Here is a 286,328-nt window from a genome sequence, read left to right on the forward strand (position 1 = left end):
GTTTTGATGTGTCATGAACCATCGCATTTCGATTTTTTTTAATCACCAAATCGTCCATAAATATTTTCTAAGGAGAACTTAAAAATCCAAACTTCAAGAAGTATTGAATTAAATATTAAAATAGTCAGTGGTTCGTGAAAAATTTTATTTTACATTTTATCTAAAATTTTACCATTTCAATTGCTTAATATCCGTGTAAATTGAAGAGTAGCTACTTACTTCATGAATTGTATTTAGTCAAATGCGTTATTCGGGTACATAGTCAGTTTTCTCAACAAATTATAGGTATATAAGTTATATTTTCTAAGTTCGTTTCTCGACGAAAGTTAGTGGCCCCAAATTCTTGTAGAATTCACTTTTATTCGAAATTTTCACATGCCGAAAGCTTTTGCATATCTCGTCTCTAAAATGTTATATAAGAAATATTTCGGAAACATAAGGAGTGGTATATCACTATTTAAAGGAAATCATATCGCGCCGCTATCGGTTCTTATTCCTAGATATATGATAAATATTCCCTGATTTGGGCTGCTGAAGATGCATCGGCTTCGACAATTCTTGGGATAACGTAACATATATATCATCGATATACCAACAGTAAGGGAATAAATCACTGTAAACTTAAAAATATTAAAATGCAATTTATTTAGCACCTTATCCTTAAAATTATTTATTATTGCTTTAATTGTATGAAAGGCATAAAATCATTTCTAGTGTTTGTAAATGGCAAAATTTCTCAAATTTTTCTACCACATCTTTCAGATTTTTATGTAAAAACATAGTTTTCATATCCTTTTATACACAGGTTATGTCACAAGTTAATGTTTAAAACACATTAACAATTTCTTGGATTTCTAACTCAACCAAAACATTTACTTCACTATTTTGAATACAGGTTTGCATATAATACACAATAATATCAATTGCAATTAATATTCCATTTTTACAAAACCAAATCAACAAAAGACTCCACTTCATTTTTGCTCAACCCATTATCATAATCAATGTAAAATTCATAGCAAGTGAGATATCTGCTGTAATGGGTGATTGATGCTTGAACCCAATACGTTCCCGCGACGGGAATTGAATATGATCGTATGAAATGTTTATTTAATATAAATTTAGGAACATTACCTATAGATACAAAATCAATTTTTTTGGGTATTTTAAATAATGGAAATTTGTTTTCGGGCTTCATTTCGTAGACTCCCTAAAAGTGAAAAAATATATTTATGTAAAGATATGAGAATTACTGAAGAACTTACCTCAGGAATGGGGCATCTGCATGGAACATTATCCCTAACAAAATGCTCAGGACATGTCTGGTTCACTGGCAAACCAAAACTGCACAAATCTGACAAGAGGCACGAGCCTATATTTTGAACACAAGGTATTTCAATCCAGATGGAGCCTACTTTCATTTTTACAACCAAGGCTGCCTAAAAAAATCATATCAGTCAAATAAAGCTATGTGACTTAAAACCTCATTGTATATTACCTTAACAGGACTGGTTATATTCAGATCAGATGTCAAAGAACCAGATACATATACATAACCATTTTTTATTTCTAAATGAACATTATCAACTGTAATGGGATAATAGAGATTTTGATTACAAGGCTGTAAGCCATATAGTTTGATGTCTTTGGAGATCTAAAACAGGATTCTGATACTGGTTAATACTAATACTATTTTAGGTTCATTAGGCAAATACAATCTGAAATTCAAGAATGTGTCATTAAAATTTGAAAAATTCTAGTAATGTCTTCTGAATTTTTTTTATTAACTTCAGATTATATATGTATTATGGACTGCAGATGTATGGTGTTGAATAACCTGAGGTTATTGAAAGTTACTCTAAAGTGATTTTCTGAAAGTCTTAAATGAGACCCTGCTCTCTCCTAATCTGAGGAGTATGGTACTTATAAGATTTTTCATTCCTATACACCTACCTAACGTAACTCAAAAAAATAAAAACATAATCTTTTGCGAAACATTGCTAAGCTATTTATCTTGCCTGAGCCCAATAATCAGCGTCCAACAAATCAAAATGTCAGTGATGACAAAAGTTATCATCAGAATAAAATAAGATGAAAAAAAAGTAGCTTACCACAGCATTGTAATGAAGAAACAATATTAGGAGCAAAGCTGGAAAGGTACTCATAATGCAATTTTTATCGAAGAATTGAGGTATGACTTCACTATATTTGTATGACTTGATAATACTTAGCTGTACATTAAAGAAGTCTAAGCCCAGCACCTTTTTGATTCTAAAATTAATAATGCATTATGAAGAGTCAATTAAGAACCTTAATTCTATTAAATGGTGATAATTCCTGTATAAAGTCTAAGCTCTCCAAACTCCAAGCTAAATACCTGCATAAATAAGTTGAAACATGTTAAACATCAATGGCACAATAAGCAATCCACGAAATTGAGGAAAGTTTAGAAAATGTAACAACACTGCACAACGAAACTGCTATAAAACCAAAAAAAGGAGAAACATAATATGCTTTGTTTATGTTTGTTATTGTTCAATTAGTTCAGATGTCAAAATAGTTGTCGCTGCGATCGTAATATTGTAGCACCATCTAATTTGTCTTTGATCCAAGTTCAAATTACAATTTGGGGGAAACCCAGATCTTCAATTGAAATCTCAACATTGACAAAAATCAAAGAAGCCAACATGAAAAACCTAACACGTATTAAAGAATCCTGGGTCGCCTTCACACTCGTTGTCGGACGTATTATGAATGTATCCGGCAAAACAATTGGAATAGTTATGAAGTTCTTAGCGCCGAATTAATAATAGAAATAGATAAATAGCAGACATAGGAAATACATTGCACTATTGTGATCGATAGTAACGTTTAGACATCTTTCGGTTAGTTAAGTAGGGGAAAATAATTCTGCAAGGCATATTTTGCTACAACGCCATACGTTTTATAGTTATATTTATTAAAAATATAGTGGAAAAGAGGTGCTAGTTTTTATCAATTTTTTGTTCTACTCTAAACTTAATTCATAAACTTTGCATTTTTCGAAATAACACAACAACTAAAAATTATTTCGCAGTTTTATTTGTGTTATAGAATTACTCCCTTGATTGCGTGACTTTCCTTCCACGTAATTAAATTTATATCTGTTACCGTTTACAAAATCCTTAAATTGGCACTGTTTATATTGTGACACAATGTATATTCATTTATCTCTAATTCAATTTTATTGTTACACATATACAGTATAAATCACAGCAGTAATAACGGTGAAATAGTTACTAAAAATGATGCCACCTACACCCTACTCTAGAACTTGAAAAAAATGAAATGAAAGTCCTATTTTCACTCGGTTGTGCGAGATAAGAGGGCGCTATTGTCGGTGTTTTTGGCTTCAGGACCGATGCCAATTGGTCCAAAGATCGAGATTTGGCCATTCTGTTTACAGGCTCCCGCCATCCGCCATTTTGGTTTAAAACCGTCGGTGTTTTTTGTTGCTTTTTTCGTAGTTTATCAATATAATAATTATTTAAACATAGTTTATTTTTTTAAATAATAAAACTAATAGTGATTTTCAATAGCAAACATGGCAACGACTGATTCTAGTCCCAATGTAGGATCTCATAAAGAGAATATTCAAAATTCATTAGAACATAATATGTACAAGAATTTTTTTGATGCGGTAGATGATGTTTACAGCCTGTTGCAAGTAAGTCTGAGCTTTTCAAGTCATTGGTATACTAATTTCTCTTTTAGTCTAGCGAATAACATATTTTCCTTGGAGATTTTACTAATTATATCTTTCATAAAACTGCCTATTCCTACGTCTTTTGTATTCTCATACTTTCCTTTCCTATTTTCTCAAACCGCCCTTGTAAATAGAATTTAGGCAGTATTAACCCCCCTAAAAGACAAAATAAGTAAAATCAAAACTGAAAACCCTGTTATGTTTGTTTTGTAAAGTCTCCCAAGATTTTTGGCAGATGAATAAAAGCAGCTTTTAAAGAATACATGCATCAAGCTAATTTATCTGATTATTTTGAAGCACAACTGCTGTTCACTAAAATATTTCCTGAACAAGAATTAGTGTGAAACCTACTGCTCATATTTTAATATATTTTCTCATGATTGTTTTGTACTTTATTCCAAAAATCTTCCTCAACATGAAATATATCTACGAAGTACTGCTAAAATTTAATTTTCACTTTAAATTAAGACATTTGATTGGTACTTGTGCATCGCTATTTTTATTTTTTCCAGTCGCAGAATGCTTTACAGATCAAGCAATTAAGTATGCTGGTCTCAAAACTGAAAGAACTGAAAAATATTTCTATCCCACAAGGGCAACTTCCAGAATTTATCAATTGTGCCTTAAATTATATTGAAATAGTTTTGACTTTCATTTCCACTCTGAAGGATTACACCAGACAAAAAGAATTAGTGCTTTATTTTTTATATATGATTCCAGTAAGTGTTATATCTATTAGAGTTTTTATAACTTTGTTTTTAATTTATTGATATACACAGTATTTTTTCAATAAGCCAGAGGAGGTTGAAGAGTTTATGAAAGAGGCCACAGTTAAGATCTTGGAGTTGTTTATGTTCGGAAATTTTTCAATAGTTAGTAACAGGGAGTTGCTAGGTACATTTAACTCAATTGCTATCAAGTCAAGTAAGGAAACTCGCACAGCAGTTGCTGAGAAAACATTGTATTATATGTGAGTGAAGCACTCCAACTTCCACATTCTTTATATTTTGAGGTTTTACATTTATTTAGGTATAAATTGATAGATTCGCTCTCGACCTATGGAGATTATGGATTACAAGCTGATATTATGGAAACCTTGTTTAGAATATACGGTTCTCACATTCGTGGCAAAAAAATTAAGTATGACCTCCTACCTGGATCTGCTGAATTAAGTGAAGAATTAGCTACAAATATCTCAAGCGACAATTTTGATCTCCATGTCAGACACTGGCTAAACAAGTTTAACCAAAATTCGTCATTAATTTTTACATTGCCTTGCCAGCAATTAGTTTTCGGTGATGTTGCTGTCAAAAACATACAAGAGGTAATGCTATTAAGTTGTGGGGTTTTCTTTTGTTTTAATTTTTTTTTTAACTTTTTAGTTTGGACCCATTACATGGCTAGATTTTGATTTGAAAGAACAGATTATTGGTTTCTATATGGAGGGCAGAGATTCTACTTGGAATCGAGTTATTTTCTTTGCTAAAAACGTTAGCAATGTGAATGTGAATAGGCAAGTGTCTTTTTGATAAGTTAGAATGGGAATGTGTCTTTATGTATACTCAATTTAAACATTAAACAGGGAGCAAAATATTCAATTTCCAAGCAGAATAAAATCTATTTAGTTTTTAATTAGTAAATAGTATTCATATGTTCATTAAAGTTCATGTTTAAATTCACAGACAATTCACCACATACAATAAGACGACTACAGTGACCGTGATTCTTTCAAAGCCCTGCATTAGTGAAGCTATGGATTCTCAGGACTACTGTAATTCTTTGAGTAAAGAATTAAAAATTGTTATAAGTAATGAAGAAAGAGATAAAATTACAAAACTTATTTCCCACGTTTTACCAAAAATTTTCGGAGATGTTTTTACGGTAGTTTTATATCAAATTTCTTTTGGAAATTTTTGATACTGTATTTTTATGTCCTTTTCAGCACTCTTCCTCACGGATTTCGCAAAAATTAAGTAAGTATTTCTATATTTTTTCTAGTTTTGTTCTGCGGGATATAAGAATTTACATGTTATTGATTTTTTTTTTTTAAGAACAAGTTTACAAACCATTACGAATGAAGGTCTCCAAAAGCGTGCCCTGCCGTAGATCTATTACGGATGTTGAAAATCTGGTGAGTTTTCTTAGATTTTAGACTTTTATCTACTCTATGTTTGCACAAGTCACTTTATTGGACATTTTGCAGAATGTGTCGGAGAAAAACACTCCGCATCCTATACATACAGTCCAAGAAAATGTATCTTTGCCAGAAATAAAATATTCATGTTTAGCAAGAGAGAGCATTCCGTCAACATCACGGGTAGGTTTTTTATGTAGCTAAATGTTTCAAGGTTTAATTTTGAAACTGTTAATGCGAGTATTCTGAATATTTCAAATTGGCGTGAACTTGTATTTTTATCTACTAGCCCAAATATCGATTTTTAATCATTTTAATTAGAAAGACTAGTACAAAGTAATGTATATTTTTTCCGCCCTTCTGAGTGTCTCTAAGATAATATGACAATACTAATCTTGTACATGAATTGTGCCGATAGATATTGTTACCAGTACAGCGGTTTTTATATCAAATCAAGTTTTTGCAGTTGTAACAGATTTTTAAGATATTCGTGTTGAAACTTGACACTTGTTTGTGTATTTCATAAAAGCAATGCTAATAATTGGGAACTTTAAAAATTGTTTTCCGTCATTTTTATTACATTTATCTCATTATTCGCTTCAAATATTCTATTTTAATTTTTAGTCTCTCTCCAGTTATAACAAAAAGCACGTCCAGCTAGCGAAACGACCTGAACAGAATGGAGAAAGTTGCCATAATTGTTCCTTTGTAAGTTTACAATTTTCCTATAATTCTCATATATTTTGTAATGATTTTAATTAAAAAAAAACAATCTTAAATCGACATTCCAGGTATTAACCGAGTTTTCAAGGACGGATGTAGCGTCAGATCGTGCCAGTTTAATACCTTCGCGCAGTTCTGAAGTATTTTCAAGTAGAGGAAGTAGTCATAATGCCGCATGTGTTTCACAATTTCAAAGTGATGGTAAGTGATGCCACAATCCTCTGATCTAAAGCCCGATTCTACAAACATCTAGTAAACTTGCCAGCAAAATAATGTCTGTGACGAAATCGTTTGTGGACATATTCTTTTATATAGATAGTAAATTTGAGATTTTTCACCAATGCTGTTAATGATATTTCACTTGTCTTGATATTCACATCAACGTTTTCCAGAGCAAATTCAAGAGAACATGGTGGCCTCCGATCTTGTCATTGAAGACGATATTCCATTATCGTCGACCATAGAAATTATTTCGGGTAATAATTATTTACATAAGAAAAGCTCAAACTGACACGACCATGCGATGATTGCAGTTGGCCGATGTCGACCCTGCTCATAACAACTCTTTCTGATTATTTCCCTTTTATTTGGGATAGTGATCTTGTGTATATTTTCTAGGTCATTGTCAACGATCTCATAGTTGTTCGTTGATAACCGAAAATGTTGAATTCAAACATTCAGAAGTATTTTCTTCATCTCCAGTCAAACGATCCACCCATAGCTCTCAATTGCAGTTAATAGAAAATACTTTTTGCTCGACTCTATTTAATAATGGAGATTTTAAAGGAACTAAAACATCTGTTTTTAAAACTTCTGAAGAAGTTATGTCAGATAAATATGAAACTGCAGTGGAGAATTTAATTGAATTAGACTTGGAAGATGCACTACATCATCAGGAAATACCGCGTTTTCACATAGTTGAGGTAAAATCTCAAAAAGAAACAGTTCCCATAAACATAAAAGTTCCTGAAAAGTCGGACGTCTTCCCAACTATAACGGACGTCCCTTTAGTCTCATCAACTAAGAACCACGCAGAAGATACCACAAGTCAAGATTTATTTGCTACCAGTCAAAGTTGCAGTGCCACTCATGAACTTTCTGTAAATAATTCCAATTATATTTGCGACATGCCTACGCATGAAAATAAAAAAGCCGAAACTGAAACTTTCTCAGAAGACAGGAACTTTACTGAACTGAGTATGACAGTTAATATTGGCGCTGCTTCAGATAAGCTGTTTTCAGAATCAGCTGTCTTTGTTACTGAAGAGGGTAAAGTACAAAATGGCGAAATAGTAGAGGTATTCATCGACTTGACCGAGGATGAACCGGCTGTTGAAAAGCACGGTGAAAAACTAAATGTTGAATCACAGATTAAAAATATGAACGTTGATGCTGAGGTGGTTCAAAATACCACTAACGCTGAGGTATTGCCGGTATCGAATATTAGTGGATTGTTGGGCAAGAGTTCCAAGCACGAGTATGCGGATAAAGGTTAGTACGTGAGTTTGGATTTAGATTCAAAATTCTATATGCTTTGCAATTGTCCGTGCTAAGGGGTAAAAATAGAATTAAGACCTTGATCGAATTAAGGTGCTCTGTTTAGTATTGGACCTTAACATTCGACTATGGGTGTAACCCTCTTTTAGCCCCCTACTCACAAATACGTATTACCCCACAATTGCGATAAACACTTCTTTCAGTTCGCAAATGCCTGAGATAAAGCGATTATACCGCACACTCTTAAGAAAATGGGTTTATCTTTTAAAATCATTTGTCTCTCTTTTGGCTTTGCTTTTTTCCGTGCAATTTTAAGTGAAATACAAAATGTCTCTATTTAAAGCATCTGAAGAGGTTGTGTCGGATAAATTTGAAACTGCAGTGGAGAATTTAGTTCAGTTAGAATTGGAAGCTGCACCAGATTATCAGAATATACCCCGTTTTGAAGTAGCTGAGATAAAATCTCAAAACGAAACAGTAATCATAGACAAGAAGATACCAGATGAGTTAGAGATCTACCCAACTATCATGAATGCCGCCTTAGTCGCACCTATAAAACACGCCACGGAAAATGCTACGAGCCAAGATTTATTTGCTACCACTCAAAGATGCTGTAGCGATTATGAAATTACTGCAAATAGCTCAGAAGATATCTTCTGCATACGTACGCAACAAAATAAAAAAACAGAATCTCAAATCTTTCCAGAAAGCAAGGTCTTTACTGAACTAAATATGGCAGTTAACATTGGCGCTGCTTCAGATGAGCCGTTTTCAGAATTAGCAGCCCCTGCTGATAGAAGGGTTAGAATACAAGGCAACGAAGTAGCAGAAGTATTCATCGATTTGACGGAGGATGAGCCGGATGTTAAAAAGCACCTTGATAAACCCGATATTGAGACGCAGCTTGAAAATATGAACCTTGACGTTGATGCAGTTCAAAATTCTACTGATGTTGAGGAAATGCCAATATTGAATACTCAGGAATTGTTAGGTGTGTTGGGCAAAAGTTCCACGCACGAATCTTCTGATAAAGGTTGGTTTAAGTCGTTTTCGCCTTTATCATTTTTTTAAATGTTACTGAGTAGTGATTTATTGCCGAAAAAAAAATCTAAACTCCTAGTGAATTCTTTGTTTACAATATTATAAAATTGTGAATTGAATATTGCGTAGAGTTCCTGCTGATGCATGAATTTTTTTTAGATGTAATGAGTTCGAAAACGAGCGAACTTCCACCGACCTTTATCGTAATTGACGATAAATCGAATGCTCCGGCGAAATGCGTTCAGAGGAAACCTCGTCGATTAATAAAAATGGGCAAGAAACTGTTTCATTTAGATAATCTTATGCCTAAAATTGGGACATCTGGTGAAGGGCCAACAATAGAAGAAGTAAACAGTAAAACTGCAGACGTTTTGATAAAGCAAACTCGGGCAGCTGTTCTTAGTGAGTGCACCTCCGTCCCCTAGTATAATATACTATTGCAATATCTAGCTCTTAAAACCAAAGGAAAATTCATAAAAAATAGTCATCAAGAAGATTGAAATATGGGTCGAAACATTGTTAATAGCTAAAAACTGACTTCATATAATTATATAAAAATTTTATTTTTGTATCTATGTTTATTAATATATTATTCATATATAGATACTTTAGAAGAAGTGCAAGTGATTAACGGGGTTCAGAAAAAGATTGACGAAACCGCTGTTTCCTTAAATAGTAAAGTTATGAGTGAGAACTTGACGGAATCTCCGGCTCAAGCATGTATCACTATTAAGGGTAAGTAGTACGCACTTCTTCATCCCTAGTTATTCATATAGTATTTTTTTTAACATTATATAATTGATGTTTAGACGGTATAGAAGAAAGGTAACTGTAATCGGAGATTTTCATTAACAGTTTGAACTCCGAATAGAGTTTTGTTAATATTACTTGGTATGTAGGTCATTCAGAAGATGTGATTGAGAGCATTGTGAAAAATGTTGATCCAGGTGAATGCAGACCGGACTCTTCAAACCAAACGCATAACACTTTTAAAAGTGGGTCTATAACACGTAAGAACCGTAGTAACTATAATCAAACTTCTTTAGTGATTTGAGTCATGAATGTCGTTGCATTAACATTAATATTAATTGGTATTTAGATCATATAGGAGAAATAATTAACAGCGTTGCCAGAAATGTATCAGAAAGTTCTATTTCTGTAAATAGTAAAATTGATGATTATTTTGTAAGGAAATCTTCGAAACTATCGTTAGCTAACGCAGAAAAAGAGTGGCACTACAATTGCTTTGTAGCACTGACAAATTGTGTTAACTTGTATTTACAAAATTTAGATGAAGTGATTGCCAGATTTGATATAAATAAAAGAACCGGTGAATCCTAAAAATGTTACGAAACTAGAAATATTTTTAGCGAAGAAAGTATATTTGAGGAGCCACCACAAAAACGCGATTTTAACATTCCAGGAGGCAATTTAAATTGAAATTTAAAGATTTAGATATTTACCGAAACTGCAATGTTATGATTTATTTTCAGATGATGCATATCCTAATTGCTACAATTCTCCACAAATTGAAACAAGTTTTACATCGTTGAGACACAATTCCGAAATAACTTTTCATCCAACAGAGAATTCGGAATTCGATTTTGACTTTCTGCAGAAAACGCAAAAATCTCAGAAAGCCAGTCAAGAATCAGTAATGAGCGACTTAATTTTAAAAAAATCTGCGAAGCGTTTAGTCAGTAATGATAGTATGGAAGCACTACCTGTTGAGAATAGTGAAGGTGAGATTTAAGTAGAAAATAGAGATATTAATTTGAAGTAAGAATTATTTCTTTATGTTAAATATTTTACATCTAACCTTAACTCTAGTCTAATCTCTTGTTATTTGGCGGATCCAAAGTATATTAATCATTATTAATCGAGTCAAAACACACCGAAACTACCAAAATATTTGTCATTATACGACTAAAATTACAACGCTATGGTTTATTTTCAGATAAGATACATCCCAATTGCAGCAATCCTTCACAGATTGAACCAATTCTTAGGCAATTAAGTATTATCGTTAGTCGCATGGTAATTCCTCACCCAATCAACAGTTCGCAATCGGATTTTGATTTGGTGCAGAAAACCTACGTGTCTGAGAAGGCTAGCTCAGACTTGGACATGAACAATTTCATTGTAGAAAAGCCTGCGAGCGCTTTAGCCACTGATGATAATATAGAAGCATTAGCTACTGCGCCAGGTAGCAAAGGTAAGATATAAATTTGAGTTTTTTTAATTCTTTTGTCTTTACGGAAGGTCAAAAAGTGGAAGATAGCTCTAAAAAGAATAAAACTTCGAATACTAGTTTCAACTCTCCATCAAGAAACTTAAAAGTGGTAAGATATTTTTGTTACTTAAGTGTGTTTAATGTTGATTGTATGTATTGTCTTGTAACAGTCTTTTAAACTGAGCGCATATTTCAGACAAATTTTACGGAGCCCGTAGATAGTAGCTCAATTGTATCTGTGTTGCCTACCATTGTGACAACGGTGGCTGCTGTTCACTGTACCAATAATGAAGGTATGTGGAATCTATGTTGCAATTACTTAATAAGTTAACTAAGTGAATTATAAGCTGGAGCAACGAAACTCTAAATTTTAATTATTGTGTTCCTAAGTTTGCCCGGATGGTTAATTTTCTTGGAAAATAATATAATGTAAATTTATTTGCACATATTCCTACTTATACTTCACGTAAATTGACCCGAATCAATCTGATGAAAATATTCTTGAATTTTGTCTATTTTATTCATAAATTTAAGGATTACTTGATGTTCTTAAAATCACTGTTAGGTAAGACAAAAATGTTTTTGAGTTCCATAGTTGTAAATTTTATAAATGGTTGTCCAGAAGAAACTACAAATAATAGTTCATCCGTTATTGCTTCACAAACAAGACTTAATACTGAAGAACAAGCCCCAGTTGTTACATCTACATGTATTGGTAAGCTTTTATAAAAAATTGAAAATTAAATAGATATATAAAATTTGTAGATCATGATGTCATTGAAACAATAGGTGAGGTTTCAACAAATCAGCGAAATCCGATCATTATTGAAAAGGTAGTTAATGCTCACCCTATTTCGAATGAAGGTAGTGGAGATATATTCAAATTTATTATAAAATCTACAATTGCAGTTCTTGTAGGTGTGTATGTCCCAAAATCTCCGTCAAATAAGTCCAATTCAATCCATGTTCAGCAAGCTAATTCACCGGTTCTGACGATAAATAAGATCCCGAAAGTAATGTTGAATCGTTTAGACTTAAAAACTAAGAAGATAAGTGAAAATTATGTAGAAACTGACTCCGGGATAGATGAAATATTGCATTTGTGGGATAAAAAACAGGATAATGATAAAAATGAAAAGGAGTCTGATAAAATCGGGGCCAATAGTAGGCGTGTCCTCTACAAGGAGGGTAGCTTTTCATATTTAGATGATATAGAATGTAAGTAAAAAATGTTTACTGCCGAACTTCAACAGAGATGTTTTTAAAGAAGTATTGAAAATTAATAGTAATTCTTATAAAGGTATCTAAATCATTACCTATTTAACCGTATCTATATCTCTTATAATATGTAAGATCCTAATTTATGCATCACCAAATATACGGTGAGCATTTCTGGTGATAGTATACAAAAAAAATGATAGACCATTTTCCACTTTAAAATGACGCCGTTTGATAGTGACAACAAGAACTACACCTGAGATGTCTCAAACGCCAGAACCCATCGAAGTAACTTCAAAGAAAAAGAAAACTAAAAATAAACAACAGAAGGACGAGTTACTATCAACGAAAGAAACATCTCACAAGAATACATCGCTAAGAGCTAAAAAGAAACGACAAAGTAAGAGGATACTTATCGTACTATACTTTTTTCAATACAGATTATAGATAAACAATACTTGAAGCATGTGTAATAATAGTGTATCATCTGAATGGCATTGATTTGATTCTTATAGGAGAGGGGTTAACATAGAATTAATATGTTGTTTTGTAAAATTCTATATTTTACGGCCAAAAAAAATGCGCTGTATAGAATCAATCTTTTAGGTGTTAAACCCGCACCTCTGCTCTACGATCCAGTTGCTTCTAAAAATCTTCGGGAGATATTTGAAAAGACCTGCGAAAACATATTTAATAGAACAACACAAAATTACATTCAAATAGACCCTATGAACAGAGCATTTGAATTGGGCAATTTGGACGTGGCTGTCAGGTATTTTTTTAAATTCAATTAATATATTTTTTTATTATCAATTTTTTTACACAAGTTAATTAAGATTTCCTGAGTAATTTTGAGAGAGTATCAATCAATTTGTTGCACTCGATGATTTATTTTTTTAAGTTGTCTATAACTTTCTTAAGTGAAGCCTCTAAATTCTTAGCTTGTTTGCCTGGAACCTTTTTGATTTCAGTTTAAATAGATCTTTATCTTAATATATTTTTTTATCTAAACTAAAAATGTATCTAATGATAGCCGTAATAACTGTAATACGCATTCTCTTAACAAATAGGGGAGTTAAAGAGTCCGAAAATTCACATCATTCGCTAATCTCGCCTGTAAATATTATGAGCCCCAAGAGTCCTCAGCTTCCTGAACTGGATACCCCTCCCGATTTAACCTGGCCAGAAATTGAAACTGTGCCAAAACCAGCGATAAACGTTCTACAGCATATTGTGGTAAGTTAAAGCGAATTGATTTTATTGTACACCTATTCTTGTATTGTATAATTACTTTTATTACATGTATTTTATATGCATACAGGATATCTCATTTAAAGCTGTGATTAAAGATTACTCATAAACGGTACGTTCTATGAAAAAAAGTTTCAAAAAAAGGTTGTTCGGTAAAAAGGGGGACATGTCATAAAGATAGTGACTTGGCCAAAATGTTATTTCATGAGCAATTTTTTTTCAAACGGCAATCCCGTATTTTTTTGCAGATCCTTGTAGACCTTCAAAAAATAAATATCTTTTATTTCAACAATTTTGTTATTAGACATTTTGCTGCGGAGTTAGCTTTAATTTTTTTTTCAATTTTTAAGATAGTCGAAATGATTGAATTTTCTTTTCCACAAAAGTTTTGCAATACATACTCTGTTTAAGAGTCATAACAATTATTTTATCTAATAAAAAAAAATAATTTCTATGAAAAATAATTTTTAAATTTAACATGTTAATTTAAAATCCTGATTTGAGAAATTTACGGAATCAAATGTTCAAAAGAATGTCCTTCCAGCTCAAAACACGTCTCAACTCTTAATCGAAAAGAATTGTTTACTCTGCGCAACATCTCCTCGTTAACCAATTGACACGCATTTTCAATTTTCCTTTTCATGTCGTCTGCAGTTGTTGATATTCTGCATGAACTTTGTCCTTTAAAAAACCCCAGAGAGAAAAAATTTAGCGAGGTAAGGTCAGGCGACCTAGGAGGCCAGTTCACTGGACCGCCCCGTCTAATCCATCGGTCTGGATATATTTCATCCAGAACTTCACGAGATATTCTAGAAAAGTGGGATGGACAACTATCATGCTGATAGCACCCGTCTGATTGCAATTGACACGTTTTCTCACAATCCCGGAAGCTTATTACTCAAGAAATTGCGGTACATTTCTCCATTCAAGTTTCCTTTAATGAAGAAAGGACCAATTAAGTATTCCCTAATAATACATTCTCTGACTACGATTTTTGATATCCAACTTCTCTAAACCAGTGTGGATTTACAGCACTAAAAAAATTCATATTATGGCGATTCACTGCAGCATGGTTTGTAAATGTAGATCCGTCCAAAAACAAAACGTTGGGGAAGAAATTTGCATCGTGATTTAATTGCTGCCATACTTAATTACAAAAATTGACTCGATTTTCAAAATCAGTTCCATAAAGTTTTTGATGTAAAGAAATGTGGTAAGAATGATATTTATTCACCTTCAAAATTCTTTGGACACTTGTCTTTAACATTCCTGAGTCAACAGCAATTTGACAACAACTTACATGGGGATCGAAGGCAACAGCTGTAAGAAGTGCTATTTGATTGCCTTCATGTGTTGCATTATGGGACGATTGCGTTTTTTGGTTTCCAACGTTTTGGTTTCTTTGAAAATTTTAATTATACTGTTGAAAGTGGTCAAACAGGGAAATCTTTCAGCATAAAGTTCTACTGCCCGACTAACATTTCTTCCAGCTTCTCAAAAGGTAAAGACCATTCATAATTTTTAATCCGAAGTGTAGCGATCCATTTCAATTATTAAATTTTGAAATGAAAAGAATATTTTTTGAATAATTTCACACAAAGCGATTAGATTGATCGTCGAAAAAAGAATGTCGATTTCTCGTAGACCTTGTTATAAGATAAACTCTAACAAGAGGAAATTTAAAAAAAATATTTTTTTTCGTACAAATAATTTTTTTATAAGATGAGTTTTAAACGAAATATGTATTGCAAAACTTTTTTAGAAAAACAATGCATAATTTCGACTATCTCAAAAATTGGACAAAAATCAAGGATAATTCTGCAGCAAAACGTCTAATAAAAAAATTGTTCGAATAAAATGTGCTCTTTTTTTGAAGGTCTACAAGGATCTGTAAAAAAAATACTAGATTGTCGTTTAAAAAACAGGTTGCCCTAGAAATTACCTTAAAATGACGTTTTGGATAAGTCACTATCTTCATGACATATTTTATTCTTTATAGGACAATTTTTATTAAATTTTTTTCATAAAATATACCCTTTGTGAGTAATCTTTAATTACAACTTTAAACGAGACGCCCTATATATTAAAACCCATTGCGAAGTTTGAAAATAATTGCTGTCACGTAAATTCTGGGACACTCTATAGGTTCCAAGTCAAGCTTCCAAGCGACAACTTAATATTGAAGTTCCTCCTCCTTTGGACAATTCGCCACCAAAGAAGATAAGACTGGATGAAAACATTGCGTCTCCATCAATTTCAGTCGTATCCAACCATACATCGGAAATAACTGGTAACTAATTTCTATTTGGTTTCGTTTTTTTTTGTGTCTAGGTACCCCATTTGTTATAATTTTATTCGAAATCATCACTTCCGATCTTAGTAACTCCTGATCAAAAGAAATTTAGATTTCACTTGAAGGTCGTCTCTATTATTTAGAACTTTAATTTTAAACATTAACAAATTCGCATATCTTCATAATCTGTATGTTTTCATGGTTTTGAGTCAGTTAACTGTTTTATTAAAAGTCTCATACCATTAAAACTTCACCTCCACTAAAGTTCTTTACGACTCGATATTTTGGCGCTACCTATATACGAATTTAAAACTGCCACCACTATAGGGGCTCATTGCAAAAGTTCTTACTCAGGCAACTTCATCTTTTTGAGTCGTTCAATTCACCAGTGATAGAAAAAAAACGGGAAGTATAACGTAACTCTCAACTACGGTTATAACTATACCACCTAAGAAAGACTTGTATATTTTTATATTTTAGATAGAGCACTCAGTATCATCACATACGTATGTTCTTTAGCGAATCAAAGAAATGAAACTGCGTCCACAAACCTTGGATTGATAATGGATTTTATCGACAGATTGAAGCAGTAGGTAATATATCAGTAACTGAATCGGTATTGTTTGGGTTGTAACCTTTATTTAATATTTTTTTAATTATTGTAATTTAAAAAGTAGCTTAAGTACGTTTAAGAAAAATCTTGTTTCCAATAATATCAGTAATAATTTTTATTTCCCAAATTTATGCTTTTGTGTTTTATTATAAATAATTCAGTAAATCAATTTTGTTGTATAAAATATATTCAGGACTGAGTCGTAAAGTAAAGCATCACTTTGTCTGATAGAGGATGTAATTCTTAGTTTTACGTCTGTTGAGTGCATACTTAGTGACGTTATCATTATTCGTTTGCATCTGTCCTTTAACTTCGTGCAAATAGGCGCCACAGCATCAATAAATTGACATTAGATGGCTATCTGTTTTTTAGGTTACGGGTGTCTTTCGTGGATACATATAGTTGTATTTGATAAACTTGTACTTTGGGATTTTATTACAAATATTTCTATAAATGGCAGGGGAAAACCGACTTAAAATAGGACCACGCGAGGGCCAGTCTTATCCGCTTCATGTAGTTTATTGCGGCAACTGCACTATGCCTATAGAAGTAATTATCCAACCATCTGTATTTGTCCTTTTGGCACTTTCAATTATATTCCTTGCCAAAATCAAGCACTTTTGACAATATTTTTGTAGTATTGCGAGTATTATCCAGAGTATGAAAAGTGTAAACAGTGGCTGGAAAAGAATTTGCCATCTGAATTTGAAAAAGTCAAAATTGGAGATGGTAGTGACACTCCTACTGGAGAAGAGGAAAAAAAGCGACAGAAACGAGGGGGCAAGGGAAATATCAAAGCTAAGAAGAAGGAAGAGGGCCCTAAGCAGGTTTGTATATTTAGAGCACCACGAGGCAAGAAGAAATCAGTGACAGTAGTAACAGGGCTGTGTACATTTGGTAAGTTGAAAGCTCTCGACATTAACAGCTAAACTTACTTTGAAAGCATTTTTCAGATATAGACTTAAAAGTTGCAGCAAAATTCTTTGGACAAAAATTTGCTTGTGGGTCATCAGTTACAGGCGATGATGAGATTGTAATTCAAGGGGATGTTAAGGATGATTTGTTTGATGTTATCCCTGAAAAGTGGCCTGAGGTAATTATATGTTATATTTCTTATGCTTTTACTATTGTTTCTGTTTCAGATTGAAGAAGATTTAATAGAAGATCTAGGAGATCAAAAGAGATAGGTTAAGAATATATTATTTATTATTGTATACAAAAATATAAATAATGAGCTAATAATAAAATCTTTTTAACTGGAATCATCTTCTTGCCCAGTTTCCTCTTTGTTTTTAAAAACACCTGGAAAATGTTCCTGTAATATTGAAAAAATCTGTTGCATTTCTTCTTCTGTTAATCTTTCATCGGTCTCTTCAACTATCTAAAACCTGTTTTTCAGTAGATCAATAATTATTACAATTTTTCAACTTACAACTTGAAGTTCCAGAAGTGATGTGGGTGGCGTATTTATCATCATGAGCTTTTCAGTTTTGTGTAAATTATATGGTTCTAAAGCCTTGAGACATTTAGCTATGACTTCGGGGGTTTGGTTTTTGCAAGGTGTTTCTTCTAAGTAACGTAAGGTCTAAAATAAAATTCCAATCAAATAATAATATAAAGAAACTAAAACACTGCTGTGTAATTCAACATATATATTTATCACAGAAAAATAGCTTTTTCAATGACCTGAATATATTTTATAATTTCACTGTCCTTATGCTTTGTCTCACACACCTGATCAATTTACTTTAGCATGCTATCAAATGATAAAAGTGAACCATAATAAGCAACCTAATTGTGAGTAGACATAGTATTTTTAATTCTATCCCCGTTCTTTTCATTTGACTATATAAAGTTGCTATGGCCAAGTAATGTTTCTTTGATAAATATATGTATATTGGGGGTGTTTTGAAATACCTCATATGTAATAGTAGCTAACTGACCCCTTTGCTTCTTCTTGCTATCCTTAATTTTCTGAAGATGCCTGAGGACTTCGAAATTGCTCAATGTAGCACTGTTTGAATTAAGACTAAGAGAATGTAATGTGATGTTAATAGAAAAGACCAACTAGTAATTTGCGAATCATATTCATACTTACATTTCCATTTTTTAATGAAGTTTGAATTGGGAAGAAGCAGTGGAAGAATTTCTGTACTCTGACCAAAATTTCAAACGCATTTACCAAGACCAGTTTAACTTCAATTTTAATTTAACTCATATTTCTTCGTTTGGATACTTACATTGGTCTCTCTGTGCGTAGGTTGAATTCGGAAAAGCTAGATGGAGCCTGTTTCAGACAGCTGATTTTGACATTGCTGATCACCTGAATTTGACAGTAATTTTTTTATTTGTATCAGCGAAGTCATTACCATTAATCATTCTAATTAATCGTTTTTGGATGTTCTAGAAAAATTGTGTCGTAGTGAAAAAGGCAATTTGAGTTTATAAAAATGTCCTTAAACACCGCCCATATAAATGGGGGAGTTTTAATCCACTCTGGGGAACAGTAAGTGCAATCAACAAATACCTACTACTCCAGATACACACACATATATATATATATATATTTATATATTTCACAACAAAACCAAAATATTAGTCATTTTTATTTGGTATCAGTGTTTATTAAGTTTTGAAAACGACTTCTAGGATACTCCTTTTCTCCGATAATGTCCACATCGAATGGTCCGGGCAAGAAGCAAATGTCTTTAAAGGCAAAAAATCTGGTCGAATTTTTCTCACTACCCACCGAGTCATCTATAACAGCGGCTCCCAAACAGATGAAATGCAAAGTTTTAGTATGCCCTTTGTCACCCTCAGTGAGGTAAATTTGCATTAACAACAACCAACCTTTTTGTCAACATACAATGTATGTGGTTAGGTTGAAATTGAACAACCAGTCTTTGGAGCAAATTATGTAAAAGGGAAAGTGAGGGCACAACCGAATGGCAACTGGGTAGGAGAGGCAAAGTTTAAGATGACTTTCAAGCATGGTGGGGCTATTGAATTTGGACAGGCTTTATTGAGAGCTGCACATTATGGTAAGTTACATATAAGTACACATTTTTAATTTGTTTTCATTTGATTGATAACATGCATTCAATATTTTAAATATTGGGAATGCCAATTTTGTGTGTTTTCTTATCATTACATAACAATATTGATTAATGGGCATCTATGAATTATAATCTTTAGTCAGAATGAAATGTCATAACTATTATTTAATCTGTGAAAAATCTAATGATGAAATAATATGTTATATAAAGATCGTTGAATACTCTCTATTTTCTGTAAATATGACGTTTTTTATTGAGCTACAGACAGGGGCATTAAGTCATGTGAATAGGTAATGGTCAGTTTGTGCATATTGTATATTGTATTTTTTTAAGAGTATAGTAATTTGTAAAATATAAAAGGATTTTACTGCTTAAAACTCCAAAACTGTAAAGGTAGACCAAAAGAGTCTACAAACTGTTCATATTTGTTTATTTTGCTTTTCTGCTGTAAATACTGATAAAAGGCTGTAGGAAATAAACTGATTTTCTTCTTGCTGTGCGCACAAGATAAGGAAATAAAAGAATACAGGAATCAATGATATTACAATATAATTTTTGAAACCCTAATAATGCAGTGTTTTAACAGAGTTATAAAAAAAGGTTTAATTTTTATTACTGATAAAAGATGATAAGTATTTATTTTGTGATCTTAACATGTTACTAAGAGTAAATAGATAATTTCATTGTTATGCTGGTGAATTGGTGAATTAAATACTAATTTGGCTGAAGAAGTGTATGGTACTTTGCTGTTAAAATGTCGCATTGTCTTAATATGCATTTAAGTATGAAAGCCCTGGTTGAAGAACAAGGTAATAATTCTTTATGTTGATACATATTCGAGAAAATAGAAATATTGCATTTTTAACTTATCCCAATAGTTTTTAAACTAAGCCAAAAGCCCTTTTTACAATTAAAAAAATGAGGACACTTTTTTATGTAGGATGACAATATTCTCTCATCAGAGGACGCATTTATTACAGCAATCATTTTCTGAGAGTAATTACCAGATAATTAGCAATAACACACTTAATATTTGCATTGGCAAATTTGTTAAGTGTGTTATGTTATATTAGCTAAACTAGAAGTGGCACTAGAAGTTGTCAAATACAATTGAAATCTTTTTTTTAGCCTTAGGTGAGGATATCTCGGGAGGTGAGTATTTATTAGTTTTTTATTGATTTATTGATTTAACCTGCACTTAATTCATACATCTAAAATTCATCTTTAAAATTTGAAGTCAACTAATCTTTCGTTCCTAAACGCATATAATTTACTTACCTAAATGCAAAATCAAAATTCTTGAATCAAATGTTTTTCCACTCAAATATAAATACACCTCTGAAAATATGATATGGCTATAAGGGACCATATGACAGGAGAGCGTTCTTATTAGCATATATTAGAAATTGTATTATAAAATATATATTATTGTTTTAGCTACTAGAGGAGCCATGAATAATGCACCACCACCTTACGAACCAGCACAACCTCAATGGTATGCGGCTCCTCCTCCTGCTTATGCCCCACCACCACAAGGTGAGTTGAAATTTCTGTCCTTATTCATAATTATATATACAGCGAGTGAATTAAACTCTTGTTTTTTGGCGAGGAAAATTAGGTACATGAGTATTAGTGAGTAGCCTAAGTTTTTCTAGTGAATAAGCAAGTTTAAGTTTTATTCAATTTTGAATTTATTATGATAAAAAATACTAATTAAATTTCTGTGACATTTGATACTAGAAAATGTAATGAGTTTTGCTATATACTATCAATTATGTCAATGGGTTAATTGCTATTTAACCCACAAATCTATTAATAACGGTGATTAATAATGCAATATTGAACTCTGTTTCTTTTTTGAGGATACTATGGCTGGGTACCTCCTACCCACGTTTTCCCTCAGCATCCACCTACTGACGGAGTATTTATGAGTGACGCACCACCGCCTTACCCTGGAATCTACCCTGGTGGTCAACCAAATGGATACGGCCCATCTGCTCCTGGATACGGAGCTCCTGGACAAGGTGCTCCAGGGTATGGGCCTCCAGGTGGATACGGACCTCCACAAGGCGCCGCTGGTGGTTACCCACCTCCGGGAGCAGCTGGTGGATTTACGAATTCTGCAGGTGATATTATCTGTTTTAAGTATGTTAACACAAAATGAATCTTTGCGATATTAATTTGACACCCTCGATGTTCAATTTATGAGATTACAAGAAACATTAGTAGCTGTGTAACCTGTTTTTACAGAAAGATAGGAGGAAATTCTGATTTAAAATTTTCTCTAGCAGCCTAGCTTTTTCTAGGCTCCTGTTGATATTACCTGAGGTAAAGATTTTCATACTTAGAAACATGTCTGTACTAGGGTAAATTCAAAAATCGACGCAGTACGATTTGAACAATAAAATTTAATTTCAGACGCTAAGGCAGCAGAAGCAGCACAGTCGGCCTATTACGACCCCAATAGACCTCAAATGGCATACGTTCCTCCGCCTGCATATTATGTAAGTTAAATTTCAGTTCCCTTTGATGTACATTATTAATTTTACTCTTTTTTTTTTTAATAGGAAAATCCTCCTACTTATAATCAAGCAATGACTAACAATAAAAAAGATCAGTAATATTTTTTCGCATTTTTGAGCTCTTATTATTTCCCAGACAAAAAATATTGAATAAATTACTATGCATATTAAAATGTTTTGATGAGGTGTCTACTGTTTAGTAGTTAGCTGGTAATGCTGCTGCATGTAGTGTTATTATGTATTATATGTTATTACTGTTTATAGTATATGTATTGGATTTAACTTTTATCTAGTATTATTTTTTGTATGTTAAGAAAACGTTTGAGCATTCCGTGAGGCGAACTGTCGGGCCTTAGTTAAAACCCGTCGCTCTTGGTAAAAAAAATTAGACTTATTGCTCTTTTTGCCTTTGTGTATTAGTTTGTATGTGCATTTACCTAGTTTCTAATAAAGCTTTCAGTTAAAAGTGTGTTATTTTCACTCGTATCCGCTGGTAACACAAAGGTCCTATAAGAAAACTTATGGGCGACTGAAAATCTTTTTTATTAAAACATCACAGTTAAATAAATTTTGTCAATAAATAATAACTTATTGGTTTAATAAATAATACTCTTGTATATACAAAATCTTCAACTAAATAAAATCTAGAACCTTCGCCTCGGCCGCCTAAATGTCCTCCCTTCTTTTCCATCTGCAACACATTCTAAACTGGCTAAATTGAAGTAGATACTCCCCATTATGTTAGCTATAGGAGCATCTTGCTGTTTCTTGAGACAATCGTAAAGATGTTCGTCGCATGCACAGTGCGACTTTGTATACAGGGAGTTGTTAAATAAGTTATACTTGTGGGACCTAGATCTCACTTTCACAGGACACAAATCGTGAGTTCTGCAACAAACATCTACTGAGGATTCCGCCCCTAAGTCGTAGTAGTTTTTTGCTATGTCCCCTGTACCGCACCACTTTGTTCCTGAAACATAAGATTTTTTTCCTTGGATATTTGATATTTTTGAAAAAACAGATAGATAGACAAAAGAATGAAGTTCCCGTGTCTTAATATCGCAAACATTAATGAATCCTTAGATACTGACCTGGAATAATGCCTCTAAACAACGTGAATGGATCATTGGCCAGTATTCCTCGGGCATTTTCGAATGGATTTGTGGTGGAATTGCGGATGCCACGTCTAATGGTTCCAGAAATCTCCTCAAGTTCCTTGCATTGATCCATTAAGGTGAGCATTTCTAGGAAAGTGATTCCTACTGGTCGGGCTGTTTTGGCTAGATCCCCAAGAACGTCGCTGTATTGTTCGGGATTACTGCAAGAGTTACATTATTACTAATTAAGTCAATCAAAGGGAAGTATTCTTACTATATCTAATTAACGCAAAGATAAACGTGACTGATGGGTAAAAATGAAGTATATTGTACTTGCACCCCATTTGTTATTTAATTGTACGACAGGTACAATGCAATAGAATCTCTCAACGCAATATTTAATAATATTCAGAATTAGGCATGGTTAGTAGAGTGGCTTTACTATACTGGGTAATTATTTAAACTGTCCAACCGAAATTTTTTTTTTAAATATAGAAGTATAAAAAACTTCCAAAAACATGTAAATCTTAATTTTGATAAGGGTCACCTCGTGACCCATAAATGAATGTGTTGCTACTCACCCCACGTACCCTAACTTAAAAAACACTAATTGAGAGCATCTCTCCTGACGCATCCCTGTGATACATAAATGCATAACTAAAATCTTCTTCAAAACAATTCTGTACGCATTTTTATTTTTTAAATATGTTTTTCACACCCCTTAAAGCTGCCACATATTACCAAATGATTTAACTTAATTTGATTAAATAATATTAAAAAATTTGGACGTAAGGTTCAAGTAGTGAAGTTTTATTAATTATTTATACAAATGTTCAAATTGGACACCGTTCTGCAGCATACAATAATAGATACTAAGACAGTAGTGTTAAGGCCAGGGACTTCCTGAGTTCCTTCCTAACAGTAGTGACTGCCTCACTAGGCACCCACAGAGGAATTCAAATGCGCTGGCGGGGTTTCGTAATTGAGTCGAAGGACCAGACGGGCTACCATTATAAAATAATGGGGTTCCAAAGGTTCGAGAGGGTATAGAACTCTGTTACACGAATTACACTAAATTTAATCACAGACTAGTTGAATTACAGAGGTGCGTGGTGATTCAATTATTAACACTAATGCCCGTGTATGGAGTTCTATTGTGACGAGAGCGTAAGAAGTTTGTAAACTTCTGTAGTCTAACTTATGATATTTTGAGAGAGGAGAGAAGTTGCTGTTAACGCGACGAGGTGAGAAACGGTTCTATTCTTTGCTCCAAGAGGAGTGGTGGTGCTCCTTCCCGAAAAACGCAGGTTCCCCAGTTTGGCTTCTCACGACTTCGTGGGAAAATCACCACCTTGATGCTTTCACACCATTGCCTTATCACTAACACCCTCTGGTTCAAGTCCACTTGCGAGTTTGTTGCGACATTCCATCCTAATTTACTGCGGCTCTTAATCTATTGGACAATTTGCACTTAATAAATCAGGGTGGAAGTAAACCAGATGAAAGGTGATTAGCGCGGTACCCATGGTTTGGCAACTAATGGTATCACATTTTTTTTTATATGCAGACACTAATACATGTTTGATATCGATAAAATATATATTCAAGTTTATCCGAAAACCAATAGAATCACAACAAGTGTTCTATTAAATTCTTATTGTAACTTGCACGGAAGTAAACAGCGAATTTGGTAAAATTCGGAAAAATGGAGATATCTGGAAATGCGCGACACTTTGTATAATAGTATACAGGGTGAGTCGGGAAGATCGTGCCAAACTTCAGGAGCGTGTTGTACATGAAAAATAAATGTAAAAAAACTCGAATGTTATTATCCGATTTTCGTTTGTTTACAAGTTATAGCGTAAATAAAATTAAAACATAAAATTAAAAAAAATTATAAATTTCATAAGAAATTTCATAAATTAATACGTTGGATTGGTCGTGGTGGCCCTATTAGTCGGCCTCCAAAATCTCCAGACCTCACACCACTAGACTATTGTTTGTGGAGTTGGTTTAAAACTGAAGTGTACAGAGTAAAAGTGGACACTCAAGATGCACTAATTCAACGCATTAGAAATGCTGCAGCTGCTATTGAAGAAAGACATGAAACAATCAGGAGCGCAACGAATGCTCTTCATAGACGAAGCCGAAAATGTTTAGAAGTTAATGGCGATATTTCTGAACATTTACTATGATATCCAAACGTTAATTTATGGAATTTCTTATGAAATTTATAAATTTTTTTAATTTTATTTACGCTATAACTTGTAAACAAACGAAAATCGGATAACAACATTTGAGTTTTTTTACATTTATTTTTCATGTACAACACGCTCCTGAAGTTTGGCACGATCCTCCCGACTCACCCTGTATATGGTCAAATACGTTCACAATCATCTTACCTACCATCCTCTTTCGGATGTGTATCGGTAAACCAAACACCCTGTATATATGAAAGAATGAGCTGAGCCGGTGACCGCGTTCTTATCAATTACCTAGCAGTTCCAGAAATCGAAATAAAGAATTACATTTTTTCCGTCTAATTAAGGCTTCAAAGCAAAATTCAATAAGAGATAAAAAAAAGTTGCATATGAGTCCAGAAATTTCACATAAAAAAACAACAGCCTTCATGAGCGAATAAAAAAGTTCTGGTGTATTTAACATTTGATTTTCTAGGAATTGACCACTATCCCTGATGGTTTTGGAATAATAACCCTCGCCTAATGTGCCCCGAGAAGCAGACAAACTATGCGCCAAATTTCGTTACAGTCCATATAGCCGTTTTCCACTTATTTGTAAAATAAAAAAAAAAGTGAAACTTTGACGGGCTTTATCTCCAGAAGAAGACGATTTCGTATATACATAAGTATATCACCATGAATCGATATATTTTTGACCAAGGAATATGTGGTTAAGCCTTGACCTCCTATTCTGAGACACCCTGTATATATATGACACATTATTATTATTTAATACCCTTTACAAAAAAATGTCAAAATTGTCTGTAGCTACCTACAGAAGATTATGTTGTTGTGGGTTACGCACTATTTTATGCTTTGTATTTTCTTTGGAACAATTTGTATGAATTTCGATATCAAATTTAAATTCCTTCTTTAAATCTTTAACTTTTTGGCTTTTTGCAGTATTTTTGTACTTCTCACCGTTTTCGCAAAATTCGAACACATATTTATCCATGTTAAAAATATAACGGAAACAAGGAAAAAAATCATCGGGCTCAGTTATCAGATATCTGAAGCAAAATCGTCATATTTAATCAAATTTGTTAAAATTAAAATAAAGTAAAACGAAAAGAAAATTATAAACTCTTAAAAATGTCTTAAAATATGTGAAACTGCCACCTGTACATCGAAAATTGTGTGTTTTTGACCATGGGTCTATTAGCATTTTTTAATGATCTTTTGGGGTATTATCGCTATCTGAAACACCTTCATGATAATACGTTGGACCCTGTCTATTAGTTTGGTTTCCCGAGAATTATAAATTCATCGGCATCATTGTATTAGAACTACAATGAAGTCGTTTACGACTGCCAAACAGTATCACAAAAAGGCCTTAAAAAATCAAAGCGGACATAAAAATTCATTTCGTTAAAGAAAGGGCACTGGATTCTGCCCCGAACATGTAATTTGTGGCATATGAAAAGGCATAAAAGGAATTTCGTTAGGTAAAATTTTGAAACCAAATTTGTTTCTAATTTTAATGTATTAAATCTTTAATGTCTGAAACGTCCTCATTAAAAATCGATTTAGTCTCATATTGCTCGAACTACACATACAGTCAGTCACATAAGTCTACGTACACCTAGCAAATTCGTATTATTTCATAGTTAGAATCATGATCCAAAAAATATTTTTAAATATATTGAAATCCTCTCATAAGTGGTTATTATTGGTAATTAAAAATTTGGGTTTCGATTAATAGGTTGAAAGAAAAAAAATTAAAATCAAAATTTCCAATCTCACAAAAGTGAACAAAAAGGTAAAAATACCACAAATATTATAATTTTTTTTGGGCTTCATAGATTTTATTGCAAAAATATGCACAAATAATATTTTAGTCTAGTGTAAAATTTTCAATAAAACACATTAAATCGAATTTTGAATCTCTAGCATCATAATGCGAAGAGAAATTGCAAAAGAAATTAGAGAATTAATAGTTTCATTACGAAACGAAGGAAAATCTTATGGTGACATAGCGAAAACTGTCAAGTCAGCTCGTTCTACAGTGCACACTATCATAAAAAATTTTAATTTATTAAATTCAACTAATAATAAACCCCGATCTGGAAGCCCTAAAAAAATGAGCCTCCGCGCAATTCGTACTATTGTCAGAAAAGTTGCATTAAACCCGAAAATTAGTGCTCCGAAATTGGCTGATGAAGTTCGAAGAGAAACTGGTAAACGTGTCAGTGCCGAAACTATAAGAAGAGTTCTGAGATCAAAGGGATTTCATGGGAGGGTTCCTAGGAAAAATCCCCTAATCTCACAGCAAAATAGAAGAAAATGCCTAGAATTTACAAAAAAGTATTTAGAAAACGGTCTTCAGTTTTGGAGTTCGGTCTTGTTTACTGATGAAAGTAAGTACAATATTTTTGGTTCCGATGGTAAAGGAAAAATATGGCGAAAAGCTAATGAAGAGCCGAAACCTGAAAACTTGGTACCCACAGTCAAGCATGGCGGAGGCAACATAATGGTATGGGGCTCAATGTCTTCGGCTGGTGTGGGAAATTTGGTTTTGATTGAAGGTGTAATGGATCATCGGAAGTATCTCCAAATTTTGCGTGATAATTTATTGCCTTCAGTTGAACGTTTGAGATTAGGAAACCAATGGATATTCCAACAAGACAACGATCCCAAACATACCGCTCTGGTTGTCAAAGAATGGCTCCTTTACAACGTGCCCAAGCAACTTCATTCTCCTCCGCAGTCGCCAGACATGAACCCTATAGAACACCTATGGGCCGAATTAGAGCGAAGAGTGCGAAATTACGAAATTTCAGGGAAAGAATCACTAAAAAGAGCATTAACTTCGGCTTGGGGTGAAATTACCTCAGATGTCACAAGAAATTTGGTTTCATCCATGCCCAGAAGATTGCAAGCAGTTGTAGATGCAGAAGGTGGACCAACAAAATATTAATTTTTTGTTTTCTTTAAATATAATAAAATTTATTTGCTGTATGTTCACTTTTGTAAGATCGGAAATTTTGATTTTAATTTTTTTTCTTTCAACCTATTAATCGAAACCCAAATTTTTAATTACCAATAATAATCACTTATGAGAGGATTTCAATATATTTAAAAATATTTTTTGGATCATGATTCTAACTATGAAATAATACGAATTTGCTAGGTGTACGTAGACTTATGTGACCGACTGTATTTAAGTGCAACACATGAAATGGTCTCGAGGTCCCCTCCCAGCACAAATTTCAGTACCACATCAGGTATACCTTCTTACAATTAAGAGCTTCTACCGCAGAAAATCGGAAAAGGTGCAACACGTTATGCAACACATAAAATAAGCAGTTAAAACTGTTAAATTGAAGAATAATAAATCTGGGAAGACTCCCATCCCATTTTTGATTAATGCATATCATCGCGCATGCATTACGATATGTACCTAACGTAATGGGTTACCCCATGAATAGAAGTTAATGAAGTAATAAGTGCAAGTGACCCTGTGTTTAATTACCCTTTTAGCATAAAAGTAGAGTTGCGACAACTCTAAATGTAGAATGAAATCATTAATAATATGTTTATCTTAACCGTTTAATTTCAGCACCTAAATTAGTTAAAACTCGGCATGAAAAATGCATGTTGCAACATGTAATAGCGTCATAGGGAATTTACAGGCACAGATAGTCAATTAAGACTTTCTAATTTAGTAAGAATAACTCTATGCCGGAAATGCAGAAAACCACGGTGTTCTTAACTAGTACTTATTTGGTTTACTTTAAAGTGGCAAGGTCAAGATTAGAAAGGACTATTGGTATCGCATTGTGCTCGGTTCGTTTCGAGTCGGAATTTGCATTTAATGAATCTCTGAACTCTTTTCGGGACTTTCAAGTTCCACTTTTTTAACTATAACTTTTTGCCCTCTCTAAAAATTAGCGAAAAGCAACAATTTATTTATTTGCAAGCTAATTCCGCAAAATATCAATTTTCGAGTGTCCCCGCAAATGAATCGTCTGAACTCAATTCAGACTTTTGGGGAAATTCCTAATTTCCTTAGCAACATTGGCTGGAAGGCGTATCATAAAATCGAGTAGAGTTCTCGACTTGATTCAAGGCTGGATGGTTTATTGCCCGCACTTAGGGAACCCAGAATCTTCCCAAATACTCGACTCCAATGGGTTATAAGTGAGAGCCAACATCTGGTGGTTGCAACCAATTAAAATAAGTGACCAGGTGTCAGCAACCAAGGGTCTACAAGGGCAAGAAGCATTAAGCCATCAATCTTGGGTAATCTTTGCGTTGCGCCCGACTTTAGGACGGGGAATTTCAGTCCCCGGCTGAGCGTGGAACGGAAAAAATAGACTTTTCGGGAAGAAAAGGGAGAGACCGATCAGTTCCCCAAGACCAACCAAACGTAGCAGTCCGCAAGATAACCCACTCAAAAATCTTTCATACTTTCCAAATTCACCGCAACTTGAGAAAACAAAAATTTGGTGCTGCAGCCCCCAGAAGTGAGGTACTAGCAAAACTGTGATCATACTTGCACCGTTTGCACAACTAAATTAATTTAAGACTTCAGTTGTAAATAAATCGATTAAAGGTTACTTCTCAAGTCTGTCGACTTCAGTTCCTGTCGGTCTGACAGAAACCGAGAGTGGTCCTTCGAATACTTCAAAACCCCAGGAACCAGTCGCGGAGACAGAACCCACTAATTGGCATCAACGTCCCAAAGATTTCCATGATCTATTGAGACATAAATAATAAATTCCGACCCACGAGATGTACTCAATTAGGTTCGTAGGTGCAAGAAGCAATTTTGGGCTAATTGGGAGTTGGGGGTTCATCTTGGATTTTCTGATAAAAATTTAGGCTGGTAGTTACTATCTTTTAAATTATTTACAACATTTATGGTGAAAAGTAGTAACATTATTATAATTTAAGAGTCACTCCCCTCACCTTAATACGGAGTCATATACCTTTCTTAATGACTTCCAAGTCTAAATAAAACTTATTGCTATAAATTGTTTTGCTGACCTCCGTATTCCTTTCACCAGGAAAATTTTCAAAACGATATCCGACTTGTTCTGACGGCTGGGTAATGTGTGATTTACCAAAGTGCCTACCTACTAAAAACCTCGGGATACCCAAGGAACCGACCTTTGACGACCCGGACGATTCTTGAGGGATACCTCTTCAGTGTCGAGAAGGCGTTAATATTCTGCTGTTTATAATCGTTCAAATGCAATCGGCATCGTCATTTTTCAAGGGGCCGGAGTTTATTGCGACCCCTATTAAGTGACGTATTCCCCCCAAACTTTTCCTTAATTGGGTTATTACGATATTGTCGTGGTGCCCCTCTTAAGTAGCGGACGTTCCATTCGTTCCTTTTCATTGACTATTACAGAAATGGCATTGCTGTAATGGGTGAACCTCCTTACAGTGTTCGTTTCCCAGAATATTAAGACTGGATGCCTCCTACCCTTGTTTTTCTCTTAGCACCCGCCCACTGACGGAGTGCTCACGTGTCACCTGCCACCGCTCTAATTTGGAATTTACCCTGAAGATCAGTCCAATGTTCCCGTACACAAAGCTTCTGGAGAGGGCGCTCCATGATATGGAATTCGACGAGTAGGTGGATATGTACGTCTATAGAGTGTCGCTGGTGATTCCCCGTCTTTGGGAGCGTTGCTAGTACAACGTTTCATGTATTTGGATTCATTGGATGTTCAATAGATAATTAAATACAGTTATTTATATTAAAAAATTTCAACATTATGTAAAAGCAATAATTGCAAAATTCGCATCTTATACTGCATCAAGTTGATAGATATTTGTGAAACTTTCCCCTTGGTCGGCTCACAGATTTCTTAATTTGTTGCCATGAACTTATTAATTATTGTACACAATTAAAACGGTTCGTTATCGGATTTCGAAAACGTGTCGTGGGTCTCATTGTCGTCCACCGACCAAAATTACCACCACAGTTTACGCCAAAAGAGCCAGAAAGAGGAACTTTGCCTTATTTACTTCATTATATTTCGCGATATACCAATTAACGGCAAACTAATATGAAAAGAAAACTAACAAGTTTTATAGGTATCATCAGTTTTTTCAAATAAAATGTGATGCGCGTATAACTAGTAAACGGGGCTTCTGCCTTTACAACTCTATTAATTATAGGAAGCAACCCTATTGGCTAGTTTGGTCACTTGAATGAAACATAATTAATATATAGGGTGTTTCATAAACATATCGACAAACGTCCAGGGGACGTAGAGCTCATAGAAACAAATATTCAGATCGAATAACTCAGGGATCGGTATTGGGGCCAATACTGTACTCAATATATAGGAAGTTATGTATCAATATAGGAAGTTATGATAGCAACATTTGCTGATGACACGGCACTCATAGCAGTTGGCATAGATCCCATAAAAGCGACACATAAGCTACAGGAAAACATTAATATTCTGCAATCATGGCTATCATAATGGAAAATCAAAATTAATGAGAACAAATCAAAACACGTCATCTTTATTACGAGAAAAGATACATGTCCGGCAGTAAGAATTAACGAGCAATCAATCTCTCAAATCAACGAAACAAAATATCTTGGAATCCATCTAGATCCACGGTTAACATGGAAGAAGCATATCACTACAAAAAGAAAAGAACTCGACATTACATACAAAAGAATGTACTGGTTAATAGGGCGGCATTCTCAGCTATCAGTAGCTAGTAAAATTTTAGTATGTAAATGCATCTTAAATCCTATTTGGAGCTATGGCATTCAACTATGGGGTACAGCCAGTAACTCAAATATTGAGATCCTCCAACGACTTCCATAAAAAATAATTAGGAACTTAGCATGTGCCCCATGGTATATAACTAACAGCATGCTTCACAACGACTTACATATACCCACCATTAGGGAAGAAATTGAGCGCTACTCAATGAAGTATCAAGCTCGACTAACCAACCATCCAAACAAATTAGCAGTGGAACTACTAAACCCAATCCAAACAAGAAGGCTCAAGAGATTTCACCAGACTGATCTTACGGAACGATTCTCTAATTATCAACTTACTCAATCATCAAACTAAATACACAAAATTTGCTTATTGTTGGGATTTCCCGACAGATTGTAAATAGTCTTTAAACTACACTCACTTTCACATGAAATGCATCACCCAGTAATACTAATAATTAAGTCTTGTAATTTTGGCAAAATAATACTTCATAATGGAGTATCAAATGATCAGACTTTCAGTAAAAATATACAACATTTATTAATTAAAAAATTAATAATGAGTGACATCGCCTCGTACGGCAATGCGAGCGCGTGCTCTTCGCGGCATGCTTTGCAACAAATGATGAATATCCTCCTGGGGTGTTTCATTCCATGCTACCTCAAGATGACGTCGCAGGTCATCCACATTGTTTGGAGGCCTCGGTAAATTTCGAAGACGGCGACTCATCATGTCCCAAAGATATTCGATGGGCGATAGGTCCAGTGATCGTGCAGGCCAAGGCAGTATTTCCAATTGTGCTCCTTCCAGGTATTGTCGAGTAATGTTCGCACTATGTGGTCTTGCATTATCCTGTTGGAAAGTGCCACTTGGTAAAGTTTCCATGAATGGTACCAATACTGGCCTCAGAACTTTGTTAATGTAGCGACGTGCGTTTAAGGTGCTTGGAGTGAACACAAGAGAAGATCTTCGACCAACACATATCGCACCCCAGACCATAACACCAGGTGTTAAAGCTGTGCGGCGCCTTTCACAAAATTGCAAATTTCTTCTTTCACCTCGGTACCGTCTGACTCTTCTACGACCATCATTGATCCATAAACAAAATCGCGACTCGTCACTGAAGACGATGTTGCTCCACTCATGACTCCAACCAACTCGTTCTTGACGCCAGGCCAATCTGGAAGCTTGGCGTTGGGCGGTTAGTGGCAGTCATAGATTTGGAATGAATGCAGGCCAAAAGACGAAATTCTTCTGTAAACTGTTGCCATCGACACCCGACGATTTAGAGCTCCCATCCGATCTACTGCAACAGACATTGTTGTTTGAAATCGATCACCAATGGTCATCCGTCTAAGAAGTCGATCTTCACGTGCATTGCTGCTACGGGGAGGACGTCCAGCTGGACGATGTTGCTGAACCCTTTCTTCAGACCATGAAGACCATATTCTCGCAATCGTGGCGTGGTTCCGATTCATTCTTCGGGCAATCTCATAGAAAGAAAGTCTACCCTCCTTCATGCCGATGATTCGCCCTCTATCGAAATCCGAAAAGTGGAAAAAATTTCGACGCTGTCTTACTGGGGGCATTTTGAGATGTCTCGTTCACAGTTCAACAACAAAATAAACTGATATTTTCATGTAAATATTATTTTATTTATTCACAATTGAATAAAAAATCTAAAAGGTCAATGACAAAAAAACCACCAGCATTCTTCCTTTTTTACTGAAAGTCTGATCATTTGATACTCCATTATGAAGCATTATTTTGCCAAAATTACAAGACTTAATTATTAGTATACTGGGTGGTGCATTTTATGTGAAAGTGAGTGTAAATAAAAAAAAAAAAGATTGAATAAAACTAAATCTGAAATCGCTTCGTTTCCAAGATACAGAGTGTTGCATTTTTATACACAATATATTTTTTCAAAAACTGTTTGAAGTAAGGACATGAAATTACGTACATTCTATGGCGTGATAAATGCGCATGTTCTGGAGTAGACCGCATATTTCTACCTACACCAGTGGCGTCCGTGCGGCCTATTATCATCGATCAAGAACCTCTACTTCCAAGGCCGGCCTTAGCAAGTTTGGCGTCATGGGCGAAATTGTGAATCATCACTTCTTTATTCTCGTGAAAAACTGCAGGCCAGGAAAGTCCGCCGCTGTGGCTGTCGCCCAACTTTGCTCACCATGAGACCGATACTGTTTATATCACATCGACGTATTTTGTTTATCTTTGCAGAATAATATTTTTTTTGGCGCGTTAATGTTTTAATTTCTAATCAATTTCCAATAAGAAAATCGAGGTTCCAATCATAGCAATTATGGTGATAGTTCGTCTCATTAGTATATCGAGTTCCTGCCGGAACCAATTTTGCAACTGAAGCTTTAGAGCAGTGGCGGGTGACTGTGGGATTTCACATCATCGATTTGTTTTTTTTTTATAATTTACTAACTAACTTAATGGCCTATTGGATATCATTGCGAGAAGAGGGATCGGAAAACGATTTTGCGAATGTTTCCGGTCAACTTTCCGCAGGCTAATCGTTGCTTTTACGTAAAAAAACTTGACCGGAAAACGCGCACTTTCTGCCTCGTCATAAGAACGTAGAATTTAAAGAAAAATTTCAAGTGAAATGTCGAATTTTAAAACCATAAAATTGGAAAGATTGTCGAAGTTTGATAAATTTCCTATGCAAATTTCATTTACCTCTTTTAACTATGAAACAGAAGATGTACATACGTACGGGATGACTTGATGAGGGCGTCACAAATCGCTAGAAAGCGTCCTTTAGCGGGCCGATTGCCCGTATATACTTAATAATTTTTTATACAGAGGGTCCCATTTAAAGCTGTCAGTGAAGATTACTCAAAAACAGTAAGTTGCATGAAAAAAAGTTTCAAATGAAAGTGGTCCGGTCAAGAAGGGCATGTCATAAAGATGGTGACTTTTAGCCAAAACGTCATTTTAAGGTCATTTCAAGGGCAACTTTTCTTTTCAAACGACCTCCAAAAAATTTATATCTTTTATTTCAACAATTTTGTTATTAGACATTTTGCTGCGGAGTTATCTTTGATTTTTTTTTCAATTTTTGAGATAGTCGAAATGATTGAATTTTCTTTTCCAGAAAAGTTTTGCAATACATACTCTGTTTAAGAGTCATAACAATTATTTTATCTAATAAAAAAAAATAATTTCTATGAAAAAGAATTTTTAAATTTGACATGTTAATTTAAAATCCTGATTTGAGAAATTTACGGAATCAAATGTTCAAAAGAATGTCCTTCCAGCTCAAAACACGTCTCAACTCTTAATCGAAAAGAATTGTTTACTCTGCGCAACATCTCCTCGTTAACCAATTGACACGCATTTTCAATTTTCCTTTTCATGTCGTCTGCAGTTGTTGATATTCTGCATGAACTTTGTCCTTTAAAAAACCCCAGAGAGAAAAAATCTAGCGAGGTAAGGTCAGGCGACCTAGGAGGCCAGTTCACTGGACCGCCCCGTCTAATCCATCGGTCTGGATATATTTCAGCCAGAACTTCACGAGATATTCTAGAAAAGTGGGATGGACAACTATCATGCTGATAGTACCTGTCTGATTGCAATTGACACGTTTTCTCACAATCCCGGAAGCTTATTACTCAAGAAATTGCGGTACATTTCTCCATTCAAGTTTCCTTTAATGAAGAAAGGACCAATTAAGTATTCCCTAATAATACATTCTCTGACTACGATTTTTGATATCCAACTTCTCTAAACCAGGGTGGATTTACAGCACTAAAAAAATTCATATTATGGCGATTCACTGCAGCATGGTTTGTAAATGTAGATCCGTCCAAAAACAAAACGTTGGTGAAGAAATTTGCATCGTGATTTAATTGCTACCATACTTAATTACAAAAATTGACTCGATTTTCAAAATCAGTTCCATAAAGTTTTTGATGTAAAGAAATGTGGTAAGAATGATATTTATTCACCTTCAAAATTCTTTGGACACTTGTCTTTAACATTCCTGAGTCAACAGCAATTTGACAACAACTTACATGGGGATCGAAGGCAACAGCTGTAAGAAGTGCTATTTGATTGCCTTCATGTGTTGCATTATGGGACGATTGCGTTTTTTGGTTTCCAACGTTTTGGTTTCTTTGAAAATTTTAATTATACTGTTGAAAGTGGTCAAACAGGGAAATCTTTCAGCATAAAGTTCTACTGCCCGACTAACATTTCTTCCAGCTTCTCAAAAGGTAAAGACCATTCATAATTTTTAATCCGAAGTGTAGCGATCCATTTCAATTGTTAAATTTTGAAATGAGAAGAATATTTTTTGAATAATTTCACACAAAACAATTAGATTGATCGTCGAAAAAAGAATGTCGATTTCTCGTAGACCTTGTTATAAGATAAACTCTCACAAGAGGAAATTTAAGAAAATATTTTTTTTCGTACAAATAATTTTTTTATAAGATGAGTTTTAAACGAAATATGCATTGCAAAACTTTTTTAGAAAAAAAATGCATAATTTCGATTATCTCAAAAATTGGACAAAAATCAAGGATAACTCTGCAGCAAAATGTCTAATAAAAAAATTGCTCAAATAAAAGATATTCATATTTTGAAGGTCTACAAGGATCTGTAAAAAAATCTGGATTGTCGTTTAAAAAAAAGGTTGCCCTTGAAATGACCTTAAAATGACGTTTTAGCTAAAAGTCAGTACCTTCACGACATGTCTCCCTCTTTACTTAAAAACTCTTATTTAAACTTTTTTTCAAACAACGTACTGTTTTTTGGTCATCTTCAATCACAGCTTTAAATGGGACACCTCGTATATTATATAATTAATGGCACTTTTACACACATTTTAATTTATAACAAGAGTTAGGGGTTATTATGAGCAACGTTTCCTAAAACGCATCATCTTATAACTTAGTCCTCCCCTGTAGGTATAGCAATAACAATAATGTTTTATTCATCAAGGTTGTGAAGTACGTCATTACAACCCGAATATCAAGTTGAAACCCCGAAACGCTCAGTGGTAATAGATCGAAACTGGATATTCGTGTTATAATAGTACACTTCACGACCTTGATGTATAAAGAGTTTCGTCCTAAAGCAGACGAAGAACGGGTTAATAAAAACGGGTTTATAACACATTATTTATCTGACATCAGACGTGCGGTATTTTGGCTTTTCAAATATAATGCAAACATCAACTAGCACCCAGAAGTCGCTAACATAACTTAGCGCAGCAAACTAGCTTTACTGTACGCTATTTCAGGCTAAAAGGAGCACTTTACTACATGCAAATCATAGTTGGATATCATTACTTGTTACAGGTATTTGAAACTTACAAGTGTGCAGTAAACTTCTTAGCACACATAAAAGAGATTCACATGAGCTCATAGAAAATATATTGTACTTAGTACACGCGAAAGCGTCTTAAAGTACATGGAGAGGAATAAAATGGCCCTATAGTTATTCAAAACGTCTGAGAAGTAAAGAAAATCCGGTAACTAGAAAAAATAGATTTTTTCTTTGAATATAAATCGTATATCAATGGGGGGCAATTTAATGAAACCTGTGGGTAAATTTCTCAAACACTTTCTATCATTGATCGCCGCGATTAAGTAAATAGATGCAGTGTCGAAACACTTCAAGTAGGTTCCGTTAATTTCCATACTAACACTCATACTGGATGAATCAAATTTCCTTGAAATCTTTCATGAAATATTTCCCACCAAAGAAAATCCCCTAAATTCGTTCTAGGTATCATGATTCTTGGGTTTTCTTAAAAGCATGTACTGGAACACTGAATATTAATGAGTTAAAATCATTCGTAATACTTATTGAATAGATATTAGCGCTTTTACTTTATACGGTCACAACACTCATACGCACAGACTACACACAGGGTGGTCCAAACGAAAACTTTGCACTTCGATTTTCAGTATTTAAAATGAAAATGTGTAAAAACGCAGTTACTCGTCCATTTTTTATTCGAGTGGGACAATTTTTGATTGTATTTTCAACCCCTTGACTTCAACCTGCGAAGAGGGGAGTTACACTCAAAATTTTCAATGAGAAGGGTTGTCTAATGGTACCTCAATTTAAAGGTAGTTGTACCCTGATTTTAATGGCCAAGTTTGAAGTCACTGCCATTATCCCCGTTGATATGATAACTTGTTAAGGTCTATAGGGAAAAAAGGTTTTAGTTAATAATTCATTTGACCCAATAAGAGCTGCAAACTTCAAAATGAGGATAGGAGGACCGTTAAAAGTGAGATATCACTGGATCGTTTTGATGAAGGCGAGTTCTACTATTGATCGCACAATTTATGAATGCCACCAAATGACACCAAAAATGGTACGTAACGCGAGAAAACGCTTTGAATAAAATTTACTTTATTGTATGGAGCTAAATGGCCGTCATATTCAGCATTTAATAAATTGATCAGAAAAGTAAGGCCAACACTTTTCTTTCATTTACCCACTTTGTTAAGAAAAAAATCACAAATAATAAAACGTACTCTTATAAATCTGAAGGGCAAAACTTGCCTCTCTCAAAATGATTCGATATCTCATGGTTAAAGGTCTTCCTACCCTCATTTTGAAGTCTGCACCTCTCATTGTCATAAATTAACTATTAACTAGAAGCTCTTTCCCCATAGACTTTGATAAGCTGTTGTATCAACGGGAATAACGCCAGTAGCTTCAAACTTGGACTACAAACTACCTTTAAAATGAGGTATCACTTGACATCCTTTCTCATTAAAAATATTGGGGGTAACTGTCACCCCTGTTCAAGGGTCGAAGTTGAAGGGTTGAAAATATAATAAAAAATTGCCCCTTTCAGATGAAAAATCAATGGGTTCGAATGTCTTAACACATTTTTATATTAAATAATTTAATAGAGGTATAAACTTTTTGTTGGGCCACCCTGTATATAAGCAACAGGTATCTCTCTTAGCGATGGTGAGTGTAACCACATCCATCCCGATTAAAAAAAGACTGTATCTACTTACAAAACTTCAATGATCTCGCAATTAAGAAGTAACTTTCTAGGACCCAGTTCGACTACTGCGATGGTCTGGTCGTGGAAATAGACCATCCGAATGGAATCGCTGACTCTGCGGCCTGTGTAATTCTTCAAATTTTGCCTGGACTCATCTGGAGGGGCGAAAGGCCCCCTGAATCTTAACCCTCCAACGGACGGTTTACAATTGGTTTCCAGAACGCAGAACAATAGCAGTAATGCGAGCATAACTACATATTGATTAGTAATTGACGGTGGGGTTAATTTTGAACGGGGTGTCGAGCTGCGGTACATGGTGGATACCTGAAGTGGAAGATTATTAATTCATTGACTGACCCGTCGCGGGGGAGTTCATGCATTACCTTTTTTCTAATCTTAGTCTGGATGCAGATACGAACACTATCACATGAGTCTACAAAATCATAGTACAACTCTTGGGTGTAGACATGCAAGAGCCGCTAGTCCTCGCGTGTGACACGATCGATTTACGGTACTAATGGTACTGTCTTCGTGGGTCTGTTAGCAAAGTCGGAATGAAACTGCTTTGTCTGCGGTGAGTGATATGCATGTAGTTTTTTTGAAAGTGGTACCTGGTGGTTGGTTACTGCAGTATAGTAAAATTGCGTGCAAGCGTCGGTATAGTCCGGTAAAATCGGAACCTGCCGTGATTACATTTTGTCAAAAACGACTATTAAAACTGGTCAAAGTAAACGCACCTGTGGGCCATCCACATATCAATTAATTCGATCCGTAGTCTTAACAATATTACTTTAGTTAATATATTTTTGTCGATATTATTTCGTGTTACTAGCGCTTCTGGTCTATATTATAAAGACTGAACTTGCGTTTTACCAATTCGTGATTTCTAGGTCAACTAAAAAGAAATGTCGTCTGTATAGTCGCAGGCATACTGTACTGATTTAGCACCGAGAGCACATCTGCCCTTTCCTTGTCTTCCATGAACTCTTAGCAATGTCACGGTGAAATTTAGTTGAATTAAAATAATTTTGAACGGCCGACATCTAGGCCACCGCTGTTTAGTATTATTATTTTTAATTAATTTAAAGAGCGATTTTAAAATTCACTGAACCATTAAATAAACATTTAAAATGATTATCACCATCAAGACTGACATTAATATATCTTTATTAAAATTTGGTAATGTTGTAAATAACAGGTCACAATGTATTACAGCGTTTGCTTTCTAAGTAAACTTCCCATTGCAGATGTTTACGGCAAATGTGGCCATCAAACACATACATATAAACTTTGTGGCCTTGTGAAGCCATTTATGCAAACAGGGAATTGCCCCAGATGAATGCGGGTTCAGGAGTTAGCACTGAATTACCTTTGATTTCTTTAAGGAGAAAAGACACTCATTGGATTTTCCGCATTGAGCCATTAGTACACAAGCTTTTTCCCATGATTAAAAATTCAACAAGTAATATACGACGTACTGTGAGATGGCTATATATTAGGAGTCCCTGAAATTTCTGTACAACGTTTGATCAAAAATTCCGAAACGAAAGATAATGCGTTCATGGAATGCTTTATTTTTTATTGTAAAAATTTTGTAAGAAACAAAAGTTTGAAAATAAAGTCAACTGATGGCAGAGAAAGAACTAAAGTCATTGGTAGGGGGATAACAAAAATACAAACTGTTATTTACAGAATACGGGTAATTTTTAATATTTCCACACATTAAAAAAAAATCGCTGACACCAAAACACGCCGCTACATGTAGTAACTCTTAGTTACAAAATTAGTGAAAATCGACAAAAGCGTTCAGCAATTATTTCCAAAAAAATATATTGCTTCTTCTATTCGTTGGTTTAATCTAGCGTATGTGGGTAAAAAATAGGTACACACATATTCAGCTGCGCATGTCCAAAGTCATAAACACATGCGGATGTAGCCCACAAGGAAAAAAGAACACCGAACTCGAACTTATTTCCGAATTGAGTCAATCCAATTACCGGGAATTGGAAATACTTTGGGATTTTTATAATTAAAAAAAAGCCATTTTAAAGAAGCTACAACCTACTATGCTTTTCATAATTAAAAACTTTTTACGATACTAGTTGGTTTATTTCGTATCTTAAAAGTGATAATTGAAAAAGTCTGCTAAACGTGTCTTATTCCGGGTAAAACTTCTGTTCATACTGTTGTCTTAGAACCGCGATAGAAATACATGCTAATTTCACCGATTTCTTCACTAATAATCGAAAAATTATTTACCTTTTATGTAAAAAAAGCTCAATAATTTAATAAATTAAAATATATTTGAAACTGTGAATATTATATTCCCCTTTAGCCATTTACCCAAAACGGACAGCCGGAGCACAAACCGGAATCCAAAATCGAAGCCTGAATTCTGAACCTGAAACGGCCCTCCAATTCGGAACAAAAACCGAACCCCCAATAGAAACCCGAACACTATAAAGAATAAAGCTTAACCTAATTTAAAATGTAAAACAATATTGTAGCTTTGAAATCACACTTTCAATACAATAGAATTCACTTAATTTTTAGTCTCATATAATCGGATGATGATCGTATCATTAGTTACAAATTTTCCTACTTATATTCCTTTACAAGCATATCACTAATTAATAATTTTTGAATATCATTAACCCCAGCATAAATTTCAGTTATCCTAGCATCCCGATAGTGCCTTTCGGCAGGCATTTCACGCACATAACTAAAAAATCAAACGCATAGCGTTAAGAACACCTCACAAGTTGCACATTTTATTAACATACCCCATTCCCCCTAAAATTTGAATGGCACCATGAGTCACAAACGTGGCCGCTTCACTTGCCGCCAATTTCGCCATTGATGTGTATTTAGAAGATCTTGATTCCTCATCGCTTACAACTGCTGCCCTCCAGACCAAAAGTCTTGCTGCTTCTAATTTCGTGCTCATCTCACCTAATCTTAACTATAGGACAGTGCAAATTATAAAAGAAAATGAAACAATTTGCTCACTTTAACAGCCTGAAGTTGGTTTATTGGGTGCCCAAATGCCCTTCTTTCTGAGGAATATTTGACTGCTAGCTCCAAGGCAGCTTGTCCGATACCGAGAGCTTGAGAAGCAATTCCGACTCGAGCCTTTTCAAGCTGTTTCATTGCAATCATGAATCCTTCGCCTGGTGCTCCTTGATTTTAAATTACACAATTTTCAGGTCTAGGCATATAATTTGAAGGAAACTTTGGGAAATTGTTGTAATATTTTATTACCTATCATATTTTCTTTTGGCACACATACATTTTCTAGGTAGATGTCGCATGTAGAAGAAGCGCGAATGCCCATTTTGTCCTCAGGTTTTCCAGTAGATAATCCTTCAGTTGACATAGGAACAATAAAGGAACATATTCCTAAGAAACTGTAATAATGTTACCCTGGTGCAGTTAAGTTTGGGCTTTATTAATTATTATGTGTTTGAACAGAAATGTGTAAATTATTAATTTACCTCACCTTTGTGCTTAAGAGTTTTATCTATTGTGGCGAAAATAATAGCAGCTTTACCCTCAATGCCGCTTGTAACCCAAGTTTTTCTTCCATTCAATACATAAACATTTCCACTAAGCTTTGCTGTAGTAGATAAAGCACTGACATCACTTCCAGCATCTTATAAAATAAGTTTCATTAATGAAAAAATTTGAATAAACAGGACATTACCCCACCTGCCTCACTTAATGCAAAACAGCCAATATTCCCACATGTGAATGGAGTCAGAAACTCTTTCTTTTGCTTCTCTGTTCCGAAGGTATTTAGTAGATTGACATATAAAGCATTATGAATAGATACTATAGCTCCAGTACCGCCACATGCTTTGGAAATTTCCTCTACTGCCACGGAGAGGCCTAAAGAATTTTCACCGCTTCCACCATATTTTGTATCGCAGGTGATAGCTAACAAACCAAGCTGACCCAGCTTTTCAATCTAAAATGTGTATTGAAATGGTACTAAATTGGTTAGGAAACTAAGTGTCTTATTAAGAGAAAGAAATGGGAAACACTTGGATTGTTAATTACTTTCTTAATCACTTACGCTCTTTTTCAGTTATAAAAGAGTAGTTCTAGTAGTTAAATATGATGGTTATAATTCAAAAAGAGTTCCAACTCATATGAGAAGAACATTTTTTGAAGAATTAACATTAAATATATTCTAAGTAGATAAACAAAGGGGTTTCTGAGACAAATGTGCCGCTTTCTCACATCCGAAAATCGTCGATTTTACGTTATTTTTGTCGTTCCGTTATTTAAGTGGCCGTGTGAATGTAGGGGTTTATCGTAACGTTAATATAGCGGTGCATTGCGAAAACTGTTTTTTGTCGTTACGACCGGCCACTTAAATAACGGAACGACAAAAATAACGTAACATCGACGATTTTCGGATGTGCGAAAACGGCACATGTCTTAGAAACCCCCTTATTTATCTACTATTCTATTCAGTATAATTTAGTTAAAATTAGCCATACTGTATTTCCTAGTTAAGGTTGACTTAAAACAAAAATGCCTAATCAAAGTTCTGAGATTAATGAAGGAAAGATTGAATTTTTTTAAAAACTTTAACACTGCATCTCAAAAATAGTGTTTAAAGACAATATCCATATCAATTTTTTTCATAAAATTTCTCCAAAGACTCACAATTTAAAGGGTACCAAAAGTTTTCTAGGTGATATATGTAACAAGATATACAGGGCATTTATATATATCATATATTTATATATAATATAAATGATCCAGGCTTCTGTCAAGGATTGTTATCCACATGGGTCTATGAAAGTCCAAGCAAATATTGATGTCGATTAGGTATAGCAGAAAGGTTAAATTAATAGATAAAAGGATGAAAATCTAGGCAGTCCCAGTAAGTAACTATCAGATACAGCTCACAATCAAAAACAGAATATGAACAGATACACTATTAATACGAAAAAGTATTTGGTAGATATCTACCTGTTGGGCTGGAAATTTACTTTCTTTGTCCAAATGGGAGGCAATAGGCTTTAGCTCCTTCTCAGCAAAATCTCTGCACGTTTTTTGAAGTAGCAAATGTTGGTCTGACAACCTGTGTAAACTGAAAGTTTTCCTTCCATTCTCCACATAATTTACTAAAATTTGAAATATAATTTTATCACACAATTCTGATCAATTTATCTTATACAATTTTTGACTTACATTTCCCAAATAAAGAGTAAATCGGCCTGAACGACATCTTATTTTGCAACTGATAGAGACTTGATCACAGAGCCACCTTTATTCAATTGAATGGGACACTCAATAAATTTCAGATTAGAAATTATAATGATAAGCACCTGACCTTAAAAATCATGTATTATTAATGGAGACTATGTTTAAACAGTGAGAAAGTTAAATTTATATTGGCTGACTACTTAATACCTGACCAAAGATCTGATAGGATTTCTAATTATATCGTGTAATGTCAGTACTTTGTTCAAATATAGCATTATTATCATGTAAGAGATGTTTTCAGTTGCATAAACTATATATTTAATTGTAAACACGGATTAAAACTACACGTAAATTTTGGTAAATATTTATTTTCAATTTAAATTTGAGCCAAAAAAATCATAAAGAAAATCATGAAGTGTTTAAAAGTCATATTTGACGTTTCATTGGATGGAATTGGTAAAGAGGGGCGTTAACGAAGGAAGTATTGCATCGCTTATTGTCACGTCTCAACAAGCGGTTGAGAATGGTTAAAGATTTGTGACGTCACCCGATTAAATATACTAATATGATATTTTCAAGTAAATTCGCATGTAAAATGTAGAGAAGACCGATACTAATAGAAATTAGTAAAATTAAAACGTTGGAATAGATACACATAAATAATAATAAATAAAAAATTATTAATTGTAATATGGGGTACATCTCATGTCGTCACCACTCATGGTGTAGTGATTAATATTCGCTTGTTTAACGGTTATGTTCGATTTTTTATTTTGACTTTGTCTTCCTTTTCCTAGTTTACTACTCCCGCCTATTTGGTCTAAAGAAGGTTTAAATATATTATTTTATTGTGATTTTATGGTTTGCCTTCTGTAATAACGAAAACCATAATCGTCTTTCGTTGCATGTACTTAGAGGTACAAATTTTCTACCTTTGTCCGAAACTGGAATAACCCTTTTTCTGGAATGTCTGAGTATATAGAACTTGATAGTGAAGAAAGTCAGTGTGAAGATGATGAGCGGAAGAAAGAAGACATCTTTTTAATACTAGTTGCTACAGATATACATTTGGGATATGCAGAGAAGGATCCAGTGAGATGTAAGTTTCTAAATAAAGAATTAAATTGAATTGAGAGGCACAGGCTTATTTATTTATCTGGATGCTTTATTGTCTAAGGTAACCTCGTCTTCAGTGATGTTTTTAGCAAAAAAAAAATTTACTCACTGAAATTAATGATCACATTTGGTTTGTAACCCTTAAAAAGGGCAAGGAAAAAATGGATACATCCAAAATAATTGCCCATCTTCCAGCTATTAAAAGACTGAGATTTGTTAAAGTAGGAAGGATACAAATCTCACTGTTGCACTCTCACAAAATGTCACAAATTTTTTTTAACGGCCACACTAAGGCAGTGTGAATATATCTATCATCTGTGAACTTATAGGTAATGAAAATTTGAAAATACAAATGCACTGACCTGGTGGAGTCAATCTAAATGTTTGCCCAAACAGATAATTAAATAAAGATCTTTCAATTAATGTGTGTTTGACTACACTTTTTGACCATCATTAATTATTTTTTATGTAGTCTTGCATTTTTGCAATTATATATGTAACTGTTGAATGGAGCAACTCATCAAGAATATTTGTTACAGCTAAAGACACGTTTGAAACTTTTGAAGAAATATTGAAAACTGCACAAAGCAATAACGTAGATTTGATCCTGCTAGGAGGAGATCTATTTCATGAAACTCGTCCATCAACTTATTGCCTTTTCAAATGTGTTGAACTTCTTAAAAAGTACTTGTGCCCCATCTCGAATACCAAAATTTTCAATTCAATTTACTTAATTTCTAGATATTGCTTCGGAGATCGCCCGATCCAAATAGAGTATCTATCTGATCCATCACGCAACTTTGTGTTCACAGGAAATGAAAAAGTGAACTATGAAGATCCAAATATTAACATTAGCATTCCAGTATTTTCTATACACGGCAATCATGATGACCCCACTGGCGAACATCAAATATCGGCCATGAATTTGTTAGCAACAGCTGGCTTGGTTAATTATTTTGGTAGACACACCAACTATGACTCAGTGGAGATCGAACCTATTTTACTTAAAAAGGGTCAGACTAAGTTGGCTATATATGGGTTGTCTCACATAAAAGACGAAAGATTGGCTCGGCTATTTTTGGATAAAAAAGTACGTGTAAATACCGAGTTTTGAGTGTATGCAGGGCATTCGAAACTGACTCAAAGTTACGGTTTCTTTCTTTTAATTATTATTTAAGTTAAAAGAAATAAGTTGCTATAGGTTTTGATTGAATATACAACGTATGGACGTTGATTATTGTAGGAGATATAAAATTGGTTAAATGGTGATTTTCTTGGAGTATTTATGATATACTTAGAATACTGATTAATAGCTTACATTTTTTGGAAAAATATGAAATATTAAACTCTGCATTGTTGCAAAGTTTTAGTTCCAATTTTTCCAGAAATGGTAAGATAACATTGTTTCCCTAAATGTTGAAATATTGTTATATAATTGCATGTCATTCATAATTTAAAAAATAGATCTTAATTGTTTAGGTGACGTTGCTGGCTCCTGGTGAAGAAGATTATTTCCATCTTCTAGTTTTGCATCAAAACAGGGCCAATAGAGGAGTCAAAACGTTTATTCCGGACGGCTCGTTACCAGATATTCTTCATCTGGCAATATGGGGCCATGAACATGATTGCCAAATTGAGCCTGAAGAATTAGCTAATTCTGTTTACATTTCCCAACCAGGTATAATCAATTATTTTGTGGCACCCGCTTCATGAATTTAACCCTGGATGAACATCTTAAGGAAGCTCTGTAGCCACTTCCTTGTCAAAAGGGGAAGGCATACCCAAACACATAGGCCTATTAGAAATCTACAAGAAAGAGTTTTATATGACGCCAATCCCCCTGAAAACTGTTAGACCTTTTGTCTTTAGAGAATTGACTTTGAAGGATACCAACAGTTTACGGCATGAAATCGCCGGAGCTGATGATGAAGGACTGAGCAATCAGATAATTGCTGAGAGAATGGTGGAGCAGGAAATTGAGGATATGATTCGAAAGTCTAAAACATTAAGTATGTAGTTTAACCCTTTATTGAGAGTGCAACTATTTTTATATGATTTTTACTTTAGATTTAGAAGGAAATAAGTTACCATTATTAAGACTTATTGTAACGTACGTGGATGAAAGTCAGACATTTAATATGATTCGGTTTGGTCAACGTTACGTTGGCCGTGTCGCGAATCCTAAGGATATGGTTAAATTGAACTCTGGAATTAAGCCCGACAAAATTGATACTAGCGGAATTGGGAGATATATGGCACAGGTGAGCGAGATTTTCGGATGTGTTTTTCGTTTTGTTTTTATATTTAGATCAAAGGTACGACTGTAGGGAAAAGTTCATTACTTGATATTATACTAACGCTATCAGAGCATTATATACAGGATGAGTCAGTTAATATTAGCAGGACTCGGTCATTCAATATATTTCCGTATTTTAAGTTCAGTAAATCATATAAAAATATGTTGGCAAACACTTCATTTTTGAGATACAGGGTGCCAAAATTTTGGATTTTTTAAAAATATTTCCTACACAGCTTCTACAGTGTTTGAGATAATTTATTTAAATTTGTATCATTTATTACCTATGATAGTTCACAAGTTTTGACGTGTCTAAATGATTTAAAAACCTACAACGTGATATTTTTTTCGGCAGTCAGGCCCCTGTTTATCGGCTAGAACTTTTTCATGATACGTCACTGATTGTTTAATTTCAACAATGTGGATTCTACGTTCAGTTTAGAAACTTTTTTGTCTTTTTCAATTTTATTGTATTTGTAATTGGCTTTGAGTAATTTGGAAAAGTCTATGAAAGAACATTTTATTAAAAAAAAATGTTTTCGGCGATAATAGGATAAGTACATCAAAATTCACTAAGTTTTTGAATGAAAGCGTGTAATAATAATTAATCAGGGCATTAATACTTTTCAAGTAATTCGGAATTATTTTATTTTTAACTTAAATATTCAAAATGCAATCCAATTTGTTGAATACACAATCGGCATTGTGTTTCAATTGAACTTTTTGCTGAAACAGAGTGATAAGTCTGATATCTTCGCAGGCCTACCTTATACGTTTTCTAAGATCTTCTATATTTTGAACAGGTTCATATACTTTTTTTTTAAAGAGCTCCGCAGAAAAAATCTAACGGTGTTAGATCTGACGAACATGGGAGTCATGTGATTGGACTTCCACGATTAATCCATCTCACTGGAAAATTGAGGTCCTTACATTTTTTCTAAAATAAGCTTGGCAACCATCTAACTAAAACTAAGCTTGCTGCCTTAAATTTAGAGGAATATCTTAACACATATTAGGATGTTTAGTTTCTATAATCTCTAAGAAATTTTTCGAGTTTGCCCTTTCTAGTAAAAATAGGGTCGAAACAAACAATTTTCAAAAATTTCTACCCTTCTGTTAAAACTAAACTCATTTGGAATGTTTGTCAATGATATGTTCTTCCAAAGACTTGATTAAATTATTCAAACACAGTTACAGATACAATAAAACTGAACTGAAAAACACAAAAAAGTTTCTAAATTGAACATGGAATCCACATTGTTGAGATTAAGCAGTTAGCGGCGTATCATAAAAAAGTTCTGGATGATAAAAAGGGGCCTCACTGCCGAAAAAATATCACCTTGTAGGTTTTTAAATCATCTAGGCACGTCAAAACTTGTGGACCATCATAGGTAACAAATTGTAAAAAATTTGAATAAATGATCTCAAAAACTGTAGAAGCTGTGAAGAAAATACAAAAAAAAATCTAAAACTTTGGCACCTTGTATCTCAAAAACGAAGCGTTTGCTAACATATGTTTATGTGACTTACTGAATTTCAAATAAGTTACTATATTGAATGCCTGAGTACTGCTAGTAAGAAATAACTCATCCTGTATATGACCCGCTATATATACTTTTAGAATTAAAATTTCAGTCATCATTCATTCAATATTGTTTTCCTATATAAATAATGGGCATTACCAGTAATTAAATTCTAATTAAGAGTTGGAAATTTAGCTAATGTTAAATTTAATTAAATATATGCAAAATTCTGAGAATTTTAAAGAATAAGTAAGGTTAATTCATTTTATCAAGTTTGTTTACCGTAACTATGATTTACTAAAATTTTTCATGGAATTAATAATAGAACAAATAGCTTTGTTATTGATTTGCTTAATTTTTTAGGAAAACATTAACCTCCCTAATAGGGTTGAAGACCTAGTGTTGAAATATTTCGAAGATAATCCGGAAGATCAACTACAATGCCTCTCCTTAAAGGCTTTAAATGAATCGATAGTTAAATGCATTGATACCCAAGAAATCGATGCTCCAGTGAACGTCACTAAGTAATCTTATAAGCATAAAAGATATATCTTTTTTATTTTTCACGCACATCAATTTCTAGTTCTTTAATAACAGAACGATTAAAGAAGCTCAAGGAATCTGACGTAAATTTAGGTGATAAAAATATTGAAGATTTTTTGTTCAACGTGAAGGATGACGAAGACGATGGTTTATTCGTTGATAACATACTAAAAGCGTCAGGCGCAGGCAATAAACCAGCTCAAAACCAGGATGCCGACGTAGTTTGCATAGATGAAGACGCCGAATTTGATTCAGAAGTCAGATTATCTCCGGTTAAAGGTGGTACTGGTCGCGGCAATACTTCTACTAGACCCGCTAAAGGACCGGGATCTAGAGGGGGTAAGGAGTACAACATGTATATGTTTCATAAGCTGATGTGTCGTACTTTACATAATTGTCAATATCCTATAATAGTAAATTTTGAATGCGACCTAATTTATTTTTTTAGGCCGTGGTTCTAGAAGTAGGGGTCGTAGAGGTCGGCATTGATACTATTATATTATTTTTGCTTTACTATTAAGTATACGTGACAACTATTTCTATTAGCCATATTTTTTTTCTCTTTGTACGTCACACATAGTGATTATTGAAGTTTTGTTCTAAAATTTACTTACAATCTTACTGTGTTAAATTTTTTAATGAGAAACTATTTATGGAACAAATTTCCGTATAAGATTCATCTAAATGCGGTTATGTTTATTAAAGAAACGCTACAAATTGTTTTGAATAAAGAAAAGTATTTATTTCAAATATTTGTTGAATTATTTTTTATACCCCAAATACAAGATAAGTCCAAAGTTGAAGAATTACTTCTACCCTACATTAATGAGGCTTAAAAAAATAAGCAGTTTTGGACTTGGGACTTTTCTAAATATCAACACTAGAAGGTGACTTTAGGCAATTTTTCGTTATATCCAGTAAGTGTATGTTGGTGAGTACACCAATCCTGTGACCCAACTCCACAAATTCAATACTATGATTTTAACAGAAACTGTGGTAATAGCAGTAAGTACGCAATTGTTCGTTCACACACAAATTTAATTCATCAAAATTGTCATATACATATATTTTTCATTATTGGAAATAAATATCAGAATCATAAATTGCATGAATTCTGGTGTAATAGTTATTTAGTGCTTTCCTAAACATTATGAGTGTATAGTGCTCATTCACAATTTTAAATTATGTAGAAAGCTTAACCATTACTCTAAGTGACATTTGAACTACTGTTGGTTGAAAATTTTCTATGAGATAGAGAAGTGCCGTTCACGCTTATTTCTTTAAGTTCTATCGATTTTGGTAAACTACTGTCATGGCCTAGAAGCATTTCCTGTTCGTCTGTCGTATTTAGAGATTCTGAAAAACAAGCACAAATATGATTTAACATTGAGAAGAAAACCCAATCTCTGTTTAATTACCAGTTAGTTTACTACAACAAATATTTGAAAGTCATTTGAGATAATTAAAGGTCAAGACATTTAAAAATGCTTGTTGAACTCCATGTAACTAATTACCTTCTTCTATTGTGTTTTCCAATTTATTTTTACAATTGAAAAACACGAAATTTTCTGATAAAACTCCCCTAAACACTGAAACCACCTCTAAACGGGGATTTAGGAAGTAAAGAGGTTGTTTACGTGTAAAAAATTCGCTTATAAGAGCCGCGATTCCTTTGGCTGCAGTGAAATCGGCTCCTAAAAGTAACTTATTATTGTAAATTCTTGTATAGTAACGCCCAACTTAATACACACCTAATATAAACTGGCAATCAATAACAACAGGCAAGTTCTTTGAAGATAACCCTGTCTTTGCAACACTAGTTTTAATGAAGTCCACAGCAGGGAAATATAAAGCGTTTCCGGGAGTAATCAGAATATAATCCTTTCCATTTGAGGTCTAAAAGTGTCAAAAATTACAATCTAACATTTTAAACCTTAAATACTTTCTTATTACTCTGCATTGCTCCACTTGAACTCCAGGTCGAGCCGACGGATACAATAAAAACATAATGTTGATGGCCACTCCAACTAAAATTCCATATTCGACCCCAATTACCAGACAGAAGATGAAGGTCGCAAACGCGCTCAACAAGTCCTTTTTGCTGGACCTCCACATGGGCTTGACTACTTCGTATTCGATCATAAAAATGACGGCGCACACTATGACCGCTCCCAGAGAGGCTTTTGGAATGTAGGCGAAATATGGAGTTAAAAATCCTAACGCCAAAAGGACCATTATTCCTGAAACATGTAAATTTTAAAGTATTGTGCTTTAAATGCTACTATCCTCTATGCTGAATCTTTCCTTCAAATTTTACAAGTTTTGCGATATGTAGCAATTTAAATTTTCCTTCGTCGCCTTTCCCATACATAATTTTATCTGAAATAAAATAATCTTGACACGTACCTGTAACAACTCCACCCATAGAAGTTTGCACCCCACTGGCATGATTGACCGCAGACCTCGAAAACGATCCAGTAATTGGCATCGATGAGAAAAACGCGCCCATAATGTTGCAAAATGATAGAGTCAAAAGTTCCTGAGTGGCGTCGATAACCTCACCAGTAGCTAAATAGAAGGACAACTTTAATTTCACCGCACTAATCAGACAGAAACTCACCAAAAGCTTTGGCAATGGCAACATTTCCCAGAACCGCAATAATTGGTACCAGAAAAACCGAACTCCCCAAGTCACTCAACATGTCAGGGAATGTTTTGGTACTATTGCCGACTACAGTAGTAAAGGGAGGTACTTTAAATGCGGGCAAACCAGACTTAACATCTCCGGTTAACCTAAATGGAGAGCCAGATTCTTGAGACTCGTACATATATGCTATTGCACTGCACACGATGACTACTATAGCGTTTCTCGAAGTTGAAATTAGCCATAAAGTGTAATTAAGAGACTGTTGTGTTTTGGTCGGCTTCGTGCCCTTTGAATGCAATTTTAAATCTTTTAGTTTCTGCAAGATACATTTTGTAATAATTGGTGAATAAGACTTAGCTCTACTAACCCTTAATAGTAGAAGAATAACAATGCACCCTACACCTAATCCAAGGTCGGTGAGCCTGGTGAGGTGTATATTTTGAATAACTTTGGTTATAGTGTCAAAGAAGCCATTTGACGATATCTTAAGACCTAGAAGGCTGCCGAACTGGGAGCTGCCTATTATCACAGACGTTGCTGACGTAAAACCTACTGTTACGGGTATAGAGATGAAATCCACCAGCACTCCTGTAAATTTATGCATAAAATGAATTATTCTTAGACAGCTATTGGGATGAGTATTGTACCGAGATGTAAAACAGACATGATCAATTCGACAATACCAGACAAGAAACATAGCAAAATAGCATAATCAGAGTTCCTGCCAACGACTTGTTGATAAGTCATCAGGGCCATTAAGGCTGTTGGTCCTATTGTAATGTCTTTAATACTGCCAAAAATTGTGTATATGAAGCACCCAACAAAGGCGGAATACAGACCGTACTGAAATAATTTACTTGACAAATCACACTATACAGGATGGGTAAATACCTGTGGTTCGAGACCTCCTAAAGTGGCATAAGCAAGAGCCTGAGGCATCACAGTGAGTCCTACAGTGAAGCCTGCTATACAGTCGCTGATAAACTTTTTAGTGTTATATTCCTGGGCCCAATGCAAAATTGGGATCCGTTGTAGAATGAACGCCTTGAGGGCATGTTTGTCGGACATTTTTGGGAGTGCACACCTAAAATAATATTTTATTGAAAAGATAAATAAGTAATATATTATTGCAGTTGCTAGCTAAGGTTTGTTCAACTTCTTATAGTCATTTTAGAGAAGATTTTTCTCTATGCAGGGAATATGAACTTTCTCTGATTTCATCGACTTTCGCTTTTAAATTAAATGTACTTGCGGAACAATAGTATTGCGGTTGATATTAAAACACGCGATTTTATTGGACATACTAGTTTTTATTGTTAGATAACAGTAGTAAAAAGGTTTCTTATTAATTTGTTAATTAAAGTAGCGGTTTAATCTGTCTGTACGAATGAATGTGAAAATATTTAACAATTCTTTATAGTGATATTAATACTGTTTCAGCGCACGTAAGTGGCCTCAAATTGCAACCATAAACCGCAAAAAGGCTGATAATGATTGTAAATGATTTCGACACGCAACATCGTAGCGCATGGTAGAAATTAGCAATTTTAGGTCTATTGAGAGAGGTGAAAACAAAGCTGTTGGCGTACCAGGAGAACTTATAGCCCGTTTAAAGATTAAGTTTGGGGGCAAAAATTTTCTGCAAAATGTTCAAAATAGAAACATTTGGAAATATGCAGTGTTTTAATTAAAAATTTTAACAGCAAATTTTAAAATTTAACTAATTCCACTTTTATTTGCGGCTTTCTGAAAATTTTTTTTCGTTTTAAAAGTATTCAACTCTCTTAAATTAAAAGTCTAAAAACTATCAAAGTAACTTACTCTTTGTCACCGCAATATTTTGGATCTTGCTAGTGCGTGATTGTATTGACTCAGGAAATCGTTGACCCGGTGAAAGTCACCTCACACACACATCTGTAAAATGTCTTGTATTAAATTTTTCATCTTCTTGAATGATTTATCGGCAACCTATGAGTGCTGAAAAGATGAAAAGACATATACTAAACTACATTACTTTGGCACTTAATGTTTGCTACGATAATTAGACATAGGTTTTATATTTTGCAATTAACATGTAGTTTGGGAGATATTTTCTACATACATGATTTTCTTATCACTCCAATAACTTTAATTCTAACAGCATAATTTCTACAAGTTTTAGTTGAAGTTTCTTTTTTTAAACAACAGCAAATATTTCAATACAGCTAATAAAATTATGTAGCGTGAGCCATGAAGAACTGTATATACTGCTACCATGGAACAATATTATTAAGAGGAACATCGAATAAACATTAAATATTTGCTTGCATTTTTTATTGTTAATATACAGGGAGTTTTAGGTATTTTGACAAAAAATGGTTTTGGCTTTAACTTTGTAATGCCATATTACCGTTTTAAATATTTTGGTTAAAGAATGCACTTTTGTGTAACAGTAAGATAACAAATTACATCAATTACCTGCTTGAAATATAATAATAAATAAACATGACTGCAGATTCGAATTTAAATAATACATCAAATCATCAATGATATTATTATCATAAAAATTTTAATGGATTAAAAAAAATTTCAATGTTAAAGGAACCTTGTGATTTTTAGACAAAAAAAAATGTTCGTGCTGAATGATGAGTAACAGTTTTAGTTTATAGCATTAATAGCAAACAATCTATTCTACAGTAAGTGTATTTAATGGCTTTGTATGCGATTCATCTCCAGAAATTACGCTTCTCTTTATTTGCATAATTGCAGCACATATGAAAGCATGGAAAAACTTGAATTCTTCTTGTCCTTTGAGTAACTACACTACATAACTATGAGCAATTTACGTAATATATAGCACTTAGCGACGATAGGGAACTATTTCTAAGGATATACCTACATATGTATTTTGAGACACAAATGAGTAAGGAAAATAAATTGATACACAATAAAGTTGTTAACCACATGATATTACGTACTTACCATTTAAACTAAAACTTCAATTTGATTCTAATGCTAGTTACAAAAGACAATGTTACGAAAACTCTTAAATTATATTATTTCAAAGGAAAATGTGAAAATACTTGGATCGTTGAATCGCATCGTTAAATCAGAATTTAAAGTAATTACTTTGCCTAAATGAAGAATCATTTATGTGATTGATACAATAAAGATCCCACTACTTTTAGTTTAATCAAGCATGAATAATAATTGCCTTTTTCAATTATTATTATACTATTTAAAAATCAAGGTGATAAAAAAGTAGGGATTGAAGTAGACGAAATCATCATCTGGAAATGAGTTGTCTTGTGGCTACGTTTACTACGGCATGGAAAATAATAGTATAAGATGCATTCAACAGAATTATCACTGTCTGGTAGGACTTTGACATGTTTATGTTATTGATTTTTATCAATTATTATTATTAAGATGTGTAAGTATGTATTTAATTGACTGATTTCACTGAAGCTTTTCTTCTTCTATTTATTATTTACAATATTTAACAAAATCTTCCTTAACAATATTTGGTAAACTCTTATCAAGTTAATTGGTGTGACAACCTTTTGGTGGCCTGCAAAATTGTGGTATCTTCCTTACAATTACCTAGACATTAAAAATGAAAAGGCCTTTTTTTGTCAATGAGAGAAAAATAAACTTTACATATTTGAAAAGGTTCCCATTTACTCTAGTACAGTTTTGAACAATTAGATTCAATTTTTGAATAGATTCCTGAATTTAATGGACTTTCCTAGTAACACTTTTCCACAATCCAGTTATCATATAATTTTTGGGTATATTACAATTAGAGGAGTGGTAGCACAAATGTGATTTTAATCAAAAGTAAGCCATTCCGTTGGTTTTGAAAATATCATACTACTTAAATAGTCACTTTCTATCAACTAAATCTACTTCTGCTACTACTACTATTACAATATCCATTTTGTTCAATGGACAGTAAACAATGATATTTAAGTTAATTAAATAAAATGAATGCCACCACTCATTATACCTTCTTGCATACCCCTAAAGATGTCTTGCAATTTTTTCATGATGTATTCCAAAAAACACTGAAGGAACCTATAATCGACCGTAACATTAGATACATTTCAAGAAAAATTGCTTGATAATAAATTTGTAGTAACACTTACCAAAAATAAAGGCTCCATTTATACTAAACAACAGATATTCTTCAGCATAGTTTATTTTATAATAGTTAGACACTAGAAAGGAACACAAACAAACTAAATCGCTTTTAAAACATAAAAACAACTATTTTGTAAATAATTTAATATCACAGTTGGGTGGACACCGCCTCAAGATCACCATTGCTGGGTTCAGGTTTGCCTACAAATAAAAACGAATTTTCTCTCCTAATTAGCTTATCGAAAAAACGGATAATTTGATTGTGTTATATTCATAAATCATTCTAAATAATTGATTATTTAAATTAAATTATTAGTTAAAACATTAATTTCAAATCAAGTGACATTTTGAGGTTATATTTATGTTTACATTTCCAAGTTTACAATTTTTGACAGGTCAATAGGAAAAAAAAAGAATATTTCTTGTCCTTCTCCTATTTATTGTATATGAGAAAGAGGGAAATCTATTCTAAAAACGCGCAATTCAATTATTATTTTTTACTAATTGTCAACTCTAAATACTTTACCGTCAAACTGCGTTTAAATTGTTCTTAAAATTGTTAATAATTTTATTATCGTTTGGTGGACATTACCACAGCCAATTTAATTACGTATCAAGATTAAAAGAAACATTTAAGTTACCTGGTAAAGAGGTATTATATTCTTCTTCGTTCTTGAAAGCTAAAATTTTTCCTTCACAACAATTATTAAGGATTTTGGCAACCCTTTTTTTTTGAACCAGAAATGATACAATCTTGCCTTGTTTCTGTAGGTCTTTCACTAAAGACTCAATGCACTACAAAAACGAAATCAGTTACTAGTATTTTTTTTTTCTATTAGTTTAAGCATCAAATAACCTTTCCAGCTGTGAAGTCCATGCTAAACATTCGCGTACAATCCAGTAGAACTAGCTGAGTGTCTTGGGCAGAATTTAATGTGTCCTTTAGAATTTTTCCTCTGGTGTATTCAGCTGACGAGAAAAAAAGCGATGAAGTAAAAGTTATGCGTAGATAAGATGTTCTATTGTCGATCTAGAAATAATAGTTTATCATACTTCAATGTTGTAGAGTACATTGTTATGACCTGAGTATCAAATTTAAATTATGAAATGTGCAACTTTAAGGAATCTAAGATGTGAGGGTCACAAGTATTTTACAATCACAGAGTATATACAATTTTTCCCACTACGAGATCACTAGATTTTATAAAATTACTATAAATTTACTTAAATTAAGCATAAATTAAGTTCGAAACATAAACAACGCGTTTTGAATTATAATATGTGACGTTTCATTTGACATTGATTTCCATGGCAACCATAAACAAAGTAGCAATGAGAATTATGGGGACATTGAGGCCGATTAGCTAAGTCAGTAATGAGCTCATCCGTCATTATTCACATATTATTCAACAGTTTTTAGAAACAAGTGGAAAAAACTTTATAGCAATTCAACACATTCAACATTGGCATCTTGTACAGCTAGTAGTGGAAATATTAATCAACATCCCCCGATTTTTATACACATAGATAAAGCTTCTACTAATTACCTTTTTTATGAGTATCTTGGGTCTAGATGTGAAATATACTATCTTGCATATTTCCACCAAAACTCCAACAACAATCCCCATTTCGATCCCTATCACCAGACAGGAGACAAATGTTATAACGAACGGCAGCATATCCAGCTCTACAATTTTTTTTTCCACTGTCAACAGAGAATATGTATTTCCTAGATCCTACTCACTATTAATATCCCAAATCATTTTGGTTATAGAAACTTCCACCATAAATATCACAGCACAAATTATTACTGCTGCCAACGTTGCTTTGGGGATGTACGGGAAGTATGGCGTTAAAAAGGTAAATGCCATAATTACCATTATGCCTGTGCAAAATTCTATATTAAGGGCCTCAGATATATTTAGATCCTAACCTGTATAAATTCCAGAAAGTGGTGTTCTTACTCCACTTGCGCTGCTTATAGCCGCCCTGGAGAATGAGGCGTTTACGGGGTACGACCCAAAAAATGACCCGATGATGTTGCATAACCCTACAGCTATCATCTCTTGAGAAGCATCTACTACCTTTCCACGAGCTACAGATATCAAAAGAGTTGCATTACAATCATGGAAAATAGTTTTGCCTTACCAAATGCCTTGGCAATTCCTACATTTGCTAAAATGGCCACAAATGGCATAACAACAATACTGGAGCCTAGTTCACTGATCATTGCTGGTATTTCTGTACCATTTGTTCCGTTACTAGCTTCTATAGGCTTTAACGGTATTGAGAAGTTCGGAAATCCTGAAGGCACTTCAGCTAGAAGAATCAATTTTTTGCTGAATATAAATAGAATTCAGAATAATGTCAAGATCGCTGTAGACCAGTTCGTCACACTATTTCTTACATGTCAAAGAGAAGGGTTTCTGGTTATGGAATTTGAAGATAAATGCTATAATGGCACATGATACTACTACCATAGCGTTTCTGCCCACCGAGACAAACCAAATAATTTTTTTATAGGTAGGTGTTGCCTTGTCATTAGTACCAGCTACTGGGGGTTCACCATAGTCTTTTAGTTTCTACAATCAGTACAAATATGGATAAAAAGCAACAAATAATCTACCCGAATTTACCCGCATGGCTAATAAAATGAAAATGCAGGAAGACCCAAGTAGCGTGTCCCACAATTTGAATTCAGTAATATGCATAAAGAACTTTGTCCATACATCTATGAAGGATTCTGCATCATATTTTAGTCCAAATAAGTTTTTAATCTGAGATGAAGCTATAGTAATGGCGCCAGCCGATGTGAACGCTGATACTACTGGGGTAGACACAAAATCGACGAGAAAACCTTAAATAATATTTATCATCAATTTTATTCTCTTGAAGATTTTTGTTGATGTTTCACCTAAATGAAAAATGCCACAGATTAACTCAATCACTCCAGCAAAAAATGTGAGCATAATAGCAGCTCTAAGTGCTCCAAAAGATGCGCTATGGGTATACTGGAAGGTGAGTAAGGATAGAAGAGCTGTAGGAGCAATATTAAGCTCTGGAATTGTACCTACTAAAGCGTAGATAAACCCTCCGCACAGCGACGAATAAAGACCATACTAAAAAATATCACTCTAATGCAGCTAAAATCATTAGTTCTATGAAGATAGATATAATTTGTAAAAAATTATGCATATCAAGAAGTCATATAACAGCTATTTTTTAGCCGTTTAAAAATGTTACTTACCTGAGGACCTAGACCTGCCAGGGAAGCATACGCAATAACTTGGGGTATCAAAGTTAGTCCAACGGTTATTCCAGCTACCAAATCGCAGATAGCAGTGTTGGTTTCATACTTTCTTATATATTGGCAAACTGGAAGCGCTCTAACTAAGAAATCCCACGTGTTCAGTTTTGTAAAAGGCTTCATCTTTTATGCCATTGAGGCAGGTGTTGAAGGGTTCACTAGATACTACATCAGTGGATTCTATGTTACACTAAAAAGTTTTTAGTGAATAACGTTACCGTAAAAACAAGTTAAATTGGTGGTTGAGTAACGCTGGAACTAAAAGCTGAAAGAATTAACCGGACGTAACTTAAACTAAAACGAATTTAGTGTATTGGATGATAATAAGCGTTTAAATCAGAATATTTATAGTCACCTAATTGTCAAGAAGTGATTGAACTGTTATAGTTTAGCAAATAACTATAGAATTTTGGTTTGAATTTCACTTAATATGTTTTTTAAGAGAATTAATACTACGTCCATTTTAGTGACGAAAATGCATTTTTCAAAGAATTCACGGATTCCTTAATACAGAAAAATTATATTTCGTTTTGTTTGAGACATCCACGAATATTGATAAAGGTTCTTATTCTCACATCCTTTATATTCAATAATTAGAATGATGCTAATTTATGGTTAATTAAATCTTGAATCTATATTATCACAATTTAAAAGGCCACTCAGTCGCCTTACTATTTTTTTTCTGGATTTATAAATAAAATAATGCTATGTCAATGACCTTGAATTTATAATACGACAAAAGAGTAATTGTGAACTTGTTTTTTTGCTGAGAGCAGATTTTTTCATTGAAAAAACCATTAGAAAATTCATGAACATATTTAATTTGGAGTTACGCAAATCAAGTCAGTCGATGATTATTATGATATTGAGGAATAATATGCAAAGTTAAGTAAGTATACTCAACCTTTTAAGAACATTTATTTTTTTCGTCACTTTCGTTTATCGCTTTCAATTAGTTTTTCAATTAGCACAACAATAAGTTGGTACTCGAATAACGAAATGTTTTGATTAGTACGAGTACATAGATAATTAGGTATATTTGTTTGATCCGGACGCACCTCAGTCCCAGAAACTACCAATGGTCTTTGACTCCTTTTTGTGCACTTAACTTATATTTTAGGTTGATTGAATTGTGAAAAAATGCAAGAATATGTTGATTGTTCAGTAATTAATTCTCACCATTTAATTAGCTCTTAGTACGATAAAATTGGAAAAAAAGTGGAGAAGTGTAGTGAAACAAATGAAAGAATTATAAAGGTTGAAAAACGGAAAATATGGATTTCGAAATTTAATTGTAAACGAATATTAGTTTTTGGTCATTATGTTCGGGTAAAATATTTTACATTGGAATATCGCAACCTTCTCAGCAGTAATTCCGCAGTTAAGGTATTTAACATCAAAAACTTACTTAATTGAGGTCTAATAATCACGTATTCAGGAGTCCTGCTACACGACTTTTTTTATTGTAATTTCTAAATTATTTAAGCACTATTGGTGTAATTGGTATTTACCTACCTATGTTCACACGCTTTTCACTCTCTTTTCAACTTCAATAAAATCACCAGGGGAACTGTTAAATGCGTGGTGTAACTTTCCGAAAAATGTAAAATCTAATTTATTTGTACCACTTTTCCTTCCTGGTATAGTCTTCTAGTATTGATAATTAACTGCCGCTGAAAACTAACCGATTCACATTTAAAAATGATTGAAGTCACTGTCTATAACCTCCACGAACTAATTATTATTCCGATTCAGTGCTGTTGGTCCTCATAAAAATCATCACCAATGGAGCTCCCGGTTTTTATATAGAAAATTTAACGGATGTAATTTTCTTATTAATAAAAAGTGTAAATAATACCTCTGATGGTCGAGCGCGAAGCTTGGGTTATTTTTCTATTATTTGCTAACAAAACCACAAGGTTTCAATTGGTATTCAAACAAAGCAGATAGGAGGTGACTTTTCTGGGTTTGGTAATTCAACAACATAATATAAGTGTTATTTATTATCTTTTTTTATTTTTTAACACGACACTTAATATACACATATATGGAACAGTATATTAAAGAATATATTTCATATATGAAATACTATGTTGTATTCAACGATCTGCAGATGTGGATAGCAGTGTTTTTTACAATTTTCTACGAAGTTAGCAAATTACCCATTAATTTATGGCGGTGAAATCCTAGAAAGTGATGTTAACATGGTATTTAACGTCTGATACAGGGTGGCGCAATAAAAAATCTTCACTTAAGTTTTTTCCTCTAATAAATTAATAAATGGAAATATGCTCGGGCACGTAATTTTTAGTTTTCAGGGTGGAACATTGTTCATATATTTGCACCTCCTCTGTCTCAACCTCTACGAAGAGGTGGCTGTCACCTTTTAAATCTAAAATGGCGGGCTGGGGGCCAAATGAAATATTATTTTAAGGGAATTGAATTTCTTTTGTTATGGGATCGTGTTCGTATTATTTAGTTACTAAATAAAATACACAAAAAGAAGTATTAATATTAGTGTAACAATAGTGTAATAGTGAATAAATTCCACCCCTTTCTTTAAGCGTATAGGTATGTTATTTTCATTCTTAATTATTGAACAAAATAACTCTCAATTCTTCCTGTGACTTTGATCTTTACGAGAAACAAACTGATAACAGAGATTTTTCAAAGAATCGAGAGAAATTCTAAAATACTATTGTTAATACGCTTTATTGTGCATTTTATTTATCGACCAAATAATACGAGGAAGATCCTATAACAAAAAAAAATTCAATTCCCTTTCAATAAGGTACCACTCGCCCCTCTTTCCATTTAAGATTTTAAGTGTGTCAGCTCCCCTTTCATAAGGGTTTAAGAAGTGAAGGAGTAAATATGTAAAAAATGTCTCTCCTTGAAAACTAAGGTTTACGTGTCCCAAAATGTTTTTAGTTCTTCCTTTACAAGAAAAAAACCTTAATGGAAACTTTTCAGTGTGCCACCCTGTGTATGTTCCGATTACGCCGGCTCATAGTGTATTTCTGACCACAATGTACATATACATTTAGAGGATCCGTTATATACATATAAATGTTACATGGAATAAAGGCAATAACTTTAATTACAAGGTGTTAAAAATAATTTTTTTTTTCAATTTTTTGACGATATCTTAGGAACTGTTTGAGGTATAGAATTCAACTTTTGTACAGATATTACCATTATCGTTAGCCACTATTGAAAACGTATTCAATTTTTTTTCACAGGCAAGTGAAGGAGATTTTAAAGTTTATATAAGGCTTTTTGCCTCTACTTTCTAATTTACAGAGATAATTTGCATTTTTAAACCACATTTTAAGCCGTCGGTGTTTTCTACACAATAAAGTTGGAAGCCCGCATTACCGTAAGTGGCAATTTTCAACAATTATTGTGATATTTATTTTTTTATTTAATTAATTTTGATAATAAAATGTTTTTGTCATGTTGCTACTTTTTTCATTTTTTTTATAATAAAATTCCATTTTTCCGGAATATGGTTTGCTTTAGAATTTTTGATCACGAGTAATTTTTTTGTGAAGAAAAGATTGGCGGTTTAAAAGGGGGTTCCAAAATGCCAATAGTCTCAATGGTATAAAAATTATGGCCAAAAACCTTACACAAATCTTAAAATCACCGCCACTGGCCTATAAAAAACAATTGCTAAATTCTTTACGTCACGTGGTTCCGGAGATATCATCAAAAAAATCTTTATTTTTAAAACTCTGTATCTTGGAAACGGTGCGTTTGCGGATCCATGTTAATAGGAACTTTTTTTTTACAATAAATCAAGCCATCACACTCTTCATTCGTGGACACATGTTTTGAAGCACCTTTTGTATTATAGAAGTGCTAAAACAGATAGGCCTTCAGTTAAAAAAATTAGATAACTTTTATATAGTGGAATCTCGGAAATTGTCAGCTATATCCATTATACAGAGATCGTTGAATGCGTTAATATCATTATTATACGGCTAATAATCGGATCAAAATTCTATACATGTAACCAAAGGGGGCATGCTGCACTGACACAGCAATTGCCTATCCTTCCCGTACTTGTTTACTTTCCTATTGAATCCTTCTCCGAGCTTTAGCACTTGAGTCCCATACTGGCACTGCATCTCAGACTTAGGGTCAGCTTCACGATTGACAAGCCTAATGCTGTCCAAATCAGGATCAGGACAGATGAAATCGTCGGGACAACAAAGGGTTTCCTCAGAACGGAAGTTGAAGTAGGCAGGAGCACACTTCTTGTTGATCTCCTCTGTGAACTGAATTTGAGCCGCGCAGTTCTGCCTCATGCAAGTTTGCTCATCATAATTCCCTTCGGTAAAATTTTCATGGCACACGCAACTGAGACAAGTGTGAGTGGGGTAAAACTTAGCACCTTTATCATAGCTTACTCCATCTACTAAACACTTTTTCTCCTTTGTAGTGTCATTGGAGCAAATCTCGCCAATGGAGCAGCATTTTCCAATTTCGTACTCGCTGTAGCATTTTTCACCTAGGGATCCTCCGATGGCCTCTGGACAATCTAGAACTGCACATTGAATGAAATCGAAATCTTCGCATCTACACCCAATTTGGCAAGCGGAGTAGGTCATGTTAGATGGTATGTCTTCTCCTGGTGAGTAGTTTTTGCCTTTGAATATGCAGCCGCTTTTAGGCCTGTTGAAGTTGCATTTGTATTTGAGTGGACACTGGTCCTCACCCTTTATGAGCTCGCAGCCTATGTCTTCATAGAGGAGAATTCCATGCTTATCACATACATTGGAGTCACTCGCACTTAACACTTCTGCGATTATTGTTACCACCAAGAGGCATGTTTTCAAAGAGGACATTGTGTCGAAAACCTGGTAGAAGGTACCAACAGCTTTACCAGAAATTATGTAACTGATCATATTATTTGTCATAATTTTTCATATTGACGCATTTGGAATATTTCTCTTTTAGGCTTTGGTTAAGATTGAGTTATCGAGTTACCATCAGTGATGAGTTACCATTACAAACAAGCATGCAATAACCGTGATATGGAACCTGTTTGTTTCTGACCTTCACAGTGAATAATCGTAAACTAATAATTGGTGGTACTTGTAAGTTTGGATGGTTCTACAACTTGCGAATAAGTTACTTTTAGTTGTCACTGTAAATCCCAGCCGTATTTTTAAATGTATGATAATGAAGGTTTTTCCATGCAAGTCGAGGTTTCAAAATGCTGATGGAGATTATTTTTTCTTATTATGAGCGATTAAGACTAATGGACACCTGCAATATTATGCTAATAAATTATTGTTATTCGTTACGAATATATTATACAGGTAGCCAGTTTCCAATTCTTTCTTAAATACAGTGCTCGCAAAAAGTATTGCAACATGTTTATAGCTTTAGCGAATTCGTGCAAGAAACAGGCATTCAGAATAATAAGTTCTTTTGCAGAATTTTATTGTCGGATGAAGCAATGTTTTGCTTAAATGGATCTATTCGTCGACATAATTGTCGCTAGTAGACTATAGACAATCCTCCATGCAGATTCTGTATACACAACATTCGCAAAAACTCCATATACGGATGGGTATAATCGAATGCCATTTCATCAGTCCATTTTTCATAAAAAAGAACTTAACCATCGCATCATACTTGGAATTATTGCAAAACAAAACGGTTCCATTAATCGCCGTATTTTTTTCTGGGAGAAATAGGGAATAAGTAGCCAATAGTATTTGGCTCCAACAAGATGGTGCACCATCATATTATGCCATGACTCTGAAAATATGTCTTAACATTTTTCCCAGCAGATAGATCGATGAAAGAGACGCAATAGAATGGCCGTCACGATCTCCAGATTTTGCACCCCTCGATTTTTTTTTGCGGGGTCACTTAAAAGGTTTCGTTTAAATTTTAAATTTAAACGATCGAAGACCCTTAAGATTCCTGCACAAAACCTTTAAATTAGCGATGTACCTTGCTAAATTGAGACATAAGGGTTTGAGTATTGAGAAAATATTTTAAATTAGACGTGAAAGTGCTGCCTAACAATGAGTTTTAAGTGTTTTCCTTTTAGCCGAGTCCACAACTAGAAGTGCGATTATTAGCAATTCATTAGAGGTTCCTTGGTGTAAATTATGTGAAACAATTAAATTGTTAACAACATGATACCCCGTTGAGAAAAATCACACTTTCGTATATGTACCTAAACAATAATTCTAACGAGCGTTGTGCGATCATCGTAGATTTCATGGAAATTCATGAATATTCTCATGCTAGAAAGCATAATAATGAAGCTCCCGGATATCTTTAACGGGAATTGAATTCACAGTAGTGATAGTAGGAAATCTTTGTTCACTTAAGAAAAAGCTATAGGCTTCAGTGGCCTCTCTGTCCGTGACATAATGTTTAGCTTTCTTGTTTACAATTCAATCAAATATACACAAAAAAGGGAAGAAGAGAAAAAAATCACGATTCTTGGAAATATCCCAGCAGTGTAATGGAAGAGAAGAGAAAGCGGGACTATCTTATTGGCCTTGTTAGGCGGAAGGAGTTGAGTATAGTCCGATTGTAGTGGTTGTCTTTCCATTTGAATCGTAGTTATAGCAATTTTGCCGTTATTGTAGTCATTAGTGTCCGTTCATATAAATGTGTCTTGGATGGATCGTGGAGAGGGTTCTTGGGGTGTCTTATCTTGGAGATTAGTCTCAGTGCGATCTGTTCTGTATTGTGTATGTGCTGTTTCTGTAACATTTGCTCTTAGTCAAAGTGCATATTCCAGCAACGATACGCAAATAGATTTGTAAATTTTAGTGGCCGTTTTGGAGCTAATTTCTTTGTTCTTTTACTGATTTCCGTTCTTGTATGTTATACGCATTTGGTGAATTTCAATTTCTTATCAATTATTATTCCTAGACATTTTACTTCCAGTTTTGGTTTCGTTTGGTGACCGTCTGTTACCATTGTTGGGGAGTTGTCTTTTATCTGATGGTTTGGAAGTAACAGTTGATTCTTGGTGGCGTTTGGATTCAGTCTCCATCTGTAGAGTTAAGTCATTGTGTTGTCCGTTAGTATCTGCAGTTTTTCCATAGCTTCTGTCGTGCGTGATATGTGTAGTGTCGTCAACGTATTGCAGTATATACAGGGTGTTTGGTTCACCGATACATATCCGAAAGGGGGTGGTAGGTGCGATGATTTGGAATGTATTGAACCATATATACTATTATACAAAGTGTTACGCATTTCGAGATATCGTCATTTTTCCAAATTTTACCATTTTCGCTGTTTACTTCCATATAAGTTAAAATAAAAATTTAGCTGAATGTTCGATCTGGCTCTACCTTTTTTCACATAAACTTGAATATGTATTTTATTGATATCAAACATCTAATGAAGTCTACATATTAAAAAAAAAATAATGTAGCCTTTTAAAGTTCGAAAAAGAAATTTCTTAAATATCAAACCTTGACTTTGTAAGCGAATACAAGAAAAGGTGCAAATGAAAGAGACGTTCAAATATCTCTAAAAACTTATTGAACTAATGCTCTTTCGAATGATATATTGAAAGACTCAGATTTAATGTCGCATAAGATATTTAATTAAAAAAAAATTAAAAATGCGGATATGGCGATTTAACAATATGAATAAAAATTAATTAGTAATTATTATTTATACATTAATTATACTATTTATTTAAGATTAATTATTATGCTCGAAATGAGATCCACCATTTCTGATACAACATCGGCATCTTCGTCGCATCTCTGTGGTGGTTACTCCTAGCTTCATTTCAACCTTCATGACTTTTGCTGCCCTATTAATTTTTTGAATGAGATGGTCTCGATCGTGAATTTCTTCATTGTATACCAGTTCCTTCATTCTTCCCCAGATATGATAATCTACTGGGGTCAGATCCGGAGATCTAGCAGGCCATAATATTGGTCCGTAAAAAAAATAATATAAAAATAAAATAAAATATCTGGTAAGCCATGATACTGGGTTGCTTAGTAACGAGATATGACAGACAGTGTTTTATTCAAAATTTTTTTAGTGGTCAATCGATGTATTTTATTTCGTATAATACTGTGATATTTCATTTTTAACGATTTAGATTAATGGCTGCATATTCAAATGTTGAATATGCTGATATACTTTTTATGTATGGCAGAGCTGACGGTAACGCAGCTGCCGCTCAGCGTTTATATCGTGAAAGATTTCCTCAAAGAAGAGTACCTAACGTAAAAGTATTCGCTAATACATATCGTAGAATGAGTGAAACTGGGAATTTATATCATCAAGATCCTAGACCGAATAACCAAAAATATCACGCTGAGGTGGACGTACAAATTTTTAATACGTTTGAAGCAGAGCCCACTACAAGCGTTAGGAAAGTAGCTGAACAACTCAACGTATCTACGTGGAAGGTGTGGTCAGTTCTACACTCTGAGAAATTGCACCCTTTTCATTACACACCCGTGCAAGGACTTGAGGAGGGAGATCCAATCCGAAGAACACATTTTTGTCGATTTATCTTACATGCGGATATTGAAGATGGAAGATTTCTTCGCAGGATTTTATGGACGGATGAATCTAAATTTTCCCGTGAAGGAGTTACCAACTTTCATAATTTGCATTATTGGGCTGAAGAAAATCCGCATATGAAAAAAGAAACTTCGTTTCAACATAAATTTAGTGTGAACGTATGGGCTGGTATAATAGGCAGGCTTTTGATTGGCCCATATTTTTTGCCAGACAATTTAAATGGCGAAAATTACCTAGAATTTTTAAGAAATCATTTACCAGATATTTTGGACGATATACCTTTAGATGTAAAACGGAAATCATATTTCAAAACGATGGATGTCCTGCCCATTATCGGAAAACAATAAGGGAGTTTTTAAATAATCAGTTTCCCGAAAGATGGATAGGGCGAAACGGACCAATATTATGGCCTGCTAGATCTCCGGATCTGACCCCAGTAGATTATCATATCTGGGGAAGAATGAAGGAACTGGTATACAATGAAGAAATTCACGATCGAGACCATCTCATTCAAAAAATTAATAGGGCAGCAAAAGTCATGAAGGTTGAAATGAAGCTAGGAGTAACCACCACAGAGATGCGACGAAGATGCCGATGTTGTATCAGAAATGGTGGATCTCATTTCGAGCATAATAATTAATCTTAAATAAATAGTATAATTAATGTATAAATAATAATTACTAATTAATTTTTATTCATATTGTTAAATCGCCATATCCGCATTTTTAATTTTTTTTTAATTAAATATCTTATGCGACATTAAATCTGAGTCTTTCAATATATCATTCGAAAGAGCATTAGTTCAATAAGTTTTTAGAGATATTTGAACGTCTCTTTCATTTGCACCTTTTCTTGTATTCGCTTACAAAGTCAAGGTTTGATATTTAAGAAATTTCTTTTTCGAACTTTAAAAGGCTACATTATTTTTTTTTTAATATGTAGACTTCATTAGATGTTTGATATCAATAAAATACATATTCAAGTTTATGTGAAAAAAGGTAGAGCCAGATCGAACATTCAGCTAAATTTTTATTTTAACTTATATGGAAGTAAACAGCGAAAATGGTAAAATTTGGAAAAATGACGATATCTCGAAATGCGTAACACTTTGTATAATAGTATATATGGTTCAATACATTCCAAATCATCGCACCTACCACCCCCTTTCGGATATGTATCGGTGAACCAAACACCCTGTATATATGTCGTTTTGTCAAAGTGATTTTTATCTTGTAGATAATGATTGTATACAGGGTGGCCCATCGAAAACAGTCCAGCAAAGTTTACTGCTTTTTATGTGAAAATTTGGAAAAAGCCTCGGACCCGTATACTTTTGTTTTCAGGGGGACAAATTTCCACATTAATTCTATCACTGTAACTTCAACCCCTTAGCGGGGGCGGCATTCAACCTTATTTTTTCAAATGGAAAGGGGTATGTTGTGATACATCTTTTGAATGGGCATTAAATTGTCTTTCAAATGGCGTTTTGTTTTTTATATTTGAGCTGCGCGTCGCCGAGAAATATTAATTTAACTTTATTGATTAGTGTTTACATGTTATCTTATTAAGTGTTGAAAATATCCCCCGTTCACCTCCATACAATACTACAGCATCTGTTCAAAGTGTTCCTGCATATTTTGAAGAATATCTGGTTTAATTTGTTGACATTTATTAGTGATGCGGTTCCGTAAATCTTCTAAGGATTCAGGCAGGGTGGCATAAATTTTTGATTTCAAATGTCCCCACAAAAAGAAATCAAGAGGAGATAAATCGGGTGATCTCGCGGGCCATTCGATAGCACCCCTCCCCCCAATCCATCTATCAGGAAACGTTTCATCCAGAAACTGCCATACAGGTATTGCATAATGGGGAAGAGCTCCGTCTTGTTGAAATATCGGATTTTCTTCATGGTACGTTGGTCGTTTTCCATAATTTCGATCAGCGCTGGGTTGACGGCATTCTCCAACAGGTCTAAGTAAGTATCTTCAGTTAAATTTCCCGGTAAGAAAAATGGTCTAATTATGTAATCACCAAAAATACCAGTCCAAACGTTTAATTTTTGAGGATGTTGAGTATGAACCTCATGGTAGATCCTTGGACTCGTGTCGGACCAGTAACGACAATTATGTCGATTGACTGTGCCATTGAGAAAAAATGTACATTCGTCTGAGAAGCAAACGTTAAAAAGGTAGTTGGGATTATTTATCATTTTTCCGGACATTATTTCACAAAATTGTAAACGGCGGTCATTATCATCTTCATTCAATTCTTGTAGAAGTTGAATTTTATGTGGGTGCCATTCATTATGTTTCAGAATTCTTTGTACAGTGGTCCTCGAAACTTCCGTTACATCAGAAAGTTTTCTGGTACTTACTGTAGGGTCCATACTAACTTGGCCCGGAACAGCTACTTGTACTGCCTCATTTCTCACCGGATTTCTAATATTCCGTTTTTTATTTGTCACTGAACCAGTTTGCCGGAATTTTGCTACTAATTGTAGGATGTAACCATGATGTATGTTTCTGTCTGCATGCCTCTCATTAAACAAAGTTGTCGTTACTCTTGCGCATTGATTGTTTATAAAATACAATTCAATAATTTCCACTTTCTCCGCAACAGAATAAACCATTTTTATCGAGCCGAAAGAAAAGAATTGCACAGCAATAACGAACTACTGTTGTGGAGAAACCGTCCCCCCTGCCATTCAAACAATAAAAGGGGTAACACCCAGGGTTTTCCCTAATTCCTTGTAAGGCTAAGTTAAGACGTAAATATGATTAGGTATTATTTTAATAATATAAGATACTGAAAACGGTCGGACAAAATACCCTCATGGTACGCCCATGGACTTCACAATATGCACCATGATTTCCGAAAAACCCTGGGTTTTTCCAACAGTTATCCGCAGATGAGGGACGAACCAAATGTTGGAATTCCCAGCAATAGCCTTTTTCGGAACCAAAATCATGGTGCAATTTCACGTACCGACAATACGCACAAGGCCCAATCTAGCCATTAAAGCGCTACGCCTTAATATGGTAAAAAGAGCGGAAAAAAGCGTAGAGTCGGGATACGCCTATGGGTGTTCCTCGAAGAGGCACGATAAAAAGACAGGCAAGTTTTGGTAAGGAGGTTGTTGGTCTTCTGAAGCTTTTGGAAAAAGCTTGCTTGTTTTGACTCTCTTGTTTCAGTTTCTTTTATAAGTCTTGCCACCCCGTGTATTAAGAACGGGGCAAAAGGGAGTACGACATCGCCGGTCGTGTAAAAACAAAAGACAGAAAAGTGAGTTTAGGTGAGTGTCCGCGAGTTAACACCGATCATAAAAAGTGTCTTACCGCATAACTTCCGCCATCAGTAAATCATCGGGGGGATCGTCAGATCTCTTATTCTCACTGCCGCGCCCACGGGAGGAAAGGCGAGAAAGGAGCCTCACCCCGAGAACTACACAAGAACTGTTAAATAGGATAGAGTAAGGAAGGTAGAATTAAGGACGTTGTAGAAATAGTTTTAAGGTTCAGGAGCTTATCCGATTCTCCCACTCTTGTAAAAAGTTAAAAGTTTCCTAAGTTAAACTTTAGAAGTAGTATTAAGAACTCTTTTAGAAAAACTTAGGTGGTACCCCTTAAGAATTAAACGTATGTAGTAATAATTCTTGCGTTTCAAATGGCGTACGGGAATGCGAGTGGAAACAGGCTGGGACTCTTCCAGTTATCGTTAGAGGGGATTGATTCCCCTAGTACCACCCGGGAAGCAGAGGCAGAAAGGCCCCGGAAAGCACCGACGCTGCGTCCACGACGTTCAAGTAACCTTGCTAATCACGTTACTACCCACATCAACTACTTTACTGAAGGTAAAATCGAATTGTCCACCGATATTTGTTAGTTTAGAAAAAATTGTTACTCACAAACCTATTTGCAAATAAGAAGTCCAGTAAAATGTTTAAAATTCCATTTCTCAGCGATGCGCAGCTCAAATGTAAAAAACGAAACGCCATTTGAAAGACAATTTAATGCCCATTCAAATGATGTATCACAACATACCCCTTTCCATTTAAAAAAATAAGGGCGAATGCCGCCCCCGCTAAGGGGTTGAAGTTACAGTGATAGAATTAATGTGGGAATTTGTCCCCCTGAAAACAAAAGTATACGGGTCCGAGGCTTTTTCCAAATTTTCACATACAAAGCAGTAAACTTTGCTGGACTGTTTTCGATGGGTCACCCTGTATATCGTGGCAGTAAATGTTGTAAAGAAATGGCGCGAGTGGCGATCCTTGTGGAAGCTCTTGCTAAGGGGAGAAGGTAAAGGAAAAGGTGTTGTTTGCACGTACCTCTAGGTGTCGGTTTTCTCTTAGGTCCCTTATTACATGTAATAAGCACTTAGGTGTGTTAAGCTTGTGTAGTTTGTGCAATAGTCCTTTGTACCCAACACTGTCGAAGGCCTTATTTATGTCCATAAAGACACATGCTGTTTTATTATTTTCTAGATGTGAGGTTTGTACGTTATTGATCAATATGAACAGTGGGTGTATTGTCGAGCGCGTAGGTTTAAAGCCGAATTGGTACGTTGGTATGTGGTCTCCAATTAGATTTTGCAGTCTCGTATTGAATATATTTTCAAATATTTTGGTTAATATAAGAAGTAATGCAATAGATTTGTAGTTTTCTGTATGTGTTGTCCAGTCCAGATCTAGAAACGGGTATTATTGTTCCCGTTTTCCAGGTCTCTGGTAACGCGTTCGTTTTGATGCAATCGTCGAGTAGTTCCAGTATAAGTTTGTGCGTTTGTGTGGTCAAGTTTTTCAGTACTTTGCTTTTTATATTGTCTTTTCCTGGTACTGCATTTTTAATGCGCTCGAGTGCTTCGTCATATTCTGCGTCAGTGATTAGTTGGTATGGGCAGTTCTTGTCATTTGTAAAGTAGTTTTCGTATCAATTATGACTAACGTCCAGTTTTGATCGTCGAAGTTTGGACTTGTGGATATAGCCAATGCCCTTTGAAGCTGTTTGGCAAACGAGTCAGCAATGTCTTGGTCTGTGTATAGTTCTGTTCCATTTTCGTTGATTGTGTTGCTATTAATGTTTTTCTTGTACCGCGAGAATTTTTTTTTTCTGCCAGTATGTCCTTCCTTGGTCCTGTTCAACTTCCTGGTATGCTTTCAGCCATTTATTTTAGCTTTGTTTCAGCCCTGGTTTTATGGTGCTATCGGTGTTTTGACGTTCCTGTTCAGTTCATTCAGTTTTCTTTTTAGTTCTTCGTGTTGCATGAGTGTATACGTTTTATATAATTCCCTTTTACGTTTGATCAATCTTAATATAAATCTTGGTAGGGTGGGTTGATGGAAATGGTTTTTTATGGGGAGTGAACGTTTTTCGATTGCCTGTATCACTTGCTGCTGAAGATTTTCGATAGAGGTAGAGGACATAGTCGTCTATGTGCAGTTGTAACTTTCCGAAGTCTATTTTATTGAGGTTTGGTTTTGGCGCCACATTTGCCGCATCCGCATTTTGTGTTTGTCCGAGGTTTGTGTCCAACGTTATTGGTAAGTGGTCTAATCCGGGTTCATTTATAACCATAACATTGCTCTAGGTTGGCTCTGTAAAGTGATAGATGGGGAGTGGAGTCTTGATTCCTAGGCATTAAAAATGAGGGCGGTGTGGTGTTTTGCAAAATCTGAATTGTCCAAGGACCTATTCAATTGCATTGTCTTGTTTTTGTTTAGATTGAAGTCTCCCTCAATAATTACATATCTGTAGAGGCACGTTTTGGTTAGGATGTCCTGTTCTATGCTGGAGTGAGGATGAATGTACACTAGGAATATATGGATGATGTCATTTCAGAAGGGTATAGTGAAATGGAGACAGTCATTTAAACGACCTGGGACCTCATCGTCCAAGTGATGAGGAGGTCACAGGTCAGCAGGTACTTGATTGACGTAGTGCAATCGTACCTGCAAGATCATTTTCTGGCGTTGCCTAACGGGGAGGTCCGTGAGTTGTCGTGTGGGGTTCCTCAGGGGTCCGTTCTGGGTCCCGTCTTGTGGAACCTGTTCTACGACGAGCTGCTGACGGTGGGTTATCCAAAGGGCGTCACTTCGGTGGTGTACGCGGATGATCTAGCGTTGGTGGTGGAGGCAAAGAACGGGAAAATCCTCGAGACGAGAGTCAGGCGTGCCATGGAACTGGTCTCCGACACGTTCCGTAGGAAAGGCCTGACCATGGCGACGGATAAGACCGAGATGGTGCTCCTGGTCGGACGACGCAAGCTGACAAGCATGAGTCTGATGGTGGAAGGGGTCAGGTATGAAACGAGCGAGTGCGTGAAGTACCTGGGAGTGTGGTTCGGCAGGAATGCCCGCTTTGGCGAGCACGCCCGCCGGACAGCCGACAAGGTAGGGAGGATCGTCTAGAAATTGGAAGGCATCCTCCCACGTGTGAACGGACTAAGTTTTGAAAGGAGGAGGATGATGGTCATGGCGGCATCGTCCGCCCTGCTCTACGCGGCTCCGATTTGGCAATCGGAGCTCGCGTACCGGAAGTATAACGCCATCTTGGAGCGGGCGAATAGACAGCTCGCGATCAGGGTGTAAGCGTGTGCTTACAGGACGGCTCCGGGCGCAGCGGTGTTGGCTCTGGCCAAAATCCCTCCTGTGCGACTGAGAGTGGAAGAGAGAAGAATAATTTGGGAGCGAGGAAAAGAGAGTAAGAGCGAAGCGGCAGAATGGGTAATGATCGAATGGGAGAAGGAATGGGCCGTCTATGACGGATGCATGAAAGTGTTCGTGCCGAGGATCAGAAGGTGGTCCGAATGCGAATGGGCTAAGCCCAATTACGCCCTGTCGCAGGTGTTCACCGGGCACGGCGCATTCGGGAAATACCTGCGACGAATAGGGATTGAACGCAGTGACCACTGCTGGTTCTGCGGGAACGAAGAGAATGGTGTGAGCGACACTCCCGAGCACACGCTATGGGAGTGTCCGGCATGGGAGGCCGATCGCGCGGAAGCCAGGCTGAGCGGACTCAGACCGGACCGAAACGTGATCGGCAGTGAAATTGTAGAGTCGGAATGCAAGTGGAATGCGTTTGCAAGAATGGTAGAGAAAATCATGAATGCGAAACGTACGAGAGAGAATGAAAGAAGAAGAATGGTACAGGGAGAAGTCCTCCGCGACGCGGGCCGGTCTGAGCCGAATTAATAGGCGCGATGCCACCACCCCCCTGAAATAATGCCTTCAGGCAGTTCCGGGGGGGAACAACGGTGAAGAGAGGTGGGTTTTTAGTGGTTAGGCGCCTCCCTTCAGGGGGTGAATCCCACATAACCCGGCCGCCAGTCCATCAGACCGGATACCTTTAGAAGGTTTTCCCTCTCTAAAAAAAAAAGTCATTTAAACGAAAGTTTAAATCAGGGGAATTAGTTTTTCTAATGTAAAACAATTAAACTTGACCCGTCTTTCTTTTAGGAACCAACACGTATGCTAAATTTCCCTAATAGCTCTTTTACTGTGGTACCACCCACGATGGCGAACCCTGTGCGGGATGAGGGGCAGTGATTCCCGACACGAGCTAAAGAAAGCACTTCCGAGGCGGGTGGTAGCACATGAAAGTATTGTATTGTTCTGTGATAACCGTGTAAACCTGTTCTGTGATAACCGTGTAAACCCTTGAATTATTGAAGGGTTCTTGATCGACTTCTACTAAGAAGTCCTGTGTGTGAGAACAGTGGCAAACAGGAGCAGGTATGTTGTTCACCTAGGCTCATTGTTTAACAATGATAATATACACTTGGTATGTAACTGTGGGTTGATGGTCATAATATAATATTATCGAAATCCTCTGCACTTGCCTGTTGATCAGGGTGTGGGCGCCGTTCCTTCGGGTGTGGTGTCTTGTAACTTGAAACTGTGAGTGACACGGATAGGTTGGGGATGACCAGAAAGGTAATCCCCTACTGTTTCCGTTGGGATTCCACCTGTTAGCCATAGGTGTGAGTCCGGGGAAGCCCATACTTATTTTACGAGGGCGCTAGCTAGTTGTCGAAGACTTTCTTATTTCTATTCGTAAACGCTTGGAATTGTTGTAAGGTATTAGGGCAAGGATATCTAACATACCTAAGCATGGTAGCCACTGTTAGAGCAGAGGGCCACATAACCCCCGGTGAGTACACCTTAATTCGTTCTGCCTTGCAGTACAGTAATTGCGAATTATACTTTTCATGTGTTATTCATGCCTAACGGGGTGCCATGCTGCCGTGGATGAAAAAGCATTGTCATGACCCATAGTAAGACTAATTGCTACAAGGTGACCAAACCTGACCAGATGTCAAAAATTACGAACAAGAACCGAATTTTATACTAGTTTAATATTTGGATTAATCCAGTGCTGTTGCCCCTCTGGCATTGTCATTCGAGTTGCCACGCCTACAAATGTACTATCACTTTCTGCACGTCGATGTCCGTGCCAGTTTCGTTTTCGTTTCTACAAACATGCAGTAGTCTGTATCGTTAGGTTCTATGTAGTTTTTGTGGTTCGGTCTGTTGATGTTGGCATATACGAGTTTTAGGTTGAATGTTCTATAGTTGTTATTATCTATTTAAGTTGGTTTAAAGGTTCTGTTGGAGATATTCTGGTGGGGAGGAGCTTATCAAACGTTCAGTTAGTATGTACATATGATTACTGAAGAAGACCGCCGAGGTATCGATGGCGAAGTCATCAACAAATTGTTTTTGTAATTTTTTAGTAGTTCTTCTCAATTAGTGTTGATGGCTTTTGCAAATTATGCAATCATGTGTTGTTATCACTGAGTATATTCCATATTCTTGCGACATCGTCTTCGATACCTTGGCCGTGCTCTTGTTAAGGCATTTAATTTTTACATTGGGGATTCCACCGAATGGGGCAGTGGGCCTCTTCGGACATATCATGCTCCATGCTGTATGGTCATCAGAGTTGCTGCCCGTACATTTGGGAGGAAGTGGAGATTTCCATGTTGATATCGATTGAGGCCCTTAACTTTTCTTGCATTTCGTGGGCCCTTCGCAGTCCTCTAAGCGGTGTTTAAAGGAGTTGTATGTACTACAATGCTCCGGAATAGATGATGGTGGCTTGCTTTTCACTATTCTGTACAGGCGCCCCAGGAAATGTACTACACGGTGGTTTATAAGTTGCTCATACGTGGCCAGATTGTCTGATCAGTCTCATCATGAGTGTAGGTGCGTTTCTGCGCCCGGAGATAATTCATTTCCAGAACCGGATTTTCAATCCTAACTTCTTCAAGTATTTTAGTCATCGGTTTTGTCTATGTCCACTCTTGTGGCTACCATTGAATATGACGGTCTTATAGAGAGGGTGACGTTTGTTTGATTCATTACAGCGATGGGTGTGCTGTTTATTTTGAAGCACGTTATGATGATCCTTTTAGGGTGAGCCTTTGTAGAGCCTCTGTTGTATTCCTCTCGGTGTTCGTATTTATAATGAAATTCCTTTCTTGCTTGATAATAATGTCTTTATTGTTGGGAATGATTTTTTCCCACTCAAGAACGATTTGGACTCTTAATGTTGAGGTTGGTGCAACGATTATGAAGGTGTGAGTGAAAGTTAGGTGTTATTTTTGGTTGATGTTTATTATTGGTAGTGTTGATGTTTCGTTTTGCGATGCCAAAGGTCGTGCTGCGTTACTAAAGGCGGGCCTTTTGGGGTCCGGTGTTGGGGTTGTGGGTGTGGAGGGTGTGGAAGATTGTGGTTTCGTACCTCTTCTTTTTAATTTGGGTGTTTCGAAGTCTTCCTGAGATGTCGGATTCTATTTAAACTCTTGCGACCTCCCTCTGTCCATCATTGGGGAGAGTTCTTCTCCGTGGTGGCAATATTCTTCTACTCATACGTTTTTGTATGTTTCCGACGTAAACAATAAAAAATACAAAAAATTGTTTATTTTATCACCGCACTAGGCTTCTCTGAATCGTCTCAGGGATCGAACTCTAAATCGTTGAATTTATATTTATCTCAAAACATTTTTATAACAAAACTGTAGAAGTTTGAACTGTGAACATGTCTGTTATTTAAAGCTATGCATTGCTTTAAATAGAAAAACTCTTGATTTAACTTGAAATTGTTCAGATTCAAGCTATAAAATTAAAGGAATTTGACTTTGTACACCGTTCTGGTCGTATATCTGAAATATTATAGTATTATCATAGGAATGATTATTACTCCCATTTATATGCCTCACAATGTTTTCGTGGCAAGAGTCCATGATAATGATGGATATTCACGTTGGTTATGGTTGTGGATACACACGACGTTGGATATTGCTTCACGCAACATGGGGCCATCAGAGCGGAAGATTTAGGTAAGATGGGTTGGCGCTGTAAATTAAATAGAGATGTTTTGATGGTTGCTTTTGTAATTAACACGGCGATTTTGGCTGGTTAACAATTTAGACCCCATTGAGCCAAATTACGGCGGAACCTGTTGGTGGTCGGAGATACGTTGCTTCCTCAAAGTTAAGTAGAATAAGGTCTCCACCCTTGCGCTCTTACGTTGGACGATTGTTCATATGAGGAATTACGACGGGATATGACCCTTGGACTTTACAGAATGCTGCTGTAGTTAAAATGCCACGAACATATTTTTTTATACAGAGCAAGTCACGCAACCCGCGCATTAGAATTTTTTTTACTTCCCACAATAATAGTCTAATGAAGTTCGGTTTCAGGCTATTATTAACGATGTTGAATTCAAGTGAAATATTGTCACCATGATGGCTCTTTCGGTCATACCGGAAATAGCTGCTAATTTTTTTATTTTAAATCCCCCCCCCCCCTCCCCCCTTTAAATTTTCGGATTATTCGTGAAATTTTAAAATCGGTTTTTGTAGAGTATTTTATGTCTAAAACTCAGCGTTATATCGGAAAATTGAAATTTTTGACGGCTGCGAGATATCACGGAAATCGATATTGTGTATCAACCCCTGCGACTTTTGGAATCGGTCTTCTGGGGCTCAAAGATGATGTAATAAGCTACATTTTGATATATTTCAATTTGTTAGGAAGTTTTGCATAATACCCCAGAACATGTCTCTGAAGTTGCATTACCTCAAATCACGATAACTTGTTTCAGATAGAATACCCTGTCCAGCGTTGGTCTAGGGAACCTTAATAATATTTGATACAGAATTAAGTTCGGAACTCGAACATGCTTTAAAGTACAGGGTGATTTATCTGAAATAAGCACGTCATTGAGACTCGAAGTCATGCAACATCGGAAGCATATTTCGGGGGTTATGGGAGACTTTTTGCCAAGTTGAAATACGTTGAAATGTAACTTATTAGATCCTCTTTGTGCACCAGAACACCGATAGCAAAATTCACAACGGTGAGCGCATAATACTGATTTCTTTGGAATCTTGCAGCTATCAAAACTTAAAAATTTTCCGAAATACCTCGGAAACGATAATTTTCAAACTTAAAATATTTTGCATAAACTGATCTTAAAAGTGAATGATAAATCCGCAAATGATATCATTACATTTAAAATAATGGAATTGCTAGCTACTTCTGGTACCAGCAGAAGAGTCGCCATTTTGAAAATAATTTATTGGGTTGTTCGATAATTAATGTCGTATTTTTTATGTTTTTTCAAAGGGAACATACTCATATTAATAATAAATATTAATCAATGACGTAGTGGCCATCTTGGTGGATAACCTTGCGCCATCTTTCGGCAAGTTGGAAAATTCCGCGTTCGAAAAAGCTTTGATTTTTAGAGGTAAAAAATTGATTTAACCTATTTTTAACGGCTTGATCAGAATCGAAATTTTTACCATTCAAATGATTCTGAAGAGAACGAAACGAATAATAATCTGACGGCGCCAAGTCAGGGCTATATGGTGGATGAGGTATCAGGTCCCAATTTAGGTCCAATAATTTTTGACGCGTTATTAAAGACGTATGGGGTTATCATGATGGAACAGTACTTCTTTGGGATTAGCGAGTTCAGGACGTTCTCTTTTGATTTCTTCGTTCAATTTCGATAGCTGGCGACAGTAAACATTCGAATCAATAGTTTGGTTTTTCGGAAGCAGTTCAAAATACAGAATACCCTTGTAGTCCCACCACACAGATAGCAAAATCTTCTTTTGATGAATATTGGCTTTGGACGTCGATTGCGCAGGTTTATTTTGTTTGGTCCATGATCGTTTTCGGACTTCGTTATCGTAGACAATCCATTTTTCATCACCCGTTATGACTCTTTTTAAAAGTGACTCGTTTTGGTTACGATTCAGCAAAGAATCACATATGTTAATATTAGGTCGTGTAGTATGAAATGAGTAGAATTGAATTGCAACTTTAGTCATTTTTTTTCATATAAAATGTTTTTATTGTCAATCGAAATATGCACCATTATCAATACACTTCTGCCATTTAACGGGAAGTTCATTGATTTCCCTGCTGTAAAAGCCTGCAGGCCGGAAGTCGATAAACTCGTGGAACGCAGCTTTGACAGCCTCGTCGGAGTTTACTGTTTTCCTTACCAAGAAGTTATCCAAATTTTGAAAGAAGTGGTAATCAGTGGGTGCTAAGTCGGGTGAATATGGTGGATGAAGAAGAGTTTCCAATTCCAACTCCTGTAGCTTGGCCAAGGTGACTTGTGCGGTGTGTGGCCGAGTGTCGTCGTGCAACAATAGCGGTGCGCTGCGATTGACTAATCTTGGCTACTTAACCGTCAGTTGCCTCATCATTTCGGTCAGTTGTCGGCAGTAGACATCAGCCGTAATCGATTCACCAGGTTTCATGAAGCTGTGATGGATGAAACCTGCGTTGGACCACCAAACGGACACCATAAGCTTCTTTTGATGAAGATTTTTTTTCGCACAATGTTTTGGTGGTTCATCTTGATCCAACCACTGCGATGAACGTCTGGTATTGTCATATAGGATCCATTTCTCATCACAAGTAACAATCCGATTCAAAAATGGATCGTTGTTATACCGGCACAACAAAGAGACACAAGCTTCGAGACGTCGTTCTTTCTGTATGTCGCTCAACTCATGCGGTACCCACTTGTCCAGCTTCTTCACCTCACCAATTTCAGCCAAATGAGTCAATATTGTTTTTTTGGTTACACTGAATATTAACGAAAATTCGAACGCACTTTGACGTGGATTCGCTTCCACCACGGCTTTCAGATGATCGTTATCCACTTGAGTTTCAGGTCGTCCACGTGGTTCATTTGTTAGGTCAAAATTGCCAGAACGAAATTTCATGAACCAACGAGATACTGTTTGCCGTGAAGCGACTTCAGTACCAAACACATCATTAATATTGCGAGCCGTCTGAGCTGTCGTGGTTCCACGGTGGTACTCATATTTCATTAACACACGAATTTCACTATTTTGCATGGCCGCACAAAAATTTTTATAAAAATAAAAGTTTTCAATAATTTTTAACACTTTAAACTCTGATCGAAAGAGGAAGAATGTGCCTTTTCCACATAAAAAAGTCCAAATATGGATTTAGAGTGAAGTTATTCGCAGTTGAATGTGGCATTTCGAGAATCTACTCATTTCATACTACACGACCTAATACGTTGAGTGAGGCGAATTTCCTTCAATTCGTGAGGAACCCAAACATCCAATTCGCGAACGTACCTGAGCTTTTTTAAATGTAGAGAAACGGTTAAATTCGATACGTTCAACATTTCTGCTATCTCTCGAGTTGTCATGCGCAGATTAGCTTCGATTAAGGCCTTTATTTCATCGTTATCAATGGCGATTGGGCGTCCAGTGTGTGGTGCATCTTGGACATTAAAATTTCCGGAACGAAAGCCAGAAAACCGACGCTGGCGCTGGCGTTCGGTAAGGCAGTTCTCACCATAAACTTCGCACAATTTCTTCTGAGCTTGCGCTGCTTTTTTGCCCTCTCGAAAGTGAAATAATAAAATGCGTCGATAATGCTCACTTTGATTGTCCATCTTCAACCTAAATTTTAAATAATTTCTTGTTTACTAACCGCGTTCAATTTTCGATCGAAAAAAGCCGAAAACATAACCTTTAAAGTGGCATATAATAATATAAGCGACGAGATCACTATGTATAAATTAAGCCATCTATGAGAATAAAACGACATTAATAATGGAACAACCCAATACTTGGTTTGGGTGGGGAAAAAGATTTCTGACGAACGGTTGCGGGACTAACCCTGTATCATTTACACCTCTCAGAGGTTCTGTGAAGAAATGCGCACATTTTCACATTCAATGAAAGAGGAAGTAACAGTCGGCCAACTTTTATCTTATTCTTTATTCTCATGTTGTATTATCTTGTTACATTAATGGCTATATGATACTTATCTGACTGACTGGCCTAACTGCAAGTTATAAGGCCACGAATAGATTTCTTAATCTACAACGCGTGGTCATTTTTGTACATTTCAGCCTCCAACATTATCAATAATTAAGTTAAACTATATTTCTATTTCAATCAAGGTTTATTTATTTATTGGGCTTTCATCAACTAATTGTGCTGTGCATTTTGGTGTCAGGATGCATGTAATAGTATTTCTGCATTACCGAATCTTTTACATTGCTTTGGTTATGGTGACATTCTCCCTCGTACGATCTGGAAATCCCGACGAGTGCCACCATAATGGAGCTTTCTTGTATGAAGACCTGAATTGCGAGCCCTTGAATCCAGAAGCAGCCATGTGTGCCACTAGCTACAATTGCAGTACCATCTACGCGAATGGCGGTTGTTCCTATAGAGGGCGGAACTACTTAGTGGGTGAAGTTATAGACAATAATTTGACAGAATCGGATTGTTGCAGTAATTGTAGATGCATTTGTGACCATCAAATTGTATGCCAACCGGTGTTTTGCGAATCGAATTGGTGGAGTTTCTTCAACTTAAAACCTAACTGCTTTAATGGTTTCACTTTAGGTCGGTGTTGTCCCAGCAAGATCTGCCCTCAGAATAGTGTAACGCATAAAACTTGTGAAGTCGAGGGGAAAACCTATAAAATAGGAGAGAAATTTATCCCCAAGCATACCTGCCTTTCATGTGTTTGCCATGAAAATTTTACTGGAGAATTTGATGAAAAAACGTGCATGAAACAAAACTGTCACCTTCAGTTGAGGAACGCACCAGAATTAATACAAAACTGCGCACCAGTTTATTTAAATATAATTGATTCGGATGTCCTTTGTTGTCCTAACTTTTTTATTTGTCCGAATTACAGGCACAAAATTAGACTTCTGGATAAGGTTGTCTCGGCAACTTCGGGATTGGAATGTCTTTACGGGAATAAGAAAGTAAAGTTGGGATATGGATTTTTTAAATACTTCGATGACGGGGACCAAGATCGGTTTTTGAAGTGCCAATGCGTGCTTCCCCCATTGTTAACGTGCACGGAAATTTAATCCTTTATCTGAGTACGAGTTCGAACATCTGCTGCGATTTTCCTCTTTGGCTGATGATAGAAACTCTAGTTTGTTAATTATTGATAGGGATGTCCATTGTTCAAATTAATAATATGTAATACTGAATGCGTTTGGTTTCCTGTTGTGCCCCTTTGCTTTCTGCTCCAACACTGATCCTCGGCACTTGACACAAGAGCAACGTGCTTGGCGTAATTCAAAGTTAAAAATTCTGCTTAGTTGAGATGTGAAAAACATAAGACGATAGTTAAATTTTAAGAAAAAAAAGTTATTAGGAGTTGGAATTAATTCGTAGCGTTTTACAAGAGATGGGATAGATAATACAGTATTTCGTTGTTATCTACAATAATATATAATACTTATCGTGAAACAGCGGTCAATAGAGGTCATTTGCTTAGCATATCCACTTTTTGAATAATAAATAACGACATTTTATAATTTATTGAATATGTCACAATTTGTGCCGAATAAAGGGTTTTTGCGGGGAATTTTACTCCATTACTTAAATATGAACAAAAGTGCTGCTGAAGCTCATCGTATTTTAGTGGAAGTATATGATAAACATGCTCTAGCTGAACAAACGTGTCGGAAGTGGTTTGCACGTTTTAAAGCTGGCGATTTCGACTTGATTGACAAGGAGCGACCTGGTCAGCCAAAAAAATTTGAAGACAACGCTTTGGAGGTATTGCTCAACGAAGACCCATGTCAAACACTTCAAGAATTGTCTACATCATTGGGAGTTAACTTATTAACGGTAGGAAAACGTCTTAAAACTTTGGGTATGATCCAAAAGGAAGGACATTGGGTTCCATATGAACTGAAACCAAGGGACATTGAGAGGCGTTTTTTGACGTGTGAACTGTTGCTTCAACGGGAAAAAAGAAAAGGTTTTTTGCATCGGATTGTCACTAGTGATGAAAAATGGATCCATTACGACAATCCGAAGCGCAGAAAGTCATGGGTTAAGCCCGGTCAACCGTCAACATCAGTGGCAAGGCCGAATATCCATGGGTCTAAGCTTCTGCTGTGTATTTGGTGGGATCAGAGGGGTGTGATTTATTATGAATTGTTGAAACCATAACTGGAGACCGCTACCGGCTACAACTGATGCGATTGAGCCGTGCATTGAAAGAAAAACGGCCGGAATACTCCAAAAGACACGACAAAGTCATTTTGCTGCGCGACAATGCTCGTCCGCACGTCCCAAAACCGGTACAAACATACCTGGAAAGACTTAAATGGGAAATCCTGCCCCACCCGCCGTATTCCCCAGATGTTGCTCCATCTGATTATTATTTGTTTCGTTCGATGGCTCATAGTCTGTCTGAGCAGAAGTTCACTTCTTACGAAGATTGTCAAAAGTGGGTCGATTCATGGACTGCATCAAAAGACAACGCGTTCTTCCGACGCGGTATTCGTGCCCTGCCCGAAAGATGGTCAAAAGTAGTAGAAAGCGATGGGCAATACTTCAATTAATGTATTTTTATATTTTCATTTAAAATCAATAAATTTTTTCTTAAAAAAAACGCTACGATTTAATTCCAACTCCTAATATATTTCTTACAGAAAACAGGCGAGTATTTCCAGTATTTGCGAAACTCCATATTTTGAGTTAGTCGTGGAGCCTAGCTCGCGTTCAAGAGTCCGCAATTCAAGTTTTTCAAATAGGACATCCATTATATTATTATATGGTTAAAGTCTATGACCAATGGCGACTATTTTGAGTGGATATTTGTTATACTTCTAGTAAAAAAACCGGCGAGTCATCTCAGAGTTTATCAAACTTCATATTTTGAATTCATTCGCGTTCAAAGGTTCATACACTGACTTTCAAAAAAACCGCAACCCCAAGAAGAACGCACTGTATGTATTTGAAATTTTGGTATGATTTTAGACTTGTAAAGAGAAAAAAATGATAAAAATTTCAAGTTCGTATTTTAGTACGATATGAAGTTTTTCTTTACTTTTTTATCTGTGACGATCGTTTTTTTGTAAATTTTTTTACAGGCGGATAGCGATAAAGGTACTATCGTTAGTACCATATTGAATGTGTGGTAGTGCAAAATGCCTCTTGTACGCCAAAATGCAGTTTATCGGCAGTTAACTCCCTTTGAAAGGGGAAGAATTGTTGGTATGCATGAGGCAGGTTTACCTTGCCGCGAAATTGCACGTAGATTGGATCGAAACGCATCAACAGTGCTAAGAGCTTGGAGAGATTGGTCTGACGAAGGGTCAGTAAATCGTCATCGTGGTAGTGGCCGTCCAAGAATGACGAACCAACGCGAAGACCGGCGACTTCGTCATTCAGCGACAGGTGCCTCGTTTGAAACAATTCCGTCTCTTGGTGCTAACTGGGTAGCCACCCTAAATCGAAGGGTCTCCCTTAGTACCATGTATCGCGAGGAAAATGGTTTGGGAGAGAGGTAAAGGTTTTAGGAGGGAGGCCGGAGATTGGGTGATGAGTGAGTGGAGTGTGTATGATGGATGGGTAGAGGTCTTCGTTCCGAGCATTAGACGATGGATCGAATGCAAATGACGAAGACCGGGTACGAACTAACGCAGGTGTTTACTGGATACGGAGTATTCGGGAAATACTTGCACAGAATAAAGGTCTAAGAGAGTGACGGCTACTAGTTCTGTGAAGAGCCAGGAGTTGCAGACTCCCCAGAGCACACAATCTGGGGATGTCTGGAGTGGGAGACCGATCGGAATGAGGCCAGAGGGGCGGGACTCAACCTGGACCGAGGGACAATCGGCTATGAACTCGTAGAGAGTGAGTGTAAGTGGAGAGCGTTTGAGTGCATGGTCAAGAAGATCATGCGCAAGAAGATTGAGCGGGAACGGTACAGAAGGACAAGGACGAAAGCATAGAGAGTAGCTCTTACGACCGGGCGTCCCGAAGGAATGCCTATCAGGCGATACTGGGACCATAAGAGGAGAGGGAGCGGTTTTAGTGGGTAGGCGGGCGTAGACTCGAATCTCACACTACCCGACCCGAAGCGGGCGGGTGTCTTTTTGAAGATTTCCACCTCCTTGGGCACAAAAAAAAGTACGATGTATCACAGAACTCGAAGTTTTGGACTAAATTCATATCGTCCTATGCGTCGGCTTCTATTATCACGAAACCACAGGGTGGCCCGACTGGAGTGGTGTCGTCCGAGAGTGCAATGGGTGGATGAGTGGAGAAGAATCGTGTTCAGTGATGAGAGCCGATTTTGTTTATGGCGATCTGATGGACGGTTACGTGTTAGAAGACGCAGAGGAGAGGGATTAAATTTGGACTTTTTGGAAAGGCGTCATTCTGGTTTAACACCAGGTGTCATGGTTTGGGGTGCCATCCAGTATGGTAGTCGATCTCTTCTTGTTTTCATTTATGATAAATTAAATGCTCAGAGGTATATTAATAGTGTCTTAGAACCGGTTCTTCTACCGTACATGCACGACCATCCTGGAAGCACATTTCAACAGGATAATGCGCAACCACATGTAGCCAACGATACTTTGAGGTATTTGGAAGCTGAAAATTTGGATACTTTGCCTCGGCCAGCTCGGTCTCCAGATTTGTCCCCAATAGAGCATGTATGGGATATAATGGGTCGGAGACTTCAACGTTTAGCTCGCCCTCCAGAGACCGTAGATGAACTCCGCGAGCAGGTGCAGATTGCCTGGGATGCAATACCACAGGAAGATATTGACAATTTAATTTTAAGCACGCCTCGTCGCTTGCAGGAATGTATTAATTTAAGAGGAGATACCACCCATTATTAAATTATTATTAAATTTTTTCACTTATTCACAATATTTTGTGTATAAATTTGGTACATTTCTTGTGGACAACATGTGATTTCACTCTTGCATCACAAGGCATTTTTTTTCTTTTTACCTGTAGGAATAAGCCCTTCCGAACCAGAAAAATCCATTTGCACCATCAATAAGAGGTTTAATCAATTAATGCTGAATTGAATTATTAACTGATTTTATCGTAAGCTTACAACATACACTTGTAGTGTGGTTATTCAATATTGTTTTGATATTTTTAGGTAAATACTTTTGTACGTACTTATCGACATTTGACGTTGTCTCTAGATAAAATTTTGGAAAAAAATCTTGAAAGTGCCACATGAGAATCTTGATTTTAGACAAAACGAATTGCCCGACGTGTTGTAATATTCGAGTCACTTAAGGAGATACAGATCAGCTCAACTACCTGCACAAGTTGAGCTATTTGTTGGTTGGAGAATAAACAAAAGTGATAATTACTGTCAATTTGGAATTCATTTTTATGATGATTACTTACTGAATTAATAAGGCAGTAGGGCTGTTAATTAAAAGAGAAGCAATAATATATTTTGGGATGTGCTAATTGCAAAAGACATCTCATATTTAAATGCCTCAACTGCTACTGGGGCCTTTCTGGGAGTTCGATTTTTGTAATTTTCATCCATAACAACTGAAAAGTTTGCTACTAGGCCTGAAACGAATTTACATCCCAATCAAGTATTTTCTACTAATAACAAGCTGTGTATTTCGTAACAAGTGTAACATGTTCTCAGTAGTTGAAATAGGTTGGTAACCGAGATGCTGCCAATGCTGGCAAGCACCAGAGACTGATAATATGATTTTCCTATACGATAATGTAGTATCGGGATTCAATGGGATATCAAATTCCAATACTAGAGTAGATATGGGATGGTGGTTATATCTACGAAATAAATCGCAGGTCAAGAACAAAAGTTATAAGTGTATGTTTATTAACTAAAGATGGAAGAACAAAAGAAAGAAGAGCAGGTGGACCGAGACCTGTCTCATCTCAGTTCGTCGCTTTCGGGACTGTCCAGGGTCAGCCTCTTCCTTTTTCCAATTTCCTTGACTGCTACCTGGGTTTCTGGGTTTCTTACCCCCGCTCGATCACATGTGGGCACCAGACGCCCAGAGGATCATCACTCTAATTGTCTTCATAATGTCTTTAAGTATGGGGACGCGGTATTGTCAAATGGAAAAAACGAATACATAAATTTACAAAAATGTTGATGGTCAATTGAATTATGGCCTGGTTTTATGATTCTACAATAATGTATTTCCCTATAGCTATACATAGTGTCCCTGAGCAATCTGGCTAAACTTCAGGAGATCGTTCTGCACATCAAATGTTACCAAAAATGTAAGATAGAGCATTTCGAAAAACTCACTTCAGTTTGAAAAAAGTTCATTTTTTTATTTTTCTGGACTGGTCGCTTTTCTAATTTAAATGTCCCCGGATCTTCATTTGTATTCCCGCTGCAAAAATTCCAATAACTCAATTGGAAACCCACTTAAGTTTCCTATTTTAAATAACCATCGTAAGTTCCCCTTATTTACACTTTGTTGACTTTTCAGAGTCCTGAGCGTCAGTCTTTTACTTACTTCTTTTTTGTTCTAAAATATTCCTCATCTTATACTATTTCGCTTTTCATGAAAAACATCTACAACCAAATTTCTCCCGTCATATCGTTTCCAGAGTTTATCTTACTTTTAAAAGAGTGAGGCAGACGGCAATTATTGAAAATACTATTGAAAGATACGACGATTTGATACTATTCTTTGCGGAAAACAGTTAGCGTACTACCTTACTGCATTCCATGAGTTACGATTCGTAGAAGAATAAACAAAAATAATGTCTGAATATTTCTCGTTGCTGTATAACTTCATTTCACACATGTGTATTGCTTAAATTAAAAAAAAAAAGTTTTTCTTCTAAAAAAATAAGTTTTTTTTCAAAAAAATAAGTTTTTTTTCAAAAAAATAAGTTTTTTGTTCTAAAAAAATAAGTTTTTTTCTAAAAAAAGAAGTTTTTTTTTTTTTAAATAAGTTTTTTCCTAAAAAAGTTTTTTTTCTAAAAAAAAATAGTTTTTTTTTCTAAAAAAGAAGTTTTTTTCTAAAAAAGTTTTTTTTCTAAAAAAAAATAGTTTTTTTTTCTAAAAAAGAAGTTTTTTTCTAAAAAACGATTTTTTTGTTCTAAAAAAATTAGTTTTTTTCTAAAAAAGAAGTTTTTTTCTAAAAAAAGAAGTTTTTTACATAGAAAAACGAAGTTATTATATCATTTCCATAACGATGCAATTTAGACTAAGTTGACTTGTACAGACATCATATGACATTATACTATATATTGTTTTGCAATAGTGTTGTGTTTAAAACATTTGTAAATTTTTTCATATACAGTTTTTCTCTGTGCAAGTGGTTTTTAACAACTGACACCACCCTCGCTCTTTTAAAATTAAGGAAAACTCAAGGAAGGGCACCACGGTAGAAAGGTAGGAGACGTGTTTCATGAAGTAATGCCATGGTATAAGATGAGGAATCTTTTGAATGAATGGATAGTTAAAAATTTAACAAGGAAAGAAATAAAGAAGTTTTATGTTCAGAAGTCTGACAAGTTAGCAAAGTGCAAATAACATGAACTCGTAATGATTATTTAAAATAGGAAATTTAAGTGGCTTTCGAATGATACTATTGAAATTTTTGTAGTGGCAATGCAAAACCGGGGAAATTTAGATTACATAACACGACAAATTTCCAAAAAGAAATCCTCAAATTGGGCTGAGTTTTTCGAAATTATCTATCTTACCTAATTTTGGAGCATTTGATTCGTAGAGCCACCTTCTAAAATTTGGTTAGGTAGGACAGGGACACCCGGTACACTTTCTTCCGCAACTCAAAATATATTCAAGCATACTGGAACGGCTAGCCATACAGGAATCGATTCCCCACAGGTTATTTACAAACAGGCATTGCTGGCGTCATCTCGTATGAGCACAACCTGGACCCATCTGGAACAGTTACACCGAAATAGCCCAGAAAATTGTCAATTTCTGGCCTATTGAAAATACAATTCAAATCGGTTAGAACTATATAAAGCTTTTAATCTACGAGTAGGTACATTGCGATTGTAAGGAATTAATGATGATCTAAGGTTCACCACTATTTGGTATAAAAGAATCGCGCCTAGCATAACCTGAAATGTAAAAAATCCGTTTACAAAAGAGTTTGGTAATGATGCATTAATACCTTGTATTACGAGATCGAAGTCTCCGTTTTTAAAATATGTTACCAGTTTTTTATTGTCTCCAGTGCAGATTTCTGTCACCGATTCATTGAAATTCCAAAGTAAGAATCGCTGGTTTCGTGCGTCCAGGTCGTCGAGTAATTGCCCAAATCCCTAAAAGCAAAGAGATTTTGTATTATCAGATAGCATGCTAATCTTCTGAATCAAAATCTCATTGAGAGCATGGATTTCCAACCCACAAATAAATTGATTTTGCCAATTTTTGCACATCTTTGGGCAGTTCTTCTCGTGGTTTAACAGTTGTGGATGCGACTTAATCTAAAAAAAGGAAAAAGACAGGAGTGTTGACGGATTGTATGGAAAGGCCAAAGAGAGTTCCTAATAAGAGAATGTTAACAGAAACGGAGCGAAGTAAAACATTAAAAAATATTTATCTCTGCAACTCCAATGAGGATACTTCAGCAACTCCTCAATATTGTTCATAGAAAGTGCCTAAGAAGTCGAAGGCCAGTCAAGCTAGGCAGGATGGCAATTGCTACATTCACAAGAAGAGAGCTAGAACTTGATTTCTGATGTTCTGCCCTCTCAAAAAAGTCAAACAAATACAAATAATACCATTTCATCAAGAACTACCTTTGCATGTGTAGCATCCACAGTCCTCACATATTCACCATCCAAAACAATAGTGCTTTTCTCCTCGCAACATACTCTCAGTATCTCATCCCTCAGATACTCGGCCGAAGGGAAGAACAAACTTCCTTTAGGACGTATCATATAGACAGTTTGAGTTTCCAGCGTAATTCGTTCAAAGTACAGTTTCGGCCTGGCACTATCATACAAAATGAACAGTAAGTTTGTTGCTATTCCGATGATCATTCCGTATTCGAGACTCAGAAATAGCGAGGACATTAATGTGACAAAGAATGGTATCAAATCAAGCTCTGGAAAATGTCGATTAGTTAGGAAAAATTGTAAGTTTTTTTGGAATTTAAATACTTTTTGTTCGCCACATAACTCGGATAACGTGGAACTCACACAAATAATACATGGAAACCATTATTACTGCAGCTAAGGTTGATTTGGGTATGTATTTGAATATACCAGTGAGCAGAGTGAGAGCTGCTATAACCAGTATACTCGTAATTAAGCCTGTTGAAAGAAAGCTGTTTTGCATTTTTCAGAAAGTTGGGGAACAACTCACCTGAAGCAGGGGTTCTCACTCCCGATGCATTGTTGAGGGCGGTTCTGGTGAAAGACCCAGTCATGGGCATTGACCTCAACAACGATCCAGCCATATTGCCCATTCCTGAAGCCAACAATTCTTGAGTAGCATCGATCGTTTTGCCTTTGCCTAGAGGATAGACGTCTTAAACTTGACGAAAGTTATCTGGCTTACAGGACACTCACTAAAAGCTTTAACGATTGCTATATGCTCCAGGAAGGCCACCAGCGGGCAGAAGGCTAATAGAGTCCCGTATTGAGCCAACATGTCTGGAAAGCTGAAATGGGTTCCGTTCCAGTTGGTGCTAAAGGGGGGCAGCGAAAGTGGTGGAAAACCTTGATCGACATCGCCTGTAGGATTCAAACTATAGTCAACGCAGAATGCTGCTAAGTACCTACCGGTAATGGCAACCGGTGAAGCATTGTAATATTTCTCAGCTATAAAAGCTATGCTTCCTCCAGCCACCCCCGCGAAAGCGTTGCTTCCTAGGCTAATAAAAAAAATAGCCCTGCCAATAATGTTTCTATTTTTCGACCATTGTGGCTTAAATTCCATTGACCCCAACCTTCGCAGTTCCTACAGGATTCCTAAGCTGTAGAACAAACGTAAAACTGGAGGCGGACTTACCCTAAGGGCGAAAACAAATATAATAGTGGTTGTCCCTAATACGGAGTCCCACAGTTTAATTTGATGAACGTTGGTAAAGAACGATTTCCACGCCTCCAGAAATTGGTTAGCGGGACCAGGTATGCCCAACAACGACTTCAACTGAGCGCAGGCAATGTTTAAAGCTGCTGCTGTGGTAAAGCCTGATATTACCGGAAAGGAGAAGAATTCAACCAAAAATCCTTAAACATTTTGTTGGATAATCGATCCTTCATCCCGTTTTAGATGGCTATACCTAAATGTAAGATACCAGCAGCGAACAAAAAGAACCCAGATAAAAATGTGATTAATACAGCTCCATCGGGCCCCATGGTGGCGACTTTCGGTTGAACCAGCAAAGCCATAATAGCGGTGGGTCCTACATTGATGTCCTTGCACCCCCCAAATATGAAGTAGAATACTCCGCCCATGATGCCACTGTATAAACCATATTGCGAAGGAAGACCTCACAACAGAATGCCATAGAATCTAAGTCGAAATATTGCAAGTGTGATACCTACCTGCTACTACAGCATAAGCAATTCCCTGAGGAATAGCCGTAAGGGCTACAGTTAAACCTGCTAAAAAATCATGGAGAAAGAAGGAAAGTGTGTACGTTGGAAGCCATTTTATTATAGGAATGCGATTTTTTATTCTTGTACTCCAGTCAATTTTGTTCCTTTTGGAGGGAGACCAATTATCAACTACAAAAATAGACAATTATGTTGTAGATCCGAAATAATTCATTTTTAAATTGATTCGTTTGAAAGTAAATCCTTGTCAGTTGGTTATACGGGATATTAACATACGAGTGAAGAAATCAACAAATGCCAAGGCGGCCCTTAAACCTTTGACATTGTTACACAATATCTCGCGTTATATAGTAATATTGACCGTTTGAAGTCGTTTTTAAAGATTTTTCAATATACGAAGATATTTTTTGGATGAAAGAAAGATTCTGCAAACCTGCTCCCGATGTTGCTTTATATTCGAAATAGAAAGTTTGGAGATATCGGTAGAATGGAAAATGTTTTCAACACTTTTTTTTTTATACAGGGTGTCCCACAAGTGTTTCATTATATTTCAGTGGGTAATAGTACATTGAAAAATAATATGACTCCCTATATAAACCATATTCCAATAATGCTTCATTAAGAACATACAGGGTGTTAAACTTTACTTAAAAAATCTAACTTTTATTGATATATTCAAAACTGTTTGAGATATGTAAGTGAAATTTGGCATGTTTTGAGAGTTAATGTAGACGCATTTATTTATGCAAAAGGGCTATTTTTCGTTTCACCAGTGACGTGCGTCCGGACACCTCTCAGCACATTTTTAAAGAAAAACATGGTGCGCTACTGCTTTTTATCAAAAAAAAATTATTTTTAGAAATTTAATTTCATTTAGAAGAAAAATGCTCACTTGACTCTTTTTCGTCCGACGCATCGTTTGCCAGTAAAAAATTGAATACCGTCGTTATGACTACCCTACAAATTAATGTATTGTCATTAAGTAACAACTTTTTATGAATATTTTATTAAATGTATTATTTTTTTCAATTGTGTTAATTTGTTTAACTTAATAAATTAATTATAATGGCTCAATTTACAACAGCTGAACTTGCGGATATGCATCTTATTTACGGAATGGCAGGTTGCAATGGAAGAAGAGCTTCGCGTTTGTATGGAGAAAAATTTCCAAAACGAGTCATTCCGCATGAAAGTATCTTTGCTAGGATTCATAGTCGTCTTAGAGAAACAGGCAAGCTACAACATCGCAGACGTTCAGGCCACCCATTTTCAGCGAGGACTGTTGAGCTTGAAGAAGCTGCTCTTCTACAAGTGGAGGTAAATCCTTCCACCAGTGTCCGGGCTATTGGACATAATACGAATACTACACGATCCACAATTTGGCGTTTTCTGCGCGAAGAACAACTTTGTTCATACCACCATCTTCAAAAAGTACAAACTTTAAGCCCAGAAGACTACCCATATCGACGACATTTTTGCCGATGGTGGTTACAGAAGCATTTATGGCAACAGAATTTTGGTGGACAAGTTCTCTTTTCGGACGAGGCATGCTTTACGCAAGAAGGCCTTTTTAATAGCCATAATAGTCATATATGGAAAATGGACAACCCTCGTGCTATTGCTTTTCGCAATAATCAACGGCAATTTTCCATAAGCATTTGGGCCGGAATTTAGGTGATAACATAATTGGTCCTTATCTGCTCCCACCTCGTCCAACTAGCCATATTTACGAACAATTTTTAAGAAATATTTTACTAGTGCTCTTGGAGGATGTGTCACTGAATGTTAGTAAAAGAATGTGGTTTCAACAGGATGGGGCACCTGCGCATTTTTCCTTACTTGCTCGGCAACATCTTGATCAGAGTTATCCTAATCACTGGATTGACCGAGGCGGACCAGTAAATTGGCCGGCTCGATCCCCTAATCTAAACCCTCTGGATTTCTTTTTTTGGGGTCATGTAAAAAGTTTAGTATATGAAAGACCTATTGACAGTGAAGAGGAGTTGCTAGCAAGAGTGTTGGCCGCCTGCACACAAATTCAAAACACACCTGGAATATTTCAACGTATCAGAGTATCAATGAACAGGCGAGCTCAATTATGTATTGAACAAAATGGCCACCAATTTGAACAATTTCTATAATGTTATAGCAAATAAATAATATTTAAAACAAACTTAATATTATTAAAACCATTTAGAGAATATCGTGCATATAGACGGTATTCAATTTTTTACTGGCAAACGATACGTCGGACGAAAAAAAGTCAAGTGAGCATTTTTCTTCTAAATGAAATTAAACTTCTAAAAATAATTTTTATTTTGATAAAAAGCAGTGGCGCACCATGTTTTTCTTTAAAAATGTGCTGAAAGGTGTCCGGACGCACGTCACTGGTGAAACGAAAAATAGCCCTTTTGCATAAATAAATGCGTCTACATTAACTCTCAAAACATGCCAAATTTCACTTACATATCTCAAACGGTTTTGAATATATCAATAAAAGTTAGATTTTTTAAGTAAAGTTTAACACCCTGTATGTTCTTAATGAAGCATTATTGGAATATGGTTTATATAGGGAGCCATATTATTTTTCAATGTACTATTACCCACTGAAATATAATGAAACACTTGTGGGACACCCTGTATATACAGGGTGTTTCCTAACTACGTGTAAAAAATTTAAAGGCGTAATCCTCGACTGATTTTGAGTCAAAAATGTCTAATAAACATATGTCCGCAAATGCCTTGTTTCCATGATACAGGGTGTTGAAATGTGACAAGAAAAAGAGATTTTATTTCCAAAATGACTCAATTTGGGTGTTTGAATTTTAGAAAAGACGATTCCGGGGTTTTCTTCAATACGTCTTAAGATTTCTTCCTCCACTTCTGGTGTTCGAGATGTTATTGGCTTTCCTCTTTCTGGAGTTTTCATAAGAGATCCTGTATCACAAAGACGTTCAAAGAGGTTTTTAAAGGTTTGGTGGTTGGGAGCTTGGTGGTTTGGAAACCTTTCCATGTAAATTCCAAACACTTCCCATCAGCAAGGCCGTAAACAAAAACCATATTGGCCATTTCTTGATTAGTGTAATTAGGAATTTGAAAAATTTTCAAAACTGAGGTATAATCTGATTTTTGGGACACAGAACTAAATTCTTTCACTTTAGAGAGTAAAACACCAAAATAACACTGACTATATTGTTTATAGTAGTGGAAGTAGCAAAAAAACTAACAATAAACAAGTTAGTAAATACCACCAAACCTTTAGAAACCTTTGAAACCTTTTTCAACGTCTTTCAGTCAACACCCTGTATCTTGGAAACAAGGCATTTGCGGACATGTTTATTAGACATTTTTGACTAAAAATCAGTCGAGGATTACGCTTTTAAATTTTTTACACGTAGTTAGGAAACACCCTGTATATATTTCATATACACTTAGGTCCATTTAATTCAAATTTTCGCAATTTTACGTTAACTAGCTGTACATCTTACCAGATATAGTATTCCTAAATACTTTCTTCTGATCTTCCGTTCCCAGTTCTGGCTGCAATTCTATTGCACATGAATCAAAGAAAATTATATTAACAATCCTCACGGATGTATCTAGATTCTTCTATCATACCTTTAGTAGAACGTTTTCGCATTTTACTCGAACCTTACACCGTTTACTTTCCGATTTAGACAGTTCGCTTAAGTATTCAATAATCTCACTTCAAAGAACCTAATTTCGTGTGTTTACATATCAGAAGTTTGATTAAATTTAAGCGTACCTAAGTGGAGTATCTAAAATATGCATGTAATCACCACGTTTTAGAGATTCGATTAAAACCCCAAAAACCTATTCATCTTATCAGTCACCAATAATAACCAAAACTTCACATACAGCGTTTGTAAAAATTATTGTAACATGTTTGTAGCTTTCATAAACCTGAATTTCTAGAATAGATGCTCAAACTGGGCTCTAGTGATTATTTGGAAATGATTCAGTCGTTTCTCGAACTCTTATAGGGCCGCGATTTATGGCATCCGGCTCCGCCATGGCCTGTAAAGGCTCTTGGTGGTGGTGCGCCCCTGGTTGGAATTCCTCCGGTTTAGTACTCAAAGAATAATCGAAACAATTTTGTCCTTTTTTTCTTCTCTTCGTCTTGGATCGGTGTCGATGTCGAATATGTGATCAGAATCATAGTTCGTAACTCGTCCAACTAAGCAATCTCCCTCTTCATAGTTAGACCAATTCTGTAATTTTTTAAAATAAGCGAAACTAAACACTGTCCATTTTCGTACACCAAATTGTCGTTGTCGTGGTTTCGTTGGTCGAAGGAACCCCTTAACATATTTTGGTCCTTCGAGCCGGATACCATAAATCGCGGCCATGTGGTTAATATCCATACGAGTCGCTTTTTTGGGAATACTGCGCAGGCCCACCGAATTGCAGATCGCAACAATAGTCCCACTGAGAAAGCTTCTTTTGACTAGTAGCATTTCTCAGCCGTAAAGCACCCTTGGCCGTGGTCTGACACCCAGAAGGTATTCTTAGAATAAGTATCGAAGTACATGGGCGTAACTTAAGGGATAAAAGTACAAATAACTAACAACAAATAAGGAATTGCAAAAACCAATAACTTAAAATCGCTAACAAATTCTAAGACCTAAATTATCTAAATTTTGTAGTTTATTTTTGTGAACGGAACCCTTTAAGTGACCCCACAAAAAGAAATCGAGGGGGGTAGGATCTGGAGATCCTGGCGAACATTCTAATGCCCCCTTTTAACGATCTATCTCCTAGGGAAAATCTCTTCAAGATACTCTTTCACAGACATGGCATAATGTGGTGGTGCACCATCTTGTTAGAACCAAATATTATTGACTACTGGTTCCCTATATTCTCCAGGAAATATTGCGTAGATTGTTGGAATATTTCGTTATGCAGTAAGTACAAGTATGAAGTGTTGTTTAAGTTTCCCTCCATGAAAAATGGACCGATGAATAGGTGACCAATTATACCCATCCATGTATTGAGTTTTTGCAGATGTTGTGTTTGCAGCCTGCATCCAATGAGCATTGCCTGTTGACACGTAGTGAGAATTATATTAATGAATAGATCCATTTAAGTAAAATGTTGCTTCATCCGAAAATAAAATTTTAGAAAAAAATCTGTTATCCTGAATGCCGATTTCTTGCCTGAATTCATAAAAATGTATTCTTTTCTACGAAATTGTACGAATTCTATGAAAACCAACATATTTTGTATTTAAACAATTGTTGAACACGATGTGGAATTCATACGTCTTAGTGTAAATTTTTCACTCTTTTTGAAAATGGAATAAGAACGATTTTTTATTTCATTGTGAAGAGTCTCTCTAGGAAGCAAAAATTCATAATTTTTATCTTCTTAGCATAGTGATTTTGTTCTATTTTTTTAAAGAAAACTGTAGATCAAATTTTAGTCCTACGTATTCCGTGGTATCCCTCACTGGATTACCTTTCATTTGATATATTACAATTGATACCTTTCCTTTTGAAAATAAAAAGTTATTGGGGGTAGCTGGATAGAGGTGAAAAACTTGAATATCAAATGTGATCCATTACATGTCTATTTTCATATAAAATTACACGTGTTTTATTTTTTTTTATTATCGAGTTTAGGAAAGTTATAAACATGTTGTAATACTCTTTACAAGCACTGTATATAAAATAACATTAGATTAGAACTACTTGAGAACCTATAGGAGGCTTCTACACTTGTATTGCCGACAATGAGTTCTACAGGGTATCTGGAAATAACGTTGAAATATTATGAAATCTATTTTGGGAAATACACTGACTTTCAAAAAACCGCAACACCAAGAAGAACACATGGTACACGTTTGAAATTCTGGCATTACGTTGGGTCGGGTAATTTGATAAAAATGATCAAAATATCAAAAGAAAATTTGTGAATAAGTGAAAAAATTTAATAATAATTTAATAATGGGTGGTATTTCCTCTTAAATTAATACATTCCTGCAAGCGACGAGGCGTGCTTAAAATTAAATTGTCAATATCTTCCTGTGGTATTGTATCCCAGGCAATCTGCACCTGCTCGCGGAGTTCATCTATGGTCTCTGGAGGGCGAGCTAAACGTTGAAATCTCCGACTCATTATATTCCATACATGCTCTATTGGGGACAAATCTGGAGACCGAGCTGGCCGAGGCAAAGTATCCAAATTTTCACTTCCAAATACCTCAAAGTATCGTTGACTATATGTGGTCGTGCATTATCCTGTTGAAATGTGCTTCCAGGATGGTCGTGCATGTATGGTACAAGAACCGGTTCTAAGACACTATTAATGTACCTCTAAGTATTTAATCTATCATAAAGGAGGCCGACTACCATATCTGGATGGCACCCCAAACCATGACACCTGGTGTTAAACCAGAATGACGCCTTTCAAAAAAGTCCAAATTTAATCGCTCTCCTCTGCGTCTTCTAACACGTAACAGTCCATCAGATTGCCGTAAACAAAATCGGCTCTCATCACTGAACACGGTTCTTCTCCACTCATCCACCCATTACACTCTCGGACGACACCACTCCAGTCGGGCCACCCTGTGGTTTCGTGATGATGGAAGCCAACGCATAGGACGATATGAATTTTGTCCAAAACTTCGAATTCTGCGATACATCGTACTTTTTTTTTGTGCCCGAGGAGGTGGAAATCTTCAAAAAGACACCCGCCCGCTTCGGGTCGGGTAGTGTGGGATTCGAGTATACGCCCGCCTACCCACTAAAACCACTCCTTCTCTTCTTATGGTCCCGGTATCGCCTGATAGGCATTCCTTCGGGGCGCCCGGTCGTAAGAGCTACTCTCTATGCTTCCGTCCTTGTCCTTCTGTACCGTTCCCGCTCAATCTTCTTGCGCATGATCTTCTTGACCATGCACTCAAACGCTCTCCACTTACACTCACTCTCTACGAGTTCATAGCCGATTGTCCCTCGGTCCAGGTTGAGTCCCGCCCCTCTGGCCTCATTCCGATCGGTCTCCAACTTCGGACATCCCCAGATTGTGTGCTCCGGGGAGTCTGCAACTCCTGGCTCTTCACAGAACCAGTAGCTGTCAATCTCTTCAACCTTTATTCTGTGCAAGTATTTCCCGAATACTCCGTATCCAGTAAACACCTGCGTTAGTTCGTACCCGGTCTTCGTCCATTTGCATTCGATTCATCGTCTAATGCTCGGAACGAAGACCTCCACCCATCCATCATACACACTCCACTCACTCATCACCCAATCTCCGGCCTCCCTCCTAAAACCTTTACCTCTCTCCCAAACCATTTTCCTCGCGATACATCGTACTAAGGGAGACCCTTCGATTCAGGGTGGCTACCCAGTTAGCACCAAGAGACGGAATTGTTTCAAACGGGGCGAATGTCGCTGAACGACGAAGTCGCCGGTCTTCGCGTTGGTTCGTCATTCTTGGACGGTCACTACCACGATGACGATTTACTGACCCTTCATTAGACCAATCTCTCCAAGCTCTTAGCACTGTTGATGCGTTTCGATCTAATCTACGTGCAATTTCGCGGCAAGGTAAACCTGCCTCATGCATACCAACAATTCTTCCCCTTTCAAAGGGAGTTAACTGCATTTTGCCCTACCACCCATTTAATATGGTATCAACCATAATACCTTTATCGCTATTCGCCTGCAAAAAAATTTGCAAAAAGAACGATCGTCACAGATAAAAAAGTAAAGAAAAACTTCATATCGCATTAAAATACGAAGTTGAAATTTTTACCATTTTTTTCTCTTTACAAGTCTAAAATCGTACCAAAATTTGAAATACATACGATACGTTCTTCTTGGTGTTGCGGTTTTTTTGAAAGTCAGTGTATATCCAAAATATTGCGAAAAAAACACCTTCTCGAGGGGGCTTTCGGCTTCTTTAAGAAGCAATTTTTGAGAGATGTTTTTAAGAATTTCTTTTATTATTTTAATCCCTAGAATCACCTTTCAAAATATCTCACCTTTATATCCGGATATCTTGTACACAAGATTAATTCAATTAAATTTTGAGGGTATGTGAGTGCCTTTAATGATAAGTATAAAAATTAAGATGATCTGTAATTAATCTCCTACAATTAATTCATTAAAAGTAAGTCAATAAAATTCCCAAACAATGGAAGAAATACAAGTATTGCCACAGTTACTGCATGCATGCATATCCTTTATCGTATAGAATTGTGAATTTTATTAATGAGGTGCATTGTTGCTATTCAGCATCTTCAAAAATCGGTAGGTCATACAGCCTAATGTTGTGATCTAAACAAAGTTGACTGCACTTTCTAAGATTCGATTTTTAATTTGATGAATTTTCAGTGCACAGGGCGTTTCTGGAAAATCTTTTATTTAAATTGACAATATTTTTCAGATTTTAGACTGTAATTCAGTGACGAGCTCAAAATTTTTCCATCAACAACGGAGTTCCAATTTTGGTATGTAATTGTGATCTTCTAAACTGGATGCCTAGTCCATTATTGGTTGATTCGGTTGATTATTTTTAGCCGGCTCTGAAAAATAGCCTGTAACTATGACTATTTCCATAAACAAGGCTTTTCATTCTGGTTTCTGTGCCTAAAAATTTTGAGGCTAATGAAGAATTTCTATTCCATAAGAATAGTACTGTAGGTCTTTATTTCGTCAGTCTAGGGTATAATTTAAAGATGTGTTTATGAGGGTGGACGCTGCTTTTTTCTTCACTTTGAAATCGAATCGAATATCAGCAGGAATCGGAGTTGGAATAAAACAGGAATTCCCCGTCTTCGAGAAAGTCTTAAATACTAAACCCCCTGGTAGCGCACCATGGGCGTGCCCTAGTTGGGGGTGCCATCGACCCACGCTCACTTCTCGCCGCATTGCATCGTGGTGCTTAACCTGATAAGAAGTCCTTCGTTGACGGTAATTGCGTCTGCATCATAAGGGCCGACAAAGCTTATCATCAGTAATACCGATGCCGACAAAGTCTTCCGCGGGGAACTCCCCTGCCAACAAAGTAACTCGGTGGGAATTCTCACGCACCAGTCAAAGTCCACCATGGGCATGCCACAGGGGGACATCATCTCCTTAACAATAACTTAATCCTAATTATTTACAATCTATCATCTTTCCGATAGTCTCGACGTAATCAAAATACTCAATGTAATACAATTAAAAACTATGTACAGGGTTCGACTACCGGATCCTAAATTACGATAAAAAATAGTTATTTGCCTTACAGCGTGTTCATGGGACAGGCTCTTATTCATTTTTCTGAAAATATTATTCCTCAAGTCAGCTCTCAATATGTCAAGTTCCAACTGAGATGTGGTGTCGTATGTCTCTTCAAGGATAGCATTCACCTCAAAGTTGAATTAAATATCTTTGTTGGGAAAAAACCCAACATAAATCAGCGGCATCGCTGGGCTTCAATTAGGCCCTAAAGACGTTGGAACAATCCCAATATACATCCCCGCGATGCAGCACTCACCCCAACGTGCTTGAACCCAGCCACGGTGATGGCCTGGTTCCTTGATTTATCGCTGCTCCGATTTATGGGGAGAACCAATAAATCTACCAAAGGAACCAGTAAGCTACATCTGGGCTTTGACCATGGAGATTCTTGGGAGAAAACTTTCCACAAACCAGGGGGCGGTGTCGGTTGGGATTGGTCAAGGGCTTATTGTGGTGATCTCTCTCCAGTCCCACCATCCCTGGGATGCAAAAAATCTAACACTCCTTCATGACTTGATTTCTAAACCAGTGCTCGCAAACTCTCTCTCTTCCGTTTCTCGGACACTTCCCGATTCCTGAGCGCGGAACACATTCTCAAATCTCTCACATAACATTAGCTCTAAAACAGTGCTCGCAAACTCTCTCTCTCTCTCTCTCTCTCTCTCTCTCCTGTTTCTCGGACACTTCTCGATCCCTGAACGCGGAACTCTTTCTCAAATCTCCCACATAATATTAGCTCTAAAAGAGTGCTCGCAGACTCTCTCTCTCTCTCTCTCTCTCTCTTTCTCTCTCTTTCTCTCCTGTTTCTCGGACACTTCTCGATCCCTGAACGCGGAACTCTTTCTCAAATCTCCCACATAACATTAGCTCTAAAAGAGTGCTCGCAAACTCTCTCTCTCTCTCTCTCTCTCTCTCTTTCTCTCCTGTTTCTCGGACACTTCTCGATCCCTAAACGCGGAACTCTATCTCAAATCTCTCTCATAACATTAGCTCAAATTTCTGCTCAGTTACTTTTTTGTAAGTTACCCCTCAAACTGTACACGTAAACTTTCTCAGATCTCGGGCAATACAGTACCAACTCTGTAAATTTGAAGTGTATGTAAAGTCGTAGATCCGTAGTGTAAATTAGAGTGATATCTGTAGTGTGAAGTAAATTCCTTAATTCGTGCTACGGAGTTTGTCTTCCCCGAACCCTTGAACCCCATTTACATTAATTGACGCATCAGCGTCTGGTCCTTCGAAACGCAACAACTCGCACCAGCAGAAGGGAGATACCTCTTCGGGGCCTCGTGAGGCAGTCGATTCTGTTAGGCCCCTGGCCTAAACAATCTTATTGCTTCTGGGAACTCTGTGGAAAAGATTGAAAAGGATGGCTGAATCGAAAAAGTAGTTAAAACCGGAGAGCATAATTATTTCTATGAAAACAATGAGATAAAAGCTTATTTCAAGTAGATTCAAATAATACTCGGTACTTTCGTAGCACAGGTACTCATTTCTGATTAATTGCCAATAAAGGGAAAAAGCAGTTTATTCAGGAATATATTTGGACAACTTGCAATAAGTTTCATTTAACTAGATATAATGTAATTGACGTATTTACGAGAGAGATAATCAAATTTTGATTTGGATAGAATTTTTACAAGGTTATTCAGCAAACTTGCGGCTCCGTAAATGGACTGAGAGAAAATATTCATTTAAACGTTCGGCACTTAAAATTGATACATTTTTTACTCATTTAATTCCATTAACAAAATGAGGTACCTATTTGGCTCCTACCCAATCGCTGGCCGAACTCGCCTAAAGTAATTTCTGCTGGTACTTTCAACCATACAAGGTGGCTTAAAATGCAGAGCGTCCGGAAATAACGTTGAAATATTTTAAGAGGTGATTCTAGAGGTTAAAATTATAAAAAAAGTTCTTACAAACATACCCCAAAAACTGTTTTTTAAAGGGGGCTAGAACCCTTTAAACGAGGACCTCTAAAAATGTTCTTTTCGCAATATTTTCAAAACAGTTCGTGTTAAAATAAAAAAATTCGATACATTTTAATAAGTTGTTATGGGAAAACTTTCTTTATGTTAATAATTGCAAATTTTAGTCAGGGGCGTCACATACAGAGGGTCTTTTACGTGAATCTCACCTTAACTTTTTCGTTTGCCACAATTCTTTATTTTTGAGATCAAATTACTGATTCGCAAATTTTTTTCAGTAAAAAAGGTCCCATCGTTTCATCTCGTTAGGGTAGATCGTTTTCCAGAAAAATGGATTTTCATAAATCGATGCGCGATTACATTGTAATGGATTGTATCAGGGATAAGCCTGGTGTTTTCGGTAGGGCACGATTTTCTATGAGAAAAAGAATAAAAAGATGTGTTGAGATGAACGGAACCAATTTTCAACATTTTTTATGAGTAATAATTGCTAATATTCGTCTTGTAATTGCTGGTTAATAAAAAAATATTACTATTACCAGGATGCCTATTATCTTTATTATTATACATGTCTATGTCCATGTAATCGTACATCGATTTACAAAAATCAATTTTTTTGGAAAACAGTCTGTCCTAACGAGATGAAATAATGGGACCTTTTCCACTGAAAAATATTCGCGAATCAGTAATTTGATTTACAAAATAAAGTATTGTCACAAACAAAAAGTTAATGCAAAATTTACGTAGGAAACCCCTGTATGTGACGGCCCTGACTAAAATTTGCAATTATTAACACAAACCGTTTCGAAAATATTACGAAAAAACATCTTCAGGGGTCCTCATTTAAAGAGTTCTAACCTTTTTAAGAAGCATTTTTTGGGGTATGTTTGTAAGAACTTTTTTTATTATTTTAACCTCTAGAATCATCTCCTAAAATATTTCAAAGTTATTTCCGGACACCCTGTATATGTCGCGAGGGGGCAACCCAGGAGAATCTCTAATGATAAGCTAGGTGTTACATTACTGATAGGAAAATCTTCATTACTTTTTCGACATTAACGCGTGTACAGACTTACAGCAGAACCCTGTTGAGGGATTCCTTGGATAAATGAAACCACGACAACGGCACTTTGTTTTACATAAATGGACTTATGTATTTAATTTGCACTTATATCAAATAATGAAAGAGTTTTGGTCCAAGTAGGAAGAGGGAGAATGCTTAATTGGGCGGGTTATACACTATGATTCTGATCACATCCCAACACCGACGCAGCTTCCATACGAAGAAGAGAAAAAGAAGAGAGTAAAAATTACTTCGATTATCCCTTAAGTACTAATTTCGAGGAAATCTAACCAGGGACGCACCACCACCAAGAACCCTTATGGGCTATGGCTACGCCGGGTCCCATAACTCACGGCCATCTGGGGAATATCTATACTATTTTCTGGGAATATCGCAGGCCCAACAAATTGACCATCACAGCAATAGTCCCGGCCGAGAAAGCTTCTTTTGACTAATAGCATATTCCCCAGTCAAAACGTACCCTTAGTTTTGGCCTGATGGACCATGTAGTCTGGCACCCAGATGGTATTCTCCGAATAAGTTATGCCGCACATGGGCGTAACTTAAGGGATAAAATACAAATACATGACAAAACCAAAATTAACAACAATAAAAAAAAACAAAAGCTAATAACTTAAAGTCCCTAACATCCCCGCAACATAAAAAGTTTAAAAGGAACTGTATAATAGCGTTGCGTAACACTGTAATGTAACATCATAACATTGAAGTGTCCCATTGGACGTAGGTATTTCCCAAAACCGATATGTGCTGATATTGGACCAGTTCCTCGCATTCTGGACGGATCTGCGGGACATAAGCTTTGTGCTGATAGGACTCCCACCCTCCCCCCAGGGCACAGGTATTATCAAGAAGTGGACATGCCTTGTTATTGCAATTGCTTGCTTGCAATTCTTGTGCGAAATCTCTATGGAGATTTATCTTTGATTATTGATTTTTCGTGGTTTAGATCGATTGTTGACTCCTCTACGCTTCACCAAAAAACTTCCTATGTTGCCCACCGAGGCACCCATAGGTTCAATAAGGTACGTGTTATTTTACAAAGGAATTTGCATTAAATTGTTAAATTAATCTCCATTTGTTTCAAAAATTTACCACGTTAAGGTTTTTGTATTTTGTCTGGAACACAATTTCATGGGCCGATAAAGAAAAGCAACAGGGAAAGCTTTTTTGGAAAATTATATTTACAAGTCAAGTATTAAAATCTACGAACTTTATCGTAATTTTCGGGACGCAGACCAGCAACAGAGTCAGAAGACTTCCTGGAAAAAGTTCCTTCATTCCCTAAATTTCGTTTGCTTCACCTTGTGTAATTTGAACAAAGGATTCTGGAAGTGATACATTTTTAAATGACATGCAGTGAAAAGAGGTGATAAAAACAAAAATAACCATATGTTTCTCTATTACCAAACCGAAAAACTATAATACTTTAGAGGAAATCTAGAAAATGTTATTAGCGCTTTCTATTTGAGCACTTGATCACTCGCAGTAGTGCGTTAATAGTAACAGCGAACGCTATCTGTATTTGTCTAATGTGTTATACATGTTCATATTTAACAAACGGCAATTGCAAAACTTGACCTTATTAACGCATCGCTCGAATTCGCAGTTAGTTTCCTGTGAAAACAACAATGCTTTTCGTATCACTTTTTTTGCCGAAGGTTATAAATATTATTTTTTATAGCCCTAACAGATACGTCCTATTATCAACTTATTTATTTTAGGACTTACCTTGAATAATGCTAGTTAATTCTCCATTTTTGAAACGATCAATGAGTTTTTCATTATCGCCGATGCAAATATTCGTTATTTCCGCACTAAAATTCCATAAAACCAGCTTTTGATTTTTGTACTCCAAATCATCTAACAAATGAGCTAAACTCTGAAAAAAAATTATATTTATATAAAAAAACTGTATTAGCTTTTGTTGTGAGGAAAGGATTTGATATACCTGATGCCTCAAATTCAAGTCTCAAAGCATGGAAATCGCGAAAAACACATAGTATATAAACAGGGTGTTTCCTAACTACGTGTAAAAAATTTAAAGGCGTAATCCTCAACTGATTTTGAGTCAAAAATATCTAATAAACATATGTCCGCAAATGCCTTGTTTCCAAGATACAGGGTGTTGAAATGTGACAAGAAAAAGAGATTTTATTTCCAAAATGACTCAATTTGAGTGTTTGAATTTTAGAAAAGACAATTCCGGGGGTTCCGGGATTTTCTTCAATACGCCTTAAGATTTCTTCTTCCACTTCTGGTGTTCGACGTGTTATTGCCTTTCCTCTTCCTGGAGTTTTCATAAGAGATCCTGTATCACAAAGACGTTGAACGAGGTTTTTAAAGGTTTGGTGGTTGGGGGAGCGGGACTGGGAGAAGTATGACGGTTGGGCAAAGACCTTCATACCCCGGATCCGTGCGTGGTACGAGTGCGAGTGGACGAAGAGCGGGTACATGTTGGCTCAGGTTTTCACCGGACACGGCGTGTTCGGGAAATACCTGAAGCGGATACGAGTGGAGAGAAGTGCTGAATGTTGGTTTTGTAGCGAAAGGGAGGACACACCGGAGCACACGCTGTGGATGTGTCCGGAATGGGAGAGCTATCGCGCTGAGGCAAGGGCAGGGGGACTTGACCTCAACCGAAGTACGATAGGGAATGAGCTGGTTGAAAGTAAGAGCAAGTGGGTAGCGTTTGAGGGCCTGATAGAGAAGATCTTGAGGGCCAAGATTGTAAAGGAGAACGAGAGGAAGAAGAGTGGGGTGCGGAACCTTGTCCGTACCTAGTCCGAGGGAGCGAGGAAGCCCTGATGAAATGCCGAGAGGCGGTTCCGGGGCAGAAGAGGGGAGGTGGGTTTAGTGGGCAGGCGGGCGACGTAATGGTCGGTCGAATCCTACACTACCCGGCTGATGACCAGGCCGGGTGTCTTAAGAAGATTCCCCCTCCTCGGAAAAAAAAAAAAATGTTTGGTGGTTGGGAGCTTGGTGGTTTGGAAACCTTTCCATGTAAATTCCAAACACTTACCATCAGCAAGGCCGTAAACAAAAACCATATTGGCCATTTCTTGATTAGTGTAATTAGGAATTTGAAAAATTTTCAAAACTGAGGTATAATCTGATTTTTGGGACACAGAACTAAATTCTTTCACTTTAGAGAGTAAAACACCAAAATAACACTGATTATCTTGTTTATAGTAGTGGAAGTAGCAAAAAAAACTAACAATAAATAAGTTAGTAAAAACCACCAAACCTTTAGAAACCTTTGAAACCTTTTTCAACGTCTTTCAGTCAACACCCTGTATCTTGGAAACAAGGCATTTGCGGACATATGTTTATTAGACATTTTTGACTCAAAATCAGTCGAGGATTACGCTTTTAAATTTTTTACACATAGTTAGGAAACACCCTGTATATACAGGGTTATTCACGCTATACGGCTCGGAATATTGTGGCCAAAATACGAGGTTTTCTAAAAATTTTCCTTTTGGGTTATATGGGGATCTATTATGGCTACTTTTTAAAATTATTTTCATATTATACAGGGTGTCCCAAAAGTGCTAAAAGTATCAAAGTTGTGTTTTTTTAAATGGAACCCCTTGTATATTGTTGCATTTTTGGATTCTCCGATCAAAATAAATGTATGTTTTAATAAGGTTTACAATACCTAGCACTTACGGTTTTTGAAATAATTTAAATTTTGTAAAAATTTGGTCTAATTTTCATGTTTTAACCACTTAAGCAATATTTAAGTTATGTAAGCGTAATTTACAGTGTAGTGTAATAATGGATCATACTTTATATCCCAATCATGAAAAACTTGCCAGCTTATACAGGGTGTGCAAAAATTAAAACTATTCAAAGGAGGACTTTAAGTGGCTATAACTGGATTAATTTAAATGCAATGCCATATTTTTTAACTTACCAGGATATGTAGTTTTTAAATACCCATCGAATGGTACTAGGATGTTCATAGCTAAGTCTTCGCGTTTTTGCAGAATGCACTAAATAATGGCTCCTTGCGTCATTTGGCGTCTTTTAGTTCAAAGTTCTAAATCACATATCAAGTATAACATAAAACGGAAACAAAATATTTATTACAGAAGTTCGAAATGTCGACCGTCCATTTCCAAACACTTACAAATTCTTTTTTCAAAACCACCGCTAATTCTGGACAACATTTGCGGAGTAACAGTTTCAAACGCGTCTCTCATACGTGTTTTCATATCCTGTGGAGTTGTTGGAGGCGTATTGTAGACAATTCCTTTTATGTATTAATCGGTAAAAACTAAAATGATCTTGACATTAGAGAGGATTTTTAGAGTAATAGAGAGTTTATGGGATTCGGGGTAGCTTAAATACCCAATCAGGGGATCGGTACCCATTAACAGGGTCAATCCACAGTTGGTAACTTTTTAAATCCTTAAACCGTATCTTGAGACAAAGGCAAAAATTGAGAATTTACGGGGAATTGCAGCTGTAAAGATTTTGACCAAATATGGATGAATTTAGACCTTTGTCTTGATAAGGATAAAAGAGTGAAAGTTCCTTTATGCAGGGCAACTCTTACAGGAAGAAAATGGGTTCCCAACATATGGTCATCACGGACATGATCGGACGGATTGCATAGGCATAGGCGTAGCCTGAGGGTACATTACACACTCTAGAAAAAAAGTACCTTTGCAGACTAAACTAAAAAATAAACTAAATTAACTATCTGATATTTTGAAATATCATAGGCAACTAGATACATTGGAACTTTGAACTAAAAGACGCCAAATGGCCCAAGGAGCCATTATTTAGTGCATTCTGCAAAAACGCGAAGACTTAGCTATGAACATCCTAGTACCATTCGATGGGTATTTAAAAACTACATATCCTGGTAAGTTAAAAAATATGGCATTGCATTTAAATTAATCCAGTTATAGCCACTTAAAGTCCTCATTTGAATAGTTTTAATTTTTGCACACCCTGTATAAGCTGGCAAGTTTTTTATGATTGGGATATAAAGTATGATCCATTATTACACTACACTGTAAATTACGCTTACATAACTTAAATATTGCTTAAGTGGTTAAAACATGAAAATTAGGCCAAATTTTTACAAAATTTAAATTATTTCAAGAACCGTAAGTGCTAGGTATTGTAAACCTTATTAAAACATACATTTATTTTGATCGGAGAATCCAAAAATGCAACAATATACAAGGGGTTCCATTTAAAAAAACACAACTTTGATACTTTTAGCACTTTTGGGACACCCTGTATAATATGAAAATAATTTTAAAAAGTAGCCATAATAGATCCCCATATAACCCAAAAGGAAAATTTTTAGAAAACCTCGTATTTTGGCCACAATATTCCGAGCCGTATAGCGTGAATAACCCTGTATATATATATACAGGGTGGCCCATCGAAAATAGTCCAGTAAAGTTTAATGCTCTGTATGTAAAAATTTGTAAAAAGCCTTGGACCCGTATACTTTTGTTTTCAGGGGGACAAATTTCCACATTGATTCTATCACTGTAACTTCAACCCCTTAGCGGGGGCGGCATTCACCCTTATTTTTTTCAAATGGAAAGGAGTATGTTGTGATACATCATTTGAATGGGCATTAAATTGTCTTTCAAATGGCGTTTCGTTTTTTACATTTGAGCTGCGAGTCGCCTAGAAATGGAATTTTAAACATTTTACTGGACTTCTTATTTACAAATAGGTTTGTGAGTAAACATTTTTGGTAAACTAACAAATATCGGTGGACAATTCGATTTTACCTTCAGTAAAGTAGTTGATGTGGGTAGTTCGTTATTGCTGTGCAGTTCTTTTCTTTCGGTTCAATAAAAATGGTTTATTCTGTTGCGGAGAAAGTGGAAATTATTGAATTGTATTTTATAAACAATCAATGCGCAAGAGTAACGACAACTTTGTTTAATGAGAGGCATGCAGACAGAAACATACATCATGGTTACATCCTACAATTAGTAGCAAAATTCCGGCAAACTGGTTCAGTGACAAATAAAAAACGGAATATTAGAAATCCGGTGAGAAATGAGGCAGTACAAGTAGCTGTTCCAGGCCAAGTTAGTATGGACCCTACAGTAAGTACCAGAAAACTTTCTGATGTAACGGGAGTTTCGAAGACCACTGTACAAAGAATTCTGAAACATAATGAATGGCACCCACATAAAATTCAACTTCTACAAGAATTGAATGAAGATGATAATGACCGCCGTTTACAATTTTGTGAAATAATGTCCGGAAAAATGATAAATAATCCCAACTACCTTTTTAACGTTTGCTTCTCAGACGAATGTACATTTTTTCTCAATGGCACAGTCAATCGACATAATTGTCGTTACTGGTCCGACACGAGTCCGAGGATCTACCATGAGGTTCATACTCAACATCCTCAAAAATTAAACGTTTGGACTGGTATTTTTGGTGATTACATAATTAGACCATTTTTCTTACCGGGAAATTTAACTGGAGATACTTACTTAGACCTGTTGGAGAATGCCGTCAACTCAGCGCTGATCGAAATTATGGAAAACGACCAACGTACCATGAAGAAAATCCGATATTTCAACAAGACGGAGCTCTTCCCCATTATGCAATACCTGTACGGCAGTTTCTGGATGAAACGTTTCCTGATAGATGGATTGGGGGGAGGGGTGCTATCGAATGGCCCGCGAGATCACCCGATTTATCTCCTCTTGATTTCTTTTTGTGGGGACATTTGAAATTGAAAATTTATGCCACCCATCCTGAATCCTTAGAAGATTTACGGAACCGCATCACTAATGAATGTCAACAAATTAAACCAGATATTCTTCAAAATGTCCGGGAACACTTTGAACAGTTACTGTACTATCGTATGGAGGTGAACGGGGGACATTTTCAACACTTAATAAGACAATATGTAAACACTAATCAATAAAGTTAAATTAATATTTCTCGGCGACGCGCAGCTCAAATGTAAAAAAACAAAACGCCATTTGAAAGACAATTTAATGCCCATTCAAAAGATGTATCACAACATACCCCTTTCCATTTGAAAAAATAAGGTTGAATGCCGCCCCCGCTAAGGGGTTGAAGTTACAGTGATAGAATTAATGTGGAAATTTGTCCCCCTGAAAACAAAAGTATACGGGTCCGAGGCTTTTTCCAAATTTTCACACACAAAGCAGTAAACTTTGGTGGACTGTTTTCGATGGGCCACCCTGTATAGGATAATCCATGAAAAATAAACAAGCAAGTATTAACTTCCGATAACTGGAAGTAAGCATCATTGAAAATATTTTAGATAAGGTCGCCTCAAGGATTTTACCACTCAATTTTTGTAACTTTGTTATTCATAGTTCTATAACGTCTAATGGCGGTTCCCGGAGGAACATCCTGTATAGCGGGTTAAATGGAGGCGAAGTGTGATTTTTGAAAAATAAAGTAAGTAAAAGGTATTTGCACCAAAATACAATGTTTCGGTTTTCTAATACCATCATTAAATTCTTTGTTTCTAAGAACCCTTTTGCACAGGGTTTCAAAATATTTTCTTTCTCCGTTACGTTTTTGTTAGATAAGTCCGCAAGTTGATAATCGGAGGTTTTTTGTTATCAAAAATATAAAATATTCCTCTCATAAAAATGAAAATTTGCATCCTTTTAATCTATTCTGTATTTCTCATAGTTTTCGAAATTCCCATGCCCAGGGTCGAATTTGAGGCACCCTGCGCTGAAAAATGAAAGAAATAATTTAAAAATAAATAGTGTGATGACAAAAATATTAAATAAATATCAATTATTTTTACTTTTACGAAAAAGGTTCATTTTTGAATTTGAGACGACTTTTACCGAATTAGTTCGGGTATTTTTAATTAACTATTGCCCGCTTTATTGAAAATGCAAGTATTGACAAGTTACGCGTAAAATAAGAAATATTCAATTATAACACGTATTTGCTTGTTGATGTGAAGTCGTTGGATAAATGTAAAACGAACGAAAGGAAAGAAATTAACAAAAAATATATATATAACGCAACAGAAGGACAGAGAAAAATCAGGGTCAATCCGGGATCATTCGAAATCAATTTTGGGAAATAACAATTTCATAGCTTTGACCTCATCCTTCGACCCTTTTTATTATTTTATACCTAGGCGGATAATACCAGAACACAATTACTCACCTTTGCAGCTGTTCCGTCAATGTTCCTCACAAACTCCCCATCAATGACAACAACGCTTTTTCTTTCAGAACACACTTTCAGGATTTCTTCTCTGAAATACTCTGCTGAAGGGAAATATAAACTTCCTTTAGGCCGTATTAAATATATAACTTGGTCTTCTATTGTAATGTTTTCTATATACAATTTTGGTCTGGCACTATCGTACAAAACGAATACTAAATTCGAAGCGATGCCTATGATTATTCCATATTCCAGGCTGAGCAACAGGGAGAAGATCAGAGTCGCAGAAAGCGGGATCAGATCTAGTTCTGTAAATGATGTAAGTGTAAATTGGCGATTGTTAAAACTTCTTATATAAAGGGTGTCCCAACAAGCGCGGAAATTTAAAATTTAAAATAATAATTTTTTTTTAATGCTGAAATTATCACTTGATCATAAATTAGAGATGTTAAAATTATGTATGAAACAATATATCTCATAAATGCCCAATTCGGCTTTGCTAGTGCATTAGCGTTTTTTTGACTAAATTTCCAATAACTTTTTAGAATAAATGTGTTTGGATTTTAGTAATGCAATGTCTAATCTCCTAAAGTTTGGCTTGTGAACATAAATTTTCGACTTCAAAAAATCCAAAAGAAAAAGTCCAAAGGCGCTAAATCGCACGATCTAGGTGGCCAATTCATGTTGCCCAAATGGAAGAAATGTTTGGCATGGGTTTCTTTCTTAGGAATCTCATATGGATTTTCAATATCCCCAATGCGACAATTTTGCCTATTTATAAAACCAGCAACATGAAAATACCAATGGTGTCGGATCAGTAATCAACACGCTTTCCTTAAATTTTCTTATTAGTGTGGTAACACTTGAGGTGTTTAACACATTTTTCCGACCAAATATTGGACGCAATTCGGGTATCGTAGCAACCTAATTCCCATCATTTTTAAAAAATAATTAAATAATTAAATAATTAAAATACATTGTTGTGTCGTATATCGATCCCTTTTTAAAAATTAGATAATATGAAAAATCGAACTGCTAAAGAAGTTTAACAGTCAAAACATCACAGAAGAAATGGCGCCAAATTTAAATTTTGGGCTCTCATTGGGACGCCCTTTACTTTGCGTACTTTTAGTCCTCCACATCACAAGGAATATGTGAAATTCGCACAAGTAGTACATGGACACCAAGACCACTGCGGCTAAAGTGGACTTCGGAATATATTTGAACGCTCCTGTTAATACGCCAAGGGCCAGTAGAAGCAGCAGACTGGTAATTAAGGCTGTAATTTTTGGAATTCATCTAAGTCAGATGGGTCACCTACAAAGAAACGGAAACATACTTGAAGTGGTGGTCTTGGCCCCAGAAGCATTATTAACAGCCGTCCTAGTAAACGACCCAGTAACGGGCATGGACCTCACGAAGGAACCTGCTATATTTCCCAGCCCCAGTGCTATCAATTCCTGAGTAGCATCAATCATTTTTCCTTTAGCTGCAAATCAGATATTTATAGCCAAGAACCAACTTATTTCGCAGGGATGCGACGTACTGAAAGCTTTCACGATGGCTATATGCTCCAGAAAAGCTACTAAGGGACAGAAAGCGATCACGGACCCATAGTTGCTTAACATTGTAGAAAAGCTGAAGTATGTGCCATTATTAGAAGTACTAAAAGGGGGCCAACCAAACGGAGGCAACCCTCCGTCCACTTCCCCTGTAAGACTCAGGGGAGTCGCATTGTAATATCTTTTAGCCACGTAACCAATGGTGGCTCCACTAATGACCACCAATGCATTGCCGGCTAAGCTGAGTAGGAAAATGCATCGTCCTAAAATGTTCCTGTTTCTGCTCCATTCCGGTTTATTAGTCATGGAACCGAACCTTCTTATTTCCTGCAAAGGGGTGTTTGGTGCGTACGTATTAAAAAAAATAATAAAATACGCATCTTTACCCTAAAACCGAACAGCACAATTATTGAAACAAAACCTAGAACTGAATCCCATAATCGAGCCTTGGTAATATTTTTGAAAAATGATTGCCAAGCTTCCAGAAACTGATTAGCAGATCCAGGAATTCCCATCAAAGACTTTAGCTGAGACGACGCTATGCTTAAGGCTGCCGCGGTGGTGAACCCTGATATCACCGGTACCGAAAAGAATTCAACTAGAAATCCTGGAAAGGTTTCCTGATTATACATTAACTACGAAAGTGCGTGGGTTATCAGTACCTAAATGCAGAATACCAGCAGTGAAAATCAGTACCCCTGAAATAAACGTAAGTAACACTGTCGCATCGGGCCCCATATTTCTTACGTGGGGTTGCACGAATAACGCCAAAATAGCAGTCGGTCCCACATTGATATCTTTGCATCCACCGAAGATAAAGTACATGAGTCCATCCATGAGGCCGCTGTAGAGTCCGTATTGGGAGGGTAAGCCTAAGAACAGCAACATACAAGGTTAATTTTTATAACTTGGCAAGTTACTGCGGGCATAGTGTTGAAGTTGGGAAAAAATTGTTTATATAAAAGTTTTATACAGGGTGAGTCGGGAGGATCGTGCCAAACTTCAGGAGCGTGTTGTACATGAAAAATAAATGTAAAAAAACTCAAATGTTGTTATCCGATTTTCGTTTGTTTACAAGTTATAGCGTAAATAAAATTAAAACATAAAATTTAAAAAAATTATAAATTTCATTGGATTGGTCGTGGTGGCCCTATTAGTTGGCCTCCAAGGTCTCCAGACCTCACGCCACTAGACTATTGTTTGTGGGGTTGGTTTAAAACTGAAGTGTACAGAGTAAAAGTGGACACTCAAGATGCACTAATTCAACGCATTAGAAATGCTGCAGCTGCTATTGAAGAAAGACATGAAACAATCAGGAGCGCAAGGAATGCTCTTCATAGACGAAGCCGAAAATGTTTAGAAGTTAATGGCGATATTTCTGAACATTTACTATGATATCCAAACGTTAATTTATGGAATTTCTTATGAAATTTATAAATTTTTTTAATTTTATTTACGCTATAACTTGTAAACAAACGAAAATCGGACAACAACATTTGAGTTTTTTTACATTTATTTTTCATGTATAACACGCTCCTGAAGTTTGGCACGATCCTCCCGACTCACCCTGTATATTGATTTGTATTTGTATGATATTATCTTAGAAAAAAAAACAAATAAACATCAGAAACCGAAAAAATCGATCAAAGTTGAGTTTTTTAAATGCGACCCCTTATACAGGGTGTTTCAGTTTTAACCCGTATAACTTTAATATCGTATTGAATTTCCAAAAATAATGTCAGTTTGCTATATAAACCAACGTCCACTAACCTTTAGCAGATACAGGGGATCAAATTTAATTTAAAAAATAAAAAATATTAAATTTCTTTCAAAAGGAGAGAGATGCTTAGACGACATTTTGGAGGTGTTGACTATCAAAGGCGTATATGTTTTACTGGAAAAAAATAAGTTTTAGCTTTTCCAGTGTCATGGTTACCTCCATGTTAGGGAATATATATATACAGTGTGACCCACATAAGAGTGGGGCACCCTTGTAAAATTTTTATTTGTGGTCCGATTTTGATTATTTTTTATATGTTGTAAAGCATCAAAAACTCTAGTTTGTGAAAAGTTCTTGTTGTGCTCACTTAAAATTCAAGATCCACTTTGTCACTTTTAATGCCGAAAATTCAAGAAAAGACATTAGAGATTTTTTTATTTTAAAATTAACTATAATAATAATATCTTTAGAATATTTCAAAATGGTTGTATCTCAAATTTCGTTGAAAAATATTGATTAATAAAAAAGTTATTGAACAATTAAATTTAATCCGCTTTAGAGCAGGAAACTTTATAATATATAAAAATTATAAATATAATTTATAAACTTTACTGGGAATTTTAAAAGAAAAGGAAAACGATCTACCACATTTTTTTAAGGATAAAGATAAGTCTTGAATATTTTTACGTTAAAAGTTTTTATTGAACCTGTCTTAATTTATGTAGGTATTAAATTAATACTAACATGTAAGCAAACTAAACGTACATTAAAATATTTTAAATTAATTATTTTTATTTTTTTACTTAGAAACCGTGGGTCGGACGAAAAAATCTGAAGGAAGATTATTTTTCCAGAATTGAAGAATATATTTTATTTTCCGAAATGCCAGCGTCGCACTACTTTTTTTGAAAAAATATTCCTTAATTTTAAGTACACTGTAAAAACTTTTTTCCAGCAAAACATATGCGTTGTTTGTAGTCGCCAACGCCACTACAATCTCATTAAATAATCTTTAACCTTTTTTGAAAAATTAAATATGTTTTATTTTTTAAATTATCTTGGAACCAGCTGTATCTGCTAAAGAAAGTCTTATTAAGCATTGGTTTATACATATAGCAAACTAATATTATTTTTTGGCGTTCAATAATCTATTAAAGTTAAGCGGCTTGAAACTGAAACACCGTGTATATTCATGTATATTCGGATTCCGCCAATTATTCCCTTTTCAAAAATATACAGCGCCTGTAAAAAGTATTGCAACACGTTTATGACTTTTATAAAGCCGATATTAAAAAAATATATTTAAACACGTATAATCTTATTTTTAAAAAGGCATTAAATGATTTATTTTCGTTGTTCAAATTTTTCGTTACTGTCCAGCTACCCCTATTAAATTTTTATTTTCAAATGGACAATTCAACAAGAGATAGAAAATTTTACTTACAGCATTCTTAAAAAATAAAATTATTAGATACAAAATAAAGTAACTCACTAATACATCAAGCAAAATTGAAATTGCTAGAACAAATGCTCAAATTGGGCTCCAGTAACAATTTGGCAATGACTTAGTCCTTCCTTGAACTCTTTTACGCAATTTCCCGGTGTTGCTTCTATGATTCATTCCAATTCTGTTTGAATTCTAATGTCTCAAAATATGACGATTTATTGAATATATTTTTTTCTACGATTCATAGTTGAGGAGGTATTGACCTCCGAGGTTGGCTTGTGAATTTCTAAAAACGGCATATTGCAGTAATGCGTTATTAACACGCGTCCAAATTTGGAACAAGTTTCGTTCTTATTGCCATCTTTGATTGGCAGTAATGTGAAATCGATAGAAGCTCAATAATGGTTGAATTAGAAATAAGGTATGATCTCAAACAGTTGGGATATTTTAATTTAGAAAGTTCCTATCAAACGAGCAACGCCATTTAATAGCAAATTTAATCCTAAAAGTTTTATTTTCCCTGAAAATTTGTCGAAAACCTTATCATTTTTGATAAAATCGCAGTTATGGAAGATGGGAGCAAACCAAATTTAAAGGGATTTAAAGGGAACCGTATGGTTTTTAACTGGTAAGCTATTTGTAACTTGCAAAATTCGTGCAAGTGACATTTATCCTAAATTAGCATTACATCATCATATTACATTATACAGGGTGAGTCGGGAGGATCGTGCCAAACTTCAGGAGCGTGTTGTACATGAAAAATAAATGTAAAAAAACTCAAATGTTGTTATCCGATTTTCGTTTGTTTACAAGTTATAGCGTAAATAAAATTAAAACATAAAATTTAAAAAATGTATAAATTTCATAAGAAATTCCATAAATTAACGTTTGGATATCATAGTAAATGTTCAGAAATATCGCCATTAACTTCTAAACATTTTCGGCTTCGTCTATGAAGAGCATTCGTTGCGCTCCTGATTGTTTCATGTCTTTCTTCAATAGCAGCTGCAGCATTTCTAATACGTTGAATTAGTGCATCTTGAGTGTCCACTTTTACTCTGTACACTTCAGTTTTAAACCAACTCCACAAACAATAGTCTAGTGGCGTGAGGTCTGGAGATCTTGGAGGCCAACTAATAGGGTCACCACGACCAATCCAACGTCCAGGAAACGTTTCGTCTAAATGTTGCTTAACCTTTATGTTTTAATTTTATTTACGCTATAACTTGTAAACAAACGAAATCGGATAACAACATTTGAGTTTTTTTACATTTATTTTTCACGTACAACACGCTCCTGAAGTTTGGCACGATCCTCCCGACTAACCCTGTATTACATTTGACTGGTAAGTAATCCCTTTAAGTCTTTTTAAATTTGGTTTCGGTTCATCCCACGCAAATCTGAGATTTTTTCAAAAATTATAAGATTTTCAACAAATTTTGAAGGAGAATAAAAGCTTTTGAATTAAATTTTTTAAATGATATTGTTCCTTCGTTAGTTATTTTATAGATAAAAAATCGCAGCTCTTTTGGACCTTACCTTATCCCTCATCCTTATTGAACATTATCGATTTCACATTTTTACCAATTAAAGATGTTGCATACAACGTGTTCCAAATATGATTGCGTTGTGATCCCGCATTCCTGATAGATGCAATTGTTTAGAAATTTACATGCGAACTTCGGAGGTCAACATCTCCTAAAGCAATCAACCATAGAAAAAAATCCAACAAATCGTCGTATTTTGAAGTCCCCTACACGGACTTGTTCTGTGTCAGTCCCGGTTACGACTCACCCTGTATAATAATTTAGAAAACCAAACCTGCGACAAGTGCATAGGCGATTCCCTGAGGTATTTCAGTGAGAGCAACTGTAAAACCAGCCAACAAATCTTGGAAGAAGAACGTAGCGGTGTACGTGGGCATCCATGCTACTATAGGAATTCTTCTATTAACTATCTGCTTCCATTTGCTGTTGGTGGTGCTTCCGAGTTCTCGGTCATCTAGAAGCATTGAGAACGAAAATATGAGCAGAATCAATAAAAGTTTGGGAAATGTTACTTGGGAATGTTAGGAAAACCAGATCCCTTACCTAACGCCAAAGGGGGTTCTTTTCCTACTTCCACCTCTAATTGCAGGTGTGGTTCTAACACAAAAAGTGATAATAATTTTTTTTTCTTTTTACACTAATTTCGTTGTAAAAAACTATACCTTTCACTGAACGTTTCCTCATGTTAAAATAATGCAGCTACCCCTGAACAAATTTCAATCACAGTTTACAAGATCTTTGGGCAACAGCAAAAAATTTTCAATTCTGCCATGCAAACCAACATACTTGGGATTTAAGAAGGAAATCTGGTAACACCAGATAAATTTTAATTCAGCTTTACCTAATTACTATATTGTATTGTTTTATTGCAGTGATAAATTTGATTAAATCGTGTATTGTTATACCAATAGCACAGACCGGGTGGCTAATAAAGGACTTAGTTGGGTAAATAATATTAACTCTTTCCAGACCATGTAAAAGTAGCTAGGAAGTGAACGTCAAAAACGACAGGATTTGATGTACTGATCAAGGAAATTATGTTTTAACGCTTATGCATGTTTTCATGATAATTCAGTAAGTCTTCCTATGTCCAATTGTTCATCTCCGTGGTAACAAAATCAGGAGAGATTTGAGGGAAGATTAAGAAGATTGTGCAAAAAGGTATTTACATTACCTACATACCATTAAATAATTCTTATCATCCACGTCTCATTCTTGAGCCATTAATCCCTAATATAAATCCCGTCAATATTAGTACAGGGTGGCCCAAATTTTATGATTTTCGCAGGCATTGTGGAAACTATTGTGGACAAAGCAAAACCGTTTATTTAATTTTTTTGTGAAATAAATGATGCTGCTGATGAAACTTTCATAATCAGCCGCGTTTTTGATAAAGTGTCATTTTGAGACCTCTATGGTGTTTTCTTTCCCTTCTGGGTCAGTGAAACGGAGAAAATACACTTAATTGACAACAACAAGGAAGATTTGGGCTCAGCATTTTCTGCTTTACGATCGTGAGTAAAATATTTTTTTTGCATTTTCGAAGGAGGATTGAATGCTGATAAGTCTCTTCAAATTTTACAAATTCTAGTTCCTCAAATTATACATGAGATTTCGTTAGCACTCACAAATAACGTTTTAGTTTTCAACAAGATGAAGCTCGGCCTCATAATATCGTTGTACTTACTACAATTTTAAATACAATTTTTAACGATAGATCGTTGGGCACTAACAGTTCGGTGAGATACTCTCTATGATCCTCCGATCTTTCAATACTTTTTCATTTAGAGTTTTCGCGAAAGTATATTATACCTCACTCAATGTAATAATGCCGATGAGTCAAAAAAGGCGATTCTTAGAGCTTTTGCTCAAATTCAAGGACAATCAACTGCTATAATAAAATAAATGCCTTAAAAAGAACAGAAAAATTACACCAGTTGCATAAGGTTCTATGGTTTACGGTTTGAACAATTTGAATAACGATATGAATAATTTAATCGATTAAGTATCTTAAGTATCTAATAAGTCACTTGTAATAATTATTTATTAGTGTCTCCTTTTTGTTGGTAAGAATTATTACTTTTATGGTGCAATATATTGCTATTTGTTAATATAACGGCCTATAAAAGTATTCAAAGGAACAGATGTTTTAATTGCGTTATAAAACCCTATAATTCATAATAATTTAAAAAAATTTTGCTTAATGCTTTAATAGCCTATTTACTAAAAATAATTTAAAAAGTAATAAATATATATTTTGCCAACCAAATATATAGGGTGTCCGGCAAGTCGATACAATAATTTTAGGGGGTGATAGATTACGTGATTCTGAATCGATTTAACCAAACATACCTATATACCAAGTGTTACAATTTTCCTGATAATTCAGTTTTTAATATTTTTTAATTTAACCGTGCTCTTTCACAGTTGTAGGTATTAATTAGGTGTAGGTTTATTCAAATTTCTCAAAAACTTCCTTAGGCAATAGTCTTTCAGTCATGCTGAAAAGATTCTTAAGAAACATTTTTAAAATGAGAAACATTAACTTTTTATGTACCCGAGCAGCGCATTCACCAAAACGTTATCTACTAAAAATGATATTAAAAATGAAGATATTTGCTAAAAACGCAAATGTGCTGGATAGCCATCATTTTGGAAGAATTTGTATTTGATGACATCATCAAGTATTCAGGTAAAACAATTCTCATCGAATAAAAAAAACATCAGAATTCGAAATATATCTAGAAAAACTCAAGAGGAAGGTGAAAGAAAACAAAAAGAAAGTGGTAATTGCGGGAGACTTCAATGCTAAAAATTTAATGTGGAACTCAGTTAAAACAGGGGAAAGAGGGAGAATGATGGAAGAATTTATGGAGGAGATGGATATGGTAGTATGCAACGAAGGAAACAAACCGACATTTAAAACAGCTAGAGCAAGATCAATAATAGATATAACTATGCAACCAAATAGTGGAAAATGTAAAGTGAAAAACTGGAAGGTGGGGGAGGATGAAAATCTGAGCGACCACAATAATATACAGGGTGTCCGGCAAGTCGATACAATAATTTTAGGGGGTGATAAAAACAATTGTTTTACCTGAATACTTGATGATGTTATCAAATACAAATACTTCCAAAATGATGTCTATCCAGCACATTTGCGTTTTTAGCAAATATCTTCATTTTTAATATCATTTTTAGTAGATAACGTTTTGGTGAATGCGCTGCTCGGGTACATAAAAAGTTCATTTCTCTCGTTTTTAAAATATTTCTTAAGAATCTTTTCAGCATGACTGAAAGACTATTGCCTAAGGAAGTTTTTGAGAAATTTGAATAAACCTACACCTAAGCGTTTAAATTAAATCCATGTTGGAATTTGACTCTTCGCTTTATTACCAGCTCGGAAGATCATGTTTATGTAGTTCTAAGTAGGTAACGAAGCCATTTTAGATTTTACCCTTTAAATAATTTAAACAATTATCTATAGGCAATAAAAAAGTTTAGTACATTTTTGTGATTAAAAGGTTTGGAGTTCTTCTACCCTCCAACAATTGTGAAAGAGCACGGTTAAATTAAAAAATATTAAAAACTGAATTATCAGGAAAACTGTAACACTTGGTATATAGGTATGTTTGGTTAAATCGATTCAGAATCACGTAATCTATCACCCCCTAAAATTATTATATCGACTTGCCGGACACCCTGTATAATCAACCCTATAGCATTAAGTATTTCCTAAAATATTTTACAAGTTGAATTTTATTCTGAAAGAATATACTGGATATTTCATAAGAAAAAAAAACTTTAGTAAATAACTAAAAAACTATAACAGCGAAAACTGAGTACGCCCCTGCGTTCTAAGGAAAATTCTACCTAGAAAATCGTGTCCTTCGTTTTTATAGGCCAAAATGTGAAAAAAAAATCGATGGGGGTCCCAAAATGTAGTTGGAAAATGCAGCTAGCTGTGAAAGATTTGTCAGCAATATTACTTGTTTCACAAAAAGGTACCATACTATTGCATATACCGATTTGCGCTACATATTACTATTATGGAAACCATAAAAAAACGGGCTACACTGTACATACCTTCCATTACTAATTTAATACGTTGTTCCCTGCTTTATAGTGTCTTTCCGACAGCATGACGAGCAAATTTTCGGAATAAATGTGTTAATACAATACAATTTTGATAGAAAAACTTACTAATCTTAGGCCGCAGTAATCCGTTCATCTCTAAATACTGAGCCATTGCCACTGAGTAAGTGTTGCACGCATTAGCTACGGGCACGATTGCAATTTTCAATGTGCTTGGCCATAGCAAAATTGATTAAGTCCAAAGTTAAGAGTGACCGGTATCAAATAGACACAAAATGCTGACAGAACACTCACTTTAATAGGTATTCCCTTACTTTGTATAACAATAACAACTGTTGTTTGGATTTCATGACGATTTTGAATGGAACGAAAAGCGATATTTCTCCCCCGTTCTAAAATGAAAAAAAAACCGTCTTTTGACCGAGATGGCTCTTCATATCATTTAAATGAACTAATGAGATTCCAAAACAGTCTTGTCTACAGTTGTGAATAAAGTCGTAAGGTTAAGGTCGCGTAATCTTAATACAAAAATTTAATCATCTGAGACCATTTCAGATGCCGAGACGACGGAAACTGATTAATTTATGAATGGGGCGTATCACACAATTTCAGTTTCAAGAACTAGTTAAGAGGTTGCAGTGATTTTAAGAGTTATCAGTGGGTAATGTGCTGTGTGGGTAATTTCCCAAGAAATAGCAGGAAAGATACGAGGGTAGTCCCAGAAGTACCTGAGCGGACATACAGTAGTGGCCATAAGTATGGAAACTTTAAATATTCCTACAGATTTCCTTTCTGTGTTACTTTTATAAGATTGTCTTCATAGTATTGTTAGATAAGAAGGTACGCTATCAAAATATACAATAGGGGACGCTCTGAGATATTCTCAAAAAATAATCAACAGGAATGAAAATTTTAAGGTGGACAAAAGTATGGAAACCTATACATTTTATTTAAATAACTAAAGCAAAATAACATTTATTTCGATTTTTATTTAATATTTGGTGGCATAGCCATTTGCTTTAATAACAGCACGACACCTCTCGTTCATAGAACAAACCAGTTTTTTACATGTTTCCACGGAAATTAATTTCCACTCTCGCTCTATAATACTAAACAAATGATTGACATTGTGAATTTTTTCTTTTCTAATTTGTCTTCCCAGATGTTCCCAAAGATGTTCGATCGGATTCAGGTCCGGACTCTGGGAAGGCCATTCCATTTTCGGCACACAGTTTACTTCAAACCAATTTTCAACGAGCTTAGATGTGTGCTTTGGGTCGTTATCTTGTTGGAAACTCCAAGATAACTGCATTTCCCACTCAGCAAACGGAAGCATATGGTTTACCAATATACAGTGCCACAGAAAAGTATGCGTACCCCCATCAAAAATGGCTGTTTGGACAGAACGGATCAGAGCATCTTTTCGAAAAATTATTTATGCCCAAAAATATATTAAATTTTATTATTAACAAAACATTTTAAAAAATCCTCTTTTAACAAAATTTAAAAAACTCATAATTGCAGGACAAAAAGGTATGCGTACGGGCAATAGATTTTGCGATATTTCTCTAAGATCCGACATGTTGCTGCAAGTTAAGGTCTAGTTTCTGCAATAGTTGTAATCTGACCAGCTTGTGCACAGGCTTCTCACTAGTTAGACAGAATAATTGATCGATATGGCGCCAAAAAGTAAAGAGATTAGCATTGAATTGGGCGAACAAATTATTAGATTGAGGAATGAAGGAAATTCATTAAACAGTATTGCCAAAATTGTTGGACGGGCCAAATCTAGTATTCAAAGAGTTTTAGAAAATTTTTCAACCACCAATTCACTTCATAGTAGACCTCGAAGTGGCCCCCCGCCAAAAATAACTCCCCGCATTAAGCGCTCCATTGGCGGTTTAGTTACAAAAAATCCCAGAACAACGGCAGTGGAAATTCGAAATACATTGGAAGACGATCATAAAATACATGTTCATTCAGAAACAGTAAGGGCAGTTCTTCGCAACAAGGGTTTTCATAGTAGAGTTCCCAGGAAGAAACCCTTTATAACAGATACTAATAAACAAAAGCGGCTTCACTTTGCTCATCTACACATTGATAAAACCAATGATTTTTTGAGTTCTGTCGTATCTAGTGATGAGAGCAAATTTAATTTATTTGGTAGTGATGGAAAACAAAGAGTCTGGAGAAAGGTAAATGAAGAGCTAAATCCTAAAAATATCATTCCTACCGTAAAACACGGAGGAGGGTCCGTGATGGTTTGGGGGTGTATGTTTGCTGGTGGGGTGGGTAATTTGGTGTTTGTAGATACGACAATGTTTACTTGAACGTACTCAAAAACAATTTGAAACAGTCTGCGGAAAAACTGGGGCTTTCAAGCGGATGGTGCTTCCAACAGGACAACGATCCGAAACATACATCTGCCATCGTAAAAGAATGGTTAATTTGTAATATCCCAAAACAACTCCATTCACCACCCCAATCTCCGGACTTGAGCCCCATCGAACATTTATGAGATGAACTGGAGCGACGCATAAGAAAGAGGAGAATCCACAACAAACAGGATTTAAGAGATGCTCTATCGCAAGAGTGGAATGATATTTCAATAGTGGTTACTAGAAATTTGGTTTTTTCTATGAAAAATAGGCTAAAGGCAGTTATTGAGGGCAAAGGAGGCAAAATATTAAGAATGTTTTTTTTTATTTGTTATTCGTTGATGAGTTCTCTCGTGCGCATACTTTTTTGAGTTGCAATTATCAGTTTTCTTAATTTTGTTAAATTATGGATTTTTTGTTGTTTAGTTAAAAACAAATTTACTATATATTTAGACATATATAATTTTTCCAAAAGGATTTTCTTTATTATCCAATTCCTTATGTAAAAAAAGCCGTTTTCGACGGGGGTACGCACATTTTTCTGTGGAACTGTATCTTTATAAGCGAATCGGTCCATAATGCCGTTTATTTTAATTAATGGACCAACGCCAGACGCCGAAAAACATCCCCACACCATGACGCTTCCATCGCCATGTTTCACAGTCGGCAACTGGTATTTAGGGTTGAATCTTTCATTCTTAGGACGTCTAACCTATCGAATACCATCACTTCCGAACAGCTGAAATTTGCTTTCATCCCTCCACAAGATGGTTTTCCATTTTTCTGGCGACCATTTGATGTGCTCCCAAGTGAATGAAAGTCGCGCATTTCTATTTTTTTTATATAAGCGGTTTCTTTACAGGAACCCTACCAAATGAACCTTCATTCCCTAAAATTCTCCGCACTGCTCTATTTGGAACCACGATGTTTTGCTCTTCGGCAAGGCACCTTGAAATATCCACCAAAATCAACTGTGGGTTTTTCTCCGACATCCTTTTTATTAACTTTACAGTACTTTTGGAATATTTTTTGGGCCTACCCGGTCGTGGAGCATTGATTGTTCTTTGACGTTCATGGAAGCGTTTTAATATTTTGAAGATAGTGCCTTTGGGGATATTTAAAGTACTAGAAATATCGCACTGCCTGTTCCCATTTCTATATAGTTCAACAATACGCTGTTTTACTTCTTCAGACAAATGGCGTTTTGGCATTGTTACTACTATGAACTTTATCACATACTATGCAAAATTCTATAAATTTATCAATTACTTGCGATTTTTATCAACAAATGAAAAAAGTTTCCATACTTTTGTCAGCAGCAAATTTATGTTTTTATCTGCATTCTAAAGGCAATACCAATAAGTACCAATATACCGAGGATATCAATAAAGTAAAAATTGTTGAATCTATTGTATATGTTCGATTTCAATTTATACCCGGTAGTTAACAAAAAATGCAATATTAAAGAAGTTTCCATACTTATGGCCACTACTGCATAAATGGCGATTTTTTGTTACAAATTTTCGTATATTACGAAGATGTAGTCTTCAAAAGCTTGTGTCTAATGTTTGAGATTGCTACATTTTTAGACGGTTTTAGAGATTTTGTGAACATCAAAAAAATTGATAACTCGTAACAGGGAGCTATAAACACTGCCACGTAAAATTACAGTAATTTGATATGTTCCTACTTAAATTGCCTTGGAAGTCTTTAAAAAGCATCTGGCTCAAAATGAAAAAGGCTTGTATTAAAATTATATTTTTTGTCAGTCAAATTGACCTACAAAGCCGTATGTATATTCACTGCACATACGCCGCAGCTTGAAAAGAACATTCCCTAAGTCAAAATAGCAAAAAAGTTGTTATAATCAAATGTCCGGAATTGCGACATTTCCAAAATACAAGGTCGGATTGATTTTTAAACCGGATTTTAAAATTATTTTTTAATAATTCCAACCCAATCCTAATTTTTATATCTTAATAAGGGTACTCCGATGTATTTTTCCGCCTCTCAGAATTCATCCGGAAACTTCAGGAGCGTGCCCACGGGATAGATCTCTCAGGTTTTACACAAAAACAAGTAGCCCACTGTGTTATTTTATAATTGTTATAGTTACTTCGAAAAGGGAAACTAAAATCACACAATGCAACTTCTGGTTTCTTGATCTTTTTCGTATTTCGCATCGTTTTAATTAAATTCGAAACCCTTTTCAGTCTCTGAACCTACATGAATCATAAACCTATCTAACGAGTGGAAAACTGTTACATACAGGATTTTACAAATCCGATGCCTTAAAGGATATTGGTAAAATGGAAGCAAAATTGCATATTTTATTGCGCAATAACACGCTAACACAACAATAAAAACGCTGGTGGAAATATTCGAAAAGAACGACAAAAATTCTTTTTCTCTTTTTTTTTTCTTATTTATTACGCTTTTATTACTTATTATTGTCAAAAACTATTAGTAATTTTTTAGTACATTTTTTCCTCTTGAAAAAAATAATTTTATTTGTTAGATATTATGTTTCATTTTAAAGGTACTCACATCCACTTAAAACTTTTAAATATGGACGTCGATTTGTTTAATTTTCAAAAATCCGTTTGCCGCCCTGAGGTCATGACAAAATGGTAGTTAAGGTGTGTTTTTATTGTTATTAAAAAAAGAGGAGTAAGTATTAACATGAAAACCTAAGAAACCGTTCTTAGCGTCAATAAGAGCGACGTTTTTGCCAACTGCTTGTGGTCATAGTTAAGCATTCTACGCAATTTTGGTTGTAGAGTTACAGAAAACTTAAATTTCATTGCAAATGTTTTATAACAAGTATAATAGTAAGTTTTGGTAAGTCAAAAGTTGCTCAAAAGCTGGAAAAAAATTCAGATCCAAAATTGAAAAATATAGCTGAAGTAAATATCTGAATAACAAATACATAAAGGTTTTGAAGTCCGTTATTATAGTTTTTTTCGTTTATTACGTAACAAAATAACGCCTTACCCACAAGTAGGGGCGGTTGGACCGGTGGAATATTTGCGTGTAAGGCGTTATTCGCAATCAAAATAAAAGGAAAAGTGAACGATCCACTTCAAACGTATATAATATATTTACATTATTATAACCGGAACACTGGGCTTAAATCTAATATCTACCACTTGAGGGTCGCAAATATTTCATAACCGCGGTGTATGTGTATGATTTTTTCTACTTAATTTAACTTAATTGTATAAAATTATAATAAATCTATTTAAATCGAGCATAAATTAAATCCAAAACAAAAAACATGACGCGCATTAAATCAAAATAGCGGTGACGTATCCTTTGCCTACTTATTTCCATGGTAACCATAATAAAGCAACAAACATAATAATGGAACTGCGACCGATTAGCTCTCTAGGTAAATAATCAACCGTTGACACGCTATTAAGCTATTATTCAATTGTTTTAGAAAAAAAAAGGTGGGAAAACGTTCTTTTCAGTCATTCAACGCACCCAATAACGGTGTCCTTTAAAGCTAACAGCAGAAAAACATTATTTACGGCACTTATATCAATGTCAGATACCTAAAAAACCATTTGGCACAGGCACATCCAATCTTAATAAGCATGCGCAAAAAAATTTTTTACCGCACATGTGCGTTAACTTTATTTAGTAGCTTTAAAGCCACTATGCTGAGTGCTCGTAGGAAAAATACTTTGTGTTTGAATTAATGATAGGTCTAAGATTTGTTGAATAATAAAAAAAAATTTAATATACAGGATATGGTGAGATATAATGGTAAATACGATAGAAAAACGAGACTTAAGGTAATTTACGTTAAAATGGCAATGTCGCACTAGTGGCAACACCACACTTATAGATGGCCGTCCGTCAAGTGTCATTCTCGCCATTCTTTCGTTTCTAACCTAAAACTTAAGTAACCAAAACCAGAATCAAGTAGTAAAAAAACATAAAAATTATAACCATTTAGCTGGTCATTCTATGAAATTATTAAAAAGAGACTAAATACGAATTTTCATTATCATATATTCACGATGCAGAACGCTACTAAGATAGCCGTAAGGTCATCGTTCAGGCAGTGGCGAAACCTCCATAAAAGGTACAACATGCTTGTATATTAATCTGCATCTCTGATATCCAATTTTTTCTATTCTTCAGCGTTTCAGCATTGCAGAGCACAGAAACCCAAGCAGCCCCAATAGATATGCTTGAAATTCCTCCTCCCAGCACCATAGATAAACCTGTGTCACCAAAAATTGATAAACTAGTTACCGAGATTTCCCAACTGAACCTAATTGAAGTCTCTGAACTGAGTACTGCCTTAAAAAAAAGGCTAAATCTCCCTGATGCACCAATTTTTCCTGCCGGAGGCTTTGCTGCAGCAGCTCCTTCTGAAGAAGACCAGGAGATAGCAGCTCCAGTCAAAGTTCAAACAGCCTTTACTGTTAAACTTATGAAGTTTGACGAGAAACAAAAAGTAGCACTGATAAAAGAAATGAAAAACCTTATGGAAGGCATGAATTTGGTGCAGGCTAAAAAGTTTGTGGAAAGCGCCCCTGCAGTTGTTAAGGCTGACCTCCCAAAAGATGAGGCTGACAAGTTGAAAGAGGCAATTGAGAAAGTTGGAGGGGTTATAGAAATTTCATAAAATGGTTCCTTAGGTTGCGTAGGTAATACTTTTTGTTAAAATAAACTTGTGAATTATATTAGTTTTGTTTCATGTTTAAAATTCCTCAGAAGTTAATATATGGCACACAACATGTGTATCTTGTATTCATAATTTTCAGAACAAAGAAGACAGTTAATAAATTGAAAATAAATATGAAGCTGGAAAGTTAAGTTTTCACTCATGAAATAATAGCTTTAATTAAACTCATAAGGTATTCATACAATTTCACTTCATGCATATTTCATGGATTTAACATTTTAATATTGGCCCGTACAAGTCAACCAAGAATAAAATGAATATTTTGAAAGCCCAAACAATGATCGTTCGCCTAAATAGCAAGAAATCTAACCTACAAATGTCAGCTGGTTTTCTGTTAATCGCGATGTTAGACATCCCCACCACAACAATAGGAAATTTTTCCATTCCCAATGCCCTGGCCTAGAGCTGAATACCACATTACTTTTAATTTAATAAATCTTACCATTTGATTGTTGTTGTAGTAGAGGAACCCCTGAGGTAATGCTAGGTCTGGAATCAGTTTCTATTATTCTCTCCATTTAAGCCCATTTAGAAGTTCTAACCAACGTTTGATTATCAGGATTATAATTTTTCAAAGTATTCCCCCAATTGTTAAAGATATTATCACCGTTAACTGCGGGTAACATTGAAACATAACGTGCAAGCAAAGTTGTTAGTAAGAGGGTATATGTAAAGCTTTTCTTTAGGTGTTTATTGAAAACATTTAATATGAATGCTATTATATCATCGTAAAATTTTGATGTGGTGAACCGTCATTTTCGGCACCAAAGAGATACCGGTATCTGCAAAGGCCTAGGGCCGCAGACCAAAAAGGGTGGAAGACTTTCCTGATGGGTAACTTTTTGTGGGACAGGGAGGCGGTGATTAAAAATTTCGCCTAGGGTGCCATACTTGCTAAGGCCGGCCCCGTGTAAGAGGATCGTTAAGTAATAACATTTCTTAAGAGTACGTTGCAACTAAAGAGTACCTGTGCAGGGCTGTTTACTTGCAAACTTACCGGGGCCTGATTCGAAAGCTGAATTCAACACCATCTTATTTGGTTTAGCGGGACTCGCACGTGAAAAATCCAATTTATAATCACTGATATAAAGAAACGAACATTTTCATGATAAAATTCAATTGTTTACACTTAGAAAATTTATATTGTTTTATATCATTTGTGATGAAAAATCCTGAACAGATAAGTAGCTAGAGATAATCAAAATACAATGCATTCTGCTATCAATCAACCATTTAATTGATTATTTGTTTACTTTTAGATGACGATCTTAGCCAGCGAAGATTTGCCAAGTGAGGTTTAGTATCAACATCAGCAATTTTGAAGGCTTTTATAAGGTGCAGAAGCACCCGTAGGCAATAACTTTGTTCCGTCTACCACATACCCATTTGCTATATTTAATAGTAGATTAGTAACCCAACTGTAATTATTTTATAATCTGTAATGCCAAATGAAGGAAATTTTTTTAAAATTGAATCTCCTATATTAGTGCCTGAACGTGTTGATAATTTGAAGTAACACGTGTTACTACACACCCATAAAAGCCGTGCTTTAAAGAGATGCTCATTGCATTAAATCATTAATAAAATAATGTATTCGGCTGTTTTACGTATGTTCTGTGATTATTGCATTTGGGTCTGATTACATATTTCGATAATACATACATATCCAAGTTATTAGATACTCATAAAGTTCTCCAATACTTACTTGATTATGTTCTTAAACTTAAGTAAGGTGTGCTTGGTTATTTTAATTAAATTTTGAATGCCAGCCAAGGTCGTTTTCGTTCAATTATATACGTAGTAGAACTATAAGCTATTAGTAGTATCACGTAATACGGAAGCTTTTATTCTGATAATATTGAACGAGGGTATGGTAGGCAGATCCTGATAAAGTGAAAAAATCTAGGTCAACTTTTATGCAATAAGTAATAGATTTTTTTTCTTTTCTTGGAATCACTTTCGTTGGTATTATTGTAGTCAGTAATAGCTAAACCGCACTATCATTGCTTTAAGCATCAAGAGGTCCGATGGAAGAGATTCAAATTAGCACTAATCAAGGGAGACATTGAATAAAAAACGTATAATTTTACACTCTTGCACAACGCCGGTTTCAATTTACAGACAGTAAAGGCACTAATTTCTAATATGTATGCAAATACGCTCATAAACGTGCATGTGTACCTACTCTGCGTCCCAGATAAAATTTTACAAATTTTCAAATAGGCCCATTGCGAAAAGTGACCATGGGACACACGACTATTGAAACTAAACAATTACATTATCCAGTATTTGGTTTAACTTATTTGGTTTATCGCTTTCTATTAGTGTGTGTAATTTTCGTAACGTGTAGGCACTGTGATTATAAACATCACAAGGTTCATATTGTAATATGCATTTTAAATGAATTAAGAGTTCAATGTCGATGTTATCACTTTCATTTGGAAGATTTAGATAAGACCACCGTTGCATGCGAACGAATGCGAGAGCGATTAGATCTAAATATTTCATTTCGAAAGGAAACGCTTGCTTAATGCTAGGTCATTCTGCGTTATTGTTCATCAGCATCATTCGGGAGAAAGAACAGTCAAGGTGACGTAGTCTAGAATAAAATATTAATTTAAAGAATTTCACTGGAAAGGTTAAGGTTCTCTATATTATATATTATAGATCAGGGGTTTGCGAGTTGCCCCTGATGGGGGGATTTTCAGATTCAGATGAGTTTTACATCGTCATGTTTATAACGTGGTGTTTAAACGCATAGTGTTCGAGCACGAAACGTATGTATACAGGGTGTTTCCTAACTACGTGTAAAAAATTTAAAGACCTAATCCTCGACTGATTTTGAGTCAAAAATGTCTAATAAACATACAGTTAGGTGCAGAACTGAGTCAATACTTAGAAAATTCGTATTAATGGTGGCATAAACAAAATATCTAACAAGTATTCAAAGGAAGGCTTTTATTTTCAAAAAGTACATTAACATTAACCTTAAAACCATACAAAACATTTGCCGAAAATAAATGGGGTACATCAAATAATCCTAAATAACATTGGTTCAGTTTTGCTCCACTAATATTAACATTGAACACTTTGGTCGACATTGACACTAATATTTGGTCCAGAGACCTTTAGCTTTTTTAACAGCTAGTAGACGTCTTGGCATCGCATATCCTCCGTTAATAAACATCATAATTCAAAATCTTTAAACAATGAAGCCGATTTCAAAGTTTCAAAGAAAATTAATTGAAAAATCACTGATTGATGGAAGATCCACACGGGAAATCGCATTTCAATTAAATATAAGTCAATCCACAGTACAAAGGGTAAAAAATAAGTGCAAAATTTCCTTAAAAATAAATAAAGGTAGCCAACCAAAAAAGATGTCTGCGCAAGATACTAGAAGAGTAATTAGATATTTGGGCAGTGGTGAAGCCTCTTCGGCCTCCAAAGCAGCCGTGTTGCTGCGAGGGGATACTGGGAAATCGGTGAGCAAATGGACAATCCAACGAGCTTTACATCAGTCCAAATTTGTTGCTGTGGAGAAGAAGAAGAAACCCCTACTTTCTATGAAGAATATTAGGGCACGACTAGATTTTGTAAAAAGATATGAGGTATGGACCAAGAAGGATTGGATGAAGGTTATTTGGTCTTATGAAACTAAAGTTAACAGATATGCAACAGATGGTCGACATTGGAGCTGGAAACGAGAGGGAGAATCCATGAAACTAAAAGATTTCATTCTGACGGTGAAACATGGGGGAGGAAATATTAAAGCTTGGGGCTGTATGTCGGGATATAGGGTTGGACCATTGAAGAAAATAGATGGGATAATGAACCAGCACATCTATAAAGCCATTTTAAATGATCACCTAATAGATACTGTTAATAATATGCCTTATCCCACTAGCAAAATAATTTTCCAACAAGGCAATGACCCCAAGCATACCGCAAATCTGTGAAGGAATGGTTGGGTACCCAAAAATTTCAGGTTTTGCAGTGGCCGGCACAAAGTCCCGACCTAAATCCCATTGAGAATCTATGGGCTTACGTGAAATATCATCTGGTCAACGACTACGATTCGCCACCATCTTCACTTAAAGTTTTATGGGAGAGAATAGAAGAAGTATGGGACCAAATTCCACCTGATTTCTGTGAAACACTAACAAAAAGCATGCCAAGACGTCTACTAGCTGTTAAAAAAGCTAAAGGTCTCTGGACCAAATATTAGTGTCAATGTCGACCAAAGTGTTCAATGTTAATATTAGTGGAGCAAAACTGAACCAATGTTATTTAGGATTATTTGATGTACCCCATTTATTTTCGGCAAATGTTTTGTATGGTTTTAATGTTAATGTTAATGTACTTTTTGAAAATAAAAGCCTTCCTTTGAATACTTGTTAGATATTTTGTTTATGCCACCATTAATACGAATTTTCTAAGTATTGACTCAGTTCTGCACCTAACTGTATGTTCGCAAGTGCCTTGTTTCCAAGATACAGGGTGTTGAAATGTGACAAGAAAAAGAGATTTTATTTCCAAAATGACTCAATTTGAGGGTTTGAATTTTAGAAAAGACAATTTTTTGGGGGAATGCTTTAATGATTAATTATAAGAATTGCTGAAAATGACCTCCATTACTCATAATGCACGCTTCCATCCTTCTTGTTAATGATTGTCTCACTCTCTCGAAAACTCCTGGTGTTTTGCTTATCGTTTCACATCCGGTAATTATACGTTCCTGAAGTTGATCCAGAGTGTTTATTGGGACAGCATAGACAAGTCTCTTCAGATCACCCCAAAAGTAGAAGTCCAGAGGATTACAATCCGGGGACCTTGCTGGCCACGACTGATTAGGCTCTGGGACACCTCTGCCTGTCCATTTATTTGGAAAAGTTGCATTTATGTGCTCGCGGATGCATAAAGAAAAATGTGCTGGCGCACCGTCGTGCATAAACCACATTTGAAGCCTCTGTGCAATAGGTACTTCTTCCAGTAAAACTGATAAAGTATTTTGCAAAAAATTTAAACGTGTTTCTCCATTAAGATGATGCGGCAAAAAATAGGGTCCAATCAAATAATCTCCAACTATACCGGCCCATACATTTAGAGAAAATTGATGTTGGAACCGCTTGTCCACAATTGAATGAGGATTTTCATCAGCCCAAATGTGATTATTGTGGAAGATGATAATTGCACTTCTGGAAAACTGTGAACAATACACGAGAAAGGAATTGTGGATCTAATGCAACTTTTTGTAGGATCAATTGACTAAACTGGATACGTGGAGGATAATCTTGAGGTAACAAGGCTTGTACTCTTTGTATGTAGTACGGGTAAAGTTGTTGCTCTTTTAAAACAGTCCACACTACTTTATGACTAATATTTAAAACGGCAGCTATTTTACGAGTACTTGTTCCGGGGTTTTCTTCAATACGTCTTAAGATTTCTTCCTCCGCTTCTGGTGTTCGACGTGTTATTGGCTTTCCTCCTCCTGGAGTTTTCATAAGAGATCCTGTATCACAAAGACGTTGAACGAGGTTTTTAAAGGTTTGGTGGTTGGGAGCTTGGTGGTTTGGAAACCTTTCCATGTAAATTCCAAACACTTACCATCAGCAAGGCCGTAAACAAAAACCATATTGGCCATTTCTTGATTAGTATAATTAGGAATTTGAAAAATTTTCAAAACTGAGGTATAATCTGATTTTTGGGACACAGAACTAAATTCTTTCACTTTAGAGAGTAAAACACCAAAATAACACTGACTATCTTGTTTATAGTAGTGGAAGTAGCAAAAAAAACTAACAATAAACAAGTTAGTAAATACCACCAAACCTTTAGAAACTTTTAAAACCTTTTTCAACGTCTTTCAGTCAACACCCTGTATCTTGGAAACAAGGCATTTGCGGACATATGTTTATTAGACATTTTTGACTCAAAATCAGTCGAAGATTACGCCATTAAATTTTTTACACGTAGTTAGGAAACACCCTGTATAAGATGTCCATTAAAAAACTTACTACCTCCACCTTTTCCTGATCATAAATAATTTAAGTAAAACCCGGAAACGTATCCACGATATTTTTCAAATAGAGCGAAAAATGGCATTAAGCTCTTGGTAGGCGAACCCCAGAGTTGATGGCAGCAGGGGCTCCCAAAATTACTACTATTTTTTGTAGATTCAAAGTAAGTTCAATTAAAAATCGAACTAGCACTCGCCGAGTGAGTAATTATCTGCATGGTGGCTAAGCATTGATAATGGACGAATTTCGAATAATGGTTGAATAAATATTCATGAAATGCAGTTATTCATTTTCCTAATTGCTACTAAAGAAATATCGGAAAAAATCCCCTATAGATATTATCGCTATTTTATAAATGACCAAAACGTTCTGATGTGTGACAGAAAATGATCTTAAGCAATACTTGAAAATATATTAGTCGCACGAAATTGCTATTTCATTTCTGCATGATTCTGTCATTGGACTATGACTTACATATTACTTTTCGGTTATTAGCAATTATTGCCATTATGAGAATTTCAATAAATATTAAGTTTCATTATACAGGATGATTTTTAAGTTGGAGAATTAACCCATTAGCGGCCAAATTGTTTTGTCGTGAAAAAATGTCCTGCTTTCTTCACGAATTAGTCTTTTAGCATCATATTTGAAAATTCATCTTGAAATGTATCTTTTTTTTCAGCGGTTTTTTTAAAAAAAGGTGATCTATATATAGATCACTGGGATGTGCCGTATACTTTTTAATTTTATTTTTGGTTAAATTGTTTAGGCGTTAAATTCATAAACTTTATTTTTTACAAAAACTATGTAATAAAAAAATACAAAAACTAAATAAACTGTAAGTACAGGTCTACTTATTGTGCCAATTAGGAAAGCAAAGAGTACCCAAGGTAACATTACATTTGTCACAAAATGTTAACTGAAGACCATCGTACGAATGCAGTTCTCGCTGCATACTTAACCACCTACATAAGCTAACCTTATGTCCCAATAAAAATTGTTTTCATAAACAAATTTATGTCATAAAGGTTGTTTATTTTCTGTGATCTATATATAGATCACTGAGCGCTAATGGGTTAACTTTTTTTGATAAGTAAATAACGCTGAGAGAAATAAGATTTTTCCTTTGACACTTATCTAATTTTTTTCATTTTATTTAGATTAAATTAATGGCGAGAATTGAAGCAGTTTTATTTTATCCGAGTAAATCCGAATATGGTTAGATGGGTATTGAAATTCGGTGAATTTTTATAAGCTGTTGAAAATGGGAGGTGGTTGATTTTTCTTCTGTCCATGAGTCCGCTGTGGAAAAATCGACATGGTATTGAACGTGCTCACACTGGTATTTTTCCCGAATTCCTCGTTAAATGAAAATAATCAGAGGTGTTACAATAAGTGCAACAAAAATCGCCAGTAATTTCTCAGAAGTTTGAACGATTTAAAATTAAGTTGAAGAAGAGTGACCGTTCTTTGCAACGTAATTTTCAATCGTGCAAACCTCTAATGTCCGCAATTTTCATTGAACAGCCTATATTAAAGAAGAAAATGTCACGACTTACATTTTCAAACAATGCCACCGTAAGAATGAAAATTTTCAGTTTGTTGCAACATCTCAGGGCGACCGCAGAAATAATGGCGATACTTGCACTAGTGCAAGTTACCGCTGTAACTGGCCAGTGATTGGTTCGGGATAACAGTGAGAAATCAATATCGTCTCGATAAAATATCAAAATTGACACATGAATGAAATTCACGTAAATGATTTGCATTGAAAATTACCGTTAAATTTTAACGCAGTATGCGTAAGTGCAACGTGAGAAAGAAAAAAAACACTCGTGCATTACATGCTTTTTTTACGTTCATGCACGCCGTCCATGAGTTTCTTGCGTTTATGTACCTCATACTGTTTTTTAAATCCAGATTGTATGAATGCATATCTTTCTAAAATTTATCTGCAATTTTCGATGCATCAGTTATGTTTAGACGAGAATTTCATAGTCCAAATGCTACGTTCGACGCATTTGCAAAATTGTTGACATTCACGAAGATTTTTCCAATATAAACTTTCGTTGATTTTGCTGTAATGATACAAAAACACGCCGAAATTGATTTGTATATGTACAGGGTGGGGCACCAAGAGCGCCTCGGGGTATTACGTCCTTATTAATAATTTGATCGAAAATTGTTTTTAGAGGTGTATGTAGGACCTTGCAAGGTACATTTTAAAAATATTTTCATTTATACAGGGTGCATATAAAAAAAGATACATCTCAAACATACGTTTTTTTTTAATGGAACACCCTATATTTTATTACATATTTGGAATTATAAGAAGAAAATAGTACAAGTTTGTATAACACACATTGGGTGTAAAACAATTACTTCTCGAGAAATTTTAGAAAATATAAAAATGCAAGAATTAAGAAAAAAAATTTTTGCAAGGTGAAATGAGTTACTTCTTAAGTACAAACTAGAATGAATTATTTATTAAACTGATATACAGGGTAAGCAAAAAGAGTGGTCAAATTTTACTCCCTTATAATTTAGCATAACTTTCTTATTTCAAATGGAATATATACATTTTTATGTATTACTTAGAATCACTAATTAATTCCCTTTCAATGGATACTACAGTGTTCTATACCTATCTTTTACTGTTTTCCCATAATATGAAATTTTATTTAATTTTCAATAATAACATTAAATAATACAAATTATTGTCAGGTTATGCCTTGGATTGGTTGCTATGGTTATTAAAGAAAGCTAATTATAGAGGACGAATTTTAAAAGTATTTATTACAGTTTAACAGATTCCCAAAAAAATTTTAAATTTACAGTAAATATTCGAAATGATGGCAATCATTTTCAATACATAATTGAATACGTTTTTGAAAAGAAAATTTCACTTTTGATAACATGTCTGGTGTTATTTCTTTGAATGCATTTTGAATTCGAATTTTCATGCCCTTCTTTGTTGTTGGTGGTAATTTGTACACTACATCTTTAATGTAGCCCCACATAAAAAAATCCATACTGGTAAGATCGGGCGATCTTGCGGGCCACAACTGAGGACCACTTCGCTCAATCCATCTTCGGGGAAACATAGTGTTGAGAACTTCTCTCGTATCTCTATGAAAATGTGCGGGTACTCTATCCAACTGAAACGACATTTAATAAAATTTCATATTATGGGAAAACGGTAAAAGATAGGTATAGAATACTGTAGTATCAATTGAAAGGGAATTAATTAGTGATTCTAAGTAATACATAAAAATGTATATATTCCATTTGAAATAAGAAAGTTATGCTAAATTATAAGGGAGTAAAATTTGACCACTCTTTTTGCTTACCCTGTATATCAGTTTAGTAAATAATTCATTCTAGTTTGTACTTAAGAAGTAATAGTAAAAAAATAATAGCCAAGTAACTCATTTCATCTAGCAAAAACAATTTTTCTTAACTCTTGCATTTTTATATTTTCTAAAATTTCTCTAGAAGCAATTGTTTTAGACCCAATGTGTGTTATGCAAACTTGTACTATTTTCTTCTTATAATTCCAAATATGTAATAAAATATAGGGTATTCCATTAAAAAAAACATATGTTTGAGATGTATCTTTTTTTATATACACCCTGTATAAATGAAAATATTTTTAAAATGTATCTTGTAATGTTCTACATACACCTCTAAAAACAATTTTCGATCAAATTATTAATAAGGACGTAATACCCCGAGGCGCTCTTGGTGCCCCACCCTGTATATACAGGGTCATTCACGGTGAGTGTCCTATTAAAAGTTTACGGGGTTCTAACATGGCTAGAGATCTGAAATTTTGGATACTGATGTAATGGAGTTTGATTTGTTGAATTAAAATATTGGTATCGTTGCGCCGTTGACAGATCTACGTGTAACTGACAACAACTTTGTTGCTTTAAATGGCACACCCTGTATTTTATTACATTTTCGAATCTCCCGGAAGATTTAAACCCCAGTTTATCTATCGTATGCCGTAGTTATGATGAACCGTTTTCGAAATAAATATGAGAATCTTTGAGAGTAAAAGGCACCACTTATTAGTTGATTCAGTTAGGAGGAAGCTATGGGTTAACAACGTAAAATAAACGAAATTGTAATATCCTTTATAATAAACTAGATCTACGTAATATAAATAAAATTAGAGATTTTGCTGAAAATGTTTATAAGAAAATATTTGCTAATATCTCAAAAATAATTGAAAACAATTATATTAATGTATAATATTTTTTGAAAGAGAATTTATTGATCTTTCAGATGCCATCCAAAAATATATAGGGTGTTCTATTTAAGATTCTCATTGAATGCTCTTCTTTATATCCTTATGATATCGCACTAATTTTTCCACGCCCTGTATGTAAATCCAAAAAATGTATAACATTAAAAGATACAGATAACTACTAAGAGTCTTTAGCTCAAATTTCAACTCTCTAGCTGTGATAGCTGAAAAGATATGCGCTTTTCAATTTAGAGCTGTTTGTTGCCAAATCAGTCGAAAAAAATCATTTATTTTGAAAACAGTTCAACATAGCTATGGCATATGATAGATGAACTGGGGTTTAAATCTTCCGGGAGATTCGAAAATGTAATAAAATACAGGGTGTGCCATTTAAAATAACAAAGGTGTCGTCAGTTACACATAGATCTGTCAACGTCGCAACGATACCAATATTTTAATTCAACAGATCAAACTCCATTACATCAGTATCCAAAATTTTCAGATATCTAGCTATATTAGAACCCCGTAAACTTTTAATAGGACACTCACCGTGAATGACCCTATATACAGGGTTGCTCATTAGTGCGTCAAAGTGCGATATCTCAGTAAATATAAGTTTTGGAAGGAAATTTGTCTTAGTAAAGTTTTTGGGGAAACATTTGAAAATAATTTAAAAATACGTGCCTTTTACTCCCCAAAAACTTTACTAAGACAAATTTCCTTCCAAAACTTATGATAATAATAATAATAATAATAACAATCTTTATTCACCCGGTGAATGGGCTATCGGCCCCTTGGCCTTTCTGCCCGACCAAAACTTATATTTACTGAGATATCGCACTTTGACGCACTAATGAACAACCCTGTATATCTTATGAACAGTGGGTTCTATTCTAAAATTAAATTTTTTTCGTCATGACTTTATTCCCTTTCTATCGAATTTTTGTCAGGTTGATCTGTTTTTTTGGTGCGTTTTTCATGTTCATGTTACTTTTAGAATTTATCCATCGCAAGCGGACTACCATAGCATTTTATCGCGCGATTATTCCTACCACTTACTTTCCCATCTATATTACTTTCCTTTTGTTTGCCTTTCTTTCAATATTTATACATCTCTAGGTGGAAACATCTTCACGGCTTGAATGCAGTGTCTGAGTCACAGCCGGTCAGAAGTTATTTTTTGCTGTTGAGCATCGTGAATTATATCTAACTTCAACGAAAGAACTTGCTTCGCCATGCCTCGTTTATAATTTTTGTATGGTTATTTGGTTACTAATATAATTTCAAAAAACCTCAACGATTTTTCGCTTCATTTCCAAACTTCGTTATTCACGTGATGATCATCTTATCCAATACTTCAATGAAGAAATTTCATTGAGATCTTGGCAAAACACCGGTAAAATGCGTAGCTTTTACTTCGGACCTGACCGCTAAATCCGCATCGAAAACTGCATAATAATAAATTGGCAAACTTATGACCACCAAGCCTTAAATGCCATCACCGGTAGAAAATTAGTGGTAAAATGTAACACAGAGTTAATGAAACAAGACTTTTACTTCTTCCAAGAGTTCCTGAAATGCTGTAGTGCATAAGCTACATAAAATTACCATAAAAATGGCAAACCTTAAAAGGCGAACAACAAGATTTGTCAATTTATACGGCGGCGTTACGACAGAACCGCTCGAGGCAGGACCGATCGATCGGTGGTACCCGGCTGAACCAAACTTTCTCCGCTGATGGGCTTCTTCTTCACGTGGTTCTGGTACCACCACAACAGACAGTATTGGTCGATGGTGGCGGTCGCTTCTGACTACAGCATCTTGCGGCTCATTGTTCGTAGTTTCCGCTTTTGCTCTTGTTTCCCTTGGGCTACCAATCCGGGTTCCTGGTTCTAATTTGGTGATTTTTTTTTTTTTTTGGAAATTTTGAGTTCGAATCTGGTGACCGGTGCGTGCTGGTGTCGTTATGGCACTTTTAGGGTAAGATTTTTTTGTACTGTTAGAATTTGTGTCCAGTGTTTCACAAAAGACTTTTGGTGTACTGTTTTCTTGGCAAAAATTAAAATTGCATTAAAGTAACATACAAACTCGTACCTCTCTTGCAAATCTCCTCTAAAAGCAGTTTAAATTCAATACATAATAATTAATCAATGACTTCATTAGAGATATGTGGGCATGTGTTCGAAAATAATGATCTTGATTAACAAGTTATTGACAGTATATGGGATAGTATTAGAAAGTGGACTTCTATTTAGCTGTGATAGGTCTATAACTCTTTTTTACGCAATGAAAATTGGACACAGTATTTTTTTGAAACGAAATATTTTGATTTTGAATCTGAGGAAGTTAACCGCTGATTCTGCGCCTTGAAAGCTTTTAAGTATTCAATTAGTAGCTCTGTTGTCTTGCAGCACGTGCCGCGCTTTAGCCAATGATTGAATAGACAGGGAGTTTCGTTAGAGTAATTATTTTACTATTAAAATAATCGTAGGTATATTAATTAGCTATACTATGAGGCATAAAAATAAGAATAAATGCTAATCACCCATACGTGTAATACAACGATTACCATAATAACAATTTTCTATTGGTGTCAGGTCAAGTGAATGGTGCGTACTTGTCACTCCCAAAGAATATCATCATTAATCAAATTAAGTCATTTTCAAATAGAATTTTGGTAGGTCACAGCATCTATCAGTATCTAACAATGCCGTCTCTACGAACCGAATTACCCTGAGCATTCGTTTGCAGGATTCAAAATGCTTTTGGATTGTTTTTAATCCTGCCTTTAATACCTCTTGTATGTACATGAAGCGATTGTTAATAAAAATGCTAAATTTTTGAGTATTAACATACAATACAATTTTTTAAGAGCGACAAAGATATGTGGATAAGTAAGCAAGAACGCACGCGTGAGTTGATTTACAACCGGATTTTCCTGACGGAAAAGAGTCTACTTAAAGTTATTGCATCATCGACGAATAAGTGAGATTTATAGCACGATTAAAGATTAAAAGACGCAAAAGTGATTTGTGAAGAATTTTGTATGCCCTCTAACAAACGAATCTACATATTTCGCATTTACTCGATTTTTTCAAACATACAGAGTGTTTCATCAGGAGATTTTGGGATTTAGAACTAATAAAAATAAATATTTCAGTCAAGTAAAGTCTGAGCTCGCTTTGTTTCCAAGATACAGAGTGTTTACTTTCTTTCTTAAAAATTTTTTTTCTAATATTTTAAAAATCGTCCCGGACAAGGATATGAAATTAGGGACACGTTGTAAAAAGATATATGTGCATGTTTTTGAGTAGGCTGAATATTTCCACCTACACCACCACCACCTACGGCCGTTCAATGAGAGAAATGGTACGCCCTTGACTTTTTAAATATCAATATAAATTTTTTAAATGTTCCATTAAACCTTAATAAAAAAGGCTTCATAGGTTTCGTTGCTCAAGTAATCGTGTTCAAAATGAAAAATAATTTTCCATTCCCGTGCTTACCCAAAAACCAGTAGACATAAATCCAGTTTTTCCAGGTCCTCTTTTACTTTTAAAAAACCTATACTGGAAGCATTTTGCTGTTCTGATGGAGCTTATGTGATGCCTGAAGAATTGCTGATCATGTAGGGCTCGCTTAACCAATCCAAAACTAATTGTCTAACATTTCACTACTTTTTTTAAAATTTTATATATTTTTTTGTATTTGAATTGCAGTCGAATCTGTATTCTGAGATGTAAATATTTTCCTTTATTGCGGTTTTCAAATTTGTTCTCCAGCCACCTCACGAGCATTTTCAAGCTTTACGACTGACTGAGACTGTAGTCTGAGGTGTAGGAAACTCCCATTGAAGCCTCTTCCTTGGCGGTTTTCGATATTCCAACGACATCGCAGGACAGTTATTCTCTTTTTTCCTTCAACTTCTGTCTCTTCTATTTGCATTCTTTCGCCTCCTCCTCCTCCTCCTCCCACTTTTTTTGGTCTTGCATAAATCAGAATTAATCTGGAATCCAAAGCTTCCTGGAATTAGTAATAAAACTCCATCGATGGTTTGTCGTATCTATCACTTCAATTGCGACAAATTGCGAAATCGCACAAATTAACATTTCTCTCCTCAGTCTCTTTCATTTACCATTTTTGGAGTCCTTGTTGATTGATGACTCCCCTCAAGCTCGAGACGACACATCTATGAGCAGGTTTCTTGGTTCTTATATAATTTGTCCTGTAACACAAAAATTCGGAAAGATGATAGTATCGTGTGTAAATGTCTCCAAGGACTTCTTAAACAATTGATAATTATTTGCTAATTAGTCGGATGGTTATTTAAATACACTTAAGGAACTCTTTTGTTGCTCTACGCAGGTACGTTGACTTCAATTTATGCACGGAATTAAAGAGGAGTTATGGTGCGGTGAATTGTCAATATTGTAGTCCCAAATTGCCCTTAAGACAATAACATTGTTACGTCAATGGCCTGAAATTTAAAACTTCTCAAGTTTAATTTTTATTAAAAAATGCAAATAAATTCGTTCAATTCAACTATGTAGATTTACGTATAAATTCTTTTGATCGAATTTGAGTTTAATGCTGTAGGTCACACGTTTGCTGATTTTTCTTTTGCAATCATAAAAAGTTGAAATGCCTTGGTCTGCACGCATTTATGTGTTACATAATCAAAGAACATAATTCATAGACTTTGGGTTCATAAAAGGAATACCAGCTGCGTACAGGTACCTACAGTATAAATACAAATAAAGCGGTTAGCCTCAACTGCTGACACATTTTCATTTTTATTTTTCATATGAATGTTTGTGAGCCAAATGCGGGTGATCTGTGAAATTGCCTATGAATACGAACAGGAATCATATGATACCATTTTAGGAATGTTGTCATGCTTCATTGCAATGAGCATACTAAAGTACCTATTATTTTTATTTTTATTTTTGGAAATATTTTGTGAATAAAAACCATTGCAAAAAAGCGATTCTTAAAAAAATGTTACCTACCGGCACTTAACCCATTTTGTAAGTTTACAAGGTTGACCAAAATGGTCGTGGCTTGCATAAATGCACATAATTTCGGTCTCACCTTTAAAGTGATTTAATTGTTGTTATGGGGTTTGGTAATTTAAGCGATTTACCAAACCATTACTGCAATTGTTTAAGCCAGTATAATAGGTAAATAGGTCTGTTTTCATATTCACTGCGTGCCGCTGGCGAGTTGCTTTTTTAGTTGCAAAATGTGTGTTTCTGGTATAAGGACATAATTTCAATCATAACTTATTAAATTCACTGTGTTATGAGGTGGAACAAGAGCTACCGTATTGGCCTTCCATGAAGCCCCGAAGGAACAACGTTTTGGAATTTTTTGCGTGAGCGATCTGGCATTTTCGGTAATAATGTAAGTTTCAACGACAAGAAGGTGAAACCATCTCTCATCATATCATCTCACATATATCATCTCTTGAAAGCTGGTAATTGATGAGCAGATTGAGATCCACTGGAGATCTTGAGTTTTTCGGTATCTTGGAGGCACCGCAATACGCCGCACAAGGACCTTAAGGCCAACAAATTAATTTTTGTAGTCGGAATCCGCACTTTCGGAGAAGTTTTGGGAGGCGAAAACGTGAACATGAATTATGTCTCGAAGCTCACTGAAATTTTATGGTTTTTCTAATTTTCATATACAGAAACGGAAAAAAGTATGCGTAAAAGCAACAGAGTTCGTTTTAAATCTGAAATTTTGTGAGAATATTTGCCAACAAACGAAAATATTGAAAAAAATTGTTTATTGTAATTAATATTAACAAAAATTTACTCCACATGTTAAATATAACAACAATATATTTAAATAAAACTGATAATACACCATTAACAAGAGGAAAAAAGCATGCGTACATTAAAAAAATTAGATTTTTTTTGGACGAAGTAAACCGCGGAGACAAGTTGAAACAGGTTGTAATCAGTAATTGCTGCTTAAGTCCAGCAGACGTTTCCAACAAGAGTCCTAAGAATAACCAAATCACATTGAATTGAAAGAAGTTATGATAAAACTATGGAAAGAAGGAAAAACACTTAGGCAAGTGGGTAAAACTGTTGGAAAAAGGCATTCAACGGTACAAAGGGTAATTCAAAATTACAAAAAAAGCGGTAAAAGCAAGATCTGGCCGTTCCGAATTGTTAAATCTGAGAGAAGAACGGTATGTGTTAAGGACTGTTGAAGAAGATCTTAAAGTTAGTGCTCTTAAGCTGGTTGTAATGATTCAACAACAATTTCTCAAAACTATTTGTCCCAAAATTACTCAGAATTTGTTAAAAAAAAACAATGGATATAGAGTGAGTGTTGCTTGAAGGAAGTTTTTTTTTTTTAAATGGATCAGATGAAGAGGTTGCTATTGGTGAAAATTCATTCTAGTAAGTCTTTGGAGTTTTGGCATCCAGTTATCTGGACCGACGAAAGTAATTTTAATATTTGGGGTTCAGATGGAAGGCGAATTGTATGGAGAAAACCCAATACCCAAATGAATCCAAAGTATTCAATATTCGCTGTAAAGCACGGTGCTGGACACATTACGGTGTGAGGGTCCACGTCAACGAGCGGAGTTGGAGAGTTAGAATTTATTGACATTAAGATGGATCGCTTTATATTTTTGGACATTTCAAAGAGAAAGTTGAGACCTTCAGCTGAAAAGCTGAACTTAGGGGATCACTAAATTCATCAACAAGACAATGATCCTAAATACACCATAGATATTGTTAAAGAATGACTGCTGTGCAACGCTCTTAAGCAACTGCATACCTCATCTCAATCACGAGGCCTCAATCCCTTTGAGCATTGGAGTTATTGGACCGAAGGATTCGGAAACGTTCAATAAATTTGAACGTTGTGTTTAGAGATAAACTGCAAGGAAAATAGTCAAAAATTTCTCAAGAGGAAACGGCTAAATTAGTCCATTCAACACCAAATAGGTCAAAGGAAGTGATCAAATTAAAAAGAGGTCCAACTCGTTACTAAAATTGTTAATTTGATTCAAATTGTTACTGTACGCGAACTTTTTTCCATTGCGAAATTCACTTTTATTTAAATACTGTTAATATACTTGATACCTGTTTACTTATTATTCAATAATATTATAATTATTAACCTGCTCAATCGAAGATAATATATGCTTAAGTTAAATTTTACTTGTTATCTCAAATTTCCATAGCTTGTGAAAGTTGAAGCGATTTTTGTTGCTTGTACGCAGACATTTTCCGCCACTGTACGTAATTCATCGTCGTAACGTTCCATGAAAGAAGTAATGCATCAAACTGGTTGTGCCAATAACAGACTATTGCCGAAACGGCATAACAACATCATGCTTCATAAATATACAGGGTGTCCAAGCGAACATTGAATATAGGAGATTAACATGGGAAATTGGTTTTTATTTTTTTGCGCCTGTACGGATTATCCAATTGAAAAATTTTTATATGGAGGTCATAGTATGCAAGACCGGCTATCTTTCAGTATTTTTTTCAGTCTTCTAGTTACAGCCGTTTTGGCTCAAAACGCCTCCAAAATTCAAAAATTTGAATGTCCCGCGTAACCGTTCGGCGCCATGATTGGTCAGAATTAATGTCAAAACACAATGTCGCCAACAACGTAAGCGTAAACACTCCATTTCAAATTAATTTTCCCTTTTTGCTGATTTCTAACTTATTTAAGAATTAATTCAGGGAAAAATCAATGGAAAACCTGAGGATAATTATTATGTGGTCTGCTTTGATGTCCCTACGGTAAATACGCAAGTTTTGTTTTGAATTAAATTTAAAATTGCCCGCGAAGATTCTGTCTAGTAAGTGAGATAAAAGGTTAGGTTATGTCTTTGTGTTATCATTATGGGGTAATAAGAAACTTGCGTATTTACCGTAGGGACATCAAAGCAGACCACATAATAATTATCCTCAGGTTTTCCATTGATTTTTCCCTGAATTAATTCTTAAATAAGTTAGAAATCAGCAAAAAGGGAAAATTAATTTGAAATGGGGTGTTTACGCTTACGTTGTTGGCGACATTGTGTTTTGACATTAATTCTGACCAATCATGGCGCCGAACGGTTACGCGGGACATTCAAATTTTTGAATTTTGGAGGCGTTTTGAGCCAAAACGGCTGTAACTAGAAGACTGAAAAAAATACTGAAAGATAGCCGGTCTTGCATACTATGACCTCCATATAAAAATTTTTCAATTGGATAATCCGTACAGGCGCAAAAAAATAAAAACCAATTTCCCATGTTAATCTCCTATATTCAATGTTCGCTTGGACACCCTGTATATATTTTTTTCATTGTAAACGGCCTTAGGATTTGCGAGTAATGTCGGAAGTAGAAAAAAAAGAGACGGATATATTTGCACAGAAAAAGCTTTTGGAACGTTGAAAAATTATTGCTATTCTTTGAATTGAATTCGGAAAAAGTGCAGCATATGAGGCAATAATGAGGATAGAAAATGGCGTAAATATACTGACTTTCAAAAAAACCGCAACACCAAGAAGAACGCATCGGGCACATTTGAAATTCTGGCATTACGTCGGGTCGGGTAATTTGATAAAAACGATCAAAATATTAAAAGAAAATTATTGTGAATAAGTGAAAAAATTTAATAATGGGTGGTATCTCCTCTTAAATTAATACATTCCTGCAAGCGACGAGGCGTGTTTAAAATTAAATTGTCAATATCTTCCTGTGGTATTGTATCCCAGACAATCTGCACCTGCTCGCGGAGTTCATCTATGGTCTCTGGAGGGCGAGCTAAACATTGAAGTCTCCGACCCATTATATTCCATACGTGCTCTATTGGGGACAAATCTGGAGACCGAGCTGGCCAAGGCAAAGTATCCAAATTTTCACTTCCAAATACCTCAAAGTATCGTTGACTACATGTGGTCGCGCATTATCCTATTGAAATGTGCTTCCAGGATGGTCGTGCATGTACGGTACAAGAACCGGTTCTAAGACACTATTAATGTACCTCTGAGCATTTAATCTATCATAAACGAAAACAAGAGGAGACCGACTACCATACTGGATGGCACCCCAAACCACCATGACAGCTGGTGTTAAACCAGAATGACGCCTTTCCAAAAAGTCCAAATTTAATCGCTCTCCTCTGTGCCTTCTAACACGTAACCGTCCATCAGATCGCCATAAACAAAATCGGCTCTCATCACTGAACACGATTCTTCTCCACTCATCCACCCATTGCACTCTCGGACGACACCACTCCAGTCGGACCACCCTGTGGTTTCGTGATAATGGAAGCCGACGCATAGGACGATATGAATTTAATCCAAAACTTCGAGTTCTGTGATATATGGTACTAAGGGAGACCCTTCGATTTAGGGTGGCTACCCAGTTAGCACCCAGAGACGGAATTGTTTCAAACGTTGCTGAATGACGAAGTCGCCGGTCTTCGCGTCGGTTCGTCATTCTTGGACGGCCACTACCACGATGACGATTTACTGACCCTTCGTTAGACCAATCTCTCCAAGCTCTTAGCACTGTTGATGCGTTTCGATCCAATCTACGTGCAATTTCGCGGCAAGGTAAACCTGCCTCATGCATACCAACAATTCTTCCCCTTTCAAAGGGAGTTAACTGCCGATAAACTGCATTTTGGCGTACACGAGGCATTTTGCCCTACACACAATGACGAATGAAACTGTGCCCAGAAACTGTCCTCATATCACTAAAAAGACAAAGGTACATATTAAGAAAATAAAAAAATCCATGTAATGACACCTCTTCAAAGGCAACCAAAAATAACCATCTGAAGACAAGTTGTTTCCAACTTGATGCAAACTACCTACAAACCCTATCAAGAGGTGAAGTTACTATTCAAATTGCCAAATTTCCCACTAATATAATGGTTTGGGGCGCAATATCCAAACGTGGTGCTACATGTTGCTATACAGGGTGATTCTAGATAAGTGGGACAAGCAAATATCTTGAAATCAGGAAAATCTACAAAAAAAATGTTCAAACAAAGTTTTCTTTATTTCCTGGGCCTCAACTTTTGATAAAGTCAGTTTTTTTCAAGGTCACCTTCACCTGTCTTTTGGGGTCAACTTCATTTCTTCAAATGTAACAATTTTTTTTGGCGATTTGAATTCTTTGTTGGCAGCAAAAATGTTTTTACTTGAAATATTTTTCGCTAAAAGCAACGAAATTCATAATAATAGCAGACAAAAAATAAAAAACATTTCATTAAACTTTATTAATTTATTTTAACACTTTTATTAATTTTGTAGTAAATTTTAATTTATTATAACAAAAATCAGTCCAATAGATGTTCGAAATGGTTCCCCTGCTGTTCAAGGTATTTAACAATTCTGTTTTGAAATGATTGTTTGCAATTTTCCAGCATATCAGTTGTGATGTTTCAACAAGCATTTTTGATCCGAATTTTCATGTCTTCGGGAGTATTTGGTACTTGACTATAAACTAAGTTGTATTAAATAACCCCACAAAAAAAAATCTGGTGAAGTCAAATCTGGTGATCGGGCTGGCCAGTTAACTTCACTACCCCTCCCAATCCATCTTTGTGGGAAATGTTCATTTAAAATTTCTCTGACATTCCTAGCATAATGAGCGGGGCAACGGTTACGTTGAAACCACAGTGTCAACCTTTGCTCTAAATTAACTGTTTTTAACTGTTAATTTAACTGTTTCAACAAAAATTTTATAACATTGAACTTGTAGCGTTCGCGGGATAAGAGTTTGGTATTATTATGAATTTCATTACTTTTAGCAAAAAATGTTTCAAGTAGAAGCATTTTTAATGCCAACAAAGAATTCAAATCTCCAAAAAAAATTGTTACATTTGAAAAATGAAGTTGACCCCAAAAGACAGGTGAAGGTGACCTTGAAAAAAACTGACATCATAATAAGTTAAAGTAAAAGAGGCCCCGAAAATAAAGAGGACTTTGTTTGAACATTTTTTTTTGTAGATCTTCCCGATTTCAAGATATTTGTTTGTCCCACTTATCTAGAATCATCCGTATACACAGGGTGTCCCATAAGTGTTTCATTATATTTTAGTGGGTAAGAGTACATTGAAAAATAATATGACTCCCCATATAAACCATATTCCAATAATGCTTCATTAAGAAGATACAGGGTGTTTACTTAGTTTACTTAAAAAATTCAACTTTTATTGATATATTCAAAACTGCTTCAGATATCTAAGTGAAATTTGGCACGTTTCGAGAGTTAATGTAGACACATTTATTTATGCAAAAAGGTTATTTTTAATTTCACTAGTGGCGTGGGTACGGACACCTCTCAGCACATTTTTCCAGAAAAAAATGGTGCGCCACTGCTTTTTATCAAAATAAAATTTATTTTTGGAACTTTCATTACATTTAGAAGAGACATGCTTTCTTCATTCTTTTTCGTCCGATGTAGCGTTTGCTGATAAAAAAATTGAAAACCGTCTACATGTACAAAAAGTATGCGCATTCGCAAGAATTCATAGTCTTCTTAGAGAAACAGTTAGGCCTCAACATCGCTGACGTTCAGGGCGCCCATTATCAACGAGGACTGTTGAGCTTGAAGAAGCTATTCTTCTACAAGCGGAGACAGATCCTTCCACCAGTGTCCGGGCTATTGGACATAATACGAATACTACACGATCCACAATTTGGCGTTTTCTGCGCGAAGAACAACTTTGTTCATACCACCATCTTCAAAAAGTACAAACTTTAAGCCCAGAAGACTACCCATATCGACGACATTTTTGCCGATGGTGGTTACAGAAGCATTTATGGCAACAAAATTTTGATGAACAAGTTCTCTTTTCGGACGAGGCATGCTTTACGCGAGAAGGCCTTTTTAATAGCCATAATAGTCATATATGGAAAAAGGACAACCCTCGTGCTATTACTTTTTGCAATAACCAACGGCAATTTTCCGTAAACATTTGGACCGGAATTTTAGGTGATAACGTAATTGGTCCTTATCTGCTCCCACCTCGTCCAACTAGCCATATTTACGAACAATTTTTAAGAAATATTTTACTAGTGCTCTTGGAGGATGTGTCACTGAATGTTAGTAAAAGAATGTGGTTTCAACAGGATGGGGCACCTGAGCATTTTTCCTTACTTGCTCGGCAACATCTTGATCAGAGTTATCCTAATCACTGGATTGACCGAGGTGGAGCAGTAAATAGGCCGGCGCGATCCTCTGATCTAACCCTCTGGATATATATAATCAAACACTCATGGGACACCCTGCATAGTTGATGATATGGTTAATAGGGCACAGTATTGTGACATTCCAAATCGTTTCCTTGTTGAAACGGCTCACGATTTATATCCAAACAGTGACGTGTCCAACAGGATAATCCGAAGTGTCATACTTCTGCCTATACTCAAGCTTCTATGCAAGAACATCAATTCACAACAATTCCATGGTCAGCAGTTTCACCAATTCTCAGTCCCAATGGAAACATATGGGAACTAGTGAAGATTGAAGTTGAACGAGCAACGACATGAAATGAAAAAGATTTGATTCGGTCAGTTTTAGAGACCTGGATCACCAACACCGAAGATCATGGCATTGACCTAGTTTCGCGTGTACCTGGACGTTTAGTTGAACGTTTGGAGTTAAATGGAGATTTTACAAGTACACGTATATGTGAGCATTCCTTGTCCATGTTAAAACTATTAATCAATTATGTGAAAATATCACGGGGTTCTGGCTCTAAATTCCTGCCAAGATCAGTGCGAGAAAATGGTAAAAGGGCTGTCATGAATCCCCTCGCATTTCTTGTTTATGTTAAGATCAATATTTGGCATTATCTGAAGGTGGTACAGGCTTTTGGTACCAAGCTCTTCCCCAGATTAGCGTGGGAAGAGAGGGTTGTTTATAAATTCCTTTAGCGTAGGTGAGAATGACGTTTAGGGGTTTGGTCCCGTGGGAAAAAGGGTGGACAGCGCTCCCGTCCGATCGGTTCTCTCACGAAGAGGGGATGCGTCCTGTCTATGGATATCGGGTTGTATCGGGATTCCATTTTTGGATCACGGAGAATAAAGAAGTGCTTTGAGAATTGTGTCATTTCTCTCCTTCCTTGAACCGTGAATCTTACATATATGACATGAATTATTTGTTGTAACTTTATGATTCCAGTAATAAAAGATTAACCGATTTATTAAGTTTATATTCATTTTTTAAATCAAATTACGGGGTCTAAAATATTTTATAGTAAAAAATCTCTTTTTATGTCATCTTGTGAGGATAGGCGTTTTCAAGAAAAATGGGTTGCTATGAGCCGATTCACGATTACGTGGACATTGGAATGCACCTTAATAAGCATAGCAGCTATCCTCTTAAAAGAAATATTTTTCATTAGCCGGCCATAACAAGGCTAACCTTAAGGATTTATCATTTATCCATAGCAAATGTTGAAAGTGGCCTCCGTTCATCTCCATACATATTCTAATTCTTTTCTTCATAGATTCTGTTATTCACTTAGTCATGCTTCGGTTCATGAGGACCCATTTTTCTGGACAACGACATGTGGCAACGAGATAATTGGAGTAAGAGGACCTTTTTTACTTAAACATAATTGCGATTCAGTAATTTGATTTCAGAAATTATGAAACGTCACGAATAAAAAAGTTAGGGCAACATTACGTAGCTGACCCCTTGTGCGTGACGCTCCTGACTAAAATCCGCAATTATTAACACACGAAAAAAATTTATTCCAATGTATATTTGCGAATTTTTGCAAATATTGCGAAAAAAGACATCTTCAGAGTGTCCTCCTTAGGCGTCCTACCTCCTTTAAGAAGCAATTTTTAGGGTAAATTCACAAGAACTCTTTTTATTATTTAAGTTGCTAGCATTAACTCCCAAAATATTTCAACGTTATTTCCGGACACTCTGTATATGCGCGAGGGGTGCAAAATATGTACGATCCTAAAGGGGATTTCGCGAGAGCTTTGTGTCATTCATCAAACCGCATCCATAGACGTCCGTTCCCCGTGAGGATTGAATAGACCGAAAAAGAAATTGCTACATCTTAAGAGAAAGACGAAGAGGAATTCTTCGAGGCACATTTTCGTGATTTTTAGTTGTAGTATTATTCTAACTTCCTTTGTTCACTGTAGTTGAATCGTTCGTAGCAGAATGCACCAAGTTATTCCTCGTTTCCAGGTTCTGTTGCTGTTCGGTCCAAGCTTTGCTCCACCATCGACTTAACCGGTCAGGACAGACTTACGAATTTTTTTATGACTTAAATTTTCGCTGTTCTAAGAGAAGCGGACTTTCAGAGTCGCGTTTGTTAAGTACGACATAGTTGCTAAGGTCCGAGTAGAAGAAATCGAAACTTTGAGTGTAATTTCGATCTTCTGCAGTTTTGCAATGTACAAATGGGTAGTTACACTTGGAAAATAATTCGCAAAATTCGCGTGTTTGTAAACGTTCGTGTCCCACTATCAAAGATACGATAATGCTAATCAATTTCGTGTTTACTGAGACATAAAATAGCACATACGAACATTCCCTCGTTTTTCCACTGTGTCGAATTCAACGTGACCTATCATATATGTCATATAAGTGACTCCAAATATCAATTCAGTATTCGCCCATTTCTTCCATTGGCCAATTATCCAGCGTACCACTTTCCAATGCAATAAAATGCGTACTCTTATTGCATTGGATTGTCTTAACTGTACAAGTTCAAGACATTCGTTACGACATACTCGTACATAATTCTTACTTTACATTACAGAAAGCCTCACAATATGTAAATCAGTGCGATAACGAGCTAGATTAGGAGATCCACTTCATATACAAGCAACTTACCAAACGCATGGGCAATCATTTATGTTAGGAAAGCGTGGACTACAATAGCTTGCGTAATGGAAGCTACTACAATGCCTTATGTGGGTGCCTTGATGTTTGCAACGGGGAAAAGCTCAGATCAAGGATGTACCTTCGTGTTGGTGCATTCCTTTCGAGAATTTAAAATTGACTAATTAAAAAGAAAATGGCGAGATAATTATTATCTCGAAATAAAAGTAACGAGTTCTGAGCCCGGCATCGCTTGTAAATTATACGAGATTTTTATTGAACTTTCTCTCAACTCACTTTCATTCGACAGCCTAAGGCCTTTTTACTCATTGCGGATATATTGTCACGTGGTTATTATGTTTGTTGTCGATCTTGGTCGTTTTGTAAATACCCGACATGGGGACTGAAAGTGAAAATATGCATATTAAACCCACTGACCTACAGAGGACAATGGTAGCGATGAATGCCGATGAAATTGGTACCTTAAAATCTCTGAAGTGTGCAAGCAAATCAATTTCGGTAACATCTTGTTAATGTGAACGTCATCAATTATTCAATGGTAATCAAATGTGTGCAACCTGTTCGTTCGCTAATCGCCAACACAAATATCTCATTTGGACGACATTGCCGCATTTACTTTCACCAATTTGATCCAGATTCGTCACATGCTTTATTTGATTACTCCATTATTACTTAATTATTATTTAATGTCTAGAAAAAGTTGTTGTTTGGAATTTCGTCGTCGGCTAATCTCTGCCGGAACTGATTTGAAGATAATGCTCATAGATTGAATATTGTGAATATTGAAATCGGACGCAGACTCTCCTTTCGTCGGTAAATATGCTGAGGTTATTTACTCTTCCAGATCTTCCATAGTATGGCTCATCTGGCTCATACCGGTGCTGGTCTATGCGGAATCCTCTCCGAAAATACCCACAATCAACATATCACTTTATACAAGAAATATCCCTGATGACATCAGACACTTAGTGAGCCGAGCTCTGAAGTTGGAAACCAGTTCCTATGAATCGGACGTGGGGCTGTCGCCGGAAAACTGTAGTTTTGAGGAGGAGGCACCATGCCCTCCTAGCAAATACAGGTCGCCTACCGGGGAATGCAACAATGTGAGGCATCCGCGATGGGGCAATAGAGGGGCGCCTTTCTTGAGGTTGTTGCCTGCAAGTTATGCGGATGGTAAGTTGGGGAGCTTTTTGTGTGTATTTGGATGGGGCATCGGTTTATGACTCTTATTATATGATGTTGAACATACGTATACTGCTACTTTGCTTCTTTCTAAATGTAATAAGAGGGGTCTGCGACCTTTCCGTCCCACTGAACGTACGGAGTATCTTGTCTCTGCGTAAGTTGTCAATATCTCTATTAGCGCTAGAATTGGCGCAGTAGTAATTCCAGAGCTCTAAAAAGTGTTGTAAGCGTTTTAGAATTACAGGAGAATACACTTGAAGTACATTGAAAGTGTATGATCATTGTATTTTAAAAATCGTGATATTTAAACTCTGTTTAGTCACACGATTAAATATTGTGTATTTTCCCCTGGCCCGTGTGCCATAAAGGGGATTCCTATGGGGATTCCTCGAGATTAAAACGACGATACGATCGGTGAACAGTTCTTCATTGTTAATAATACGCTCAGAGATTCAATAAACTAGGAACGGAATTGATGACAAAGATCATCGGGTGATTGAAGCATGAAAATGTTTACGTAATTTTTTGTGAAAATCGCTCTATTTGGTGACAAAATGGCGATGGATCTGAGATATCTTAATATATTACTTAGGAAAAAAGAGCAGTATTTCATTTATTCTCTCACGTGTGAGGCGGCACCGGCTAGCTTAGAACAGCGCCCGTATAAGCACCAAGATTGTGAAGTACATCATTATGACTTGAATGCTAAGTTTAAACCCCGTTTAAACTGAAGGATCTAAGACGTGAAGGTCGTAATTGTTTCACAACCGCGGTGTATACGATATACGCGATTTTTCTGCCACTAAATTACAGTAAAATTGCCCAGAATAGGTAGACATTAAATCCGACACACAAAAGACATCTTGAATGATAACATCAACAGTGACGTTTCCTTCAACATTAATTACCATGGCAACTACAAATACAGCAACAATAGTGATGACAACGTGGTGGCCAATTAACTCGCTAGGTAAATAATGAGCCATACACGTGCATTATTGATCTATTATTCGACTGCTTCGGAACGAAAGCGAGAAAACCCACTTTACAGTGATTCAACAAAGGTAGCGTGTGTTGTAATGGGGTTTTAAAGCTGACGGTGATAAAAATGATTTACGCGACTCTGATGTGGTTCTTATCGCTTCGAGACAATTACGAATTTTTGCAAACTTGGCAACACCACTAGCCGAGTTGGCATCCGAAATAACCGGCAGTAGGTACCGAATTTCAATTATCTGAATTGAAAATCTGAGAACTGAAAGTTGAAATCTAACTGCTAATCTAAATTAATTTAAATTCATCGAACTGAAACGTGATTTGAAACCATAAACAACGAAACGACAACTTGAAAGCTCGGATTGGATTGAAGGGAATTTTCTAAAAATTGATATTCTGAACAAACCAAAATTCATTTTTACAAAAATTAGTGAACTAAAATTGCGAACGAAGCTGGAGGCACGAAAGCTTAGAATCAGATGCACCTCGGCTTTTGTGGGGTTAAAAAAAAATGTTTCGAAGAAAATTTTTTCGAAAAAAATCATGGAAATTGCAGGGGAAGTTGAAAAAGCTCTGTGATGGAATGTTGAATGAAACATTATGTATATCGAAGACCATGCTTGTTCTCCATTAGTCGGCTACCTCGGCCGGTGTTTTCTGCTCTCGTAGCCATTAAATATCGAAAATAAAAATATCACTTTCGCTGCAAAAGACCGCATAATTTCGTTTCCCTGGTTGTTTATATAAATGTAATAAGCAATATGGAATTAAGGTTGGGGCACACGTGACTGTACTTGGGGCAGGTGAATGCCAAGTTCTATACCCGCTGCTTCTTAATTCGTTCTTAATTGCCACTTAGTCTTGCGGAGAAAGTGATTCTTCTTAAGCCAGGTATTTGTGGCAGTCTTACGACAGTTCACGATGCCGTCATCGCTGATGACCAGCAAATACCACTGGTGAAGAAAACGGGATATTATTTATATTTTTATGATGGCAAGGCTCATTGTTTCTTTGCATGCCTTAAACGAATTGTTCAATCCTCGAATCGTGTTTATACGCGATTTCCTCATAATCTTACCACACTTTTCCTTGAAATTCAGTTATTACATTGTTCCTACCAATTTTCTTATTTGGTTAAAGGATTAGTTGCGTTCGACACAGAGGAAATGCTGGTCCCTGATTCCACAGTGGTTCAAACCTGCGGCGATGAACTTAATGTATCCTGTTGAAAAAACGATTTTTTTTTTTAAAGAAGAATCGCAAATGATGATTAAGCTAATCTTTCGAAAATCTGATGATTACTTGAACAACAGGGAAACAGGATGTTAAGTTGACGTCAGTTCGCAATCTAAACAAATCAGTTCCTTGAAATTTTGAGTTGCAGTCAATACGTGTATTATTTAAGATTTTATTAATTATTGTTATTCATGAAAATGAGCGATTTGTGGAATTGTTGTCTTCAGTCATATTCAAATTACTATTAGGAATTTTTATTTAATAATGGTGAGACATTGGGTTTAACCTTTGATTTGAATCACCTAAACGAAGGATATTTGGACATGAGCAATTAAGTGTGTTTTTCAGGTTGTTAACGGTGCTTCTGTTAGCTGTTTCAGATCGATGTTCGATATGTACATTAATATTAACGAGAGAAATTTTCCCTTTTCAAGTTTTCGTTAACTTACACGGTGAGGTCGCGAGATTTGGGAAGGATTCGTGAGCCTCACAGAATTTCCCCGTTAGAGTAATTTCGATTTCCAACTGCTCGGGCTGGGAGGCTCTCGAGATCCGTCGATCCTCCCTATTTCGTCGGGATTAATCGATATTTGCGTCCAGTAGAATTCAACTGCGAAAACGAAATTTAATAGGTGTACAAAAAGAAACTGAGCATTTTTTGGTGAAATTAAGCTTCATTCAAAACATAGTTGTTGAAAATATTAGTAATCAAAATAATTTCCATAACTGTCTATGGTCTTTTGCCATTTACTGGGTAGAAGATGGATGCCCTCGTGATAGAAGCTTAGTGGTTTCGACGAAAAATAGTTATCGAGCCATTTTCGAATATCTTCAACGTTAAAGAATCGTTGGTCAGCTAAATGAGACTGCACGGATCTGAACAAGTGGAAGTCGGAAGGAGCCAAGTCTGGAGAATACGCCGCATGCTGGAGTATTTCCCAGCCTAACGAGAAGATGAGTTCCTGGGTCGGTTTAGCTGTATGCGGACGAGCATTATCACTTTCCGAATTCCTTGGCCCGTAAATGGTCTTTTTTCCTCCAGAGCATCGCTCAATTTGATCAGTTGGGCCTGATAACGGTCAGCTGTAACAGTTTGACCGGATTCCAGAAGCTCATAGTAAATGACTCCTTTACAATCCCACCAGACACTCAGTAAGATTTTCTTGGCATGAATGTTTGGTTCTGCAACTGATGTGGATGGCTGGCCTGGGTCAATCCATGTTTTTCTGTGCTTAAGGTTGTCATACAAAATCCACTTTTCATCTCCCGTAATAATATTATGCAGAAAATTCTTTCTTTTATACCGAGAAGGCAAGTTCATGCAGATGTCAACTCTTCGATTTTTATTGTCTTCGGTTAGCTCATGAGGAACCCATTTTCCTGCTTTTTGAATTTTTCCCATTCCATGCGATCGAACTGAAACTGCTTGTTGAGTTACTCCTAACTGCTCTGCAAGCTGTTTTTCAGTTTGGCATGGATTTTCATCCAGTAAAGTTTGCAGTTCTTCGTCTTGAAACTTTTTTTCGGCACCCGCACGTGGATTGTCCTCAAGACAAACATTTTCCTCACGAACCTTCTTAAACCATCTCCTAACAGTTGAAGCACCAACAGAATCATCTCCCCAAGCCGAATTAACCATTTCTGTTGTTTCAGCATCATTTTTTTTCAGTTTAAAACAGAACAACATTGATATTCTCAAATATTGTTTGGAAATGTCCATGTCTCTATCTACGTTTTGTGCACTGAACTACAGCTCCTGAGCAACTGAAACTTTTATCATGTAAAAGGTCATAAATAAACAACACCTGCTTACAATTGCAGGCGAATTGAACGTGTCTAAGTATGTTTTTTTATTGCATATAACTTCATTGCTCAGTTTCTTTTTGTACACCTATTACATTCTCTTAAACCATACGCCAAATTGCCTCAGCCGCGTCACAACTTGACGCGAAAGCTCTAACTCAGCTCCGGATTTCTCTTTCGCATAGTTTCTGCGTTATTTTGCGGCCCAGATGTTGATACAGTTCGGTAAGAAAATGCCATGGTGATCTTGGAGGTGCCGTCAAATAAAGGTTCAAAAAAATAATTTCCCAAGAATCCAGGGCCTCAATCGTTTCGTTAAACTTAAAACTTGGACATCGAAAAGTTCGCGATTTTCTCGAACATTTCCAAAAGAGAACCTACTTTGCGCCAGTGTTCAAGCTGCAAACGCTGACGTCGCGAAAACCCGTGGAGCAATGGCGACGTTCTCTTGTTCACTTATATTACCGCAGTTCCTGCCCCTTCTCGCAAAAAAACGCTCATTTTCGATTGTGCAGGAAGATCACAGCCAAGGCAATCATCCGCCTCGAAACCGCTACCAAGTCCATCGAAGGTATCCTCAATCCTCCGGACCATTCCTCCAAGAAACCACGAATCCGTAACTGCCCTCCTTGGAGCATGGGGAGAATTACTCCTCCACGACTTGGCCAGCACTGGAGGACTGAAAACTCAAAGTTGCTGCAAAGCACAGGGAAAAGCGCATGCAGAGTGTTATGGAGAACTGAGCGATGGCACGTGCATGGAGTACATGAGAAGTTTGCCTGCGGTGGAGACGAACAGTTGCGCATTCCGTAAGTGTGATTCTATCGAAATTTTTCCTTTAAGGTGCCAATGAACGCCGGCTTTCGATTTAGAGGAATAGAATTCTCGATCATAAAATCGAGAAGATAGAAAGTCTTAATACTGTTTTTTTTTTCTATTTGTAAAGTTGTTGACATTTCCTTATTGCCTTCTTGAATAATGAGAGAAGCGAGCAACATTGAACTTTTATGATGCAGTGCAATAACAAGTGGTCATTAGTGTCTACTAAAAAGTGATTACCTCTTCTCGTGGTTCATTCACCAATCGTTTCGAAATAAACGGTCTGTATTGATAGCATTATTCAATGCGACAGAAGATATGAAAATTCATATTATAAAACTTGTGCAGGTACATTAATCGATGCAAGGCTTGTAGGGAATTTTTAAACGTGTTTTTGCAGCCTAATGCCTTGTCGATGCATTTTCTTAGCCTAGAGCGAAAGCGAAGCGGTATCCTTATTTTAACCAAATTTATTACCATGGGATTGGTTAATTTAGACTGACAGTAAGTGTCTTCGGTGGTAGATGGGCTTTCAGCGATCTGCTTAATGTACTTTAGCATCGAGTAGATTTCTAAAAATTAGTCGAGATGGGTCTCTCCATGCATTGCCATATGCGCGATTCTCGTACTTCCAATTGGAAAAAATTGTTTCTGTCCTTTTGAAAAAAAAACAAAATTTTGTCGGTAAATTTACTGATTTTTTGCTGCCTGAGTGTTAAAGATACGAATAATTCTTTCGATTTTATGGCAATTAATAAAAGTGATTTATGTATTGTGGCGTGACGCGTGTAGCAATCAAAAAGCAGGCCATAATGTTAACTTTTAGAATATTTATGTCTTGAGAACTCCAGTTCGTACAATTATTTCATTATCATTCTAATGCTAATTATATTGAAAAGTTGGATTGACGAAGGTCGAATGAAATCATTTATTATCTTAAACCGCCTAACTTCTCTTATTTATCAAACACCAAATCTAAATGAAGATAGCTTCCTACTGCTAATTGGAAGGATCTTGTCCAGCAGGTAAACGGGATAATTTGGGATTCAGGAAGCTCCTTTATTAATTTTTATAGCCACAATTTACATATTTTGTTTTACCGAAAGTGGTACTTCGTCTGTAAATCTACATAAATTTATTTTACCATAAAAAAATAGTAAATTTTCTCATAAATTTTTCACAACTTCTCATGCGGTAAGGCAGAAATGTTGCGATTCAATGCCATCAAACGCCATAGATCTAACCTCCTGAAGATTCCTCACGATTTCCTCAAAATTCTAGGCTGAACATAAAGCCCATTCTCTTTGTCGTTTAATTTTGTCATGTAGCTGGAAGCTAGCTAAAGGTCTTTCAAGGTCTCATCTACGTCCTTGCGAATAATTTTTCACGCAACCACCTGTTTCTATTTCATGACGTTACACAGGATATCACAGTAACACTCCGTATTATTTGGTAGAATACCGGAACCAAATCAACTTGGCTTCATCCTTCCTCGAAGGTTCGGCGATATACGGTAACACCTATGTAGGGGTGGAGAAACTCAGAACTTACGATGCCGGATTGGTCAACACTACGGCCTGCAGTTCTTGCAGATCTAATGCCTTGTATTCGGCAATTTTAAAGGAGCACAACAGGGTTGCCATAGCTTTGGCTCAACTGAATCGCCATTGGGTTGACGATGTACTGTTTTATGAGAGCAAGAGGATTGTCAGTGCGGAAATTCAACACATCACTTATAATGAGTTTTTGCCAATTCTTCTTGGACAGGTGGGAAGCTAGGTTCGCTTAGTTATGTAAAAAATTAGCAGCGTTTCCTTATAGGAAGCTATTACGAATTCGGAGCTGGAGCTTCAGAGTCATGGACGTTACGCGAAATACTCTAGCTCCAGAAAGGCAGGAGTTTATAATGAGGTAGCAATGGGGGCCTTCCCAGCGTTGCTGTCCATGCTTCCAAGTGAGCTGGTAAGATGTTAAGTATACCATCTTATTACTTTTATCTTTAAATCGTTTTTCGCGTGTTAGCTCAACAAGACCGCGGAAACCTTCGCTGATATGGTGGACATCCTCATCTCTCTACCAGCCCAAGTCCCCTCAATCCACATAATGGTACCTTTACGGAATGACTGGGACACCGCTTCTTTGTTCATCCACATGGGCAGGGACCACGGTATCCCTGGCTACACCGACTTAATTCAATACTGTGGAAATACTACTTACCCTACTCAACCTACATTCGAAGACTTGAAAGCTTTCATTCTGCCAGAACACGTGAAAATGTTGAAGTATGTGTATTCAAATTCCGAGGATGTGGATTTATTAGTCGGAGCTTTACTGGAAACACCCATTCCTGGATCTGTAGTTGGACCAACATTGAATTGCTTGCTGAAAGAACAATTTGCGTTGCTTAAGGAATCTGATAGATTTTGGTACGAGAATGATTTACCTCCGAGTTCTTTGAGTAGCGACCAGATTAAGGAGATTAAAAAAGTTACCTTGGCAGGTAAGAATTTGCTTAAAGGGGCCGTTGTAGTGAACTACTCATTTTATTGTATATACAGGATGGACCACGAGTAACGCCTCGGAATTTCATGACGTAGCAAAGAGACTTTTTAACCGTTTCTTTTTTGGGATGTATACAGGCGAACTAGGGCTGCATTTTAAAATTATTTTCAAAGTGTCCCAAAAACATGTAATTGATCAAAGTTGCATTCCTTTTAATGGGACTCCTGTATATTATATCATTTTTGCGTTCAGCCATTAAAATAAAATAAAATTTGATTAAGGTGCATGGTATCTAACTCTAGCGGTTTTTGAAATAATTAAGTTTTTGTCAAAATGCAAGATTATTTTCAACATCCAATCTCTCACCAAATAATTAAGGTTTTAAAACAAAAATTTAACAGAAAGCCACTAATGGCCCAAATTTTGTATTGCTATTTTCAAAAAGTCAGCAAATTGTACAGAGTATTCTAAAAGTAGCGTCGAATTTGTACAACTTTTAACCGTTAATAACTTTTTTAATTTAAACGGGACACCAGGTATGTTGTGTTGCTGTTAGATGCGAAATTCACTTATCTACCAAACATCATCAGGGTTCCCTACATCTAGTTCTACTAATTTTTGCAAAACCATTCATTTTTAGAAAAATATTGAAAATTATTTTGCATTTCGACAAAGATTGAATTAATTTTAAAAGTTCTATAGTTAAATACCACAAACGTAATTTAAACTTAATTTTATTTTAATGGTTTAATTCAAAAATGGTATAATATACGGGGGGTGCAAGCTTAAAAGAAAAATGCGACTTTGATCAATTACATGTATTTGGGACACTCTGTATACTTTAAAAATAATTTTAAAATGTAGTCTTAGGTCGTCTCGATAGATCCCAAAAAATAAACAGTAAAACATCCCTTGGCTTTGTTATGAAATTTCGAGGCGTTACTCGTGGCCCACCCTGTGCATGAACTACGGAATTTTCCTTAAGAAAGCTTCTCGAATAAGTTAAAGGTGAAAGTAGCGTGTTTTCACATTATAAAATTTGCCCTCACCACCAGTGACAATTTCATTTTTCACGAGTTAGATGTGAGGAAAATATTGTGCTCCTTAGAAGTGAGGACACACCTTTCAAAAAAATCAGTTTCAGCGAAATTTGATATATAACAAATACAATTTTCTTTTGATTTTAGGTCTACTTTGTGCGAATACCGATGACTTGGACCGCATTCAACCTAAAGCCTTCGTGCAAGAAGACCCATTTTTGAACGCGAGAATCTCCTGTGATCAACATCCCTTGCCGAATTTGGCCGAATGGGTGGAAATGGACCACTTGACGGATCTGAGCGACGATTTGCTTATGGAAGCAATGGTCAAGGCTGAGCAAGAGTTGCTGGCCAGGAGAAAAATGGAGTATAAAGTGTACACTGAAAGTAAGACGTTTACCCTCGATCCACATTTTAGTCAGAGCTTGTCAAAGCTTTCTCCTTGAATTTTCTGATCGATTACTTCTACTTTTATTTCTTGAACTTATTTCTCCTTCCAGTTGGTGGAGTGGATCCCAAATCGCCTGCAGGTATCGCCGCCTCCTTCAGCAAGGCCAACAAAGATGCCTTAAAGTTAGCAAACACCTCCTTACTCTTCGAGTTGGCTTCAAACGAAATTGTAAACTCTTTATTGTAAGTGTAATTACAACTACATTAAAATGCCATGAGACGTGGAGATGTGGTGTTGTAGACACCGAAGGAGACGTCGACAAGTCTTCGACAGCCAAGCTTTCGCTACAACATTCAGGGATGACATTAGCGAGGGCCTTCAAAATGTGGACTTATCCTCTTTGGTGCCTCCTGCAGTTTTCGATTCTGAACTAGAGTGCGAGGAAAATGGACCATGTGATGCGTCTTATCCTTACAGAAGTTACTCTGGATACTGTAATAATCTGAAAAATCCCAAACACGGGCAGGGTCTGACTACTTTCAACAGGCTTTTGCCTAGTGCCTACGATGACGGTAAGGAAATCTCTGAAATATTTCGGGTCTTGGCAGCCTAATTATCGGCAATTGCACGTATAGGCTTATCCAAGCCCAGACAGATTGGAGTTACCGGAGCACCCCTTCCGAATCCTCGGCTAATTTCCAGAAATATCCACCCGGATATTAGTAACCTGCACAAGAGATATACTCTGATGGTGATGCAATTCGCGCAGTTTCTGGACCATGACTTAACGTTTACACCTATTCATAAAGGTTTCGATGAGTCTATTCCCCGCTGCAGGCCTTGCGATAGTGCTAGGTAACTACCACTAATGATCTATATTTTAATTTGTGTAATATGTTATGATAATGAACGTAGGACAGTGCATCCGGAATGTGATCCTATTCCCATTCCACCTGGCGATCATCATTATCCGGAATATAATGTAACTACAGGACAAGAGATTTGTTTCCCATTCATGAGATCTTTGCCGGGACAGCAACGGCTAGGACCTAGGGAACAGCTAAACCAGAATTCAGCCTATTTAGATGGATCGATGGTGAGTGATATTTGGTAAAAAATAAAGAGTCTTTCTAAAGGTGTTAGACCTGTGGACTTGTTAACGACTGACCATGCAGCATGTCAGTTTGAAACGAACCACCGTCGATATTTCGATTCTTATAGAAAATATGTAAATATGAAAAAATACGTCGATTTCATTGTCAAGAGGGAAATTCTATAAGTTGTTTTTCTTCTAAATTGCATTGCATGCAATTGCATGCAACTTGCTAGCAGGGGTGGAAACAACTACTGAATTTTTAAGTGGGAAGAAGGGTCGAGGTATACCTCACTTGAAAGACGTTTTGCTTACGTTTCTAGATACAGGGTGTTTCAGAATTATGGTAACAAATCGATAGAGGTAACAGATTATCGAAAAATAAATATACATATTTTTTTTATTTTAAATTTACAGAGCGATCTAGTAAATGAACACTAATAAGCCATTTGTCTCTGACCTAATTTGCTACGATTGAAAAAACAAAGCACCAGTCCACAGATAGTTACTTTGACTCTGTCAGTAATGTTTCGCATTGTCTTGATGTGCACTGTGTCTATACTAGATCGGATGGTTTCGCTCTTCTCAAATTTCTAATCAGGCCACCACCATCCAGGAGCTGGAGAGCCTCAATGTTGATCTGCTGATGGAGCCGCAGTTCACGTTGCATGCTCTTTGATTACTTTGTCGACAAGTTCCACTTCCAAGTCCTTATGCAGATTGTCATTGCCAATGTACCACGAAGCATCAACAATACCTCGCAATACTTTATTTTGGAGTCTTTGTATCATATTTCTATTACTTTGACTGGCGCAACCCCAAAGTTGACTACCATAAGTCCACACTGGCTTGAGGACTTGTTGATATAGCAAAAGCTTATTATACACTGACAGGGGTGATTGTCTACCCAGTAACCAGTACATTTTGCTGTACTTTAATTTAAGCTCTTCACATTTTTTCTTGACATGTGATTTCTACCTGAGTTTAGCATCGAGGGTCAGCTGTATTCCCACATGGGACTACTCGTTGGTTTATGTATATTGACTTATGTTCGATTCGTTTGTTAGTAAAATCAATATGTATTTATTTGTTTTCGTTCAACTTGATTCGCCATTTGATTATCCAGCGTTGGATTTCGGTTAAGGCATTTTGTAACTTTTCAGTCGTGATATTGTTGCTGAATCCCGTGGCCAAAATTGCAGTGTCGTCTGTAAATGTAGCAACTACAGCATTTTCGTTGAATGTAGGCAAATCGCTGGTGTAGAACAGGTAAAGGACACACTACCCTGCGGTACGCCTGCCTGTATTTTTCTCAGTTCAGAGTAGGCATCTGTTTAATTCTGAAGTGCCGTTCTTATATATAGGACTGTAATAATTTTGAGTATGCTGCAGGAAGGAGCAATTTCAATTTGTGATTCAACCCTTCGTGCCAAACCCCATCGAAGGCATGCGCCACATCCAGGAATACCGCTGAACACGCCCCTCTGTCTTCAAATGATTTTTCGAAAATATCAGTTATTCTGTGGACTTCTTCAATCGTTGAGTGTCTAAAACCAAATTGAAAAATAAATATTCTTTACTTAATAAAAGATTGTCTTAAGACCCGTCATTTCTGAGATACGGAGTATTAAAATTCAACTTTTTTTCTTTTTTTTTTTTGTTTATTGGAGAGTATTGAAACGAAAATTGCTGTATCTTTGTTTCGTAATCCGACAAATTTGATGGGCATAGTTAAAATTTTGTACATAATAGAGGGCGCTAGTTATACGTGTATCATTACATATTATCATCCAAAACTTTTTTTAATTAAGATTTTTCGGTAAAAGAGTTCAAGAACATTAAAGAACTGTCAATTCTGCACAAAAAAGTTATTCTTAGTAAAATACTCCAAAGTGAACGGTTGTCCGAAAAAATGACAATTATTGTCATATCGACTTTAATTAACCATTGTGCGTTAGAAGCCACTTTAAAATGGAGTACACATTTCCGCAGTTGACTGATATAGTGCTTATTTGTGGTGAAACTCAAGGTAACGCAAGAGAAGCGTAGTAGGTTTGGTCCAGTGGCATGGCCTCCTAGTTCCCCTGATTTGACCCCCCTGGATTATTTTCTTTGGGGTCATGCGAAGGGTTTAGTGTACGCGCAACCAGTAATAAATGTTTAAGAATTAAGTGAAAGTATTTTCAATGCTTTTGATGTGATTCGGAATAACCCAGGAATTTTCCAAAGGGTACAACAAAACTTGTTACGATGGTGCAATTTATGTATTGATCAACGCGGTCATCAGGTTGAACATTTATTGTAATATTAGTGTTTATTTCATTGTAATTAGACAGTATTAAAGGTAATGAAAGAAAAATAAAAAAATAATAAAAAAAAGTTGAATTTTAATACCCCGTATCTCAGAAATGACGGGTCTTAAGACAATCTTTTATTAAGTAAACTATATTTATTTTTCGATAATCTGTTACCTCTATCGATTTGTCACCATAATTCTGAAACGCTCTGTATATCTGTTTTTTTTTTATTGAGAGTTCGAAAAATCACGTCCAAATTGTAAACAACCTTAGCTATCAACTATATCGTAGAAAAATTTTTTAATCAAGTTTAAGGGTTCAAAATGTCGCCCATTATTTTCTAAATAATAAAGTCTGTTTTCAAACTATACTCTAATGTTCATAAAAACTTTGTCGTTATCAATAAAATGGGGCGCCACCACACTATTTTCTTCCCTTTAGACAATGGTTACACGGCACATTTCTTGGCATGTGAATTCGTCCAAGAGGACCAATTGAGTCGCCATCGCGATCACCTAATTAACACTTCTGTCAGGAAATGCTCATGAGCCTACATGTTGGTGGACTCGGCCAATTCCCACCCGTTCTATGTTGTATCCGTGGGTTGTCAAAATTTATCTAATTTTTGAGACTTGAGGGCTGTATGGAGGACACCGCGAAGGAGTTGTAGGCGGATTTCGCACATGGCCCCAGGGCGTGAGAAATCTTTGTTGCATTGGCCAGGCCTCACGAAAATCACTAATTCTGGATGATGATTGCAAAAACCTTTTAAGGTTTTATATTTCCATCATTTTGTATAAAACAGACACACCGGACCGTGGGAACCGGTCTACGGCAGTTCTGATTGGCGCGTACGTAGGCGGAGGGAGGCTGAAAATTAGGAATTTGGTTGGCACCACCGTCGAAACCAAAAAAAGTCTCGAGAATTTTCCAGTCAGTTTTTTCCGAATTCTCTTTTCGACCACACGCAAATAACCTCAATCCATTTTTTCGTTGTATTCTTCAGTTTTACAGGCCAGTGCGGTCCTGAGCAATATCCAGTTATCAAAATAAAGTGTATATGTTAATCGAATGACAAGGCCTTTGCTTCAGGGTATAAAAGGGGTAGTTGTATTCCGGGGCAAAAGAACTTCTGACTTTTTATTCTCTGGAGACATGTTAAATCTCTTTTTTTTTTAAACCAAAATTTGGAAAGATTGGAAGGAACAAACACAGTTACGTGTGGGAAAATCAAGTGAAAATTTTTATGAATGTAAAGGTCGAGTTTGAGAACAGACTTTGTTACAGTTTAGAAAATAATTAACAACATTTTGAACACTTAAAACATTAATAAACCTTTTTCTTGCAATACAATTAATATTTAAGCTCATTTACACAAGGCTTAGACACAATTTTTCGAAGACCTCTCAAAAACAATGGTACACTTGGAAAGGTAATGGAAAGACCTATCAAATGAGAGATAATGCCACCCTCTTCCCATTTAAGACCTTTGTGGTTGCTTCCACCCTCGCTAGAGGATGTATGCTATTTAACAAAGAACCAACTTGAAGAACCTTCCAATCAAAAATAATATCGATACGTTTTTGAATATTTACATATTTTCGTTAAGAACCGACATGTTGAGGGTGGTTCGCATTCAAATTGACATGCTGTATGTACAATAAGCCAATACCTTTGAGGCATTCTCCTTGGTTAGAGATTACTTTCGGTTTCTTGAAATAATCTCTCTATTCCTTTACCAGATATACGGCTCGTCTCACTGCACGTTACGAACGCTCAAAGGTCCCAACGGCAGAATGAATGTGACCGTTCATCCAAATCGAGGGAAAGATCTTCTGCCCAGAACTGACAAACATACAGAATGCCGGTCCGATTCTGGATTATGCTTTATTGCTGGTAAAATTTAATCCTTCGGTCCAAACATATTTTTTTTATTTGGTCGGCAGGCGATGGAAGAGCCTCAGAACAGCCAGGTCTACTCATGATTCACACCATGTACATGAGGGAACACAACCGAGTCATGGAGGGTCTGCAGCGAGTCAACCCTCACTGGGATCACGATAAGATCTTCGAGGAAGCGAGGAAGATTGTAATTGGCGGTTTTCAGCATACCACCTACAATGAGTTTTTGCCAAGGCTGCTTGGTTGGAACGCCATCAATTTATACGGATTGAAGCTGTTGCCTCAGGGGTATTACAAGGACTACAATCCGAATTGCAATCCTTCGATTTTCACGGAATTTGCCGCTGCTGCCTTTAGGATCGGACATTCTCTGCTGAGGCCTCATATCCCTAGAGTGGATGAGAACTATCAGATAGTCGATCCTCCGCTTTTATTAAGGGATTTCTTCTTCAACACTGATTATATGATGAATGTAAGAGCTTAAACAATAACAGGGAGACTCAGTTCGAATCGTGGTGGTTTGATTTAATTTTAGGATGGACTGATGGACCAAATGGCCAGAGGTTTAGTGTCGACTCCAATGGAGACGTTGGATCAGTTCATTACTGGGGAGGTTACCAATCATCTATTTGAGGACAAGAGGGTTCCATTCTCAGGGGTGGATTTGATTGCGTTGAATGTTAAGAGGGCTCGCGATCACGGTATGTTCCACGAAAAATTACACACTCAACTGCACCATTCTGAACAAACATCGATGAAAAAGATATCTCTCACTTTTTCAGGTATTCCTTCATACAACAATTATAGAGCCCTTTGTAATCTAAAACGTGCGGCAAGTTTCGAAGACTTGGCTAGGGAAATACCAATGGAGATCATTCAGAGATTAAAAATCATTTATCCCACGGTAGACGACATTGATTTATTCCCAGGAGGCATGTCTGAAAGGCCCTTACAAGGAGGTATTGTGGGTCCCACTTTTGGCTGCATCATCGCCATTCAGTTCAGACAATTGAGGAAGTGTGACAGATTCTGGTGAGTATTTCTATCTCTGAGAATTGATGTTTTTACTTAAATGATTGGAGGTTCCGTTTTACTCACATATACTTATTTTTTGCCATACAGGTATGAAAACGAGGACTCGAGAGTGCGTTTCACCGAATCGCAACTAGCAGAAATCCGTAAAATTACCCTAGCTAAGGTCCTTTGCGACAACACGGATGCTTACAGCGATATTCAGCGGTCAGCTTTCGACTTACCATCTAACTTTTTAAATCCCAGAGTGCCCTGTAACTCGATGCCCACCATAGATTTCAATGCGTGGAGAGAAAGTGGTCAAGGACAGGGTGGATGCATCATCGGAGGGAGACATGTACAACCTGGGGAAAGCGCCTTTCCTAGCCCTTGCACAAGCTGCGTTTGTTCCTCTGAGGGAGTAAGTAAAGATGTTTGATTCAGTAGACAACTAAACCATTTTTACTACATTAAAATGGTGATTTATTCGAGAAAATAAAGTGCTCTTTTCTATCGCCTTATTAGTAAAAGAGGCGGACTCCAGGGTTCATACTAATTCTACATATATCTATTACCGTGGCACGCTGAACACTCAACGTGTTCTCCAGCATGATCGCAGCATTCCGATCAATCGCAGCGGACGCAAACCGTCAAAAAAATTACAATTTCAAATTATTTTTCGTAGAAAATAAATAATCTGTTAATCGATATAACCAGTGTCCTGAAGAAAAAAAACAATAACTTCAAAAATTAATAAAAATATCATTTTTTCAGGGCAATTGCGCTTCCCTCAAAGTAACAGACTGCAGTCAACTGCTCAGAGAGTGGTCAAAAGAGGCGATATCCAGAGACGAAGTCTGCGCAGCCCAGTGTGGATTCCTGCTGAAGCAGAGCGGTTCGCAGCAGGTACCCTTCGGTTTGGTTCCACCGCCTTTAAGAAACGGCAGAGGGAAGAACCTGAACAGGTCGCCAAGGTTCCCTGCAGGCAGCTCGTTTGATTTTTCAGGGTTTAAGTTTCCGGATCTATCTCCGTTTGTTTCCAAGTGATTCGCTGGAAAGCGCTGCTAACCGATGCAAAAATCTGTAGTAGATGAAGATCTGAGTGATTGAGTGCCAGTTGTGAATTTTTTAAGGTGTGTTTGGAGGACCCGTGGGAGAAAGACCGCAATGTCTAGTGCCTTTTGAATTCCTAAAAAAATTAAATGCTTTAAACAAATTTTGGAATTATCTTCTAGCACAACTGACTCGCTTTGATGTTCAATTATTACATCCCTGGTGTAATTGTTATCCATTATTGTTGACTAGTGTTCTAAGATTTTGCAAGTAAGTTAGTACAATGTGTCATATTTCGCACTCCAGGAAAATATACTGGTGTTCCTATCCAGACGATTGACTATGTATGTATGTCTTTGAAAGCGAAAATTAATTTCCATATAACGAAGGTTATATCTAACAATAGTATTTAAAAAGACTGTCACAATAATATTTTTCTATTACGTTATACCTAACACTAACGATTTGTCTTAAAGGAATGTTTATGAATAGTGACGAATTCTGCATTAAACGTGTTTTTCTATCCACTGCCTGAAGAACTTTAAGTCACGAAAATTGTTATTAAGGAAATTTGTTGTTTTTCTCCTTACCATGTATTATTTTTAAATAAAAGTTATCGTGTAAGTAGTACAATGTACGTTGTAAAAATCTGTAAATTGTTATTGTTATTGTATCGATATAAACATATACGGGGTATTCATAAAATAGGAATTAAATTATTTTAAATTAAAGGGGTGTTTTTGTTTCGAATCAAATTTAGAATTTAATATCTTATTATTTCTTATCGTTGTTACGTGAAGATAGCCACGACCTCGTTTGAGAGATGGATTAAAGGGAGGAGTAACAAGATTTTAAGTCTAAAAGGCACCAGTCCCATGGCATTTTTGTCATTTTTCCGGAACTTCTAGACTTCGTGTAACAATCACTTATTTAATCACTTTATTTGTGAAACTCTGTATGATACTATGCAGATACGCAGTTCAAATCAGAACATTGGAACTGCGTAAGTGAAAATTAAGTGACTATAAGTTTTAATATGCTTCCGATAAAAACCAACGAATTGCGTGGCAAGGTTAGCGATGGAAGTGGGCGGAGTTTGTCCGGCGGGCGTGTCTACTTCGATCTTCAGACCAGTATCGACTTCGCGGCGAAGGATTTTTTTAAATATCAGAACAAAAAGTAGCAATTTAAATAAACGGACTCTGCGCATTAAGATTTAAATTCCTCACATGCTGGTGAATTTATTAAATAGCCGATATTATTCTATTTTGTCTGGATATTACAGCCAATACTGCCAGTTCAGTCTTGGACCTACTAAAAGATCGTGAATAAATATCAACAATTTAAAATTATCATATTCATTTATGACGTAACTAATTTATGCTGTAATGGGGAAATTTACAATAACGCATAAATAAATAAAAATTCTGAAACACTGGAAGTTCTGGTAAAATACTGGAGTGACTCCGCCCATTTCAGCCGCTAGTTTCCCAACCCATTTCGTGGGTTTTTGTCGGTGGCAGCTTAGTCTCACAACACGTCCTGTGGCATTTCAGCCAAAACCTGTACTAAGTACTCTGGAAATATTATTACTCTGATGAATAGTGAGTGTGAAAAGAATAAGGGTCAGGATGATTTTAGAATAATTGCAGTTCTCGTTTAGCAAATTTTGTTGCGTTTTGTCGGTCAATAAAACTTTGAGCCGGTATTTTCTCACAAACCTTCTTACTCATAGGAGTCAGAAAGTTGCAATACAGGCAAGCTAAAGATGACCAGTTTGCTTCTGATTTTTTCATTTAAAGGTTAATACGAGTTCTTAGGCCACAGCTCAGAAATATTGATATTATCCGTAAATTTACTAGAAAATTTCTCTCATAGCTGTCGTGGACAATACAGCATCTTTCCCTTGGGGGGAATGACCAAGCTCATAACGGGTGGTAATTAAAAAAAAATTGCAATGGCCGGTGAACCATAAACCTAAGCTATTGATTAAGTTATTTGCTGGTAACCATCAAGCGTTGTGTGTGATTGGCACCCGCTAACAGTTGAATTTATCCAAGACAGGCTGCTGATATTTGAGGCTCTTTTATGCTCACCCTTTGTTAACAAAACACTGAAATAAAAATAATTTAACCTGAAGTTTTAAATTGATTTGAAGTAAATTTAGTAGACCAGACTAGATTTGAACTAAAATCGCTTAAAGGACAGTTTGGTTATACACTGACATTAAAAAAAACCGCAACACCAAGAAGAACGCATTGTATGTATTTGAAATTTTGGTATGATTTTAGACTTGTAAAGAGAAAAAAATGATAAAAATTTCAAGTTCGTATTTTAATGCGATATGGAGTTTTTCTTTACTTTTTTATCTGTGACGATCGTTCTTTTTGCAAATTTTTTTAGATAGCAATAAAGGTATTATTGTTGGTACCATATTGAATGGGTGGTAGGGCAAAATGCCTCGTGTACGCCAAAATGCAGTTTATCGGCAGTTAACTCCCTTTGAAAGGGGAAGAATTGTTGGTATGCATGAGGCAGGTTTACCTTGCCGTGAAATTGCACGTAGATTGGATCGAAACGCATCAACAGTGCTAGGAGCTTGGAGAGACTGGTCTAACGAAGGGTCAGTAAATCGTCATCGTGGTAGTGGCCGTCCAAGAATGACGAACCAACGCGAAGACCGGCGACTACGTCGTTCAGCGACAGGCGCCCCGTTTGAAACAATTCCGTCTCTTGATGCTAACTGGGTAGCCACCCTAAATCGAAGGGTCTCCCTTAGTACCATGTATCACAGAATTCAAAGGTTTGGTCTAAATTCATATCGTCCTATGCGTCGGCTTCCATTATCACGAAATCACAGGGTGGCCCGACTGGAGTGGTGTCGTCCGAGAGTGCAATGGGTGGATGAGTGGAGAAGAATCGTGTTCAGTGATGAGAGCCGATTTTGTTTATGGCGATCTGATGGACGGTTACGTGTTAGAAGGCACAGAGGAGAGCGATTAAATTTGGACTTTTTGGAAAGGCGTCATTCTGGTTTAACACCAGGTGTCATGGTTTGGGGTGCCATCCACGTATGGTAGTCGGTCTCCTCTTGTTTTCATTTATGATAGATTAAATGCTCAGAGGTACATTAATAGTGTCTTAGAACCGGTTCTTGTACCGTACATGCACGACCATCCTGGAAGCACATTTCAACAGGATAATGCGCGACCACATGTAGTCAACGATACTTTGAGGTATTTGGAAGCTGAAAATTTGGATACTTTGCCTTGGCCAGCTCGGTCTCCAGATTTGTCCCAAATAGAGCATGTATGGAATATAATGGGTCGGAGACTTCAACGTTTAGCTCGCCCTCCAGAGACCATAGATGAACTCCGCGAGCAGGTGCAGATTGCCTGGGATACAATACCACAGGAAGATATTGACAATTTAATATTAAGCATGCCGCTTACAGGAATGTATTAATTTAAGTGGAGATACCACCCATTATTAAATTATTTTTTTATTTTTTTCACTTATTCACAATAATTTTTTTTTTGATATTTTGATCGTTTTTATCTATTACCCGACCCAAAGTGAGGCCAGAATTTCAAACGTGTTGCGGTTTTTTTTTTGAAAATCAGTGTATTAATAATTATTAGAAGAAGCGGGCTTCAAGCGGCCTAATTGAGGGACACCGAGGTGGGCCCTGAACATAGCCTAAAATCGCGTTTGCGCATAGAGACAATATAATATTGGACAATGAATATGGCAATAAAGACCGGTCTGCGACAAGGCTCTAAATGGATTACATGCTGCTACAACGAGACTATTCGTACCTTTAATGAGAAAATGTTACCCGGTTTCTTTGTACAAAAAGATAATAACTGTATTATGGATTGACATAATAGAACGGTTATTTCACTTTTCCCTGCAATAGGTCATAGACATAATTCTTCTTTAATGGCAAAAACAATTTAAAAGTAATAGTACCCCATTAAACATGACCACGACTAGCCTGCTACTGAAAACGAAGTTGCGCTGTATATTAAGTATATTGTGCAACTAATTTAAGAAACTTTCAATCGCACTATATAACATCCGTAGTATCCCATTATTTCATTGCTCCATTGTCTGTTTACTTCCTTTAGAGCTTCAAATTAACGCATTATGCAAGGTACCACTTTAGCCGTCTTTATTAACACTTCTAAATGTCGATATTGAATTGTTTCTTCGCCCAGCAAACCATTTAATGCAGATTTATTACATTCTGGTACAAATTTCTAATATTTACATTTCATATTGTTTTAAATTCGTATTGTTTATTGCGGTTTGAGCAGGCAAAAAAAAATTAATAATTGTCCCAACTTTCTCTACCCGCACGAAGCTAAAAGCTTTAGTGCCAGTGTAGCTCTTAATTTATTAATATTAATTACTGCGGCATTTCCTAAGGCGCATACGCCAGGGATTCTCAAGCATGTGACTTGCGAGCCTCATGTGACGAATATTAATCAAATAAAAAAATAAAAAAAAAGCATCCTGTTAGTGTTTTTTGAATTAACATTGTACTATTGTAAAATCCCAGGTAAATACTTTAAGTGTAAATGGCATCGGCAAATAGTTTCGGTATTGCTAAAATTACTTCACATGGAAGTCCTTGAAAACTATGAGTATGAACAAATCAAAACGGAATTCGTAAAAATTTCCATTCCGAGAAAGAAGTAGAGGACCATATTACGCAACCTCAGGAGTAACTGGAAATTGGAGGAATATTCACGTTCAATTACAGCATCGAAAAGTGAATTTATCATAATTAATCTCGGACTGAAAGTGAACTTCAAACTAATCGACGATTGCTGGACAAAAACCGCGATTAATTTTGTTGAGCGATATGCAGAGAGTTCCTTCCTTGGAGGTTGGAGATACCACCCGCGACTTATTGTACGAGAGCGCTTGCATGCAAGCTCTACTTGTATTACTTGTCCAGGACGGACTAGATACCTGCTTAGCAAGGTAAACACGTGGGATCTCCCGGAAGTCTTGGAATTAGGACAACCCTTTAAACATTAACACGGTTTATTAACTGACTTGTAACACATAACTATGACTAAGACTTAGTTGCAGAAATTTAGAATTGAATGATCGTGATCCGACGAAGAGTATGAGTTATGATCGTGAATTGGCGATGTATCGATCCGCCTTCAACTGATGAGTGACAATCGTGATAGGAAAGAAGATAATGATAATGCCCAGCTTCTCCCAGCCCTTACAGTGGCGAACAAAAGTATGGAAACATTTTCTATTTTTTAAAGCAATTTTATTCAACAAGTAACAATAAATATCCGTCAAGAAAAAAGTCCTTTTTTAGAATATCTGCTATATCTAGAATATGTACATAACTAATAATAAATATATTAATATGTTTATCAGTCTCAAAAAAAACAATATTGTGAAAAATCTATAAATTGACCGAACATAAGTATGGAAACATTACTTACAAATTGTTGAAAATAAATTATACTATGTACTATTTTATTAAAAGGTTTTTCAAAAGTTTTAGTATTTCGTTGGATGCCCTTTGGCATCACTTACCGCTTGACATCTTCGTCCCATAGAGTCAACAAGCTTTGTACAGAGGTCCCTGGGAATCGCCTTCCACTCTTCCTCCAATACTGCCCAAAATTCATCGCGATTTTTAACGTTTTTGGATCTGACCTCCTTATCTAAATAGTACCACAGATTTTCAATCGGATTTATATCAGGCGATTGTGACGGCCATTCCAACGCCCGTATTTTGTTTTCTAAAAACCAATTTTTAGTTAATCGCGAGGCGTGCTTTGGATCATTATCCTGTTGATAAATCCATGCCAACGGTAGATCTTCTTCAAATGTCAGTAGGTGATTTTGTAAGATGTCGCAGTACATCTTGGAGTCCATTTTGCCATTTATTTTCACCAGTGGTCCAGTACCAGATCGTGTAAAACAACCCCCAACCATCACATTTACACCGCCATGTTTGACGGTGGGAATTAAATATTTTGGGTCATATCTTTGTCCTGGAGGTCTTTGAACATGTCCTGTAGAATCACTGCCGAACAAATTAAACTTACTTTCATCGCTGAAAACTACTAATGACCATTGGTGTTCGGTCCAATTCTTATGTTCTTTGGCGGATTTTAATCTCGCTTGTCTGTGTCGCTTTGCAAGAAGTGGCTTTTTAACTGCACGTCTACCATGAAGATCTTCACTTATAAGCCGACGCCTAATTGTCATATCCGATACATCAATATCTTCAGATTCCTCTTTTAACTCCTTATTTATCGCCACAGCAGATTTTTTTTTTTGAATCGACTCTAGGTTTTCTAACGATTGCACTATCCACTCTACGGGTTGTTTTTCGAGGTCTTCCACATTTCATTGCTGGATCTACTGTTCCTCTTTGCAAATACCTCTTAATTATTTTATGAACAGTTTCCCAAGGTATATTTAATGCATTTGCAATATTAATTTATTTTGTTCCGTTGGTGTACATGGTCACTATTCTTCGCTTGAACTCAGCACTGTAATATTTACACTTCGGCATTTTCAACAAATTCTTAGAAGCAGAAAACTTCAGAATCAACAAATTTTGAGATTAGACCAAAATGAAGAAAATGTCTCCATACTTTTGTTCGCCACTGTAAGTACTGGATGCTGATGGTCAGTAGACATAGGCGTACTCTTACTGGGAGCGCGTTTCAGCCGAGGAATGCCCATTTCGCCAGGCCTGACGGCCAACGGGCAGATTATCCCATGACCCGAATATTGCCTTCATCCCCAACGGGACGTGATGGCACTCCCAATTACGACCGCCCCCAAAGGTAATGGTGGGGAATTCCCCGGTACCCAAGAATCACCTCCGATGCACATTTATGGCTTGAGTGCCTCGCAATTTAGCTCTTAGCAAAAGTACAAAGGACGAAGAATTTGAACCATAAACCATTTCTAGTGAAACTAACGGATCACGACATCTGGGAGGGCACAAACGTAAGATGTGCAGGGGCGCAGCTTGGGGTTTTAGCTCCATCGATGAAGACATCAAGACTTGGTTCGCCAAGGCTTAACAAATTTTGAATCTGAAAATCTAACTCTTGGCCCTTATCCCTTACACATTTTCTTCTCACCTACTAAATGAACAACAAATACATGGTGAAACAACCAAATGCAGTAAATTGAACATCTTCTTATTTCGACATACGTGAAAAAATACCGAAACACGTCAATTTTAGAACCTGAAATTACACCTTGCAACGTAAAAATTTCATCTCTAAATTCAACCCCCTTTTGTGTGGCAAGTGCAACCCTTAAATTTTTAAATTGGTAACATGTGTTTGTGATACCTCATTCGAAAGGTCTCTTCTTCAAAACGTCTATTGTTCTAAACTTTGCTTTGAAAGAATAATAGAAACAAATTAATTTATGCAAATGACGAAACTCTCTACAACAAACTAAAAACTTATTAGCTAATACCACATCGTTATTGATAATGTAGTGAAATAATCAAACGAATCAATCTCAATGTACTTCGGCTTACCTTTTCCATATCGATGGATGGGAAACCGAAGATCGCTAGAATGACCTGCACAATCACCCGCTTTTACTCTATCTAACTTTAAAGTTACCAGACACAGAGGGGTTTCTCGGTATTCAAATTCAGGTTAGTTCAAGGTTTAACGGTGAGAAGGCCAGAACGGCATGTAACAAGTAATTGCAAAAATTGAAGAAAATATTAAAGATTTTAGCCAAAAAGTTGCATTGATGAGAAAGACGGTATTAAAGACAAACAGTCTCGAAAGTGGTAATAGGATGTCTAACAGAGTTTCGACTACCTGGTCAATCATGACCCGGAAAGGTTCCTCGTAGAAATACTCATTACCTATTCCAATAGATGAGAAATGTCTGCTGACAATATAAAATACAGAATGTTGCTTAAGTACGTGGCCAAACTTCAAGGCTTGAGTCTGTAAGCGGTTTTAGGAGGAAAAGTTTATATAAACGTAGGTCTGGCAGTGCTTCGCGTTCAAGATACAGGGTGTCAAACTCTTTTTTTTATCGTCACATGTTAAAAGAAACTCCTAAATCACAAGGAAACGCTACCAACTTGGTAAGAGCGTTCAATGTAGTACAAAGCAATTTTTTAAGCTATGAATAGTTGGTGTCTTTTGGCTAGTAGCTTGCAGAGCATTAACGCCGAAAATTACAGAAAAATTAAACAAAAAAAACGCTTTATTAAAACTACACTTAAACAAATAGTGCGAATTTTTTTACTAAAAAAAAATAATTAACAATAACTAATACGAAATTTACAAGAGGTGCTGAAATTGTCTTCCTTCATGTAATCCTTCATGTGCTTCAATGTGAGCTTTAGATCGTCTCAGCATCGATTATCGAACACGTTGAAGTATGCCCCCCATATATCTTGTCTGATTACATAAATCCCACATCCGTTGAATTAACTCTTCTTAAGTGTAGACCGGAGTTCTACAGGGTGTCCGGATACTCTTGGACAAAATTCTCTTCACCGACGAAGTTTGCTTTACTAGATCCGGCATAACTAACGTTCACGATCGTTTATAAATTTGAATTTCTCATCCCAAAAAACCCCTGAATACAAAATTTCGTGAAATTAGTTTGAAGAAGTCAAAAGATATTAAAGAAAATCTGATTTCCTTTTTCAGCTTTGACACCCTGTAGCTCCGTTATTATCAACTTTTGTACTAAGGCAAATCTAGTTAAATCGACTTATTATGAGTTGTACTATATCTGATAGAGCGTTGTACACGGAGTATCCGGACACCCTGTATAAATAACTTTATACAGGGTGTTGGAGAAATTCCAACATAAAGATCGCTCTCACGCATTGTCTTAACATCTGGGCAATAAATTTGGTAAAAAAAGAACACAGAACCTAAAACTCGACATACCATTAGGTGCCAAACCATGGGTATCGCGCTAATCACCTTTCATCTGGTTTACTTCCACCCTGATTTATTAAGTGCAAATTGTTCAATAGATTAAGAGCCGCAGTAAATTAGGATGGAATGTCGCAACAAACTCGCAAGTGGACTTGAACCAGAGGGTGTTAGTGATAAGGCAATGGTGTGAAAGCATCAAGGTGGTGATTTTCCCACGAAGTCGTGAGAAGCCAAACTGGGGAACCTGCGTTTTTCGGGAAGGAGCACCACCACTCCTCTTGGAGCAAAGAATAGAACCGTTTCTCACCTCGTCGCGTTAACAGCAACTTCTCTCCTCTCTCAAAATATCATAAGTTAGACTACAGAAGTTTACAAACTTCTCACGCTCTCGTCGCAATAGAACTCCATACACGGGCATTAGTGTTAATAATTGAATCACCACGCACCTCTGTAATTCAACTAGTCTGTGATTAAATTTAGTGTAATTCGTGTAACAGAATTTCTATACCCTCTTGAACCTTGGGAACCCTATTATTTTATGATGGTAGCCCGTCTGGTCCTTCGACTCAATTACGAAACCCCGCCAGCGCATTTGGATCCCTCTGTGGATGCCTAGTGAGGCAGTCACTACTGTTAGGCAGGAACTCAGGAAGCCCCTGGCCTGAACACAGGGTGTTTGGTTTACCGATACACATCCAAAAGAGGGTGGTAGGTAAGATGATCGTGAACGTATTTGACCATATATATACTGTTATACAAAGTGTCACGCATTTCCAGATATCGCCATTTTTCCGAGTTTTACCAAATTCGCTGTTTACTTCCGTGCAAGTTACAATAAGAATTTAACAGAACACTTGTTGTGATTCTATTGGTTTTCGGATAAACTTGAATATGTATTTTATCGATATCAAACATGTAGTAGTATCTGCATATTAAAAAAAAATGTGATGCTTTAAAATTCCAAAAATGAATTTCTCTAATTTCAAACCTTCTTGACTTTGTAAGTAAATAAAGAGAAAGATGCAAATGGAAGAGTCGTTCAAATATCTTTAAAAACTTCTTTGACCATTGAAAATCATATTTCAAAACGATGGATGTCCGGCCCATCATCAGAGAACAATAAAAAAGTTTTTAAATAATCAATTTCCTGAAAGATGGATAGGACGAAATGGACCGATATTATGGCCTGCCAGATCTCCAGATCTCACCCCAGTTGACTATCATATCTGGGGACGAATGAAAGAACTGGTGTGCAATGAGGAAATTCATGATCGAGACCATCTCATTCAAAGAATCAATGGGGCAGCAAGATTAATGAAGGCTGAAATTAGGCTAGGAGTAACCACCAGAGAGATAAGACGAAGATGTCGATGTTGTATCAGAAACGGTGGTTCCCATTTTGAGAATAATAATTAATTATAAGTAAATAGTTTAATTTATATAAATAATAATTACTCATTAAGCTTTTATTCAATTTGTTAAATTGCCCTTTGGACTTTTTCTGATTTTTTTTCTTTTTTAATTAAATACCTTATGGAGCATTAAGGCTGCGCCTTTCAATATATCATTCGAAAGAGCAATGGTCAAAGAAGTTTCTAAAGATATTTGAACGATTCTTCCATTTGCATCTTTCTCTTTATTTACTCATAAAGACAACAAGGTTTGATATATTAGAGAAATTCATTTTTGGAATTTTAAAGCATCACATTTTTTTTTTAATATGCAGACACTAATACATGTTTGATATCGATAAGATACATATTCAAGTTTGTCCGAAAACCAATAGAATCACAACAAGTGTTCTATTAAATTCTTATTGTAACTTGCACGGAAGTAAACAGCGAATTTGGTAAAATTCGGAAAAATGGCGATATCTGGAAATGAGTGACACTTTGTATAACAGTATATATGGTCAAATACGTTCACAATCACCTTGCCTACCACCCTCTTTCGGATGTGTATCGGTAAATCAAACACCCTGTATGCTCTCACAGGAAAAAATTTAACGGATTTAAATCTGCTGACCTGAGTGGCCATGACTATGCTCGATATGAAAACGATATTAAATCTCAATACTCAGTGATGCATAAATAACAATAATAACAATAAATAATACTGCTAAATTTGAGCAAAATTGGCTAAAACGTTATTAAGATTTTAACAAAGGAAGATATTTTAAAGAAGTTTGACACCCTGCATCATGAAAATGGAACATTACCGGACTCATGTTGATATACAGTATTCACGTTGAAATTACTGAAAGAATCACTCCTGGAGGTTTGGCTACATGATAAAATGTCGTCCTGTATAGGTAATTTATTACGTCAATATCTCGGGAATATTTGCTCACTTTACGCTTTTGCCGATTTTTGACAGGCAATAAGGCGCCTGCGCAATTTTTTGTCGAACGCATCATGCTTTAGATTACTGGGCGTTTACAGGGTTGTAACAATAGAAAAAACTTGTTGTACTAAAGCTTAAGAAATATAAAATATCACTATCTTTTCCGAAAACCTTAAATTATTGTGTTCAATTAAGAAGGCACATCTCTACGTAACTCAGCGATTTCATTATCACACAGTGCCATATCACGACGAACTAGATTTCTCTCAATCCAATCACCGGCACGTGATCGACCCCTCAAGGATGCAATATGTTCAACAATAACAACCTATCATGCAAAACAGCCCATCACGGATGTGAGCTTGTGGAGGCTGTCAACTTTATCTTACGTATTTGCTGCAGATGATGTCTTCATCCTTCTCTGTTGCCCGGATCATCTTTGTTTTACCCATCCCATGGCATAACCGGCGTCAAAACACTTTCTCTATTAATAAGTGTGTGGTTAGAGAATGGTACCTCAGTAGTACCTCAGTGGTTCCGCTTGATCGTGGTACCTGTATTGTGGTATATCGCGCTTCTGTTACGATCTCGACTTCGTTCGTTCGGTTCTGTTACGACCTTTCCGGGTAGATTTGCTGCATGATTATGGGTGTGTTACAATTTTGGTAAGTATTATTTTTTATTCTGTACAATGGAATTTTTTAAAGGTAAATTGGGTGTCTTTGTTCAAGATGTTATTTAAAATTTACAAACTTATCTAGAAAGAAGAGATTTTAAATTGCTTTAAAAATTCCCAGTGGCTTGTTGGTTGGGACGAATAGGGCAGCTCGTGACATAATTGATGAAAGAGAAGAATTCATATCAAATAATATGTTCCTATGAATTTTTAGTCGGCTCGTGAAAGGGGAAATTTGTTCATGATTTATGGGTTTTCTGCCAACAGCTCTTCCAGGAAAACCGCAGTTTTATCATGTGGCCCAAACTTATGATTTTGAGCTACAAGTTTTCCATCAGGAAAACGATTTTTTTCCGAGTACCCACCCAATTTTTATTATCCTAATTATCCCCTATTTGCTTTCAGTATCCTAAATTTCATAGACGTGCCTGTTAACCAAAAATTCCATGATTGGTAAAATCACAAAATTATAAACACTAAAAAAAAACTTCTATTAAGGAAACAGTACGTGAATCCCATTAGCTATTATGTCTGTCTCTTCAGTGATTTTTTGATTATTTTCTTATAATTCAGATAAATCTGTTATTAAATTCGATTTATTACCATTGACGGTTTTTTGCGTGCATTAAAGGAAACAGAAACCAAAAATATTACACGTTTTTCACATTCGTAGACAAATTGTTAATTCAAATTATTCATTTGAGCAAATCAACGTTATTTCTTCATCAGGACGAAGGTCACAATAAGTTAATCCGATTAGTCCTAGAGTGAGGCAGACCATTAAGGTTTCCCATACTTAACTAACTAAATTTTAAATGCATCTAGTTATTAATTGGCGGTCTACATATTCGTTTTTGCTTCATGTAACATTTAAATACCCTGAGAAAGAATTAAATATCATGAGAAAGACTTCATCTCGCTATTTCAAAGAAGCATATATTACTGTGTCCCCTGCTCGTGGGTGAGACCATAGGTGAGGCCACTTCTCAAATTCTGCGAGACTTATCAACCTTTATTTAATCACAATTCCGACAATGAATAACACGCGAAGCTAATCTGAAATAATCCGAACTTGTCTTTTTACTTGCATTAAAACTTTTCACTACAGCGACTGATACTTAACAATACGCAACTCTCACCTTAATAACATGTCGCCCTTTCATACGTCATAACACGGAGTGTATCGCATTAGTAGGCCAATCCGCTAATCGGAGGTTCCTTATACGACGACGAGTCGATTTTCCCTATGGCGAATTTTCTTTTGGCCCTTTGTGCACGTTACGCAGGGTATTGAAGTTAGCAAAAAAAATTACTTCTGTTAAAAAATTTGGGCGTTTTTTAGCATTTTTTAACGAAAATTTGCAGTGATGTATAGGTCGATTGGGCGCACAGTTCCTATGGTTTAGCTAAAAAATTTTGGAGAAACGGTGGGGAAAATAGGGGGCTGTGTACATTTTTCCCCCCAGCTTTTTCTGTGCCGAAATATCTCCCAAATTAAGCTGTAAATCAAAGTTTTACAAGAGCGAAGAATTCTGGATAACGAAACAGCTAATTTGGATAACTAAACAAATGCGCCATTGACGCGCGTAAAAAAAATTGGGGGGGAAAACGTACATGCAGCCCCCATTTTCCCCATCGTTTCTCTAATTTTTTTCGTCCCAATCGCAGGAAACGGGCACCTAATTAAGCTCCAAATCACTGCAAAATCACGTTAGAATATGTTAAGAAACGCCCAAGTTATTAACAAAGCTATTTTTCTACTAAATTCAACACCCTGTGTGATGGACATAAAGCGCCAAAGGAAAAAGTTTTATAAGGAAAGTCTACTTATTTTCTCATAAGAAATCTCCGCTCAGCGGATCGACCTACTAATACCAGACACCCTGTGTAATAACAGCAATCAACCTTTTTTTATAATCACAGTTGGTATGCTACCAAGCAGCTCCCGCCAGATTCAGAGAAATATGGAAAAATGTCGCTTAAATAGGTTGAACGCTGTAGAAGCAGGTCGGATGATATCGAGAAAGTCAAATTGGTATATTGTCACATAGCGCTAATTTCCATAACAGAAGAACAAACATTAGATCTTTATAACATACTAAACGGGAAAGTAAAAGTTGTTCCCGCATATTTGGAAGCGAAGAGATCTAGACATCCTACACGACCAGTTAATATATTTGAAAATGTAAATTCTTCCGATCATAGATCTCCATCGGTATAAAATTCCCCAGTGAAAACCAAATTTTTGGAAATCAGTCATTAATACTAAATTTCATTATTAATGGAGGGCGTTTTCTAATCCGCAAGATAAATTTCTAAATTTTCGATTTTCACCGCATAATTGGGGTCTAACGTTAAATTAGAGCAAAAATTCTCTAAATATACTGAAAAAAAGTATTAAGCACGAGATTTTGATCGCTTCTAAAATTTTCGTGTTTAAAAAAAATTATTAGTCGTTTTTCGTTTAAATAAGTAAAAATTAAAAACCAAAGTGATCGTGCTTTAACCTTAAACACCTTAAAAGTGCCTATCTTAGGCATAAAAACCAAGTGTCCAATGAATACTAAGATCCTGCTTCGAAGTTTCTATGGAAATTAACCTGTAGTTAAAATCAAAAGCACATTACTAACTCGGCCTGAACAGGTGCGAAAGCGCAGTCGACCACACGCTGAATGAGAATAGAATTCACAATTTCTATTTCTTTGTGAAGGGTGATCATTAGAATAAAACTTCGACTGAACATTGAAATATCACAAGCATACCTTGGATGAATTAATTTGTTGCTACCTGTCGGTCAGATGTTTGATGGTAAATAGCAAATTACCTGCCTGCTACCACGAGGTTTTTGTAATAATCGTTCCCTATTAAACTTGAAAGGAAAGATCAGAACCGGCAATGAATGTTCGCTCACATTTATCTCAAGCTCCTCCCAGGTCCTGATACCCCTAGGGGAATAAATTTTTTAAGAAGCATTTTCAAAAATTTATTGGGGTAAAGGGGTCTCGGCTCAGATTTTGAAACGGTTTCATAAGTTCTGTAAAATTACATAATCATTATCATGAACTGTAGCGCGGAAGCTGCCAAGACACTTTTGCTGAGTCAGGTATATCTGGGTTGACGACTAGGTTTGGGGGTTGGATGAAATCGACTCTGAAAACCAAATTTCAAATGAGGTAGCACCTCAGTTAAATAAATACGTAGGTCAACCACGCCAATGCCAGTTCATAAAAATTTATTACACCGAAAGGTAAAGTAATTGTCTTCAGAAATTTTAGATGCGTAGAATTGCCTTCCGTCATCAAAGGATTAAAACGTAGACCTTTAACTGGTTGCATTAACATTAGAAACTAGTTTCTAGGAGGCAGACAATTACGATAAACATAATAAAAATCTCGTATAATTCAATTCAGATAAAGGACGAGGTTAAAGCGTTAGTGACGTCAAGGAAACTAGTTTTTTAAGATTTTTCTAAATCAAGGAAAAACTGCGCAACTTGGCAACACCGAATTGGGGGAGCGTCCCCGTTCTACGAAGTTGTAAAGCTTTCAAATGACGGATATATCTATGTCGTGTACGTCACGTGTTCCACATAGACAGCATACGTGACCATTTCTGAAAATGGCCCGGTATCAGCTTACGAAAGCACTCCCGGGGATTCACGGAAGATTGATTTATTCGAAACGATTCGATATCGTACTGGAAGCTTCTCGCTAACATCGAGCGATGAATATACAGAGTGATTCGTTAACAATGGGAAAACGTAAAACTGGAGGTGCTACATGTCAAATGATAATGATTGTTGAAAATAGGCCTTATTCGGAAGTTGATAGATGTGGATATAGAAGGCGTTTCAGGTTCAACTCGCAATAACTTTAATACGTATTGAACTTTCAAAAATAGTGTCAATTTACTATACAGGGTTGCTCATTAGTGCGTCAAAGTGCGATATCTCAGTAAATATAAGTTTTGGAAGGAAATTTATTATTTTTTTAGTAAAGTTTTTGGGGAATAAAAAGCACGTATTTTAAAATTATTTTCAAATGTACAGGGTCTGTCATAAAAGTGTGGTAGTACCAAATTATGTTTTTTTAAATGGAACCCCCCAATTTTTTTGCCATTTTCGGATTTATCGTCAAATTTTAAGGCTAGTTTATGAAATAGGTCTTATATAAAGAATTTACCATTTTCGAGTTATTTGTGAAAATTCGAAAATTTTGATAGCTGCAAGGTCTCACGGAAATCAATGCTGTTTCCTAACCATATATATGTATAAACCAACCTAAAATAAGGCTTCCTCCAGCACATACGAGGGGTGCAAATTTAATTCAAAAAATTGGAAAATATAAAATTTTTCCAAAAAAGGCTAGAGATTTTTTAACACAATTTTGGAGGTGCTGATGACTATAAATGACGCACATGTTTTACTAAAAAAAATTGCTTAGCTTTAGGCTTGCCTACCTTCGTGCAAAGGGGCATTTTTTTCAGAAAAAGTAGTACTCGACTGACTTTTTTGAAAATGAAAGTTATTCTTAAATTTCTCGTTCAATTCTGAAAAAATAGTCTTGCTTGAAATTTTTTATTCCGGCCCAACGTCCAATTTAAAAATTTAAGTAATTTTGACGAACGTCCTGAATTAATCTTTAGAACTTAATGGTACCAACAGTTTTCAGGAAATTTGAAAAGGAAAAGAAAACGATCCATAACATTTTTTAAGAGTAATAATATAATAAATCTTAAATATTTTTACGTCAAAAGTTATTATTAAGTATGAATCAATTTATGTAGGTATCAAAGTAACATTAATATGCAAACAAGCTAAACGTGCATTAACGTTATTTTAATTTTCTTACTTAGAAACGGTGGGTCGAAAGAAAAAATCTTAAGAGACACAATTTATTCAAAATTGAACGAGAATATCAAGAAGAATTTTTATTTCAGAAAAGCCAGTAGCGTAACACTTTCATAAAAAATATTCCGTAACTCGAAGGTAGATGTGGCATTGAAAAGGCTAAAAAATGTTTTTTTTTTCAACAAAACATATGCGACGTTTATGTTCGCCACTACCTCCAATATTTCGTTAAAAAACTTTAAGCCTTTTTTAAAGAGATTTTATATTTTCCATTTCTTAAATTTAATTTGAACCAGCTGTAACTGCTAAGGGAAGTCTTATTAGCGTTTGGTTTATATGACAAACCGACGTTATTTTTAGACGTTTAATATGCTATTAAAGTTTTGCGGGTAAAGACTGAAACACCCTGTATACAGGGTATGGAAAGTGAACATTTTAATTAGTTTTTTTGCCATTATTTTAAAAATATCCAGATTAAACACTTGAAAATTTTGTAAAAATGTTACGTTTTTTACATCGCGAATAAGACATGTTTTGCAATGGAAAATGAAAATACACTTGGTTTGTTTCGCCCTTAATTTCTCGTATTATTAAATTTGCATGTAGTGTTTATTTAATAGATTTTTCTCGAAAAATGATCGAGGTGCCGAAATGGAACAAGAATCCATAATTAATAGAAAAATATTTGTTCTTTCAGATTTTGAACCAAATTTCCTTAGACAGAGGGTGAAAAGTTGTTAACTGTAGATTCTGTAAAATTGGCCGTAAGTGGCGACCTCTATTAGCAATGCGGAAAATGAATTAAATGCCTTATTTTTCACCTAAAAAAACACGATTTTATAAATTTTCCAGTGTCCTACCTAGATATATTTCGAATAAAGTAAAAAAAAAGAATATTTTAACTTTCGATATTCTGTGTACCGGAAACTATTAACTTTCGGAAACGGCATATTTTCTCCAACCGTCACCCCTTGTCGTAGAGTATCTTCATCTTGTGGTTGTCCCATCGTTAACGAATCACCCTGTACGCATATCGATTTTGTCAATATTGTCATAAATTAACCGAACCATTTCGAATTGGTGTCGGTAGATGTTGGGACATGGTCAATAATGTACGTTGAACGAGGAATGTCGGTCTTCGATTAAGTGGGCATTCGAATGTACACCTACCTACATAAGGATTAGCAATTGCTTGGACAGATACTCTATGATGATGCACAACCACAATCACTGCAATTCGAACCACCTCGAACTAAATGTGCACCCACGAGACAATGTCCATTAGACCTAAATGACGGTATTCACCAAATCCGTACAAATAACTATCGTCAATTTAACTATTATACGTGGAGATCTCATCAGATTTGCAAGGAGGTGAAGGTAGTCGAAAACTGTGTCACTTATAAATAGAATTGCATACCAGCCCATCTGATGTTTATGGCAGACGAGCAAAACCATCGAGCGTTTATACCCGTCCATTATCTAATCGCGACTGAAGAATGTAAACGCTCGGTTGCATCAGATGCATTTTTTTTCTTCAGTTTATGTTGCCGTTGAGGAATAAGGGATATGATACTTACTCTACTTAAATGGCACGCAGATATTGTTGTTGGATAATGGAATGAAACAGAAATTCATTTCTAGTTAATGAAGGTTAATTCCCGCACAATAGTAGATTCAACGTGACCCTGTTGAAGTCCTTGACGTGACTAAAGTTTGAGAAGTTGTATGTGTTTGGGACCGGCCCCTGCCGGATCTATGAGGTGCCGCCAATATTTCATAATTTCATAACTGTACATTCAATAAACATTTAAAGTTGTGATAATCTTCCTTCGGGGCCCGATAATATCCGCGGGTGCAGGTATGCAGTACCGGTCAAAAGTGGAGAAACTTTCAATAATTTGCGGCAATTTTACACAGTGTGGTAATATTTAAATTTAACACATATTTACGGATATAATATAAGTGGCAGAGCAACAATTCAAAAAAAAACTTTATTCTGAGCAAACAACATTAACACACATTTTTACGGGGACAAAAGTGGAGAAACGTTTATTAAAATGAAAATTATTAATGCATTCTTTCAATATTTTGCTGGATAACCTTTACTTTTAATAACTGCTTGGCACCTTTTGTTCATCGATTCTATCAGTTTTTCAATATCGTTCATAACATTCCGATATGTCACTCCCAGCTTGTAATCAGGCATTGAACAATTCTCCTTCGTTTTTAAATTTGATCGCATTTCCACGTCTCACGACAGCTTCAAGATGGTCTCGCAAGTTCTCCGAAGAGTTCAAATCGGGCCTGTGCCCTGGCCATTTCATTGCCTCGACCTGTTCTGCTGTCAGAAAGTCCTTAATCAATTTGGCGATATGCTTGAGATCATTGTCGTACATAAATTGCCAAGTTAAAGATAAGTACATATGCAGGGCCGTAATCCCATTAATTTGTAGCGATGGTCCTACTCCGTGCCCACAAAAACATATCCAGGCAAGGACGTTTGCTCTTCCATGTTTTATTGTAGGTTTCCATGTGGTTAGGGTTGAATCGTTGATTCGCAGGATGCCGTACCCATTTAACGCTATCCCGTTCAAATCACTTAGTATCGTCTGACCAGAGTACATTTTTCACTGGTTAGAGGTGTAGTTGGAATGTTCCAACGCAAATTCAAGTCTGGCCTGTGCGTTTTTTTAGACACGAAGGGCTTTTTGGCAGGTCTCTAGTGTGCAGTGTTTGTTGGCACAACCATTTTCTAATTGATCTAACAGAACTGGAAATCGATGGGTAATCTCTTTTTATATCCTCAGTAGCTACAAACTGGTTTATTAAAGCGCATCTTCCAATTCACCTGTCTATGGCTAAAGTTGTTTTTCTGACTCTTCCAGGCTGAGGAACACTAACGGGGGCCCTTCGACTTTGTATCATTTGAACTTGCTTTTATGCAACGTTAAATCTTTAACAATATCAATTTGTTTTACTCCAGAAAAATGTTTTTCAATTGTGATTTGTTCAATTTGATCGGGCAAAGTTTCACTATGAGGCATTTTGTTGACCCTTTCAAATCTACTGCCAAAATCTGAATCTATTTAGACGAGCAAAATTCATAAATTGGTAAAAAGATAAGGAAAAATGTCTTCATTTTTGTCCGCTTAAAATTATAAACAATTTTCTTTTCATTATTTATAATCGGAGGAATTTTGTTTATGTGCTTTCAAAAGAGCGTTTAAAGCTAAATATTTTTCTGAAATGAAGCTGGTAACGCCGAATTATAAAATTATGAACAGAATGTAAAAGTTTCTCCATTATTGTATGTATAAGCGAGGTCTTTCGTGGTATCCTATAAAAAATAATCTAATGAAGCCAAATTTAGTGGCCGTGCCGGCCAATCTATCTCTCCATTATTTAAAATAACCCTAACGACAAACATTTGAGATAAAAACTAGTCGCTCCCTGGTAACTACTTCAGGAGAGCACTTTCCATTATAGGAACACACTGACCTAAAAAGACTGATCTCTTGCAAGCTCAGGAAATTTTGCTACTCCATGAATAGACCATGAGTGACTCAAAATTATTGCAAACATTCCATGAAAGCTCTTTAAGTCTTTGTCCTGTAATTAATTATATCGCACGATTTAATTTTTTTTTCTGTTTATACATATTTATATCTATTATTAGCCCGGTTTCTCATAAACTAATCGATTCATTTTAAATCGCGTTACGCAATTAAATAAAATTTAAAAAATTATCTTTAATTTGAGGTATTACTTGACCCATCCTTCAATTTAAAGATATCGACCATTTCGCCCTACCAGTAATGTAAGCAATACTTAGAAAAATTAACAAACTTGTAAATATATTAGTTCGTGTCCTATTTAATGCTGTTTCTAATTTAAAAAAAAAATCAAAAGTTAACAGGGAGGACAATTTAGAGCCACACGGTACAATTAATAACAGGACAACGCTCACTAAAATTAAAAGCTCAATCAACTCATTAAACTCTGAAAACTTAAACAACTTCCGTGCAAAGTTTTAATGATTTTGCTTCATTCACGGTATATTGATGGAGCAGCAAAAATTCATAAATTAGACAAGGATGAGACTTTTTAAATCAAAATATGTTTATAACTGTGTAATGTATCTCCCATATTATCTTAGTTCTCATGGAATATTTCTTTTGAACATTTAGACACATCATAGAACAATTAAGCTATCTGCTACATTTAGATATTATCTCTTAGATCATATACAGTAAATTCATTCTAATGTAATTTGCTGGGGCAAAGTTCTAAATTCAGGCTTAATCTACAAACTACCCTTAATGACAAACAGTAGCACATAAGTAACTAGGAACCCCTTGCAAGAACAGATTCCCTCCAGAAGTCACGCAGATTCGTTGTCAGAAACCGATAGTTGGTGCCTAGTGTTGTTTTGCTTTTGTACCATTAAGAAGTTCAATAAAAGTGTTGTATCATAATTCTCGTATAATTCCTCACGGTCACATTACAAATAAAAGTGGTTACCTGAAGTAGATACCAGTGTGTAAAGTATTTTTCGGTAGAATCTTCAAATAGTGGAGACATAAGTACCTTGGCCGGCACGCTCACCGGATTTGTCCCCATTAGATTATTATTTATGAAGAGCTATGAAAGATCTCACTTATAAATCTGTTGCTACGGATATTAACGGGCTCCGAAGGAAGATTATCACAACTTTAAACGTTTATTGAATTTATAGATCTGAAATTGCGAAATGTCGGTGGTATTTGATGACCTCCGGCAGGGGCCATTTTAATTAAAATTGGGAAACTGGACAAACCCAATATTGACCGTTTCTATTGCTTTTAAGAAAGTATGCCGCCCACGTTAAACAACGACCTCCACGGAACTATGTCGAAAGGAGTTTCATCTCGATACGGCTTTTATGTCATATGAGTACAGAAAATTAATTATTTATATTTCAATAAAGAAGAAAGTTTACTAGATTTCTGAGGTTTCAGTGATCACGGATGGTAAATTAGCGGTAATGATCCGAAAAGATAATAATAGTCCTAAAATTTTACCTTGACAGAGCTTCTTCGTTAAGATCCTGAAAAATATTTCTTCAGCTTTTCTCTCTCTCTCTCTCCCCCTCTCTCTCTCTCTATCCCTCTCTCTCCTCTCTATCCCTATCCCTTTTTCTCCTCTCTTTCCTCTCTATCCCTCTTTCTCCTCTCTTTCCTCTCTATCCCTTTTTCTCCTCTCTTTCCTCTCTATCCCTCTTTCTCCTCTCTTTCCTCTCTATCCCACTCTCTCCTCTCTTTCCTCTCTATCCCTCTCTCTCCTCTCTTTCCTCTCTATCCCTCTCTTTCCTTTCTATCCCTCTCTCTCCTCTCTTTCCTCTCTATCCCTCTCTCTCCTCTCTTTCCTCTCTATCCCTCTCTCTCCTCTCTTTCCTCTCTATCCCTCTCTTTCCTTTCTATCCCTCTCTCTCCTCTCTTTCCTCTCTATCCCTCTCTCTCCTCTCTTTCCTCTCTATCCCTCTCTCTCCTCTCTTTCCTCTCTATCCCTCTCTCTCCTCTCTCTCCCCTTTCTCTCCTCTCTCTCCTCTCTCTCCTCTCTCTCCCTTTCTCTCCTCTCTCTCCCCTTTCTCTCCTCTCTCCCCTTTCTCTCCTCTCTCTCCTCTTTCTCTCCTCTTTCTCTCTCCTCTCTCTCTCCTCTCTCTCTCTCTCTCTCCTTCTTTATACATTAGTGAACTGCTGTATAGCAAATCTTCAAATTTACATGCCTCGTGAACATTTGAGGAAATCTTGGAAAGTTCAATTAAAATTACGAGTACACTCAGAATCCCATGATCAATTCTAGTTATTAACAATACGAAGTGATAGTAAAATATTGTTGCGGTAAAAAATGGTTGTAGGAAAGTTCCATATTTTTCTATTAAAGGTCAACAGAAACACCACTCGGGATACGATTTGCTACAGATTTTTTTCTAAGCTTCATTACTATTATTGTCAATGAGTTGGTACTTTACATGTACCGCAAAAAAATCATGGTTGAATCGAAATTTATTGCAAACGCTTATGTTTAAGGTAATGATAGTAATGCTAACAATACTGTTACACCATGCAAGTGAAGCACTCTTCTTGGAGCTACCACTTAAGATAAAATTATGGTCGAGGTTCGAATGGTATGAAGTAACACAATCAACTTTAAAATGCATCATTAAAATCATGCACCATGGTCTAAATAACGAAAGTTTTTCCACTTAACGGATTTTCTACGGTTTCGACACTTTTAATTTACACCACGTTAGTATTACAAAATGACCAATTAAGCAGATTTGTGAGTTTAGAAGCAACTCATTGTTTTCCGTCCATATCTCGTGTCACGAGGATCCTGCATACTTTCCAATTTCGGTGAAAGAATTGTTGACGATAAGCAAAACGCTTTGGTACCAGTATGACGATGTTTGCTATTCACACAGATACAAATAGTAAATTTTAAAGTAATTCATGATAAATTTATAGTTTTATAATTGTAAATTAACAGCAGAAGCTTAAAACTATAATATATTGTGTAAATATTTGTCTGAACATGGCCGAAGACGAGGAAAAGCAAAATTTCGAATGATCACTGGTTATTCGGTCATGAATGTTTCGGGTTGCTCATATTCCAAAAAGGTCCATCAGAGCACGTATTGCATTCTGAGTTGCGAAATTCTTGTGTTTTAACACGCGGAATATTTATGACGATTACGTCACTGATGTGATGATCCAAAAATTACTAAGGTGTCTCTATCTCTTCCAGCCGATGCCTATATGCGAAGCTCAAGGAAATGATTTCCATTTAGTCCTTATTTGTTACGGATATTGGCGTAATGCACGTCGTCCTGGAGAAGTTCAACAAAATCATCCGAGGTAGAGCGGTGAAAATTCTTAACGTACATGTGCGTTAGGGAAAACGAATTAAAGACGGGCGTAGCGTAGTGAATTTCTCCGGATAAAAGAATCAATACGTTTCGTTAGTCGATTAACCAAAATATGTCTCTAACTCGTATGTGTGTTGAAAATAGTTAAAAGATATTAATTTCGATATTAATATTTAAGGAAATATCACAAAATGCTAAAAGCGTCATCTGGTCGTGCGTCACGAAAGTTTTCATGTATAAGTAATTGCATTATGAAACTGATTATCCAATGAGAATGATAAAGTAATGTCGCCTCTCGGTTTTGGTAGTCAGGGTTACAATCCTACTTAGGCGTATAGTCCATGGTCTTGAGAAAAATAATGTACAGGGGTCTCAAACTCGACGCCCCTATACCTGTTTTATGGAAGAGGAAAGTATACCCGCACAGTATGGAAAATTTTAACTATGGAAAAAATTTAATTATTTCCAACGGAGTTGGACGATTTCCATTTCGACCTGAACAAGTTAATTTTTAAATTGTCGAAATAACGCGTTATTATGCCATCAATGACATATTTTTCAAAATTACACTGATTTTATGCCTCACATTTTTTTTTTGAAGATTGTTTCCTTTTGTGCTATCATTTAAGTTATAAGCTAAAACGTTTTAGGAGTTATTGCAAAAATACTTAATTATTTAAACAACAATAATTTTTATAAAAAGAAGCTAAATAACTGTTATTTTTAATTTAACAAATTTTTAATGTGACTTCCCCCTCCAGCAAGGCACATTTGAAGTCTTCGCCTGGCTTCCGTCTCAGCAGCTTTTCTTAATATTTCTTGCGTCAAATTTACTGTAAGCAGCTTTTATTTTCTCCTTTAACTGTTCCAAATTCCTTGAAGTGCTTTTATAAACTTTTTTTTTATCCTGAAGAAAAAGTCCACGAGTGTTAAGTTGAGATACTTTCCTGGCCATCGTGCAGGGCGCTTAATGTTGATCCAGCTTTGTCAAAACGTGTCATTTAGCTATTATTACTCAACGCGAGGTCCAACGAATTAGGTATGGGAATAAGTTAGGTCCAGTCTAGTATTTCTAGATATATTTCTTCGGTTGTAACTCTTGAACTCTAACACGTAAAAAACATTTCTTTAGCAAAAGTTGTGTGGAAGAATAGAGTACGCTCTATTCTTCCACACAATATAAGTATTGCCAGAATTTGAGTGTGCTTCTGGGAAAAACATCATTGATAACGTCACAATTCATTGCTTCAACTTTTTAAAAATGAACTTCTCGAGGTTCAAATAGAGGTCATCCAACCCCATTGAAGACTCACTTATTTTTCACTTTTGACGTAAATAATCATTTCCTGCACGTTGCCGTGAAGTGGCATTACCGCACGCTTTTCTGTATAGATTAAGCATGTATAAATGTCAAAAGGATTTGTAAAATTTCAGACAATGGGCAGTGACATGCGTTCCGTGACGTTTTTACAGCACGCGTGCTTGTGAAAATGTGACTCTCGTAATCCTGAACTAAACTTACAGCAAACAACAAAGTGAATATACATGTGTACACAAACAACAATCCAATAACAAGCCATCTCAAAGCATTTACATAAAATATTTCTTAGATCAAGGCCTAACACCTACGACAAATAGCCTCATTGACCCACGCTTTGATTGGTAAAAGTTCCCTATGAATCTGATAGTTCGATAAGCATTACGTGAAAATCCCTATGGGCAAATTGTTTATACATATGTATTATAAAATAACAACGCGTTTTGTACATACAGTGAGGTCAAATAGGTTGGAATAAATTCATTAAAAATTCACGCTTTATTGTTTCGAAAGTACGATCGGACGCGTCAATTTCTATTTTATATACGATATTTTCAAACGAATTTTCATTTATACAGGGCGATCCAAAAACAAGTGGCGATAAGTTTTTTTTTAACTAAATATCTCTTCAATGCTTCCTACCAGTGGTTCAGGGGGCCATAAGAAAAAGCACCGATCGTTGCGCGGACTGAATGCATTTTCCTGTGCTTACACAACTTCTATCGTGGAAATTTGTAGCACTCGGAAATGCCATGTTGCCAGTCTCGTAACGGACTATGCTATTTCGAAAGTTTGCCACTTCACTTTTTGACCACACTGTACATGCCCCTACTGCTATCCGCAAGTAAGTTTCGCTACCGTTTTCCCTCGGGGCAATCGGGGCTAACGTCAGGAATTTCAAGTATTTTCTTAAGGCTTACTCTATCGCAAATAATAATTACGCAAATATCTCATAGTTTCTAGTTATATGATAAACGAACACTAACAATCAAAGAAAGTGAATGTACAGCGACGACGTAATGGCCCATAGATCACGAATGAGAGTGAAGACCCATTCACCTCATTTTTTCCAATCCTCATCTAATAGTAATTCCGGTGTTGATGTTATGTAAATAGCTGATGATTTGCTTTACTTCTATCCCTTACATCCCGTATATTGCCATATTTTATTAAAACACTTTCCACTTTCACGGTAGTATGATTTAGCTGTTGTTATTGTTCTTAAGCACTGGTTTTTTGAAAATCACTTATATTTCGAATCAGCACATTAGTGTGTTACAGCTACATGTCAAAATTCTAAATTTTCTGCTCATGGAGAAAAGGAAAAAAATCGTGTTTTAAATTTCATAAATTTCTGCTAAAAAATTCTATTTATGTGTGCCATTTCTCTTTCACCCTATAATAAATAATAAAATCTTCGAAACGTTTCTCTTACTTGGAAAATTCAAAGTGTTCCTGCACAGTTTATTCTATACAGGGTGATTTTTAACTAGAAAAATTTCATAAAATTCGAAACGAATAACGACACTTTGATATTGGCCTAAAGAAACGTCGGAATAGGTTAATTTCAAATTCGGGCCTTTATTTCACCAATAACTCCTGGGAAAAGTCCACTTTTTTTATTTTCGAATTTTAATACCGTATGCGACTTATACAGTGTATTCTAAAAGCAAACGAAAAATCCCATCACTTTTTAAACGACAACATTTTTTCTCATCATTTTCCTAATTCTATTACGAATTTTAAACAGTTTTAATTGTTCACATGTTCAACTAAATATGTTTAGACAGTTGAAACAATGTTCAATTTTTCCAGCGATCAGTCCGAGTCCAGTTTGTTTAATATATGGAGCCCCACATGTGTTGAGACATAGGCCCTATTTAGATAATAAGTAGATTAATTTGTATTTCTAGACCTTAAGCTACGCCCCTGTACAGCAGATTCTATTTCCCAGCATAGTCCAATAAAAATACCATCCGAAGAAGTAAAAGGGTCGTTTAGTGCGGAGAAATACGCTCATTCCCTTTTGCGGTACTAAAAACTGAGATGTCTTTACGATACGTTAAGAAAGCGTATCGTATACAGGATAGTTCCTAAGTATGGTACATAACTTCGGAAGCGTATTCTACAGCTAAAATAAAAGTAATTTTCTTATATAAACTATATTCCAAAAATGCTTCGTTGCGGAAATACAGGGTGTGAAAGTTTCTTTAAAAAATTGTAATTTTTTAAATATTTCCGAAACTACTTAAAAACATTTTAATGAAATTTTACAGGGTTCGAAAGTTAGCAACTGTGCGTATTTTACGCTAAAAACAGTGGCCGTTGTATAACCAGTGGCGTGCGGGCAGAATAATTGCTGGATATTTTAAAGGAAAAATGTGGTACGCCACTGTTATTTTACAATATTTTGTTCCTTTTTAATTATGTGTTCGATTTGGAAGAAAAAAGGTCTCTTGACTTTTTTTCATAGGACGCACCGTTTTGGAGTAAATAAATAAAAAACATTGTAGCTAAATTTTTTCAGTCTTTTTTTATTATTCTTAAGAAAAGAAATATCTATATGAAGATATGAATATTTTTGTTGTCTACCTTCCTGTTTTATTAAAATTTCATTAAAATGTCTCAAGGAGTTTCGGAAATATTTAAAAATTATAATTTTTTTAAAGAAATTTTCACATCCTGTATTTCCGCAACGAAGCATTTTTGGGACATAGTTTACATAACAAAATTACCTTTATTTTAGCTGTAGAATACGCTCCCGAAATTAGGTACCGTAGTTAGGAAACACCCTGTATATCCTAATAAAAGTGCGTCGTAAAAGTACCCGCCTAACGGTCACATTTTTCAACATTAGGTACCAGATGCGTGAAAGATGGCTTCAAAAGGCAGCACGCCCCTGCCTGGAGGTACTCGAATTTGGTACTTAAGAAGTGAAAGGGAAGATTGCGGGGCTTTTTTGACTAGTGGTTGAATCCGAACGATTCAGACATTCTGATTCCAGGGAAATACCTTCTAAAATCGACACGTACTTGTTTAGTGTTAACGCGAGGACTTAACTGAACAACTAAGCTGGTATAGTGGTTCGTTGTCAATTGATCCTAACCCGTCTGGTATCAAATTAGTTAGCAGAAAGATCAATAAAATGTTGTTATTCTTGAACGGGGTGTCAATTAATTGCAACCAGAAAACAGTGTCCCTGATCCTGTGAGTTCAGGGTGGTCCTTCAAACGCAACAATCCAGTCCACGTTCATCGTGAGTTCTCCATCAAGGACCAGAAAACAATATGTGTTTAGAATATGTTGTGGGAGACAGAAAATTATAAAAACCGAAGGGTTCCGAACACTTGGACTGACTGTAAACTGACCAGATGAGAAGAATTTTCGCATCAAATGGTTTAACCTGCAATAACCTAATTACACTTACCTTATCTATTATTCAAGTGTCAGCGAAGCTCTACTATATTTAAATATTTCCTAAATTACTTAAAAAAACGTACAAAGGCTGCCCAATATCGCCATTATACTGGAACAACAACCCCCCCTCCCCCCCCGTTTTTATTACCCGTTCAGTAAAATTATCTCAAAAGATTAAAAATTAGTTCCTTTTGAACTTTTTTTTCACGAAGAAAGTCTTCAAAAAAACACCCAACCTGTTGTTTTGGCGACTGGGTAATGTGGGAATCACCAAAGAGCCTATCTACTAAAAACTTTGGAATATCTAAGGAACTGACCTCCGGCGACTCGAAATTGTCTCTGACTGATATATTTTCAATGTCGAGGAGCCCTGGAACTTCTGCTGTTTACAATTCTACAAAACTACTAGTTATCATCATCTTTCAAGGGGCAAGGGCTTATTATACTCTTGTTATATAGCGAATTACGTCATTTCTTTTCTTAATTGAATAATTGTTATGTTGTCCTATTGTCCTTTTTGATCGGTCCATTCATTCCTTTTCTTTGATCGTCGCAGAAGTGGCATTCTTCTAACGACCCCAATTCCTTCATTTTTCCAACATCCCGTTATTCCTTCGAAACCAATCTAAATTGTTGATTTTAGTTTAGATGCGTAGGAGTTTTATTATACACTTTAAATTGACGATATTAAAAACGCTTTTATTAAACAAGTGATAAAAAATTCAGGAAATTGTTGCATTTAAAATCTGCTTCAACCGAGTTTATAATATCAAATGTGTGGGATTGCGCTCATTGACAATCGACGCACTAAATTACTAAACCATTACATAACTCTTGTATAATACTCCTATGGGACTAAACGGTATAATGAGTACCATTCAAGGATGCACTGTATTGTTTATATTAATTAGAATAAAACAAACGAATATGCCAGTCGGTTCATTGAATAAGTAATAAATCGCTCTTATATAAAGGGTATCACTAATTTGAGTCTGTTTATGAGGATCTTGAGAACGGTAAGAGATACGAAGTCGGTTAAACATTCAACAATAATCTATTTGCAAATTTTAAAACATTCGAATACTTTTAATTATTGAGGTTCCAGCAAGATGGTGCTCTTGTACGTAATCCTAGAGAAATTTCCAATTTTTAAAATTTGCACTTAATCCATGGATCGGGAGTCGGGATGTATTATAGTACGTTGGCCAGTGCGATCTCCTGATTTGAGTCCTTTAGACTGTTTTCTTCCGACAGTTATAAACGACAAAGTGTACGAAACACCCGTAAATAACGAAAAATCGAGAATACAAATTATGAATGTATTTAGGAATATACTTCATAGATGGAATTACAGAGTAACGAGAAAAATAATTGAAAAAGCACGCACGTACTTTAAAGCAGGTTAGTTCAAGTTAGTGGTGGATACCTTTTTGAACATTTACCTTACTAAACTAAAAATGTTCCATAAAATTGTGTACTGAGTAATAAATAAATTAACAAAATACGATATGACGTTTGTTGACTCGACATGGCAACATAATTCAATATTTCATAAACGGAAAAGTTTTTCAGCCCCTCTTCGATGGCCACCTAGATCTCCAGATCTAACTCCCTGCGACTTTTCCATTTGGGGTACGCTAAAATCTCGCGTATATGCTGTTCCTATTCAAAATGAAGACTATCTAAGAACTAGAATTTTACAAGCAAATGATGGAATGCGCAATGATGTTGGGAAGATTAAAATTGAATTTTCTTCGACGCGCGAATCTCTGTATTCGAGAACGGGGTGGTCACATTGAGCACTTATTAAATTAATTGTTTGTTGAAGTGTATGCTTTTATTTCCTTCTGAAGGGTGTGTATTGACTGACATTATCAACAATTTTAATTTTTGTTCGTTTAATGGAGGCTCCAAATCAAAATTCAATAAGAGATAAAGTTGCGTAACTGACCGGGAATTTCATTAAAAAAAACCAACCGTCTGCATGAATGAATAAAAAAGTTCTGGTGTAGTTAACATGCGATTTTCTAGGAATTGACCGCTGCCCCTGGTGGTTTTACCATAATAAGCCCCGTCAAATGTGCCCCGAGAAGCAGAAAGATTATACACCAAATTTCGTAGCAATCCATCTAGCCGTTTTCGGTTTATCTGCAAAACTTTAAAAAAATTTAGATTTTAAGAGCTTGTATCTCCAGAAGATGATTTCGTATATACATAAGTATATCACCATGAATCGACATAGTTTTGACCAAGGAATATGTGGTTAAGCGTTGACCCCCTCATTCCGGGACACCTTGTATATCATAGGAAAGAAAATTGAATTAAAATTCTAATTTTGTAAAAATCCAATATGATGTCTATAAGAAAATCCAAAGTCATTATGCCTTAAAAACCAATCTCGAGTAAAAATATCCATCACACCAGTAGAAAGTCAGACAAATAGTGCTCTAATAATGTATTATTATAAGCTTAGTCTGAATAATGGTTTTGAATTAAAAAAAAAAAAAAAATAAAAAAAAAAAAAAATTCGAATTTTCGGTTTTTAACGGACATTTTTGAAATTGTTCCGAACTTTTTAAAATTCGCAAATGGATTATTGTCGAGCTCTTCAATCCGCAACTTTGCCTCCAATTCGCCGACTTTGTATCTCTTACTGTTTCCGAGATACTCATATATGGATTTGAATTTGTTACACCCCGTTTTCAGTATAATGTATAATATGTAAAAACGTATAAATGCTTGAAACGCCACTTACGCATATTTTAATAATTGCCCGCGAAATTTAAGTGGGATGAAGTTCACTTAGAGTAACATAACCAGATGCTTAGACGGAATAAGTGGTCTGCGTTCGTAGGAAATGTATTATTGTATGCATTATGATACATAGACATCTTCGCATAAATGTAATTTTCATTTCTTTTAGAGACTAGAGGTGTCTGGGCTTAATAACGATATTTAAGATATTCAGGCAGACCCCAAATTGTTGAGAGGATGAGAAGAAAGGAGAAGTATGTTGAGAACACCATACATAATAGATTGGGGCATTCAAAAAGTTGTTGATTTTGTAAACATAAAAAGAATAAACAACGGCAGAAAAAGTAAATAATTCATCATACATCGTTTTATTTCCTCTGTTGTGGGAGGAGGATATACGTTCCTCACCATAAATTGGAACATTGCGGAGCATACAACCCCAATATGGACATAAACGCAATAGAATCCAAAGAACGCAAATTCCAAAGCAATATTCAATCGCAGTTATTTATTAAACAACTTATAACTTAATCTTAATGGTATTAAGCTTTATTGGTAATTGAGGTATTAAGACTGTTATGGTTTTCAAGTAGATACTTACTTGAAACAAGTACTCACACGAGATTGGCATAAGAAGTTCTAGTAAGTGGGACAATATAAATATAATAGCGGTAGATGAAAGCCATATGAATAACTAAACAAATATGTTTAATTAACCGGGAAGGAATTGAAAGAAGATGAAAACCGAAAGTTAAATGGAGACAAAGATATTGGCTTTATCGGTTTGTGATCAGTAAAAAACTCATAGATAGTACGAAAATGACTGTTTGGTATTCTCGTAGAAGCAAATAGATTAAACCCGTTTTCCGCTGCGAAACTGATACCTATTGGAAGATTTGTAAGAAGATCAGAGAGGAGATTTTGAAGAAAGCATGCAAGAAGATTTATAACTTACAAGACGATTTCCTTGATTTTCTGCATTTGGTGTTTGGGGAGAATATGAGTTAAGGTGTAAAATAGTTACGTCAAACTCAGAATCTTTTTCTGTCGCCATTGAAAGTATGACGGAAAAATCCTTTTAGTAGAAAGATTTCCTTTCAAATAGAAAGGAAGAATGATCTTTCTTCCTATTTAAAAATGAACTTTCGACTTCTCTCATGAATGACGAATTACCGAACCTACCAACTATCCAATAGCTGCAAAATGTCAACTCTCTTGCTGTAATTTGCGATACGGACTTAACAGTTTATTTTTATTTGATAAACACTTAGTGGCCTAAAGTCCTTTATTAATTGGCAATAAATTAGTGATGTAACGGATGCTATTAATCAACTATTTTGTTTACACATTTACATTTCATAAACCTGTTCATACAACAAACATGAAACTAAGAAATAATGTAGACGGATACACTCAGTCTATTTAAATGCAAATTAAAAAATGCTTAAACAAAAAAAATTAAACGTGCTATTGATTATGCTGGTATTGCACACGGATCGAAGATAAAGATCCGGGATATCTTTTTATATATCGATGGAAAAGATCATTGATAGAAAATTAAGACGTGAGTTCGAGGTACCTCGATGAATTCGTCTTCTACACTGACTTTCAAAAAAACCGCAACACCAAGAAGAACGCACTGTATGTATTTCAAATTTTGGTATGATTTTAGACTTGTAAAGAGAAAAAAATGATTATCTCCCTTTAAAAAGGGAAGAATTGTTGGTATGCATGAGGCAGGTTTACCTTGCCGCGAAATTGGATTGATAAATTGGATCGAAACGCATCAACAGTGCTAAGAGCTTGGAGAGATTGGTCTGACGAAGGGTCAGTAAATCGTCATCGTGGTAGTGGCCCTCCAAGAATGACGAACCGACGCGAAGACCGGCGACTTCGTCGTTCAGCAACGTTTGAAACAATTCCATCTCTTGGTGCTAACTGGGTAGCCACCCTAAATCGAAGGGTCTCCCTTAGTACCATGTATCACAGAATTCGAAGTTTTGGATTAAATTCATATCGTCCTATGCGTCGTCTTCTATTATCACGAAACCACAGGGTGGCCCGACTGGAGTGGTGTCGTTCGAGAGTGCAATGGGTGGATGAATGGAGAAGAATCGTGTCCAGTGATGAGAGCCGATTTTATTTATGGCGATCTGATGGACGGTTACGTGTTAGAAGGCACAGAGGAGATCGATTAAATTTGGACTTTTTGGAAAGGCGTCATTCTGGTTTAACACCAGGTGTCATGGTTTGGGGTGCCATCCAGTATGGTAGTCGGTCTCTTGTTTTCGTTTATGATAGATTAAATGCTCAGTGGTACATTAATAGTGTCTTAGAACCGGTTCTTGTACCGTACATGCACGACCATCCTGGAAGCACACTTCAACAGGATAATGCGCGACCACATGTAGTCAACGATACTTTGAGGTATTTGGAAGCTGAAAATTTGGATATTTTGCCTTGGCCAGCTCGGTCTCCAGATTTGTGCCCAATAGAGCAGGTATGGAATATAATGGGTCGAAGACTTCAACGTTTAACTCGTTTTCCAGAGACCATAGATGAACTCCGCGAGCAGGTGCAGATTGCCTGGGATACAATACCACAGGAAGATATTGACAATTTAATTTTAAGCACGCCTCGTCGCTTGCAGGAATGTATTAATTTAAGAGGAGATACCACCCATTATTAAATTATTTTTTAATTTTTTTGACTTATTAACAATAATTTTCTTTTGATATTTTGATCGTTTTTATCTATTAGCCGACCCAAAGTGAGGCCAGAATTTCAAACGTGTACGGTGCGTTCTTCTTGGTGTTGCGGTTTTTTTGAAAGTCAGTGTATTTAACCTCTATTGCAGAAATATTCCATTGAAGCAGGCACCGTAAATATCGCAAAGTAAACCTCTTACAGAAGAGAAGAAACGAAATAAGGCAGCGCTAAAGACAGCTGTCGATAATGATATGGGAAATTCCCTTCAAGTAGCATATCATTCAAATAACGTGATCCTAAAAGAATAGAAAATGAATCTTAATCGCATCCAAAAATATGAAAGTGGTTATCACATTTCATTAAATTAAACATTATTGAAAGCTAACTTGCGAATTAAGTGGACAACAGCCCATTCATAAATTTAAAGGATCTCATTCATTTGGGGTAATAGATATTTATCTGCCTGCAGCGGCTACCCATTAATTACAATATACAACTGCGTCCCACCCATCAATGTTCAAAATGAAACGATGCTGTTCACCTTGATGGGAGGAAAAGATTTATTGAGTATATGGATGACGAAGGAAAGTGAATGCAGCAGAGAAAGTGCAATACTTTTTTTTCAAAATGTTATAGGTATATGCTGAAACCGGGCAACAAATTGCTGTGGCTATTCTGAGCGAAGTCTCATATAAACAACAATTTTTATGGGTAGAATTTATGACAAAAGTTGCGCCACTTTACGTGAAAAACATACTTACATATACATACATACATTGAAAGTGTATCACAGTCACGTGGAGAAAGCCTTGTTATTGGTATTTGCGATCTAGTTTTGATTTTTTCATATCATGCTCTATATTAGGAACATGTGTCTTCTGGTGCGGTTTCGCGTATTGTACGCAGACGGTTTTCTTATTTCTGGAGTTTGATTGATATCGTTAAGAAGAGAGAATCAGAGGAGAAATGCGAAAAACTGAAAATTGCAAGAGTCGAGTTCTTCGTCGATGAAATATTCCTTTTTCGAAAAAAGGTTTGTGGACTCACTTGCCGATTTGTTCCACGCTATACCAACTCGAGCGAAAAAGGCTTAACAGCCAAACTCACGTCGTGAGTGGCCGGAGATCAGGGGGTCCCTGAGCTATGACTCGCCAGCCGAATCCGGCCCTTGACACTTGGCTATGCGGCGGCGGAAACGGGACAATTGCCGAGGAAAAAACACAGGGTGTTTCCTAAGTACGGTACATAACTTCGGGAGCGTCTTCTACAGCTAAAGTAAAGGTAATTTTGTTGTATAAACTATATTCCAATAATGACTCGTTGCGGAAATACAGGGTGTGAAAATGTCTTTGAAAAATTACAATTTTTTAAATATTTCTGAGACATTTTAATGAAATTTTGCAGGGTTTGAGAGTTAGCCACGGTGCGTATTTTACGCTAAAACAGTGGCTATTCTGTGACCAGTGGCGTGCGGGCAAGATAATTGCTGGATATTTTAAAGGAAAAATGTGGTCCGCCACTGTTATTTTACAATATTTTGTTCCTTTTTTAATTATGTGTTCGATTTTGACGAAAAAAGGTCTCTTGACTCTTCTTCGTAGGACGCACCGTTTTGGAGTAAATAAATAAAAAACATAAATTTTTTCATTATTTTTTATTTTTCTTAAGAGAAGAAATACTTGTATGAAGATATGAATTTTTTTTGTTGCGTACCTGCCTGTTTTATTAAAATTTCATTCAAATGTCTCAAGTAATTTCGGAAATATTTAAAATTTAAATTTTTTAAAGAAATTTTCACACCCTGTATTTCCGCAACAAAGCATTTTTGGGATATAGTTTTTACAACAAAATTACCCAAATTTCAGCTGTAAAATGCGCTCCCGAAGTTATGTACCGTACTTAGGAAACACCCTGTATAATAGCTATTCACTGTATTGAAAATTAATACCACATAAAACTGTATCGAGAATTGCCAATCAACGGGCTTTATATGGAAAAATGCCTAGTTTAATGCATATGATGTCTATCGTCGTTTCGGCAGTAGATTTTGTAAGAAAAGCTGTAACCACACTGAAATACGTTGGTTAAGCTGCAGAAAAGTGCTAAACCGCTTCTTTGAGTTACGAAACGATTCATATATGAAACGAAATTAACATATACAGGGTTCGCCATTACTCCGGCCCTGGTTCCTGGTGTCTTTATATAAATATCAATATGAAATGTTTAGTACAGTACTACTCATTTATATTGGAAAGCTGCATGATTTAATAATATTTTTGTTTATACAGAGTGTTCCGTTTTCGCTGGGCAGCATAAAATTATAATTTTTTAAATAGCAACCCATAATTTTTCTTATGCCGTTTGTTGAAACCTTAATTTAGAAGAAAAATACATTAAACATTTTTTAAACTGGTTGCGGCGTTGCCATATTAGAAGGTAGTGGCAGGTCATATGACAACTAAATGAAATAAGTAATTTATGCTTTTGTTAAATAGAAGCAAAGTCTACTAGAATAAACCTGCTAGATTATAATGATGCCTGCTGCAATTTGATTGAAATTTTGTAAATATTGGACATTTTGTAAATATTGGACAAAACTAAAGAAACTATTTCAAAAACAACAAATATTTGAACATATCACAATAAAAAAACAAAATAAATTAATAATGGGTAGAATGTCCCTTATTTGCAATGACTTCTGCGCATCTTTTTGGCATTGATTCAAGAAGGGTGTTGATTTTCAACATATCGATGTCCCTCCATGCTTCTTGAATGGCTTGCTTTAAATCTGCTTTATTTGAGATATTTTTTTTCCGAACCTGAACTTTTAATTGACTCCATAAGTTTTCAGTTGGATTCAGATCCGGACTTTGCGCTGGCCAGTCCAAAACAGCAATCTTTGCTTCTTTAAGCCAGGAAGTAACTATTGCCGCTTTGTGTTTCGGGTCGTTGTCATGCTAGAATATCCAAGAAACGGGCAGATTTTCGTCACAAAATGGTTCCATTGTGTTTTTAAGAATGTCTAGATAAAGAAATCTGTTCATTCTTTCATCAATAAAATAAATTGGACCCATTTTAAAACCCGAAAAACATCCCCAGAGAAGAACTGAACCTCCACCATGCTTTATGGTAGGTAGTGTATACTTTGGGTCATATCTTTTGCCCACTGGTCGCCTTATCCATGAAATCCCATCAGATCCAAATAAATTGACTTTTGTCTCATCGCTAAATAAAACTTTTTTCTAAAATGTCTGATCACAATGTAAATACTTCTGTGCAAATGCAAGTCGGGCCTTTCTGTTTTTTGAAGAAATAAAGGGGGTTTTAGCTGGTCGTCTGCTTAATATGCCAACTTCATTACATCGCCTTTGTACAGTCTTATAACTTAGATTGTCTACACCCAATTCGTTTAAAATTCCTCTTGCAGACAAATTCGGTTGTTTCATGGCTATACGTTTTATCCGTCTGTCTAGATTTTTGTTGGTTTTTCTTGGCCTACCACCTCCACGTCTACAAATAACCACGTTTCCTCGAGTCTTGTATCTACTTAAAACTTTGGATAGCACAGATTTATGAATAGAATAATGTTTTGCAATATCAGCTTGCTTTGTTCCATTTTGAAAAGCTTCAACAATTTTTGATTGTAAATCTTGAGATAAATACCTTCCAGTAGACATTCTCAAAATATCATAGCAAACACTGTAGCACTCAAACACTGTGGTGAATATGAATATATTTTGCAAAATAGAATTCAGCTGATAATGCGTTTTGCCAAAAAGTTTCTTTAGATTTGTCCCAATAAATAAACAAATAATGAAAAATTATTGTTTTCACTGAGAATTAAAAAAATGTATATGGTCCGTATTAAATAAATATTTCCTCAGAAGTAAATAAGATACACAGAAATAATGTATAGGGTGACATTAAATTTATTTTTATATATTTAAAAAGTTTCTTTAGTTTTGTCCATTAGTGTATATACAGGGTGGTCATTTAGTGCGGTCACGGAAGATTACGGCTAGACAATTTAATATTTTGAATTTCTTTTTTTTGCGTTATATAGAACTCGATTATGGGTACATTTTAAAATTGTTTTCGTTTCATACAGGGTGTTCTAAATAAGTGAAAAATATCAAAGTTATGTTTTTTTAAATAGGACACCCCATATATTAATATCGTTATAGATTTCTTGAGAAAAATAAATGTAAGTTTCATTAAGATTTACTTGTCCTAAATCTTAAGGATTTCGAAACAATTAAGTTTTTTTAAAAAAATCATGCAGTTTTAAAAACTTTGTTTTGAAGGAAGTTTAAACTGGAGTAAATCGAAATTCATACCAAACTTTAGATATGAGACGTATCTTATGTCAAAATTATTAAAATTGAAATATCTCATACAGTGCGTCCAAAAAGTAACATGAAAATTGCATTCTTTTTGAAAGGAAATAACTTGCTTAATTTAAATAGAACACCACACACATATTTTATTACTCGAAATAAGAAATAAACATATGACTAATCAAATTATTAATTTTGCTACCTTTTCTTAAATCTTATTTTTCGAAGAAAACCTGTACATGTAGGTATAGGAAGGTGTAACGATTTTTGATTAGTATATAACACAAAAAAAAGAAATTCAAAATATTAAATTGTTTAGCCGTAATCTTCCGAGACCGCACTAAATGACCACCCTGTATATGATGAAAAACTTAAAGCCAGTGATACAACTGGCGGGCCCCATATGGTTATGGAATTTGTCATTTTTGACTAGTATTGACTAATATAACTGAACATTTTAACTCCCTTAACGTTAATTTACAAGGAGAAGGGCAAATTGTATATAAACTCTTTTTTCACATAAACCATTTCAAACAAATTTACTTCGTGCCCGGCAACAGTTTCAACAAAATAATTCGTCGCGTTTTCAGTCTTGTGTAAATTTGTAGAAAACCATGCGGAAAAATAGATTTTCAGGTCAAAGTTGCACTGAAAAAAATTATATTGTTAGAAAACGAGCTACACGTGTGGTTTAAACACTTGTGTAACCATAAAAAAATTTTCATTTCGTTCCAAAATCCCTTTGAAGTTGTTCTGGTAAGGGTGATGTGAATACGCAATTAGAATTGGTAAGTTTTCAACCTGACAATTGCTTGTTTTTTTTTATATTATTTGTTTAAAAAAGTTTTACTCTTTGTTACCAAAATATGATCACAGCAAATGTTATGAATTCTGCTAGAAAAATTGGATTTGGAACAATTTACGTTTGTGAATAATTTTTTTCCAGATCGAATTTGCAAAATCAAAAATTTTTTTAATATTGACCGATAGACATTTCGAAGAGTTCTTGGCTATTGGTACTTCTAAATCGGCACCCAAGATGAATAAAATAATTTCAAGATCTATAATACAAGCACTTCAATCACATTAAATATTTACGTTTGTTTGCTCCTTTTTGTATTTTTTGTTCGATAATTCTATATATCTTTATAAATAATAAAACATTTTAAAAATGGTTTTTTTTAATATTATTTTTACAGTTTTATACAGGGCGTCCCAGATTAAAGTGCAAATATTTTAATCACGACTTCTACTAATGAAATTAACAAACACGTTTTTTTTCTTTTTGTCCAAAAGTCTGTCCTTTAAGTTCCTAGAGCTGCTTGAATATGGGGCCCCATTTAGATAAAATAATTCATGTTGGAAGAGCCCTTCGACGGATTGTCATGAAATTTGGTGTTCAAACATTTTTCGATCGCAGCAGTTCACAAATGAAAAAATGAAACATGCAGCTTTGCCATAACATAGAAATAAGGGCCGGACTATGAATATAAGGGCCCATATTTATTTAACCGTTAAATATTTCGATCAAGTGATTACGTTACTCGATTGCACCTTTCATTTAGAAACTTTTTTGTCTCTTGGAGATTTTTCGCAGAATGCGTCGTTTTCTCGTAGTAGCGACTCCAAATTTTACGCCTTTTTATTGCAGGAATTTGCTGATATTAAGTAGACCATGGCCCAAATAGCCACATCATTCTCCCTGTCAAAAAAATCATTCTGATTGTCATTTCCTGGCATATTGTGGTCAACTGGCAGTAGATATTACTCGTTAATGCTATTATTGCCATATTTAATTATAAAATAACATAAAAGTTAATTTTTATTTGTTTTATGATGGCTCTTTCGTTTAGCGATCTCGAGTATGTTGACATTCGCTCAATCTATGGTGAGTGCAGACAAAATGCTCATAGAGCTAGAGTCCTCTACCATCAGCGATTTCCTAATCGACGACTTCCAAATGCAAGAACGTTTACAAATGTTTATATGAAGTTGAGGGAATTTGGTAGTTTCCCTCCTCAGCTAGGAGAAAATTATGATATTAAACATCATGGGGTAGATGATGAGCAAGAAATAATCAATTACTTTGAGGATAATAAAATTAGTAGTTTAAGAAATGCCGAGCATGACTTAATGATCCCAAAAAGTAGTATTCAAAGAGCGTTACCTCAAGAAAAGTATCACCCTGATCATCAAAAAAAGTCCAGGAACTCGTGGCCACTTTGAACAATTTTTAGTGTGCAATTTCATTCTTCTTTGTTATTTTGCTTCAAATAATTTTAATAAATAACATTTTGGGTAGAAACGGTCTAATCCGAGGAAGATAAGAATTGCTTTGAAACAACTACTATGAGAAAACGACGCATTTTGTGAAAAATCTCCAAGAGACAAAAAAGTTTCTCAATGAAAGGTATAATCAAGCAGTGTAATCACTTAATCGAAATATTTAACGGTTAAATAAATACGGGCCTTTGTATTCATAGTCCGGCCCTTATATCTAGGTTATGGCAAGGCTGTGTATTTAATTTTTTTATTTGTGAATTGCTACGATCGAAAAATATTTGTATACCAAATTTAACGAAAATCCTTCGAAGGGCTCTTCCAACACAAATTATTTTATCCAAATGAAATTCAAAGATCTCTAGAACTTAAACGAACGACTTTTGGACAAAAAGAAAAATTCGTGTTTGTTAATTTCATTAGTACAAACCATGGTTAAAATACTCGCACTTTGATCTGGGACACCCAGTGTATTCACGTGCGGTCCTTTCTCTAAAAAATTTGGAAACCACTGCCATAGAGGATGCAACCTTCCATAGTTCTCAAAATTCTTTTATATGTAGCTCTTCAAGTTAGGGAAAGACAGTTAGAGCATTTTTGGTCCCTCGAATCCGCTGATAAATGAAGAAAATTCCAGATTTCTTCGATATTTGTTTTTGGGAAAGTCACACGCTAATATTCTTACATGTTAGTACTGATAACCTTGGTACAACCGTACTTTTCTAGCCTTTCAAGCTAGGTGTCCGCAAGTTCTTTCACCATGAATTCCTTCAACCGATGAAGAGCAAGTTTTAACATTGTTTCTTCAAATCCGTAGGGAAACTTCAACTTTTTTTAAAAACTGCCGTTGGTTTTAATTCAATTTCGTCTGTACGTGAGGACGCGGTGCATTCCAGGAACTACTCGTACCTATTCTTAATGGAAGAAACTTCAACTTCTCGTAGGTTCCAACTTCGAAAACATGCGGTTCCATAACTTCCCGCCCATCAGTCACCGATTCTTCTGATATGATCAGATAATTTCTTGATCTTCATAACTAACTTTTGAGGACTCCTTAATCGTTTTAGGCAGCGATCTCATTGCCTTGAATCTCAAGGCGTCTGGGACGAAATTATCTCCAGTGGCTTGCTGAGTGAACGTGTAGTTGAGAGTCTTCGGAAACGTGCTTGTTGCCTTCTTTGTCTGCCAATGCACGAAATTTTCAATCCTACAGGAATATGTTGAAAAATCAATTCATCACAAATTAATAATTTCCTAACGCCTAATTATATCTAATGAAAACTTTAATTAACATTAAAACGAAACCCAGAATCGTATACGTATTTACCCCAAGTGCAGCTGCAACACTTTCCATTTCTTCAAATCTTCGACCAGAAGGTTAACAAACTATTTTGATGGACTGATGCATTACTTACATTCTTCGCGATATCTTGTTTACTGTTATCATGTCTTTCACTTTCCGTGCAATAATTGAGATTAATTGCAGACGTGTCCTGTCCGGAATGTGATTCCGGAAATTGTAGATGCACTTTATCTCACGGATAATCTTACCAAATCGGGTTGTACTGGTATATCAAACCAGTAGTTCATAGAGAGAAAAAGCTGTGGTGCGAAAATAAGGAAGGTATATAATCTGTTTTTGCTTTCATAAGTTGTTCTGGGGTTTAATATTTCATTGCAAACGCTCTCTTCCTTCAGTATTTAATACAAAAATAATTATCGATTTTGATACGGATCTGCAATTTCCTCGCATGATGATCCTAATTACCGATAATATTGTCTTATTTTAAAAACGGTATTTTTATAGAAAGCTCTTAGCTAAGTGAGTTTGAGATCCCTGAAAACGAACAGTAAAAGGTGCGCGAGTTAGGTAGGTTAGTGGGTTAAAATGAGAGTAACTGTGAATATGTAATACTGCCAGTGAACCGTAACATTTCAAAACATTGAGCTAATACTAAAGCATCAGGTTATGCTTTAATGAAATCTATTGAAAGGCAAACATGGAAGCAACATCGGCAGCAAATCACTTGAAATTGGCCCATAAAGAAAGCATGCGGGTGTTAGTTGCTAAATTGACTATTATACATAACATTGATATTTACCATGCCACTTTGCAAGTTTCTAATATTTCACTTTCATTTTTTTATAATTTTATTTATTTATGTTTATTTATGTTGGCTAAAATTCCCATTGTTTTCCTCGCAGGTTCCGCTTAATGGGTACCACCCTCTGGGTAATATCCATTCTGTCGATCACCAGCCTGACGGGGGGCCATTCGACTCTAATTAAGGAGAAGGTGGATATGTCCTCGTATCTAAGGCCGCTGCCGGAAGACCTTCGTCCCAAGGTGAAGCTGGCCTTAAAAGCCGAGACCGGACAGTCCCCTAGTGTGAAAGAATGCGAGCAGGAACAGGATTCAGTGACTTGCCCTCCAAGTAAATTTCGCTCTGCTAGTGCCGAATGCAATAACGTGAGGCATCCTAGTTGGGGCACAAGGGGGGCTCCGTTTTTGAGGCTCGTTGCGCCGGATTACGCTGATGGTGAGTGGATAATGAACTTCGTCCTGTCCAATCGGAAGCTTCGAAGAGCACTGAAATCAGTTTCGATTAAATTTTTCCTTGCTTGAAATAATAACTGTATTGTAATACTTGGAAGAAGCTGGATCTCGGAGAGGTACATGATGATTCTCTGCCTCAAATCTGGAAAATGATTTCTGTCTACCCATCTAACTTAAGCCGTCCAACTATACTTAAATCTTAACACCAATAACTGCAGCATATTTCCCCATTTACATAAGATGATAGTTAAGATACCCAAGAAACAATAATCACGTGAATGTTAGCTCATCGGCCTTGCGACCAGGATTTGATTCTTCAAGTGTGAGATGATTGACCTGTTAGGTTTTTATTCAGTTGTTATGGCCACACATTGTTTTTTCCTTGTCTGAGAAGTAAAAAATTCATGTCGGGAATTTTACACAATTTACGCATGTCGGTAGTTTATTTGCAACAGTAATTAGGTACGAAATTAATTACGTGCATGGTGCTGAGCGCACTTATTGTTCTGGGAGCATTACATAAGCTGGTCCAATTAGAGAAAGTATTCCCTTCAGGAAATTTGTACATCGCCGGTTTATGGCAATCCAAGTCCGAGCTGAAGTTTTCATTAATTAACCAGAATATGAAATGCTTATTTCACTGTTTCGGCTATTTCGCATCAAGACCCAACTCAAACCTTTTCACTAATCAGATCTGGCGCAGCGTTGCACCTTACATTCGATTCAGCGTTCTGGGCAGCTCTTCTACCATCCTTTCACTTTAAACCTTCTGAAAATTGTGGATTTTCAGGCATTTCAGGAAGGATTCAGGTTTTCAAAAAAACTTTCTTTTGAGCCCCAAAAACATCACCTATCTCCGTTCCTCATCGTTCGTGTAATGAACGCCCATCTCTTTCCTGTAATCGACTCAGTCCTACAGACAACCCTAACCCTTAGGTTGCATTAGAAACTTGTGAACCTGCAAGATCGCGAACGACGTTCCTCCGTGAAGGAAATGAGAAAATACTACAAATCTATGCAAAACCTGAATGAGGGAAGTACAATCGTTCTTACGTGTCTTCGTGACCATTTGCGGAAGAAGTGCGTTACGCATTATGCAAACGATCATCGATCAATTCACCTTGACTATCACGCTTTAATGTGATCTGCTCTGTTTACGTGATAATCTTCACTCTCTGATAATTGCTGTAAAGGTTACATGACCTATAATATTCAATTAATGTTATTGACGGTTCAATGGCAGCCGGGTTTTGTGTGGAACGTGCCATTGATCCATTGTTTTAACGAGGACCAGCCTTTCGTGCTGGTTGAATACCAGGAAACACCTACACTCCTAAAACGAATTTTCTAAGAAAAACAATATTTGTTCGCATTATAATAGTTCCCCTAGCGATATCATCATAGAAAACAGCATTAATTGAGCAACCTTATAGACCGATTAGTAAAGGTGACATAAGCTGCAGGCCCCGACAAAGATTATGGCACGTACACGTCACAGTCACGTGTAGAAGAACGAAGATTGCAGATCACGAGGTGCGCTTTCCCTTTCGTCATCATCCGTTTGGAGGGAAGGACGCTGTAGTCATGAAATCACAAGATCGATAGGTACTATTCGTGGGAACGGTTGCATCTATAATACCTTAGTATTAAAAGCAATCAACGAAAAATTGCAGTTGCCTTTAGGAAACACCAATAATGTGGTACCATTAGGAAATCTAAGGCTTAGTAATTTCGATCAAGATGGTAATCAGTAAGGTGCAATCGCGGAAAGATACACCTAGGAAAAGAAACTGTCGGATAAGAAGCGAGGGAATAAAAAAAATTATATCAAATTGTCGAGGGGTTCACCATCCATTTTCAAACACAACTCCATGAATTTTCTTAAATGCTGTGTTGATCTTGAAGCGTTCCTTTCTCTCACGTCAGTCTTTAAAGTGGTGATCACCTTTCTTCGCAGATAGCGAGAGACGCGGAGTTCCAAAAGAGGCATTTCATAGTTTGCAGGAAATAATAATTTAATGGAGATAAATCTGGTGAATTTGCCGGCCGACTTATCTCTATTCTTTGAAATGACCCTATCGGTAAATATTTCAAAGAAGTAACCAGCCACCCTGCTGGTGTTAGGTGGCGGAGCACCATCTTATTGGAACCAAAAGTTATTCAAGTGATTGAGACAACTGTGGTTATCGATGTAACCTTAAAAAGCTAAAATCACATTGTCTTCCTAAATGTATGGGCCAATGCTCGCAACGTCAAGTAAGCTAAACTATACGTTTAACCCGAAACGTGCTCGTGGTCGACGTCCTTAGTATTCGTATAAATTTTCAGGGGACTAGACACGTTCATCATGATAATTGAATAAGTTGGTAAACTTGCGCTCATCTATGAACAGCATGTTGCGAAGAAAATGGGCATTGTTCCATAACATTCCTGCAAAACTCCATGCTGTTCTCGATCCAAGACTTGGGTGATAAACAGGCGATATTTATTTATGATTTTACTAGCATCTCCACAGTGTCTGATTGATATACCTTAATTCATTATGCAACAATCCTTCATCGAAGTAAGAGGATTATCTTGAAAGTACTGAAAAATTCAATTGATCGCAGTTTATTATTTTTTAAGAAAGTTTTAACATGGTTACCGAGACCCTGTACATTTCGTTTGAAAAGCACTTTTACCGCTTTTAAGTAGATGCAGCTTTCGTCTGAACGGCAAGCTGCAATTTTCACGCGTAAGAGTGCTCTTTCCGCTTTTCGTGCAGAATATGCTATGTATTTTATCAAGTCCCTTTGTTTTCAGGCAAATCCTCACCCCGTCAGTCCGGGACCTCACAACGCCTGCCTAATCCTTTGGAGGTATCAGCAATTCTCCAATCTATTCCGGCTCAGAGCCACGAATCCGTAACTTCCCTTCTTGGAGCTTGGAGTGAGCTGCTCCTACACGACTTGGCCATGACTGGAAATCTAAAGAACCAGGACTGTTGTTCCGATAACGCTCCTGCTCATCCCGAATGTTACGCAAAACTGGGCAATGGTGAGTGCAAGGAGTACATGAGGACCTTGCCTTCCATGGACGTCGATCAATGTAGTTTCGGTAAGTGTTCTTGAAGATCTAATAAGTGGTCGATGGCGCAAGCTGTTGAACAAGGCTACGATTTGCGAGTGAAATGGAGCATCGAATTTAACTTAATAACGGTAGTTTACCTTGGTCGTGGATGACGTTTTGTTCTTGTAATAACACGGATCTGTGTTCTATATTAGTCATTTACGAATGCCGATAGCGTTTTAAACGTCAGTCATTCTTGCGAGTTTCATTGATTGAGCAATATGAATTCTCTTTATGAATGCGTCTTGTGTTCCATTAAAAATCTGAACGCTTAAAAGGATTATTGCCTAAGCTCTTCCTGTAAGTCCAGGGTACAAACTACACACGGCACACACAGTACAGGGTGTATTTAAATGCAATACTACGTTGTTTTGGAACCCTGTAGAATGAAAACAAACTACTTTTGCATTAAAAAATATTATCTGAATCGCTCTATTGTTTGCCCTTTGGCACCCAACACACTTTTTAGTCATTGTTTCTTGGACACCCTGTATATATTCGTATATCCGTGAAACGTTATCTGGTATCGTATGGGGTTGAAAGACAAATAGATATTGTTGAATGGTTCTGACAACTTCTCTGTTCCATTGCACCAAAGGAACAAAACCAGTAATTGATGTGTCAAACTGTCCACCAAAATTACCGAATCTACCGAAAATTATTGATAGAAAAATTCAAAAATCTGAAATGGTTTAATTGTAGGTTTTCACATTATTTGCGACAGCTATCTGATCAAGTTTTCTTCCTGTAGTGTACCGCAACCAAATGAACTTGGCATCATCCTTCTTAGACGGTTCTGCCGTTTACGGAAATACTCGCGTCCAAATGGAATCTTTAAGAACTTATGACCAAGGTTTGGTCAATATGTCGGCCTGTCTGTCCTGCCAATCAAACGCCCTCTACTCTGCAATTTTAAAAGAACACAACAGAATTGCTGCCAACTTAGCTGTTTTAAACAAACACTGGGATGATGAGACACTCTTCTTGGAAAGCCGGAGAATTGTGATTGCAGAAATCCAGCATATCACCTATAATGAGTTCTTGCCTACTATATTAGGACAAGTAAGTATTGCTCCTAGTCTTAATTGAAATGAATCAAGAACAGCAATGTTTATAGGAGACTATAGTGAGTTCTGAATTGAGCCTCAAACCACACGGTCGGTTTTCGAAATACTCCAGCTCTAGACGTGCTGGGGTATTCAACGAGGTCGCCATGACTGCTCTTCCTGCTTTGCTTTCCATGCTGCCCAGCAGCTTGGTAAGAATGATATTGGTTGCAAACCTCCGAGAAAAAAACTCTCTATTTACAGTTGAGTAAGACTGCAGACAGCTTTGCCGACATGATCGACATACTGATCAGTGAACCAGCTCAGAATCCTAGCATGCACATTTCGGTGCCTCTGCGCGCCAACTGGGACACTTCCGGCTTGTTTGTTCACATGGGGAGAGACCATGGTATTCCGGGTTACGTAAAAATAGTCCAGTTCTGTAAGAACCAAACCTTCCCCAAGACTCTTAAATTCGAAGACTTAAAGGCTTACCACATTAAGCCCGAATACATCAAAGCCTTGAAGTACTTGTACAACAACACCGAGGATATCGACTTACTAGCGGGGGTATTGCTCGAAACTCCTCTACCTGGAGCTATTGTAGGGCCCACTCTCAACTGTCTAATCAAAGAACAGTTTATTTCTCTAAAAAAGAGTGACAGGTTTTGGTACGAAAACGATTTGCCTCCGAGTTCCTTGACTACAGCTCAACTAATGGAAATTAAGAAAACCACATTGGCTGGCCTATTGTGCATCAACACTGATGATATGAGCAAAATTCAGCCCAAAGCTTTCGTTATTGAAGATAAGTTTCTCAATGGGAGGATACCATGTGATCAGTTTGCCTTGCCACAATTGGCTGAATGGGTGGAAATGGATCATATGAGCGAAATCAGCGAGGAATTGCTGATGGAGGCGTTGGCCAAGGCGGAGCAAAAGTTGATGGAGAGGAGGAAGATGGAGTATCAAGTTTGGAGTACTGGTGAGTGATTATTAGTATGTCAGATTTCATAAATTCCTTATACATACTCCCACTGAAGCACTGGATGCGTTCGTTCAGCGAAATACTGGTCTGCCAGGGAAGATTTTCCCACATTTTGGAAATTCGGTTTTCCTTTACCACAGACCAAAATTAAATTGGATTGCTTTGGAAAAACTTTAACATCATTCCTTCATTACGTGTTCAATCGACGCCAGCATGCGTGGTCTCCTGGATAACTTCCTGGGCGTGGGAAATTTTTTTCTAGGGAGCCCAAATATCATTCTTAAAGGACCGAATATACTGAGACAGACAGTCGATCTGGCTTCAATAATTATCTCAGAACGCAAAATGATCCGAGCCGGATTACCCGATACATTCATAGCAGATCATAACAATAATTCCTAGTCAATTCAGTGTGTGTTAGCCCTTTAAGGAATGCACACAGTGAGTCGACTCCTATCGGTAAACTCGACTGGGCACAGTCGATAAATTTGGGTGGTAGCAATACCACTGAAAGGGTAGAAAATGCCGCGTAAGTCGATTAAGTGCGTGCCATTCATTCAGCCTGGAACCCATAGACTGGAACATTATAACTGGTTAATTATGATCTGGTCGTTTTAGTTGGTGGAATCGATCCGAAATCACCCCATGGTATCGCAGCTTCCTTCAGCAAGCCCAATAAACAAGCTCTCAAGGTGGCTAACACTTCATTGCTTCTTGAATTTGCCTCTAACGAAATACTCAACTCTTTATCGTAAGAACTACGTTACCACACTTTGACCAAGTCTCAACAAACGCTGATTTTAGACGTCGAAGGCGACGACGTCAAGCAGACGGTCGATCCATCAGTTTCCACACCAGCGATGATTTAAGCGACTTACAAAACGTTGATATTTCGGCATTAGTTCCTCCGGAAGTGTTCCACGATGACGAAGAAGATTGTTCAGAGGATGGTCCTTGTGACGCCTCAAGTCCATACCGCACGCTTTCCGGACATTGCAATAACTTAAAAAGACCTGAATGGGGCAAAAGCTTAACCATATTCAACAGGTTGCTCCCCAGTGCTTATGAAGATGGTATGTGGATTCACCAAGTGGCCTTCATCAAATTTTTCCATGATCTCTTTTTTTAATTAGGCATCTCCAAACCTAAAGTGACGGGTGTTACCGGCATACATCTACCCAATCCTAGAACTATTTCCCGAGTGGTCCATCCAGATATCAGCAATCTACATAAACGTTATACTCTCATGGTGATGCAATTCGCCCAACTGCTGGACCACGATATCACGATGACGCCTATTCACAAAGGTCATCACGAATCTATTCCCAGCTGCAGATCGTGTGATAGTCCCAGAACGGTGCATCCGGAATGTAACCCCATTCCCATCCCTCAAGGAGATCACTATTATCCCAATTATAACGTCAGTACTGGGCAAAGTATGTGCTTCCCTTCAATGAGGTCATTGCCAGGTCAGCAGCATTTGGGACCTAGGGAGCAAATTAATCAGAATACTGCATTTATTGATGGTTCAATGGTATGTATTACTGTCTTGTGGATTAGAAAGGGCGTATCTGTATTTTCCATTTTGAACTAAAGACTCAAACTTATAAAAAAAAGAACGAATTTTATACCTAACGATGGAAAATAATAGATTTCTTGCAGTATTAAGTGCAGTTTCAAAATTAAGTGAAATTTGCAGATATACGGAGAAAATCCTTGTATTCTGGACAAACTCATTGGTGAGCATGGTAAGATGAACTGGACCAATCTTCCATCAACCAAAGGGTTGTTACCCAGAAGTCTTACTCACCCAGAGTGCAGATCTGGATCCGGGTTTTGCTTCATTGCCGGCTAGTTTTGTTCTCACTTAAGTCAACAACTGTATCTTAAAAGTGAATTCTCCAGGTGATGGACGTGCCTCAGAACAACCAGGTCTGACTATGATACACACCATTTACATGAGAGAACATAACAGAGTTCGCGATTCCCTCCACGAAATCAACCCCCACTGGAACCATCGCAAGTTGTTCGAGGAAACGAGGAAGATCATTATAGCAAATTTCCAGCATCTCGTTTATAACGAGTTCTTGCCGAGAATTCTCGGGTGGAACGCCATGAGCCTTTATGGGTTGAAGCTGCTTCCTCAAGGTTATTACACAGAGTACAACCCCAATTGTAACCCGGCTGCTTTCACTGAGTTTGCGGCTGCAGCTTTCAGAATAGGACACTCGTTATTGCGACCTCATATTCCGAGATTGGATAATCATTATAATATCGTTGAACCTGCGATTTTGTTAAGAGACTTCTTCTTCAAGACTGACATCATGATGGAAGTAAGGTCTTTCTAGTGGTTCAAGAACTTCATGTAACAAATCTTTGCCTTTTAGCCTGGTCTTATCGATGATATCGCCAGGGGCATGGTCTCCACGCCCATGGAGAACTTGGATCAATTTATTACGGGAGAAGTCACAAATCATTTATTCGAAGATCGCAAGATTCCCTTCTCCGGGATCGATCTCATAGCCCTTAATGTGCAGAGAGCTAGAGATCACGGTAAATAAACATCATAAAACCAAAATATGTTTTAAACTATTAGCCATATATTGTAGGAATCCCGTCATACAATAATTACAGAGCCCTATGTAACCTTAAACGCGCCACCTCCTGGGATGATCTCTCCAGGGAAATCCCTCCAGACACCATCCGGAGGTTAAAGTCACTTTATGTCTCAGTTGATGACATCGATTTATTCCCTGGAGGAATGGCCGAACGGCCTTTGCAAGGAGGGTTAATAGGTCCTACATTTGGATGTATTATAGCCATACAATTTAGACATTTAAGAAAATGTGATAGATTTTGGTAAAGCTTCTTCTCTTAAATGACGAAATCAGGACATTTTTAACGTTTGCAGGTATGAGACCAATGATCCTCTACTGGGTTTCACTGAAGCTCAATTAGCCGAAATTAGGAAGATAACTTTAGCCAAAACTATCTGTGATAATTTAGATGGTAATAGCGACATGCAGAGATCTGCGTTCGAATTACCATCGAACTTCCTCAATCCGAGGTAAACGCCATTTTTTCAAATTACCATGGAGGTTTTAAAACGATTTTATTAGGGTTCCTTGTAAAGACCATCCCAGCATGAACTTCAACCCATGGAGAGAAAATGCTCCTGGGCAAGGCTGCATCATTGCTGGCAAGCACGTTCAAGTGGGAGAAAGTGTATTGCCTTCTCCATGCACTAGTTGTGTGTGCAATGTTGGTGGGGTAAGTTATTTTGTTTATAACAATAACTGAAGCTGTACCTAGAAAAGTATTGTTCTTCTGAAGGGCTTTGCTTTCATTAACATTTTTATTCTCGTTGTCCGAGATATTTTGTAGGTATCTGAGAGATGTATGGAGATACCTACGTCAAATTACTTTCTCCTATATATTTGTTCAAAGCATTAGAAAGATGGAAATATTTAGGAACACGTCATCATTGAATTTATTTCTGTCTTTACATTTATGTGGTTGAAATTGCTCCTAACTGCTGAAACCTAAAATTAACAGAGACAGTCTTCTATTGAATTGATAAAAAAAATTTTGTAGTGAGTTTTTTTTTCTTCTTCCAGGGAACTTGTGCCTCACTCAAGATAAACGACTGCCAGCAACTGATTAGAGAGTGGTCCAAAGAGAGTGTAGTCAGAGATGAGGTGTGCACTGCACAATGCGGTTTTCTCTTCCGCAACCAAGGAGGGTTGGTGGGGAAAGGGTCAAGCCTCCAGCCCAAACAACAGTTCATACGCCAAGCTCGGGTGTCGGACCCTGATGCTTTTGACTTTCCAATCCAAGTCCCTGATTTGAGACCTTTTATCGTTTAATAACGGGGGTCTCTTATTGACTGATTTTTTACTTAAAACTTTAAATAATAAAATTATAGTACCTATCCGAAATTAGCACTTAATTTTAGTAAAACTACAGGGCGATCATTAAGAAAAACTTCAAATAGGCGTTGAAATACAAGGGAAACGTTTTAAACAAATTAATCTTTAATCGGTTATCAGTCAGAGATTTGATGGTATTCCACCAGGAAGTGCCAATCAACGTTTTAGGAAAACTATGAATAGCAAAGTTACTAAAATTTGGTGGTTTGGTCAGTCTTGGGAAGACCTCATCTAAAATATTCTCAATGATGAATAAAATGTAATGATATTGAACGTGACATGCGGGACATCCTGTGCAATGAACGGCTTAATCAACCGTCTACGTTTACGGTTTGTTACATCTGCGAGGTTGTTTCAATGATCACCCGTTAGTGTTTGAAATCATCGTTATTTAGAATGTAGGTAGGTAAAATATAGGATTTTTTTTTTATATTATCACCAATTATTTTTGTCTGAACCTACTTGTTAAGGGGTGTAAGCAGGTAATTGCATAACTATGGGGTGCAGGGAGAAGCACTAACAGTATGCAAATAGTATAAATCATTTGATATATTAACCAACTGGCCGGAGTGGAACGTTCAAACATCGTTTAGTCGACACAATTCATGTGTGTTTCTAGTTACTTTTCAATGAAATTTCCAACGATATTTTCAACTTAGTTTTCTTTCATGTACTAAGCCTTGGCTTGCTTTGCTGTGCGATTGACTAAGATACTGTCGATATCCATTTAACGCGAGTTTAATAATGGATTAAATCATAAAACGTTGAAAAAGAGAAAAAATATAAATAAATCTTCACGAGCTTTTGCGTAAAACCTTTTTACAATTAAGTAAAGGTGGCAGTTAAGGAATCGATGCTAAACCATAGAGACTTTGTATCCACAAATTATAACCTTCGATCTTCAGACCGACCTCAAAAGTAAATAAAAACAATACAAGAATACTTAATGAAGTAACAAACGCAGGTTTGTAGCCATTAATTATTATGAAAATAGATTTTTTTTATTGGTGAATTATATACAATATAAGCAAACAATCTGTGATTCAGCATGAAGTCACGTTATAATTATTTGTATATATTGTGCTATAACGTATTAATGTATTAGTTTAATTAAGATTGTATTTATGTAATATTATAGTATTCGTATAAACGTAACAGTACAGATGGAGACATTTTTTTACTATGTTTTAAATGCAGTTGAGAAAACTAACATTTCGACTATCTTTCTTCGTCGGTATTATACGCCAATGGTAGGTGGAAAATAGCTATTTTGTGTACTGATAGGTATATATGGAATTTATACACAATGTTAAAAAAGGTCGATTTCAAACAATAAAACTACAATAAAAAATCCATTTTTACAATGGAAATTTTATTTATTGTTTTGTTAGTGGGGATCCTTGATGCTCGCGACGCATGTCTACGTATATGCTATCTTGGCGATGTATATCTATCGCATATGCATCGTTTTTTCTCATGTGAATTCTTTCTGATCCGCAAGGATGGTGTATGACAAGAACAAAACTCTTTTATTATATAAGGTTTCCCAGAATGAGGGGGTCAACGTTTAACCACATATTCCCTGGTCAAAAATATATCGAAATATCTATTTTTATCTATTATTGAATTTTGATTTGGAACCTCCATTAGATGAAAAGAAATTAATGGAGGAAATGATGCCCCTCTTCAATAGCCACCTAGATCTCCAGATCTAACTCCCTGCGACTTTTCTATTTGGGGTACGCTAAAATCTCGCGTATATGCTGTTCCTATTCAAAATGAAGACTACCTAAGAACTAGAATTTTACAAGCAAATGATGGAATGCGCAATGATGTTGGGAAGATTAAAATTGAATTTTCTTCGACGCGCGAATCTCTGTATTCGAGAACGGGGTGGTCACATTGAGCACTTATTAAATTAATTGTTTGTTGAAGTGTATGCTTTTATTTCCTTCTGAAGGGTGTGTATTGACTGACATTATCAACAATTTTAATTTTTGTTCGTTTAATGGAGGCTCCAAATCAAAATTCAATAAGAGATAAAGTTGCGTAACTGACCAGGAATTTCATTTAAAAAAACCAACCGTCTGCATGAACGAACAAAAAAGTTTTGGTGTATTTAACATGCGATTTTCTAGGAATTGACCGCTGCCCCTGGTGGTTTTACCATAATAAGCTCCGTCAAATGTGCCCCGAGAAACAGAAAGATTATACACCAAATTTCGTAGCAATCCATCTAGCCGTTTTCGGTTTATCTGCAAAACTTTAAAAAAATTTAGATTTTAAGAGCTTGTATCTCCAGAAGATGATTTCGTATATACATAAGTATATCACCATGAATCGACATAGTTTTGACCAAGGAATATGTGGTTAAGCGTTGACCCCCTCATTCCGGGACACCCTGTATATCTTTTAGCAATTCAAATTACGGTAAGTTGTTTTGTCAACATCAAAAGATTTACACTAGATAATTGCTGAGTAAAAAGGTTAAAGGTACATACAGTGGCACAAAAAAGTCTCCGTGCGATTGAAAGATGTACGCAATAAACTTTTTTTGCTGCGAAGAAACGCCGATAAATAAATATTCCTATGTGGTTAGCTTCGCAATGATATATACAGGGTGTCCCACAAGTGTTTCATTATATTTCAGTGGGTAATAGTACATTGAAAAATAATATGACTCCCTATATAAACCATATTCCAATAATGCTTCATTAAGAAGATACAGGGTGTTAAACTTAAAACACACCTGGAATATTTCAACGTATCAGAGTATCAATGAACAGGCGAGCTCAATTATGTATTGAACAAAATGGCCACCAATTTGAACAATTTCTATAATGTTATAGCAAATAAATAATATTTAAAACAAACTTAATATTATTAAAACCATTTAGAGAATATCGTGCATATAGACGGTATTCAATTTTTTACTGGCAAACGATACGTCGGACGAAAAAGAGTCAAGTGAGCATTTTTCTTCTAAATGAAATTAAACTTCTAAAAATAATTTTTATTTTGATAAAAAGCAGTGGCGCACCATGTTTTTCTTTAAAAATGTGCTGAGAGGTGTCCGTACGCACGTCACTGGTGAAACGAAAAATAGCCCTTTTGCATAAATAAATGCGTCTACATTAACTCTCAAAACATGCCAAATTTCACTTACATATCTCAAATGGTTTTGAATATATTAACAAAAGTTAGATTTTTTAAATAAAGTTTAACACCCTGTATCTTCTTAATGAAGCATTATTGGAATATGGTTTATATAGGGAGTCATATTATTTTTCAATGTACTATTACCCACTGAAATATAATGAAACACTTGTGGGATACCCTGTATATCAATTACTAAAAACATCTCCAAGAGTATATCATGAATTCAAAAAATCGTGAAATCGATGCCGATTTGAGGCAGTTAATCATTAAATTGTATTGTGAGGGCCATTCAATGGCTAAAGTAGCAAACATGGTAAAGAGATCTAAGTCAACAGTGCAATATACAATTCAGCGCAATGGAAAACATGGTATGGTAAAAACAAGACCAAGAACTGGACGCCCAAAGACTCTAAAAGCGCAAGAGGGACGATATATTGTGCGTCACATTAAGAAAAATCCTAAAGTAACCGCCACGCAAATGAAAAAATTGAAAAAAAAGACTTTAACGTGACGAAACTGTTCGAAATAGTTATAAAGCCAGATCCATCCGCAAAAACCCTTTATTTCGAAAGCAAACAGACTAAAACGGTTGAAATATACTAAAGAGCATTTAAATAAGGACCAGGAATTCTGGAACAACATAATTTTTAGCGACGAGAGCAAATTTAACATTCATGGATTGGATGGCAAAGGAAAAGTGTGGAGAAAACCCAATACTGAGTTTGAAATTAAAAATTTATCTGCAACGGTCAAACATGGAGGCGGGAGCGTTATGGTTTGGGGTTGCATGTCGGCAGCACGAATACGCAATCTGTGTTTTGTTGACGAAATAATGGACAGCAAAACTAGTAGATCTGTTATTTTTATACAAGACAATAATCCAAAACACACCTCGCGTCTAGCAAAAGGGTGACTGTTATATAACGTTAAGGGTATTCTAAATCACCCACCCCAATCGCCGGATCAAAATCCGATTGAGCATCTGTGGTAACACTTAGAGCGAAAAATAAGATCACATACAATTACTAATGAAAATAACTTAGAAGAAGCATTATTAAAAGAATGGTCGAAAATACCGCCTAATGTAATATCAAATTTAGTTCATTCTATGAATCGACGATTGCACGTAGTGTTAAAGTCCAAAGGAAGCCCGACAAAACATTAAACATTTATTGGAACAATAATTTAATTAAATTTCGTTAATATTAGTTTAGTCATATGAAATCGTACTGAGACTTTTTTGTGCAAGAATATGTCCAACATTAAGAAAAGTTCATCTAAAATTGGAATTTTTTTGACTAATTTCTTGATTATCATTATTAATGTACTAAGAAATGTTCCTTGTTATAGATTGTTATATATTTGGATAATAAATTATTTATGTTGCCTCTAAAACTCCATAAATTTGTATGATAACTAACTGTACAGAGACTTTTTTGTGTCACTGTACATGACTTTGAGACTTCTTAAAAATAACGAATTCATTTCCCGTAGCAATCGTACCGTTCCCTCAGGGTTCTACTACAGTCCTACATTGAGCTAGAAGAAAAGTCACGTTCGTATAACAAACCCTTAAGAATCTTAGGATCAACTACTTCCATTAGTCTATTGTAGTTTAATACGCTTACTCTACCTAAACATGACTGAAAAAATATCTATATAAGTGTGTACTATCGCACTTACAATAAATACAGTAAGTACAAATGTCCTTACTGTAAGACGCCTTAGCCTATATGTCTGGCAGGGAAGGACCATTCCAGATACTGGATTTCCTTTGTGTTCCACTTGGAAAATTCATCGTAGATTTTAACTAAGCATTTCGCGCCCTGTTTACGACTCTGTTAAAGTGTCTGGTCATGTTCCCACTGACTCCCTGGATGTCTTAGACCCCCAAAAATCCGACCGTATTGATGAAACCTAAATTGCCAAAAGTGAAATCTAGTTGCAGTTTTAATAAACCTTTATCTACACTGGCGAGCATAAAATTCGGGTCACTTCGAAATTTTCAAATATAAATGTATTGAAAGGGAAGTGATATATAAATCCCATAGAACATGTTTGGGATGAGACGAGAAGACGTCTTCGCAGTCGTGTATCCGCTCCAAGAACGGCTAGGGAATTGCGAGAATTTCTTCAGGAAATATGGGAAAACCTACCCCAGGATGTTATTCGCAGCCTCATTGAAAGCATGCCCCGACGCTTGCAGGCTGTCATAAACGCTAGAGGGGGAAATACGCGATATTAATGTCATTATGAGTTTTTTTTCGGTAGCACAAAATTGTGTTCAAAAATGTTACAGTGCTTGGGTAATGGACACCTGGACAATACATCGGTTATTTGGGTACAGGATCGTGTTTTTTTTACCATTTACCCTTAACAAGGTTAAAGAACCTCAGAATCGATAAAGGCTATCCTTTTTTATTTTTTTGGAAGTTAGGAAGGCAAAAATTTCGAAAATACTAAAGTGACCCGAATTTTATGCTCGCCAGTATATTTAAGATATTTTATGGTACCCCATTATTGGGTTTTTACAAGGAATAACGAGGTATTGAAAAACAAACAAATCAGTCTTAAACGCATTTTATTAAACAATTTAACACAAAGCGGCAATCTCACTGAATAATACATTTTCGTTCTGGATAATTTCACTAAAACAGTTTTGTTAACCATAATATTCTTTATACCTTTTCAGATGTATACTTACATTTTAGGTGCTGTTCAAGTTCCATTAAAACACATGTTTGTATGTGAGTTACATGTTGTAACATAAATCTGCTCAAATTGAAATTGTCCGTAACAAAAATAATTCTATTGTACTCTATAGGTAAATGCAACTCTACCATTAATACCGGTAAATACAGTAAAAATACAAATTGGAAAACTATTTACAAAAAAAAATGAAAGCACTTACAGTGGCGTGACGTACGAAACATTAATACAAAACAATAAAGATCACAAAACTCTACACATAATAAGAGTACCTAAATTTATTACGAGAACTTAATAATTTCAAAGTTTATGGTTTACATAAAACCCATATTTAGTACTACAATTAAAAAATTATGTGGCAGTAATTGGACACTAAATATGAAATCACAAAATAAAGATAAGTTGCGGTTATGCGATGTTACTCCGCTAGATTCTTGCATGTTAAAAGGCGGATCATGTGTCTTAGGAGCCGAGGCGATCATTTGAGTGATATTATTTTCATATGTAATTGAAATCAGTCAATTGAAAATACGGAATGCATAACACCTAATGTTCAAAATATCTTCCGCGTATATAGAAGTGCAATCTGAATCACATTTCATTTACTTGAAACTGGTTCATTGTGTATTAATAAGACGTTTATTTTACCTACCGAATTTGTTTATCGATTTCTTAATTTTTTGGTTACAGAGATTTTTCCATTGCGGAAAAATGAATAAAAAGAAGTATGTGTATACATCTTTTGATTAGTCGAAGGAAATCTCAAGGAAAAAACCATCAGAATTTATTAAAATTTATCAACGTGATTTTCGTTTTTCTAAGGGAGATCAAAGGTTGTGAAATAAATAACATTTTATCATAGTATTATGAACTAATTTCAAATAAAATATTGTTTCAGATCTTTTAAAAGGTTTTAGTAAAGATGTTATAAAATACTTTTAATTTAGCAAGACATTCTATTAGTATACATTTGTGAATATCCTCTATTCTGTGATCTCAGGAACGTCAATAATAACATTAAATTGAGAATATTTAACACTTCTTCTAGTTTATAATTTTGGTGTCAAATTTTTTCATTAATTTATGATTAAATGCTATGTTAAACGTGAGGAATGTCACGTTTCTCCCATGCCAATAGAGAATTCTAGCATACAACCATGACACTGTTAAAGAGACAAGTACTAGGAATTTCAAAAGTGAATGCGACACCTGAAGGGCAAAATGCAAATCTAGAAATTCTGTTAGTAAATTTAACATCAAATTCAATTAACATTGCGACATATTACTTGCTTTCGTCGGTTTGTACGTATTTCCCCACATACTCAACAGTGGTTGCGTTGTTCTAAAAATAACAGCTCAAAGTGGCATATTCGAGTTATAATTCTGACATCGTCTTAGAATATTCTATGATTTCTACAAAATGTAGTTCTCGTTCAATAAATTTTGTTGAAAAAAGGAGACATTTGCAGAAAAAATTTCAATTCTTTCCAGCTATCAAATTGTAAAATCACTCGTGTATTACGTGGAAAATGTAAATCCGAAAATTCGTTAATATCATAAGCAAACATTAAAATTGGACAACTGGTTTTGGTACCTGCGGGCAACATTGGAAAACTAACTTTCTTCAATAACCTTAATACCATTGAATCGCTGTAAAACAATTAAAAATTCAGATTAGCCATACAATTACTAGTGCAATCTGGACGAAATTAAAGTTCTTCAAACTTCTGCCGTAGGTTTAATTATAAATCGAAGCTTACTTACAATATCATGTTTATTATTAGATATCATAGACAATATGAATATTCGTCCCTAATTTCATACGCGATATATCAATATTGACCAAAAACTGCGTTACTTCACGAAAAGCGGTTTATCCACACTGCAACCATTGAGCTTAAATAAATTTATTTTTCAGATGGGGTGCTCCACTTGCGTTTAAAACATTTACGAAAACATTTAAAGCACCTCACAGGAATAAATCCGGATGAATTTACATTAAGTAATTATTAGTCTTTGCTCTAATTTAATAATTGTTATAAGTAGAAAGAACTTTTGCCTCTAATCGCGCGACGTTACGGCTGATAGCGTAGCACAAATACTAAGTTAAATCTAAGTTTACCTTATGTTTATTTAATAAAGGTACTCTTGTATAACTGACTAATCTAAATAACCACTAGAAAAAATTAAAGCTGTTGTATAAACGTGATGATGCGGCACATAATATTTCGCATAGTTAAATTTAAAACGGTAATAAACACTTTAAGGTAGAATAATAAACTCGGAAACAAACTAAAATAAATAAATTTGTCATTGTTTTAAGTTCTCATTGTTATAATGAAATTAAAAAGGAGAGTGAGTTTACTAAACTGTAAGCAATATTCGAGCAAATAAATAATTATTTTGTTTTGACACAGGAGCAATCAATTTGCAAGTAGGTGGGTACACTACTTGATATGTCGGCATCACAACAAATTACTTTCATTTCGTAAAAAGCAGTGTTATGATAATAAGTAGTACCTGACAAAGTTATGATGGTAACTTCTGGAGAACATGTTTTAAATTGTTTGGTCCTTGGACAGAAAGAGTATGTGTATTATTCTATTTAAGAGTTAAGTCACCCCTTTCAAACTCCTCAGCAAGGAAAGATATAAAAAGTATGTCTAAATATAAACTTGGCATGTGCCAACTGCCAACTATTTTCCAAGTTTCCCAGTTTTCCCATAATAATAGTGATACAATAATATATATATAAAATTTAATCATAAAGAATCATTGTCTAAAGCCTTGATGCCTATATATCTGACGTTCTCCCTGCTGACTAGTTTGGAAAAAATGATAAAACTGGTACAATAGACAAGGAGTAACGATGGAAATTCTGCTTGAGACTGAGCAGCGTACATACCAGAGCGGAAACGACGAAACTGAGCAAAACCCTTGCCTTATCTCAACATTTATTTGAATATAATCTTCTTAATAAAGCAATCAGAACTTACTGACACTTACATGACAGTAAAAACTCTTCACTATAACAATGAGAATTAATAATTTCTGCTATGACATCTAAATCAATAGTATTCGAAATAATTATTTTATGTTACAGGATACAGAGAGCATTATCAAATCACGTTACGGAAAACCATGCCCGAGTTGAATCAAATTTTCACAGATACCTCTGAAATATCCAAAATCTCCGACACACGTCAGGCTAATCACAAATTTTGTCACCTTTTGAAACCAAAAGGGAAAACCGGCATTAAGCTCAAAAGACCCAGAGGTTTCGTTCTACACCGTCGTACCATAGGTACTAAACACAACCCTGGTACTATCGCTATCCAAAGTTACATCTTCCGGACTGGCTAAATCAACTTTGACGCTACCCGAGTTGTTTCTTTTACGCTGTCCCCAGTTGCTTAAAGTCCACTGATAGACTCCATCATTGGATTGATTACAACCATCTACTCGAGTAGGAGGACTGTCCAGCGTCCCTGAACTCGAGCTCATTGTCTCGCAAGAATCATCAGCACTACGAAACCGGCCTATACCTAAAGGAAAAATCATAACGCTTGTCAAATCTCTGTCTACCATATAGGGCCAAGTCCTTTTAAAGCTCATTTTCTACCAGGAATTTGACAAAATCGTAAATTTGGTGAGAGTGCTTCATGTTCAAAAATCATACATATGTAGCTAATTATGTTAACTTTTATGAAAAATATGGCGATAACAAATTCAAATCAACTGGCGTTCCACCTTTACAATGAAACCGTACTACGATCATAATGAACGGGGTTTTAGACCCTCCTGTAAAAATGTATGTGCCTTACCGCTGTCATCGGGCGAAACATGGTGTTCCTCTATACACCTCAACAAACTCTGGCAGATATCAGATTCCAGCGAAATAGGATCGTCCGAGTCTCTGTTATAAATAGTAACGGCTATTTGAGCGGGATGAGGTACCGGCAGTGGTATGACCATTTTATCGGGGGAATAAGGTCGGTATTGGCGTTTCCAGGGCATCCATAAAGTGGTCCTTGTGCCTCGCAATGAGCCCAATGACGTCGTACATTCACTAGATATAAGAAACTTGTAATAGGTAAAGAGATTTGTGACAGTGAAAAAAATGCATTTCAATGTTGAAAAAGCCAACGTTTCAATCAAATACTTCACATTCCTCAAAAGCTAAATTTATATGTATAGCGTAAAAATCAGTGTTAAAATACACGTTAAATTACAAACAAAAATATAGTGAACACCGAACTACATTGTTAAACAATGAAGCTGTCTTGAGCAAAACAACACAGAAAATTGAATTTCTTATTTGTAATGATTTTTCAATATTTGATAGTCAAAATGGACTAAAATATAAAAAAGAAGTACCCAATGATGCCTACCTCTTTTTTTCAGCTTTCTTCCCAGTGGGCGACTGTTTGACTCGGGGATTAAATGCTGACACTTCTAAATAGGGCGAATGCACCTGGATATTTCCGCGCGGCGTGTATACGTTTCCAAGTAAATCTGGACCTCCAGCGCCCAATTGAGCACATTGCACCATCTCTGTATATCTTGTCAAATCCGCTTGCGGATGCGCATCTAATCGAAACGTGGTGTCTGTATGATCTAATGGAGTTAAAAAATCCAAACTAAATAGTTCTGAGTACAACAATCCGGCCAATCCTGCCCAGTCTCCAGGACTTAAGGCTTTGTTGTCCCAAAACTCGTCTTCTGTACATCCAATCTTATGAAATATGTGGTTCGGATAAAATTTCTCCAACATCATGGCCCCTTGTTGAATCGCTACTTTAAGCTCCTGCGTGGTTAGTTTCACTTTGCTTTTAACTGTCACGCTTAGTCCCGTTTGCAAATCCCTCCTGCGCCGCTCAAGTTTTTCATGCAGAACTGTCAATAGGTTTTGTGCTTCTTTTTCCAAGTTTTTATACGGTCCATTTTTTGCAAGCTGCGCAGAAAAACTCCCAAAACACGCCTCTACAAAATGACTAAAGTCCTTCTGAGGCTGTACAATGGTGTCTTCCATAACTGTTTGATAAGCTGCTAATTCATCCCACTCCATTTTGGCTTCGAAGGCGGCCAAAGCTTGCTGAGGACTTATTTGGAAGTAATAGTCAGAAGCAAGACCTGGTCCTGCGACTCGTTTCACTGCAAAACTGTCGCTAGCGGGAATTCTACCCCTTTTCTTGATTATCAGATGAAAGAGACTGGCATCCCACATTAGTCTAAACCAATATCGAGCAACTCCTCCAGTTAAAATCACCAGCGCAATTAAAGGACAAATGACTGAAGCTACAAAGAGAGCTGCTAGTGGTTGAAGGCATCCTTGGGTCACAATGTTCCAAAACAACGCTTCAAACAAAACAAAAAATCTGTTTCTTAGCGGTTCTGGACTGTCCAAATCATAGACCAAGCCGTTGGTAATTTGAACCATAAGAGTCAACAAAGGCATCCAAACGATTGCAGTCAGGGCTATTAAAATACTAAAGGTAATGGCGGTCAAACAAACCAAAGGAAAAACAAACACCAATCCAATTGTGCCAAAAAGACCTTTAAAAAAGTAGTTCCAGATTCTGTTCAAATGCCTTGTAAACCCTTTACCAATGAATCCAGTATCAGGTTTGGTCTCGAAGTGTGTACGTGACTTTGAAATATGACGCCAAAGACATAAAAGTCTTGAAGCAAGGGTGGAAGATGAGCTAGATTTTCTAGGAAAAAGGGTACCGTTAACTTGAGAGAGCTCTAAATCGGGCATAAAAGGTTCTAAGAGCAGTAGGGCTCGTAAACCGAGGGGGCTGCACCATGGAATGACAATACCAAAGAAAAACATGGCGTTCCATGTCCAGCACCAAGTGCGGTGGAAGTAGTTGAAGACCCGCCATAAAGGCCATCTTGTCGTGGTTGTGCGTACTATTTCTTTTTCCACTAGAAATACCTGTAAGAGAGTAAGTATATAAAAATATATTCTACGTTCTTAGGTTCATCATAATCCTCAACTACGCCGCGAAATGAAAATCACTTACTGGTTGGCTCGGATCCGATCTTGGAGTAGTAATACTAGTGGCATGTTTGCTAAGAACGGTGGGTACAATCTCTGACTGCCCCTGGAAATTCCTCCGAATGATCCAGTTGGTGGGTAACCAAATCTGCGTCGGCCACAGGAAACTTCTTGTGGGTGTTTTGACCTTCTTCAATTCCCTCAGCAGAGCAGGCTCCCTCTAACATACGTCTCCATTAAAAGGCAACATAGAAAGTTAAAAAGAAACAAACCTCTCTCATAAAAGCTAAGTCTCGATTCAAAAAATAAACGGTTTGCTGCAATCTTTGAGAGTTACATAAAGTCAAGCCTTCTTCATGTGCGCTCCATTGGTTAACCTGGCTGAATCTCTGTTCGGAGTTCCGCAATTTAGCTCTAAGCCAAGGATCGATTCTCGACAGAATTGGATGGACATTTTTCAGCTTATTTTTCACTTCTTCCTGAGTTTTGTGTAGTCGATGTTGAACATTTTCTACCTAAAAACACACTGTAATGAATCAATGGACGCTCTAATGAACAAAAGTCGACGTACCGCCCTATGCATTAAAACAACGCTCTGAGCTTGTTGAACCAAGAGTTGCGCAATTCCATCGCCAAGACCATTAATATCAGGATGCGACAATATGCTGTTATACACCCTTTGTAAGTATTCTTTCATAACTGCATCGTTAACCTCCTTTTCAATGTCCTCGTCAGGCATTTTCTGCGCTCTTAGTTCGGCAATCAGTCTTTCACGGAAATGCAAGAACCACCCCCTAGTCTCTCTCTCAAGTATCGTCACCAAAATCGGCAACGCCTTGCGCATCAAACTACGATCCCACAAGCGCAGATCCAACTCCGATCCAGATGGAGTCAGAAATCTGTAAGGCAGTGCTACTGGCGGCTGGCTACATTCCCTAGCTACCTCAAATTTCTCTGTCGCTGCTCTTCGTAATTGCTTTTTTATATAGGAATATAATATTTCTAAGGCATCCTCATTTTCCGCCTGAAACCAACCCTTAATTAACACTTCCTCAGAACTCTCAAAAAAGCACTTACTCGACAAACCAATTCGGCAACTAAATATTTGCTCCTCTCTTCGCGAATTTTTGTATCTAAATTGTGCGCTTGTAGACTGGGTACACCAACGAGAATGTCTAGAATTCGAACCAGACCAGAGATCAAGGCTCTGACAGCTTCTTTAAAGCTAAAGAAGTGGGAGAAGATGCGTTCCCTCGCGGTGACAAAGATAAAGCGCAAGGCTAAGGCTAAATCGTCAAGCAACGAGTTCCTGCTATTTTCAATGCCCTTTTGTAATAGTTGTGAGAGCCTCCAGCGATGTTGCTGGCCGGGAAAATTTAAGGATTCAACCTCAAATTCTCTGAAAAATGGTAAACTTATTAAAATTGGGAAAGATAATTTAGACACGTTTGAAAAACGGTAAAACTTGCACATTTGTCACACAAAATGCTACTTATTCAGTTGGCAAACATAAAGGCATTCAAAGCAAAACCAAACAATAGATCTTTCAATTAAACATAAAAGCCAATAATTGAAAATTAAGGATGCTTCCCGATTTGAAACTAATATTTAATTTTTTTATATAAAAATAAATCAAAAACATCAATAGAATATGTATTATTTTATTAAAATTGAATAATCAGACAGCCAATTTCTAAAAAAGAAGAATATGCCAAACAGAAAATCAAAGAGTGCTGCCTTCTGGAACAATAAAACGGCCTTACACAAATCTTCTGTTAATACTTTTAATAAAGGAGGAGACATTAATATGAAAAAATAACAGAAAAATTGCAATTGGCTAAATTGCTACAGAAGATAAACGAAAAACAAACTGTAGAAGTCACTGCACAAGAATCCAACATACCCATATAATCTAATATTTTCTAGTTGTTCCTGGTTCAACCTTTTTGGTTTTCCAAACTTATCCTTGTGCAAGCTTTACAAAATAACGCTTTGAGTTTTAGAAAAATTAAAGATTTAATCAAATCACGTTGCATTTTGTTCAAATACTCTTCAAAAATAGTGGATGATAAGTTAATGCAACGTGACTGAGGCATGGAATGGTTAGCAGTTTTCTAAAAATACGTAAAACGGCTTTTCATAAAATTTTCTAAGGATTTTACTACCATAGTTTTTAGAATCACTCATATATATATGTATATACATATACATATATATATATATATGTATATACATATACATATATATATATATATGTATATACATATACATATATATATATATATGTATATATATATAACTTTTATTATATATATGTATATAATTTTTATAAAAATAAAGCAAAACTAAATACGAGAACTCTCATTCATGGGGTTGGCTAAATACTAAATAATCAGTGCTGTTAATATGACGCAGTGTGGGTTCATTGTTAAGGAAGTCTAAACATTGCAAAGAAAAGAGTAATTGCCAGTTCAAGCCTTTAGAAATTTGGGCGCTATAAAAGGACAAAAATAGTAGGTATTTGCCTTTTTCAGTAACAATTAAAAAAATCAAATATAAGTGTTAAAATTATGGAGTATAAAACAATATTACATAGGATGTCCCAAAACTCTCTGAATATACAAGTTTCCTTAACATCCATTCCAAACCTGATGACCCTGTATAATTGGAAAAACTTCTCAAAACTAAGAAAACATTATCAAACCTTTTTCACTCCAGATTTCAATATCTACTGTAATAGCACAATAGTTACATTTTCTTTTAAAAATATTATGACAAATAAATATATGATTTAAGTTTTACTTTGACAACATTATTCTAAACCATTCCAAACTCTTAGATAACATTTTTACACTTACCCTCGTTCTCTAATATACTCCAACTGCTTTCCAGACAACTTCCTTGGTTCTCCATTGGCATCAACAGCTACTGCATCCAACTCATCAAAAGAGGGAGCAATAAACAAGTCTCTAAGATGATATTTTGTTTTACAGCGACCCAAAGACCCCTCAGAGGACAATTGTGATGTTGGAAAACTATCACATTGAGACACTGGGTTTGGTAAAACTAGAATAACAATTAAAAATCCGCAATAAAACTTGAAGAGAAAATATTTCTTAAGCACAAAAACTTACTAATGGGAAAGGTTTTCCAGTGATAAAGAAACTGTTCAGCTACATGCTTCACGTTATTAACCAATTGCTCAACCTCAGGAGGAGCACCAACCAAGTTAACTTCAAAATTGATGGGCTCCCTTTCAGGTTGAAGGGCATCAGGACCAACTAAGCCACTGTCATGGCTGTTTTTGAGGGGATAGAGAGATGTTGGACGGGCATATTGAGGGGGGTCAGTATTGATGATATGGGTTGAGCGAAACTCTACCTTATTATGTACTAAAATAAACACAAAAAATGGCAAAGATTCATAAAAAGATCTAAAAACTTACAATCAGGATCTGCTCTAGTATATTCCCGTTCAGAATTTTGAACCCCACTTTTAGATCTATGATGGCCATGTTTACGATCATATTGTTCAGAGCCAGGACTCTGACCAGAATCAGATCGATTCTGGCCTGAGCTAGTTGAACTATGACGATTGTGAGTTCCAGATTCTACTCGTCTGTGTCCTGATGAAGTCCTCGACCCTGAGTTGGGCCTGGAACTCATTTTTAGGCTACAGCGCACTGAAGGGAAATTGCTTTCACATAACTGGAAATAATTTTTTCTATTAGATTAATGAGTAACTCAAATTAGTCTCTTAACTAATATCAAATTCCCACAACCACACCAATGCACTTAGTGAGCTACCTCTTTATTGGTTCATAAGGTGATTTCTATTTGATATGTTTCCAAATGTAATAATGAAACAAGGACAATCAAAAATGTCGACCATGCTGCTGCATTGTGGGCACACCAGTGCAGGTGTTTGAATTCACCATAACATTGCTAGGTACTTACTAATTGTTAGTAATGTCACAATGTCTAAACACTAGTAGAATGCTTTTTCAATAATGGTGCTTGTACATTAAAGAGCAGGTACTTTATCTTTTAGTGAAACTGAAGATTAAAAAAAACTCTGTTCTGTGTTTATTAATTTAATCTGGAACTAAACGTTAGTTTCCTACTTGAAGGTTAACCAGTGTAAACTAAAACTTGATTGATTACACATTAGGAATTTAACATGACAACTCAATAAAATGGAACTGCAATCAATTAAGATATCAAACACTGACTGCTGGTGGAAATGTGAATATAGTAGAATAATTATTTACTCTAGACACTGGATCATTATAAGTTCCAAACAAGGCTGGTTCTGTTCCCAGAATTTGATAAAGATGCCAGAGCTTCTTCCAACATGTTTGATAACATAAATTAAGTGATATGACCAAAATTATAAACATTAGTGCTTAAATTAAACGTTTATTTACCTATTATTTAAAAGACAAACTCTGCAACGGGAAGATGATGCCCCCAATGGCACACTGCAACTAGGTTGAGAAGCATTTCAGTGACCCCGCGTTCCCAGTTCGTAAATAATAATTAGGACACTTCACATCCACATTCCAAGACTGCTATATTTCATTTGGCATAGAAATCCAGGATAATATCCGAAAATAAACTACTCAGTAGTCTGTAGTTTTTGGCGTACTCCCGAATCCCGATTACCCCGAAGCAGATTTTCCAGTTTCCAGATTTTCCTGTTTCTTATTTTTGTTCTTTGTCGAAATGTCAAAACAATGTTGACTGTTTGACAGTGACAGTTTGCTGGCTGGCTTTTGGCATTTGCCACCAAGAGGCATTTTTGTACCTTTAATCGCCTCGTCCTTAACAGGATGGACGATTGGTCTTCCTAACGCGATTTTTGCTTTTATTTATTCGAGTTCAAACCACTACTTCAGAAGCGCGTTTCTATTGCCCAAAGAAGGCTAAAAATTAATAAACGAAAAAGTCTTTAATAATAAATTTCTGTATTAAATAAACCTCTATATGAGGTTACTCCCGTTCAAACCTCTTCATGTATTAATTCTTGGTGGAAAGCCCCTTCCCAGCAGTTGTGTCAGTTTTCAATGTCACCTCTATATTTTTTATAATTTTTTTTAGTTATTTATACTTGTCTGAAATTAAAATTTCAACTTTGGTATTCTTATTCCTAATTGAATCTGATCATTTGTTATTTCTTCTTTTCTAAAACTTAACTAACATGGCTGGAAGTAGGTTGGAAAAGATAGGAACAATCTATACAAGGTTTGTTACAAAATAAACCACATTTCCTTATTCACTTTGCAAGAATATTTAATATCAGCATTATCGTTTTGCATAATGTTTTAGGACCACGGGATTGATACAATCTAAAGCTTTGAACTGGGACGATCGCCCGGTTTGGTATGACGTTTATTCTAAGTTTCCACCAAAAGAAGAACCTAGTTACGATAGACCTGTTCCGAACATGAAACTCAGACAAATATTTTATGAAGACGACAAAATAAGAGCGTAAGAACGTACGTACAACTATTGACAACTAGTCAATAATTTTTGAACAACTTAATTACAGAACGTTTCATAGAAACAATAAAAAAATCGGCGCTGTTCACTTGCTAAGTAAAACTAGTAGTCTTAGCCAGAGGTTTATTGAAACATATAAAAAAATAAAAGAACAATATAAAGATTCAAACATGTCAGAGGAACATTTATATAAAGAAGCCATTGGTTTAATTAACCATGATAGAAGATTTCAAGCTCGAGAGAAGACGGTTCATGAAACTGAAGGAGAAGACTCGATTAGTTTAAGTACTGCTTTTAAGGAAGCAAGAGCAAAGCTCAAAGATGGCAACATAAATATTAAGAATATATTTAAAGATTAGGATTTAGTGTTTTGGTATTTGTTGGTTGTCAAGTTAATAAATAATTGTTAAATAGTGTATTAGTCAGTTATTATTTGACAATGATATATTTTAAAGTCATGACACAGTAGAGAACACAAGATGGATTCTGCTATACTATGTCAAAAATAGAAAATACATTAAAAGTTGTAGTACAATACAAAGTTGCTTTCACGCACACTACGTGAATACGTATCTTTGTTGAACGTTTTGTATTCGCAGTGGACTCGTTAAATATTCGTTATTCTCCAAACTGGTTGTTCGATGCATCACGGATTTTAATCGTTTTGGTAGGTGAACTAAAGGAAATGCACTTAAAAATAACAATTTATTTTCTATGTTCCAAGAACAACTGTTACTGCCTATGTGTTAACTTTACAGAACAAATAATGATGAAAAAGGAATAACTGCTACTTGACTGAATTAAAAATCACTTTACTGCAATTTATGGAGAATTATTAAGCAGGAATTAAAAGGAAAATTGAAATAAGATTTTCTATAATACATTATACATTTTCTTCAAAGATCAAGAGATCAAAGAGAGTTCGTCTATGAGGCAAACACTTGGAAGAACCGTAGCAATTATTTCTTACATATCAGATATTACCAAAAAAACCATATAAAAATTAACATTTGTAAGACTAAAAACCACTGAATTGTTATGGTAAAAATACAAAAAAGTGTATAAATTTACAAAATATAATTTGATTAAAGCAAGAAATATACAAAGCAAGGGGGATATTGACGCCTGTCAGCGTCTTCAAAACATTATCCTACTTGCACTTTCTCATTAGGACACTGCAAATTCGCATCATATTTTAAACGAACATCATTCATGAAGAAATGCAAAATACCAAGATAAAAAATATGCTGAATGTAACGAATTAAAGGATTACAAACTAGACATAACAATGGTTTTATTGAACCGCCTAGCGCTGAGTTGTCACTTACATCCTCTCTTGGGAAAAATCATATTATTTACTATCACTTCAATATACATAATTATTAGGTATCTCAAAGTGCTAGGACCATGGTTCGATTAGGAAGCTCACCGCCACGTGAAAACGGATTTTTACCGTAATCATCTATATACATTCACTATTATTATAATTCGTTATACCTAATTAGAAAATGTTCACTGAACCTCACCTTCGGCACACCTAAGACGCTTCATTTCAGATACAAATACATAATGTAGGCAATACTGATTTAAAATATTACGCTAATTAAAAAGAAATGGGCATCAAAGTTAGAATAAATAATAGTTAATGCAAAAGAATATGGTTAAAATGCTGTCAGTTGCTTGCGGTTGACTATTTCTTCTTTAAGTATTTGCTATACTTAAGACGAAAACGTCGAAACTGCAACTATTTATAAAAAAAAATAAATAAACACAGAACAAAACGATGTTATAAATATGGTTTCAAAGAAATTAATCTGCTAAAAAATAGTTTAAAACTAGGCAAACAGTACAACGTTATCAGGGCGGGGTTGGCAGTTTTGATAAGGTTACTTCCGTTCATGTTGAGCCGAACATCGCTAGAATGCTATGATTATTTCCTATCAACACTAATCCCTCCTTATAAATGTTCTTCCCCTGAAACAAATAAAATATCTAAGAAACAATCAAACGCCGAGACGAAAATAATTGCTTGTTCCCAGAGCTGTCAGAAGTTTTAACTACAATCTATTTAATTACCAACTATACCACATTCTTTAGACTGGTAGATACTGATGTAACAAAAACGTTTCTATATAAAGCGTTAAATTAAGATGAAAATCTATTTAGTTTAATGCATCTTTAAAGAAAGCCAAATTGCACTTTTTTGTTATTTTTAGCCGTGCGATATCTTAATTTTTGATATCTTAAAGAGTTATCTAAGGTTTAAAATATAATAAGATACTCTTAAAAGATGCGATACATTACTTCTAAATTAAATCAGAATGACACACATTTAGAGGTAACACTTAGTTGAAAAAATCAACAATATACCGGATATCCCACTTAAAAATATAAATATAAGATTACTTCTAGTCAAACTGGTAGTACCAAATTCTGCAGCATGTAGCATTAAGAGTCCCTGTTCCTATTGTTTTGTTATAGGTACCAAGTAGTTAATTGCAGTTCAATTACATGCAGGGAATTCAATTGGTTTTTAAAACAACTATTTAATAATTAAACTAAGGAGTAGAATTACAACAGTTAGCTAAAAATGAACCTACTTAAGTAGTAAAAATTGCTAATTCGCCTTTTATTGTTTTAAATTTCGTCATTTATAAATCTTTCTCAATTATACCATAAATTGTGGGTTAATTGGATATTTTAATCCAATTTCTTTTTACTATTTGAGGTCTACTGTTCCACTATCCAAATAAAAGCTCCAATAAAGAAAATCGTATACTTACGTGATAGTCTTTTTATCAGTTGATTTATTCTCAGGCCTGGCCCTATTTAGCACTTTCAGGAAGTCTGAAGTCTTGGCCCGCATTCTACTATGAATGTAAGCCTTCGAACACTTAATATGGTAGTGTAGGTAATGTCTAAACATGTGAATCAGATTGATTGTGTTCTCCCTTGTGTTCTTCGCTGTATGCCTCGGGAACAAGACGAAAGTTACGTAACCTACAATTACAAAAATGTTGGTTGAAATTATAAATAAAGTATTGATAGGAAAAAGACACTCACCAACATTGTTGTCCACAGTGGCATCTGTGTCTTGGAGTTCTAGAGGTGGCTCCCTGTGGCTGAATAATACAGGCGGCGCAGTGTGGGACGCCCGTAAGCCTTCCTTCAATTCCTGCATAAACACTTTTCCTATAATTACGTCATCTTCGTCGCGAAACCGCGTCGAAAACACTACCGTCACTCTGTCGGATTTGGCTTCTACGTATCTAAAAAGGAACATTTTGTAGAGCTAGCAAAATAACGAAAATAGGTTTAACGTACAAAGTTTCATCGTCCCGATAATGAATCACCGCCCTTTTCTGGCCTTCGTCTCCCGCCTCTTGAAAGTCAAAGTATTTTTCAAAAACTGATGCAAAACAGTTTCGTTTTAACAGCCCTAAGGTTTTCACCACTTTAGGCCAATCTGAGGGTATGTTTTCTAAATCTAAGAGACAGGTTACGTTGTACCCACTTTCGGCTGGTACCATCAAATAAGAACCATACACTCTTTTCAGCAGTTCATCAGCGCCGTGCTCTTGAAGTTGTTTGTAGAATTTGAGGGATATACTAATCTGAAAAGTCCAAAAAAAGCAGGATGTTTTAAAAACGCATGGCATCTCATATTAGACTCTGAATTTCTTTAGGTGTCTGAAAAATGGCAGTTTCATGCTCAGTGTACTTTTCGCTGTTTTGAAAAAAAGTGTAATTTCAGTATAGTTAAGTAAGAATAGCATTAACATATTTCCAAGGGCATCAACGTGTTTTAAAAGTTCGGAAATTTACAGACTGAAAAAATAAAATAACACGGATCAGAAAACCTTACTTTCACATAGAAAAATTGAACAGAAATTGTATACTTTTTAGCTGGTCATGTTTAATGCCAGTGATTCACCACTAAACAATTTAGAAAACTAAAAAGAGTCTTGAACTTAAAAAAAATATATTCTGTATATCTTAGTAGTTTTAGGGTCTGGTTGATTTGGACTATTATGCATCGCAAATTTGAACCTTATAGCTCAAAAATTAAAAATGCAATAAAGAAAATAAATTGGAGAAATGAAAAATCTTAACTTTAACATCAAATACTTGAACATATTATTAAGATTATCAAAGACCAGAGTTAAAATATATTTGGAAGAGTCAATATTACAAAGTTGCTGTAGTCATGGACAAGTCGCTCCTTAAACTTATGCTAAGTTGAGCTGTTTAAGTTATTATTTGTAAAATATCCTTTTAGTTTTATGTTTGCAGTTAGATTAACCAGCTTTGACAGAGGTAATAGGCCATGATGTCTCTATGTTCAATTTTGTCAGGATCTCACTGATTGAAAAACAGAATTAAGTTACTTATTTTAAGTTTTTATGGAAAAATTCTCCAAGTTAAAGATAATTCATTACATAGCCATATAAAATGTACATGCATAACATGAAACTTTCATTTTAATCACATCAACAACAAAAAAGTTACAAGTGCAAACCTGCTCTCATAGACACATAGTATAAAACTGCAGGATTTTTATTTATATCTTTCTTGATATAATCAGTGGATCAATAAAAAGACCATTTGAAATTGGCAAAATTATTTTACAATCAGGAAAAGATAAGTAAAGTAGATTGCCAAATAGGCATGCTATATAATATTCTACTTTCTTGGGTTTGCTCCCTTAGAAAAAATAGTATTAAAAACTCTTATGGTTGGTGTTAATAACCCCACATAATATGTGGAAATACAACACCTAGGTTAGACCTCAGATCATAATGGACACTTTAAAAGCAAAATGTTTGAGGATATTGATGTAAATTGTTGTAAAGTTCTTTTCCAATGTTAAACATTGCAATAAAGCAGCAAAATTTACCTGAAAGTTTACCTCTGCAAAGAGTAATGTAACATCATTAATCAGGTTAACAGTCAGTCAACATCATTAATCCATTAAAGTTGCTGAAGATACTTGACACTGCTTAAATGGGTAAATGAGTAAGCATTATAATTTGAGCAAGTAATACATAAAATGAGGTATAAAATCAATAATTCCAGGAAAGAGAATATATTACCTTGAGATTTAAATGGTAATTAATTAAGAATTTATTTTTGGCTTCAATAACATTCCAAAAATAAAGCGTCAATATGTAGTGAAATTTTTAGTATTTACTTACCCTAATCTTAGACTTATCACCATTGAGATTAGAAATGTGATATAAAACTCCGTCAAAGTCTGCCACAGTTACATCTATGCTCTCATTCTTTAGCCTAGGAAAACAGATTGAAAATTCAATAACAGCCCTTTTGGGGCCCCCCTTTTCTGTTGACGATTGATTACTCAAGCCTGAAGGTTGGGTATTGGCAAGATGACTCACTAGTTTGTTTCCTGCTATGGAGTTTTTGTTAGATAAGCAATTCAATGAACTTTTAGGGCAGGAAATGCAGACTAATGTTTATCGGAAACAAGAACGCCTCACCCAACCAAAACCGGCCCATTTCAACAAATATGCAAAGAAATCTGGGATTAATCAAACTTACCCGGCTTGCGCGTTTTTTATCTTCAATGTAAGTGTATCCTCCACTACCCTGTTATTTATTTCTAATAGAATCATTGTTTTCAGTATAAATAAGTACTTATAATTTAGAAATTTGCGAAAAACAGTATTTTTCGCACGACATGGGAGGTGGTGCACAGTTTTTTCTTGTCAACGATAAACGCCAACTTCAAAAAGATTAACGTCACATTTGACGTGAACATTTAGCAACTTATGGCAGTGTAGGGTTCTGTTTTATTACTCAAGACTTCTGGAAAGTTAAGTAGCGTATTATGTAGAATTACAGTTTCTTTATTAGGGGTTTTATTTATCAACGCCACTACTAAATATTCGCAGGTCAATGTAGAACCTGCAAAGCGATAATAAGTTTTCAACATTGAAAGAAATAATCGTACTAAGATACCAGGTAGATATGTGCATTGACTATCAGATGGCGCGGCATATGCGTAAGTGACAATATCAACATTAGCCGATAGATGTCGCATCTCGCGACTGGGGTTTTTCATCTTTACTACGTATGTGTTCAGAGTCTTGAATTTTGAAATCGTTTTAATATATTTAATTTAAGGTTCTATACTAACAACAATTAGACGGAAGGTGAGATGGTTCTATTAATACATTCCATTAACATATTCGCAAATAGAAGGTTTATATCAGTAAAATAATGACTGCGATGAGTGGGGGAGTAATATGATTCTTAACTATAACGTAATCTTTTCTTAAAGGTTTCACGTCAACGTTATTTCTAAAGTCCTGGTCAAATTGCTAGGTCATCAAGCTGAAGTGCAATTCTTCAAGAACTTGTCATGTTTATAAGAATTTCGCGTTTATATTGAGCGCAAATTCTCTTTAAAAGCGCTCATTAATGGATTCTCGCTTTCACTAAGAATAGGTTAAACAAGAATGCTTAGGTTAATTCAGGTTAGGAAACAGCTTAGATACTGAAGATCAAATTACTTACTTATTTCCCACGTCAAACTGGTTTTAATAAACTTTCTCACAAAATGAATAGGATTACACTCATTTGTTCAAATTATTCATCTAATGTGAAAATTATTTATTATTGTTAAATCACGCATTTCTCTCACTTAAAGATGTGTACCGCCTTTTACTCAATTTTATTAAAAATAAAAGATTTACCATATAAAGTATTAGATAAGTAAATAACATTTATGTACCGAATCCTACAACTACATGCAGCTGTCTAATACGTTACAGAACTCTTTTGCCTTTGACAAAGCCGTATTCTGAATATCAATCATCTCGCTGAGCAAGTTTTTCCAATTGGTAGCATAATGCCGTTTATCAAACCCGTTTTTCTGACTAGCCTTATACAAATCACAAGCCATTTTATGGAAATAGACACAACTCTCAATAACGTGTCGGTTACTTTCTAAGACCTCCCACTCCATTGAAGAAATGAGCAGTCTTCTCTCCTCTTCTTTAAGCATTTCATCATCCACGTCGTTCATCTCTTCTGAAGTGTCGTTATCTTCCTCTGTATACCCTACTTCATCGATGTCATCATTGGGATTGTCAGTTGCTATTAGTTCTTTAACTCTATCTGCATACCTGAGAGTGTTGAGCGAGTGGTCAACGGAAAAGTTTCCTGGACTTATTAAAGCTATCATGCAAGTTCTAGATTTCTCGCCAATAAATGAGTCTCGGAGCACTTGGGTCAGCTTGCTGCCCCTAAAAGGCAAGTGAGCTCCCTTTCTGCCTAAAGCTCGAATACACTCTTTCAATGCCAGTAGGCTCTTGTTTATGTCTGCTCCTTCTATTCGAGTTTGCCTGTTTGATTTATTGTTATCAGCCCCACGTTCGTTGCCAGCCAAATCAATTAGAGAAAATTTCCCTTCGATATTCCTAGACCCGGCTTTACGTAATATGATCTGGAATACTGCATGAGATCTTGACGAATTCGAATTGGCCGATGTTTGCCCAGAGGTTCGTTCCATACTTCCCTTCTGAATGAGATCAATCACGTCTTCGACCTTACTCACAATCTTCTCCGTCAATCCCACTACCTGCACTTGTTGTTTGCCGTCTTCTAGCACTCTCAAGCGTTGCTTCTTCGCCAGAAGATCGAAAACCAGCTTTCCGTAGATCTCGAAAAAACTGGCAGACACCATGAAGTTCTTCTGGGCATACTTTGAATTGTTTAATGTTTTGAAAACGTCTACAGCCACAAGTCCGTAAATGCCGTTTTTGAAATTCTGTTGTTTGCCCCGAAATTCTCCTCCCATGGTGTGGGTCTTTCCAGATCCCGTCTGGCCGTAAGCGAAGCAGGTGGCCATTCCTCCTTCGAATATGGTTTTCACCAGAGGTTTGGCGGTGAATTTGTAGACTATGTCATTGGTGCAATTATCATCGAAGACATAATCGAACCGGAAGCTTTGATTTTCTAAGTATTTGGTTAGGTCTACTTTGTGTTTCGGTTCGTGCACTATCAGTTGATTCCGAGTGTTGACCGTGACCATGTCCACCTCTTTCCGTCGCTCCTCTTTTTCGTTTAAAGGTCTTTTCCTTACACACACCTACAAAAATTCATTTTTAAATAAAGTAATGCGAGTGTCATAGTTTCTATTACAGTAATCTGATTCTCAATCACAGCATCATTCTCTTTTAGCGGCCTGAAATCAACGCTATTCCGGAATTCCTGAATCATTTGCGCAAATTCCCAATAAGGGTTGTTTTGTTCCAGGTACATGATCAGGTCTTTTTGGGCTTTCTCGTCTGCTTGTCTTTGTCTTCGTTCGTCGCGGTTTTTTGCTATAAGTTCAACTTTCTTCGCTGCTTCCGACTTGTAGTCATAGACGGAATCCCACTTGTTACGAGAGGTGTGTTTTTTGTGTGTTGGAGATTTTGGAGGACTGGGAGGGGGTGATGTTGATTCTGAAAAAAAAGATGTAGATCAACATAGGGTTAGATCTAATGAATATCTCCATGATCGAGCTCCAAAAATGAACACCCCGTATATCTTTAATTTATCGTTAGGGCTTAAAACGGGTTTATATACATACAAAGAGAAGTCATAGATGGCAGTATCGTTCACGTATCGCGAGAGCCATCTATTGGGGAATATTGGAATGTCAACGGTATAAAAATCCTCTAGAAGTAAAGACGAATTTATGGCACCTCGGAGGACTCTTACCATTACCTTACAAGGCAGCATGGGAAGTTTTCACACACGGAGGCGAACATACACCTATTACTACGTTTGCTGGATAGTGTTAGGAGCTGCTGGATGGATCCCTGAAAAACTGGACTTTCAAAGTGCTTCCTCCCGATGCCTCACAACATAATTATCAGACCAACAGATCTACTGAGGCAACTGGAGACAAAGATCAGCCCATCCGTGATTTCGAAAGCTGGGGTGGTTGGAATCTGTGCGAATTGTGAGAACTATGGGTGACACACACTTAGTTATAATTAAGGCAGTAATTGGAGGTTATCCAGCTACTATTTTTTCCAAGGAATATTAAATTTTAAAAGACTTACTTTTGCGCAATTTTATAGCTGCCTTTCTGCCATGCATGGAACTCGAGTGAAATCACCTATCAATGAGTAGGCATAATCCTACGTAGTTGCAAAATCTTTGTGGCAATCAAGCAACATCCAGAAGTATACTAGAGAAAATGTGCTATCACACTTAAAAGTGGTGTTCAGCCTAACTAGCACCAGTGTCTCCTATACAGAGACGTTATAGGGTTAGCCAGAGTCGAACTCGAACTTATTGGGCTTTATCACGAAGGATTTTTTGAATTTTTCGTAGATTTATATTGTCAATTATTAGCTCGTTCTACATTCGAAAATTTGTAAAATCTGCCAAATTTTCTATTCAAGAAATATAAGGAATTTGGCGTATTAATATTTTTTTTGTAATATGTTGGGAAGGATTTGGATGATCTAAGACGGGCTTTACATTGAAGATAGCACGGTAGATAGAGATAGAGTAGTACATAGAGTAGATACATTTTTTGTTTTTATAATTTTCTTAATTTCCTTATTCCAAACTGCCAGTTAAAGTGTCATCAAGTGTGTGAGCCTTAGGCCTGCTCTGAACTCGTAGAAACTTTGACCTAAAAAGGACATAAAACGTCCATTGTGCGGCCCTGACAAAAGGTCGCGGTCACTAAACTATATGGTGTACCTTCATTTGAATTAAAAACCGAAAAAATCAATGTAACATATTGTATTCGATCACAATAAGTTTAAGGGGAATATTAATAAATTTCGCGAAAATGACAAGCGGATAATGAATAACCTTTTGTGGAAACTGCCAAGGTCGCGTATCATACGGCTCGATTGCGGGAAATTTCAGAATCTGTCTTTTGTTGTAGAAACTCCATTATTCGTTTGAGTATATAAATTTAAACCTATGGATATTTTATATTTTAACTCAAGAGGTATGGGCGCGAAAGATACATTTACGAAAAGTATTAATAAATGGAGAGTTAAAAACATTCCGCTCAATGATGTCTCTACCAGAGACTGTATAACTTCTGATTCCATTCCATTATAAATCTCAATTTCTAGGTACCACTCACCTAGCAATCTTGGCGTAAAACTGTTTTGAAGCCTAATAGGAACATGACTGCCTCCCGTCTTGGGGTTCTTAGTTTCGTTGTTGGTTTTTGCCGGGGACGAGGGCGAAGATGGTTTGGATGGTCTCTTGTTTTGTTCGATGAGGTAGGGAAACATTTTTCCTCCTGTCAAAAAATTCCCGTCAGTTTAACATCACCGGAATTTTAAACAACGCATGTCAGCATTTTACCTTTAAAAGAGTTAAATAAGTAAGGTCAACTTAATGATGCGAGATTCTACCTTGATAGGCAAGCAATAAATCGATCAGAAACTGAACTGTTATAACTTTCATGGAAATATTCAAATACAAAGAAATTCAGTCATCAGTGTGCACTTCGCAAATGTTACCCAGCACAATAATGAGGAATTTATAGAACGTGGCTGAATTCGGAAACGACTCCAAGTGTGAGTTCGTCCTCAAAGACCACCCTACCGATTTTTTCATCAGGTACCGCTTCTGAACTTGGCGTTAAGCTTGCATGTCTATTATCAGATTTCAATAACTAATGCAAGGTAATTTCGTGAAATTTATTGTACCTTCCAATATTTCCATTTTCGGAGATTTTTCAGGAATGATCGAAACTCATATTAATGTACACGGTGTTTAAAAAACACTCGTCAATATTTAGGGGGGTAATTTCTCGGGTTATTTTATGAAAAAATGTTCCTATAAACATATATGTGGAAATACATTGTTTTCAAGATGCAAGTTTTAATTGTTTTTTAAATAACTGTTTTTGAAAAATAATTCAAATATTTTTTTACTGTGTCGTGTTCCAATGAAATCCACGTTACTGATTTTTAAACACATCTAGCATTTTAGTGAATAAAACAGCTAACTTTAGTTGAACGCAAATATTCCTAGAATGTTTGAACATGTTTTTGTATGATAAATGGACATGCAATAAAAGGTTTTTATATCTTACCTCGTAAACAAATCAAATTACGACGAAAATTCAAGGGATAAAAAAGTTGCACTTTTATTTGCTCCATATCAAAAAGATATCGAAAATTAACTAAAATCTGTGGCGTATATTCTTTATTAATAAATTTGGTTAAGGTGTTCCCCCTACTGCCACTGGACTTAATAATTTTAATCTAGTTTAGGTCAAATCAGCCTTTTATTACTACAAACAATACTACCAAATTAAAAAAAAAATCGATCAAAAAATATTTGAATTATTTTTAAAAATTGTTATTAAAAAAATAATACCCTGAATTTTGGACACAATACATTTCCGGACCTATGTTTATCGGACCTTTGTTTCGTAAAATGACCTGAAAAGTCACTCCCTTAAATATCGCAGCGTCTTTTTTAAACACCCTCTATAAATTAAGATTTTCGGATGGGATTTTTCATACAATTCAGATATAATTTCGGAGATGCTTTTTAGTATTAATAAAAGCGTTCTCGGAATTTTGAACGAAATGTGATATGAAATAAAAAATATTTTTTGAAATGATTTTTCAAAGGAATTTCCGTACATTTTGAGGATATTCGTTGGGTTCTTTATTCATGCATTTTTCAACGGCTTTTTGGGACTTTTACATACTTGCAATTTGATTAAACTGCATCAACATCTCTCCATCCTTTTGGAACTTTGTAGTCTTTTAATTTTTACCGAAGTTACAGGATTTAGTCAAATACTTCTTGGAAAATTGGAGTATCTAAAGATTTGGTTCTATGCCAAGGTATTTTTAGATATTTTAATTTTCTGATCTTTTTTTATTAAAAGAAATCATCTTCAATTGTCTTATTGAGCCAGTATTTTGAAGAAACTGTACACAAAATTTCGAAAACGTCTTAAAGATTATTTAACAACTTTTCGGTGATTCCATGTGATTTTCCAATGGCTTTATTTGGTCATTATTTGTGATTTAAAAATAAAAAATAATTAATCGTTTTCATTCTGTTTAGTTCTTTCAGGGGTTTCCAGGGGTTTTGAAGTTTTTGTCTTACCAAAAGCTCAAAACAGGATTAAATGCGAAAATCTGCCGTTCATGCATATTCGTTAGAAATGTTTGAAAAATATGGCTTTATCTTGAATATTTTGAAAAGCTTCTTCTGAAGTCAAGAAAATTTGAGAAACGATTTTGCAAAATTCAATATAACTAACTACTTGTAATATGTGATATGTAATATGCAGGGTGTTTCCTAAGCACGGTTTGTAATTGTAGAACACATATTCTTATGATATTTAAAGGAAAAAAGGTCCTACAAACATGTGGCCGGAAACGCTTAGATTCCGAGCTACAGGGTATTGAAAACTTAAAAAATATATTATTATTTGAAATAAATTTGGAACAGTGAACTCTCAGTGCTTAAAATTTTGCACTCCTGTATGTTGGTAAAGAGCTGCATTTTTAGCATAAAGTGAATTTTTGTCTGACCACAGTGACGTAGTTAGGTGTAAGTCAGTCGACGTTTTTGTCATAAAATGTGGAACGCTAATGGATTTTTTAACATTTATATTATTTTTGCACTGTTGTAACATTTTACAACAAAAAAGGTCTCTTGATTTACTTCATATTACTCGCCTGTTTTTAGAAAAATTGCATGCTTTGATTATGTGTCGATATTGATCATTTCTCTGATTGTTGCTTGTAGTTGCCGACCATTATTCTAAGAATGAGTTAGTTCAGGTTAGTCCAGATTTTGTTGTAAAATGTTGCGCGGATACGAAAATAACAGAAATATTAAAAAATCCATTGGCGTTTCACATTTTATAACGAAAAAGTCCACTGACTCACGACTAACTACACGACTTAGGTGCTTGAATAACACCCTGCATATATTTTTTTATTCCAACACCCTGTATGTCGGAGGCTAAGCATTTCCGGGTAAATGTTTATAGAAGCTTTTTCGTTAAATACCATAAAAAATTGTGTTCTGAGATTAGGGGCCGTACTTAGGGAACATCCTGTATAACATTTGTTAAAATTGGCCAGATGTATTTTTTCCACTACGTTGATGAAGTTAAAAATATAACATCGCCATGAACCGAGCTGACCTAAACCACTAATGACAAGCTGATTATTGACAATTTAATATAGAGATCATCCGGATTAATGGGGTAACTTAGTTTTTTTAATTTTTAAATCAAGAATTTTTTGGATATTCTTAATTTATTACACATTGAAACTATTATACAACAGACAAATCTAAACAGCCATAAGAATAATTGAGTAAGACTAATTGACTAATTACCATTTCTAAATGATATCCTTTTGCGAAGGAAAATGTAGCAGCAACAACAAAAAACCAAAATAATAACAAACATTGCGACTATATTGCTAACGACATATGTTTCCACTATTTTAGCGATTGCTGTTGCATATCTATTCATAGTCCTGAGGCAGAGGACTTTTATTGGAAAACCACATAAGGGGATCCGCGTGGGGTATTTTAACATTATGTGGTTTTACCAAAACAGTTTCACTTATGGTCAATGGTCAATGGTCAAAATTGAAAATAAACAAATTTTTGACTGATTTGGTTGTTGTTCATTGGTATGGTAAGTAGATTAGGTAAACTGATGGTGTGTAGAACTTGCACCAGGTGGTTGTATTAAGACATAGGTAGGTAGCGAGGTAAGTAAGGGTGGAAAGTAAGGAACTTAGAGCGTGTTTTACTGGAAAATTCGATGTAGAAATAGGGTTGATTTATTAAATAGAAAATATTAGACTAATAAGATTAGCCCAAAATTAGTTAATTATCAAGTGAAGCCGAAATGGTTATTTTCACAAATGATTTTTTTGTGGATACTGTGGAGCACAAAAAGCTTCTTTCAGATGAAACAACACAATTTTTCAAAATATGATGACAGAAATGTCTTAGAATATTCATACGAGCCAGTAGATACCGTTTCATTTACAAAATGTAAATGCTATTAACAACGCAATTAACTCTCTGCAGCTACTTACCATTGCGATGTTGCACAATAAATTTCGCAGGTATAAAATCCCCATTGCACTTGTGCATTGTCGAAAATCACTTTTCCACTAACCGTAAGCGCAAATTTTCAAAATTTTGCTATAATTTACATGTCGATAATCGCACTTGTCTTGGGTAATTAAGACATTTTCCTACATTGTCTAGAGAAAAATCACTATATAATGAACATGTGGAGTGTTTAAAAGTAGCATGTTTGAAAATAGACACGTGAGTCATTACTTCTGATTCAGAGTACTATAACGGTGTTTTATCCAAATTCGATTGATGAATTTTCACTTAATAATTATCATTACTGCCAATCAAATAAAGTTCTTATATAAAAAAAATACGTATTTTTGGGTTTATTTAGTGTTGTTTCTGGGAAGGTCAAAACACAAATTAAGATAATTCTGTTTTATTGTTGTGGATGCTGGATATCTAAGGCTGATACCTAATTAAAAAATGCAATCAAAAGATAAGTAATGTAAAACAAATATCGCGGTTCGTTGCCAAATAACCTGAACCTGTGGATTAAGACTGAATTTTTTTGCTGCACCATCTGGAACCGTCGCTTTACATTACATTAATTGGGATTAAACTAAGAGCACAAATACTTCAAACTTACCTCGATTATCGTGAATTAAAATAAACTTTTGTAGAAACATCTGAATTATTCTAACAATGAATGGTAAATTTGCACCTTCGACGATTGATTAAGCAATAAGGATTTATTGCCTTAAAAAATGTTATCTTTGTTTGTTAAACAGGTTTAACAAGGAATATCAAACAGCAATTCACCATTTTTGTATTAAGTTGATGTTATAGGTTCAAAAATGAGTATTGGTATTGATCAAACAAAGGGGTGTTCCAATTTTCAAACATGTTTAATGTGTCTGGGGTTGTTCACTTAGGCGATAGAAGGCCGGAAGAAGTTTGGAACAATAGGCGGGATCGATAAGCATATTGCAGACATCCAATGATTTGCCAAAATTTTGGTTTGGTTGTTGTGCACATGGGGCCTTGTCTTCTATCATTAATGTAAAGTGGCTAAAATCACTGAGATCATTATTAAAACAAATTCTTATGCGCTCTCATGACTTATTATTTTTTCGACTAAATATTTGTTGGCAATATTCAGATCGTCTCGGAAACTACGAAGCATTTTAATATGTAGGAGGTTTTAGCAACAACGCAGATAAAAAGATAATTCGAAGCCCGAACTATCTAATTCTTATACGAGAGGTATAAGGAAGCTTGGATATCCTTTAAGCATGAGAGGCTGTTTAAATCTTTATATTGTACCTATTTTGCTGCTTATGCAGAGCGTGCTTAAGTGATCTGTAAAAAACTCGACCACAGATCCTTGAGTTCTTGTCAACTTGTCTTAGTTCAAAAGTTGACGATTTTTCACACTGCATCCGCAGACACTGTTTTGTCGACCAGGAAATACGCAGGAATTCCGTAGGCAAGATGTTAATTTTAGATGATTTCAAGACAAATTTCCTACTGTAATGTCGATTTATCCAAATAGCCGATAATTCAAAACCATGATGTTTAACTGAAGAAATATATATTATAGTTGTTGAACAAAAACAATGTACCTGTTGCATAGATGTGATCGAAACTTTTTCGATATTCAAGCAAAGAGAGTATTACGGTTATCAGTAGAGAACACAAGAAATATTCCTCCTATTTGGGTTTGCTATAGCGCAAGCGGATCACTAGCATCAAGTGAGGCATGTTACGGTTTCTTGTCCGGCGGTGAGGGCGCGATCTGCACACAAGAGCAAGTTCTGATTAATTTGATTCAGTTAAAATGTTCGACAGGTCGAAACCTTATTATTCTCATACACAGTTCAGTAATTCAATACATGAATATATGGCTCAAATGATGTCGTCTCAGTATGAAAAATTTCCATTCGTCTACTTGTCCAGAAATTACAACTTGGTTGATAAAAGCGTGATTGAGAAAATCGCAAGATAAGCAAAAACATGCAAACACTATTTAACAATAGTTAAATCTTGTTTACTTACTCACATGAAGAAAATTTAGGGCGTGTTTCTGATTGTTATTTGTGGAGCTTCTTTAGGAGTTATTAGACTGGCTTGCAAACATGGATTGCATGTGCAGAACCAAACTAAAACTAGTTTATATGAATATGGGCCGACTAGAATGCTTTTTAACGTTAGATTCGAATCTGATTCCTATAGTATGACCATTTTTACATTATAATACATAATACGGCTCAAACAATTCATTCGGAAATACGAGAGTTTTTATTCGCCAACATGTCGAGAATACGATTTCAATAAAGAAATACTTGTGACTAAATTAATCAAATTAGTACATAATTCAATATAACACCTGCTGCAATATTATTATTTAAAAGAAAAATCAACCTTAATTTGAGTTCTGGGTGGAGTACCTGAATTTTATTTTATGGGCTCCTCTATTCATAGATCACAGCCCTAAAAATTGGTATAATACAGGAGTTTAAGGCGTTCTTAACTTACTTAATCCGCATTAATATTTCCCTTAAGAACTGCCATTTAGAAAGGTAATCTGATATATTTTTTAGCAGATTCCTTTCGGTTTCAAGCTCAGTTCCGCGTACAAGCCAAACTTTACCATGCACGATTTCACATATTGTAAGAGGCAATGGGCCAAAAAAACCCATAGTTACTTGATCTTTCCTCCACATAAGAAAGATTACTGATATACAAATATCTAATTTCTGTTAATCTCATTGCAATAGGCAAGATTTAGGCTATTGACATTTCAAAGAGATCTTATCGCCTTTCCGTCTAAGAAGACTTGTATTGATATTATCCAGTAAATAAAAAACGCATCTTTTAGGAAAAGATAAATGTTTCTTATGAGTTTGACTATATCGAAGTAACAAAACCCAATATAGATCGACTGAGGGTTGGTGGATTCTTCATTTAATAGCAGCCCACATTTGCCCTGTAAAATTGGCTGTCGCAGCCCCTATTCACACTGCATTTACTTCAATCTAACATTATTTATTTGCTTTTGCTATCCGCGTATGGAGAGCAAATTGCAGATCCGTATTTTGCGAAATTCCTTTGAACCATCTTCTAAAAAACAAAGCAAAATTTAAATGTTTTTTTTATGTTTACTTATGTAAGAAATTCATGTTTGCTCCTTACGAAGTGTCATTAAACGATATATTTTTTCTGGCTAAATTCATTTTAAGAAGGTCCAGAGTGAATCGGTTCGAGTCCTAACCTGGATTTATTATGATCTGAAAGGGGTGCGTTTCTTAAGCCTTACCGGGGGGTTGTTAAATCCACCAGGGGTCGGTCCCCGGTTTGTTCGGTTTACCTTGGTGGTGACAACCTTTGCAATTCACCCCAATTTAAGGCTACAATTTTAATCATGGAAGCTCGTACCACTATTGTGGAGTAACGACGGTTATTTTTCACTCACACTTCACACACTTAAGGGGGTGCTGGGGAAAATCACTAGTTCATCTCACTTGCTACGTAGTACATATGCATGATGTCAATAACTGGGAACCATACTCTTTGGGTTCTTTCGGGCACTATAAACATTATCTTGACTTGAAGGACGAGTCGTTATCAGACGGAAATTCGTCAATTTTCTTCAGGTGAAAAATCATATGTTTTATTAGCGGTCTGTGTGTTCACTATGCCTTTGTTGAATATCCCCACAGTTATCGAACGATTCACCAAGTCTTGCTCTCCATGTGCAATTCATGTTTCCAACCCATTCAAAGTATGGGTAACGGGATCACATAATGGATAATGGAGTGACGTTGGTATGCCAGGATGTTGCTTTTACAAAGGCAAATCGTAAATGGCGCCGGCTCATGATACTATTCCTTAAAAACGTAATTTTGGCAGCAGTCTATTGGGCTAGTCTTCAAAACTTTGAGCTGGCTGGGATTTTATGAAATCGAAAATTTTAGAACGCACCATCATCTACCTCAATCGCCCTGTATATACCGCAGTTTTGATTCTATTTTTGCCCATTTTTTTCCAACGGTTAAAAATGATCAAGATTTGTTATGAATTACATCAAGCGACGTTTCTACAATTGACAATTTCCAAATTATAATTAGATGATGATGATGATGTAAGTTTACGATTTCATATCTGGGGCGAGCCTCATTACGGACAATAACGAATCGTGCTTGGATGCTGCATGTGATTTGTTCCAAGAAAATGCCATAAACTGGATCTTGGATAAACAAACGCAAGACCAAATTACGAAATGATTTATTTTATTTTTCAGTTAAAAACGCACGCAATAATAAAATGAAAAGATCCGTAAATACGGGGAACGTCTACATAACAAATTGTAAAAATTTTTCCTCATAGTTTACAGTCATATGTGTATGCTGAGAATTAGCGCGTGTGTTTTATTGCTAAATTATTAATGTGCTATTAACTCTGTAATGCTTAGCACAGCTAGCCCCCTTGTTAATTAAGGATCTCATCTATCCCTAGGTGTATTTCAACGTTTCTGTAGAAATTAGGTTGCAGTTATAGCCTTGGGGTGATAACAGTATTTCTGAAATACTGTACGGCTCTAATGTGTTCCCCCCCCCCCTCTATTTTTCAACAAATTAATATTTTTTAAAGAATTCAAATGCAGCATTAAATAAGACAAAAAGTACTATCTTTTAACGATTTTTTTAAAATGTTGTTTACCTCTCAGTTAACGCAAATGGGTCAAGTGACACATCAAATTAAAGGTCTTACAAAATTACGTTCAATAATATATTTAACTAATTTCCTATCAAGAAACAAGTTTTTTCATTGTTTGCGTACTCTTTAACTGAGTTTTTATTGCATTTTTTGCGAAATTTATAACTGTTTTTCACAGAAACTAACCGATAGATTTGGAATTACTAATACACCAATAAATGCAGTTGTAAAAAACCTTTAATTTGAGGTGCCACTTGACCCATATTTCAATTTTAAAAAATCGACCATTTCGCATTACCGGTGACGTAAGCAACATTTAAAAAAATTAACAAACTGCAAAAGATAGTGCGTTTTGTCCTATTTAATGCTACTTTTGATTTTTTTTTAATTAAAAAGAGGGGAGGGACAATTTAGAGCTGCATGTTATAATACTTAGGTGAATCAAAAACAGTTTTTTCCTGCAGCAATTCTCCATGATGAGCCGTACTTAAACTCTGATTTTCACTAACGAAAAGAAGAGATAAATAGGTACAATTTTCTGGACGAATCATGAGGGTACATTACAAAACACGCGTAATAGCTGAACGAAATTCATGAATAATAATTTATTGAATTGCTGAATGTTGCCGAAACTATTCCCCTTCCAGCTATAGGAACAGCAAACATTCAACGATCCCATGTACACGTCATCAATCTCTCCATTCTAAAGAGCCTCCTCATCATTTACAAACCGGCACGGTCTATTAATTTAGTGAATAAGCTTTCTTCCAGGGGTAATAGAAGACGAAGATTGCAATGCCGTTATGAAGGGGGATAAATTTACTAACCAAGGGTCCTTCTGTGAGTTTCCAGATAGCCTAAGGTGTCTATTAAGAAGGTCTGAAAGTGCCCTTATCTGCTAATAATACACAATCGGGGCACAGAAGCGGCTCTGTCAGGCCTAATGACACGTGTTATGGGTTGTGCGTGATTGGGAAAGTTCTGATCGATTTTTCTCCTTGTGTTTCTTGTTATTTTTGCATTAAAAATAATGGAAATTTACGACAGTGTGGTGAGCGAAAAAGAAGTTCTTTTATTGTGCCATTAGTAGCGCCTTTTGAAAGTAAACAAAAAAATAACGACCCCAATAAAACCATTAACGACGGAATTAGACACACAAAAGTCGGAACAAGTGAAGGAGATCATTGTAAATTACAGGACAAAGAGGACAGTAATAAATGGCTTCATGGTCAGTTCCTTTACCAGAATTTGTGTAAATTGTTGACATTTTTTGGCCAAGGAATGGCTTCAATTTTCAACGCCACAGGTTCAAAAACCTTTCGACATGTGAGGAACATTTATGGGTGTCCTCGTATTAATGACAATGGCTAATTTCCTACTGGTCAAACAATGGCCTTTCAGGCATATGGTTTCTAAAGAGACATTGAAACACTTCCCGGGAATTGCCACCAACGGAATAGTTTAATTTTTATAGTTTTTTAATGGTGTTCACCACTATTAACGCCTCCTTCGCTCAGCCAAGTAACATGTCCATAAAAGTGGCGGAGGATGTGACACAACCCCTCTTTTCAAGAAGATTGATTTGTAATTAGCAGAATCATAAACGAACGATTTGAATGTCGTCCGTTTTTCGGAAACGCTTTGTGATGAATGAAATGTCCGCATCACGTGCCGGGGTAATTTAGTACCTACTGGTTTGACGAATGGGACGATTACTTGGAATTTGAAGAGACGATTTATCAGGCTAAAAGAAACTAAAAATTTGTTAGTTTTTATTCATACGTGTTCAGCTTACACAGAAACAAGCAGGTCCAGGTTCGATTCTGAATTGCACAAAAATGCCAGAAACGTTTGTGTAGGCAAGACGCCAAACTGAAACGAGAGTGTAAGGCGAACAAGGGACGAGGTATCAAATCGATTATACTCAGCAAATTCATGTGAGCCGGGAGCAGCATAGAAGTGCCCATCTGTATGTCCGCCACTGCTTATATTGCGGTACGCCATTGACGTAGGTGGCACAATGTTTATCTGAACACCTTGTAATTGTCCAAAATTGTTTCTCCTGCTTATTGTTTTTGTTAATGTCGTGATTAAATGCAAATTGTGTTGAAATTCTAGTAGAACTTGGTTGTAACGAACGTTTGGTTATAACGAACAAATAGAAAACTCCCGTCCAAGTTCCTGCGAAGCAAATTTCTTTTTTTGATATTTATTTGGTCATAACAAACTCGGATATAAGGAACACTCAGTTATAACATACCGTATATGAAGGGTATGGAAAAAAACAGGATTATCACATTTTGTTAATTTTCAGCCTATTGGCGCTATCTTATAGAGAATAATCGAATTGATATGCGTGCAAGTTATTAATGGAAAAAAGAGAGAATATGATGGGATGTTACTTCAAATTAAAATTGCAAAACGAGAAAAGAACAAAGATTCTCCTAATATGTGTTGCATCTAGCTCAAAAACTTGTCTGGAGGACATACCTGGTTTTTTTCCATACCTTTCATTTATTATTTTCTGGTGCTTTGAGCTCAGGCATAACGAGCCCTCTGGACATGCTGCTGCGAGCGAGCTGCTGGACATTTTACTTAAATTATTTAAATTTACTTAAATGAATATGATATGATTGATGAACACGTGGAAGTTGTTGAATTTTTTAATGATATTGACATGTTCAAATAATTTCCCATAGTCAATATGAAAACGGTGCGAGTAATGAATAGGAAGTTGACAGGAATAGTGAAGTTTTAATTTCCACGGCTCAGGAAGCTCTTTCCGCCTTAAAGATAGTAAAACATTATGTACAGATGATTTATGAAGAAATGGAAAACTTTTTAAAAGCAAGAGATCTGTCGTAAAATAAAAGAACTGAGGAGATATTGAAAAACCACAAGGTGCAGAATCAAATTACGGATTTCGTTTCTACCTAAACTTTGATTTTGTTTAAGATTTTTGTTGATTTTTTTTTCAATTTTTTTGTGTTTTTTTCTCATTTAGTACATATATACAGGGTTATTCACGCTATACGGCAGGAAATATTGTGGCCAAAATATGAGGCTTTCGAAAAGTTTTATCTTTGGACTAAATGAGGGTTTATTATGACTACTTTTTAAAATTATTTTCATATCATACAGGGTGTCCCAAAAGCCCTAAAAGTATCAATGTAGTGTTTTTTAAACCCCTTGTATATTATTACATTTTAGAATTGTTCGGTCAAAATAAGTGTCTGTTTTAATAAGATTTACAATACCTAACATTAACGGTTTTTTTAATAATCGAAATTTTATCAAATTAGTTTTCATTTTTGCACACCCTGTATAAGATAGTAAGTTTATCATTATTGGGATATAAAATATGATCCATTATTACACTATACTGCAAATTACACTTACATAACTTAAATGCATCTTAAGCGTTTAAAAAACAAAAATTATATAAAATTTTGATAAAACCTCAATTATTTAAAAAACCTTAAGAGTTAGGTATTGTAACTCCTATTAAAATAGACACTTATTTTGACCGAATAATTCAAAAATGTAATAATGTACAAGGGGTTCCATTAAAAAAAACACAACTTTGATACTTTTAAAGCTTTTGGGACACCTTGTATAATACGAAAATAATTTAAAAAGTAGTCGTAATAGACCCTCATATAGTCCAAAGGTAAAACTTTTTGAAAGCCTCGTATTTTGGCCACAAAATTCCGTGCCGTATAGCGTGAATAACCCTGTATATTTATTACAATGCAAAATCGTATAATTTCAAATTTAGTTAAAACATAAATTCTGAATCCACCAGTATTTTTCCTCGGTCGCCTACAACGAACCTCTTCATATAACGAGCGACAGGCAAAGTCCCTTGAAGGTTCGTTATGAGTGAGTTTTACTGTATATGGAACCCCTGCAGCATTTTGGTCAGACTAAATCACGGGCGTTGCACAATTTTAAAAGATCCAGTTATTTTTTAAATCTATTTTTTCCATTAGACTTCTTTGTCCGATTGAAAAGTGTGTTCTCTGTGCCTCTATTTTTACTTATTTCTACGCAAGCGATTTATGCAACCAGCATTGTTCGTCATGCTCCCCGAATGAAACTTAAATTGAGGACGTTGAGGTACGCTGCCGCTGTTACTGGATTAAACCATTTTCAGCAAAATGTTTAATATATTGCGCACCCTGTAGCTCCAAAAATCCATCGTGTCTTCAGTTAGGGCAAAGTGCGATGAAAATTTTCGTTTTTTCATGGTTGTAGAAAAAATGGTTTTTTTTTTAACTTTGGACCTTCATAGCGAGAAAATTAGCCGAACTATATTTTTTCAAAATTATTTTCGCAGAACTGGCTCAACAACATACTAATGAGTATTGACGTCATTTCCAACACATCCTGTATAATGAAATAATTAAATGTCATAATCAGGTTGTAGCATGAAAAGGCAGGTGACACCCAATAAGCTTCGCTGTTCGTAGGTATATCACCATCTTATCAATGGCGATAACGACGGCGATATGACAACAGCGCCTCCCGCCGTTTGTTTTATCCAATTAAAACAAAGACGACCGCAGAATTTTAAGAGCGTTAACGACGTTGCCGCGCGTCCAAATTATGCAGCCTAATTTAATCACGCTTGAAAAGTTTATTAATTTAATCTCGTCGGAAATTTTGGAGGCATGTAAACAAGAGGGCCTCGCCTTATTTTGATCTTTTGCCAAGTCAGCATTCCCAATTTAAAAAAGTTATTTTTAAAAACTAAATCTTTAATGCTGACAACCATTGATCAAACCAAGTTTGTGATTTCAGGTACCAGCACAAGAACATATTAATGCTTTTTCAAACTTCCACAAGGAATTGTGCCTATTGCAACGTTCGCGAAGTCCGATTGTAGCGAATTCTGGGTTTAAGTTGAATGAAAGATGGGTACTTTCCAACTACCTATTTTCCACATTCACGATGCATTCGTATCAAGAGCGAGCTGATGCCGATGGTCGGAAACCGAGTATAAAATTATACATCTGGAATCAAGGGATTTAAAGGAAAATAATTTGTGGGAGTACGTGAAAACGGAGAACGAATATATTGTGTTAAATGGAGGAGGGTACGTGGGATCACAACTCGTACGTAACAAAACCGGGCCGAAGGTTTTGTTATCAACTGAAAAACGGTGGAGCAGTGGATCTAATTTTAGTTCTGAGTATATCGTTGTGTCCCTCATTGAATTACCTTTCATTTGATATACTGCAGGGGGTACCTTTCCATTTGAAAATAAAAATTTAGTGGGGGCAGGCGGATATGGGGGGAAAAAATTGGACGGCGAAAATAACGCATTAAGTGACTTTCAAACTAAAATTATACATGCTGAAGCATTCTTTTTAAACATCAGGTTATTATACAGGGTGCTTCCTAAGTACGGTACATAACCTCGGGAGCGTATTCTACAGCTAAAGTAATGGTAATTTAGTTATATAAACTATATCCCAAAAATGCTTCGTTGCGGAAATACAGGGTGTGAAAATTTCTTTCAAAAATTATAATTTTTTAAATATTTCCGAAACTACGTAAAGACATTTTAATGAAATTTTACAGGGTTCGAAAGTTAGCAACGGTGCGTATTTTACGCTAAGAACAGTGGCCGTTGTGTAACCAGTGGAGTGCGGGCAGGATAATTGCTGGATATTTTAAAGGAAAAGTGTGATACGCCACTGTTCTTTTCCAATATTTTTTTCCTTTTTAATTATTTGTTCGATTTTGAAGAAAAAAGGTCTCTTGACTTTTTTTCGGAAGACGCACTGTTTTCGAGTAAATAAATAAAAAACATTGAAGCTAAATTTTCTCATTCTTTTTTTTATTCTTAAGAGAAGAAATATTATACTTGTGTGAAGATATGAATTTTTTTGTTGTGTACTTGCCTGTTTGGCAGCGAAATTGCCGACATTTTACTAGTCACCAACACCGTTTATTTATCTGTGCGTGAGACATTAAATTTCAGACAATAAAATTTTCACACCCTGTATTTCCGCAACGAAGCATTTTTGGGACATAGTTTACATAACAAAATTATTTTTATTTTAGCTGTAAAAAACGCTCCCGAAGTTATGTATCGTACTTAAGAAACACCCTGTATATGCGTGGTTCAATACTTTTTCCAGACGCTCTATATCCTCTTGCCATTATAAATTTTTTTTCATTTCTCCAACTCGACTTTTGCACTAGATTTGTGATCCTTTAAAACCAGAATATCTTTTTTTTTTCGTTAGGTTTGAATTCCTGCTAAACATTCATCGGCGTTAATTCTCTCCTCGAGGGCACACAATTTCTGCGATTTCCCATTAAGGCGCCACCCATTCCAATTATCAACAAAATTCGGTCCGCCGCTCCCCATGACCCCTGCCCCTTCCATCAGGGTGCACTGTATGTCGTCCGAAACATTTGTAGCGCCGGACTAATCCGGATTCCGGACTCCGGTCACGGTCGTAATTTGGCGATGGAGCGGCAAGGGAAATTGCCGACGCGCCGTTTCCGCGACTTAATGAGAGGCATCGCCTTAGGGCTTCGGTCAGGTCGCACCTGACCCCCGAGACGCGGGGACTTCCCCCCAAGTCAATAGCAAATGGTTTAAACGTGGGCACCAGCGGGGTTTTCGGGTTTAAAACAGAAGAAGTTATTTTGAATGTGCGGGCGAGTTGTTGGTACTTAGATTTATGGGCTAAGAAGGAGGGAGCAGTAAACCAGAAGAATATAAAGTGGAGATCAAAACTCTACAGGTTGCAGCGCGTTGCTTTTGGACACTGCTCTACTATGTTAGTTTTAGTTTTTCCGCAGATTTTTTCAGATGGACCCCGTGGTATTCAACCAAATGATGTTGCCAGAGCAAGTTATTCTGAATCAGACAACTCAAGAAAACTGCTTAATTTGTTGTCGCAGTAGTTGTCGGGAATCAGGTGGTTTCGGTCTAGATACGTTTGGTTCCGTTTTGATTTGATCAATTTGGTTTCAAGTAATACGCTTCAAAACTCAAAAAGAAATGTTGCAACAAATTTTAATGAGACTCCTCAAACGTTGATAGAGGAGAAGCAGATTTCTTTCACCAACCTGGGTCTCACAGTCTCTGCTCATCTAACTCAGCCGTACCAGGCACTGCTCTGGGATTGTTGATAGCAAGAAAAAAACGCACTCAATAGAGATGGCAATTGAACTCTCGTCCTTCCCCAACCCTGTTGTTCAATTAGCAGTGGCAGTGCCCCTGGTATCCAAACCTAATGAAGGGGACCTCAGAGGAGGCTTATCGCTTCGGAATAAGTGAGCTCTAGACTGCAGCCTTCCGGGCAATAACCGACTCCTTTCCCTCGCCGTTGTTACATCCGAATATGGCCAAATTTTTTATTGATGATTCTAAAGATCCTAAGGCCGTCAGGGCCCATTTTACCCCGAGAGTTCAGTGGCAGTAACCTATGAGAGATAATTGACGCGTAACTAAATTAAATTAACAACTTCGGGGACTAAACACCCATTTTCGATAGAAGTTGCTGTAAGTGTCAAGAGAGTTTAATTTATTGTCGCCCATATAGTCAAAAATCTACAGCCGCTTTGTAATGGCTCAGCACCCTGATTTAAAATCAAGATCATAGTATCTTCTATCATATATCTTTTATACAGGTTGTCTCATAATAGATGGTAAAAAATGGAATGGGTGAATCATGGGCTTATTTTGAGATAAAAACTTCATATGAAAGCACGTCCTAAATTGCTTCCGTTTGGATTTACAGGGAGTTCAAGTTTAATTTTTTTTTCGATTTTCATAAATTTCTCTATTATTTGTAAAAATAATTAACTTAAAATTAGTCAAAAAAAAGTATTTTAGTATTAAAATACTCTTCAGGGCGTTACTGTTTTCATGGTCGCTCTCAATATTTTACATCAGAATTTTTTGTACATTTTTCGATTATTTTTTATTAACCTCATTTAATCCTTTATGTCTTTTTTAAACTTTTTTAAAATTCGAAACACCAGTTTAAGAGATATTTACAAAAATTAAAATTACTAAAATGGATTATAATCAAAGTAATTGCTGAAAATATATTCTTCCTGCCAAAATGAAAGATTCTACCCTTCTTCTCATAGACTGCCGGACTTAAAAAAAAATCCCAAGTGCATTTCTAATAGTTTGACAAGCATTTACAATTCTATTGCTTAACTATTTTTCAGTGTTCACTTGTGTAGAATACACTAAAGTTCCTAAATAATTAATTTTTTAATAAATTGAACAACGCCCTGTAGAGTTTTTTTTTTAATAATTGTTATTTTAGTTTGTTCGCACTGCTAAAATAACCGTTACTTCCAATTTTCAGTTAATTATCTTTACAAATAACAGAGGAATTGTTGAAAAAAAACGACTTCAAAACTTTATGAATCAAAATGGAAGCACTTGAAGACCTGCCGGTACATGAAGTTTCTATCTTAAAATAAGCCAATCATTCGCCCATTTTACTTTTTACAATTTGTTAAGGAACACGCTGTATAGTGCCCGGAGCAACATTTTGCATTCAAAGCAATGTTCGCTACTCTAACGCTGTGATTGAGCGAATTTCATTTTGCTATTAGTTACTGAATAATACTAAAGCGAGTGTGTTAGCATAATGTTGCTGTGGTTCTGCATATACAGGGCTTCTTCAAATTTCTGCCCCAAAATTTAAATCTGGTAGGCACCCAAAGAAACTTGTTGGCTAACGTAGTAATTTTTCGATACTAAAAATGGTTATGTAATAAAATATAATTCCTGTAATCTTTGGAATATTCCTTACACGCAATAAGCCGTCAGAGGAAGTTGAAAATGGAGCAATATATGGTTAACAACTGGTAGATGTGAAAGCTTCCTCTGACCGAAACTGTTACGCTTTTGCGTGTAAATAATAGTTAAACTCTCTTTGTAAACCTTTTTGTACCACCCACCGTCTCTTGACATGACAAATGTCCCTTTTAACATCTTCATCCTTGCTTGTCATTAGGCCGAAAACGGCTTTAAGCGCTCTATAAATAGAGGCACTTTTCCAAAATACATCCCCATTTTATGGTAAATTAACATTTGGAGCATGTTCAGAATTGTGTTCCTGTACTAAACGACTCCAGTTTAGAAAAGCGAGCCTAATGATTGCAATTGTTGGATTTTTCTTTGAATTTGCGGGTTGGACTTGGTTTGTGGTCTGTTACAGCGAAATGGTCATTAATTCTTAGATATACATTTTTGGAGGAAAGAGAAAGTTGTACATATGTCCGACGCTCAGTTAAGGGGAAGATCAGAGATAGCCGACAAAAGCAGGCCGACTCATTAACCTATTAAACTTTATCAGATCATTTTCGGAAATCAGGAGGTACTCACCAAATCATTGTTGCATGTCGTCACTGATGGCATATCATCCGAAATAAGCTTCATGGACACCTTTCTCGAATTTAACGGCTTGACTGAATTCTAATGCCAAACCATTTATCTGGCACTATTTACCAGCAATTTCTCACAATACTGACCAAAATGTAGCACCCGTAAGTATGTATCCATTACTGCCTGGAAGTACTTCTGAAAGCATTAATGGGACAGGGGCGGCTTCGACACCCACTTGAAGCATTCAAGATTCCGTAATGTTTTAAAATTTGTTTCAGTCTGGACGTGCGTCCTTTCGGGCTTCATTGTCAAAAACGAATACACAGATAACGATCTTGCTATTTTACATGGATAATACAAAGTATACTAATTTTCGCGTTAAGGTTTCAACAGGGCATCAGAAATCGGGGAGAAAGAGATTCTTTGATAAAACTTCAAAGGGAATATTGGGGTTTTAAATACAGGATCTTGTTACAGAAATTCTGCAACTTTAGTTTTTTGACAACTTCTCTTGGAGCATAAATACCAAGGGCCAGAATAATGGAAAGATTAATTGGATTTTCATCAGATCGACTGACATCATTTCGAATCTATCCCAGATGCTCTATAGCCTCCTCCATAGAACTTATTAAACCTATTGTCGATGATCTTTTTGCAGACATAATCCTCATAAAAATCATATCGGGCTTCATCAAAACATCTTTTATACGTCTTTATGGGTGCTAAACCCCACGACTTAAAGGTAAAAGATCGGGTTCCTTTCCTGTCACCCAGGACATTCTTGGGTTTACCACGTATTTCATTCTGCAGAAGAAAATGAATCAAAGAGTTATAAAAAAAATTCGCCTGCACCCTTTCTATTATATTTGGTCAGCCTATTGATGTATTTCAAAACTTCTGGGTTTGGTCTGAAATTGATACCTACGTGAGCCTTAAAAAGGACGATAAAACACTTTTGCTCTCGGGAGGATGAAATGCCATGGTTTAGTTTAAGGATATAATAAAATAGATAAGACGAAGGATTCTGAAATGTGAACGAAGGTTTTGGTTCATCAAACATCTACCTTAAATCCATCTCGTAAATCTGGACCAAATAGTCGGAATTCTCAAATTTTGTAAAATCGTCTTTTCGAGATAATTGCTAAACGCTTTTATCGATTTTCACCAATTAGTTGTTACATTAATTGGCGTGTTGTTATGGAAGCGGGATCTTTTTTTAACGTGCGGAAATATGAAAAATGGCGCGAGGTTCGTATGTAAGTACTTGTATTTTTGTTACCCCCTGTATGAATGATAAAAAAAAATGTTCTCTGGCACCAGCCAACTTAGTTTTGAAACTTTTTGTCTCGAGGCAAACTTGCACCAGATATAGAGTTTCTCTATAAAAAAATCATTTACCATATCTTGCCATTGGTCAATGTTGTGAAAACAATGTTCGGAAAAGCTCGAGACGTTGCCTAAAGCATAAATTAATTTTTTGAAACGATTTTGAGTATTCAAAAAACGATCAATATTTTGTGCATTCTCTACAAGAATTAAACTAACTTGGTAGTGAGTTCGAATTTACGCTTTTTTCATCCGACTAAACAACAGTGATGAATTGCAAGACGTCGTAAATAATTTTTTATACAATAACCGTATGCCTGGTGAAAAGTTTCCAAAAGACGGAAAAGTCTGAAAATAAAGTCAGCTAATGGCAGAAAAAATTTAAAGTGATTCGTACAGAGAGTAACATAAATACAAACCATCTTTGACGAATCACGCGTCATTTCAAATATTTTCATACATTAAAAAAGGATCGAGCTAACATCAAAGCGTTCCGGTTTATATAGTAACTCTTAGTTCCAAAATTAGCGAAAATATTGGATTGTTCGATAATTAATGTCGTTTTATTCCCATAGATGGCTTAATTTATACATAGTGATCTCGTCGCTTATATTAGTATATGCCACTTTAAAGGTTACGTTTTCGGCTTTTTTCGATCGAAAATTGAACGCGATTAGCGAACAAGAAGTTGTTTAAAATTTAAGTTGAAGATGGACAATCAAACTCAATTATCGACACATTTTATTGTTTCACTTTCGAAAGGGCAAAAATGCAGTACAAGCTCAGAAGAAATTGTGCAAAGTTTATGGTGAGAACTGCCTTACTGAACGCCAACGCCAGCGTCGGTTTTCTCGCTTTCGTTCCAGGAAATTTTAATGTCCAAGATGGACCACACACTGGACGCCCAATCGCCATTGATAACGATAACATAAAGGCCTTAATCGAAGCTAATCGGCGTATGACAGCTCGAGAGATAGCAGAACAGTTGAACGTATCGAACTCAACCGTTTCTCTGCATTTAAAAAAGCTTGGGTACGTTCGCGAATTGGATGTTTGGGTTCCTCACGAATTGAAGGAAATTCACCTCACCCAACGCATTAAATATGCGATTCTTTGCTGAATCGTAACCAAAACGACTCACTTCTAAAAAGAGCTATAACGGGTGATGAAAAATGAATTGTCTACGATAACGAAGTCCGAAAACGATCATGGACCAAACAAAATAAACCTGCGCGATGGACGTCCAAAGCTGATATTCATCAAAAGAAGATTTTGCTATCTGTGTGGTGGGACTACAAGGGTATTCTGTATTTTGAACTGCTTCCGAGAAACCAAACTATTGATTCGAATGTTTACTGTCGTCAGCTATCGAAATTGAACTAAGAAATCAAAAGAAAACGTCCTGAACTCGCCAATCGCAAAGGGGCACTGTTCCATCACGATAACCCCATACGTCTTTAATAACGCGTCAAAAATTATTGGAATTAAATTGGGAACTGATACCTCATCCACCATATAGCCCTGACTTGGCGCCGTCAGATTATTATTCGTTTCGTTCTCTTCAGAATCATTTGAATGGTAAAAATTTCGATTCTGATCGAACCGTTAAAAATGAGTTAAATCAATTTTTTACTTCTAAAAATCGAGGCTTTTTCGAACGCGGAATTTTCCAACTTGCCGAAAGATGGCGCAAGGTCATCCACCAAGATGGCCACTGCTTCATTGATTAATATTTATTATTAATATAAGTATATTCACTTTGAAAAAACATAAAAAATACGACATTAATTATCGAACAACCCAATAGATAAAAATCTTTTACAATTATATATTTAGAAAAAACGATATTAATTTGGGAGCTTTGGCGGTAAAACGAAGCAACATAGGACATAGCAAGTTGGTATAGAAAGCCTCATTTTTGGTTAAGAAATGTTTGATTAAGTGTTATACAGCCACTTCAGGGACACCCCGTATATCATATCGTGAATAGACGCTGCGGGAAATCCTCAATATGACGTTTCAACCTTTAACTCAGGAATTTACTTTTTACTCCCTAATGTCTAAAAAAATGACTTATAAACATTTAGTCTCAGCTACTCCCAATCTGTTATTAACAAATCTTGGTATTGAAAGCCACTTCTATTGAAAGTGCATTTTTATCCTAATTTAAACCCCTAATGAGATTCTTTGAAATGGATAAAGGCCATTTCTAGAAGATCCCGGACAATACTGACAAGTTTTTGTCGATTTGCTTGTGACCATCCTTCACCTGTGATTTTCTCGGCTTCACGGTGCCACTCTTTATCTAAATCAGGGCCTAACTTGCGGCTTTCGGCGACCAGAAAATGAGACACATACATCACTTGTTAACATTTGTGACCACTATGGACCATTTGCCTCTGAACTATTAATTTCTCTGGACTAGAGATGTGTTGCTGTGCAAACCGTCGATAAACGAGGGAAAACATCGAACCAAAACGGTAAGGAAAAATTTCTTATCCAACCCGAGTGCTCCGACAAAGATTTAAAAATCTTTGGTGGAGGTCGAGAATGAGAAAATGAGAAAAAATTATATACTTATTCTTGTTATTGTTGATATCTAAATACGTCAAAATAATACTAGATACTATGCAATCTATTCAGTGAGATTTGACAAACGGGATTCGTACTTCAATAGAAGAGATTCATGGAACGGGCACATTTTCCGCAGAGAGAGCGAAAGCAATTTGCGAAAGGAGTTCGCAAAACTGAGGATAGATCGAGGGTTTGGATTTCATGGAAAAATCGATCTATCGACATATCGAACAGTACAAAAGAAAGAGCATGGATCCCAAAACTAGATGCCACTTCGCGGCCTCTGGGCCTTGCACACTAAGGGTGTCTTGGCGCTTCCACCCTGGGTGCACACTGGGAAAAGGTGCATTTGCAAAGAGCGATAAAGTCAGGGGAGCAGCAAATAGCCGCAGAGAAAATGAATAAATATAAATATGGAGAAGTGGAAACGAATGCTGAATTGCTACTTTGTACAGGATGGTAAACTACCTAGCACCGGCCTCTAATTCCTGTTTACTGTATATCTTAAAAAGTAAATGAGGTTTACTTATAATGCACGATAAGCCTAATTTTAATTAATACAAATATTTTCAATATGAAATTTACGAATCCTTGCCATCGAGTATTTGGATCCTACTTACATTTTCCGATAAAGTTGATCTCGATTTTGAGACTCATCCCCATGGGTCTACAGATGGCGACAGATAACTGCAGTCTGCGACCGTGTCCGGCAGTTCCGAAACTATTGTCAATTGTTATCTTGCCGGTGGTCATTACGAAGGCGATTTGTTAGAGGTGGACACGATTTGCCGACTGATGCACACTTTAACGAGAGCGCAGTTGTCAAGGCCCGATCAAGGATAAGATGGGCTTTTTGGAGAAGACAACAAAAATTATACCTAAAATGCTAAAGTTACGAAAAGAAAAATTCCCACACTACCTGCCGAAATCTAATCAATAACGAATCATTTTTAGTGTGACTGATAGTGACACGCCTGATACGCCCTACATAATAAGAAGACTGAAAGAATGTAGAAGAAGCACGTCACCTTAACGGAAGCTTTAAAGTGAAATTAAATGGCCGGGTAGGCTTCAGAAAAGCATCGTATAAAACCTTCTTTGTTGTTGATTCTTCGTACAAAAGCTAAATTCACTGTTTAGAAGTTGGATGTTGCACAGTGCTGCCGGAAACCAGTGGTGCCGTATAAACACTTACGAGCAGGCAGGCTAGAAAAATAATAAAAATAACGGAAATCTAAGGCTAAATGTGCAATAGTAGATGTTTATCTTTGAAGCTAATTCTTCAAGGAAATATAAAAATCTAGAGCTTCAGTACAGTTTTTTAACTGACCGTAAAATTTTAGTGTATTCTTGGGTAAACCAAAAATACCGAATCTTTTTAACCCACTTTTTCGATTTTACAATCTTAGGTAAAAAAACGTAACTCTTAACGCAACGGTACCGGTTCACAGTTGTAGGTCAAAGCCATTTGGGTTTTTTTATGCTGGAGCTACTTTTTTACTCGGTTGTGAGGGATTTCTGCAGACAATTGATCCCCATTGTAATTTAGTAAAAAAAATGTTAAAGAACTGGCCCTTTAGGGTAACTTTGAGCACAAAACTGTTAAAGATGTTATTCGGTACTTTTTTAGTTTCTATGGGATTGCTGAAATTGCTTTAACGCAATTCCTGATACTAACTATGGGCTAAATTGGAAACGTGTAAGGCCATGTAATTTAACAAAAGAATGAGTTTTCTGAAGTAGGATTCTATCTGCAATTGATGTTTATAATTAATATATAGAATACATTTTTTTAAAATTAAATAGAAGAATTGTTATGAGTTGTAACAAAACAGAATATGCATTGCAAAATTTTTCTAGAAAAAAAATAGAAAAAAATCTCAAAAATTGGACAAAAGTGAAGAATAACTCTGCAGCAAAATGTGTAATAAAAAAATATTCAAATAAAAAATATCAATTTTTTGAAAGTCGATAAGGATCTGCAAAAAATACGGGGTTACCATTTGAAAAGAAAAGTTGCCCTTGAAATGACCTTAAAATGACGTTTTGGCTGAAAGTCACTATTTTCATGACACGTTCCCCTCTTTACCGGAAACTTTTATTTGAAACTTTTTTTCATACAATGTACCGTTTTTGAGCCATCTTCAAACATAGCTTTGAATGGGATTCCCTGCATACGTTTAATTGTTCATAAATCTAAGATTTTTTAAAATTCAGTTAATAACACATAATTTCTAGTTTTAGATTTAGAAAATTTAAAAATGCAGATTTAATTAAAATCTAACAAATTTCTATTTTTAATTTCAAAGAGTTCACGATTCGGGGTTTACTGCCGACGCTATTAAAAAAAAAAGGATATTTTTATGAAGTAAATTAATGTATTTAAAAGATGTTGAGCTAACAATTGATACAGAGAAAAACATGATTTTATTCCGTCAACATAACATTATTCCCTTATGTTGATGTTTGTCTTTCCTCTGGAAATTGCATATCTGTTGCATGTTATCATTTGTGAATATTCCCCCTCTCTTTCTTTTACTTTTTTCTTGATTACACTTTAAAAACCCTTTAATGTAATTCGACATTCACTTTTTTGCTCGAAAATCATAAAATTTTTATCGAATAAATAACGAGTTTTGCTAACAATGGGAGGTCTCACTGAATTCCAAATTACCCCTAACTGGGTCGGAACGATGAACGTAGACAAAAACAGCATTCGCCATTTCTTCAAGAAAGATTTTTTGCCGAGCACAGTACGTCGAATAATTGGAAAAAAAGTCATTTTGTGAAGCTTTACGGAAAAATAAATGCTTTGAAAAGTTTCAAAAAGTTATCATGAGACGGTATTCAAGCAGGGTTAATCTCTAAATAATCGAGAATTTTTTACAGCAGCCGGTTTACCTAATCGGGGACACACTGTAGGTAGAGAGTTGGTGCATTTATTTAGGCAGCGTTTACTACTTTTATTATAAAAAAAAGAAACATTTTAAATACGCGAGTAGTTGGGTTTATGCTAATTCGCCAGAAAATATTACGTAACAAAATACGTGAATATTACAATATAGAAAGAAAATACACTGTTAAATTTGTAACGAAACATCCTTTACATTAAAGAAAAATGTAATAGACCTTTATTTTCAGGTTTCAAAAATACATAATACAGTGATATTTGGTTTAGTCGTTGTCGCGGTATATACAGGGTAGCTCATTAGTGCGTCAAAGTACGATATCATATATGTATAAATATGTATGTAAAAATCGGGATTTACTGTTTTTCCAAATCAAACAATAAATAAACATTTGAACTGAGCGTCGTTAATAATTATTATTTATTTGGCTTCATATTTTCTTCATTTTGCCCTTGAAGTGAGTTATACAGAAGAAGAAAATTTAAAAATAACTCGCTCGTATTACGAAAATGGCGATAATGATGCTAAAGCGCAACCAGAGTATCAACGCGTTCATCCCCACATGCCAGTTCCTGCTTGGTTTATTTTTTTATTGTACAGAAAAGCGCCTAAAAGGTTCCTCTTAGGAAATGTATTAACCTTATATGACCTCAGCACAGTGCGCAGCTGCAAAACTTGATTTAAATAAGATTTTTTTTCATCACGAGACAATCAACTGGCCTACAAATAGTCCTGATCCAACCCCTTCAGATAATTTTCGATAAAGCTATACAAACGATGAAGTCTATAAAGAAAAAAGGTAATATTTTGAGGATTTAAGAGAAAAGTTTGGAACAAGTATTGATTCGTTAAATAAACATCATGATTTAATTTGCAATGTTTCGTTGAAGTTAGACGAAAATTGCAGAAAATGTGTTGAAAATAATAACGGGCACATTCACCAGTTGTGAATTTTGAATTTTTCGTAAATTATTTATTAAAAAAAAAGTTATTTTGGTTCCGTCATTTTAAAGTGCAATTTATTTGTGATAGTTCTATATTAATTTATTATTTTCATCTTGGAAATAATACTTTTAATAATTTAATAATTAAATTTAAATAATTACCAATGACGTTCGATCAATTTGTTTATTGGTGGCAAATTCAATTTGGAACAACAATGTAACCCCGATTTTTAAATGAAAATACCGCGAAAAAACTAAATGAAATACCAACATGTTATACAGGATGCTCCTTAATGATGTGCAGATATTTTAAGGTGAGATTCTACATGAAAAAATAATAATTGTTTGTTGTGTAAGCTATGTTTTAATAATGTTCCGTTATGAAAATGCACAGCTGCAAAGTTTTAGAAAAAAAAATGGAAATTAATGAATATTTCGGAAACCGCTTGAGATATTTCAATGAAATTCGGTATATAAAGAGACATTAATTACAATTAAAAATATACGGTTTAATGCAAACTTATTTGAATTTTTTTGAAGATGACAAATAAAACAATAGAAAATATAACACATTATAGCTTGATATCGTAATGAAAAATGAATTATAACTTACTTCAATATTTTTAATGGAAAAAAAGATGTGTCACTGATTTTTGTCACAGTAACAATAATAAAAAAAACTTTTTTTTGTTGTTCTTGGTGTTATTTAAATCTGTTCTTTCAGTTTTACCTTTTGCTGGGATATGACCAACATTTGTTGTAAAAATTGTGTTTTTTTTTGTTTATTATTAGTTGTAATTGTTAAATTTTCTATTGTTTTATTTGTCGTATTAAAATAGTTTCGAATAAGCTTTCGTCGAAACGCATATTTTTATTGCAATTAATGCCCCTTTGTAAACTGCCTTTACATACCAAATTTCATTGAAATATCTCAAGCGATTTCGGAAATATGATATAACAACCTATCATTATTTTTTCATGTAAAATCTCAACCGTAAAATATCCGCACATCATTGAGGAACACCCTGTACGTTTTTGAAATCATAAATTAAAGGTCTATGAAATTTTTCTGTAATATCCAGGGGGTTCCCAATAAACTTTCCGGCCTTGTGTCCCTTTTTAACTTCGCAACATTCATCCGTTGTGAGCACTTTCTGACGATCTAGAATTAACTCTACAAGTTTCGTATCTACCAGGTCTGTAAATATGAAACCGGAATTTGCCTCCAAATATCCCTAGTGGTCAATATAGGTACTACCTTATCGTGTTATTAGGGTACTATATCTCTTATTTACATCTGAGAATGATTTTCAAATCATAACAATACAGGTTCAACACTGCAGTACAATTTGCAATTGCAAGCTTTGAGTATGTCGACTTTTCTGCCTACAAATTACGATTTGCTGCGGACAGCATTGATTTTCTGTTACCACTTGAAAAAAACGGCTGCAGATTCACATCGCATGCTTGTTGAAGCTTACGGTGAACACGCCCTTGGAAAATCACAGTGCTATGAGCGGTTTAAAAAATTCAAAAGTGGCAATTTTGACGTCAATGACGAAGAGCGTGGAAAACCACCGAAAAAGTTTGAAGTCGGCGAGTTGCGAGCTTTGTGAGATGAGGACGATGCTCAAACGCAACAACAATTAAATGTGACACGAGAAGCCATTTCCATTCGTTTGAAAGCTATGGGAAAAATTCAGAAGATAGGAAAATGGGTTCTGCATGAACTCAATGAAAAACAGCAAGAAAATCGAAAAACCACTTTGCCAATTGTTGCTTACCGGGTATAACAGAAAGTCATTTCTTCATCGAATTGTGATTGGTGACGAAAAATTGATCTATTTTGAGAATCCCAAACGTAAAAAATCATGGGTAACTCCAGGCGAACCATCAGCATCGTCAGCAAGACCAAATCGATATGGACGGAAAACAATGCTCTGTGTTTGGTGGGATCAAAAAGGCGTAATTTATTATGAGCTGCTGAAACCTGCAGAAACAGTTAATACTGAACGTTACCGACAACAAGTGATGGACTTGCATCGAGCTTTGCGTGAAAGGCGACCAGAATATCAAGAACGGCAACACCAGGTGATATTGCTTCATGATAATGCACCATCACACACTGCAAAACTGGTGAAGGAAACGATTGGGACGTTTCATTGGGAAGTACTACTTATTCGCCCGACTTAGCACCATCCGATTATCACTTATTTGCATCGATGGGACACGCTCTTGCAGAACCTCTTACGAAACAGTTCAAAAATGGCTCGATGAATGGTTTGCCTCAAAAGAACAGTTCTTTTGGCGTGGCATCCACAAATTGCCAGAGAGATGGGAAAATGTATACGTAACGATGGGAAATATTTCGAAAAAAATATTTTTTATAATTATTGCGCAGCTAAGTTATACTTATATATACAGGGTGTCTCTAAAAAGTCTGTACAAAATTCTACCACTGATATCTGAGGTTAAAACATGACGATTTAACCCAATTTACCTTAGTTCAAAAGTGGACGGTTTTCAAAATACAGTGCGTCAAAGTGAAAACAAAAAAAAGCAAAAAAATTAATTTCTTGGTTGGTAATGCTGCTATCTACACCAAATGTCATATCGGGCGGTTTTTGGAGATAAGAAATCAGAATCTGTTTACATTTTCGATGCACAATGTAGAGGGCGTTGTCAGCGCTCGATGAACCCTCTTTAAAAGGGCATAATTTTTTTATCACCCGGTATAAAATTTATTTATGACTAAACTTGTGTTTTCCTACATTTTTTAAGGAAAAAAGGTCTCTTGTTAAAAATCTCTACGAGACTTCCTTCTTGAGATATTTGAAGCTTAAAGTTCGCTGCATGTCTTGAACAATAATTTTAATGTACTACAAAGTGGTACATTATCAACATAAATTTAAGATTAATGTGTGGGCAGGAATAATTGACAATTTTATTATTGGTCCTGTCATTTTGCCGCCCCGATTAAGTGGTGAAAGTTATTTGGAACATATTCAAAATACAATGCCAGAATTATTGGAAGATCTTCCTTTACAACTTCGGCAAGATATGTGGTTTATGCACGACGGTGCTCCGCCACTTTTTACTATAAATGTGCGCAACTATTTAAATCAACAGTACCCACGAAGATGGATAGGTAGCTGAAATGATGCTCCGGTACCATGGCCACCCCGCTCACCGGATTTAACTCCCATGGATTATTTTTTATGGGGGACTCTAAAGTCCATGGTATACTTCACGGCCATAAATAGTGAAGAGGAACTATGGGGACGAATTCAAAATGCAGTAAACATTTTAAAGAACGACGAAGAATTGATGAATAGAGTACGTTTTAATTTCTTGCGTCGGATTAATCTTTGTATGCAAGTCAATGATGGTCATTTCGAACATCTACTAAAAGTATAATTTTTTCTTGTTTATGTTTGGTATCTATGTTTTCAAGTAATTTGTAATCTATTTTTAAGTTTAGATTTTTTTCGATCCAACTGTAAGAATAGATATGTAGTACATTAAAATTATTGTTCAACACATGCAGAGAACTTTAAGCTTCAAATATCTCAAGAAGGAAGCCGCGTAGAGATTTTTAACAAGAGACCTTTTTTCCTTAAAAAATGTAGGAAAACACAAGTTTAGTCATAAATAAATTTTATACCGGGTGATAAAAAAGTTATGCCCTTTTAAAGAGGGCTCATCGAGCGCTGACAACGCCCTCTACATCGAAAATGTAAACGGATTCTGATTTCTTATCCCCAAAAACCGCCCGATACGACATTTTGTGTAAATAGCAGCATTACTAACCAAGAAATTAATTTTTTTGCTTTTTTTTGTTTTCATTTTGACGCCCTGTATTTCGAAAACCGTCCACTTTTGGATTAAGGTAAATTGGGTTAAATCGTCATGTTTTGACCTCAGAAATCTGTGGTAGAATTTTGTACAGACCTTTTAGAGACATCCTGTATATATATAATCTTTATTTCCTCAGAAATAGGCTAACGACCTGTTAGGTCTTTCTGCCTGTGGTACAATGGTAATCTTTGGGGACTAAATACTATCACATTACATCTGGAAGTACTCCCAAAGGGTGCTCGAAGGGAAAAGGAGGCGGGATTGTCTTGTCTGTATTGTTAAGCAAAGTGGGCCCAGTATAGTTGAGTTGTTGGTGTTCTTTTTCCATCTGTTCTGTAGTTGTAGTTTTTCTGTTATTCTTATCATGTTTGTGCGTTCATACAGTAATTGGTTGAGTGGGTTGTGTAACGGGTTTTCGGGGTGTCTTAGTTTTGTGATTAGTCTTAGTGCAATCTGTTCTGTAGTCTGTATGTGTTTGCTTGTTTTTTTCTGTTGCATTTGCCCTCAGTACGTGCCCGTAGTCCAATAGTGGTCTGCATATGGTATTGTATATTTTTATGGCGGTTTCCATACTAATCCCTTTGTCTTTGTATGTCAGTGTTCGGAAGTGTTTTGCCCTTTTTATGATTTCTAGTCGAATATTTCGTACGTGTTTCGTAAATTTTAGTTTATTGTCTATTGTTATTCCTAAATACTTCACGTCGTTCCTTGGTGTAATCGTGTGTCCACCTGTCATTATTGTTGGTGAGCTGTCTTTGATGTGGTGATTTGAAAGTAGAAGTTGATTTCTCGTGTCGTTTGGCGTTAGTCTCCATTTGTAAAACCATGTCATAGTTCTGTTTGTCAACGTCCGAAGCTTTTCCTCGGCTTTCTTAATAGTTTTGTCGTGTGCAATCAGCGCTGTGTCGTCCGTGTATTGCAAAATGTATGATGCTTTGTCTAGGTATTCCTTGTCCTGTAGATCATAGCTGTTAAGAATTATACAAATATCCCTGAAATTAATATCTGAGGACAATCGATTTATTCAAACATGATTTAGTTAAGGATAATTTAAGAATTCTGGAATGTATTTAGTTAGCCAGTCGTAGTATAATCAATTTTGTTTAGGTTTAGTCTAGACGATACCCTGAGGTTCTAATTTATTACTCTGGGAATATTTAGAACCCTTTGTTAGTTTTTCGTCAAGGAATGACGTGAATGGACTTTGAAAGGACAGTTAGGTTTGAGACCTGAACACGAAGATCACGCATCGCAGCTCAAATGCTAACTCGCAAATTATACCTGTCATTATATTATAATCAATAAAGTTAAGTGCAATAGTGAAGGCTACCATCACAAATAGTTTCTCTGAGACTGCGAAACTCAGAGTGGTCCTCCCGTATTAATCCAGTCAGCTACCAACAAGGTGGTCGAGAATTCTGCATCTTATAGGACCAAAACAGTTGTATATGTCGTGGCAGTATACAGGGTGTCCTACAAGTGTTTCATTATATTTCAGTGGGTAATAGTACATTGAAAAATAATATGACTCCCTATATAAACCATATTCCAATAATGCTTCATTAAGAAGATACAGGGTGTTAAACTTAAAACACACCTGGAATATTTCAACGTATCAGAGTATCAATGAACAGGCGAGCTCAATTATGTATTGAACAAAATGGCCACCAATTTGAACAATTTCTATAATGTTATAGCAAATAAATAATATTTAAAACAAACTTAATATTATTAAAACCATTTAGAGAATATCGTGCATATAGATGGTATTCAATTTTTTACTGGCAAACGATACGTCGGACGAAAAAGAGTCAAGTGAGCATTTTTCTTCTAAATGAAATTAAACTTCTAAAAATAATTTTTATTTTGATAAAAAGCAGTGGCGCACCATGTTTTTCTTTAAAAATGTGCTGAGAGGTGTCCGTACGCACGTCACTGGTGAAACGAAAAATAGCCCTTTTGCATAAATAAATGCGTCTACATTAACTCTCAAAACATGCCAAATTTCACTTACATATCTCAAACGGTTTTGAATATATCAATAAAAGTTAGATTTTTTAAGTAAAGTTTAACACCCTGTATCTTCTTAATGAAGCATTATTGGAATATGGTTTATATAGGGAGTCATATTATTTTTCAATGTACTATTACCCACTGAAATATAATGAAACACTTGTGGGACACCCTGTATATTGTAGAGCAGTGGTGAGGGCAGCGAACCCTGAGGCACCCCCGTTCCGGGGAGAAGGGGAAGGAGAATGGCAGTGTCAATTCGCACCCGAAGTTATCGGTTTTCTAGCAGATTTTTGATTAAGTAGATTAGGTATTTTGGCGTTTTCAGTTTGTGTAATTTTTATTAAAAGATTCCGGTTTCATATCTACAGAACTGGTACATGCCGCTGTTGGCCCCGGAATTATTTTTCAGAAACTTCGTGTTATTTACCACTCGGCCTTCTCACGAAATCTCAAGGATCGGAAAAAAATCCGTGATCCTCTTAGGGCCGATTTCCGCATAAAACATCTAAATATCCGTTACAAATCCCTAGACCCAAAGAACAAACCTATTTTGCGCCAAATTCCCGGTTAAACTTATAAAATTACACATATGAATGCGTAATCGGATTTTGACGAAGGCCTATTTGACAGGCAAAAAATGCAGGTAAGGCAGGAGAAAGCGGAACCAAGAACTGTGACTTTCGAATTGATTTGGGTTCCGAAATAGGGGAAAACGTCTTAATTTTGATGTTTGATATAATATGCCCAATGGCTGTGCGTATGATTATATTATCACTTTTGTGTCGGCTTCCTTTTATGCCTAATTCGCTTGGTTGGATGGTTTCAAGAACAAACACACCTTTCTTTAGAGTAGACCAAGAATTCCGGTTTTTAACCTAAAATTCTCTAAGAACGAACACAATTCGCAAACTTCCCCTCAGAATCGAGCTTATCGCGTCCGAATATATTTCTTCGGGAGTTAAAAGTGACGTTAAACTTTTGGAGAACGATCTTTATCCCCCCATTTTATTTTGCTTCTTATTTTATTTGGTGGAAGAAGTATAATATAAAGCAGTAAAGGGGCCAAGGAAATGGCGGAATGTTCCTGATACGGTCGTCATTA

The 286,328-nt window shown here is 35.8% G+C and overlaps 23 protein-coding genes and 1 pseudogene across 50 annotated transcripts; 10 read left to right on the forward strand and 14 right to left on the reverse strand.

The window, feature by feature from the left end:
* Positions 1-626: 626 nt before the first annotated feature.
* LOC136347329 (ganglioside GM2 activator-like) lies at positions 627-3,171 on the reverse strand. 4 transcript variants are annotated; one of them, XR_010733472.1, is made up of 5 exons: positions 2,378-2,802; positions 2,112-2,271; positions 1,499-1,718; positions 1,266-1,439; positions 627-1,210 (listed from the first exon to the last, which is right to left on the reverse strand). XR_010733472.1 is itself a non-coding variant. In XM_066297229.1 (5 exons), exons 2-5 carry the CDS (start codon positions 2,163-2,165, stop codon positions 944-946), a joined length of 651 nt encoding a protein of 216 aa, XP_066153326.1. In that variant the 5' UTR covers positions 2,166-2,271; positions 2,378-2,760; the 3' UTR covers positions 627-943. The 4 variants fall into 4 exon arrangements, 2 of the variants coding, with proteins under 2 accessions (XP_066153326.1, XP_066153328.1); XM_066297229.1 differs by having other exon boundaries at positions 1,499-1,654; positions 2,378-2,760; XR_010733473.1 differs by lacking the exons at positions 2,112-2,271; positions 2,378-2,802 and adding an exon at positions 3,151-3,171 and having other exon boundaries at positions 1,499-1,654.
* A 219-nt stretch (positions 3,172-3,390) lies between these two features.
* Positions 3,391-17,101, forward strand: LOC136347319 (uncharacterized). Of its 6 annotated transcripts, XM_066297204.1 has the most exons (30): positions 3,391-3,502; positions 3,566-3,706; positions 4,258-4,464; positions 4,525-4,715; positions 4,775-5,069; positions 5,128-5,258; positions 5,428-5,626; positions 5,688-5,718; positions 5,797-5,876; positions 5,949-6,062; positions 6,504-6,587; positions 6,671-6,803; positions 6,995-7,078; positions 7,221-8,093; positions 8,443-9,132; positions 9,300-9,542; positions 9,744-9,875; positions 10,040-10,150; positions 10,634-10,882; positions 11,098-11,355; positions 11,403-11,482; positions 11,570-11,666; positions 11,996-12,088; positions 12,139-12,237; positions 12,292-12,591; positions 12,830-12,991; positions 13,198-13,363; positions 13,662-13,827; positions 15,988-16,132; positions 16,616-17,101. In XM_066297204.1, exons 2-30 carry the CDS (start codon positions 3,584-3,586, stop codon positions 16,726-16,728), a joined length of 5,649 nt encoding a protein of 1,882 aa, XP_066153301.1. In that variant the 5' UTR covers positions 3,391-3,502; positions 3,566-3,583; the 3' UTR covers positions 16,729-17,101. The 6 variants fall into 6 exon arrangements, with proteins under 6 accessions (XP_066153301.1, XP_066153302.1, XP_066153303.1 ...); XM_066297205.1 differs by having other exon boundaries at positions 3,414-3,706; positions 11,999-12,088; XM_066297206.1 differs by having other exon boundaries at positions 3,415-3,706; positions 11,098-11,346.
* A 55-nt stretch (positions 17,102-17,156) lies between these two features.
* Positions 17,157-18,010, forward strand: DENR (density-regulated protein). The gene is made up of 4 exons (XM_066297232.1): positions 17,157-17,297; positions 17,387-17,645; positions 17,702-17,841; positions 17,891-18,010. The coding sequence occupies exons 1-4, from the start codon at positions 17,202-17,204 to the stop codon at positions 17,933-17,935; spliced, it is 540 nt and encodes a 179-aa protein (XP_066153329.1). The 5' UTR covers positions 17,157-17,201; the 3' UTR covers positions 17,936-18,010.
* Polr3I (RNA polymerase III subunit I) lies at positions 17,937-19,016 on the reverse strand. Its single transcript, XM_066297238.1, has 4 exons — positions 18,847-19,016; positions 18,666-18,777; positions 18,181-18,333; positions 17,937-18,129 (listed from the first exon to the last, which is right to left on the reverse strand). The coding sequence occupies exons 1-4, from the start codon at positions 18,852-18,854 to the stop codon at positions 18,001-18,003; spliced, it is 402 nt and encodes a 133-aa protein (XP_066153335.1). The 5' UTR covers positions 18,855-19,016; the 3' UTR covers positions 17,937-18,000.
* Positions 19,017-19,090: 74 nt separating this feature from the next.
* On the forward strand, positions 19,091-22,792 carry Wbp2 (WW domain binding protein 2). Of its 2 annotated transcripts, XM_066297224.1 has the most exons (8): positions 19,091-19,254; positions 19,398-19,572; positions 19,630-19,789; positions 20,933-20,956; positions 21,242-21,340; positions 21,667-21,930; positions 22,223-22,308; positions 22,372-22,792. In XM_066297224.1, exons 1-8 carry the CDS (start codon positions 19,199-19,201, stop codon positions 22,423-22,425), a joined length of 918 nt encoding a protein of 305 aa, XP_066153321.1. In that variant the 5' UTR covers positions 19,091-19,198; the 3' UTR covers positions 22,426-22,792. The 2 variants fall into 2 exon arrangements, with proteins under 2 accessions (XP_066153321.1, XP_066153322.1); XM_066297225.1 differs by lacking the exon at positions 20,933-20,956 and having other exon boundaries at positions 19,093-19,254.
* Positions 22,793-22,873: 81 nt separating this feature from the next.
* Positions 22,874-40,250, reverse strand: LOC136347327 (uncharacterized). The gene is made up of 5 exons (XM_066297226.1): positions 40,120-40,250; positions 39,766-40,062; positions 39,393-39,706; positions 23,418-23,644; positions 22,874-23,296 (listed from the first exon to the last, which is right to left on the reverse strand). Exons 3-5 carry the CDS (start codon positions 39,695-39,697, stop codon positions 22,971-22,973), a joined length of 858 nt encoding a protein of 285 aa, XP_066153323.1. The 5' UTR covers positions 39,698-39,706; positions 39,766-40,062; positions 40,120-40,250; the 3' UTR covers positions 22,874-22,970.
* Positions 40,251-41,666: 1,416 nt separating this feature from the next.
* Positions 41,667-44,977, reverse strand: LOC136347324 (short-chain specific acyl-CoA dehydrogenase, mitochondrial-like). Of its 2 annotated transcripts, none has more exons than XM_066297220.1 (9): positions 44,810-44,977; positions 44,588-44,729; positions 44,366-44,520; positions 43,091-43,349; positions 42,882-43,034; positions 42,644-42,781; positions 42,392-42,561; positions 42,166-42,344; positions 41,667-42,104 (listed from the first exon to the last, which is right to left on the reverse strand). In XM_066297220.1, the coding sequence occupies exons 2-9, from the start codon at positions 44,622-44,624 to the stop codon at positions 41,981-41,983; spliced, it is 1,215 nt and encodes a 404-aa protein (XP_066153317.1). In that variant the 5' UTR covers positions 44,625-44,729; positions 44,810-44,977; the 3' UTR covers positions 41,667-41,980. The 2 variants fall into 2 exon arrangements, with proteins under 2 accessions (XP_066153317.1, XP_066153318.1); XM_066297221.1 differs by having other exon boundaries at positions 44,588-44,663; positions 44,730-44,960.
* Positions 44,978-45,024: 47 nt separating this feature from the next.
* On the forward strand, positions 45,025-50,830 carry mre11 (double strand break repair nuclease mre11). The gene is made up of 9 exons (XM_066297216.1): positions 45,025-45,701; positions 46,258-46,402; positions 46,460-46,808; positions 47,198-47,396; positions 47,458-47,727; positions 47,786-47,979; positions 49,901-50,061; positions 50,121-50,419; positions 50,529-50,830. The coding sequence occupies exons 1-9, from the start codon at positions 45,569-45,571 to the stop codon at positions 50,567-50,569; spliced, it is 1,791 nt and encodes a 596-aa protein (XP_066153313.1). The 5' UTR covers positions 45,025-45,568; the 3' UTR covers positions 50,570-50,830.
* A 267-nt stretch (positions 50,831-51,097) lies between these two features.
* Positions 51,098-56,994, reverse strand: LOC136347320 (sodium-independent sulfate anion transporter-like). Of its 5 annotated transcripts, none has more exons than XM_066297213.1 (12): positions 56,855-56,903; positions 56,716-56,783; positions 54,549-54,641; positions 53,619-53,811; positions 53,375-53,570; positions 53,095-53,315; positions 52,701-53,043; positions 52,487-52,648; positions 52,034-52,320; positions 51,832-51,976; positions 51,595-51,774; positions 51,098-51,436 (listed from the first exon to the last, which is right to left on the reverse strand). In XM_066297213.1, the coding sequence occupies exons 4-12, from the start codon at positions 53,793-53,795 to the stop codon at positions 51,288-51,290; spliced, it is 1,860 nt and encodes a 619-aa protein (XP_066153310.1). In that variant the 5' UTR covers positions 53,796-53,811; positions 54,549-54,641; positions 56,716-56,783; positions 56,855-56,903; the 3' UTR covers positions 51,098-51,287. The 5 variants fall into 5 exon arrangements, with proteins under 5 accessions (XP_066153310.1, XP_066153309.1, XP_066153308.1 ...); XM_066297212.1 differs by lacking the exons at positions 56,716-56,783; positions 56,855-56,903 and adding exons at positions 55,689-56,309; positions 56,367-56,694 and having other exon boundaries at positions 54,549-54,704; XM_066297211.1 differs by lacking the exon at positions 56,716-56,783 and having other exon boundaries at positions 54,549-54,704; positions 56,855-56,994.
* LOC136347323 (sodium-independent sulfate anion transporter-like) lies at positions 56,890-62,088 on the reverse strand. 2 transcript variants are annotated; one of them, XM_066297218.1, is made up of 12 exons: positions 61,672-62,088; positions 60,097-60,346; positions 59,764-59,968; positions 59,486-59,706; positions 59,257-59,431; positions 58,998-59,168; positions 58,783-58,944; positions 58,594-58,734; positions 58,397-58,536; positions 57,706-57,879; positions 57,491-57,644; positions 56,890-57,050 (listed from the first exon to the last, which is right to left on the reverse strand). In XM_066297218.1, the coding sequence occupies exons 2-12, from the start codon at positions 60,277-60,279 to the stop codon at positions 56,998-57,000; spliced, it is 1,779 nt and encodes a 592-aa protein (XP_066153315.1). In that variant the 5' UTR covers positions 60,280-60,346; positions 61,672-62,088; the 3' UTR covers positions 56,890-56,997. The 2 variants fall into 2 exon arrangements, with proteins under 2 accessions (XP_066153315.1, XP_066153316.1); XM_066297219.1 differs by lacking the exon at positions 61,672-62,088 and having other exon boundaries at positions 59,764-59,860; positions 59,920-59,968; positions 60,097-60,150.
* A 53-nt stretch (positions 62,089-62,141) lies between these two features.
* Positions 62,142-65,192, reverse strand: LOC136347325 (uncharacterized). Its single transcript, XM_066297223.1, has one exon. The coding sequence runs from the start codon at positions 65,079-65,081 to the stop codon at positions 64,155-64,157; it is 927 nt and encodes a 308-aa protein (XP_066153320.1). The 5' UTR covers positions 65,082-65,192; the 3' UTR covers positions 62,142-64,154.
* Positions 65,193-67,333: 2,141 nt separating this feature from the next.
* Positions 67,334-69,041, forward strand: LOC136347302 (uncharacterized). Its single transcript, XM_066297184.1, has one exon. The coding sequence runs from the start codon at positions 68,268-68,270 to the stop codon at positions 69,039-69,041; it is 774 nt and encodes a 257-aa protein (XP_066153281.1). The 5' UTR covers positions 67,334-68,267.
* A 5,549-nt stretch (positions 69,042-74,590) lies between these two features.
* LOC136347303 (uncharacterized) lies at positions 74,591-75,886 on the forward strand. Its single transcript, XM_066297185.1, has 2 exons — positions 74,591-74,991; positions 75,295-75,886. The coding sequence occupies exons 1-2, from the start codon at positions 74,591-74,593 to the stop codon at positions 75,884-75,886; spliced, it is 993 nt and encodes a 330-aa protein (XP_066153282.1).
* Positions 75,887-81,069: 5,183 nt separating this feature from the next.
* LOC136347313 (histone-lysine N-methyltransferase SETMAR-like) lies at positions 81,070-82,106 on the reverse strand (annotated as a pseudogene).
* Positions 82,107-90,206: 8,100 nt separating this feature from the next.
* LOC136347377 (sodium-independent sulfate anion transporter-like) lies at positions 90,207-97,363 on the reverse strand. 2 transcript variants are annotated; one of them, XM_066297297.1, is made up of 12 exons: positions 97,180-97,363; positions 97,050-97,109; positions 93,550-93,732; positions 93,285-93,494; positions 93,011-93,192; positions 92,782-92,959; positions 92,569-92,733; positions 92,363-92,512; positions 92,158-92,310; positions 91,795-92,102; positions 91,164-91,314; positions 90,207-91,110 (listed from the first exon to the last, which is right to left on the reverse strand). In XM_066297297.1, exons 1-12 carry the CDS (start codon positions 97,199-97,201, stop codon positions 91,064-91,066), a joined length of 1,809 nt encoding a protein of 602 aa, XP_066153394.1. In that variant the 5' UTR covers positions 97,202-97,363; the 3' UTR covers positions 90,207-91,063. The 2 variants fall into 2 exon arrangements, with proteins under 2 accessions (XP_066153394.1, XP_066153393.1); XM_066297296.1 differs by having other exon boundaries at positions 90,208-91,110; positions 93,011-93,231; positions 97,180-97,362.
* A 3,045-nt stretch (positions 97,364-100,408) lies between these two features.
* LOC136347305 (uncharacterized) lies at positions 100,409-100,873 on the reverse strand. Its single transcript, XM_066297186.1, has 2 exons — positions 100,787-100,873; positions 100,409-100,717 (listed from the first exon to the last, which is right to left on the reverse strand). Exons 1-2 carry the CDS (start codon positions 100,871-100,873, stop codon positions 100,409-100,411), a joined length of 396 nt encoding a protein of 131 aa, XP_066153283.1.
* A 6,109-nt stretch (positions 100,874-106,982) lies between these two features.
* LOC136347353 (sodium-independent sulfate anion transporter-like) lies at positions 106,983-192,147 on the reverse strand. Of its 7 annotated transcripts, XM_066297262.1 has the most exons (11): positions 120,931-121,037; positions 120,812-120,865; positions 120,543-120,722; positions 116,217-116,426; positions 115,941-116,161; positions 115,539-115,881; positions 115,332-115,481; positions 115,119-115,271; positions 113,993-114,300; positions 107,552-107,702; positions 106,983-107,148 (listed from the first exon to the last, which is right to left on the reverse strand). In XM_066297262.1, exons 1-11 carry the CDS (start codon positions 120,950-120,952, stop codon positions 107,105-107,107), a joined length of 1,836 nt encoding a protein of 611 aa, XP_066153359.1. In that variant the 5' UTR covers positions 120,953-121,037; the 3' UTR covers positions 106,983-107,104. The 7 variants fall into 7 exon arrangements, with proteins under 7 accessions (XP_066153359.1, XP_066153364.1, XP_066153362.1 ...); XM_066297267.1 differs by lacking the exons at positions 120,812-120,865; positions 120,931-121,037 and adding an exon at positions 191,876-192,147; XM_066297265.1 differs by lacking the exons at positions 120,812-120,865; positions 120,931-121,037 and adding an exon at positions 132,441-132,640.
* Positions 130,500-131,441, forward strand: mRpL12 (mitochondrial ribosomal protein L12). Its single transcript, XM_066297288.1, has 2 exons — positions 130,500-130,834; positions 130,894-131,441. The coding sequence occupies exons 1-2, from the start codon at positions 130,770-130,772 to the stop codon at positions 131,381-131,383; spliced, it is 555 nt and encodes a 184-aa protein (XP_066153385.1). The 5' UTR covers positions 130,500-130,769; the 3' UTR covers positions 131,384-131,441.
* LOC136347312 (uncharacterized) lies at positions 143,480-174,635 on the forward strand. The gene is made up of 17 exons (XM_066297194.1): positions 143,480-143,695; positions 157,421-157,749; positions 162,312-162,605; positions 164,072-164,382; positions 164,437-164,577; positions 164,638-165,115; positions 166,305-166,544; positions 166,658-166,790; positions 166,849-167,120; positions 167,184-167,403; positions 167,464-167,644; positions 171,681-171,834; positions 171,885-172,312; positions 172,376-172,541; positions 172,623-172,872; positions 172,963-173,272; positions 173,626-174,635. The coding sequence occupies exons 1-17, from the start codon at positions 143,682-143,684 to the stop codon at positions 173,896-173,898; spliced, it is 4,194 nt and encodes a 1,397-aa protein (XP_066153291.1). The 5' UTR covers positions 143,480-143,681; the 3' UTR covers positions 173,899-174,635.
* LOC136347351 (uncharacterized) lies at positions 185,688-227,422 on the forward strand. Its single transcript, XM_066297259.1, has 16 exons — positions 185,688-185,845; positions 216,636-216,970; positions 219,790-220,083; positions 220,847-221,157; positions 221,213-221,353; positions 221,406-222,126; positions 222,748-222,880; positions 222,934-223,202; positions 223,263-223,663; positions 223,829-223,979; positions 224,035-224,462; positions 224,517-224,682; positions 224,739-224,988; positions 225,041-225,196; positions 225,249-225,399; positions 225,747-227,422. Exons 1-16 carry the CDS (start codon positions 185,820-185,822, stop codon positions 225,993-225,995), a joined length of 4,182 nt encoding a protein of 1,393 aa, XP_066153356.1. The 5' UTR covers positions 185,688-185,819; the 3' UTR covers positions 225,996-227,422.
* A 4,359-nt stretch (positions 227,423-231,781) lies between these two features.
* On the reverse strand, positions 231,782-242,667 carry LOC136347437 (uncharacterized). Of its 3 annotated transcripts, none has more exons than XM_066297435.1 (12): positions 242,357-242,667; positions 241,376-241,637; positions 241,065-241,322; positions 240,789-240,996; positions 239,834-239,905; positions 239,008-239,329; positions 238,502-238,954; positions 238,203-238,445; positions 237,956-238,150; positions 236,318-237,867; positions 235,751-235,995; positions 231,782-235,471 (listed from the first exon to the last, which is right to left on the reverse strand). In XM_066297435.1, exons 2-12 carry the CDS (start codon positions 241,593-241,595, stop codon positions 235,212-235,214), a joined length of 4,026 nt encoding a protein of 1,341 aa, XP_066153532.1. In that variant the 5' UTR covers positions 241,596-241,637; positions 242,357-242,667; the 3' UTR covers positions 231,782-235,211. The 3 variants fall into 3 exon arrangements, with proteins under 3 accessions (XP_066153532.1, XP_066153533.1, XP_066153534.1); XM_066297436.1 differs by lacking the exon at positions 242,357-242,667 and adding an exon at positions 241,887-241,972; XM_066297437.1 differs by lacking the exon at positions 239,834-239,905 and having other exon boundaries at positions 242,357-242,666.
* Positions 242,668-242,747: 80 nt separating this feature from the next.
* Positions 242,748-243,847, forward strand: mRpS23 (mitochondrial ribosomal protein S23). The gene is made up of 3 exons (XM_066297444.1): positions 242,748-243,173; positions 243,258-243,419; positions 243,481-243,847. Exons 1-3 carry the CDS (start codon positions 243,130-243,132, stop codon positions 243,788-243,790), a joined length of 516 nt encoding a protein of 171 aa, XP_066153541.1. The 5' UTR covers positions 242,748-243,129; the 3' UTR covers positions 243,791-243,847.
* A 275-nt stretch (positions 243,848-244,122) lies between these two features.
* On the reverse strand, positions 244,123-249,170 carry Arpc2 (Actin-related protein 2/3 complex, subunit 2). Its single transcript, XM_066297443.1, has 6 exons — positions 248,991-249,170; positions 248,627-248,720; positions 246,756-247,045; positions 246,495-246,700; positions 246,215-246,431; positions 244,123-245,405 (listed from the first exon to the last, which is right to left on the reverse strand). Exons 1-6 carry the CDS (start codon positions 249,062-249,064, stop codon positions 245,378-245,380), a joined length of 909 nt encoding a protein of 302 aa, XP_066153540.1. The 5' UTR covers positions 249,065-249,170; the 3' UTR covers positions 244,123-245,377.
* Positions 249,171-249,968: 798 nt separating this feature from the next.
* On the reverse strand, positions 249,969-258,297 carry LOC136347439 (kinesin-like protein Klp10A). 4 transcript variants are annotated; one of them, XM_066297441.1, is made up of 4 exons: positions 258,154-258,297; positions 253,558-253,719; positions 251,598-251,902; positions 249,969-251,544 (listed from the first exon to the last, which is right to left on the reverse strand). In XM_066297441.1, the coding sequence occupies exons 1-4, from the start codon at positions 258,191-258,193 to the stop codon at positions 250,198-250,200; spliced, it is 1,854 nt and encodes a 617-aa protein (XP_066153538.1). In that variant the 5' UTR covers positions 258,194-258,297; the 3' UTR covers positions 249,969-250,197. The 4 variants fall into 4 exon arrangements, with proteins under 4 accessions (XP_066153538.1, XP_066153536.1, XP_066153535.1 ...); XM_066297439.1 differs by lacking the exon at positions 258,154-258,297 and adding an exon at positions 257,519-257,906; XM_066297438.1 differs by lacking the exon at positions 258,154-258,297 and adding an exon at positions 256,803-256,918.
* Between the last annotated feature and the right edge of the window lie 28,031 nt (positions 258,298-286,328).

The sequence above is a fragment of the Euwallacea fornicatus genome, chromosome 28 (assembly GCF_040115645.1).
Source record: "Euwallacea fornicatus isolate EFF26 chromosome 28, ASM4011564v1, whole genome shotgun sequence".
In the NCBI taxonomy this organism is placed as follows: Eukaryota; Metazoa; Arthropoda; class Insecta; order Coleoptera; family Curculionidae; genus Euwallacea; species Euwallacea fornicatus.

Excerpts from the sequence above, each read along its gene's own strand:
- Polr3I (XM_066297238.1), bottom strand. Across the intron at positions 18,334-18,665 it reads TAGCTACTATTACATATGAG|ACCTTACGTTACTTAGAAGA; the intron begins GTATTTCAAAAC and ends ATTTTATTTTAG. Across the intron at positions 18,130-18,180 it reads CACTTCTGGAACTTCAAGTT|ATAGTTGAAGAGACCGATGA; the intron begins GTAAGTTGAAAA and ends AACAGGTTTTAG.
- mre11 (XM_066297216.1), top strand. The coding sequence starts at position 45,569 with ATGTCTGAGTATATAGAACTTGATAGTGAAGAAAGTCAGTGTGAAGAT. Across the intron at positions 47,397-47,457 it reads TGTTTACATTTCCCAACCAG|GAAGCTCTGTAGCCACTTCC; the intron begins GTATAATCAATT and ends GAACATCTTAAG. Across the intron at positions 47,980-49,900 it reads TTGGGAGATATATGGCACAG|GAAAACATTAACCTCCCTAA; the intron begins GTGAGCGAGATT and ends TTAATTTTTTAG.
- LOC136347303 (XM_066297185.1), top strand. The coding sequence starts at position 74,591 with ATGAGGAGGTCACAGGTCAGCAGGTACTTGATTGACGTAGTGCAATCG. Across the intron at positions 74,992-75,294 it reads CTGATGGTGGAAGGGGTCAG|GACGGCTCCGGGCGCAGCGG; the intron begins GTATGAAACGAG and ends GTGTGCTTACAG.
- LOC136347327 (XM_066297226.1), bottom strand. The coding sequence starts at position 39,697 with ATGTACCGCAGCTCGACACCCCGTTCAAAATTAACCCCACCGTCAATT. Across the intron at positions 23,645-39,392 it reads TGCGAGATCATTGAAGTTTT|TAATCCCGAACAATACAGCG; the intron begins GTAAGTAGATAC and ends TAACTCTTGCAG. Across the intron at positions 23,297-23,417 it reads GTTTAGAGGCATTATTCCAG|GAACAAAGTGGTGCGGTACA; the intron begins GTCAGTATCTAA and ends CTTATGTTTCAG.
- DENR (XM_066297232.1), top strand. The coding sequence starts at position 17,202 with ATGGCAGGGGAAAACCGACTTAAAATAGGACCACGCGAGGGCCAGTCT. Across the intron at positions 17,646-17,701 it reads AACAGGGCTGTGTACATTTG|ATATAGACTTAAAAGTTGCA; the intron begins GTAAGTTGAAAG and ends AGCATTTTTCAG. Across the intron at positions 17,842-17,890 it reads TCCCTGAAAAGTGGCCTGAG|ATTGAAGAAGATTTAATAGA; the intron begins GTAATTATATGT and ends TTTCTGTTTCAG.
- LOC136347302 (XM_066297184.1), top strand. The coding sequence starts at position 68,268 with ATGGCTGCATATTCAAATGTTGAATATGCTGATATACTTTTTATGTAT.
- LOC136347353 (XM_066297261.1), bottom strand. The coding sequence starts at position 131,961 with ATGGAGAGAATAATAGAAACTGATTCCAGACCTAGCATTACCTCAGGG. Across the intron at positions 116,427-120,542 it reads CGCCTATGCACTTGTCGCAG|GCTTACCCTCCCAATACGGA; the intron begins GTTTGGTTTTCT and ends TGCTGTTCTTAG. Across the intron at positions 115,482-115,538 it reads AGCCATCGTGAAAGCTTTCA|CTAAAGGAAAAATGATTGAT; the intron begins GTACGTCGCATC and ends TCTGATTTGCAG.
- LOC136347351 (XM_066297259.1), top strand. The coding sequence starts at position 185,820 with ATGATTATGGGTGTGTTACAATTTTG. Across the intron at positions 222,881-222,933 it reads GAAATACTCAACTCTTTATC|ACGTCGAAGGCGACGACGTC; the intron begins GTAAGAACTACG and ends CGCTGATTTTAG. Across the intron at positions 225,197-225,248 it reads TCGAACTTCCTCAATCCGAG|GGTTCCTTGTAAAGACCATC; the intron begins GTAAACGCCATT and ends CGATTTTATTAG.
- Arpc2 (XM_066297443.1), bottom strand. The coding sequence starts at position 249,064 with ATGATTCTATTAGAAATAAATAACAGGGTAGTGGAGGATACACTTACA. Across the intron at positions 248,721-248,990 it reads ATAAAAAACGCGCAAGCCGG|GCTAAAGAATGAGAGCATAG; the intron begins GTAAGTTTGATT and ends CTGTTTTCCTAG. Across the intron at positions 246,432-246,494 it reads CACTGTGGACAACAATGTTG|GTTACGTAACTTTCGTCTTG; the intron begins GTGAGTGTCTTT and ends TTGTAATTGTAG.
- mRpS23 (XM_066297444.1), top strand. The coding sequence starts at position 243,130 with ATGGCTGGAAGTAGGTTGGAAAAGATAGGAACAATCTATACAAG. Across the intron at positions 243,174-243,257 it reads ATAGGAACAATCTATACAAG|GACCACGGGATTGATACAAT; the intron begins GTTTGTTACAAA and ends ATAATGTTTTAG. Across the intron at positions 243,420-243,480 it reads GAAGACGACAAAATAAGAGC|AACGTTTCATAGAAACAATA; the intron begins GTAAGAACGTAC and ends ACTTAATTACAG.
- LOC136347323 (XM_066297218.1), bottom strand. The coding sequence starts at position 60,279 with ATGAAGCCTTTTACAAAACTGAACACGTGGGATTTCTTAGTTAGAGCG. Across the intron at positions 59,969-60,096 it reads TGGCAGGTCTAGGTCCTCAG|TATGGTCTTTATTCGTCGCT; the intron begins GTAAGTAACATT and ends GATATTTTTTAG. Across the intron at positions 59,707-59,763 it reads CTGTGGCATTTTTCATTTAG|GTTTTCTCGTCGATTTTGTG; the intron begins GTGAAACATCAA and ends ATATTATTTAAG.
- LOC136347324 (XM_066297220.1), bottom strand. The coding sequence starts at position 44,624 with ATGTCGTTCAGGCCGATTTACTCTTTATTTGGGAAAT. Across the intron at positions 42,782-42,881 it reads TAAAACTCTTAAGCACAAAG|GAATATGTTCCTTTATTGTT; the intron begins GTGAGGTAAATT and ends ACAGTTTCTTAG. Across the intron at positions 42,562-42,643 it reads GCCAAAAGAAAATATGATAG|GAGCACCAGGCGAAGGATTC; the intron begins GTAATAAAATAT and ends TTTAAAATCAAG.
- LOC136347319 (XM_066297204.1), top strand. The coding sequence starts at position 3,584 with ATGGCAACGACTGATTCTAGTCCCAATGTAGGATCTCATAAAGAGAAT. Across the intron at positions 5,627-5,687 it reads TTTTCGGAGATGTTTTTACG|CACTCTTCCTCACGGATTTC; the intron begins GTAGTTTTATAT and ends TGTCCTTTTCAG. Across the intron at positions 10,151-10,633 it reads TAAAAGTGGGTCTATAACAC|ATGATGCATATCCTAATTGC; the intron begins GTAAGAACCGTA and ends ATTTATTTTCAG.
- LOC136347305 (XM_066297186.1), bottom strand. The coding sequence starts at position 100,873 with ATGGTTTGGGAGAGAGGTAAAGGTTTTAGGAGGGAGGCCGGAGATTGG. Across the intron at positions 100,718-100,786 it reads TGTATGATGGATGGGTGGAG|GTGTTTACTGGATACGGAGT; the intron begins GTCTTCGTTCCG and ends GAACTAACGCAG.
- LOC136347312 (XM_066297194.1), top strand. Across the intron at positions 166,791-166,848 it reads GAAATTGTAAACTCTTTATT|ACACCGAAGGAGACGTCGAC; the intron begins GTAAGTGTAATT and ends GTGGTGTTGTAG. Across the intron at positions 172,873-172,962 it reads AGGAAGTGTGACAGATTCTG|GTATGAAAACGAGGACTCGA; the intron begins GTGAGTATTTCT and ends TTTGCCATACAG.
- LOC136347329 (XM_066297229.1), bottom strand. The coding sequence starts at position 2,165 with ATGAGTACCTTTCCAGCTTTGCTCCTAATATTGTTTCTTCATTACAAT. Across the intron at positions 1,655-2,111 it reads TTCTTCATTACAATGCTGTG|ATCTCCAAAGACATCAAACT; the intron begins GTAAGCTACTTT and ends ATCCTGTTTTAG. Across the intron at positions 1,211-1,265 it reads GCAGATGCCCCATTCCTGAG|GGAGTCTACGAAATGAAGCC; the intron begins GTAAGTTCTTCA and ends TTTCACTTTTAG.
- LOC136347439 (XM_066297438.1), bottom strand. The coding sequence starts at position 256,875 with ATGTTTGTTATTATTTTGGTTTTTTGTTGTTGCTGCTACATTTTCCTT. Across the intron at positions 251,903-253,557 it reads TTTTACGCCAAGATTGCTAG|AATCAACATCACCCCCTCCC; the intron begins GTGAGTGGTACC and ends CTTTTTTTTCAG. Across the intron at positions 251,545-251,597 it reads TGATTGAGAATCAGATTACT|GTGTGTGTAAGGAAAAGACC; the intron begins GTAATAGAAACT and ends GAATTTTTGTAG.
- LOC136347325 (XM_066297223.1), bottom strand. The coding sequence starts at position 65,081 with ATGACAAATAATATGATCAGTTACATAATTTCTGGTAAAGCTGTTGGT.
- Wbp2 (XM_066297224.1), top strand. The coding sequence starts at position 19,199 with ATGTCCTTAAACACCGCCCATATAAATGGGGGAGTTTTAATCCACTCT. Across the intron at positions 19,790-20,932 it reads ATTGAGAGCTGCACATTATG|CCTTAGGTGAGGATATCTCG; the intron begins GTAAGTTACATA and ends TCTTTTTTTTAG. Across the intron at positions 21,341-21,666 it reads TTATGCCCCACCACCACAAG|GATACTATGGCTGGGTACCT; the intron begins GTGAGTTGAAAT and ends TTCTTTTTTGAG.
- LOC136347320 (XM_066297211.1), bottom strand. The coding sequence starts at position 53,795 with ATGTCCGACAAACATGCCCTCAAGGCGTTCATTCTACAACGGATCCCA. Across the intron at positions 53,571-53,618 it reads TAGGAGGTCTCGAACCACAG|TACGGTCTGTATTCCGCCTT; the intron begins GTATTTACCCAT and ends AAATTATTTCAG. Across the intron at positions 53,044-53,094 it reads TTATTCTTCTACTATTAAGG|AAACTAAAAGATTTAAAATT; the intron begins GTTAGTAGAGCT and ends TGTATCTTGCAG.
- LOC136347437 (XM_066297435.1), bottom strand. The coding sequence starts at position 241,595 with ATGAGTTCCAGGCCCAACTCAGGGTCGAGGACTTCATCAGGACACAGA. Across the intron at positions 240,997-241,064 it reads CTGGAAAACCTTTCCCATTA|TTTTACCAAACCCAGTGTCT; the intron begins GTAAGTTTTTGT and ends TTGTTATTCTAG. Across the intron at positions 239,330-239,833 it reads GAAAATATTAGATTATATGG|AGAATTTGAGGTTGAATCCT; the intron begins GTATGTTGGATT and ends ACCATTTTTCAG.
- LOC136347377 (XM_066297296.1), bottom strand. The coding sequence starts at position 97,201 with ATGCGAAAACGTTCTACTAAAG. Across the intron at positions 92,734-92,781 it reads TTCACCGGTTGCCATTACCG|GCGATGTCGATCAAGGTTTT; the intron begins GTAGGTACTTAG and ends TGAATCCTACAG. Across the intron at positions 91,111-91,163 it reads CTTCGATCTCGTAATACAAG|GTTATGCTAGGCGCGATTCT; the intron begins GTATTAATGCAT and ends TTTACATTTCAG.
- mRpL12 (XM_066297288.1), top strand. The coding sequence starts at position 130,770 with ATGCAGAACGCTACTAAGATAGCCGTAAGGTCATCGTTCAGGCAGTGG. Across the intron at positions 130,835-130,893 it reads TGGCGAAACCTCCATAAAAG|CGTTTCAGCATTGCAGAGCA; the intron begins GTACAACATGCT and ends TCTATTCTTCAG.